Source organism: Hyperoodon ampullatus (assembly GCF_949752795.1).
Source record: "Hyperoodon ampullatus genome assembly, chromosome: 13".
Lineage (NCBI taxonomy): Eukaryota > Metazoa > Chordata > Mammalia > Artiodactyla > Ziphiidae > Hyperoodon > Hyperoodon ampullatus.
Window position 1 is genome coordinate 10859926 of NC_136926.1, and position 288358 is coordinate 11148283.

Here is a 288358-nt window from a genome sequence, read left to right on the forward strand (position 1 = left end):
TCCTATGTAGGGGACTTACTGTAAATAAAACTGAAGCACTTGGCTGAAACTAACACAACATTGTAAATCAACTCTACTCTAATATGAAAAAGAAAAGTAGACCCTCCACTCCAGTCAAACCTTCAGATGACTGCAGACCTGGCCACCATCTCGATTCAACCTCATGAGACCCCAAATCAGAACGACCAGCTCAGCCTTAGCTGAATTCCTGAACCCTAGAAACTGTGAACTATGAAATGTTGATTGTTTTAGGCTGCTTGATTTTAGGCTCATCTGTGATGCAACAAGAGCTACCAGCTGAACCTTCTTCTTAAAGGTTCACAATGCACATCGCCAGGCTAAAGAAGAATGTTTGAGTATTGTCTAACCCAGGACTTCCCAAAACGATTTGACTGCAAAACCCAACCCATTCCCTTTTCTTCTGATGGAACTCACTTTAGGAACTGCTGACCTAGTGTGAAATCTTGGACACACCCAGAGATGCTCAATTTCTGGCACTTTTGCGAGACCTTCTTTGTCTTCTGACAACTGTCTTTGCTGGCTTAGATCTCAGGAGCCACTGGCAGTCAGCTCTGCCATCCTGTCTGCTGTGGATTTTGTAAGCTTTCACTGTCAGCATCAGAACAAAATTCACACAGCTGTCACGCAGCTCTGATGGAGCACAAACACAGGCAGAGGAAAATGGACACTGTCCCATGATATCAGGTCACTAGGCAACATGTCCAAGACAAGTGGTCTATGACTCTCCTCTGCCCCCCCTGCTTTACTGGGCTGCTGATAATAACTAAGCAATGGTCCTGTTTGATTTACAAACTCACTCATCTTCCCAGCCACCCTCTGGGGGATATTCAGGGCAGCGACAAATGAGCCCCATTTTACAGGTGAAGGGACTGAGGCTCTGAGTGAGGATTAGAGCTTTGTTTTTTCTGGCATGATTCCCTCTTCCAGAAACCCTTAATCCTGCTTTCCACCACACATTGCCCCCAGCCTAGCTAACACTGGTCTGAAACCAGTCTGCCTGAGTTTAAAACAGGCTCAGCCACGCTGCCACTTCCCAGCTGTGGGAACCTGGGCACATTTCTGCATCACTGTAGTTCGGCTACGGATTAGAGGGAAAAATGGATGTGCAGAGCATGGACAGCGCCTTACAGCTAATAAACATTTAATAACGTTATTATTATTATCTCTCATCCTTTCAACGTTGACAACATTTCTTCCTAGAAGCCCCCAGGAACTACTCTCACCTCACCCAGGCTGGGTCCAACCTGGGCTCCTCCTGTATAGCCGTACCCCCCTCCCCAATTCTCCAGTGGTTCCTAACCTTGGCTGCATATTGAAATCCTTGCGGAGCTTTTTAAAAATACCCATGCCCAGGCCCCACCTGCGACCAATAACATCAGAATCCCTTGAAGGATTTCTAGAGCGTGAGCTAAGTATTTCCCCACCTGACCTTCCCCTCGGCCACTGAGGGATGCTGGAGACTGGGTGCCTGGGCTCCAGCCTGGGAGAGCATCCTGACACCTTCGTTTGGGACATGAGGGAGGGAGGTGTGAGGCTAGCCAAGCAGCATTGCCCACCTGCGTCTCTCCTCAATTTCCAAGTCTTCCAGGGAGGAGAACGCTGCAGTCCACCGCCAACCTGCTGTCTGGCCCTCTCTCTTCCGCCGTGTTCTCTTTTAAAATTAACCCTGTCCACCATGGTAGTTTTGTAGGATAACTAACAGAAACAACAGTGATGGTAACAGCTGATATTCTGAACCCTTCCTATGTTCTCGGGACTGTGCTGAAGGCTAAGGGGCTAAAGTCATCCTCCTCTTCATATGTATCCATAAAAAAATACATCATTCAGATTCCAAAGTTGTATCTGCAAGTTTCTCCTGATTTAAAATAATAGGTTCAGGACTCCCCTGGTGGCTCAGTGGTTAAAAATCCACCTGCCAACGCAGGGGACATGGGTTCGAGCCCTGGTCCAGGAAGATCCCACATGCCGTGGAGCAACTAAGCCCACGTGCCACAACTACTGAGCCTGCATGCTAGAGCCCGTGAGCCACAACTACTGAGCCCATGTGCCACAACTACTGAAGCCCGCGTGCCTAGAGCCCGTGCTCTGCAACAAAGAGAAGCCATCACAGTGAGAAGCCCGTGCACTGCAGCAAAGAGTAGCCCCCACTTGTAGCAACTAGAGAAAGGCCTCATGCAGCAACGAAGACCCAAAACAGCCAAAAATAAATAAATTTTAAAAAATAATAGGTTTGGGCCTCCCTGGTGGCGCAGTGGTTGAGGGTCCGCCTGCTGATGCAGGGGATACGGGTTCGTGCCCCGGTCTGGGAGGATCCCATATGCCGCGGAGCGGCTGGGCCCGTGGGCCATGGCCGCTGAGCCTGCGCGTCCGGAGCCTGTGCTCCGCAACGGGAGAGGCCGCAGCAGTGAGAGGCCCGCGTACCGCAAAAAAAAAAAAAAAAAAAAAAAAAAAAAAAAAAAATAGGTTCATGGTACAACCTCTATGGAGGACAATACGGAAGTTCCTTAAAAAGCTAAAAGTAGAACTACCATGTGATCTAGCAATCCTACTCCTGGGCACATATCTGGAGAAAATCATAATTCGAAAAGATACATGCACCACAATGCTCATTGCAGCACTGTTTATCGATACAATAGCCAAGACATGGAAGCAATCTAAATGTCCATCGACAGAGGAATGGATAAAGAAGATGTCGTACATACATACAATTGAATATTAGCCATTAAAAAGAATGAAATAATGCCATTTACAGCAACATGGATGGACATGGAGATTATCAAACTAAGTGAAGTAAGTCAGACAGAGAAAGACAAATATCATGTGATATTACTTATATGTGAAATCTAAAAAAAAAGGTACAAATGAACTTATTTACAAAACAGAAACAGACTCACAGACTTTGAAAACAAACTTATGGTGACCAAAGGGGAAAGATGGGGTGGGGGATAAATTAGGAGGTTGGGATTAGCAGATACACACGACTATATATAACATAGATAATCAACAAGGACCTACTGTATAGCACAGGGAACTCTACTCAATAGTCTGTAATAACCTATATGGGGAAAGAATCTGGAAAAGAATGGATATATGTGTATGTATAACTGAATCACTGCTGTACACCTGAAACTAACACAACACGGTAAATCAACTATACTCCAACATAAAATAAAAATTAAAACAAAAATAGGTTCATTCTTGGGACAGGGTGTGGGGATTGGCAACTAAGACGATAGAGATGTGTTATCAGGGTTACCTCTAGACCTCTGACAGTGGAGACTGAAATCCCCTCAAGGCCCCTAATGCCCACTCTTCTTGTCCCTAATGGAGACCTCGAGAATTGGGAGGCAGGTGCTGGGAGAGCATCAGCTCCAGGTACAGACTCAGGCCACTGGTTCAGTAACCAGCCACGGGTCCCTGGCAGACCCTAGGTTCCGCCTTCCAGGCTGGGCTCGGGCTGAGACCACCCAGTGCTCCCCATTTACTGTGGACTTACTCTGCATTAGTACCTGTGGGCCAAGCACTTGGCACCCACTGGTGTAATCCCCACACCAGCCCTGCATTGCCATCACCCACTTTTGTGGATAAGAAAACAAATGCCTGCCCATAGAGGTCAGGTGACAAGGTCACATATAGGGTGAGCCGCAGAGCGGTGATCACAGTTCACACCTCTAAGAGCCTTGCTGCTCCCTGACCTCAGGGCTCACACTTAGCTCTGCCCTGGGCCCTGCTATTCTCTTTGCTTATTTACGTGTGGCCGAGATCCCCATTATACCCTCAAGGGCAGAGACTCATGTCTGTCTTTTTCTCCAGGGCCCAGCATGGTACCTCATACCTAATGGGCCTGGGGGAAAAGGAGGCAATATTCAAAATCTTTAACAACTTGCAGGACCAGGGCACTGGCTATTCCGAATGGCCACTGGTCCAAAGGGAGCTGCTGATTCCTAGAAAAACTGGGAGAAGGTAGAGGGAGGAAGGTGTCTAGATTTTAAAATGTAGATTTCATCATTATTCAGGTATGGCATGGCTAAAAGATCGGGAGATGACTGCCATAGAAAAAATAGCTCATTACATTCACAGACGCCAATAGGAGGGGGCTCGCCACGTCATGGGGGCCACATGGGGAAGCACCAGGTTCGGTCAGAAGGCAGAGGGAACGTGGACAAGAGCCTTTATTGTGGTCTCTGCGGGAAGGAACCGGGGAGGTGGCGGAAACAGACTTAGAATGGGCTGGTTCAAATAACTTCAGTTAGCTCTGGGGCACAGGGGCTGTCCCTAGTTGTTTGGTACCTCACCTCGAATGATCCGGGCAGGTGGGCGGTGGCTCAGAGGGAAAGAGTGTGACAAAGGTTGGGGTGGGGTCTCCGGATTGGCCTTCATAAGAGAGGGGTGCCTGCAGGCTATCTCTGCGAGGGGCAGTCCCTCCAAGGTCAGCAAGGCACCCATAGTCAAAGCACCAGAATAAAAAGATATGCTTAATAAAGGCTGAGACACTGGGGGCAGCTTAGAGGCAGTGCTATTTGTCAAGTGGTACTGAAGTATTTCAATATTTGGACACCTGGCTCCATTGTACCTGGGCATACAGTTCAATCCGTGCGGAGCCTCGAGAAAGGCACTCAGGAAATATACATCGCGTGGCTGAACTGTATGGGCTGGGCCTGCAGTCTCCTCGCCTCCCCACATCTCAGTTCTCCTTGGAGAATGACCGTGGCAGTGCCATTCCACACGGCTGCGCTTCCCTTTTCCTTGGGAGCCACCAGGGAGCCCCCATCTGCTCGTACTTGCAGGACTTGGAGCTGGTGGTCGGTGGGCTGCTCTCACGGCAGACAGGGTGACTCAGCCAGCTCTCAGCAACCAGAGACCAGAGCCCACAGGAAGCCTTGAGCCTCCCACCCCTTCTGGCAACTCCTGGGCCCACGGCATCGGGTGGGAGGGGGCCTCCCAGCAGCCCTCCACCCCGCCAGCTCCAGGTGTTCACTCATGGACGAGACAGTATTAATTTTCACATTATGATGCACAACTTGTCAGGTGCAAAGTAGGGGGGGTGGAGGAGAAGCCAGCCACTGATTCCCGGAATGTATTTCAAGACACATTAATTTGTTTTTTTCCTTCAAGGTCAAATCAAGTCATCTCCATAGATCACCACTGGCAGTGACTGGCTGGCAGGCAGTTAGGAGGGGGTGGGGATGGGCTGAGGAGAAAACTTTCCATGGAGTTGGGTCAAGGGGGCAGAGCGTGGACGCAGGTTCTGGGCGGTCCCTGTCCCAGCACCGTCATCAGAGTGAGGGATCCGGAACAATGTTCCTCGGTCATTTCGTTGGAGGTCTCTGGGGAGGGGCCGAGTCATCCGTTTTGATGACAAGGCTTGTGTCTGTAAGCTGGAAGCTCTCAGAACTGAAATGAGCTGGATTTCTGGGGTCTGAGATCATGTGTTTGGCCTAATTTCCCAGGGAGACCCACACTCACCATTCCTTCCTTCATTCGTCCATTCGACACATATGTACTTCCAGTGGGTGGGCTCTCAGTTCTACCTGCTCAGGGTCCCACCATTCAGCAACCCAGAACTGACGAACGTGGAAATGAAAGCTTTGCTTTTCTCTTTCCCTCACCAGGCTCTCAAAGTGAAAACAAAGGGTAACCCGACACCCAGCACGGTGCCCTGCACTCGGTATGTGCCCAGTAAATATTTGTTGAACAAATATCAAATGAGTAGGGACTTTCCCCTTTACTTGACTGATTTCTCCTTTCATCCTTAAAAGCAGAGCAGTTGGGATGAGTTTTGGTGTTTGTGATTGTTATTATTATTTATTCTGCTACACAAATGCCCAAGCTGTTACAGGATGTGCTGGGTTGGGATGGGGGTAAGGGTGAGGGGCTCTGGCCAGCTTGCTGGGAGTCTGAGCTGAGATCCTAAAGGATTAGCCAAGGAAGAGGCTGGAGGAGTAAGCCCTGGAGAGAGAGAGCAGTGTATTCAAACTTCTGGGAGCAAGACAGGGCCTGTCTGCTTAGACGAGCCGAGGGAAGTCAGATGGGGCTGCGGGGCGAAGGGAGGAGGTTAGGGGAGGGTGGAGAGCAGTGCCCCGGGGGAAGATCCCATAATGCCTTGCAAGTCTTGCAAAGAAGCTTGGACTCAATCCTTTGAACAACAGGGAACCATCAAAAAGTTTTAAGAGGGACATACCCTTCGCTTTGGCGCCTGTGAGGCACCTCCCCACCCCAGCCTCGTGTGCTCAAGCCTGACAACCGTGGAGTGACCCCTCCTCTGATAAGCCAATCCTATCCCCACCCCCTTGCAATGCCCCGATCTGAAAGGTCACTTCTCTTCCCACAAGGTGGACGGACTCACTTAAGACACCCTTACGTTCTGCTTTGCTGAGAGAAAGGCAGAACAGGGTAATAGGTTAATAGTAGAGTCAGACTCTCTGAGCCTGTTGCTTAGCAGGTGGGTGATTTGGGGCCATGCACTAATCCTTCCACGCATCAGTTTCCTTATCTGTAAAATGGAGATAAGAACCGAACCTTCCTCCTGTAAGTGAGCAAGACCCTATGGCGCCTTCCGGGGACAGACCACCCCCCCTTCCCCGCCCCCCCTCCCCGCCCTCCACCTGCCTCTTGTTCGTAGTAAAACTTTAGCTTCCTAGGCCTTCCCCGAGTTCCAAAGACTAAATTTCATCAGAGAAGCGAGAAAAGACAGAAACAAAGGAAAACGGTCAAGCAGACAAAATAATAATAGTTTAGCCTTTAAGCAAAGTCAAGAGGATCTTTAGTTCCTTCTCAAAGGCTATAGATACTATTCTGAAGCAAATCCTTTGAGCTGTTCGGCAGATACTGAAACCCGCCCCCGCACCCAGGTGGAAGACGTTAACTACATGCTGAGAATAAGCACGCACACCCCACCCCCACCCCGAGCCTGCTGGAACCAGAAGGTTGATGACGCTGACTCCCAATTAACTCACCACCAACCAATCAGAAGAACGTCCACGAGCTGACCAAACACCTGGCGACCCTCTTCCTCACGCTGTCTTCAAAAACCTTTCCCTGAAAGCCGTCAGGGAGTTCAGGCATTTTGAACCCCAGCTGCCTGGACTCCATGCTTGGTGCCCTGCAGGAAACGCTGCACTTTCCTTCACCACACCTGGCGTCGGTAGATTGGCTTTACTGCCTGTGGGCCAGGGGACCCAAGTTTGGTTCGGTAACACTCATAGAATTGTGGGGTGATTAAATCTATTAATACATATAAAGCACTCAGCACGGTGTCTGGCACACAGTGAGGATTTAGTGAGGGCCGGGCTTTCTATCATCTGCCTACCCCTGTTGCTGTTCTCTGAGCTCCTCTGGGAAGGAATCTTGGCTAATTGTTTGCTATATGCTTGGCTCCCAGCATGGGACCAAAATACGTAGGTGCTCAGGAAATAGCCACTGACTCCTGTCATTTCGGGGTTTGGAGATGCTCTTAAAAAGCAGCTCAGACACTCCTCATTAACTCTTCCAAAAGCAAACGTCTAGGTTCAAGTTCTACCATCACCATGGGACTTACCTGAGCTACTTCCCATAGACGCAGCTTCTTCACCGTAAAATTGAATATCTGGGCTTCCCTGGTGGCGCAGTGGTTGAGAGTCCGCCTGCCGATGCAGGGGACGCGGGTTCGTGCCCCGGTCCGGGAGGATCCCACATGCCGCGGAGCGGCTGGACCCGTGAGCCATGGCCGCTGAGCCTGCGCGTCCGGAGCCTGTGCTCCGCGACGGGAGGGGCCACAGCAGTGAGAGGCCCGCGTAACGAAAAAAAAAAAAAAATTGAACGTCTACTTCCTGGGCTAACGTGAAGCTTAAGTGAGATCGGCTCCAGGGATGGAGCATGTGACCCAGGCCTTACCAATCAAAGCACTGATTTCCTGCGCTGTGCTTAGCTCAGGGATGGTCATGTGACCCAAGCTGGTCCAATAAGAATGACTCCCAGCAGAAGCCATTGAAAAAAAGAGTGGCTTTTCTCTCTGGGGACTGGAATGTGGGGATGTGGGGTTGTAGTGATTGCAGCTGTCTTGTGACTACTTGAGAGGACATGGGGACATGGAAGACTAGGGGCAGGGGAGGTGGGAGGCAGCAGGGAGACTGGGGATGGAGCCGACACCGCAGGACCAAGAGACAAACTGAGTTCCATTAACATCATTAGACACCTGAAAGCAGCGTTTAACCTGGACTTCACAGCTGTGCCCAATAAACACCCCTTTTTGCTTAAATCGGTTTGAGTGGGGTTTCCTAGCACTTAGCACAGAATCAGTTCTAACTGATGCACTCTGGCAGCCTCCCTGCTCCCCACCACCCTACCTTCAGGGTTCTGGGCTCCAGGCAGCCTCAGTGTGGGGCGTCCATGAATTGTTGATCGCCCCTTTTCTCCTTCCTAACAGAACCTTGTTTTTTCAGGCAGCGATGTTCCTGGCCTCAAAGGACAAATCAATATTGATCTAAGCCCAACACGGCATCCCTTTCCCTTTGCCAGGGATTGGCTGCAGTATACACATGTGACCCAGTTTTGGTCAATGAAATAAAGAAATCTGCTGAGAGAGAGCTTCTGGGAAAGATGTTACTGATAAAAGAGAAATTCAGACAAAAATACTTTTTTACCCTTGCCTTCTCTTCCTATACATTGTCATGTGAGGTTGAGATGCTTGGAGCTGCTGCAGCCATCTTTCAAACATGAAGACAGAACTTGTAGACTTGTCAGAGACGGCAGAGGAAAACGATAGAAAGACTCTGGGTTCTTGGTGGCATAACAGCTGAAAAAGTAACACTGAAATCACTCATATCTAAACTTCTTGCAAAGTTAGACAGATATTTATGTCATTTAAGCCACTATGCATTGGGCATTATTATTTGCTGCCACAAGCATCCCTAATTGATGTGGCATATCTAAGTGGTACCGCATTTAGTTCCCATCAAAACGACACACGAAGCTAAGAACATCAGCTCCTTTATTATTATTATTATTTACTGTTATTTTCCCCTAAACAACAGCACAATTCAAATAACAATGACACACATGTCCCACCCATATACACAATACCACTAGTCTGCCTGCCAGGCAGTCTGGCCTTTGCTTGGTTCCTGGTGGAGCTGTCTGGAGACAGCCCCCTCTGTAAAAATCCCGACTTGGACATAGGAGACACAAGAAAGGGGGGACTTTAGCCAGAGAATAAACTAAGGGGCTTCCAGAGTCCTTGGGGAGTGCCAGCTTGGGAACGTGCTATAGATGCCTGGGTGGAGGGCAAACTGTTTGTTTTCATGTGGTTGTTGGATAAATCCCATATGGGGATGTAAGACCTGTCTATAACCCTGTGTAAACCAGGTCTGCAGAAACACAGTGGGGTGAGCTTCTGGGCTCTGTCAACCAAACCCTGGGGCAGGTCTGGACACGGGGAGCCCAGAATGGGAACCTGGGTGATGGGGAGGTCTCCAGAGAAAAGCAACTCTTGCATTAGCTGCAAGGTAAGATACAATGTGAAATGTTATGTCCCCTTTTATTTGTTTTGCAGCTGTAGAATGTGCAACATTTTCATCAGGATAGAAAAGGTAAAGAAAGAAAAACTCCCAGCATCTTGGCCTAATGCAGCGGAACACGACCTGCCAATTGCGCCATCTTGAGGGAAAACCTACTATTACACTCTCCAGGGAATCTGGTCAATCCACCCTGACCCCCAACATTTCAGTCGCACTAAATCTATGAATTCAGCTAAAGTAATGTATCCTGGAATCAAAGAAGCCCAGGGGTTGGGGAGGGAACAAGGAAGGGCCAAGACTGGGGTCTCAGGTACAAGTGACTTCCTGGCTGTCTTGGGGAAGCTCGTTGTTGAAACTGCTCTCTCCAAATGGTGAGTAAGGGGGGATCTGGGGGGCTTCGATGATCAGCAGGCCTTCTGGGGAAAGCGAGGCGAATACTGTCACAGGATCCACCTCTGCAGGAAGCCTAGGAGAAACACACGATTCATTTATTATTTTTAATATAGCCAAACATTCTCATTTCATTTGAAAGAAAATATTTTCGATATTGCCTGGTGAGATTATTATTTTGATAATAATCCCAGCAGGCAAGTTCCACTACTATCCCCAATTTATAGATGAGGAGACTGAGATTGGAGAGGTGAACTGATTTGCCCAAGGTCACACAGCCGGCAAGCAGCAGATGGGAATAGAATTGCAATCCTGGTCTCCGAACTCAGAGTAGCTGATCATGATGCTCCCCTGTCTCCCCAGGCACCAGACTTTTGACAAAAGGTCCACGGTAGGGAAAGCCAGAAGGTTCAATCCCCATAGATCACCGGTCCAGGCTGGCTCTGACTATTGTAAATGCAGGGGTCTTGATGAAAGACCCAGGAAGTAAGGTGAGCCCATTCTGGTCATGGGCAGGAGGACCCTTCCTGGAGGGGTTGGGGAGTTTTTTGCTGTGAACAGCCACCTGTAGCCACATGAACTTCCTCGACCAGGGAGACTCCTGCCAAATTGAGCCACGGAGATTACCAAGGAGCCTGCAGGGAAGGATGGAAGAGAAAGGGAACTTGGGCAGTTGCCAAGCCAAACTTCTGAAGTAGAGACAAGGCCAAGAGTTTGGACCTCCCTCTCTGGGCCGGGGATGGGCTGACTCTGTTTAACCCTTTGCACGCCACCCCACAGAACACCTGGGGCAATATGACAGGGCAGCCATGGTCCACAAGCATGGACTTTGCAGGCGGGCAGACGTGAGTTCAAATCCTGGTTCTTCCTGACTGTGCGACCTTGGACTAGTGATCTTGCCTCTCTGAACTTATTTCCTTATAGGAAAAGGGGGTTAAAAATAGCATCTATCTCTTAGGGTGGTGTGAGAATTATGTAGGATGATGAAAGCAAAGGGCTTAGCACAGTGCCTGGCATATAGGAAGTGCTCAGTCAGCCTCACCTTCTACATTGTTATTGAAGTCATTGGCTGTACAAGTGAGCATCTTGACAGCTGAGACTATTTTAGCACAAGCACTGACCCATGAAATGTCAGAGCCCGAAAGGATCTCGACTGTCCAGGACGATGTTCTCATGTTACACACGAGGAAACGGAGGCCCCGAGATGGGGAGAGACTTGTTCAAGGGCTCTCACCAGGTGGTGACCTCTATATTGAAACACGTGGTGGGAGAGCTATTCCACCTCAATCCTCTTACAGATCTTTCATTCACATCCAAGGGAAAGTCTCAGCTCTGTGTTAACATGCCTTTAACACCTTAGCCTCTATCTCTTGCTATTTTCTCTCTTTTAACAAAGAAAGAGCTAATCTATGACTTAGACCCTCAGGCAGGCAACACGGCCTAGTTAGAATTTAACCACATTTTGCTTCTGTTGGATTTATTTTACAATTGCCTTCTTCAGTGAACGTTTGACTGGTGAGAATTGAACCTTATCAAAAGCGAGTTGATCGAAAAGAAAAAAAGTCGTGAGCAAATAATAGTATGGGAACGTAAGCATAGAAGGCTTGGTGTCTGGAGTCTGGGCAGAGCCAGGAGGTGCCAGGAGGTCCCAGGAGTCCCAGTGGCTCTTGTGTGATTCCAGCCTTGTGGAATCTTTAATAATTTTAATTCCCATGGGCTGGGCACTGAGTCTGTACACATCCTCTCATTCCCCATCCTGAGGGAAGGAGGGATACAGGCATTTTGCTGCAAGTCACCCATTCAGTCATGGAGCTGGGACTCCCTACACGCAGAGGCAAGGTTCAAAAATATTTAACAACTGGCGCAGCTGGACCAACCAGAATGGATGGATCCATGCCGAAGTGATGGAGGAGGGTCCTCGGAGCCCTTTAGTCGCTGGAATGCGGGGAGGCTTGGAGGGTTCAGGGACAGGGTTGGGATGACTGGTTGACTGAGGAGAGCCTCTGGGGGGCTCCTGGCCATGTCAGTCCAGTGTCCTAACAAGCGGCCCAGCTCAGCTGCTGAGCCTCCAGCAGCTTTAGACACTTCTATCTGGTCAAGTAACTCCCAACAAGCTGTTTTCCCGGAGGCCTCGGAGATGGTGAGATCCATGGAAATGGTTGTCTTTTAGAGATGATGAATTTGCTGACTTCTTTCCGGCTCAGTCCCTTTCACAGCTTTGCCCTGCCTGTGACTCCATCCTCAGACCTTATTTCAGTCTCTTAAAAGAAACATCAGGGCTTCCCTTGTGGCGCAGTGGTTAAGAATCCGCCTGCCGACGCAGGGGACACAGGTTCGAGCCCTGGTCTGGGAAGATCCCACATGCCGTGTAGCAACGAAGCCCGTGCGCCACAACTACTGAGCCTGTGCTCTAGAACCCATGTGCTACAACTACTGAAGCCCGCGCGCCTAGAGCCTGTGCTCCGCAACAAGAGAAGCCACTGCAGTGAGAAGGCCGCGCGCCGCAACGAAGAGTAGCCCCTGCTCGCCACAACTAGAGAAAGCCCGCGCGCAGCAACGAAGACCCAACGTAGCCAAAAATAATAAATAAATTAAATAATATAAAAAAGAAAGAAAGAAACATCAGCCCCCTCCCTCCCTCCCTCTCTCCCTCATCTCTCCCCCATCAGCAACGTCTGTTCTGGCTGGCTGTGGTACTAGGGAAAGGTGTGGGTCTTGGGGATGGCAGGCAAGCCAGGGGGCGCGGAGAAGAGCAGTTTGGCGTTTGCCTCATCAGGAAGGGGCTGCAGCCTTTTAAGCACTCCAGAGGCGCCCGGTGGGTTAGGAATGGGCACATGGCAGGAGAGACAGGACTACAGAATCCTGAAGCTGAAAGCAGCCTCAGAATTCGGCTTGTGCAACCTCTCCAGACACAGGATATCTTTGCCAGGGCCAGGGGAGGAGTTAAGATTCAGAAACAACAACAATAATAGTAACAACAAACCACCACTCATGGGGACCTGCTGTGTGCCCATCACAGGGCAGTGATCTCATTTCCTTTTCAGCTGGTAACTCGGCAAGGCTGGAATCAGCATCCGTCCCTTTTACAGGTGAGGAAAGGGCATTCCTTGCTCAAGGAATGAACACGGTGAACTCAGAGTTCAAAGGTCTGTTTGGGCTGTTCTAAATGCTAATTTTAAGGACCTTGGGTATGTCCTTTCACTTCTGGGAGATTTAGTTTCCCCATAATACAAGGAGGGTAATGTCTCTTTTCCCCACTGCATACCTTTGCTGCAAAGGTGAAATGGGACTGGGAAACGACTTTGGAGCCAGAAGTGCACATAGTGCAAGGGTGCTGATTAGGGGGAAAGTGAGTCTCTTCTGCCTACAGTTGTTGCCATCAGGGCCTCAGTGTGGCTTTGACTCATTGGCTCAGCCTGCTGGCCTTCCTGCTGCTCGCATAATCCCCAGGCCTCAGCCCTTCTCACTCCCCTCAGCAAAACTGGCCTTTCCTTTGTCCCAATCTCTCAGCCTGAAAACCCCTCTAGGTGGTGAGTAGTGATGACAGCAGGACACCTTCCAGCCTAATTCACAAGGATGCTCTAGGGAAGGCGCACGTTCTCCTGGCCATGGGAGACTTAGAGCAAGCAGCCTTTGAAAGATTCTATTGGGGAATTTGGGGCATCGTATCACATGGGTGGGTGAGTGCCCCAATTTTCGTGGAATTGTCGACAAGTCATTTCGTCTTTCCTATTCTCGGATTCTTCATCTACAGAATGAGATTGTTAATCCCACCTCACGGGGCACTGAGCAGATGACTTGGCACAACCTACGCACCCCCCTTTCTGGGAACCTATTGCACGTTTGCTGTGATACCTTCTCCCCTTTAGGTGCAAGGGTTCAATTCCCCGCCCTGGGGGCAGGGGGGTGTATCTTGAAGTAGAGATGCCCAAGAGGGAGAGACCCCAGATCTCAGGTCCCAGGCACCCCCACTTCCACTCCAATCCTACCCTGAAATCCAGCTGCCAGGTTACTTACTGGATTTTCTTTGTGAAGTTCTTGGAAACAATGCCACCTTCTTGCTGCTTCTCTTCATGTTTACCTGGAAGGGAGAAGAAAGCCATGTGTCAGCAGCTATGTCCCTCGGGCATCATTCAGGACTCAGGCTCAGATGAAAAACCTGCCCCGGCCTCGCTGTGTGGCTCGGGGCTTGGTCTAGAGGCTCCAGTTGTCTGAGCTTCTGGTCCCTCATCTGCTAAGTGGACCCACTTGATACCACCTCCCAGGCTGTCGTGAAGATGCAGTAAGACAACAGGCAGGTCAGGAGGCCTCGACCGTGGTTTGTAGATGATTATGCGTTAGACTTAGGAAATCACAGAGTCTATCTCCTGTCTTCTAAGATGTGGCACGGCATCTTCGAAGCCTTGCATCTCACCCCTCTCTCCTAACCAGCCAGGAGACCCCTGAGGCCAACATCCCAGAATGGGTGAGAGGAAAAAAGTGGGGCTAGTTTGCCACTCAGCTGGCTTTATAATGCACAGAGCCCTTTCCCAGCTCTGAGGATGGGCCTCTTTCTCCCTCAGTTACCGATGTGAAAACTGAGGCCCAGGGATGGGTCTAAGGGCACCCAGCAAGTGCATGGCAGCCCCAGTCTCAGAACCAACTCTTGGAATCGAAGCCAAGGGCTGGGGTCCGATGCCCCTCCACCTGTTCCAGCTTCCAGTTAGTTATTTGGGCCCCATTATCTGTACTGAGTCCTGAAAAAACTGCCTGGAAATAATGCTTCAACCTGCTAAAAGAAAACAACACCCAAAGGGGACTTTCCTGAGAAATGACACATTAGTCACCATGGATGTGAAATTCCACCCACCCCTCCTCCTCCAGGCTGGCAGGCGAGGGCTTTTTTTTCTTTCCTTAGGAAGGAAAAATATGAAATTACAAGAAGGCTTAAGCGCAAAGTGGCTGTCATCTGAAATTTATGTAACAAATTCTGAGCCCATTGGCCCATCCCCACTTTTTTTTTTTAAATGGAGAGAGTATCTCTAATTTCTCTTTAAACAAATCGGATTAGCGCCTGGCAGAGCCATCAGGCTCCTATTATTACTCATTCCTCATTTGTGGTGCCACATTCCAGGGCCAAGAACCCTCATTTACCCGCGGACATCCTTCTGAGGGGCTTTGGAATCTAGACTGTAAATAACCTTGTGTAATATAGTGTCTTACTGCAGTCAAGATTTCAAGCTGATAATTTATAGGTGATTACATTATTCATTACCTTTTTATTATTCATTATTCCTTTATTAATAACATTTTTTCTGATTACAAGATAACGCATGTGTATGTTTGAAAATGTAGAAAAGAAAGAAAAAAAACATCAAAACCCTCCATAATTCCATCACCCCGAGGAAACCACATTTTTGTATACGTTCCAGACTTCTCTATGTTACTTAGAAATGCATACATGTTATAGAGTATAGATGTATATCACCCATTTTATCAAATGAGATCATACTGTATGTTACACCTGAAACTTGTTTTTCTCTCTTACTGACGTGTTATAATTATTTTTCCATATTATAGCAAATATTCACTGCCAACCTGACTTTTAATGGCTGCGGGGAGATACAAGTTCATTTAGCCAATCCCCGGCTTGGGGGCACTGAGAGGGTTTCTGACATCAGAAAGAACCTCACTGAACTGAACATTCTTGTAGCTAGATCTTCACACCCGGCCTCATGACTTCCTAGGATAAATTCCAAGTTCTAGAATTTCGAAGCCTTGCTCTATATGCTGTAAATTTCCCTTAGGAAAGACTGCATTAACGTAGTCTCCCACCAGCTGGGCGGAAAGGGGTACATTTACAGGAATTCGTTTTTCAACGGGAGTGTCTGGCTAACCAGAACATACTATTCTGCCAACGTGCTGCCTCTTGAAGCTCAGAGAGTTTATTCTGACCTGCCAAGTCCGTGACCACCAGCTGACCAGCTCTGACACATGCCTGTGGCCAGAGGAACACTGTCTGTCCCCTGGTCCCCTTCCCAAAGCCTGGGCCTCCGGAGACCTGCTTCCCCTGGGGACAGGCCAGTGCTTCTGACTCAGCCCTTTTGCACACTTGGTGTCCTGGCAATAATAAATGATAATGATGGTGATGGTGAGAATAATAATAGCAAACTCTTATATTGCGGCGCTTCCTTGGTGTCCGCCACTGTTCTAAGCACCTTACCGATATCAACTGTTCATTTTTCACAAAAACCTTTGAAAGCAGGTACTTTCATTATTACCATTTTGTGGATGGGGAAATGGAAGTCTCCCAACCCCCAAAAGAGGTTAAGTGATGTGCCCCAGGTCACACGGCTTGGAAGCGCTGGAGCAAAGACTCCAAGGCAGGGATGTGGGTTGGGGATTGGAGTCCCTGCTCTGACATTTCCCAGCACATCTCTCTTCTTCTCTACCATGGCGGTGACAGAAACTTCCTAGGAACCAATGAGTCACAGAATTGCTTTGAAAGTTGTAAAAATACCATGTGAAGGTGAATGCTTGGGGTTTATTTTGATACTGGGGGAAAAAACTGATCCTCAGAAGCTAAACCTCTCTGTCCATGCTCTGAAAATAGGGTACTGGGGTTGTGGGGGAGGATCTCTAAGCAAAGGCAGCTCTGTAAAGGGGGGCTTGGGGGAGGGGGTTAAGCTGGGTGAAAGAGGGCTTTGCTAGGAGGCCCCTGCTGAAGCTTAATTTGCATGTTATTCGGATATCTATTTACTGGGGCAGCTTAAGGATTATGACTGATTTTTAATTTCTTATTTTGCTTTCCTGTCTACATTTTCTACCATGGAAATAGTTTATGTTGGTAAACAAAAAAGCAATTATTATGAAAAAAACGAACCCATCTGGAGGCCAGGGGAAGCTAGAGGTCCCTCACAGCCACTGAGAAATGTAGGTGCCAAGAAGCAGCATCAGCACTTCGGGGAAAGCCATCGGCCCAGCTGAAGAAAGAAGGTGCTGTTTCCAGGGGAGGCAGAGGCCCTGGGATTAAGGAGAGGGGGTGGAATAAAGCCTCTGGCTTTGCAGTCCCTTCCTCGGCCAGGGCCTGGGCCAGCGGCCCATGGACAGAACATTTCTTGGCTGGTGGCTGCAGGGTGGGGGAGGGGTATATGTGAGGCATGATGGAAACCAGCTAGTCTAGCATTTTCCAAACACTTCCCTGGGCCTAGACACTCCTATGTGGTCAGATAAGACAGGGCTACCTCTCAGAGATTCATAAACGCCATTAGCAAATTCAAGGCTCTGATAAGTCCTGCAGTGAGGAGACCCGCATTTATCAGATGCCCAGTGATATCTTAAAACACACCATTTGGCAAATACTGATCTAGTCCAACTCCTCATAAGACCAAGGGTAAAGCTGAGGCCCAAGAGGTCATAGGATTTGTCCCAGGCCACTCAATTAGAAGCAGATCCAGCCATCCTGACTCGGAACTACCTAAGCAGGCCTGGCTTTGAATTTCAGACCTTGCCACGGAGAAGCAAGTGATCTCAGGTGACTTAGTCTCTCTGGGCCTCAGTTTCCTCATCTGTAAAATAGGTGCAACAAACCTACGCATATTTCCTTGGAAGTCCATGTGAGGAACCAGTGAACCAACATATGGCTGCATTTAGCACAGTGCCCTGCACAGCTTGAGGAAGAATGGGTGTGTCATTAAGTGAGGTAGGATGGGAGACTGATCTGACTTCCCACGTCCCTTGAAAGTTGGTTTTCAAACGGAGCCCCTGATAATCGATTTGATTTTTTAAATCCCTGTTATAAAAATCTCTGTATGTATTCTTGGGGGATTTGGATTCTGTCAAGTCGATGTTGCTAAGTGCACAGCTGTGAGGCATTTTCAACCTGAAAAGGCTTTGTCTGTCTTTGTCTTATTTAAGCCCCCAATGACCCCATTTTACAGATGTGGAAGCTGAGGCTCTGTGACCCACTCGAAGCCTCTGGGTTAGTAAGGTACTCAGCTGGGATCTCAGCCTGGAGCTGCCAGACCCCACCTAGAAAGGAAGATGGAGAGGGAAAAGCTCTCCAGGCTGGACAGAGTTCTCCTGAAGGGGCCACAGGGCATGGGACACCCTCCACCCTGGGGTGGAAGCCTCTGGAACCCTAATTAAAACAAAGACAGGAGGAGCGGTGATAATAATCACCTTGTTTGCAGAGTGCCAGGCAGACACTAGTATTAGCTCCATTTTACAGACACTCTGCATTTATTATCATGGATTGTCTGCACGTATTTAATCTTCCCTACAGCCTTGCAAGATGGATATTATTATGATCTCCACTCTTCAGATGGGGAAGCCAAGGCTCAGAGCAGTGAAAAGGCTTTCTTGTCCATATCCATTCAGAGATTGAACAGCGGTGGTGGGATTTGAACCCGGGTCTCAAAGAACATCTAGCATTTATGTATGTATGTATGTATGTATGTATGTATGTATGTATGTATGTATGTTTTGGGGCCTTAGCATTCTAGTAACATCAAAACAATGCCGATCCCTTGTGTTCTAGGCACTATATACACACTTTACATGCGTCATCTAAGACAAAAATCCTTAGGCCGTGTAGCCATTTGAACCCCAATTTCCAGATAAGGAAACAAAGCCCAGAGAAATGGTTTCAGGCGTCTGGCACCCTGGCCATCTCCCTCCACCCACATAAGGCCCCAGAATGCCGCCTGGCCCACCACACCCTCCGGCGCCTCTGATGTTTATAATTCTGCCCTGGGAGCCTTTGAAACTCCCCCTGAAGACTGCTCTGCTGGGGCTAGTCCCTACCCAGCCTGTTTGCAACGGCTTTTATTGATTTTCCAGCCGGTAGAGCCTGCCAGGAACATGCCTTTCACTGGAACATTAATTGCCAGGGAAGGGACGGGAGGCTTTTCCCCTGCGGCCCGGCTTCGCAGGGACTGAGCGTCCGTCTCCTCTTTCCTCTTCCCCAGAACATTCCCTCTCCCAGGCTGGGATGTGGGCAGGCCCAGACTCGGCCTGCTGCTAACTCACGGCGTGACCTTGGACGAGTGCCCACCTGGGCCTTAGGCTCCTCAGCTGCAAAATGAGACTAGCCACCTCTGCTTCTCAGGGCTGGAGGGAGGATTATTTGAGAGCAGGAATATGAAAGCTGTAGCCCTTGGCACCTGGTAGGTGCTCAACAAATTGTCAATTTGCTTCTGGCCTCCCAATTCCCAGACAGCCGGGGTTGGAATCCTTGGTGATCTTGGGTGGGTTACTTTAACTTTTCTGTGCCTCAGTTTCCTCATCTGTAAAAAAGAGGAGACAGGCCCCGCCCCTTCTGCTTGTGTTCATTGAGATGCCCCAGGTAGAGCTCTGAGCACGGGGCCTGGGAGACCGTAAGCGCTCGACCAGGGTTACCACGTCGTAGCCTTATAATGACAATTATGCCTCAGTTTCCTCATCTGGGACAAGGGAAGGTGTTTCTCTTGAAACCTGGGCTAGTTACTAACGCTGTCATTACACGGCATCAAACACCCCCTTCTGGACTGTGTCGTGATGCTTGGGTGCGTGAACCCCACTTCTTCTCTGGCTTTTTACTCCTATATCTGTTAAACTTATTCTTTATATTAAATTCTGTCTGTTAGGACATGCAACGTGGTTTCTATCCCCCTGCCTGTTGGCTGGCTGATGCAGCGCCCAAAGCTCCCAGCAGCTGAATCAGGTTAGAATTCCCCCTAGGAGCTGGAAGAGAAGAGCTTTTCTGTAAAGAGAACTTTTATGGGCTGCATTCCTGAGCCCTGAAGTCACCTGTGTCATGCGGCCACAGCGTCCCCTCCAAAGGAGCATTCTCTTGGCTCTTCCGGGTCTGAGGGCTACACCCCCTCCCCGGCTTCACTCCCTCCTGCCCCCCACTCACCAGACACCTCCACGTAGCCGTCCTTGGTCTTTACCATCAGTTCCTCCGGCTTAAAGCTGTGCACGTTGACACACACTTTCCAGGGCTCCCCGGGGAAGGGGGGCGGGCTCCTGCCCTCGGCAGGCACCCCAAATCTGGCCACAGCAGAGGGCCCCCGGGGCACCATGCCCGACCTCAGGGTCCCCGGCCAGGCGGAGGAGAGTCGAGGCAGGGCCCAGTCGGGCCAAGAGGCAGTCAAGTCATCGGGGAAGGGGTCCATGCCGAAGCCATCATCCAGCAGGCGGGAGGACAGGGATGAGTCCCGGAAGGGGTCCCGGCGCCGGCGGCTCGTGTAATGGCAGGGGAAGGGCATCTGACCATCAGCCATGGCGGCTGCTGAGCTGGAGGGGAAACAGAGGCTCAGAGAGAGGGAGCCACCTGCCCGAGGTCACACAGCAAGGTGATGTGGGTGCACTGGCCTTCCGAGCTTATTCTTCAGCTTCGGAAAATGCCACTGCCAAGGACGGAGGCACACACCAGGCTGGGGTCCCAGCCCCGCAAGACTCTCCAGCCACCAAAGGCGGCCCTTGGCCGGTGCAGCAGAATTCTCAAGGACCCCTCTCCACACAGCCTCACCGGAGATCAGCCAGCCACCGTCCGCCCAGGCCGTCCAGGCTCTCAGCCAGAGCCGCTGAGTGGAGCGGAGAGCTTAATAAGCCGGGAACGCAGGTCTAGAAACTTCTTGCTTCTCCTGGGCTGGGTGCCTTCTATTTATTCCTGCTTGGGGCTGGAGGCGGGTTCTGCAAGCACCTCCTGTCACAGGAGTATTCAGAGGTGATGAACCAGCCCCGGAGAATCTGCGGAGGGGACAGCTGGGCTCCCGGGGGGCTGGGAGGGGCCTTCGCGGCCAAGTTCTGCCAGCCTCTCCGGACTCTCCTCCCCCAGCTCGGCTGGGCTCAGCTCCGCCCTCCCTACCGCTCCCTTCCCCCCAGAGCCTGCCCGCCCCTAGCGGGGCACTAAGGCCTGGCTATTAATAACCCTCGCCTGGCCAAGGGCTCAGATCACCCTCCAGAAATACCTTCTCCAGAGCCTGCAGCATCCTGCCTCCCCACTGGGGACCCCCGGAAGGGGACGAGAGAGACGGGAGCCAGTGGATTGGAAGGCAGGTGACCCTGGGTTGCAATCCCCCCTTCCAAGCCTCCAGCATCCTCAAGCTCTCAAGAGCTTGCCTTCTGCGCCTTCTGAGGGGCGTAACATTCTTCCCCAGGTGGCTCTGAGCTGTCAGCTTTCCCACCTGTAAACTGGATGTAATAGTAGCCTCCTCAGGGATGTATCATGAGGTCATCCTCCTTAAGCATTTAGCAAACCATCACTTTGATATTTTCAATGTTGATTCTCAATTACATAACGCTTGCTACATGCCAGGCCCTGTTCCAAATGCTTCACAAACATTAGCTTCGCTTCATCCTCACCAGCAATCCCGTGAGGTAAGCGTGGTGTGATGATCCCCATTCTACAGATGAGGACACTGTCATAGGAAGTGTTATCCAATGGTAACTTCTATTATCATGATGACAGTTAATAATGATAATTATCCAAAGGTGCTCTATTCAGGCAGAGTGTCTGGTCTGGAATTCCAAGCCCAGAGAGGACCTATTTTCTAGACTTCCCTGCCCCTCCCAGGTAGCTCAGAGAATGAGTCTGTAAATTGTCCTTTAACCTAAAGGCCCCTCGAGCTTGGGTTCATCTTTCATCTGTCCCCAGCAGGTGTGCAGTTCGGGGCGTGCTATGCTCCCTCTATGGGCTTAGGGTCGGGACCCTGCCTTCCTCGTGGGCTGGGGTGGGTTGGGGGCTGTTAAGGAATTCAGTGAGTCATCGGTTGAGATATCGGTTTGGTATTAAGCAGGGCGCACATGAGGCAGTTTGCTAAAAATAATAGTAGGGAGGGTGACAACACCACCATCATTTACTGTTCCCTGCGTACCTGCCACGGCGGTGAGCAGTTGCAGATGTTATCGCCCTAAACCCTCACAACAGCAGTGTGGGCGCTGTCACCATGCCCAATCTGCAGGTGAGGAAACAGAGGCGCAGAACGTGGCCTGCGCACACCGCTGGGGGGCGGCAGGGCCTGGGTGGGAACCTGCAAGTCTGGGCTGAGCTGACAGACCCAGACCCCACTGCCTACTCCTGGGGCCGAGAGGGGAAGATGGAGGTGCCCTCATCCCAAGTGACTGGGGTGAGATAAACGTGCTGGAAGCTTCAGGCTGACGTCACGTTGGGCACCGAGGCCTCAGCTCTCTCTGTAATTACAGCGGGGTGAGGCTGGCTGGGTGTGGAGCCAGGAATGGGGAGAATCACTGCATGACACACAGAAGAAAGCTGGCCCTGCCTGCGACCTGAGCAGGGGCTGGAGAGGTTTCTGAGCAGGGCTGGGGGTGGGGCAGTGTTCACCTTCCTAAGCCCGAGTCTGCTGGTGGGTGTGGTCTAGAAGATGCTGCTTCTCCTGCCTCCCAGGCTTCCCTTCCATAAAGCCTGGGGAGGGGGTGGGGAACACACGCTCAGTGACCTCACCTACCTTCTCATTTCAGGGATGATTGCTGCATTCAGGCCCGCAGGAGGGAAGAGACTGCTGTGCAGCTAGAAAATAGCAACAGCAATCATTAGCTTTTATCTGGCACTTTCCATGTGCCAGGTTCTGTTCTAAGCACTTTAAATTTATGTGTATTAACTCAGCTAATCCTCCCTACAACTCCATGAGGAAGGGACTTTTATTATCCCCATTTAACAGATGAGGAAACTGAGGCACAGGGAGAGGCTGTGTCTTGCTCCTGTCTATATGCCCCATTAAGTAGCAGAGCTGGGATTTGAAACTCAGAAGTTTCACTCCTGATCCCTCTGCTGTACCACCTCTTGTAATCATAGTCACTGCTCACACTGATTGAGCACTGACTGTGTACCAGGCCCTGTGCCCAGCACTTTCATTCATCGCCTCAATGAATCCCTGTAGTTCAGAGAGGTGAAGCCACCTGCCCCGGGCCACACAGCTGGCTGAGGACTGGAACTCGAGCCAGTGGGATGTGGGAGCCCCCGGTAACCAGAATGGGACAATACTGCCCAGGCCTTGTCTGGCGATCCTCCTGCGTGCCTGTCGTCCTTTTCCACCCGGGTGCTTGCTATGTTTCTGGGTCAGGCCAGCCTTCTGTTTTGGGAAGCTGAGCAGGGAGGCAGCTGCTGGCCCTGCTGACAGGCAGCCTGGAGAGGAATCAGCGAGCACACAGGGAGATGGTCAGTAAGCCCTGCAGGCCGTGGGCTGGTGGCAGGTGAAATATGGGGTCAGCTCCGGGAGAGGCGGGGTGGGGGTGGGGGGTGGGAAGGGCCTCCAGCCTGGCTCTCAGGGAAGGAAAGACCCCAGTGGGGCTGGGGAGGGGGCGATGCTACACCCCAGGTCCTGGAACAAGGGTTCTCTTGGCTGCCATCCTCTTGGAGCTTTCACACAGGAAGGGCCACAATTAATCCTCAGACAGCCCAGGGGGAGGGTGACATCACCCTGCTTCCTGGAAACGGGGGCCCTGGGACGAGAAACAGCACACTAAATTCACACAGGTAGTGCCAGGACGAAGACCCAGGCTGATTCTGTGCTTTTCCTTTCCACGGTCGTGAGAAACCCAGGTTCTCTCCCTCCCCAGCCTTCACCTGCAGGTCCAGCCACGATGGGGGTGGGGTCTGTGGGAGCTAAGGGGGGTGCTCCATGAAGCCCTCCAAGGCATGGCTTTCTGGATGTCATTTTTGCCTAAAGTTTGCCCTACAACTCCAGGGGTTTGGACTCTTGCTCTGGGCGTGGAGGCGGGTCCTGGCGGCCTCCCCGATTCACTCAGCCTCCAGGTCCAGGAAGTCCCGGCTCAGAGTTCCCTCTCTCGGTCGCCCCCAGAGCCAGCTTCCTCCCCAGCAAACAGGAAGCAAGGATGATCATGCCTTTTTTCCTTCCTTTTCTCAGCTCCCCTGTGGGTGACAGTAATGGGATTTCCAGCACCTTCAGCTCCATGAGAGCAGGACCTTTGGGGATCTCGTTCACAGCAGCATCCCCTGTGCCTAGAAGGGCACCTGGTACATGACGGGAGCTCAGGAGATCTCAGCTGAGCAGGTCATGTCTCATTCTCGCTGCGTCTCAACTGCCTTGCTACGTGTGACAGACTCCACACACAGTGACAGCGCTGGAATATTAACTGAAATTTCCGGAGTGCCTAGAAGGTGCCGGGCACCAAGCTGAATGCTCTCCAAGCATGTTTTTACTCAGTCTTTACAACAGCCCTCTGCCCTGCAGTTTGTACTATCATCACCCCAGTTTTACTGATGAGGAAACTGTGGCTCAAGGCATGATGTAACTTGCCCAAGGCCACCAGCTTGTGGGCTCCGAACCCAGGTGTGTCTGAACTTCAAGCCCTTCTTCTGCTGCACACCCATACAAACACGTGATTAATAAATAAAATAAAAAACAACCCACATGGGCCCTCCCTTAACAAGTCGATACCCTCCCAATCCCATGCAGGTGGTGCTTATTTATTAAGCTCTAGCTTCCTCCTACCATTGTCTCCAAAGTTCTCTCCAGACTGCTTCCTCTGACCACCTCTAAAAGTAATTATCATAATCCTTATCACAATTAAAATAGCAAACATTTAACATTTTGTACCAGTTGTGCTTTATGTATCAACTTAATCCTCAGCCAAATTGCTCTAAAATCGGTATCACTATCTCCATTCATAGATGATGATATTGAGTCACAGAGAGGTTAAATAACTCTTTCAAGGCACACAGCTACCAAGTGGCAGAGCTGATATTCAAATCCAGGTACACTGGCTCCAGAGTCTGTGTTCCTAACCACTCCATGATTCTGTGAATAACAACAATCAAAACAACGCAACAGTAATGAACCCACCGTTATTCTAGACCGGTTATGTCAAGACCAAGCTCTGCTAAAGGCCCTGTCTTCTCTCTTCATCCTCATAAAAACCCTATGAGGCAGTGGGACACTGTTAGTCCTGTTCTATGTGGAAAAGTCTAAGGCACAGAGTCAGGTCTGTGCTGACTGGCTCCTAAGCCTATACCTTCAGCCACCCAGTAAGCTGGGCCTCCTGGCCCCTGCTGTACGCCTGGCCAGAGCCCCAGCTCTCCAAACCCAGCTGGGCCCAACAGACCGCAGCTGAGCTGCAGGTCACGGCCCACCTCTCCCTTCATCTTCTCACTGGGCCTTCCTCTCTAGAACTTTCTACCAGTCCGTCCAGACCTTCTCAGTAGAACAAATAACACAAGGACACACTCACATTTGGGAGCCTGGAGGCTGCCTGGGATGAGCCATCATGGTGTCAACCAGAGGATCCTTACGTGTTACTGACGTGAAAGCTATTCAGAGCCGGGGCGGGGGCGGGGACTCGGTGGACTCCGCAGAGGGGGTTGGATCTTAGCTGCATGTGGCTCCAGAAGGGAGTCAGGGGTCAGCTCTCTCCACCCATCTTCAAAGATGGACAGCCCTGGCTAACGGCTCTCAGGGGCCCCTTTACTATTCCCCATTACTTATTCCTTTTATCAGGACTTCGAGACCCCTTTCATAATTCAAATAGTTATTCTGAGCCAGGGAACCAGATTTTTAAGGAGTGAGAGTGCCAGGATTGACCACTTATAAAAGACAGTAAAACATGGTGGGTAAGAATGTGAACACACCCTGATTGAATCCTGTTAGCTGTGCTGCTCTGGGCAAGTGTCTTAGCCTCTCTGAATCTCTGTCTTGCCAGCTGTAAAATGGGGATGATAACAGTACCTATCTCACAGGGTAATTGTCGGCACAGGTTGTGAGGGGGACATGGTCGAGGAGGTGGGTATGGGCCAGGTGACATAGGGCCTCGTAGACCCCACTAAGGAGTTAGACTTTGTCCTGAGCGCTTTGAAGATCCACTGACCTGTCTGGAGAGGGAGGGTGATGTGATGAGATGTGAGGTTCTAGAAAAATCACGAGCTGCTTATGGAGAGTGTATTACAGGGCAAGACTCCAGGGAGACCAGCAAAGATTTTATTGTAGGATCCGGGGAAGAGGGTGGCCTGGGCTAGGAGAGGCCTGGCCTGTTGGCTAAGAAGAGGTGAAGGGTGGATATAATCCCTGATATAGTAAAAAAGCAGAAGCAATTTGACCACGTGATTGGATGGGAGGGGAGGGTTAGGAGTTTTTAGACCTGGCGAACAGGTGGATGGTGGTGCCGTGCAATGAACATGTGAGGACAAGCAGATGCTTGTTCATTCACTCTTTTATTCATTCACTTCGTATTTATTAAGTTCTTATGTGCCAAGCACTACCCTAGGGGCTGGAGAAACCAGTGAACGAGGCGAAAGTCTCTGCTCTCACATAGATCAATAAACAAATAATCCAATCAACAAGTTAAATACCTTTAGATGCTGAAAAGTCTTACGAAGGAAGTAAAGGCTCTTAGTTACGTTTCTGATCTGATTTCCTGCTACCATCCACCCCTTGCTCCCTGAGCTGAAGTCCCAGTGGCTTTGTTTCTGCCCTTGGGACAGAAGAGCCACACTTATTCCTGTCCGAGGACCTTCCAGTCACCTGTGACACTCCTCCCCAAATCTCGGCATCTCTGGTTTCTCACTTTATTTGTGTCTCTACTTAAATGTCACTTACTTGGACAAACCTTCTCCTATCATGTTCTCTCACATCAGCTAGTTTCTTTTTCTTCATAGCCCTGGCCATTAACTGACAGTTACATTTTACCACTTTATTATTTGGGTTTTTTTCTTTTTTTTTTTTTTTTAATCCATCAGAATGAGAGCTTCACGAGGGCTGAGGTGGGGACTTTTGTCATTTAGGGCTCTGTCCTTGGCACCTAAAACAGTACCTGGCACATCACTGGGATTCAGTGCAATTCTGGGCACTTGGTAGGTAGCGATGCACTTCCAGATGCCATTGTGGTTGAGAAAAGCCATGTAACTAGTTGTGGCAGATGAATTGTGAGCAGAAGTGATGTCTGTCAATTCCAGTCCCAAGCATTTAATATAATAGCCCCAGGGAGAACTCAGCTCCATGAGGGCAGGACCCTTGGGTGCTTCCCCTTTCCTGCTGCACTCTGGTCACCAACGTCATCAATGAGAGGTGTCCCCCTGCTGGATGGGAAATAAAGCTCTGTCCTCGTAAGACTGACATTTGGGGTTTATTTGTTAGTACAGCATAACCCAGGCTATTCTGATGAATAGTTTTCCAAATTCTGTCCTTTTGTGGTTGTTGGTGTTCCTTCAAGAGAACTTTCTCGGTGCTAGCATCGTTCTGAGGGGTAAGTCATTCTCTCTCCTTCTCTATGGAGAGACCTGGCTGGGAAAGAGGTATCTATTCCTCCCAGTTTGGGACATTTATGCAGAATGCCATTACAAAGCACTTAGCAGAGGGTCGCTCTGAGATCTTTGGGGAGAGCTGGAAAGTCTATAATCTTGAGGTCCCCTTTCCCAGATACCTCTGAGGTCAGAGCAGGAGGTGGTTTGACCAGTTGGTGACCGTGACACCAGGCAACTGCTTTGGAAACTTTTTTTAATTTTAGGTCTGGGGATGACAGCTCTTAGGAGGGCTCAGCCTGAGAGGGTTCTCGCAGTCTGTGCTGGGAGGGGAAGGAAGGTTGGAGTCTCTGGGAGGATGTACAGAGGTGGATAAGGGGAGCTATAAACGTGATGTCTCCTTCTCAGGGCTGGCTTAGATTCACCCCGAATACGAGGTAGGATCAGCTTCAGCTGAGAACAACAGAGAGTCAAAAGAACAGTGGCTATAAGAATAGAGAGGTTTCAGTCTTCCTAATATTAAAGTCCGGAGACATTCTGTCTGAGCTGGCATGATGCTGTGTTCCACACAGTCCTTGGGGACCGACACCTTTCCCTGTTACTGCCCCATCTGTATGGGCTCCATTCCCAAAGCCATCTCATGGGCCAAGGAGCCACCTGAGTTCCAGCCGCCATGTCCTCATTCCAGCCAGCGAGAAGAAGGGACGAGGAAGAAACAAAAAGCGCACAACGCATCTCTGTTATAGCAACTTCTGGAAGCAACCATGTAAAAATTCTGCCTTTTCTCACTGGCCAAAATTAGCCACATGGCCACCCTAGCTGCAAGGGAGGATGGGAAATGCAGTCTTTATTCTGGATGGCCCTGAACCCAGTTAAAAATTGGGGTGGGGGTTATTACTGTGGATGAAAGGGCAGTGGCTATCAGGAGGCAACTAGAAACTCTGCCGCATCTTGAGAGAGTAAAGACAGATTTTGCAGAAGAGTCCTAAAGTCTTCAAGTTGGTTCTTCTAGAAAACTGGTGGGAAATGTGTACTTCTCTGCACCAAAATGCTGATATTTTCATACATAAAAACTTGGCATGGGATGTCAGATGATTCACAGACTCTCTGAAGCCCAAGCACGGGAGGTCATGGATTCCCTTAGGTTAAGATTACTTAACCTAGAGATAGGATTTGAGGTGAGAGAGACTCCAGGGAGAAAAGAAAACCTGCCATGAGTCACCTGGCCACAGGTTGGCCATAGTTATAGAAGGTTCAGAGCCAGGACTCAGAGGGGGTGGAAACCCCTGTTGCTCTGGGTACAAATGCCTGAATGATGCCCCATGTCTTTCCACTGGTGGAGGGATGTGAGAACTACTCTGGTAGAAAATGTTGATGAAATGTCAGGGTGGGGATACATGTGGGGAGATCGCCAAGCTCTGAGGAGACTCTGGATTCTTCTAAGTGGAGGAGATATTTATGGAGGCCGGCAGCTGGGAGCGCCTCTCTTGAGAATTCGGTGTTCGAGGTGATGAAAGGTGAGAAGAGAGGCTGTTTGAGCTTTTGCCACGGTGACCCGGCATCATCCCAGAAACTTATCAGGAGGGTATCTAGGCAACTCAGCCAGCCTACCCCCAACCCCCAACTTTTTTAGGATCAGTAACAAGGACACTACCTCCACCAGGCCCTGGGCTAAGTGCTTACACGCATCACCTCTATCCAGCTCCACGTCACCCTTATGAGATCGATACTTTCATTGTCCCCATTGGAAACACGAGGCACCTGAGGCTCAGAGAGGCTAAGCCACTTACACAGAGACACTCAGCTAGGAAGTAGCAGAGTCAAGCTCAAACCCAGGTCTTTCAGACTCCCAAGCCCTCACTCTCAGAAACTGCCTTTAAAAAATCATGCCGTGGGCTTCCCTGGTGGCGCAGTGGTTGAGAGTCCGCCTGCCGATGCAGGGGATACGGGTTCGTGCCCCGGTCTGGGAAGATCCCACATGCCGCGGAGCGGCTGGGCCCGTGAGCCATGGCCGCTGAGCCTGCGCGTCCGGAGCCTGTGCTCTGCAACGGGAGTGGCCACAACAGTGAGAGGCCCGCGTACTGCAAAAAAAAAAAAAAAAAAAATCATGCCGTTTTCCCATATCCCCCAGAGCCTCACACGGTGCTGGGTGAACAGTAGATGCCCTCACCCGTCCGTCTCACAACACATGCTGTCTCCTCTCACTCCCGGGGAGGGACGTAGGGACGGTGTGCACACCAGAGATCCTGTGGGACATGTCACTGCTTTGCCCTCCTAGCCACACTCCCCATCCCACACCCCACATAAGGTAAAAATTAACCAGTTTAGAAATGCGTGGGAATTGGAAGGGCAGGGCGCACAGCTGTCAGCTCCGAGCGGACTCAACTACATGGCAACCGGCCAGGGCCGGCACTTCCTGCTGGGCATACGGGGAGCGGGGATGAACGAGGCAGGCAAGGCTTCTGTCCTCTTGGAGATGGGCAGCGAACACATAAACAAGTAAACACACTAATTACAGATAGGAGTAAGCGCCATGGAGGGAATGCACAGGAGAGGCGGGGGCAGAGCCCGACTGCAGGCAGGTGAAGTCGTTCCTCTGGTCTCGCACACACGCACTCGCCCCTGCCTGTGACCCCCGCCCCTCCCTCCTCTTTCTTGGGCCCCCTTTTCTGGCCTGGACAACTCCACTCATTGCCCAGGCACCAGCCTAGATGTCAGTCTCTCTGCAATGCCTTCCTTGAACCTCCAAGGCTGTTTTAGGTGTCCCTTTGGACTCACCCTCATTCTAGCATCCAGCTGTGCCACCTACTAGCTGTGTGACCTGAGGCCCCTGTCTGTGCCTTAGTTTCTGCATCTGTAAAATTGGCATAAAATAATACCTACCTCATAAGGATGTGAGGTTGAAATCACATAAGTAATTTGTGTCAATGTCCATGAAGCGCTTGGAATCGTGCCCGGCACAGAGCAGGTCCTCTACACAAGTGGCCGTTGTTCCTTTTCTCAGTACCACGATGGCAGCTTGTACCACACCACAGGATATCAAATCTGGACGGCAGATGACATCTTAGGTGCCACCTAACTCAGCGGTTCTCAGTCCTGGCTTCATATTAGAATGACCTGGGAAGCCTTTAAAAAGATGGCTGACTGGCAACCACTCTCGGCGATTCTTATTTGAGGTGGGGGGTGGGGCTTGAGCGTGGCTGGTTTTATAAAGGTCACAGGTGTTTCTAATGTAGAGCCAGGGTTGAGAAACACTGGTCTAAGCCAACCTCTTTTATCAGGTGGAGTAACTAGGGCCCAGAGAGGGCTCGGTTTGCTCTCCTCATGAAGCCAGCTAGGGGCCCCTGCCCCTTGGGAACTTTTATTTTCTGATGTTGACCCCCACCCCCTGCTTGTCTGCTTGTCTTCACCCAGTGGAGGGGCTGTGTGTGCCCCTGGGGCTGGAGAAGTTTAGGGTATACGCTGCCTCTGCTCCATCCCTGGGCAGCCGCCAACCTGGCTGGAAAGAGAGGCACGTCTGGAAGCAGGGCTGTCTCCCCTGGAGACTGGGAGGGCTGGGTCACCTGTTCAGGCCAATCGCAGGAAGAAAAAAACACAAGAGCCCCATAACTGGGAGCCAGAACACGGAGAGAAGGGCAAAGCCCTCCTCCATGAGTCACTAGGAGGCGGCTGGCATCACAGGGGCCACCTCCTGGCAGACACATTTTCCAGAAAAAGTCATCAGAGGCCCTTAGGGAGAGCTAGCTCTGAGCAGATGGGGCTCACACCTTCGGGAGTAGAGAGGTGCAGCAGAAATGGCCCTGCAGCCCACAGACCTCGGTTCAAATACCCACTAGCTACATGGACTTCCCTGTCTGAGCCTCAACTTTCTGCTCTGTCAAATGGGGCTAAATAGGGTTTAGGAAAATGAAATAAGTTAATGTATGCAAAGGGCTTGGCACATAATTGACCCATAAAAGGTATTTATTATTATTATATTATTATTTATTGATGAAGCCTCAAAAGAGGACACTGGTGGTTGCCTGAACCAAGCCAATTTGGGAAGGAAGGAATCAGTGTGCACGAGGTAGGGCAGGGGGCACGGGGCAGGGAGGGAGTGGTGATAGACAGACAGCTTTGGATCCACCCCAGGGGGGTGATGCCATCCAAATGGCTCCCAAGGAGGATTTCCAGAGGGACGGTGGTAACCTGTTTTGTTCACTCTTTCTCCCCTCGCTAATTAACAACACACTCGCGTGTAAACAAGGGGCTGAAACAACCTCCCAGTAGCCCTGGGGTACGGGTAAGCGTGGGCCTGAGGCACGTCCTCTCTGACCCCTGGGATGAGATATATATATATATATATATATATATATGGTGTGTGTGCGCAAGTGCGTGCAATTTTTTGGACCCACATAGTGTTTGATAAAGGAATGAGTTATGAACATTTTAAACATCAGGAAATTCTATCTAAAAATTCAGGTTCTCTTGAGAACTTGGGAGATGTGGCAACACCAATTTGACAGCTCTCCCTGGCAGGGGTATGTTGGGCTCCCCGGTTCCCCGGAGTCCCAACCTTGTACACTTCCTCACCTGGCTGTCCCCACGGGCGTTTCCAACCCCTGTTCTCCACGGAAAGAAACTTTCACACCCGACACTGAGAACATTTCCGGGGGCCTCCACGGGGTCTCGGGGGGCCCCCCACTGTTCCGAGCTGGCTACTTTAGGCTGTCTTTCCGAAAGCCCCTCCCGTAGCTCGGTTTAGGAAATAGTCATCACGCTCACTAACATTCACTGAGTGCGTCGCATGCACTCAATTTGTTTTTTTTAGAGCCACCAGTGGGGTGCGGTCCTTGCTCCATGGCACACCGCTAAGAATGACGGGGTCCAGACTAGAATCCAGGTCTCTGGACTCCCAAATCTGTGCCCTGCACTGAACTTCCTCCTGACCGTGAAGGCCTCGGGGAAAAACCATTGTACCAAAGGAAAGTGGTCACTTACTGCATAAGCGGATGTGTTGTAGGGCAGAGCAGTGAACAGCCTGGGGTCTGGAGTCAGCCCGCCGGGATCCTATCATCGATTCTGTGACCTTGGGCTGGTGACTTTGCTTTTCTGGGCCTCAGTTTCCTTCTTGGTAGAAAAGAGAGCTTAATACCTATACCTAATATAGGTTGTGCTGAAGACTAAGATAAAAAGGCTCAGGGAAAGGTGGCTGCTATGAATGTATATATGAACCCAAAATACTTACAGGCTTGTTGTGAGGAAAGGAACGGGATGAACACTGTGATGACGTGTAGCACAAAAGCAGGTGCCGCTTGGCTGTTCTCTGTCCCCATCTCCCAGCCACCCTCCCTCTGCTTCTGGGCACCCTACGTAGACAGAGGACGCTGGGCCACGGATGAGAACACCATACCATGGAACCTTTTATTAGAACAGAGACACGTTTCGTACAGGCTGAAAAATATCGGAAACCTCGGGTAGGTTATGCTTAGCTGTAGACACCAGATATCAAACAAGCCATGGCCACTGTATCACTGGGTAGAGGACAGGGTCCCAGGATGCTGGAAAACACAGGAGCTTCTCCCCCTCTGATGTGGGCAGCAGAGGCCGGCTGCTCAGGCTGAGCTGGGCTGGTGGTGGGACCCCCAGGTTGGGGTTTTCCAGGTGGGAGTTCCAGCCCCCGATGTGGATCAAGCCCCCAGGGCTGATGTGGTAGATTTTACTAGGTCCTTGGCCAATGACTGCTGGAGGAAACAGCTGGGTATTGGGAGAGAAAAGATACAGCACACAGAGAAGTCCTCACAGCCTAGGCCTGGCAAGAAAGAGCTACCGAGAAGAGCATGGGTGGGGCGTGGAGTCAGGCAGATCGGAGCTCAAGGGAGCCTGGGCACGTCAGTTCCCCCTTCCCAGGCCTCAGTTTTCTCATCTGAAAAGTGGAAATATGACCTGTGTCACTGGCTTGTTTGAACAATTGTACCAAACATGGCCTGACACGTGAAATCCAGAGCACGGGCAAAGCCATCCTGGTCTCTCCTTTGAATACACTGGATGGCTGGGCTTGGAGAGAAGTTCAGGCTCATACAGAGGGCTTTGACCCAGGCCACAAGAGTTCCCAGGGGGCAGCACCTGGAGGTCTACCGTGTCTGACTGCAGGACTCAGCTGCCCCCACCTCACCCTGCAAATGAAGTCCATGCCCTGCTTCTTTATTTTCTTCCGGCCCTTCAACCTACAGAAAACACGAGGGACCCTATATCTGACAGTTTGGAACTCACAGCATCAGAGTGGGAATCCCCTCCCCTCCACCCTGCCAAGAACACTTAGGCCAAGCCCCATTTTACAGATGATAAGACTGAGGCCTGAGAACCACTCCTTTTCACCCAGACAGACACATACAGGTAAGAGAACCACACAAGAATGCTGTTCCCATCTCTTTGGCTCAGCTCGTTAGAAGATGAGGCATAGCTTTTCTTGGCCACAGAAAAGGAATTACAATTTTTTGTTCTCGCTCTCTTTTTCAAGGAGTTGTGACTTTTTAATAGAAGTCTGTGCGCAAGCGTTTCATTCCTCAATTAATTTCCATCTAAATGAGGATTTCCTGGAGATAACCAGTGTTTTAGTTCCATTTGAGCTTAATTTGTATGACTGAAGCCTCCATTTCCGCCAATTCCAATTTGCTGGGTGATTCTAGCACTCATTACATGGGCGATAACGTCCCCACTGCAGACAGCCGCACCCCCCACTGCAGACAGCCACACCCGGAGCTGAGAGGCGGACGGATTTCCAATAGCAATTCGGGAGAAGAGGTGGTCCTTCACCTCTCCCAATACCACTCAATAAATAGGAAATAAATTATTAAATAAGCCACGTTCTGATGAGGAATCCCCATCATGGTATTTACAATGCAAAACAACTACCACCAACAAACAAAACAAAAAAAACCCAAAACAACAGCCACAGACAGAGGGGAGACAACAACTCCATCAGTATCACTGGCTCATGGGTGCAGAAGTGAGAAGGAAGAGGTCGCAACAAAGCATTGCTTGATGACACTACATCTACCCTAAGTTCCTCAGCTGGACACTGCTGGCTCGTGGAAGAGGAGGTGTGGTTTGAGGAGCCTTTTTTGTTTTCTTTCTTTTTAATCAGACAAAATTTTCTATTCAGCTGGAGAAGAAAACAAAGCAAGACACATGCACCTGAGACTATTTTGAATATTCGTGGAAAGGAATACAGCAGAAGAAAAGATGGAAGTGGGACTCGAGAAGAAATAAATGTGCTTTCAAACCTTTGGGAGCACCCCAAATGTTGGCCTCTTCAAGCAAAGCCTTTTGGAAAGGAAGATGGGTCTAAGTAAATGAAGAGATGGGGGGTCTCTGAGACTGAGACCGTCGTGTCTTTCAAACATCATAATTTGTTTTATTTTTTTATCTTTTGCTTCTGAAAGATTGCCTTTCCATCAAAGAAGGGAAGACGTGGAGGTAGGACTGCAGTCCAACCTGGATGAACTAGAATGTCCCTCCCTGGGTGGGGGATTTGAATTAGCTTTCCTGAATCAACTGAAGGGAGTTCACATATTACTTTTAGGTTTTAGTCTCATGATTGAGAACCTCCTAAAAATGTTTGCGGATGTTTTCCTTTTTTCTCTAAGTCTCAGTGAACTCACGCTGTCTTTGAAGAATTGCCCAGGCCTCAGGTCAACGTTTAGGGTTGTATCTCAAAAACTCCTCCACTACTCAAAGGTGGAAACTTTGGCCCAGAGAAAGGAAGCAATTTGCCTAGCTCCACTCATCTAGGGACTTATCCATAGCAGGAAGGTCGAAGGGCTGAATGTTGCTTGACCTCAAACCACATCTCCCTCCCTTTTTCCATACTGCTTTTAAAAATAAGTCCTCACCATGAGCAGGTTTCAGGCAATCTGTCTTATTCCCTGGAAGCAGAAGTGTAATGAAGGTGAATTAGGCAGAGGAACAGCAGTGCCAGGGATTGGGGGTTCTGGTTAAACAAGGCTTACCGGTGCCCCCAAACAGTTTTATTTTTGGATGGAAAAAAAGGAAATGTAAAGGAAATTCGAGAAACACACCAAGCGACAGGGAGGGGACAGATTTTTCTCCCAGGAGGCATTGAAGCTCTTGCAAACGTTCCCAGGCTAGGGGTACTCCCTTGCTTGGGTTAGAGCAGAGTAAAGTCACATTGCCAGGGAAACAATCAGGGATGTTGCAAAAGTCTCACCAAACCCAAAGCTGGACCAGGCAAGCTGGCCATGTCAAGGCAGTGAAGAGCGACTTTGGAAAGGGCAGGAGTCCTCTCCAGCCAGCAGCCAGAAGACACTGCTAGCTGGTCAGAGAGGCAGGACTGGTCAAGACCTCTGGATCCTGGTTCCCAGGACAGGTTCCAAAATGACCTTCTTGGTGGGAACCTCCGGCTGCTCCTTTCATCTTGTTTTGTTTTCTAATTTCAGAAACAGTTGTGTGCTCTCTTCTGAGATCACAGAAAAAGGCTTTTGCTTTGGGTTTGTGTCTCTCTCCCAGGATGGCTGATAACCTCCTCACAAGGCAGGCTGTCCACAGAGCAGCCTTGAGCTCTCAGGGGATGGGGAGAAATGAGCTAAGGGGGAGTCAGAAGCAAGTGTAACTTACATGAAACCAACTAGGTAGGCTCAGAAGAGCATATGATCTCACCCGCTAACTGTGTGCCCTGGAACAAGGGTGAGATTAAGATGTGCACATCTGTCTCACACTGGGTGCCTCCCGAAAGAACTTTCACAGGTGATTTAGACTCTGCAGCTTTTGCCTTACATGCTAACTTTAGACTCTAACCCCCATGTCAGCTGTGACTCTACCATGTCAGGTCAGCACCTTAGCTCGTAAGCCTCTTGACTGTTTTCATCTTTCTGGTGTACCTCAGTTAGGTAGCTGGGGGGCAGGGGGCTGGAGCGCAGGCCTGAACCTCACCAGACGTGGACTTAGTCCTGAACCTTTGGTCTGCAGTACTTCTGGGCCACCTCCAGGATGTTCCAAGCTTAGAGCTCTGTGAGTCTCCCCTTCAGGGAAAAGGCCAACATTCCCATCCACATCCAGCCTCTCAAATCCCATCCATGGAGACATGAGGGAAAAAAAAGAGAGATGCACAAAAATACTGTAGAAGTTCCCCCTCCTGCCCAAACACACACACACACACACACACACCCCTCTCCATAGAAATAAATACTTGAATACTGCTAACGGCAACTGAACGAGAATCCCATAAATAAATAAAATAAATAAATAAATAAATAAATAACCATAAATAAATAAATAAGATAAATAAGAGGTTTGCTAGGAGCCCCCGGCAAAAATGAACCCCTAGAGTTGCTTGAATGAAGGCAGTCTGGACCGGGGGACCGGCTCTTGGGTCTCTCACTGCTGTCCTGCTAAGGAGGTTCTGTGGCTCCAGAAAGCCTTTGTCTCCATGGAGACTGGAGTCCAGTCTGGACTCCTGGGCGGGGAAGAGGGTTATTTACAGTTGCTGTACATGCCCTCGCAGGGCACCTGCCCCTGGCCCAGGCATGTGCCATCAGGCCTTCTGCGGTGATAGCACTGGCATCCGTTAGTCTTGGCGGGCGGGGCCCAGGTCTGGGCCAGAGGGCATCGTGGAAAAGCCAGGTCCTCCACTGCCGCCCTGGCGCCTGGCCCTGCTCTCCCAGTGGAGGAAGGACTTTCCGGTTGGCTGCAGGGCAGTTTCTGGACCCACGGGCTGATGTGATGGGAAAGACCCGGGGGGAGGATTTCACTGCTTCCAAGAAAAAGGATTTTTTTTTCAAATGTTCCCCCCCACCCACTGGGGTGTAAGGGATAAAGAATGTTTGGTTTCTGCTTCCCAAAGCCCCAGCATCCAAAGCCGGGAACTGTCCCTTTCACCCTCTCCCTCCACGCCCTGTCCTGCTGCTGTTGCCACCACAAACTGGAAACTCACCGGCAAGGCTCCAGAAAGCCAGTCAGCTGGTGAGGGGGATGCCCAAGAGTTTATTTTAAGGATCTTCTCCCTCATGCCCCTGTTCTCAGGGCCTTCCATGGGTGAAGCAGCTGGTGGTATTTGTGTGTTGGAGATCAGCTTACCCTCGCTGCCCAGCCCCGGGCGGGGGGGAAAGTGGGGCGGGGGCAGAAATGAAGGTAGGGCTTTCCCGAGCTGATAAGAAACTCCAGAGACCAGTGCGAGCTGCGGAGCATCCAAGCCCCTTTCCCCTAGACTCGCTGCATTTGGATCTTTTCCCCCAAACCTGAGCTGCTGTGCCCCATCCTGGCAAAATTCCTCAAAGGCAAAGGAGGTGACTTAGGCTGAGGGTGGGTGGGTGCTGGGCTGCACTGGGGAGGATCCAGGGTGTGGCAGTCTGGGCAGTGAGGAGGGGGCAGGCAGGCGCCAACCGGAGGGTAAGGCCAGACTGGCTGGCGCTGGGGGCTGGCAGCTGGCCACGGCACTGGTGAATGTTCAGCAGACGGTCCCGCGGAATTAAGCTGCTGCCAGCTAACAGGGCTGAGGCAAATTTGGGAAGTGGGGTCGCAGACCAGGCTGTCCTGACTGTCCACCGTGTCTGTTCTCAGAGGTCACCGGGTCCGTGTGAGCCACCAAGAGGCATTTTGTGTAAACGGTGCGGTGGCCTCTCCCTGGCTAGAAACTACTGGTCCCGTCTTCCTGACCACGTGGAGGTACTGCGAGCGGCACACTGACCCCCTCTTTTTGCTTCTACACTCACGGCCCGAGAGTCCATCTCCTATCTCCCGACACCTACCCCCAACTGAAATGTCCATGTCCCCTACCCACGTGTCTCCCTTTCTAGGACCCAACAGCCTTCTAGCTTTTGCTCTGGCCTATGTGGGGAACTGAAAGGCCTGACTCCTCTCCTGGGCCTGAACTGCCCTTGGTCTCTTCTAACATCCACCCCTCACGCCCATCAGGGTCCATACACATGCAGCCATGAGACTGAATGAGAGGAGAACGAGGGCAGGTGTGAGGAAGTACCACTGGCCTTCGTACGCAGCCTGCCAGCAGTGGGTGAGCAGAACTCTCTCTACATTTTCCTGGCCTGACCCAAACTTTTGAGTTACGGACCCATCGCTTCTTACAAACCTTTGAGATTTCTCTGTGCCAACAGAAGGTGGTTCACTCCATATGCTCAGGCCTGAGTTGGGCCCCAGGGTGGTGTGGTGGAGCCTCCTAGGAGCTCGACATAGAGGCTGAAGCCCCCATACCCTCTTTTCCTCCCACCCCCAAGGGGAGCAGGAAGGACAGGGCCCAGGAGCCCTCAATGTCTGTACCAAGGAGAAGGCAGGGTGGGCAGGGAGTGGGGGAGGCTGGCAGAGTGAAAGGGGCACCACAGGCAGCTGGCTCAAGGGAGGGCCTTTGCTTAGCGCCTTGTGCTGGAGTAGCTGTCTGCTGAGCTGTAGCTCCGGCTCCGGCTCCGGCTCCGGCTCCGGCTCCGGCTCCGAGAGCCCAGGCTAGGGCTGCGGGAGCTGCAGCTGCTGCTAGTGCGGGTCCGGCTGTGGCTGTGGCTGCGGCTGTGGCTGCGGCTGCGGCTGTGGCTCGGGCTCCGGGAAGAGCTTCGGCTGGCTGAGCGGCTGTACCAGGAGGAGGTGCTGCTGAGGCCGCTGGACGAAGAGGGGCTGGGCCGGTAGTAGGGGATGGGGCGTTTCCGGGCACTGCAGGGACCAGAGGGAGATGGCATGAGGGCAAGACTCCTCCCAGCCTCAATCCAGGGAGCACAGGCACTGTCCCAAGAGACATTTCCCAGCTCCTCAGGAAAAAAAAAATTCCCTTGCAGTTCTGAGAACATCAAGGGGATGCTTTCAGGCTACTGCTGATATGTTCTGAAAAGTCATAATCTCACTTTTTTTTTTTTTTAAACACAGCAAGGCTGGGCTCAGGGAGAACCTCCAGCTGGCAACAGTTTTGTTTTGCTATTTTTATTTTTACTAGAACCTTCTATTTATGGCAAAAAGAAGAGGCTGATTTTCCACTTACTGTAGTGCATCAAGTTTCTTTTTGAAATAAATGTATGGACCTCTTAAAAAAAGAGCACATCTATTTACAGAAAATTAAGTAAATGGTACACTTAATAATCAGACAAGGCAAAAGTGGGGGATGGAAGTTTGGGAAACACTGAATGAGTTCAACAAGATGGACTCTTTGGGGTTGAGTACGGAAACCAGAGCGTCTCTTGGAAATGCAACTCTCTTCCTCTCAGCCTTCCTCCAAGTCCATTCCAAGGATACCTTCGAAAGTCAAGGCAGTGGGTGTAGGACTCCCTTCCTGCGTGCCGGGCCAAGGCAGGGTGTTCTGTGAGACATCTGAGAAGGCAATGCCATTACCCTGCCTGACTATCTGGGGCACAAGTTCTTTCTCCCCCCTTCACGTCATCTCCAGGGAGGAGGCATGGGAAGCCGGGATCCTTGTGGGTCTCTTGACTGAGTAGCTGACTCTTGGAGGACCAGGAGGAAGACCAACCGATTGTCAAGAGCCATTTTTAGGGCAACATTCAGCCATTCTCTCCATTTCAAGGCCTGAGAAATTTGTGTCCATTTAGACCTCAGGCTTCTCTTCTAGGGCCTTTCTCGTCCAAGACTTTATCTGTTACAGGAATCTTTATCCATCTAGTCTGACCATTCAGTCCATCACAGTGGAACACAGTGGGTTCTAGTGTTCTGCATGTAAGTTTATAAACTGCATTCACATCTCTTTGCCCCTTTTCATTTCATCCTTATGATAGATACTTCTGGGAGTTATTTCCTCCAATAGTTCATGGGTGAGAAAACTTAGATTCTGGGAGATGAAGAGACTTTCCCAGCTCACCTGGAAAGTAGCAGAGCCAAGATTCCTCTCCAAAACAGCTCCGCCCCTTACCCACTAGGGCTCCCTCCCAGTCTTTTTGGCACCTAAACAATCCTGTTTGCCCTCCCTACACTTGGTTCAGGGTATAATTACCTATGGGTCTATTCAAGCCTTTTGCATTCGGGCGTGTGGGTCTAAGGGCAGAGGTATGTTGCCACCGCCTGGCTCCGCCCCCACGCAAAGTCCCGCTTCTGTTCCTTGCTTGGGCCCCCCATTCCAAGGCCCGACCTCTTTCTATGGCCCAGCCCCGCCTCCCCCGCCCCAGCTGCATGCGCAGATTCCGGCCACACCCACTTCCTCCTGCTGGGCTCGCCCGTTTGCCAGCCACTGCATTCTACCCCACCCCGCCGGCCTAGGCCCCGCCTCCACGGCCCCGCCCCCTTCTTGCAAGCCCGCACGGTGGCTGAGGGTGCTGACTCGCCCGAGGCTTTGAACAGAAACTTCATTTCGGTGGCTGATGGGGGGCAGGGTGTCCCTGAGCTCCCACAATCCTGCAATCCAGCCCCAAGGAGGCTTGGGGAGAGTCTGAGACCCCGGCGGGTGGGAAGGGAGTGGAAGTGAGGGCGGAGGTGGGTGCCTCCTGGTCTCACCTCGTTATTCTCCGCGCCTCCAGGTGGCTCGGGGAGTCTCTCCGGCGCTTCCGCATGGGCGAGTAGGACCGACGTCTCCGCCGCGCTCGCTCGCGCTCCCGCTGCTGCGAATCCTCGCTGTACTTGGGGTCCCGCTCCCTGAAGGGGTGCGGTGGGGATGTTACTGGGGAGCTGGGGCTGGCCTGGCTTTTCGGTGGGAGGGGGGCACTCACTTCCTCCTTACCTTTGCCCTGCACCCCCCGCTGGGGCTGGGATGGGGTCTGCACGGGGCCTCTAGGGAGGTGGGAGGGAAAATGACACGGCTGTGGGGAGAGTCTGCATGGGTGGGTGGGTACCCGGGGGGCGGCAGGGAGGGCCTTGCAGCTGGGCGTGTGTAGGGGTGTCAGCCTTTGAAGGTGGGCATTGCAGGGTGAGGATGTGACTGTTAGGTGGGCCCAGGTGCCGAGTAAGAATCAGAACTAGGGGGTATGGACATAGGGATGAGGGGTAGTATTAGGTGTGCGAAGAGTCTGAGGGCTGGGGTGTGGCCGTTGGAGTGTTTGGGGTGAGTACATGAGAACGCTGGGATGTACTGGGGGCCTGACTGCCACTCCAGACACGGCAAAGGGAACCACTAGGATGCTGAGTCATCTCCCATCCATAACCCGGCAGGGCTTGACCTGAGAGGAACTCGCGGGGCTTGGGAGACGCTCCAGAGAAGCGAGTCGAGGAGGCGGTGCCAGACAGGCGGATCCGAGCAAAGGAGTGGGGACTGGGAGGCGGGGCCTCGCCTGACGGGCGGGGTCAGTGCCTGGGGGCGGGGCCGGTACCTGCTGGGACTGTAGCGGGAGTAGCTGGGGCTGCGGCGGGCCCTAGAGCTTCTGCTAGGCGGGCTCCTCTTGCCAGAGCTGGAGGAATAGCTGGGAGAGCGGGAGGAGGACCTGGAAGAGAGGAGACAGCCTCTGAGGGGCCTGCTGAGCTCTGCCGGGCTTGCCCCGTCGGCCCAGCGTTTTATTCAGCTGGTCTCCAGGCCTTTTTATTTCTGGAGGCCAGGCAAAGGAACCAAGCCCTTACCTGAGGATGAAATCCCCTCCCTGTTGGATGGTTAATAATGATATCAACAACTTCCCCTTATTGAGTTCTTCCTATCCTGGCCACGTGTTAGCTGTGTGACCTTTGGGCAGTTGATTTCACTTCTCTGGGCCACTACTTTCTGATCTGTAAAATGGGGGTAATTGTACTTACCCCATAGAATTGTAAATTAAACGTGTAAATTAGGGTAAATTACTTAGCATCTTGGCATATAGTCAGCACACAGGAAATGTTTATTATTATATGATTATTATATATTCTACTATGTGCCAGATTTTGAACTAATTTTTTTTAATATCTTTATTGGAGTATAATTGCTTTACAATGGTGTGTTAGTTTCTCCTTTACATATATCCCCATATCCCCTCCCTCTTGAGCCTCCCTCCCACCCTCCCTATCCCACCCCTCTAGGTGGTCACAAAGCACTGAGCTGACCTCCCCGTGCTATGCAGCTGCTTCCCACTAGCCATCCACTTTACATTTGGTAGTGTATATATGTCAATGCTACTGTCTCACTTCGTGCCAGCTTCCCCTCCACCCACTGTGTCTTCAAGTCCGTTCTCTACATCTGCGTCTTTATTCCGGCCCTACCACTAGGTTCATCAGTACCGGTTTTTTCAATTCCATATATGTGCGTTAGCACGCGGTATTTGTTCTTCTCTTTCTGACTTGCTTCACTCTGTATGAAAGACTCTAGGTCCACCCACCTCAATACAAATAACTCAATTTCGTTCCTTTTTATGGCTGAGTAATATTCCACTGTATATATGTGCCACATCTTCTTTATCCATTCATCTGCTGATGGACATTTAGGTTGCTTCCATGTCCTGGCTATTGTAAATAGTGCTGCAATGAACATTGTGGTACATGTATCTTTTTGAATTATGGTTTTCTCAGGGTATACGCCCAGTAGTGGGATTGCTGGGTCATATGGTAGTTCTATTTTTATTGAACTAATGTTTTGTGTATATTATCTCATTTAATCCTCAGCACTTCCTGGGTTAGGTACTATTATCAATCCCATCCTATAGATGAGGACACAGAGGCAGAGAGAGATGATGTATTGGGTTGGCCAAAAAGTGCCTTTGCTTTTTTTTTTTTTTTTTTTTTTTTTTTTTTTTTTTTTTTTTTGCAGTACGCAGGCCTCTCACTGTTGTGGCCTCTCCCGTTGCAGAGCACAGGCTCCAGACGCGCAGGCTCGGTGGCCATGGCTCACTGGCCCAGCCGCTCTGCGGCATGTGGGATCTTCCCGGACCGGGGCACGAACCCGTGTCCCCTGCATCGGCAGGCGGACTCTCAACCACTGCGCCACCAGGGAAGCCCGCCTTTGCTTTTTAAGTAAAAATAAAAGACACATTTTTCATTTTCACCAGGAACTTTATTGAACAACGTATTCACCATTTTGTTCCACTACCTTCTGCCATTTTTCAGGCAACTTCATAATTCCATCTTCCCCAAACTTTTTATCTTTTTGAGCCAAGAACTGTTCCAGATGCCTTTTACAGTCTTCCAGGGAATTGAAATTTTTTCCATTAAGAGAATTTTGTAAAGACTTAAATAAATGGAAACCCGAAGGTGCAATGTCTTATTCAAAGGTGGCGGATGAATCAGAACTTCCCAACCAAGCTGTAACAGTTTTTGCCTGGTCATCAAAGAAACACGTGGTCTTGCGGTGTCCTGATGGAAGATTATGAGTTTTCTGTTGACTAATTCTGGATGCTTTCCATTGAGTGCTGCTTTCAGTTAGTCTAATTGGAAGCAGTACTTGTTGGAATTAATTGTTTGGTTTTCCAGAAGGAGCTCATAATAGAGGACTCCCTTCCAATCCCACCATATATACAACATCGCCTTCTTTGGATGAAGACCACCCTTTGGTGTGGTGGTTCATTTCGCTTGCCCCACGATCTCTTCCGCTCCAGACAACTGAAGGGTATCCACTTTTCATCGCCCATCACAACTTGTTTTAAAAACGGAACATTGGGCCTCCCTGGTGGCGCAGTGGTTGAGAGTCCGCCTGCCGATGCAGGGGATACGGGTTCGTGCCCCGGTCTGGGAGGATCCCATATGCCGCGGAGCGGCTGGGCCCGTGAGCCATGGCTGCTGAGCCTGCGCGTCCGGAGCCTGTGCTCCGCAACGGGAGAGGCCACAACAGTGAGAGGCCCGCGTACCACAAAAAAAAAAAAAAAAAAAAAAAAAAAAAAAAAAAAAAAAACGGAACATTTTCATTACGTTTAAGTAGAGAATCACATGCGGAAATATGGTCAAGAAGGTTTTTTTCGCTTAACTTATGTGGAACCCAAACATCAAAGCAATGAACATAACCAAGCTGGTGCAAATGATTTTCAACGCTTGATTTGAATATTTTGAGTATGTCAGCTATCTCCTGCGTGGCATAACGTTGATTGTTCTCAATGAATGTCTCATTTGGTCGCTATCAACTTCACTGGTCTACCCGACCATGGAGCATCGTCCAGTGAGAAATCTCCAGCACAAAACTTCGCAAACCACTTTTGACACGTTCGATCAGTCACAGCACCTTCTCCATATACTGCACAAATCTTTTTTTGCATTTCAGTTGCATTTTTACCTTTCTTGAAATAATAAAGAATAGTATGCCGAAAATGTTGTTTTTCTTCCATCTCCAACATTAATATGGCTACACAAAAATTCACCGATTTTGATGTCTTTTTTTTGAAATTTTGAAACTTCATTTTTTTAAGTTTATTTTATATATTTAATACTTTTATTAATTTTAATATATTGTTTTCTTTTTAACATCTTTATTGGAGTATAATTGCTTATAACAAAGTGAGTCAGCTATACATGTACATATATCCCCATATCTCCTCCCTCATGCACACTGATATGACAGCTGTCACATACACTCTAACAAAATTGTTTTGAATCAAGTTAAAGACAACTAAGTGCTACTAGAGCCATCTTACAGAAAAAACCAAACAAACCTTTTGGCCAACCCAGTAATTTGTTCAAGGTCACTCAGCTGGTAAGGGGTTTGAACCCAGGTCTGTTTGGCTACAAAGTGCTCCTGACTTCTGCTAGACTATACTGTTGTGCATCTGAATTACTAACCCCTATGCTATTTCCAGTCTTCTTCCCTCTTGCTAATGCCTCCCACGTTTAGAGAACGACTGCCTTGGTTTCTCCACCACTTTCCTAGGAACATCTACCCTTCTTTCTCAGACTTTCAAATAATTTTCATCTCACAATTGCTGATTTGATCTCCCAGTAGTTCCTGCCAGGGTTCAGAAGGATTATGTGACCATGTCTGTGTTCAGCGGGAAAGAGGGCTGTGATGGATTAGCAATGTCTGCTACAGGCACAGGAATGAATAGTGGGGGGACACTCTCTCGTGCTCTGTTTTTGCCAGCTTTCCCTCACAGGAATGCTAGCAAAGTTTTCCTATCCTTTTCAGTTTGAAAAGAAGTCTTGCTCTGACTTGCCCTCACCTAGATGTTCCTTAGCCCCTTCCTACTTTCTTAGGTGATCATCATAACCATCGCCTTGGGACTCTATTCTTACATGTTGCCCAGCGTGATGGAAGGAGTGTGGACAAGGAATAGCTCCTCCAGTCTTAGTGCCCTGGGACAGTGTCCAGCTATGGCCCCTGAAAAATTTGCTTTGCCAACTTGCTCTTTGGCTATATACTGAGAGACATTATAAAAAAGAGTTACGATGAAATAATGCTTTTGGACACTTTGAAAGGATGTCAGGCATTTCTATCCACTGTACCACATAGTGTCCCTTTTCTGTGGAGCCATGTGAATCATTTTTCATACTTAAAAACCAGAAATAACTGCTCTTCCAAGCAACTGGTTCAATTTTTATCTTTTTTGTTAATAATGTAAAGGGACAATTTCCCTTTTTGCTTTGTCTGCCAGGGAGCTCAGAGTCACATTTGCAGTACACCTCCATAGCAACAACAGTCATCCCTCGGTATCTGTGGGGGATTGATTCCAGGAGTCCCTGCATATACCAGAACCTGCAGGTGCTCAAGTCCCTTATATAAAATGGCATAGTATATTGAATACACTGGCCTTTCATAACCAGGGATGTGAAACCCGCAGATACAGATGGCCAACCATACAGAATGGTAGGACATGCCTTTGGGACTTAGCCTTCCTCCTGATCTAATTTTATTGCTCTCAATTTTCCTTTTAGCCTGATTTGCTCTTCTACTTATGTCACTCTATCATGTTGAATATTTCTGTTAGCTTCCTTGCCTCCTTATTTTGAAAGAACTGGTCTTGAGGTAACCACCTACGTAAGCAACTGTTTTTTGATACGGTTGCAGAAGAGGAATAGTTGGGTTGCTGTTGGAAGTTCTTGTTTGTAGAGGGAAGCTGGACTCCATGAAGCTGTGGGTTGATTAGATTGGATGGAATCTTCCAGTTCCTGAGATCGCATGTCTTTGCATTCTGCCATATCATTATTCCACATGAGAAAATCAAACAATAACCAGGGGTTATTAGAATTGAGTGGTAAAGTGAAAAAATGGCCACAATTCTTCTCCCTGTATCCATGCCCCTTGCAGTGTGATTTTGCAGTTCCTCCCACTAAGAGGAGCATCCCTTGCATCTATCTGGATTGGTCCTCTGACTTGCAATGGCTAAGAAAACAGCTGAAGAGGTCACGCCTGTTCCAAGCCGAGGCCTTGCACACTACTGCTCTCTCTTGGAACCCTGCCATCACCATGTGAACAAGCCCAGACAAACCTGCTGGAAGATGTGAGGCCACATGGAGCAGAGATGAATCAGCTGGGGTCATTCAAACCAGCCAGCCCCCAGACAACCCACCGGCTGATGGAAGACACATGCATGAACCCAAGAAAGACCAGAAGAAGAACCACTCAGCTGAGCCCAGCCCAAACTGCCGATCCACTGAATCAAGAACCAAGGAAAAACTTATTGATAAGGATGCTACACTAGGGGGATAATTTTTATGCAGCAGAAGATAACTGATACACATGAATGGATCCTCATGCCAATAACAACAATCAAAACTGATATTATATTCCAAGTACTGATCTAAGTGTCTTAGAGTCCTCAGAACAATCCTTCAGGGTAAGTATTGTTATGGTTTTCATTTTGCAGGGGAGGAAACTAAGGCTCAGACAGGTTAACTGACAACCAAGGCCGCCAGTGAGTAATAGACAGAATGGGCATTCAAACTCAAATCTGTTCCACTCCTGTCTCTTGGTGGTCAAATGACATCTCCAGTTACCTCAACTAACTGCAGAGCCAAGGTCAAAATTGCACTCACCTTTTCCCAGAGGAGGTGGATCGGCTCCTGGTGTACCTGGGGGAGGCCCTGGGGTTTGGGGATCTGGAGGAGTGGGTGCTGGCACAGGACGAGCTGCGGGAGCGCCCTCTCATGGGGGAGCTCCGGGCTGTGGGTGGGACCAAACTGGACTTCTTCACCTCGGTGCACTCCAGACATGGCGACTGGAATCCTCTGCAGAGGGGAGAATGGCTGTTAGCACTGGCCTGCCCGCTGGTCCAGGGCATCTTCAGCTGATACTCACCTCCTTACTTTGCCTCGGCTGTGGTGCTCTCAGAACCCCCCCCATCCACCTTTCCCCATCTTACTACCTCTGGAAAGACTTCCCAGACCACGGATGTTAGTGGAGCAGAGATAGAGTAGCACACATACCACAGGGTGCATGATGGGTAAGATCAAATCACATGGTGGACGATTTCATCCATTTCTAGTCTTTTTCAGTCCCTCTGATTATATGAATGAGAAAGCCCGGGTTGGGTACTAGTGGGTTTTTACTGTCTCTTTAATGCTTGCAATCTCCCAAAGAGAGTGAGAGCAGGCCTGAGACTCAGAACCTTGGGCAGGCAACTGTAACTAACCAGAATTAAATACATTGTTTGAATCGTATGTATTTTCACAGGTGCATTCTATTGAGGACAGGTGATACAAATTTTCTGTTTAAGCTAGTGCTACAAGTTTCCTTATATCAAAGAGTGAGTTTATTAAAGTAAATAAGAGTAACAGTAGTACCTGGATACAGAACGACTCAAGAAAGTGACATGTAGTTGGTTTAAGCTGAGAAACTGGCGTAGCCCATTTTGCAGATGGGTGAATGGAGACCCAAAGAAGGGTGGAGGCTTGTTCAAATTCACCCAAAGCACAGGGTCCTGTCATATTCTCACCTTGCCTAGAGCCATGCTGGGTTCCTGTTGGTTCTCAGTAAGGACATGTTCATTGGGATTGGGCCAAGGGTCAAGTTCAAATAACATTAATATAGTTTCATCGTGACCCAGCCCCTGCTCATACTCCAGTCTCAGCTCTGGCACTTTGCTCTCTTGACTCCAGCCATAATGGACTACGCGTGTCCCTCCTGGAATATTCCTATTCCCTTCCTTGTCTGCAGGCTTTAGAACATTCCCCCTGCCTGGAACCCTCTTCACTTGACAACTCCTTCTCATGGTTCAGGCTTTCGACCCCCTTAAGACTGGTTGTGTGACCTCCAATGTGTTATCACAGCCCCCAGCCCCAATGTCCCCCCCCACCCCTAGATGGCTCGCTTGGTCTTATAATTGTTGTCTCCCTCCCCCAGACATGGAGCTCCCTGGGGACAGGACTCATGTCTCTCTGGACACTGTATCCCAGCACCAGGACACAGCCTGAGACTATGTCCTAGATCATTGATAAACGGCTGTGGAATAAACAGACTGAGCATCTGCGCATCCTGGGAGCTTCACAGCATCATCTCATTTAGCCCCCAACAACCCTAGGAAGTTGGCACTATTATTATCCCTTATTTACAGAGAAGACCCAGAAGAGTTAGTTGCTTGCTCACGGCCACCCAGAGTCTCAAACCCTGATCTGTCCAGCCCTGAAGCCCATGTCCCTGCTACCTTGCCAGCCCCTGACTTTACTGGCTGTGGTTCCCCTGATTTAGAGCGGATGTCTCTTTCATTCTGCCCTATGCTCATAGCTGACGTGACATAAATAGCCACGGATTTAAAGATCATTTATACTTCACAGTGAAAGGCTGGGTCTAAATTATTTAATTTGGCTGTCCACATAGATCAGATTCAGCAGGTAATTGCTAAATGCCGTTCAGGCTTCACTCCAGTTCTGGAGACAGATCTGTTTCAATCCCGGTGCCGGCCTTTATTAAGTGAGTTTCTTAACTGCTCTGAGCTTCCGTTTCCCCATCAGCTAAAAAAGAATTATAACAGAACCTATCCCATAAAGGTTTTAGAAGGAGTTTAGGAAGATTATCTGTGGAAAGCACCTGGCATAGTAAATAATAGCTGCCGTTATTATTATTGTTGTTGTTATTGCTATTCTCAGTATTTCCTGCATAACAGCCCTGAAGTATATGAGTAGCTATCTGGGAACAACACTGCCTGTTCTTGGAGACATGGACGTTGGCTCTGAACCAGCCCTGGCTCCCAGCCGAGCTTGGGTGTGAACTGAGGCCAGGGATGTCCTGAGGCAGGCAGATCCATCCCTCTCTACCCTCTAACCACTGGTAACCACTGATCTTTTTACTGTCTCCATAGCTTTGTCTTCTCCAGAATGTCACGTAGTTGGAATCGTAGAATATGCAGCCTTTTCAGATTGGCTTCTTTCTATTAGTAACATGGATTTAAGTTTCCTCCCTGTCTTTTCATTGCTTGGTAGCTTGTTTCTTTTTAGTGCTGAATAGTATTCCATTGTGTGTATGGACCACAGTTTATTTATCTATTCATCTATTGAAGGATATCTTGGTTGCTTCCAAATTTGGGCATGAATAAAGCTGCTATAAAAACATCCATGTGTAGGTTTTTGTATGGACATAAGTTTTCAACGTGTTTGGGTAAATACTGTGGTATATTTTAAAATGACAGTGACTTTAAGTGTTAGGCTTTCTCCTCTGATTATTGGTAAACTGACCTCTGTTTTTCCTGCCCAGCCTCCATCCTCCTCCTGATAACAGTTCCCTGCTTTTCCTTCAGAGAACCAGACCTTCCCCAGTTTTAGTGGACATGGGAAGACTCATTAGCCCTGATGGTGGCATATGACAAGTTCTAGCCAAGAATACAGCATCCCCTGGGCAGTGTGATTGGTCTAGTGTGGGCAGATGACCCAAGCTGGGCCAAGCAGAGTCAATGAGCACTTGCCCTGATATTTTGCTGAAATTCTCGGGAAAGAGGCATTTTCCTTCCATTGGCTGGCTAGACCGACAGAATGTTAACTGGATGGCATCTTTGCCAATGCTTTGGGAGGATCTGCTTGAAAATAAAGCCAAGAGAGGGGGAAGCAGAACTGAGAGATGTAATAGGAAAGACAGATTCCTGATGACATATTTTTTGAGACCCTGGATCCAGCTATATCTGAAGCTGATCTCCTTGGATAGTTTTTTCAAAAATGATGCCTATTTCTCTCTCTCTTTCTCTCAAATAAAAGAGCTGGAGTCTCTGTGTGTGGTGTAGTGCTAGGGTGAGAGACTGAGATTGTGGAGCTCAGGCAGGACCCCCTCCTGCCACCCAGGTGCACTGACCTTGACTCTCTGCCCCTGCTGGTGGGGGAGAGATTCTCCAAAGCGGCCCCCTCGTTCTGGGGGGAGGAGGTGGTGAAGGAGTTCCCTGAATCAGAGGTGTTGCCGCTGTTGGGGCCCTGGCTCTTGCTCAGGCCCCCAGTGGGGCTCTCCTTCTCCTGACCCCGAGACCTGGCTGAGCTGATCTGCATGGAGGGTGGCGAGGAGGTGTCGTTGCCCGAGTCATACTCCTGGGAGCGTCCTCGGGACGTGGTGAGCAGCCTGGCAGTTCTGGTAAAGAGGGCAGCAGCCCCCGGCCCAGTGATCTGAAAGCAAAAACACCCGTCGGACACTGCTGTGCGCTGGGTAGGCGGGCTGTGTCTAAATAACCAAGAAATGTTTACCATCATGATGCACTGTAACGAAAGGAAAGAGAGAGAGGAGAGGAAAGAAGAGACGCCAAAAAACAAAAGCACAAATTCCTGAAAGAATACCACAGAAAGGAGATCTTTTTTTTACCCCCTGCTAGGATAATTGGAAGATTGAGGTATCATGCAGAGAAAAAAGCATGCGATCCAGATTAAACAAAAGAAAAAGGAAATTATACAAAATTTAATTTCTAAGGAATTAAACGAAAGCAACAACTTAAGAGAAGGGGGGTGGTGTAAACACCCTTAACCTAAAACAATAATAAAAATAAAGAAAAGTGGGGGGAAAGAAAGGAGGCTATGGGCCTGAAAAAATATATCTTGAAACTTAAGAACAAAAAAAGGAGATAAAGCCAAAATTTTAAACGTCAACCAAATCCTCAACAAATTTGACTTTTTTTTTTAAAGAAAAAGTTGCCCGAATAGAACCCTAAACAAATACCACATGGGGAAAAGAAATGAAATAAAGATGAGAGTTTTTTTCTTAATATAAAGTCAAGGTCACAAAATGATATTTTTGTAGTTTTCAACTAAAGGGGAAAAGAAAGAGGGGACAAAAAAAAATGGAAGTCAAACTGTCTGACGGAAAACAAACAAAAAAAAGCTCTCTACGGATATTTGCGTGTGTCCTTTTCCCCCTGGAGAAGGTAGCTAAGGCGCTCGAGTGGCTTCTAATAAATTCTCTCATGTCTTTGCGGATTATATCCACTTACCAAGCAAGAACTCCTCCTTTAGTAGGTAGGTAAGGTGTAAGAGAAAGGGAAGAGCGGGCAAGGTGAGTCCATCATTAGAGTCGCAAATGACAAGAAAAAACACACACCTTTCTGTACATCCTCACACTTGGCCCTAAACTTTGGGTTTTGGGTTTTCAGTGTTCTTGACAGGTGAAGCATCACTTCTGGTTGGCTTTCTCAGTAAGGGGACCTCAAGCCATCAACACTAACCTCATCCGTCCCTTAATGCCCAAGTTGGATCAAGAAACCCTTGCTGACAATGCAGATGGCGGCTAGAGTTCGCATCAATCTAAGGTGTCAAGATGGGGGGCGGGGAACAGGGAAGGTGTGCTTGTGACAAACGGCTTTGGGAGGGGCTGCCTTGGGGTGCCTGGGAATGAGGAGGGGTCCCCAGGATCCTGTGTGGGGCTGATCTAGGACAGATGAAGGAGTAAAGGAGGCGATGGAGAGACAGCCCTCGGGAAGGCTATGGTGTGTTTAGAAGTACAACGGATGCTTTTCTTTAAACGTTCAGACCAGTCTCACAGCTGGGATGACACAGTGGGTTTGGTTCTGGTCCCCCAACAATACTATGCTTGGATGTGGGCAAGATGGACCTCTGCCCTGGGTCTCCTCCAGCGATAACCATCCCCTTGGGGTGAGAAATCTGTGGGGCTGAGAAGGCACCACCTGTAAACCACTCCCCCCGAAATGACTCTCTGGGGACCTGAAATCCCAGAATTCTGTGTTTAAATGACCCCTGAGTCCCCTTCCAGGGTCTCTGCAGGATCATCCATGGATCTATTCTCCCAGGGGTAGACCATGCTTCAAGTGTGCACATTCCTAGGTCCAAGTGTGGCTATTTGAACAGAAGTTGGATGTTCAGGCTTAGGTGTCCGTGTGCTTGGGTGGGAGGTCCATCACGCTGCTGGACGGTGCAAGGACATGGGGGGAGAATGGGAGGGGCCAGGGCCTCGGGGCAGATTCTCCCTACACTGTCATGTTGTGGCCTGGCACTCCGAGGGGTCCAAGATTCTAAATCCAAATCTGACTTTCCAGGTCATTTCGAAGGTATGTTTGCCAAGATAGGAGAACCTATTTCGTCTAAGTTTGATGGCTTGATTTATAAACATTTGCATATATAGTGCATGGCTCTCCTTCTATACGCTTGTCCCAGGCCCTGCACATATTAGTGTAGGCCTCACCATCAAAAGCCTGCTTCTCCCACCCAGTTTCTCCCATGTACCTTGGGCCTAAAGAAGGGGGACTTCTGGGCTTTCTTAAGGAAACACTTCTGCCTTCTCAGCAGTTGGTCATGAGGGTGAGATACAGAGACAATGGAACTGTGAGAATAACAGTGATGACTCCACCAGCTCAGGATATCAGCTCCTGGAGCTGGGGAGGTGGGACTTCCTTTGCAGATTCTCCCAGGAGGCTTTGCATACAGACAAGGTGGTGGTTCAGCTTTACCAAGTTCCACCCAGCGTGACTGCCACTGTACATGCTTGGCAATCTGGCTAGCTTTGCTCTAGGACAAGGGACCTCAAAATAAGGTTGCCCAAATGGGGTTTTCTAGTGTAAGACTTCTTTAAAAATTAACGTAAAGGCCCTTTTTCCATTCAGCTCCTTTTTGTCTTCCAGTTTGCAAGTTGGCTGCCATATCCTTCCCACCTCTGAGAGTTCAATGGCTACGTATGTATTTCCACCACCTCTGTCAGGAATGACAAAGCATCATGCCAGGCAATTAGACCCTGGAACCTGGGCTCTCAGGCTGGGGCTTGGTCTGGGGATGGGCTCATGGAATCTCTGTCTCCCAGACAGTGAATGTTTGGTAGCCAGTGTATCACAAGTGACTCCGGTGAGCCCCTCCTGGAAGGAACCAGGCTGCACTATGAATACAATGGTTTCCGTTACCCTACGCCTTGCTACCTGGAGGCATCCAGTCTGGGCCTTTCTCTGCCCAGGTACTTGTTTCCACCTTGACTACTAATTTCAAAGGATATGTCCTGGTGCATCAAGAGTCCCCAGGGGGAAGGATCTCCTGAACATAAGGCCCCTCGGGGCTCGTGGATATAGAAGGGGACTTTGCCTTTTTCACATTCTCAACCCCACATCCTGAGCTCACAGGGACACTTTCAGAGTGTTGCTACCTGACCACGACCACTATCCACATGCAACTTGTGTGATCAGAACTGAGAACTCTCTAAGGCATCACGCTCTCCCATCATCACGGAAAACAGAGATAAATGTGCTACTGAAATGTCCTCATTGGGTTGACCCTGGTGCTTGAAAATACCAACCTCTCCTGCTTGTTTAAAAGTCCCATTTCTTTGGATGAATCTAAATTCTTTGACATGCGTGACAGTGTCGACACTTTACAGATCAACCCTGTGTCCTTCACAAACCTCATCTCTTCCATATACCCGCACCCCACTCTGGCCCCCACGACCTTAGGCCAATCGATTAGAAAGTTTTCTTGGTTCTACCACCACATCTTGCTCTCCCAACCCCAGGCCATTTGCCTATGCCATTTCCTCTGCCTAGAACACTGTTCCCCTCTTCCTCACTTCACATGGCTAAATTTATTCATCTTCCAGTTTACATATCACCTCCTCTTGAAAGCCTTCTCTGAGCTCCAGGCCAGGACAGCACAAAACTCTCTACTTCATTCATTCTAAACTTCACTCTTTCATTCATTCACTCATTCAAAAATGAGTGGCTTCTGTCTGCCACAGCACTCTTACTGGGGCAAGGGGGCAGGAATTGCTTGTTTTACCTCCTGTCTCCATCTGGATGGGCTGAAAGTTGGGGTCTTGAGACCAGCTCAGGGCTGGGCATGTGAGCCAGAGAGAACCTCTAGAATAAAGTTTTAGGTCCAGGCCAGTGGCAAAGAGAAGGAATGCCCTCCGCTCTTCCTCCTGGCCCTCCTCAGACCTAGGACCCTCAGAGAAAGCACACAAGAGCCCTGTCTACACATGCTCAACAGCATAAGTTCCAGGCAAGGTGAGAAGTTCCTGATCCGAGGAGCCTTCCAGATGAGACAAGCGGTGTTGGGTCTCCTCACTTCCTGTTCCACCTTCTGCTATTCTGGGAGGTCGGGTTAAGAGATGAACTGGCTCTGGCCTCTTGCACACAATGGGGCTGCTGGCCCATGCAGTGACTTTGCTTGGGTGCTAGAACAGTGCTCCCCCTGGGTCAGGAACTCGAAAATGGTGCTCCACTCTGGCCAGACAAATTAGAAAAGAGATATACCTTTCTCTGGACTGAAGCAGCCCCACATCGGTTTTCACAGCTGGCTCGACAAATGGAGGGTCGGTGTGGTGTAACTCCACGGCCAGTCACCCTTGGAGAGGGCACAACCAGCAAAACATGACATGCCTAGCAGGTCCTGGAGACGCAAATCTTCTCCCCATTTGGCCTCCTTTAAGGATTACTTTGAGGGCCGCGGGAAGGGGTGGTGGCCCGAAGACTTTCATTCCTGCTTCCTTCAGCTGAACTCTATTTGGTTTTGTCTTTACCAGTCTTGATGGGCTCTATCTGTGTTTCCAGGTGATAGAAACATTTTCATAAACTCAGTAGGGATGTCTGGATCGTTTAATGGCCTCTTAGCCTCAGATTCCTCCTTCTCCAGAGCTCTCCATGCACCCCACACACGAGGGAAAGACACAACGGAGCAGGGCCAAAGGCAGACTGTGGGGTGTGTGTGTGAGCGTGCGTGCGTGTGCGTGCGTGTGCGAGTGATGCCACGATGATGCAGGGGAGACCTTCATAAAGTCAAGGACTTTATGACAGGCATAAAGACAGAGGCCTCTGTGCGCTCGCCTCCCATCTCTAAGCGTCTCCTTCCTCGTCAGATGCTCACTCCCACTCCGCATGGAGGATGCAGACTGCTGCCCACTGGCCGCTGACATGACAGGATGGCTCCCCCGTGTTCCTTCCCGTCTCATTTAGATAACAGGCCACTCACAAGTCGTCTCTGATGAGCTCTTCTTCATCCGCTGGAAATTTCTCTTCCTTGAACGTAACTGCTCTCTGCCCCTGTATCCCCAGCTGAGCTGCAAAACGGTCCTCAAGAGGCCCACTGGGAGGAGTCATCCTAGACCCACTTTTGTCCAGGAACAATGCCCACGTGGTACCCGGGACCCCTGTCTAAGACCTGGGGCCCTCATACCAGGGCTCTCTTCTGTGGTCCACTCTGACCCCTTCCTCCATCCCAGACTTGCCCTTCTTTTTATGTCTTCACAAAGGCCTACTTTTGGGGCTTGGCACAAAAATTCAGCCCCTGTTAAGATGTGCTTAATCACCAAGTGAAATATACCTGCCTTCATATGGTTCTCCTAGAAATTGAGAGAGGAATTTGAGTGCTGGCAGTTTCTTTGAGGGCAAGGAACCTCAGTAGGAGAGTGGGGGCAATGAGCAGGGGAGAGAAGGAGCCAGATGAAGATGTGTTATCAAGCCAGCTGCCACAGAGGGCTTCTGGAGGACATCCTGGGAGCCAAGGCAGAGACAGCTCCAGAGTTAATCCCAACCAAGGAGGGAGCTGTGATATTTATACATCAGTTCCCTGCCACTCATGGGTTAAAGGCTGCACCCAAAGGGTGTCAATTCTCTAGTAGGTCCAAACTGCCATCCAGCCAAACAATGTGGTCTTTGGCAGCCAGAGAACATTACCTGGAAGCTGGAAGCTGGCAATGTGTGAAGTGGGGAGGGGGAGGGGATATAAATGGACAGCATCTGTCTCAACACCCCAAACCACCAGTGGAAAACTGACGGGCCAAGTTATACTTTGTTTCAGATATGCTTTCTTTAGCCCACTTACCGGCTAAACAAGTTTATGTTCGACAATAAATTTGAATGAACTGTCAACATTGAAGAGTGGGGCAGATTCACATAACAGCCCATTTCTAGTTCATGCTGAAGAATAAGAGGATCCGGCAAGATTGAGTCGACATTCCTGCTTGGTAATAAGTGGCTTGTGAGTAATTGCAGCTGCCCCTTTTGGACGGAGCATAAGCTCTCCCGGCTCCAGGCCTTATGGGTTCCCTGTTGCTTGTATCTATTAGCTGCCTGGCCCTTGAGACAACTAAGTTTGTGATCCTCTGTTCTAAGTGTTCGCTGCTACCCGGATCTATCTGAAAGCAGCACAAACACAGTGCATCCTGTACGTTTCATCTCTCCCTCCCATCTTCCCCATCTCTGCCCTTTCAAACCCTCTTGGACTTTGTCAATGAAAGGAACCAGGGGACAGAGTCATGACATGAAGCCATATCCAGACCTCAGAGCTGTTACAAGCTTTTCCCTTCTGGGTCAGGATTGCCAATCTCAGATTTTTTTAAGGACAAACTGTTTTTCACAAACTCATGGCCACTGGGAGAAAACGAATACGTTCCCTTTATTCTCTTAGCCCCCAACAATGTGAAGCTCCAGGTTTTGTTTTTTTTTTTCTTTTGAACTCATAAGCTCGCCTATTCTCCTTTTTCCTTAATATACTCAGTGTCAACATTTGGGTTTTTCTAATAAGTAATTAAATCCCCCCACCATGAACTCCAGCTCCTGGTGTTTCACTGGGAGTTTCTCGCAGCCCTCCAGGGAAGCCGGCACTGTTATTTATTGTTTCTGTTTCAAATCATTATTTAATCAAGAACAGGGGAAAAAGGCAACCTCTCACACTTCAAAATTTAATTTCGGCTGAATTCCGAGATCAAGAGGCAGCACAGCCTAATAGGTTACAAAAATACAATCAAGAAGAGAATTCCAATTAAACTGAACAAGTCCATTTACTGAGCTTCAAATGGCTCCATGGAGAGAGATGGCTATAAATTTTTTTTCCCTCCCTGCCATATGGGGGACTGGAAATTCTCATGTGAATGTAGGGCTGCATGGCAGAGCTTTTAGCTAGAGGGTTCTGGTTATTCCTTTTTTTTTTTTTTTTTTTTAAACCTTTTGTTTCACAAAGACATTAAGTTTATTTTCCTCACTGTTGTTCATCTTCCTTTGCACATTAAGAAGACATCAAAAGACTGGATTCACTGACTTGTTAGGAGTTCATTAGAGAGGGGGAGGAATGGAGAAAGACAGGGATCTGCTGAGGATGTTGGGAAGATGACAAAGTCCTTTAGGGCTGGGGTGGTCCCACAGGGCTGTGCACTGAAGTTGACCTTGGGCCTGGGGCCAGATGTCTCTCCTTCCCTCCGTCAGGAAGCTGAAGGGGACCAGCAGCTTCAACCTCATCATTTCTCGGAAGCCCCTTTTGATGGCCCTCAGCCCACCTCTTCTTGAAAATTTCTACATGGATCCAGTCTGGCAAAATTTTCACCAGTCCAAGTTGAAATGAGAAAAAAAAAGTTCAGTGGAATGAGTTTTTCATCCAACGAAATGCATTTGATTTAAAGGCTCATCCTTTCTTCTGAGGCCATGTCTATTCTTCCTCTTCAGATGGTAAATGTCCCTTTCAGTATAGAAAATGGGGGTTTTCTTTTTTCTGTCCTCACTTGGCAAAAGTAAAAGTTGACAATGCTATTCCATTTTCCATTTAAAAAATAACAGGTCCCACAAATGCCTCAGTCTCATGGCCCCCTTCTTCCGCATTTTAGTCCCTTTGTTCTCTAAACGGCAATGAATGGCATTGGATTAGTGAGTCTCCTAGTTTGAGCAAGAGCTCACTTTTGCAGAATGTATGTGAGAACCTGGATCAGAGGTGGGAAGGCTGGACCCTCCATACATGCTCCCTCAGCCTCATTTCCCCTGTCTGCAAAAGAGGAGGCATATCCTGCCCTTCTCCTGGAGTTGTTCCGAAGTTCACCTGAGATCTTGGATATGATTAAGCTTTTTGAGGCCAGAGGTGCTTCAAAAACATCATGTCTGCTTTTACTGGGAGCAAGTTTAATTCAGCCATTATGAGGACAAATCATAACACTAGCAACTACTGTATATTGAGGGTTATGTCCCAAGCATCAGGCTAAGTTTTGCTCATAAAACAGAAGCTGCATGAGGGCAGAAATCTTCTCTGTCTTGTTCACTGCTATTCACCCAGTGCCTGGCACATAGTAGGGGCTTAGTGCATATCTTATAAATGAATGGATACCTTATCTCACTCCACCCTCACAGCCACTCTGTGCAGTAAGTATGCTTATTAGTTAAAGGTACAGATGAGGTCACAGAGGCCCAGCGAAGTGAAATGACACAAGGGAAGTCAAGTAATTAAGCACCCTGGACTCTGAGGGTAGACTTTCTGGGTTGGAATCCTAACTCTTCCATTTAACAGCTGCCTTTTACTTAAGTTTTCTAGGCTGCAGTTTCCTCACTGTAAAATGAGGATACTAGAGGAAGATCCCCTGAAAGGCTATTATAAGAAATGCATGAGATGACACATGTAAAGAATTCAGCCTAGCACCTTGCACGTAGTAGGTGCTCAGGAAGCATGAGTTATGGCTGTTACCCAGTCTCATAGGGAGATGAAATCAAGAACTCTGGAATATCCGAATCTGCTTCAAAGCTCCTGTCTCCATCACTGTCGCCTCCTGCTTCCTCCTGTTCACAAATTTCATGAGGTCCTCTTTTACGAAGCCCAAGTTTTGCCTTTTTTTTTTTTTTTTCCGTATCTGTGCAGGTTTTTGTTGGCAAGGGTTATGTGGCAGCTGTTGGCTTGCTAGAGGCAGAAGGAGGAGAAAGGAGGAGACTGCCCTCTCCTGGGTCTAATTTCAGTCTTGATCAGCCCCCTTTAGATTCCCCCTCCAGTTAGGATAGACCTCACAGAGGACCCCCTGCTACAGGACAGGGCGTGGCCAAAGCTTGGGGCCACCAACCTCTCTGTCATACAATAGGCCCTCTGGATATCACAGTAAGCTTCTGAGATACAAGCCATGATTCATACCAGCTCCCCTTCCTACTCATTGGTCTACCTACCTAAGTCACTTCACCTCTCTGAGCCTCAGTTTTCCCATCTGAAAAATGGTGATAATGATGGCATCTACTTCAAAGAACTGTTTTGTGAATCAAATGAGAAAAAAAAAACTGTGTAAAGAATGTGACAGTGCCTGGCACACAGTGGTATTTAGCTATCTCAATAGCCATCTCAATTGGGTGAACTCCAACTCATCCTTCAAAGCCCAGCTCACATGTTCCTTTATTTGTAAAGTCCTCTCAGACACCAAGATCTCTTAGACATTGGTCCTTCCTCTGTGGTCCTACTACCTATTGTACTTGCTTCCGTCACCTCCAGGGGTGATATTCAAAATATTCAACAACTGGTTGAGTGTGGGTACTGCCCCATCTGAAGGTAGCTGGCCTTGGCACTGAAGGGCTGCCAGGTATCACTGTTTATCCTGGACTGTGAGAAGGTCCAGAAGGTACCAGAGGAGGGAAGGGATGGCTTTGTTGACTGGGGAATGGGTGGTGACAGGGTCTGTTTATCAACTGGTGTGCAAGTATTTGAATATTTGAACAATGGAGGAGTACTAGTGCTCACCGACTCAGTCTCAGCCCTGACCACGCTTATCCTACTGTATTGCAGCCTTCTGTTGACGGCTAGATGGTGAGCTCTGGAATTCAGGAACCTGTTTATACATCTCTCTGTCTCCCTAACACGTTGAACAGAGTTGACTGAGTGTAGATAAGGAACGAATGAGGCCATGAAGGATTCACTCCTTGGGACCCTCCATCTGGATTTGGGCTCTGACCAACAAAGAGGGCTTCAGATTATCTTTAGCTTGCCAACTAGGATTTTAACAAGATACAACCCACTTCTGCATATTCATGTATGCAAACAGGCCCCCTTGATGTAATGTGCCCGTCCCTGATTTTTTTTTTTTTTTTTTGCGGTACGCGGGCCTCTCACTGTTGTGGCCTCTCCCGTTGCGGAGCACAGGCTCCGGACGCACAGGCTCAGCGGCCATGGCTCACAGGCCCAGCTGCTCTGAGGCATGTGGGATCTTCCCGGACCGGGGCACGAACCCGTGTCCCCTGCATCGGCAGGTGGACTCTCAACCGCTGCGCCACCAGGGAGGCCTCCGTCCCTGATTTTTAAAGAGCTCTGCATATGGGATGCCCACCATGGAGTGTGGCAGGAACCATGGCATAGGAGACCCCTCACACTTGGGCTCCTGTTCACCTCTAGGACCCCCAGAACCCCATCTCCTGCCCTGGAATTCTTTCTCCATCCTGACTCCAGCCTTCGTTTCCTGTTTCCACTGGCTAGTTTCTCATTTGTCACCTCCTCTGCCCTAACCCCAATTCCCTTCCCTGCCTGCCTACCTCCTGTCCCATCTCAGCATTCACTGTTGTGCATTGTCTTTTACAATTTTTACCTTGTCTGTCTTCCTTTTAAGAAAGCACAGGCTGTTTCTTATTCACTGGATCCTGAGAGCCACATCAGAGCTGACCCTTTATAGATGCTTAGTAGATAACTGGTAGATTTGAACAAGTGATGGAATGGGTGACTCAGTGACAATGACTGTGCTGTTCTCTTCAGCAGAGAGCTCAAAAAAATCTTGGGGCCAGGACTCTTGGAAAACCTTTGGTCCAACCTGGTATCCTCTTCCATCCCTGCCTATGCAGGAGAGAGGATGAGAAAGAGCCCAGCATGGAGGGCACTCGGAGGACCAGACTTGGGGGGCGTCTGATGCCCCAGGAGTCAGGCAGCCATGAGCAGGGTGGGGCCAGCCATTTGGGCTGCATCTGCCATTGAGGATGGGAGGAAACGGAAAGTAGGGGAAGCAGGGGTTCTAGCTGTGGTCTGAACTCATCCACAGACTAGCCTGGGCCTGGAACCATTCCACTATTACTACTCCACTACTCTTACCAGGGCTGCTACTATTGTTGCTACTACCATTACTATTTCCATGGTTAATACTGCTGCTGCTCCTATCCACCGCCAGCAACCTAGCACCTACCACTCGCCCGTTACAGTCTGAAAGTCTTACTTACATTGTCATTGCATCCTCACAACATTCCTCTTATGAGGTAGGTCTTATTATTATCCTCATTTTGCAGATTTGGAGAAAACTGAGGCACAGAGAGTTTATGTAACTTGCTCAAGATTCCACAGCTGGAAAATACAGAGCCAGTATCTGGAATGTTTTCAACACCTGCTACTATTTGCTGATCTTTGTCCCTGTGCCGAGCACTGGGCTCGACTATTTACAAAATTGCTCTGCTTTTGTCCCCAAAACAAGGCTTTTGAAGAAGAGGTTTATTATCTGCATTTTTTTTTAACAGATGAGGAAACTGCAGCTCAAAAAGGTTTAAGTAACTATCCCCAGCTTGCAGCCAGGATTTGACCACATAATCATAGTCCCATGTTTTTAACAACTCTGACTTGCCATAGCCCATGGAAGTCATTTCTCTCCTGTGAGTCCAAGTTCTCTGTTTGGAATCAGGGTATTGGGTTAGGTGAGCTCTTAAGGCCTCTGCTTTCTAGGTACGGATGAACTTTCTGCTCTTCTAATAGCAGCTGGGCCCTAAGAACCAATAGCCAATCTGGTACCTCACTCACTGGTGTGGGAGGACCACCATTTTGGGGTGCGGGGGGAGTCAACATTCGGATTTTTGCAACACCTTGGACCTGACTGGTTAGGAAACCATCCCAGGTGAGAGAACACAAGCCAGTTGCTCCCAATGGCACTTTTTAATGAGGGTCAGTTAGGGCCACCGAATGGGCTGCCATAAATACCATGACCAGGGAGACTGGGTGGCTTTTACCACCTTAAAACCATTCTTCCACCTCTTATTGCTTGTATTTTAAATTTATTTCTACCTTTGCAACAATTCCTTTGGGACACAAATGGGATAATCATGCTCATTTTCCAGTTGAGGAAGCTGAGGCTGGGAGGGGTAAAAGGATTTGTCCTGCCAAGCCAAGACTTGCCCCCAGGCCTCCGGACTCTGCCTTACTAGAAAGACCTTTTATAGGACATTCACGGAGGGGAGAATGCAAGTGAGCATTTACCATCTGCAAATACTGAGCAACTACACATATCTCTACAAAGGAAGGCCCTGAGGTGAGTTGTGGATGGTTCCAGCTAGGTAGAAGATTCGGGCAAAAGTAGACCTTGGTGATACATGGTGCCTTTACTGGTAAAGAAGAGTTTCCCAGAATGCACTGGAGATAAAACTATTGTGTCAACCAGACCCAACCAGTGTTTATCATCACCTTCTCTTCCTTGACCTCTCAGCAAGAACCCCTGAGCTATTCCTTACTTCCACCTCATCCTTTCTAAGGGAGCAGCTCTCTGAAATTTTCAGATTTATGCCTAGCTAGAGTAGACAGGTCCCTTCCCAGCTGTTAGCTGTAAGCATAGGGTACGTCTGCGTTGTATCTCCTCCTATTTGTGTGTCTGTTCCTTTAGAGTCTACAAAAGGCCTTCACATAATTTGTTATTGGATATCCCCAACAATCCCACGTGGAAGTGATATTATTTCCAATTTACCAATGAGAAAACTGAGTTTCAAAGAGGTTAAGTGACTTTCTCAAAGCCACACATCTAGGAAGTTGAGTTCAGACCCAACTCCAAATCCCTTGCTCAGGAAACTTCCTGGCATCGAACTGTCTGAAGTTGTATTCCAGCCCTCCTTCTTGACCTGAGGGACTGTTGCGTGATCCCATTCAAGGCTGGGTTTCTCGACTGGATTCGCTCTTGCTTTACTCAGTGGCTTCACTCCAGACCTTAACCCTTCTGAGCATCAGCTTCTCTGTCCCACCTGTGGAAGGGACTAGTGAGGGCAGCTGCATCCTTAACTCCCTGAGACCTTGTGTGGACACGAGAGGCCGAGTGCTATCAGCTCCTTGGAGGAAAATTCTCGTATACATTCAAGGCTAAGTTTACACAGGTGAAATCAAACCCCAGATGCTCGTCAGTGCAGCAGCCTAGCTGTCAAAGATGCAGACTTCACCGCAAAGCTGCAGTGCCTCTGTTGCCTAAAAGACCCCCTCTTTTCCTTTCTCCCCAAAGAAACCTCCTGTGGTGTCTCATACATGATTTCCTGCAGATGTCACTCTGGAGGCCAATGTGTACTTTCGAAGCTCCCCTGATAAAGAGTCGGGGGCTTCAGGTTTTTCCCGGCCCCCCAAGCCCCCACTTCCCAAGCCGCCAAGCCGAGTGATGCCAAAGGCTGGTGAATGACCATCTGGTTAATCAATAAGGAGGTCTGAAACCCGTTGGATATTTGCCCAAAACTGAATTAAAATGTGTCATACACTGCCCTGAACTTGTGCCTCCACCCCCTCCAAGTGTCACGGCCAAGACTGGCAGAGGAGGCTGTGCGGAATACTTACTACACCCCTGGCCGACAGGAAGCTGAGCATCTGGAGGGGCTGGCTGGGCGGGGGGCTGGACCGGGCCTCAGGGCTGGCCTTGCAGAAGGTCTTGGAGCAGCGGCGAGAATGCCTTCGACGGGACTTCCGCCCTTCCTCGGGGGACTGGCCACGGCGCCTGGGTGCAGGAGAGAGAAACCTGAGGGCCTTGTGATGGAGAGCACGGCAGAGAGGTGACTGAAGGACCAATAGGATCTGAGGACAACAGAGCGTGGTTGGGTGTGTCTGTATGAATTACGTGTGCATCCATCCACCCACCCACCCATCCATTCATTCATTCTCTCATTTGTTCATTTGACAAATGTTTATTCACGTACCTGGCACTGCTTTGGGGGCTGGGGATGCAGCTGTGAAGACAGAAAGGGTCCCTATCTTGATTCAGTTTACTGTCCTTTGTGTGCCTGTGTGATTGTCTGTCTGCTTGCCTGTGTCTGTGACTGTGTGTATGTCTGGGTGTGTCCATCTGTGTTTTCATGTGTTTGTCTATAAATGTAACTGCTTATATCTGTGTGTCTTTGTGTATGTGACTTTACCATCTGTGAAATAGAGGCATCTTATTGACTGTCACCCAAAACTTAAAACAAAAATATTTGACAAAAACGACAAAGATGCCTTCTTGCAAGCTTGTCACATCTAGATCTGGCTGTCTGTCTGCGGTGGAAACCAAAGGAATCTCTGGCTCCTTAGAAAGGGTGTGTTTGGACTCTGCATTACCTGCTAGCTCTGAGTCACAGTAGTGATAAAAATAACACCTTATGGATTTGCACGGCACCTGTAAGCCCCTCTTCAGGTGCTTTCACAGTCCCCTCTACAACTTGAAGACATACACAGGGCAGATATTACTTTCTTATTTTCAGATGAGAGAGCTGAGGCTCAGAGATGTTTAGGGACCTGCCTGAGGTCACACAGCTTGTAAGTGGTAACGAGGGTCGCTGTGGGAACCAATGCCTCTGGTTCTTGCGCTGGAGTGTCCCTCTCTGCTCTGGGGTCTCCAGGTCACTTTTACTGAGTGTGTGGCCTGAGGGCCAGCTCTCAGGTTGCTCCCACCCATGCTGTAGTGTCTCTCAGCCCAACAGGCACTGGGGAGCTCGGGCGGCAACAGCAGCGGGAGATGTGACAGCAGCAGGAGGGCTGGGGCCGGGGCTGCGACGTGAGCCCTTTACCGAAGAGGTACGCTTCGGAGAAGGTAGAGTGGAGTGTGCCGAGAGTCAGCAAGCAGGCTCTGCACCGCCCTCCAGCCCAGGCCTCAGGCTGAGTCACACAGACCTGGGTCCTGGTGTCAGCTCTGCCCGTCACCGTGACCTTGCTCGGACCCCTCTGCCCACCAACACGCAGGTTTCTTGGCTGTAAATGTCTGTAATGCAGCTGAGCTCAGTGCGTCAACACACTCCAGATAAAGCCCACTGGGGGTGCCCTGTACTTGAACAAGCATCGTTACTGCTCCCTGCAGTGGCAGAGAATGCACATCACGGGGGAGTGGAGGACGTCTCTGTCCGAGGGTGTTAGAGAGAACCTATTATGAGCATGTGGTCGGGGACTCTGGGAGCACGCAAAGGGCTGGCGCTTTGGCCTGGACTGGATGTTGTCAGAAAGCAGAGGTAATTCTCTGATTGGCTGTCTTCATCAGTCCTACCTAGAGAGAGGGGAGACTAGACTGAGGTCAAGGCTATAACTGGTGAAGAAGCAGCAGTCACTCACATTTGCCGGGATGGGGAGACGCTGTGGTTACTTTTGGGTTTTGGACAAAGTTCCTGTTCTGTCTGGGCTTGGACCTGATTACAGAAGGGTCTTGTTTCTGTCTGGATCACTCAGGCTCACAGAGCAGCCTTGTGTGATGGTGATGCCTTTGAAGCTGCTGCTGTCCAGTGGGGACACCACGGCTACAGTGCTCGACGTCAGGGGCCGTTTTCTCCTTTCAGATGCTTTTACACTTGGCTCCACGTTCACATCACCTGGGAGATTTAAAAATCTTGCTGCCCTGGACCCGCCTCATCTGGATTAGATCAGAATGTGTGGAGCTAGGATCCAGGCACTGGTATTTTTAAAAACTTCCAAAGCGACCACAGTGTAGCCAAAGTGGAGAAGCTCTGGTCTAGCTCATGGTGTGACTGGGGGGATTAAGAGAGAGAATGTATTGGCAGCTGCAGCACAGCGCCTGGTTCAGAGTAGAATTTAGGTAAATATTTCTCCTCCTCCTCTTTCCTCTAGACGTTCTGACTTCACTGGGATGCAGTGGGACCGGGACAGTGAGATTTTTAAACCTTCCAAAGTGACATGACCACGTAGCTAAGTGTGAGAAGCACTTAAGAAAGAATAAAGGAGCCTCTGACATCTGGAAGCTGGCTTGGTACCATCAGGGGGTCCTTGATGTTCCCATTGGTCTCAACCATGTCAAACGCCAGCATCAGCGAAGCCCCACTCCCTCTCCTCACCCTTCCAGGTTAGGAGAAACCAGACTCGGAAGGGCCTCAGAGCTAGGTACCTTGTGCTGTGTGGCCTTTCATAGGTCACTTAGCTTCTCTGTGCTTAGAACAACCCTTAGTGAGAGACAGTCAAGTGCAGAGCCAGATGCCCCAGTTCAGTCCTAAGCTCTGTCACTTAGTAGCTAAGTGCCTGGCAAGTTCCTTAACCTCTCTGTGCCTCAGTTTCCTCATCTCTAAAATGGGGATGACAACAGTGCCTCCTTTGTAGGGCTGTAGCGGGGATCACACAGGGGATCAGAAAGAGTGCTCAGCACCTGGACATGGAAGCACGGTGTTAGCAAGTCCTGTAGGTGGGGGCAGCGGGTCCGTCTGTCTGCAGCCCCTTCTCTACCGGGAAGTGCAGACAGCCTGAGTGCGAGGTGGCGGCGCCCCTCTGCTGGGAAAGCGGCCTCCCCGACAGTGACAGCAGGAGGCAGAGCTGACGGTGACCGCGTCTCAGACAGGCTCTGGGCAGTTGCCAGGGTGAGGAGGTGCCTCAGGGAGGGGGTTACCTGCTGTCACAGCTTGAGGAGCGGGACTCCGAACTCTGGGACCGCGAGGGGCAGTGGTGATGACGGTGGCGGTGAGACTTCCGGGGCCGGCTTCGCGATCTTGGGGCAGGTGGAGGGTGAGAAGGAACAAATCAGAGGAGAGAGAGACAGAGAGTTTTTGACCTTGTGACGCACATCTTTCTCTTGCGCCCGAGTCACTGTCCCTCCCAAGGTCATGCATCTCCCCCGACCGGCCCCTTGCATCACCCCCGCCTCCCGCCTGTGTAACCGGCCATCCCTAACACAAGAGAGCAGAAAGGGGTCGTCTGGGGGAGACGGCCTGCCCCCCAGGGCTCTGCTGGGAGCAGAATCGTCACCTGCACACATCACCTCTCCCTCGCCTGAGGCAGGTCTCGATTTCAGATGGTTTCACGAACCAGTCAGATACCGTAATGTGTGAATCAGTCAGGCACTCAGAAAATATCAACCAACCGAAGGGCACGGGCTAAAGAAAGTGTTTTGTCTCCAGAATAGTGCCGTGGTGTTGTATCTTCTAATTTTTCAAGTGAATGTAGAAGTTGAGATTTTTATGTAAATTATTCCTATTTTAAATGGAAGCTCATTGTTTTAAAAAAGACACAGTTTGGGGCTAACAAAACACATTTGCAGAATCCATTAGGCCTTTGGGCTGCCAATCTGTAACCTCAGCCCTGGAAACGTAAGTCTGGATTCTTAGCATGGAGTCAAAAGCCCGCTCTCAGAGGGAGTTACAAACATCATCGACAACAAAAATTACACTACCAATAACTGTTACCGCTGCCACTAAAACTGGCGTTGTAACAGGTTACTTCAGCTTTCTCTAAATAATAATGATGACTCAGAAGTAGCAGTAGCAGTGGCAGTGGTCACTGAGGATGTTCAAGGAATGTCAATAGTTTGGGCCAAGTCAGGAAGCCAGTGGGAGTTAGAAATGATTCTATTGTGAGGTACCTTGGTTATCCCAACAAAAGACTCAGAGATTCTGGTAACGTGATCATCAGACCATATCCCTTCCCTGTTTAAAGTCCTCCCACTGTCCTTATGTCAAGTCCAAGCTCTGACCTTGAACCCCAAGCACCTTCAGGAGCCAGCCTCTGCCTAGCTCTCCAGCCTCCTTGCCTGGCATCCAGAGCCCTGGTTTGAAAGGCTCAATCAACCCCGAGGTGCTTGTATTCTGGCTCACACATTTCCCACATTTTATGATGCCCTGATGGTGGGGATGGTGGTGATGGGGATGATGGTGATGGTGATGATGGTGATGGGGATGGTGGTGATGGGGATGGTGGTGATGGTGATGGGGATGGTGGTGATGGGGATGGTGGTGATGGTGATGGCGATGGTGATGATGGTGATGGGGATGGTGGTGATGGGGATGGTGGTGATGGGGATGGTGATGATGGTGATGGGGATAGTGGTGATGGGGATGATGGGGATGGTGATCGTGGTGATGGGGATGGTGGTGATGGGGATGATGGTGATGGGGATGGGGATGATGGTGCTGGTGATGGTGATGATAGTGATGGGGATGGTGGTGATGGGGATGGTGATCATGGGGATGGGGATGGTGGTGATGGGGATGATGGTGATGGTGATGATGGTGATGGGGATGGTGGTGATGGGGATGGTGATCATGGGGATGGGGATGGTGGTGATGGGGATGGTGGTGATGGGGATGATGGTGATGATGGTGATGGGGATGGTGGTGATGGGGATGATGGTGATGGGGATGATGGTGATGGTGATGATGGTGATGGGGATGGTGGTGATGGGGATGGTGATCATGGGGATGGGGATGGTGGTGATGGGGATGGTGGTGATGGTGATGGGGATGGTGGTGATGGGGATGGTGGTGATGGTGATGGCGATGGTGATGATGGTGATGGGGATGGTGGTGATGGGGATGGTGGTGATGGGGATGGTGATGATGGTGATGGGGATAGTGGTGATGGGGATGATGGGGATGGTGATCGTGGTGATGGGGATGGTGGTGATGGGGATGATGGTGATGGTGATGGGGATGATGGTGCTGGTGATGGTGATGATAGTGATGGGGATGGTGGTGATGGGGATGGTGATCATGGGGATGGGGATGGTGGTGATGGGGATGATGGTGATGGTGATGATGGTGATGGGGATGGTGGTGATGGGGATGGTGATCATGGGGATGGGGATGGTGGTGATGGGGATGGTGGTGATGGGGATGATGGTGATGATGGTGATGGGGATGGTGGTGATGGGGATGATGGTGATGGGGATGATGGTGATGGTGATGATGGTGATGGGGATGGTGATCATGGGGATGGGGATGGTGGTGATGGGGATGGTGATCATGGGGATGGGGATGGTGGTGATGGGGATGGTGGTGATGGGGATGATGGTGATGGGGATGGTGATGGGGATGGTGGGGATGGGGATGGCGGTGATGATGGGGATGGGGATGGGGATGGTGGGGATGGGGATGGTGGTGATGATGAGGATGGTGATGGGGATGGTGGTGATGGGGATGGTGGTGATGATGGGGATGGTGATGGGGATGGTGGTGATGGGGATGGTGGTGATGGGGATGGTGGTGATGATGGGGATGGTGATGATGGGGATGGTGGTGATGGGGATGATGGGGATGGGGATGGTGATGAGGATGGTGGTGATGGGGATGGCGGTGATGATGGGGATGGTGATGGGGATGGTGGGGATGGGGATGGTGGTGATGATGGGGATGGGGATGGGGATGGTGGTGATGGGGATGGTGGTGATGATGGGGATGGTGATGGGGATGGTGGTGATGGGGATGGTGGTGATGGGGATGATGGGGATGGTGATGATGGGGATGGGGATGGGGATGAAGGTGATGATGATGGTGATGATGGGGATGGTGATGATGGTGATGGGGATGGTGACGGTGACGGTAGGTAACCCGTCACTAACACACACTGCCTGCCAGACACTGGTTCTAAGCATTTTCCTTAAATGGACTCATCTACTCCTCATAACCGCCTACAAAGTGGAATCTCTTATTACTCCTATTTTACAGATGCAGAAACCAAGGCACAGAGAGATTAAACCACTTGCCTAACCTGCCGCCTAGAATGGTTACCTCCATCCTTTGCTCCAGCCTAAGCCGCCCCCCCTCAGGAAGCCTCCCCTCACCACCACGCCCTCTTTCCTGCACCCAGGCTCCCACCTCACCCAGGGCTTCCATCTGCCACTGCTGTGCTGTGACCTGTCCCACATCTGTCCCCGGTGTCCTGCTGCGAGCTCGAGGCCGGGAGGCACATCTGTCTAATCTCTGTCCTCGGGCCCCACACAGGGCCTGACACCTGTTAGGGCCTCTCTAAGGGATGCTGAATAAGAGGAAGTAAGTTACTCCAGCGGTCCCCTGTTTAAAAGCCGCCTTAACTAACCATGGATCTGGGCAAGAACAACCACCTGATCTCAGGGGTGCCTTGCGTTTCTTGCTTCTCCCTCTCCTGACCCTTGTTTTTTGGCTTTCACAACCTTCTTTTATGTCCTGCTAGTGATTTCTGAGACTCGTCCAACTCTTGGCGCTGAGCAGGGTGGCCACCTTGCTGCCCTCAGGCAGGCAGTCCGTGCCTCTGTCATGATCTTCCCAGAACTCTTGGGGTCTGGGCGCAGCCCCCAGCTCAGTGACTGTCTAGACCACAGCTCCACGGACAAGCCATGCTGAAGTCTCTGAGAACAGGCTCTGTCTGTGCTTAGCGTGAGCGTACACTCTATACAGATGACCAATGATTGCCTCTTGACGTGACCTGAACAAGCTTGATGATTGGGAAGTTCTTCCCTGAGCTAACTCACAGCTCTATCGCTTCCTTCTGGAGCGTTCCCCAGGCCCCCGTGGTGGTGCCTGAAACGACCTCTTTCGCACTGACCTTGGGTGAGGAGGCGCTTCGGGCCGGCCAAGCTGAGCGCCACGCCCTGCTTCCTCTTTTCCCTCCCCAGCAGCCCACTGACTTTCATCCCATTGCCTTTGACTCTCGCTTTAGAAGCTTCTTGGTGGGAGATAAAACGTTAGTTGATTGGAAAACACACTCACTAACATCTGCAAGGGCATAAAGTAGATGGGTTGTAACCAAATTTACTTTTAATTTGGCTGGGAACTGAACTCTTCGGGCAGCGCTGGCTGATTTGAATTTCTACTACCAGCTATAAACCGTGAACCAGCTAGGACCTGAGGCCAGGGGTAGGAGCTCCCCTGATATCTCCATGCTCTAAGCCCAGAGGCTGGGGCTGGGACTCACATGCACACACACGTGTGTGCACGCATGTGATCATGCCCCCTTACCCACCTGTGCACACACAGCACACGTGTGCACAGGTAAACCCCATCCCGCACCCTCCCTGTGAGTAATGCACGCAGATTAAGTGGTGCAAACGCCGAGGGCACCGAACTAGCACACAGTAGCAGACAGGGCACCTACATGCATGCTATTCAAGTTCATGCTCACATAAGCACGGGCACACATATGCATTCGTGTGAACACAGATATAGACCCCCCCACACACACACACAATGCACCTGCATTGCACACAAATGTTTGCACGATGGAAGAATGTACAGATAGTATTTACAGAGTGCACGCTACACATACACGCACCACGTACAAATGTTACACAACGCACACAGGCACACAGAATTCACACACAATGGGCACACACATGCACACCGTTCACTTTCATGCATACACAGACACGCATGCACACACACACATCACATACACAACCTTATGCACCCATGCATGACAAACCCACAACTGCAGGTCTACACACCGTTCTGTCTTCCCCTTCCTTCTCCCCTCTTGCTCGCCCACCCACCTCTCCCGGTCCCCATTTCTTTGGCAATTCTAACCCTCTGGCTGTTCACAGGTCAGTCCCCCACCTCCCCAAGCTGGACAGTATGTTGCAGGTGCAATCTACTTACTGTTTTTTGTGCCTCTTCTCTTCCCTTCTTTTGTTTTTTGGGCTGGAGGAGCTGAATGAGAAATGGCCAGTTAACTGAAAGATGCAAAATTCTAGCAAAAGATAAAGTAGTCAAACTGCTTATCACACGGTGGTCACTAGATTCAGGCAGTTTGGGAATGGACACTGATCATTTCTAAGATCAGAGCAGTTGCTGCCAACGTTTTCACCCAGTGGGTTCAGCTAGACACACCAACCCACACATACAGACTGGGGATGGGGCACGGAGGATGCTAAGATCAGCTCTGGTAGCTTCATAATAACAGCAGTAGCAAAGGTAATCATATCTGCCATGCTTTGAGGCTTTCTTATCAGGTAAGCGCTGTGCTAGTACCTCTTGGCAATAATCTCATTTCATTGTCCCTACATCCTATGGGCAGTGGCACATTTAATAAGCACTCATTTTCCAGAAGTAGAAACTGAGCCTTAGACCGGCTAAGAAACTTAACCAGGATCACACAGCTGAGGTGGGAAGTGGCCCCAGACCATGGGTCCCCAGGGCCCATCCTCTTGACTGCTGTTCAATCAGTTTCTAAGAGAAAAGAATGGAATATCCAGGGAGCTGCTCTAAAGCCTCATGAAGCTTGGCAGATTCTGAAACGTTCTGCTCGTGAATGTTCAAGTATCTGTTTTCTTTTAAAGTCACAGTACTGGGGTGTGGGCAGAGTGGACAGTGATGACTCAGGGTCCCAGCGTCATCAAATAGAGGCCCCAGAGGGCGAACACTATTTGGTAGTTCAAGCCAGATCGGCTTCAGAGGGTCACCAGGAACGTTTCACTGACCTAAGTCCTGGGAAGGAGAAAATTTGATTTCACCCAACTGAAATCGCACCTTGACATGAGTTTGGGACTCAGCCTGGGAGGTGGAGAGCCCAGGACCTCACTGAATGATCCAAGTTCACATCCTGGCTCTGCTGCTGAGTTGCTGTGTGACATCAGGCAGGTTACCTGTCCTCTTGGAGACCCAGTTTCCTTGCCCTTAAAATGGGGCCATTGCTCAAGCTGTTGGGCTGAGTGGATGGATGACATTGGTTATCAGCGTCTACTTGTTAACTGAATGAACGAAAGGCCTCTGCACTCTGCCAGCTGCTGGAATTGTGCTATTGTTATTTTGGAAGCCCCGGAAGGGTGTCCTGATCCTCTGTCTGACAGATTTGGGTTTGAGTTTTGGCTCTGCCACCTTCTGTCCGTGTCTGTGGACATGCCTGCCACACCTCCTGAGTCTTAGTTTCTTCATCTGTAAACTGGAAATAATAAGGATATCCACTGCACAGCATTGTGATGGGGATTAATGGAGATTAAATACACACACGCATGGAAAAGGCTTAGCACAGGATCTAATTTATAGTGAGTACCCCACAGGTGACAGCGTTATTTGTGCTCACCCTGTGCTTCTAGCACTCAGCCTCTGTCCCTTGGCTGGGATCTGGGAAGGCTTTGGTGGGGTGTCTGGGGCTGATGCTTCTCTACATGCCCCAACCCACGATTTCAACCAGCGGTCAAACAAACAGACTCTGGCAAGGGTGGTGAGACCTGCCAGGGAGAGGAACAAGTAGGAGCTGGTCCGGCAGCAACCATCTGGCCTGGGGGAAACTGAAAGTCTGCCTTGGAACTTTCAGGGAAACCAGATCATGGCCTTCATTTCAGAGGAAACTGAGGCCCAGGAAGATGAAGGGGGCGTGAACACAGAGGTAGAGGCAGAGAGCTTGACCCTAGATGCTGCCTAAACCTGATTAGGAAAGCAGAAAGCTAAGCAGGCAGCCAGAGGCAACAAGATGCTTACCTGTGCCTTCTCTTCTTGGAGAATGACCTGATAAAGGGCAAAAAAAAAAAAAAAGGAAGAGAGAGAGAGAGGGAGGAAGGAAAGGAGAGAGAGAGGGAGGGAGTGAAAGAGAGGAAGGAAGAGGGAAGAAGGAAACAGAGGGAGGGAGGGAAGAAAATAAACGTGAGTCTGAAGTCTCTTTTCCTGGGATGGATGTATCAGTGCATTTGTGATCAGGCTACAAGGGGACCTGGACACCTAGCAAATCCTCCTCCTCTTTTAGATTTGAAGATCATATGGCAAACATTGGTTTGCATTTTGAATTTCCAGGTCAAAACCTACCAGTGTTTCAATCCTCACCCAAATTTGTCAGTAAGCCTGTCCTGGACAAGGTTGCATGAGGGGCCAGGAGAGAGTCCCTCTGCCTCTCCCCTTCCCCCAAGTCTCACTTTGGTCTTTTCTATCCCTAGCTGTGGATTCTTCATCATCATCATCATCATCATTTTCATCTTCATGGGACAACCGACTTCCACATGTGGAACTCTTTACTGGTGGCCAGGCTCCGTGCTAAGCATGTCTCACATACAATCTCATCCAATCTCTTCCCCAAACCTGTGAAGCACTATTAACAACCATTTAACAAAGACACTGAAGCTCAGAGAAGTTAGTTAAGTTGCCAAGGGCCACACAGCTTCACCTACATAACCCCGATTCATTCTTCAGAGCCCCACACAGATGTCATCTTCTCCTTGTAGCAGTTTCCAATCCACTCAGGCTGGTTTGGTGCCTCCTCTCTGTTCCCACAAACCCTGGGTGAGCTTCTGAGCTTAGCCTCACTATGGTACAGACGTCTGCGTAATGTGACTACCATTTTCCCCACTAGAACGTGAGCAACTTGAGGGCAGGGACTGGGTTCTGGTCGCTGTTCTGTTCTCAAGGCCCTGAATCCTACTTCGTGACACACAATGGGTATTCAATAAATAGATGTGGAGAATGGGATAGATATATATTTTTTTAACCCCGAAGCCTTAGTTAATTGAAAGGGAGAAAAAAAAGCTCAATGCATCCTCTACCCCTACATCCCAGCTCCGAAAGGTCAACCATCACTAAGCAAACATTTCAAGAACGTGGAGAAGATGGATTAGAATTAGAGTGATGCTCAGTAGACGAGGTTTGGGAAGAACTGGCGCCTGTACTTCCCCCTCCTAATTCCCCATGTTATGGTCCTCCTTCCCTCTAAACCGCCAACAACCCCTGGGCCAATGGTAGGCCCCAGAAAGAAAGCCTGTTTCTAACCCTCTGGCCTAGTCTCTTTCCCATGAGAAGAAGCCCTTGAGTCAGAAGCCACTTGGCTCCCAAAATCCACATAGAAAAATGTTCCTGCTTCCCATCCAACCCCTAAAATGGGACAAACTGCTCAGCATAGGAAGGTGACGACACGGCCGTCTGCGGGCACAGGCAGGCCCTGCCTCCACCAAGGACTCTGTGTTGGGGAAGTTTCGAACACCCAATTAGCAACATTTTACAATTGGTTTGCACCCACACCTTGTCTTGAGCACAAACTCAGAGAGCATCAGTTGGTGTGTCTGGGGAGGTGGTAGACATAATCGGTGAGACCAAACTGAGTTGAGACCTTTCTGGAAACAAGGGCTGAAAGGCAACCACACCCCTGGGTTGGGAAAAGCCACGTGGGGGCTACTCTGAACGAGAGGGTGAGATGCGGCGGGGAGGGGGAACCCAAATGACCTCTTACCTTTTGCTCTGCTGTGATGGTTTAATTGCACAAATAATCCACCACCCGTGTAGGAAAATTGGAAGACACAGATAAGCAAAAATAAAATAGAAACCTCTCTTTCCCTGTCATCCACAGCCAACCATGGCAAATATCTTAACTTACAAAGACAGCTTCAAACTCTCTGAGCCCAGGGGGCCAAACAAGCTTTGTAAATGTGTGCAGATGGAGGGGAGCAGGTTAGGTGGGGACAGGGCGGCACCTCCGCTCTGTCTAAACGCACAGCGACTCACCAGCTCCAGCTGATGGCTGCCTGGGGGAAAACTGGTCCAATGAAGAGAGAGCTTCTGATTTTACAGACGAGCAGGAAAACTTTGATTTTTGTATTGTGAAATCTTTCAGTTATAAAATGTTGGCTCGGCCCATTAACCACAGATTTGAGACCTCTGGTGTATAGCCTTCCTGTCTTTTATTTTTCCCCACAAGCATGTGTGTGTGTGTGTGTGTGTGTGTGTGTGTACATGCACATGTGTATAGTGAGCTCCTTTGGGACTGTGTATCCAGTTCCTAATGCCCCTTAACCGCTGTCCACAAGGGTGTACGATCCAGAAGCCATGTTTCACAGGATCCCATTCTCTAGGACATAGTTGGACCAACCAACATAGTTGGAAAGGTCTCTCCTTGGGAATTTGGAATAAGGAACAAGACTGAGAGATACAGTATCTTCCTGTGGCTGGGTCTGCAACATGAAGAGACAGGAACAGGGTGCAGGGTCCACGTCCCCCTGTGTGCACTAGGGGGTTCGGCTTGGGTTGTGTCAGCTTTGCATTCATCGGTTCTAGCCCCTCACTGAGGCCTGGCTGGTCCCTGAGACATTCCTTGTCTCCTTAGAACAAATTCCCCTCTGGCCTGAGTTAGCATGAGTGGGCCTCTGGTCCTTGCAACCAGAGTCCCAAGTTAGATGAGATACAAATACATGACAACACATAGATGAGTATTTTTTATAAATGAAATGATAGTCTTCCAAATGACCTTTCAGTGCCATCCACTGTCACCTCCACCCTCACCCCAGCGGGAACATCCCTGTTTATTTGCAGAGGAGGAAGGACAGTACCTGTGTCTCTTATGTTTCTTGGAACTTTTCTTCTTCTTTTTCTTGACAGGCGATGGGCTGTATGATGGGGACCTGCAGGGAGGGGAGACGCACTTCAGAGGGAGGCTTTGAGGGCCAGGGTTGGCTTCATAGAGACCCTTCTCCAGCCCCCAGACATGCCTCAGCTCTTTCAGTAACACACATCCAGGATGATAATTTGTAGAGTTAGTTTGCATTTGTTTCAAATGTTACCATGTGTTTTACTACAGGTATTATCTCATTTAATCCTTCCACACACTTCTTAGGTAGGTACAATTGCTACCCTCCCTTTTCAGACAAAGAAAGTGGGGTTCATAGAGGTAAAGTGACTTGCCCAAAGACACACAGCTAAGAAGGTGGGTGAGCTGAGATTCAAACTGAAGACTCACTGATCCCAAGGGCTTTGCTCTCAATCACTATAGCACCCATAGCTGCCCTCCTGGTCAGGCCATAAATGTTTCTTTTTGTCTGCTGCCCTCTTCCAAAACTGCACATACTTTAAAGGTCTCTCTTCTGCTCCACCCTGTGTCTCCCTGGTAAGACCAAACCCCTGCAGGAGATCTTGCCAGGATGCACTCAGCACGGTGGTGCCATGAAGGGGTAACCCGAGAGACAGAGATGCCCTAGAATCATGATTATGACTCAAGGCTGACGTTCGGGTAACCCGAGGTCCAATTCTGACTCTGCCGTTAATTTATAAGTCACCTCGGGCATGTCACTGCTCACTCCAAGTCTCCTGTTCTCCCACTGATAAAATACCAAGGTTGAAGCGTATCAGGAGCTGCAAACTCAATGCCAACACAGGCCTGCCTCGCAGATAGCTTAAATGGATGCAGCAGGTTGCGGGGGTGGGGGGTGGGGGTGGGGAGCAGGGAGACAGTAGGGAGTGGTGAGGCCTGTGGTGAACCAGAGAGCACCTGACCCAGGGGTATGGCTGCTTCTCAGATCAGCTGAAGGTCCCAGGTAGGAATGCAGGCCTGGACTTCTAGAGCTCCTGCCTTTTGAATAGGAGTTGCCAGAAAAACATATTTTCGTATGACATCTCCTGGTTTTAAAATATGGCCACCAATTAAAAAGACAAAAAACACTTTGCAGGTCAAATAAAACATGTCTGCAGGGGGAGATGCAGGGTTGAGAAACAATCGGACTTAGGGAATCATAGCACTTGTCCCCAAAGAGTGCTCACTGGACATACTGAATGAATGAATAAATGAATGAATGAATGATGGGAGCCTGATCCCTCTGGTTTCCTTCTTTGACATGTTCTCCTATCCATACCTAAAATCAGGAAGCTCAGGCCACTTACCCCAATTCCACCCCTCGCCCTAGAATGGCTGGAACTCAGGGTCTTCATTCACAGTCCCCTCTGGGTCCTCTTTGGGCCTAGCCCCTTAGAACTAGGTGAAAGGGGTGTGGAGGGAACAGGGCCCCAGAAAACCTCAAGTTAGGGCCTGAGTCATCCAGACTCTGCTCTCTGCTGCCCCCTGCAGGCTTCTTCAAATACTGCCTCCAAGGTTTGCTGGGATTTTTAACTCGCCCCTCTAAGGAACATCTCTCTCTGACCACCCCTTGGGGTGTGGAACACTGAACCTGCTTTTAGTCTAGGGATTGACAGCCTAGAAGAAAATCTGACAATATTTTTAAATACAAAAAAATTAAAAGGTATTGTACATAGAAAAACCTCACAGGGTACAAAAGAGTCAATAGCTGGCCAAAAATATAAAGTCCATTATCCTTGGCATTTGCGTGTGGTGGAAGCAACTGAGGAGCCTGGAATCAAGTGTCTGTAGGTTCTGTCACCTCCTCTCTGAGACTTATTTTCTCATCTCTAAAATGGGGATAATAGCTATAAGAGAAATGAGTCATGGTGACTAAAGTTGACAACACTGTACTGCTAAGAGATTAGATCTTAAAAGATCTCATCACAAGAAAAAACCATTGTAACTATATGAGGTGATGGATAGGTTAACCACACTTACTGTGGTAATCATTTAGCAATATAAACATATGTCAAATCATGACGCTGTAACCTTGGACTAATACAATGTTATAGGTCAATTATATCTCAATAAAACTGGGAAAATTTTTTAATAAAAATAAAATGGGGATAATAACGCCTGCCTGCTAGATCGTGGTCAAGTGTAAAAGAGATCATGGAGATCACAATGCTTGGTACAGCCGCTCACATACGTGAGGTCTCCAAAAATAAATAAATAAGTAAATATTCATGGTCATAACTATGCTTCAGACTAGTCATTTACTATGTGCCAGACACTGTGACAGCTGCTTCCACATCCATTTTCTCACCTAATTCTCATAAAACCCCAAGAGGCAGGTATTTCTACCATTTCATAGAAGTGGAAACAGGCTCATAGAGGTGAAGTGACTTGCCCAAGGTCACACAGCTAGTTAAGAGGCACAGAGGGGATCTGAATCCCAGGGGAGTCACTGTCTGACTCCAAAGCCCTTATTACCCCTCTTTTGTCCATTCCCCCATCTTCAGTGTTCCATGTCCCTTGGGGCCCTCACCTCCTTCTCTTCTTCCGAGTAGCTTTCTTCTTTTTCTTCTTCCCCCTGGAGGAAGGGGGTGGCGTCAAGTCTTTGCCTTGGGAGGCACTGAGGGGAAAACAGAACTGGGTATTAGAGGACACAGGGTTCCCCAAACCCCCAATCAGGGCTGTTGCAGCTGGGAAAGGATCCAGTTCCTTGGAGGGTGAAGGACGCATACTGAATACTTAATTACCACCTCATGGCTGATTTGGTTACACTTCAGATTAAATGCCTCAAATAAGGAGTTAATGCTGACCTAATGAGACAGATGCTGTACGTTACCCAAACATCAATTGATTAGTTAAATCAGAGTTACAGAGGTTAACTGCTCCTTAATAGATTTATTATTGAATTTGCAAATGGCTCACCTTGGTAAATAAATCAGTTTTTAAATAATTAATCGGCAGTTCAGCACCCTCTCTCCCCCATACATCGTGTCTGTAGTTCCTGCTGGAAATTAAATAGGAGGCAGAAGGTAGGTTAAGTAGCAGCTGATTATTAAAAGTATATTTGCCAAGGTATAATGTAACAAGATACATTTCTTATATCGCTCCACGGAACCTCAAAAATCTCCACTCTTCAGGAATAATTATTTGCTGTTCAATTAAATTCAAAGGCTCAGGCTGCCGTTAAATGCAGTCAAGTTATCTCCTTTTATACTTGGGGCAGGCTCCAGGGATGTTTTTTAAGCACTATCCCATGGCAGAAAGATGTGGTTTCGGATGAAAAACTGCTTGGGAATTGAAACACGCCAACCCAGCTGAACCTCTTTGGGAAAATAGATTATTAATAAAATGTTACTGTCATTATTAGTAACAACACAGCTACCGTTTATTCACTTATTATGCACCAAATGTTTTATATACGTTGATGCTCACAAAAGCACTTTGAGGGTGTTATGATTTTTTTTTTAACATCTTTATTGTAGTATAATTGCTTTACAATGGTGTGTTAGTTTCTGCTCTAAAACAAAGTAAATCAGCTATACATATACATATATCCCCATATCTCCTCCCTCTTGCATCTCCCTCCCACCCTCCCTATCCCACCCCTCTAGGTGGTCACAAAGCACCGAGCTGATCTCCCTGTGCCATGCGGCTGCTTCCCACCAGCTATCTATTTTACATTTGGTAGTGTATATATGTCAATGCTACTCTCTCACTTCGTCCAAGCCCACCCTTCCTCCTCCCCGTGTCCTCAAGTCCATTCTCTACGTCTGCATCATTAGTCCTGTCCTGCCCCTAGGTTCTTCAGAACCATGTTTGTTTTTTTAGATTTTATATATATGTGTTAGCATACAGTATTTGTTTTTCTCTTTTTGACTTACTTCACTCTGTATGACAGGCTCTAAGTCCATCCACCTCACTACAAATAACTCAATTTTGTTTCTTTTTATGGCGGAGTAATATTCCATTGTATATATGTGCCACATCTTCTTTATCCATTCATCTGTCGATGGACACCTAGGTTGCTTCCATGTCCTGGCTATTGTAAATAGTGCTGCAATGAACATTGGGGTGCATGTGTCTTTTTGAATTATGGTTTTCTCTGGGTATATGCCCAGTAGTGGGATTGCTGGATCATATGGTAATTCTACTTTTAGCTTTTAAAGGAACCTCCATACTGTTCTCCATAGTGGCTGTATCAATTTACATTCCCACCAACAGTGCAAGAGGGTTCCCTTTTCTCCACACCCTCTCCAGCATTTGTTGTTTGTAGATTTTCTGATGATGCCCATTCTGACCGGTATGAGGTGTTACCTCATTGTAGTTTTGATTTGCAGTTCTCTAATGATTAGTGATGTTGAGCAGCTTTTCATGTGCTTCTTGGCCGTCTGTATGTCTTCTTTGGAGAAATGTCTATTTAGGTCTTCTGCCCATTTTTTGATTGGGTTGTTTGTTTTTTCAATATTGAGCTGCATGAGCTGTTTATATATTTTGGAGACTAATCCTTTGTCTGTTGAGTCGTTTGCAAATATTTTCTCCCATTCTGCAGGTTGTCTTTTCATCTTGTTTATAGTTTCCTTTGCTGTGCAAAAGCTTTAAAGATTCATTAGGTCCCATTTGTTTATTTTTGTTTTTATTTCCATTACTCTAGGAGGTGGATCAAAAAAGATCTTGCTGTGATTTATGTCAGAGTATTCTTCCTATGTTTTCCTCTGAGAGTTTTATAGTGTCCGGTCTTACATTTAGGTCTCAAATCCATTTTGAGTTTATTTTTATGTATGGTGTTAGGGAGTGTTCTAATTTCATTCTTATATGCGTAGCTGCCCAGTTTTCCCAGCACCACTTATTGAAGAGGCTGTCTTTTCTCTACTGTATATTCTTGCCTCCTTTACCAAAAATAAGGTGACCATATGTGCATGGGTTTACCTCTGGGCTTTCTATCCTGTTCCATTGATCTATATTTCTGTTTTTGTGCCAGTACCATACTGTCTTGATGACTAGCTTTGTAGTATAGTCTGAAGTCCGGGAGCCTGAGTCCTCCAGCTCTGTTTTTCTTTCTCAAGATTGCTTTGGCTATTTAGGGTCTTTTGTGTTTCCATACAAATTGTGAAATTTTTTGTTCTAGTTCTGTGAAAAATGCCATTGGTAGTTTGATAGGGATTGCACTGAATCTGTAGATTGCTTTGGGTAGTATAGTCGTTTTCACAATGTTGATTCTTCCAATCCAAGAATATGGTATATTTCTCCATCTGTTTGTATCATCTTTAATTTCTTTCATCAGTGTCTTATAGTTTTCTGCATACAGGTAGGTCTTTTGTCTTCTCAGGTAGTTTTATTCCTAGGTATTTAACTTTTTGTTGCAATGGTAAATGGGAGTGTTTCCTTAATTCCTCTTTCAGGTTTTCCAACATTAGTGTATAGGAATGCAAGAGATTTCTGTGCATTAATTTTGTATCCTGCTACTCTACCAATTCATTGATTAGCTCTAGCAGTTTTCTGGTGGCATCTTTAGGATTCACTACGTATAGCATCATGTCATCTGCAAACAGTGACAGCTTTACTTCTTCTTTTCCGATTTGGATTCCTTTTATTTCCTTTTCTTCTCTAATTGCTGTGGCTAAAACTTCCAAAACTATGTTGAATAACAGTGGTAAGAGTGGACAACCTTGTCTTGCTCCTGACCTTAGAGGAAATGGTTTCAGTTTTTCACCACTGGGAATGATGTTGGCTGTGGGTCTGTCATATATGGCCTTTATTATTCTGAGGTAAGTTCCCTCTATGCCTACTTTCTGGAGGGTTTTATCATAAATGGGTGTTGAATTTTGTCAAAAGATTTTTCTGCATCTATTGAGATGATCATATGGTTTTCATCCTTCAATTTGTTAATATGGTGTATCATACTGATCGATTTGCGTATATTGAAGAACCCTTGCATTCCTGGGATAAACCCCATTTGATCATGGTGTACAATCCTTTAAATGTGCTGTTGGATTCTGTTTGCTAGCATTTTGTTGAGGATTTTTGCATCTATGTTCATCAGTGGTATTGGCCTGTAGTTTTCTTTCTTTGCGACACCTTTGTCTGGTTTTGGTATCAGGGTGATGGTGGCCTCATAGAATGAGTTTGGGAGTATTCCTCCCTCTGCTATATTTTGGAAGAGTTTGAGAAGGATAGGTGTTAGCTCTTCTCTAAATGTTTGATAGAATTTGCCTGTGAAGCCATCTGGTCCTGGACTTTTGTTTGTTGGAAGATTTTTAATCACAGTTTCAATTTCAGTGCTTGTGATTGGTCTGTTTATATTTTCTATTTCTTCCTGGTTCAGTCTCGGAAGGTTGTGCTTTTCCAAGAATTTGTCCATTTCTTCTTTTCTAAGAATTTGTCTCAATTGTCCATTTTACTGGCATATATTTGCCTGTAGTAATCTCTCATGATCCTTTGTATTTCTGCAGTGTCAGTTGTTGCTTCTCCTTTTTCATTTCTAATTCTGTTGATTTGAGTCTTCTCTCTTTTTGTCTTGATGAGTCTGGCTAATGGTTTATCAATTTTGTTAATCTTCTCAAAGAACCAGCTTTTAGTTTTATTGCTCTTTGCTATCATTTCCTTAATGTTTTTTTCATTTATTTCTGATCTGATCTTTATGATTTCTTTCCTTCTGCTAACTTTGGGGCTTTTTTGTTCTTCTTTCTCTAATTGTTTTAGGTGTAAGGTTAGGTTGTTTATTTGAGATGTTTCTTGTTTCTTGAGGTAGGATTGTATTGCTATAAACTTCCCTTTTATTACTGCTTTTGCTGCATCCCATAGGTTTTGGGTTGTCGTGTTTTCATTGTCTTTTGTTTCTAGGTATTTTTTGATTTCCTCTTTGATTTCTTCAGTGATCTCTTGGTTATTAAGTAGTGTACTGTTTAGCCTCCATTTGTTTGTATTTTTTACAGATTTTTCCTGTAATTGATATCTAGTCTCATAGCATTGTGGTAGGAAAAGATACTTGATATGATTTCAATTTTCTTAAATTTACCAAGGCTTGATTTGTGACCCAAGATATAATCTATACTGGAAAATGGTCCATGAGCACTTGAGAAGAAAATGTATTCTGTTGTTTTTGGATGGAATGTCCTATAAATATCAATTAAGTCCATGTTGTTTAATGTATCATTTAAAGCTTGTGTTTCCTTATTTATTTTCATTTTGGATGATCTGTCCATTGGTGAAAGTGGGGTGTTAAAGTCCCCTACTGGGCTTCCCTGGTGGCGCAGTGGTTGAGAGTCCGCCTGCCGATGCAGGGGACACGGGTTCGTGCCCCGGTCTGGGAAGATCCCACATGCCGCGGAGCGGTTGGGCCCGTGAGCCATGGCCGTTGAGCCTGCGCGTCCGGAGCCTGTGCTCCGCAATGGGAGAGGCCACAACAAGTGAGAGGCCCACGTACAGCAAAAAAAAAAAAAAAAAAAAAAAAAAAAAAAAAAGTCCCCTACTATGATTGTGTTACTGTCAATGTCTCCTTTTATGGCTGTTAACATTTGCCTTATGTATTGAGGTGCTCCTATGTTGGGTGCATAAATATTTACAATTGTTATATCTTCTTCTTGGATTGATTCCCTTGATCATTATGTAGTGTCCTTGTTTGTCTTTTGTAATAATTTTTTTTTTTTTTTTTTTTAACGCGGGCCTCTCACTGTTGTGGCCTCTCCCATTGTGGAACACAGGCTCCGGACGTGCAGACTCAGAGGCCATGGCTCACGGGCCTAGCCGCTCCGCAGCATGTGGGATCTTCCCGGACCAGGGCACGAACCCGTGTCCCCCACATCAGCAGGCGGACTCTCAACCACTGCGCCACCAGGGAAGCCCTCTTTATTTTAAAGTCTATTTTGTCTGATATGCGATTGCTACTCCAGCTTTCTTTTGATTTCCATTTGCATGGAATATCTTTCTCCACCCCCTCACTTTCAGTCTGTATGTGTCCCTAGGTCTGAAGTGGGTCTCTTGTAGACAGCATATATACGGGTCTTGTTATTGTATCCATTCAGCCAGTCTATGTCTTTTGGTGGGAGCATTTAATCCATTTACATTTAAGGTGATTATCGATATGTATGTTCCTATTACCATTTTCTTAACTGTTTTGGGTTTGTTATTGAAGGTCTTTTCCTTCTCTTGTGTTTCCTGCCTAGAGAAATTCCTTTAGCATTTGTTGAAAAGCCGATTTGGTGGTGCTGAATTCTCTTAGCTTTTGCTTGTCTGTAAAGGTTTTAATTTCTCTGTCAAATCTGAATGAGATCCTTGCTGGGTAGAGTAATCTTGGTTGTAGGTTTTTCCCTTCACCACTTTAAATATGTCGTGCCACTCCCTTCTGGCTTGTAGAGTTTCCGCTGAAAGATCAGCTGTTAACCTTATGGGGATTCCCTTGTGTGTTTTTTGTTGTTTTTCCTTTGCTGCTTTTAATATTTTTTCTTTGTATTTAATTTTTGATAGTTTGATTAATATGTGCCTTGGCATGCTTCTCCTTGGATTTATCCTGTATGGGACTCTCTGTGCTTCCTGGACTTGATTATTTCCTTTCCCATATTAGGGGAAGTTTTCAACTATAATCTCTTCAAATATTTTCTCAGTCTGTTTCTTTCTCTCGTCTTCTTCTGGGACCCCTATAATTCCAATCTTGATGTGTTTAATATTGTCTCAGAGGTCTCTAAGACTGTCCTCAATTCTTTTCATTCTTTTTTCTTTATTCTGCTCTGTCATAGTTATTTCCACTATTTTATCTTCCAGGTCACTTATCCGTTCTTCTGCCTCAGTTATTCTCCTATTGATTCCTTCTAGAGAATTTTTAATTTCATTTATTGTGCTGTTCATCATTGTTTGTTTGCTCTTTAGTTCTTCTAGGTCCTTGTTAAACGTTTCTTGTATTTTCTCCATTCTGTTTCCAAGATTTGGGATCATCTTTACTATCATTACTCTGAATTCTTTTTCAGGTAGACTGCCTATTTCCTCTTTATTTGTTTGGTCTGGTGGGTTTTCACCTTGCTCCTTCATCTGCTGTGTATTTCTCTGTCTCCTCATTTTGTTTAAATTACTGTGTTTTGGGTCTCCTTTTCGCAGGCTGCAGGTTCGTAGTTCCCGTTATTTTTAGTGTCTGCCCCCAGTGGCTACGGTTGGTTCAGTGGGTTGTGTAGGCTTCCTGGTGGAGGGGACTGGTGCCTGTGTTCTGGTGCATGAGGCTGGATCTTGTCTTTCTGGTGGGCAGGACTGCATCCAGTGGTGTGTTTTGGGGTGTTTGTGACCTTAGTATGATTTTAGGCAGCCTCTCTGCTAATGGGTGGGGTTGTGTTCCTGTCTTGCTAGTTGTTTGGCATAGGGTGTCCAGCACCGTAGCTTGCTGGTTGTTGAGTGGAGCTGGGTCTTAGCACTGAGATGGAGATCTCTGGGAGAGCGTTCGCCGTTTGATATTACGTGGAGCCGGGAGGTCTCTGGTGGACCCCTGTCCTGAACTCGGCTCTCCCACCTCAGAGGCACAGGCCTGACACCCGGCCGGAGCACCAAGACCCTGTCAGCCACACAGCAGCAGCTCTGTCCCTCACTGCGCCTCCTGGGTCATGGCCTGTCGGCTGCTGCTGAGCCCGTCTCCTGCTTCTACCTGTGGTAACCCAACAGGAGCAAGGGCAAGCAGACAGTCTTGAGAGGGTCTGCTGCTGAATGGTGGCCAGCCTCGTTCTTGTCCCCCAGCCCGGCAGCAATCCAGCAGCTGCAGTCAGGTCTCCTTTCTAACAAATCCTAAAGGGGTACTCAGATGACAGCTTGTAGAACTTTCTGGGGATCAGGGTCAAAGAGCCTGTCAACATAGTGGCGACTGCTAGCTGTTACTTCCGAAAGGACGCTTGTGCGGATTGGGGTCTCCGTCAGGCACGCCCTCTTGGTGCTATGATTTTTACTGTCTCATTCTACAGGCGAAGAAAACCAGGCTCAAGAGAGTTGAATTGTCTTGCTCACAGCTGCACAGTAAGGAAGTATCCGAGTTGGAGTTCGAATCAAGGCCTGTGTGATTCCTAGCCTGAGAGCTTTCCCATAAAACCAGCTGCCTTTTCACACTTGTTTGTGTGGCTGATCTTTTGGAAGTTACTCAACTCTTTACAAAACATCATAAAATGCTGCCATAATTAATTCCATTCTAAGAATCTGGTATTTACAGTTAGTAGAAAAAAACAATACAGTGATTAGAATATATGTTAAGGTCTCCACATTGTCAGCCAATAAAAATCATATAGCCATACCTAGAACAGTTTCAAGAGAGTCACTTGTAGCAGGTTAAAAATAAAAATCATAGGGATTAAGCACCTAGCTACTTAACTACACTTACATGTTATATAAAGCACAAAACACAGCACACATATCCAGGAAGCAAACAGGCCTCTTGTGTAAGCACGGTAGGCCACTTCCAAATTTTTCCTTTAACGAGGGCTTGACACAGAGTAAGAGCCTGATAACCATTTGTTGAGTGACCCAATGAGGGATGAATGGATGAAATAATTTAGACACGTGTTAAATCATCTTGTTTCATATAAACACTTCCCAGTGTAACAGCTGCCAGGAATTTGAGAAAAACTGAAAACCTTTAAGGCATAAATGCTTAAGGAGAAAGAAAAGACCTTTTAAAAATGTGTCTTATAAAATAGAGAAAGATTGTATTGTTTCTGTCAATTACTGTCACTTCATTCTTATACCCCAGGGTCTCAGGGGAGCAAGGTTTGGGAACCACTATCCTAAACTCAGATTTAAGTGATGAGATGAAACCCAAAAGCCCTACAGAGAAAGACAAATATCATATGATATCATTTATTTGTGGAATCTAAAAAAATGATACAAATGAACTTATTTACAAAACAGAAATAGACTCACAAACATAGAAAACAAACTTATGGAGTGGGGTGGGAGGGGGAGATAAATGAGGAGTTTGGGATTAACATATACACACTATATAGGTAAACAACAGGCACCTACTGTATAGCACAGGGAACTAGACTCAATATCTTGTAATAACCTACAATGGAAAAGAGTCTGAAAAAGAATATATATATATATCTGAATCACTTTACTGTATACTTGAAACTAAAACAACTTTGCAAATTAACTATACCTCAAAAAAACATACTGTTAGGAAAAAAAAAAAGCCCTTGAATCTGGATGGATTTGATGTCTGTGAGGGGGGTAATTAACCCCCTCCCTAAATCCCAAATGCCTTTCCTCTACCTCTTTATTTTCCATGCACCAGTCTCCCGGGTATGCCCTTGCACACAGTGGGGCGGTAGGGCCAGAATAGTGGTTAAGTGCACCACAGTGACATAAGGGGTGGTTAAACATGCAGCGGTTAAGTATGCAGCGGTCACATATACAGTGGTTCACTACACAGTGGTCAGATACGCGGAGGGGAAGTATGCAGCCATAAAGATTGCTGGCTCCAGAAACAGACACACTTGGATTTGAACTACTGCTCTATTACTTCCTAGCTGGGCGGCCTCTATGAGTATCATTTTCATCATCTGTAAGATGGGTATAAAACATGAGACCTGTGTCCTAAGTTCGTTACAAGGAACGAGGGAGCTTACTCATGCGATGTGCCCTGGACCAGCACGGAGCAAGTTACAGTAAATGTAGTGTCTATTATTATAATTATTATGATTTTGATTATCACTAGCAATAGGTTTATCATCAATATTGTGGTTTTTACTCATGTCAGAGAGCAGGTCACAGATAGGGGAAGGGAGCAAGGGGCCTGGACACTCTACAATCGAATGGACGACACAGCATCATTTTTAGACTATCATGTCCAGAACCTTCTCTTCCGGCTCCATGAGACTCCAACTAACATCTTAAGGTCCTCTTATATTCCAGGCTCACTGTCAGGATCTGTACACACCTGATCTGATTTAGTCTTCACTCGACTTTGAGAATTAGATCTCAATATCCCCATTTTATAGTTGTGAAAACTGAGGCTCACACAAGAAAACAAACTTGCCCAAGGTCACTCAGTTAGTAAGTGATGGTGTGCAGGTTTGAACGCAAGTCCCTACAACACACTATGTCCCCTTTGGCTGTCTAGGAGTCAATGTTTTGAAAGTATGGAAATTCCCTTCCCCTCCCCTTCTCTCTCCATCTCCTTCAGCCTCTTATGGAAACAACTTTTTTTTTTTTCTGTTTCCTGGGGAAAATGCTCCAGAACTGATGTTGAACTTCACTTCTTCAAGCTGACAGGACTTAACTGTTTCTCCCTCATTGAAATCACGGCCTAACTAACTAAAGCCTGTATAGCCAGCCTGGGTAGAGGGCACCCTGCGTGGAGGAGTAGACTTCACCCATGAAAGCTGCTCTGGCTTCCTAAGCCACTGCCTCAGGATTCAGGCTCTTAACTAGAGACTCCTGTTCATAAGCCTCAGGGGTCTATGAGTCCTCTGAAATGGTACCCAGAATTTGGGGAGTATTCTTGGCATTGAAAGCTTCCATCTAATTCTCAGATGGGTTTTGATCTGATTTAAGGATCTCAAAGAGGAAGTTGCAAAAGCGAGACGGGGAGAGTGGTCAGAAAGACAAACTTCATTTCTCCATCCTCAAGTTGAACTTCCCTGTTAGGTTGAAGAGGGGAGCGGGGGCAGGGTCTCACCTGTGTGCTCTGGCAGGACTGGCCTCCTGGCAGGCTTTGCCTCTCTCCCAGCTGTTGGAGCCCAAGACCTCAGTGGCCAGAGGCTGGCTCAGCTTTTCCGAGGGTCCATCCTGAGCTGGGACCATGGGGCTGCTCTGGGGTTCTGTCCTATAGGGGAGGAAATAAGAAGGCAAAAGTGTTAGGATATGACAGAGACTCCTAAGGTTCATCAAACATTCATAGATGTCAGGATATTTCCAACCTCCCTCCGAGTTAAGCTGGGGCCATATCATCATCAAGGGTCAATGGTCTCTGAATGGGAGTGATATGTATTGTTTCCAGTTTGAGGCAGTAAGATCTGTGTGTCATCTCCAGCTCTCTCTCTCCCTCTGTCACAGTAGCTTTGGAGGCCACACATTCCAAAAGGTGAAGCTACTTGATGGAGGAGAGATGCCTGGACCACATCAGACTTTGCATGACAGAAATAAGCCTTAGTTAGGTTAAGCCACTGAGGTTTAGGGATTTATTTGTTACTGCAGCATAGCCTAGCCTAACCTGATTGAATCACAGGGAGAGGCTGGAAACCAGCATTTTACTTCCTTCCTCAAGACTTAATTGGAGGCCAAAGCAGCATAGGATTAGTTCAAACTCTCCTTTGCCATTTCTATCCCACTTTTTTGCCTTATCTGTGTATGGCACAAAGACAGCTTCATTCAAACACTATCTTCACGATTTAGTAACTCTAGGTCCTGGGCTCAGTCCCTCAACCTCTCTGAGCTGCAGTTTCCTCAACTATAAAATAGGGAATAATATCAGTCCATATATTGTTGAGTTGTTGTGAAGATTAAATGAGATAATATAAGCAAACAGGAAGGCCTAAGAAATATCACTTCCCTTTGCCTTTACTTCTCTGTGAACCAAACCTCCCATTTGGTGTCCTTAGCAGGTGTGAGCACACCTACTTGGGATGGCAGTTCCCATGAAGGCCTGAAGTTCTCTTCTCTGCCTCTGAGATGAGGTCCAAATAACACAGGGAAATTACCTGCGTCCCACCTCCTTCTCTGAGTCCCAGAGAGGGGAAGGAAGTTGCTTAGTTACTCAGTCTTTGAAGAAGCTGTCACTCAAGTCTCCTGGCTCCTGTCATTCAGTCAGGAGTCTGAGAGCCATAGGTGGATCTGGCACCACCCAGCGAGCATCCCTGCCTGCTCACCCTGCCAGGTCAAGCATTGATCAAAGGCATTAGCCTTTCTCCTGCACCGAGCTCCTGCAGCCAGTGCATCAAGATTGGTTTTATGACTCAGGACGAATGCATCTGATAAGCCCCCTGCTCCTTCGGGCTGCCAGGAGCGCAGGCCAAGCCTGGTCAATATTGAAGGAAGGCCAGCAAAACACATCCTTCTCTGTCAGCCGCTTACCGGTGCATCTTTAGAAGCAGAGCTGGGGGACACTTCAAGCCCAGGAAGGATGGAGATTCTAGTCGGGTCTGCCCAGCCCTCCTCACTGCCAACTCCGTGCTACCAGAACTCCCGTTTTCCCTACAGCTCCCCGCACCCCTTCTCCCACGACGAGGGTTCCATTTCCATGCCTGCGTTCCCTCCAGTCTATCTGTGTGGCATGCCGCCCTGGCTCTTTTCAGATAACTCAAAGCTTGCAGTTTCTGCCCAGCCTCCAGCAAGGTTTGCCTCTTCCCGCACTTGTCCTAGCCAAGGCTAACCCAACATTCACTAACGCCTATTCCCTGAGTGCCTGCAGTGTGTCCAGGCCAGTTCTAAGAACGGTGATGCAGTGAGCAAGACACAGGTGTTTCCTGAGATCATGGAGTTAAGATTACAGATGCAGGTAATAAACACACAAGAAAGTAACAACATGGCTTATTTGTTGGTAATAACTTATGGAGAGAATAAATCAGTGGAATGGGGCTAGGAAATGGGAGCGGGTGACTGTTATTTTGTATACAATAATCAGGGAAAGCCTTTTTTAGGAAGTAACAAGAGAGTGGAGACTTGAAGGATCAGAGACTAACCTTGCAGTTTGTGTTGGTTTTAAAATGTGTTCACAAATTCTTTGACACTCATACCATCAAAAGCTGAATCCTAGAAGATGTGGTATATATATGATGGAATACTACTCAGCCATAAAGAAGAATGAAATAGTGCCTTTTGCAGCAACATGGATGGACCTAGAGATTACCATACTAAGTGAAGTAAGTCAGACAGAGAAAGAGAAATATTATATGATACCACTTATATGTGGAATCTAAAAAAACCAATACAAATAAACTTATTTACAAAACAGAAATAGACTCACAGACATAGAAAACAAACTTATGGTTACCAAAGGGGAAAGTGGGGGGAGGGAAAAATTAGTAGGAGTTTGGAAGTAACAGATACACACGACTATATAGAAAACAGATAAACAGCAAGGACCTACTGTATGGCACAGTGAACTATACTCAATATTTTGTAATAATCTATTTGGGAAAATAATCTGAAAAAGAATATCTATATATGTGTGTGTGCATGTGTGTGTATACACACACACACATGCACACACACACATATGATGGAATCACTTTGCTGTACACCTGAAACTAACACAATATTGTAAGTCAACTATCCTTCAATAAAAAATAAATAAACTTTAAAAAGAGAAAAAAAAAAAAGCTGGAGCCTAATTTCCCTCCCTGTGAATACTGGATGGGCTAGTGACTCACTTTTAATGAACAGCCTGAATTAAAAGTGATGGTATGTGACTTCCAAGACTAGGTCATGAAGACAACTTCTGCCTCGTCCCCTTGGATTGATCACTTTGAGGGAAACTGGTCGCCACGTTGTGAGGACACTCAAGCAGCCCTGTGGAGACACCCATGTGACAGAACTGAGGCCTCCTGCCAACAGCCAGCACTATCAGCCATGTGACTGAGCCACCCTGGAAGTGGGTCCTCCGGCCGCAGTCAAGCCTTCAGATAAGACAGCAGCCGTGGCTGACATCTGACCACCATCTCATGAGAGTGGTGAGTCAGTCACCCAGCCAAACTCCTGACTCACAGAAACTGCAGAACATAACTGTTTATTGTTGTTTTAAGCCACAAAGATTGGGAGTATTTTGTTGCTCAGTAATACACAACTTCTATACAGGTATCTGCAATCAGTGGAAGTATGTTCTAGGCAGAAGGAATAGCAAGTTCAAAGACACTTGGCATATACAAGGAATAGCAAGCAGGGGGTAGAGTGATAAGAGGACCGGTCAGAGATGAGGTCTTCGATGGGACCTAGGAATCTGTATTCTTAAAAAGTTCCTTGGGGGCCTCTGATACTGTGCCAGGTTTAGCAAAGCCTGGACTACATAGGTCATGGAAGACCTTTGGGTCCCATGCGGCTGAGATGGGTGATGTGGTCTGGCTTACATTTCAGAAGGTTCACTCCACAGGCTTCGGACACTCAAAGGAAGGGAAGAAAGAGATCGGGAGACTATTGCAATGACTTAGTGATCAGTGAGTTTATCAATGGATGCATATTGCCCAGCAGAGTCTTGAGTTGGACACACACACAAAAATGGAATTTTGGACTTTCTGGAGCATTACAGGAAAACAAGACACAAATATGTGCCTGAGGCAACCTTGCACTAGGCAGAAACTGAGTTGATGTGAGGAGTTTGGCAGTGAATAAATACATGATAAATAGTGCTGGCATTGGATGGAAGGTCTCAGTGACTTGTGCCAATAGAGGCGTGGGTTATCCCCAGTGCAGGGAAAGCTGGGGGATACTACTGCCAGGCACTGGCGGACAAGGCTTAAGGCAGGGACAATGCCTCATCCATCGCTGCCAGCAGCAGGGTGGAGAATCAGGGATGGAAACCCTGACAATGGTTTAATGAGGAGAGACGTATAATGCAGTTGCTGCAGCTTACAGCTTAGTTTGACACTCCCTATGTGGTAGTTCTTTTTTTTCCCAATAGCACTGGCTTCCCCTTCCTGGTGTTGGGTACCTCACCTGGGATTATAACACAAAGAAAACCAGAATTAATTCTACCAGGCTGACAGGGAGTGGTGAGGGAAAGATGAAAGGAACCCTTCCTCATGTAACATTTAAGATTTTTTAAATGTGTTCTAATACTTTGCTTCTTAGCTTTTTTAAAACTGAAAGAGACTCAGGGATCATGTAGTCCAGGCTCTGCTAAACAGGGCACAGTATCAGAGGCCCCTTAAAGAGCTTTAAAAAAATACAGATTCCTAGGTCCCATCATAGCCATAATAAATCAGAGTCTCCAAGGATGAAACGTGGGAACCTGCAACTTAAAGAAACATCCCAGCTAATTCACCTTCTATTACGTCAAGAATAAATCCAAACTGATTATTGGGATTAAAAGGCTCTGAACGATCTGGCCTCTGTCCCTCTAGACCCCATCTCCTAGCCCTCTCCCCGTCCCTTCCTCTGCTTTGGCCACGTGGCCTTCTTGATGTTCCTCAAATGGAACAGGGCCCTTACTCAGAGCCTTTGCTCTTTCTGTTCCTTCCACCTGGTATGCTGTTCCTCCTCCAGCTATCTGCATGGCCGGCTCCTTCTTTTCACTCAAATGTCACCTCCTCCGAGAAGCCCTCCCTTATCCCCTTATGTAATCGTGCTCCTCTCATCACCGGCCACCCTCACAGTGGCCTGCTGTGCCTTCCTTCCTTCACGGTACTTGTTACTATTTGAAATGACCATTTTACATGTTTATTTGCTAACCGTTTGTCTTCTGGACTAGAATGTAAGCTTCCTGAGAGCGGGAACTAGTCTCTTCTCTCACCAGCGAATCCCCAAGGATCTAGTGCCTGGCATAGACAGCATGCCTTCTTGCTCAGGAAACATTTGTTGAATGAATGAATTTACAAATCAATTCTGATGACCAATCTCATGTGAGAACCACAGGTCAGATGCAACCTCTCGTTGCATATAAAGAAGCAGAGGTCCAGGGAGAAGGACCAGTCTGAGGCCCCACAGCACTTCAGTGGACTCAGACCTCAGCCATGGTACCTCCACCCCCTTGGCCCCACCCATCTTCCTTCTTTGCCTCCAGCTTTGCATCCTTGCAGGGCTTTAAGAAAAATTCTGTGTTCCATCCTTGCTGAGGAGTACAGGCAGCTGCCTCGTTTTTTCCATGCAGCCCTTTGATGTTGCCTTAAAAAAAATACTTAAAAGAAGGCAAGCTCTTCAGGGGACAGCTAAAACAGTAAAGTCAAGGGCCAGTGCACTCCACTTCACAGAAGGAGGGAGGGAGCCACAAGTGCTGCATTCCTCAAGGCCTCCCCCTAGGTTCCTGCTAATCAGCGACCTGGAGCTTAGATGCTGCTCTCCGTAGTCATGGCAACCAGCAGATTCACAGCCTCTGATAAGAGGGCTGAACTTTCCGCAAAACTCTCCAAGATGACTGGCTCCCTAGCTGCTTCCCTGCTTCCCCCATCAAAGCTCCTGACTCCAACAAAGTGCTCACTCAGCCAGCTGGGTGCCTCGAGCACTAGTGTGAGTTAAACACCGTTTGGGGACTCAGAGACAAACAACGGTGGAGGGGAGGGGAGTGAGGACACCGGCCCCTGCCCACCTCTGTGCAGAATGAGGAAACTGAGGTCCCAAGAAGAGAGGAGACTTGCCCAAGGCCACAGGGCGACTCACGTCAGAGCTTCAGCTTGAACTGTGGCCTTCTGACACCCCCGTCCAGTACACTTTCCACGTCCTTTGATCAAAACAACAGCTGGCATTTATCAAACACCTACTCCGTGCCAGACACCGGGCTAAGCCCTTCTCTGTGTCGCCTCATGGAAGCTTCCAAAGAAACCCAGGAGCAGGCATGGCCACCCCCACTATACAGATGGAGAAATTGAGACCCAGGGGTAGTAAACGGCAAGAACACCAGATGTCCTGCTTGTTTATGAGAATCAGCTGAGAGAAAAGGAGAGCAACCTGGAAAACACTTTGAAAATAAAAGGAAATAATAAGTGGGGCGTAGGGTGAATGTTAGTAATTTCCCTGGACGACAGGGATTTGCCTCATGTGTTTGGAGAAGGGGCCGTATCTCAAGCCTCTGGCCTGAACCTTATATTCCACAAACAGAAGTGGCACTTGGCCATTAGATTTGGGACATCCCTGACACTTACTTTCCCCATCCCACTAATAGCTTCTCCTGGGTATAGAACACTTGCAAATCCAGTGTCTCAACAGATGCTGACAAGGCTCTCGGTAAGGCAGTCAGTTTGGTGAACTTACCCCCATTACTCACATGAAGACACTGAGACCTGGGGAGGCAAAGGGACTTGCTTCCCATCCAAGATTCTTGCTCTACACTTGCATCCAGGGCTGTGAATGATCCGCCCTTGTCCCTGCACTTGGCCAGACACCTACTGTCTTCCCGCCTCAGTAGACAGTGAAGGCGCAGACCCTCAGCTCACGAGTCCAGCAGAGAGCCCAAGGTTTATTGTTGGGCTGAGCCAGCCCTTGGGCAAGATGGATGTGGCTAATTTGTGCCTTGGCTCCTGGGACTTCAGTCTGGGTCCTGTTAATATCCCGGCCTGACGTCTTGGTACCAAGTCCTTTTCAAGGTTAATTAAGCCTGGTTGGGGACCCTCTGAGGTAGTTGCGATTCTTTGAGCTTTGCTATCACAATTGGAAAAAGTGTAGGAGCTTGGGGGAAGATCAGGGATTCCAGAGAGCCACCGTGGGAGGCATCATCTGGATGTGGGAGCCACGATGCTCAGCTTAGTAAGAACTGAATGAGAAAGAAAACAAGTTTTATGAGGCTGGCATTTCCCTCATTATTTCATTCATTTATTCAACAGCTGTTTACTGAACGCCTACTTGGTAACAGATTTCAAGGACCCAAAAGTAACTAAAACTTATCTGTGTCCTCAAGGAATTTCCAGCCTGGAAGAGGAACACTGATTCCTCAGCTGGGGATTACAATATGGTATAGTCAGTTCTCTGATAAAGAGAAGCTCAGAGAACCATGGAACCACAGGAAGAGCACCTAATCCAGCCTGGGGAATATGGGCAGGTGGCTGTGAAAAGTTTCCTAAAAGATATACGGAAATTGGTCATGTGCAAAGGCCAGGCACCGAGACACAGCAATGGACTTTAGGGAACTGCAGAGGAAGTAGTAAGTTGGAAGAGATAGTTGGGGTGGAGGATGGAAGGTAAGAGTTGAGACTGGCTTATTTCACTTAGCATAGTGCCCTCAAGGTCCATCCATGTTGTTATAAATGGCAGGGTTTCCTTTTTTTTAATGGCTGAATTGCATTTCACCTATCTATCTATCTATCAGATACATATATGATATATATCACATTGTCTTTATCCATGGACATTTAGGTTGTTTCCATGTCTTGGCTATTGTAAATAATGCTGCAATGAATGTGGGAGAGCAGAAAAAAACAGGCGCTGAGACTAAGGAGGTAGACAGGGCTAGATTCTTCAGGGCCAAGTGGACAGGTGCTTCTCACACCTTCACGTATATGTGAATCACCTGGGGATCTTGATAGAATGCAGATGCCGATTAAGTAGGTCTGGGTTAGGGCCTGAGCTTCTGCATTTCCAACCAATTCCCAGGTGACCATACTTTGAGTAGCCAGGTTGTAGATTTTACAAATGATTTGGACTGATCCAGCTTTCTAGCACCCTCTGTCCTCAGGCAACTGGTGAGAATGGCTTAGTTCAGTTCCCAGGGCTGAGAGCACGTGAACATGTGTATATGTGCATGGTAAACACACTTGTATATCAAAAACTGTCCAGTTCCTGGGACTTCCCTGGTGGCGCAGCGGTTAAGAATCCGCCTGCCAATGCAGGGAACACGGGTTCGATCCCTGGTCCGGGAAGATCCCACATGCTGTGGAGCAACTAAGCCCATGTACCACGACTACTGAGACTGTGCTCTAGAGCCCGCGAGCCACAACTACTGAAGCCTGCATGCCTAGAGCCCGTGCTCCGCAACGAAGAGTAGCCCCCGCTCGCCGCAACTAGAGAAAGTGTGCGTGCAGCAACGAAGACCCAACGCAGCCAAAAAAACAAACAAAAACAACAACAAAAACCCCATCCAGTTCCCAAGTTCAGGTCAAAAGACAAAAGAACCATATGGAGAAAAATCAGCACTTCTTACCCAGCTCAGCCAGGCAGGTCAGGCCCCCAACCTGCCTGGGTTTTGAACTCTCATCACAGAACACAAGCCTACTGCCCTGCAATCCACCCCCAGATCATTTTGCCCTTCACAGGCTGGCCTGTCAATTGCCTATTTGTCTAGTGAGGGTTCAAAGTGCCAAGAATGGGACTGAATCCGATTCCCGGTGTTGTCTGACATGCAGGCTGCCCCCAGCTTGGGAGGTGGCTGAATTCCAAAATGTGGTTTCCCACTTGACCACGTTGTGAAGGGTAATCAGGTGATGCTGGGAAAGTGCAGAGGTCCTGCAGTTCTACTGACCTGGCTTCATGCCCTGATTCTATCCAGCTGTGTCACCACAGGAAAAAAGAACACCTCTCGCTCCAGCCCAGGGGCAACTGCAAGACCTTTCTATCAGCTGGAATTGCAGACACAGGGTTTGGATTTCTCCATGGAGGGAAAATTGCGGATTAGATTTTCTTGCCCTGGGAGGGACTGTGCTAGATGAGTCCCTTTTGGACGTCATTACGGCTACTGCTAGAGGAGGCGCCAGGCAAGCAAGATTTGCTGGGAAGGGGGAAGGAGCCCGCAGCCTCATAGGAAACCTTCAGTCCGGAGTAGGAGAAGCCTTGGTTCAAGAGCTGAGAGAGTACCAGCTGGTCCCAGGAGGTGCTGTCGGGGGCCGTTCACGTATCCTTCCTTCAGCCACTGACACAACAAATATTTATTGAGCACCTACTATCTGTGGGGCATGTTCTAGGCACTGGAGACACAGCAGAGAATAAGACAGAAAAAACTCTCTACCTCACGGAGCTTGCATTCTCCTGGGATGGGCAGTGGGGAGAAAAAAGCTGAAAATAAGCAGAACTGCATGGTAACTATGGAGCGTATTCGAAGGCAAAGAAGGCTATTAAAAAAAGAAGAAAAAGAAAGAAAGGGAGACGGATAAGGGTAACTGAAAAGGCTACCAGGAGGGGGATGTGGTTTTAGACGGTGTGATCAGAGGTTTCACTGGGAAGGGAACATCTGAGTGAGACTTGAAGATGATGAGGGAGTGAGCCTGGAAAAGAGCAAAGTAGGCAGAGGGCACAGCCAATGCAACGGCCCTGAAGTTGGAACATACTAGATACACTGAGGTTGGAAGTGAGTCAGCAAAGGGGACGAGAGGAGGGGGTGATGTCAGAAGGGTAAAGAGGGCTCAGATCATGTTCTGGTGGGCTATTGCAGGGCCCTGGCTTTTTCTTTGAGTGAGGTGAGAGGCCGTTGGAGGGTTCTAAGCAGAGAAGCGACGTAATCTGACTTAGGTTTTAAAGGATCTCTTTGGCAGCTTGCTGAGCGTGGACACCCAGGGAGCTGCGATTAATGCAGGAAGACCCGTGAGATTATTGCAGCAACCCACAGGAGAGGAGAGGAGGGCCGGGATCAGTGTTATCACCGGCGTAGTGGTGAGAAGCGGTTGGTTTCTGGACAGATACTGAAGTTGGAATCAACCAAGTTTGCTCATGGGTGACTCCAAGGCTTCTGGTCTGAGCGATGGGGACGATGAGCTGCCGTTGACTGGGCGGGGACAGCTGCAGGTGAGGGGTGTTGTGTAAGGGTTCCCCAGAGCTCAGTTCTGGACATGTTAGTTTTGAGATGCTAATGAGACACCGCCTCGTGGAGATGGCAGGTGGGCAGTTGGATACAGGAGACTGGAGTTCAGAGAAGACATCAGCGCTGGGGAAAAGCCCTTGAGTGATGTTAGCATTTAGATGGTGTTGAAAGCCAGAAGATTGGATCTTCTGGGGAGTAACTGGGAGCACGTGGCTAGAGTGAAGTGGGAAACTGAGGACGAAGGTAAGCTCTGAGGGAGTTGTACCGGCGGAGTTTCAGAATAACAGAATGCCTCGATAGAAGTGTCCCAGCCTGGCGGACTGGCTCTTAAAATACACTCATAAAATGTCTGATTCCTCCAATTCATTCCTTTAGATGCAGTGATTCACTTATTGTTTATGCATTCATTCATCTATTTCTTCATTAGCTATTCATTTATTCACTGATCCATTAATCACTCATTCACTCAGCTGCTAAGCATCGCTTTACTTCCGGTGGAGGGTCATTTCAAGATGATCCAGACGTAAGTGTTTCCCTCAAGAAGCTCACGGTCCAGAGGAAGACAAAGGGTAGGTACATAAGAAACTCTCATGTGGGGTGAAAGTGACCCAAGAGAGGATAAGTCCTGAGTACAGACAGGGCACCAGTGCCTGCAGGAAACAAGACAGGTGGCACGGAGGGGGCTGAGCTGCTTGTCCAGGGAGGGCTGCCAGAGCACAGTGGTTAGATTTCTCTCCCTGGCCCTGCCTGGGCACTCACCGGGCTCAAAGGCACGACCCTGGGCGAGTCTCTTCACCTCTCTGGTGAAATCACAAGTCATCTGCACCTCACAGGACAGTTGTGAGGGTGAAATGGCATGACGCACGCCCAGCACTTAGTTTCTGGCACACGGCGGCACTTTAAATATCAGGGAGAGATCCCATTGTTCACCACCAGCCTCACTGCTCATTCCGATTCCCTTTCACCAAACAGCTCAAGACAAGGGATTCTGGGAAGGGAAAGAGCAGGGAGGTCAGGGGGCCCTTGAGTGTCCCCGGAGATCCTCCCTACACTGGGGCCTTGCTCCCCACCACCAAGCTGAGTGGCTACCCACTCGCTGCTGTGTCCTGGCTTTTCTCTCTCAATAGCCCAGGGATGAATGCATCTCTTCCTGTCTTCCCGGGACAACCAACTGGACCCTTTCATCAGCTGGAACTACAGAGGTGGGGGTGGTGATGAGGGAGGGCATCGGGGAGCATGGTGCAGTTGGGACTTTGTGTTCCTGTAGACACACACGTCCCCCCTTTCTGGGGCTGAGGTTTGGCAGAAAATTCCTAACAAGCAGAGAGTAAGCTACCGCTAAAATCTGCAGAGGACAGAGCGGACAAGCCGCAAAGCTAGATGGCAGGCGGTGAGCAGGCGGCGAGCTCCTGGGGTCTGGGCTCGTTAGTTTTAAAATAACACAGCAGAGAAGTGAGATAAAGGGCTTCAGCGGGGGAAGCTGTCAGACACCTCGCCTTACGCTGCTGGAACCACCCGAGGGGCCCCATCTCTTCTCCTGGGTTTCAGAAACAGAGATTGCAGGCTGGGGCAGTGGCTGTGTTGCCTGATCACAGAGCCAGAACTTGTCAAGAGCTAAGCCAGCCCTTGGAACTCTACCCAGGAGAAGCTGAGGTCCAGAGAGGGGCCAGTGCTACATTCCAGGACACTCGGCGAGTTAGGGGCTGAGCAGGGACCACCCATCAGTTCTTCTGCAGCTGTAGTGAAAGCTGTTGCTCAGATCTTAGTGGCTGTGTTGCCTGATCACAGAGCCAGAACTTGTCAAGAGCTAAGCCAGCCCTTGGAACTCTACCCAGGAGAGGCTGACGTCCAGAGAGGGGCCAGTGTTACATTCCAGGACACTCGGCGAGTTAGGGGCTGAGCAGGGACCACCCATCAGTTCTTCCGTAGCTGTAGTGAAAGCTGTTGCTCAGATCTTAGTCAGTGTGAGGGCTGCCTACAAATACCTCACAGGCACCCCTTCCAAGAAGGCTATATCCACCCCTGGCGGGTGGCGAGGCATCCCACAGCCAACGACTGACTTGGGAGTTCAAACGACCTTCCCCCTTGCGGCAAGGTAATACAATTCACACTCTAGAGCTCCCTGTGGGATCAGGCTGAGGCTAGAGTCTAGCTGAAAGTACATCTCAGCTTTCTGTACTGCCCTCGCTTGCTTCCTCTCTCCCTTTCTCCTGAGAGCACACCCTCAGTTAAGTCTGTGCATCCAAATCGCTGTCTCAGGCTTAGTTTCTTGTGAATTCCATTGAAGACAGGCCCAGACCAAGTTTTCCTCTACCAAACTACTAAATGCAAAACAATAGTTAAGAACTGTATTTGTTCAGACATGGGTTTGAAGCTCTGCTTTGCTACTTCCAGGCTATGTTTACCCAGCGGAAGTTACTTAGTATCATTAAACCTTCAATGTTTTCCCAGCTGAGGATGGCAAACGTTCATGGGTATGTTAATATTACCTGTCTCATAAGACGGTTGTAAAATGCTTAGCACATTTTATGGACACACAACAAATGCCCAATATATGTTACTGGATGAAGCTATTTGATGTTCTTTGATGATGATGGTGATGAGGAGGATGAGGAGGACGATGGCGGCAGGATGAGTGGACAGGCCGGTCCAATCACAACTCCACCAATCAGCAGGAAGCTCTCAGAAGACTCCACCTCTGAAGTTCCCGCACCGATCCTCAGTGAGTTCTCAAATCACACCCTTCCCATCCATCCTCCTTTAGGCTTGGCCCAGAGGCCCCTCCTTTGCCATTGTCATTCTTCCCTGACAAAGGACTTCCTGTGGGAGACAGCAATCTCTGGAGAGACCAGTCCTCTGTCTTTACCTGGAAGTGACCATCTCTCCATGCCAGCCCAGGCATCCAGCTGTACCGCCTGTAGAAAACGGCTCCTCCACAGTAATTCTGAGGAAGGAGTTGATGGGAAAGGTCTGTCCCTCTGCTGGGATTTTTACCTGCCTTTTGAAAGTCAAACCTTTATCTTTAGTAGGCAGTCAGCTTCAAGACTATCTCCCACCAACCCTGATGGGTCCCCGGGCTCCAGGAGGGCTTGGGGTGGTGGGGAAGGATTGTGGCAGGGACGGCTAGGAGCCGCCAGCACGTGGGCAGAGGGCTGTTTCAGCTCTGTGGTTTCTCTGCTGGCCACAGACAGCACCTAAGCAACCGGGAGCCACAAGGAGCACTGGAGTCAGGCAGACTGCAGCTTGAAAGCTGGTTTTGCTGTTTTCAAGCTGTGATCTTGGACGAGTCACTTCACCTCTCTTCTGCAGAACGGGGTAAATGGTGGTGTCCAGCTCGTAGAGGTGACGCACGTAAAGCGCTTAACACCATTCCTGGGGCAGAGGAAGCACTTCATCCATGTTAGCTGTCATTGTAACTGGAATTATTCACTGTAAATAGCCTTCGGGGCAGAGTCTCTCAACTTCGCTGTCTGATCAAGCGGATCCCTCTGCCCCGCAGTGCCCTCTCTTCCCTTCCCTGAGAGGAAAAGCCTCACTCAGCCGTCAAGGCTCAGCTCAGCTGTTTCTGACTCCCCCAGCCCACCCCTGACCCCACTGCCCATTTCCCCATAGAGATAAATTCTGCACTCTCTTTGCTCCAAGATATTGCAGCATACCCTTGACCAAGGTCCCTCATCTATTTAAGCCTCAGTTTTCTCATTTTTAAAATGGGGATAATACCTTATGTATTGGTGTAGTTGTGGGAAATACATAGTTATTAAGCTAAGCACAATGTCTTACTATTATAATTGCAATTAGCACTGAAAGAGACTTGGTAGCTCCCATCAGAGGAAGAATTTCTGCTTGCTGAGGAGCCTTATGGATCATTCTTTCACAGTCATCTTTGAGGCGTGCATGGCTTCCAACCTGCCTGGAACCTTGGGACCCTGAAGACAGGGGACTGGCCCCAGTGACCTCTGAAAAGCCTGTCCAATTCAAAGATTTCTGTGAATCAGATTCTCCTCTGGGTCTAAGTCGTCCCCATCTCTCTGCCTCTTTCTGAACACATTGGGGTGGCACAGTAGGGACCCACATGGCCCATTCACCCCCAGTTTAAGGATGAGAGTTGTCACCTCTGAACAGTTTCTGAGTTCCTAGGTGGGAGCATGGGTATACCAACTTCTTCAACTCACTGTGTTACAGTAAAGGGACCTCATGTATACTGAGCACCTACATTGTGCCAACACCTCATCAGGTATTTAAAACACATTGTTTCATTTAAGTCCCATAATAAGCCCTTGAGGTGGGAATTGTAAGGGTTGTTTTTAGGTGAGAAAAAGAGGCTCAGAAAGCTGTAGTGACTTGCCTAAGGACACACAGCAAGTGAGGGAGCCCAAAGTTCTCAAGGAACTGTAGCTGGGTGTCCCTGGTCTCCAGACTGAGGCTGGCCACACAGTGCAGCTTTTGCTGTCACTATGTCTCTTTGCACTGTGACCATGTCTCCACCTCCCCCATGCTGACTGGTGTTCTGGCTTCTTCCTATTTGCTCTCCTGTACCCAGTCCCCCGGCTGCTGTCTGCACAGTCTATTGATGGAGACGATCAATCAGCCAGCTTGCTCAGACAGCTAAAAAACACCCCATCGACCAATTTTCCCTCCAGCGCCTTTACGCGGACCATGAAACCTCACTAATTTGGAATTTGCAATGATTTCTGACATAGAACCTGCGTTTCTCATTCTGGTTAAAAAAAAAAGTCTGAATGAAATAATATCCCAAGGACCCCTGCGGGCTTCTGAGCAAGGCCCTGGCAGCCAAGAGGCCCTGTTTCCACCCCTCTTCTCTTGGTTCCTTCTCCTGGTTTCTTCCTGCTGCACCCATTTCTAGGTTGGATTATAACTGATGCCACTATTATAAACGCTAATACTACTAGTAATAACAGCAGATACTCATGAAGCACCAGCTATGTGACAGCACTGTTCTAAGCACTTTGTTTGCATTTGTTTGCTCTGATAATCCTCACCACAATTATTTGAGGCTGGTACAGTGACCAACCCCATTTTACCAATGAAAAAACAGAGGCAAGAGGAGATCCCGATAATTGGGGGTGGAGGTGGAATTTGAACCCAGGCAGTCTGTTTCCAGAACCCATGGTCTTAACCCCTTCCCCCACTGTGCCTCTAGGGCTGAGCACTATGGGAGCCACTTGTGGACCCCTTGGACGCCAACAGTGCTTCCTGCTTTGGGCCTCTGAAAGCACCATGCAATGGGACAAGAAAATGTCGTGTCCTTCTATAGTTGTGTGATGGGTGTGTTGAGCCAGGGACTGGAAGTCTGTGGAAAAGCTGCCTCTCGACTTGTGTCCCCAAGGACTCTACCGAGTGAGAGGCACAGAGCCTTCAAAAGAAACCGGTGGCGAGGGGTTTGAGAAGGATCTTTCCTAGGCTCAGAATCCTGTTTTAGAGTGTTGATTGCCCTTAGGGGTCAACCATCTAACCAAAGCCCTGGTTTCTTTCTACAGATATTTTGCTCTATGCTGATAGAGATGCAAAATGCAACTGGAAAGCTATGTGCTGTCCCACTTGCCTCTTTCCTGTGCAAAGGCCCTGTGGCATCCTTTTGCATAGGTCCAGAGTGGACTTGCCTTTGTGGATTTGCAGTAGGGCATCCTCTTTTTTATGGGGGGAAACGCTGCCCACTCCGTTTGCCTTGGAATATGGTTTAAATGGAAAAGAAAGACCATGCCGTTAAAAAAAATTCATTGAAATGACTTGACTCCGCCAATTGCCCATTTGGTGGCGTTTAGACAGAGCCTTGGTTCCTGGTACAAATCTCTCAGCCCCTCTGGTAGGATCTGAGGTTTAAAACAAGTGCGGGGGGTCTGGCAGGACTGAGGCAAAGGCCTTTAAACTAGTCCAACACTCCTCGACCGTGATGAAGCTGTCTTCCTGGCCACTGTATTCATGGTCATGTTTTTACTTGCATCCAGCTAAGACTCTGCACATGAATGAATATATACGATGTGTCCAGAGGTGTCTGTATAAGGCGGGTAGAGCCTGGACCCCAGTGTTCTCAATGTCAAGATGCGTCGTGTGGCAGCTCAGAAATGTCCAGGGTGGCCAGAGAATTCGTTGTGCAAACTGGAACACTTGGAGGATCAAAAGGGGCACAGACAGTAGATACCCAGGATCTGTGGTCACCCTGGTTATCTCCCTTTTCTGACCTTGAGACTCGAATGTCCAGCTGTCTCCTCTCCCTCTCCTCCCAGAAGTCCTATCGGCTCCTGAGACTCACCTGTCCAAACCTCAACACATCGCCACCCCCACCACCTGTTCTCCAGCTCCACCTTCTACCTTCTTAGGCAAGCAGCAACCGGCCATCCCCCGCCGGACCCCCTCTTTCTCTCACTCTCATATCCAGCCCATCAGCAGATCTTGACCATTTCAATTTCAAAACATCTCAGCACCCATCTCCTCTCCGTCTCCACTGCCACCTCCCTGGTCCAAGCCCTCATCATCTCTCACCCAGACAACTGCAACGGCTTCCTTGTTCACCCTGGCCCCGCCCCACCCACTCTCCATGCAGCAGGCAGGGTTCTCTTCCAAAAGGCAGATTCAATCACATCACTTCTGTCTTCAGAGCCCCAAGAAGCAAGTCCAAACTCCTTGATGTGGCTCTCATGGGCCTTCAAGGTCCACAGCCCCAGCTGACCTCTCCCGGTGTGTCATGCTCCGCTGCTCTCTCAGTCACTGTGCGCAGACCATCTGACATCCCTGCACAGCCCTGAACAGCCCCTGCATCCAGATGCAGCAGAGCGTGAAACTTAAGGGCGCGGCCTGGTGCCAGACTGCTGGGTTCAAACCCTTGTCCTGCCACTCTGTGACCTTGAGCAATTGACTTCACCCCTCTGGGCCTCAGAGCTTCACCTGTAAGATGTGGATAATAAGAGTACCTGCCTCATAGGGTTATTTCAGGGATTAACAGTGAATACATGTAAAGCTCTTAGAAGAGTGCTTATTTCTTACTAATTAAGAAATGGCATCACTCATCTCGCCTCCTTCAAACTGTCCAGTTTTCCTCCTGTCCATTCTTCCCATTTCAACTTACAATGCCACCTCATCCAGGAAGACTTCCCTGACTACTTAGACAATTTATATACCTTCTCTATGCTCACAATATCCTTTACTGAAACTGTCAGTTTAAAGCTCTGTTCCCCTCCCCTGGACTGTGAAGCCTTTGAGACAGAACCTGAACATTTTGCAGCACTGTGTCCTCGGCACCTGGAAGGTGCCAGGCCCATAGTGTCTTCAGTAAATATTGGTTGAATGGGAGAACTGACTGGATAAATAGCCCAAGCAAGCCAGCAAGGAAGAGGTTAACTGAGGGGACAGGCAGTGGATGGCAGTGTATCTCACTGTCAGTGTGGCTACAGATAGCCGCTTGGGACAGTTCCCAAGTCCCAGGACACCGGCATTTGTAACAGAAATTTCTCCAAGATGGGCAGGTACTGAAGCCCTGAGGATGCTGCACGCAGACAAGGAGCAGGGGTCTCCCTGGGTTTCCTGCTGTAGATGCCCCGCTGTTCCCCTTCCCACCTTCCAGGCCACTAGTTCCTCAGCTCCAGGGGTCAGAGGACAAACCGAGTCCCTCTGCTTGGTGTTCAGGAGCCCCTCTCCCCACTGACCTCTCCTCCAGGTATTCCACCCCCACAACCAGTTAGACTCTCTGAACCCAGAGACCTGGGTTCCAGTCCCAGCTTTGCCACATACTAGTTATGTGGCCTTGGGCAAATGAATTCACCTCTCTATGCCTCAGTTTCCCCACCCATAAAGTGGAAAGCGTAACAGTGCTACATCACAGGGCTGTGATGGGGATTCAGTGAGGTCATGCATTTGGTGATGTGCACGGGACGTGGAAGAGTGCAGTACTGCTTTTCCAGACTTTTAAAAGATGACTCTAAACTCCATGTCTTGTTTGCACTCTTCTCCCCACTTGAGATGCCTTCCCCCTGTGTCCCTGCATGGCCAAGCCTCCTGGGTGGGTCTCTGCTGTGCATCTGGACACCCCAGCTGCTCTTCTGTCCTCTGGTGCAGACCCACGTCCATGGTGGACACCCGGAATGTTCTGGGCAGCTGCACTGTCAGCTTGGCTCTGGGCCCAGTAAGTCCGAGCCCTTTTCTGAAGAATCAGCTGAGCAGCAAATGCCCCTGGCTATCTTGGGAGTAGGACCATTCCCTTATATGGGTGTGTGTATATATATACACCATTCCCATCTCTGTCCCTACAGATGGGATCCCAGCATCCTTGGTAGGGAAGTGAGGAGGGAGACAGGGAATGAAGGAGCCACTAACATGTGGACCTGGAGCCTAATCCTGCTGGGGAGCCCGGGGAACCAGTGTAGACACACAACTCCAAGTTCTTTCACCTGAGGCACCTGGAGAATTTACCCTTCAACTCCCATCAGTCCTGACTGAAGGCTACTCCCCAGGGGCATTAACTCCTGCCCTGTGTCTGGGTGGAGTGGGCTTGGTGGCTGGAGAGAGCCCTCAGGTAGAGTCTCAGGTCCTGTTAGTTGGAAGTCAGGTGGGCATCCTCAGAAATGGTGGGCACGGAGGGGACGCGGGCAGAGAAACAGCAACATCACTAGTTCTGCCAGGCCTAGGCACTGAGTGGTGCCTGGAGGGCTGCAGTCACGGCCGCACCCCAGAAAAAGGCCAAGCACCAGGCAAAGCCCAATTTCCCTGCAACTTTCACAAGGTGGGGTCCTGAATTCCAGGAAATACCGGACTTCACTCCTTTGTCAAATCCACCCTTCTTGCCTCCCTTCCTTCCTACTTTCTTTCTTTCCTTTTTTAAATTAATTTTTATTGGACTATAGTTGATTTACAATGTTGTGTTAGTTTCTGCTCTACAGCAAAGTGAATCAGTTATACATATACATATATCCACTCTTTTTTAGATTCCTTTCCCATATAGGTCATTACAGAGTATTGAAGTAGAGTTCCCTGTGCTGTACAGTAGATTCTTATTAGTTACCTACTTTATATATAGTAGTGTGTATATGTCAATCCTCTTGAAGCTTTTTTAAAAATTTTTAAATTTTATTTATTTTTTTATAGAGCAGGTTCCTATTAGTCATCAATTTTATACACATCAGTGTGTACATGTCAATCCCAATCGCCAATTCATCACACCACCACCCCCAACTCCCCACCGCTTTCCCCCCTCGGTGTCCATACGTTTGTTCTCTACATCTGTGTCTCAATTTCTGCCCTGCAAACCAGTTCATCTGTACCATTTTTCTAGGTTCCACATATATGCGTTAATATATGATATTTGTTTTTCTCTTTCTGACTTACTTCACTCTGTATGACAGTCTCTAGATCCATCCATGTCTCAACAAATGACTCAATTTCGTTCCTTTTTATGGCTGAGTAATATTCCATTGTATATATGTACCACATCTTCTTTATCCATTCATCTGTCAATGGGCATTTAGGTTGCTTCCATGACCTGGCTATTGTAAATAGTGCTGCAATGAACACTGGGGTGCGTGTGTCTTTTTGAATTATGGTTTTCTCTGGGTATATGCCCAGTAGTGGGATTGCTGGGTCATATGCTACTTTTAGTTTTTTAAGGAACCTCCATACTGTTCTCCATAGTGGCTGTATCAATTTACATTCCCACCAACAGTGCAAGAGGGTTTCCTTTTCTCCACACCCTCTCCAGCATTTGTTGTTTGTAGATTTTCTGATGATGCCCATTCTAACTGGTGTGAGGTGATACCTCATTGTAGTTTTGATTTGCATTTCTCTAATAATTAGTGATGTTGAGCAGCTTTTCATGTGCTTCTTGGCCATCTGTATAGAGTCTTCTTTGGAAAAATGTCTATTTAGGTCTTCTGCCCATTTTTGGATTGGGTTGTTTGTTTCTTTAATATTGAGCTGCATGAGCTGTTTATATATTTTGGAGATTAATTCTTTGTCCCTTGAGTCGTTTGCAAACATTTTCTCCCATTCTGAGAGTTGTCTTTTCGTCTTGTTTATGGTTTCCTTTGCTGTGCAAAAGCTTTTAAGTTTCATTAGGTCCCATTTGTTTATTTTTGTTTCTATTTCCATTACTCTAGGAGGTGGATCAAAAAAGACCTTGCTGTGATTTATGTCAAAGAGTGTTCTTCCTATGTTTTCCTCTAAGAGTTTTATAGTGTCCAGTCTTACATTTAGGTGTCAAATCCATTTTGAGTTTATTTTTGTGTATGGTGTTAGGGAGTGTTCTAATTTCATTCTTTTACATGTAGCTGTCCAGTTTTCCCAGCACCACTTATTGAAGAGACTGTCTTTTCTCCATTGTATATCCTTGCCTCCTCTGTCATAGATTAGTTGACCATAGGTGTGTGGGTTTATCTCTGTGCTTTCTATCTTGTTCCATTGATCTATGCTTCTGTTTTGGGACCAGTACCATATTGTCTTGATTACTGTAGCTTTGTAGTATAGTCTGAAGTCAGGGAGTCTGATTCCTCCAGCTCCGTTTTTTTTTCCCTCAAGACTGCTGTGGCTATTCGGGGTCTTTTGTGTCTCCATACAAATTTTAAGATTTGTTGTTCTACTTCTGTAAAAAATGCCATTGGTAATTTGATAGGGATTTCATTGAATCTGCAGATTGCTTTGGGTAGTATAGTCATTTTCACAATATTGATTCTTCCAATCCAAGAACATAGTATATTTCTCCATCTGTTGGTATCATCTTTAATTCCTTTCATCAGTGTCTTATAGTTTTCTGCATACAGGTCTTTTGTTTCCCTAGGTAGGTTTATCCTAGGTATTTTATTCTTTTTGTTGCAGTGGTAAATGGGAGTGTTTCCTTAATTTCTCTTTCAGATTTTTCATCGTTAGTGTATAGGAATGCAAGAGATTTCTGTGCATTAATTTTGTATCCTGCAACTTTACAAATTCATTGATTAGCTCTAGTAGTTTTCTGGTGGCATCCTTAGGATTCTCTATGTATAGTATCATGTCATCTGCAAAGAGTGACAGTTTTGGACTTCCCTGGTGACGCAGTGGTTGAGAGTCCACCTGCCGATGCAGGGGACACGGGTTCGTGCCCCGGTCCAGGAAGATCCCACATGCCGCGGAGTGGCTGGGCCCGTGAGCCATGGCCGCTGAGCCTGCGCATCCGGAGCCTGTGCTCCGCAGCGGGAGAGGCCACAACAGTGAGAGGCCCACACACCGCAAAAAAAAAAAAAAAAAAAAAAAAAAAAAAAAAGAGTGACAGTTTTACTTCTTCTTTTCCAATTTGTATTCCTTTTCTTTCTTTTTCTTCTCTGATTGCCGTGGTTAGGACTTCCAAAACTATGTTGAATAATAGTGGTGAGAGTGGACATCCTTGTCTTGTTCCTGATCTTAGAGGAAATGCTTTCAGTTTTTCACCATTGAGAATGATGTTTGCTGTGGGTTTGTTGTATATGGCCTTTATTATGTTGAGGTAGGTTCCCTCTATGCCCACTTTCTGGAGAGTCTTTATCATAAATGGGTGTTGAATTTTGTCAAAAGCTATTTCTGCATCTATTGAGATGATCATATAGTTTTTATTCTTCAATTTGTTAATATGGTATATCACATTGATTGATTTCCATATATTGAAGAATCCTTGCATCCCTGGGATAAATCCCACTTGATTGTGGTGTATGATCCTTTTAATGTGTTCTTGGATTCTGTTTGCTAGTATTTTGTTGAGGATTTTTGCATCTATATTCATCAGTGATATTGGTCTGTAATTTTCTTTTTTTTAATACCTTTGTCTGGTTTTGGTATCAGGGTGACGGTGGCCTCATAGAATGAGTTTGGGAGTGTTCCTTCCTCTGCAATTTTTTGGAAGAGTTTGAGAAGGATGGGTGTTAGCTCTTCTCTAAATGTTTGATAGAATTCACCTGTGAAGCCATCTGGTCCTGGACTTTCGTTTGTTGGAAAATTTTTAATCAGTTTCAATTTCATTAATTGTGATTGGTCTGTTCATATTTTCTATTTCTTCCTGGTTCAGTCTTGAAAGGTTATACCTTTCTAAGAATTTGTCCATCTCTTCCAGGTTGTCCATTTTGTTGGCATAGAGTTGCTTGTAGTCTCTTAGCATGCTTTGTATTTCTGTGGTGTCTGTTGTAACTTCTCCTTTTTCATTTCTAATTTTATTGATTTGAGTCCTCTCCCTCTTTTTCTTGATGAGTCTGGCTAATGGTTTATCAATTTTGTTTATCTTCTTAAAGAACCAGCTTTTAGTTTTATTGATCTTTGCTATTGTATTTTTTGTTTCTATTTCATTTATTTCTGCTCTGACCTTTATGATTTCTTTCCTTCTGCTAACTTTGGGCTTCGTTTGTTCTTCTTTCTCTAGTTCCTTTAGGTGTAAGGTTAGATTGTTTGTTTGAGATTTTTCTTGTTTCTTGAGGTAGGCTTGCCCATAGGTTTTGGATCGTCGTGTTTTCATTGTCATTTGTTTCTAGGTATTTTTTGATTTCCTCTTTGATTTCTTCAGTGATCTCTTGGTTATTTAGTAACATATTGTTTAGCCTCCATGTGTTTGTGTTTTTTACGTTTTTTTCCCTGTAACTCATTTCTAATCTCATAGCGTTGTGGTTGGAAAAGATGCTTGATATGATTTCAATTTTCTTAAATTTACTGAGGCTTGATTTTTGTCCCAAGATGTGATCTATCCTGGAGAATGTTTCGTGGGCACTTGAGAAGAAAGTGTAATCTGCTGTTTTTGGATGGAATGTCCTATAAATATCAATTAAATCTATCTGGTCTATTGTGTCATTTAAAGCTTCTGTTTCCTTATTTATTTTCATTTTGGATTATCTGTCCATTGGTGTAAGTGAGGTGTTAAAGTCCCCCACTATTATTGTGTTACTGTCGATTTCCTCTTTTATAGCTGTTAGCAGATGCCTTATGTATTGAGGTGCTCCTGTGTTGGGTGCATATATATTTATAATTGTTATATCTTCTTCTTGGATTGATCCCTTGATCATTATGTAGTGTCCGTTCTTGTCTCTTGTAACTTTCGTTATTTTAAAGTCTATTTTATCTGATATGAGTATTGCTACTCCAGCTTTCTTTTGATTTCCATTTGCATGGAATATCTTTTTCCATCCCCTCACTTTCAGTCTGTATGTGTCCCTAGGTCTGAAGTGGGTCTCTTATGGACAGCATATATATGGGTCTTGTTTTTGTATCCATTCAGCAAGCCTGTGTCTTTTGGTTGCAGCATTTAATCCATTCATGTTTAAGGTAATTATCGATATGTATGTTCCTATGACCATTTTCTTAATTGTTTTGGGTTTGTTTTTGTAGGTCCTTTTCTTCTCTTGTGTTTCCCACTTAGAGAAGTTCCTTTAGCATTTGTTGTAGAGCTGGTTTGGTGGTGCTGAATTCTCTTAGCTTTTCCTTATCTTTAAAGCTTTTGATTTCTCCATCGAATCTGAATGAGATCCTTGCCAAGTAGAGTAATCTTGGTTGTTGGTTCTTTCCTTTCATCACTTTAAGTATATCATGCCACTCCCTTCTGGCGTGTAGATTTTCTGCTGAGAAATCAGCTGTTAACCTTATGGGAGTTCCCTTGTATGTTATTTGTCATTTTTCCCTTGCTGCTTTCAATAATTTTTCTTTGTCTTCAATTTTTGCCAATTTGATTACTATGTGTCTCAGCGTGTTTCTCCTTGGGTTTATCCTGTATGGGACTCGCTGCACTTCCTGGACTTGGGTGGCTATTTCCTTTCCCATGTTGGGGAAGTTTTCGACTATAATCTCTTCAAATATTTTCTCGGGTCCTCTCTCTCTCTCTTCTCCTTCTGGGACCCCTATAATGCGAACGTTGTTGCATTTAATGTTGTCCCAGAGGTCTCCTAGGCTGTCTTTCTTTCTTTTCATTCTTTTTTTCTTTTTCTGTTCCACAGCAGTGAATTCCACCATTCTGTCTTCCAGGTCACTTATCCGTTCTTCTGCCTCAGTTATTCTGCTATTGATTCCTTCTAGTGTAGTTTTCATTTCAGTTATTGTATTGTTCATCTCTGTTTCTTTGTTGTTTAATTCTTCTAGGTCTTTGTTAAACATTTCTTGCATCTTCTCGATCTTTGCCTCCATTCTTCTTCCGAGGTCCTGGATCATCTTCACTATCATTCTTCTGAATTCTTTTTCTGGAAGGTTGCCTGTCTCCACTTCATTTAGTTGTTTTTCTGGGGTTTTATCTTGTTCCTTCATCTGGTACATAGCCCTCTGCCTTTTCATCTTGTCTCTCTTTCTGTGAATGTGGTTTTTGTTCCACAGGCTGCAGGACTGTAGTTCTTCTTGCTTTTCCTCTTGAAGCTTCTTATGAATATACTTTATGTCTTGTGTTCATGACACACTTGGGAATTCCAGGGCAGACCAGTGCTTAGGACTCAGCATTCTCACTGCCAGGGGCCAGGGTTCAATCCTTGGTTGCGGCACTAAGATCCTGCAAGCCGCACTTCAAAAATTCCTCTTTTCATTTCAGCTAACATTTTTCTCTTGTTCTTCCCACTGAAACTATCAAAAAAACTTCCTTCCTACTTTCTTTCCCTCCTTCCCCAGACATTTCTTGAGCTCTGGCTCTGCTAAGCATCCTTAGGGTGTAAAGTTGATTAGGACACTACGGTCCACCAATCTAAAGTCTTTTTCCTATAAAGTTCAGAGAGGGGATGTGACCTGCTTCACTGAAGTGGCAGAGAAGTAAGCAGAACCCCGGTCCCCTAACATCTTGAGCCTCAGGCTACTCTGACTGACGAGGGCTCTTCCTGGAAACTCCACCCCTGCCCATTCTGCCAGAGCCAGAGCCACTTCCTCTGGCTGGAGGCCCAGGGTGGGGCTGGCGCAAGGATGTGGAGGTCAAGCTGGGCTGCTGGGTGCGGGGCTGGTAGCGAGCGACACCTCTGTCCACAACTGCCCTGGGCTGAATCACCAGCCGGGCCAGTTTGGCTTAGCGTTTCAAACCCATCCTTATGCACGGGTACAGTCTCAGGGAGAAAATAGGATTTTGCCTGTTGCTGCAATTTAAAAGAAGGGGGCATTGCAGCTCTATTCACAATAGCCCGGAGCTGGAAACAACCTAAGTGTCCATCATCGGATGAATGGATAAAGAAGATGTGGCACATATATACAATGGAATATTACTCAGCCATAAAAAGAAACGAAACTGAGCTATTTGTAATGAGGTGGATAGACCTAGAGTCTGTCATACAGAGTGAAGTAAGTCAGAAAGAGAAAGACAAATACCGTATGCTAACACATATATATGGAATTTAAAAAAAAAAAAATGTCATGAAGAACCTAGGGGTAAAACGGGACTAAAGACACAGACCTACTTGAGAATGGACTTGAGGATATGGGGAGGGGGAAGGGTAAGCTGTGACAAAGCGAAAGAGAGGCATGGACATATATACAGTACCAAACGTAAGGTAGATAGACAGTGGGAAGCAGCCGCAGAGCACAGGGAGATCAGCTCGGTGCTTTGTGACCGCCTGGAGGGGTGGGATGGGGAGGGTGGGAGGGAGGGAGATGCATGAGGGAAGGGATGTGGGAACAGATGTATATGTATGACTGATTCACTTTGTTATAAAGCAGAAACTAATTAAAAAAATAAAAAAAATAAAAAAAAATAAAAGAAGGGGGGAAATCACAAACACATTCTCTGTCTCACCAGAAGGCGGCTCACTTGAGAAGATCAGTCAAATGTTTTCAGCCAAAGCCCAAACAGGTCCAAATTTTCCCAAATTACATGGGCTGAAAGGAAGATGGGAGAGACGGAGAAAGGGCTGATGAGGCTAGGCTGGTGAAGGGATTATCCACAGCGGAGGGGGAGGGGGCTCCACTGTGTCTTTAGTGGGGTGGGGGGAAGAGGCTGGACAGGGTGTGGGGCTCCTTCTCTTGGTGGAGGGTCTTGGCTTGTGTTCAGAGATGCTGCAGAGCCCTGCAAAGACACCCACTGGGAGTCCAGCCCACTCTCAGTAACTCTAGTGGAATAATGAGGTTGTTAATGAGACCGGCAAGCCAGAGCCAAGGGATGCTACCAACGCAAGGGACAAATGTCTCCCTGCAGTACAGCTCAGCAGGTGTCAGCCACTGTGTGACACTCTGATCCATCATGATCAGTTGTAAGCACTGTCATGGGTTTGTTACTAATGATTGCTAAAGGTGAAAATGTGGGAATGGTTTCCAATTGAAGTAAATGGATAAATACATGAATCTTCATCACCCCAGCTAACGGCAGCTCCTTTCAAGTGTAACCTTGGAGTTCTCCTTGACTTCTCTCTCGCAAACCTGAGGTCTGACTTATCAGCAAATCTAGATGCTACCTTCAAAATATATCCAGAATCCAAATAGTTCTCTCCTCCTATGACCACCACCCTGGCCCAAGCCCATACCATCTCTCAACTGCATTATTGCAAGAGCCTCCTAATAGGTCTCCCTGCTTCCATCCTTGCCATCCTGCAACCTGTTCTCCCAGAGGCAGCCAGACGGATCCTGCTAAATCTCAAGCCAGGTCATGGCACTCCTCTTTTCAAAGCCTTCCAAAGGCTTCCCTAAATCCAAACTAATGAGAGGCCCATGCAACCTGGCCCCTGTTACCACCCTGACCTCACTTCCCACTCTGTTCTCCTGCTTTCTCTACTCCTGCCCCACTGGCCTCCATGCTGTTCTTTTGACACGCCAATTATAATTCTGCCTCAGGACCTTTGCACGTGCCATTCCCACTGCCTGGTACATGCTTCCTCCATATATCCATATGATATCCTCCCTCATCTTCAAGTCTTTGCTCAAATGTCACCTTCTCAGTGACATTTTTTCCCTGACAACCCTACATAAACCCTATTTAAAATTGCAACCCCTCTCCATTGTACAATGGTCTCTTCCTGCTTTATTTCCCTCTATTGTACTATATATTTTGTGATCTGAGATAACCATTTACGTGTCTATTTTGTTTATTGTATGAGCTTCCCACTCCCCCATTAGGATCGAAGTTTCATGAGGGCAGGGATTTTTTTGTCTCTTTTATTCACAGCTGTTTCCCCAGACTCTTGAATAGGGCCAGGCACAAAGTAAGGGCCCAATTAATATTTGTGAAATGAGTAAGTGGATAGATTCACGATTCTTTCTCTAACAGAGTCCTTTACCCTGAGTTGTACTCTGTTATGTTTCCTTGAGCAGGAAAGAAAGGTGTGAAATTACGTTTGTGCACTGAATGTTAACATCATGTGATCTTGGGTTCACGTGGGGGGATGTGCTCGGTGTGTGAACATCATCTGTCGTATGTCTGGACTGCTGGGAAAAAAAAAGGTTGAAAACAACAGGCCTTACGAGTGCGTTCACAATATTGCGTGGCTCTTGATTGATTCCTGGCTTTGAGAAAGTTGCCCGCCCTCCCTGAGAGACAGTGGAGGAGCAATGGGGCCGGCATCGCACCCAGAGCACTTTGGCTCAGGTCCTGATTCTGCCACCACCGGCTGAGTGACCCTAACCAAAGAACTTGATTTCAGAAACCTCTGTTTCCACGTGTCCATCATGGGGAGAAAGAAGCCACCGGGTAAGAGGGACAGCATCTATGAGGGTGAGCTGTGGAATTGAGATCCGGACTTGAATTCTGGCTCAGCCACGCCCTAGCCATGAGCTTCATTTCTTTACCCTAAACGGGAATAACCCAATCCCACAGGAATGTTGTGAAGATTAAATGAGTTACTGAATAGACAGTGATACGGTAATAATAATAAGTGATCGTTTTAGTACTTATTTTCCAGTCTTCCTTCTAAGTTTTTATAGATAGATAACTCATTTAATCTTCATCACAGTGCTATGAGGACAACATGATTATTCCTTCTATTTTAAATACAAGGAAATTGAGTCACAGAGTGGTTAAGTAATTCACCCAAGGGCACACAGCAGAGCCAAGTTTCAAAGGTCTAAAAACCAGCCCTTCCTCCCCGCTCTCTCTCTAGCCCTAAATAGAACCACCTGGGTCCTTAACATCCTCTCGTGCCAGTTAACAGAAGTTGGGGGTTAGGACCAGCCGACACCCCGCATTCTCTAGGTATGGCCCTACATCTTTAAGCACCAGAGTTCTCCTGAGCATCTGAGTGGAGAGGTGCGCCAGGTAGCTGAATTCGGGTTGATTAAATCAAGGAGAAAATCAATTAAATCTAAATAAAGAAAAAAGATTGGAAATCAGGCACAATGCCTTCTTAATTACAGCACCTAATCACTGGCTGAAAAAAAAACAACTACAGAACATTTCATTTCATATTCGGCCTTGTGTATCTGAAGTGAGAGGCTCCTAATGAAATGCACATTTCCCTACTTGATTAGTAATTGACTAGGCGATTCCGGCAGTATCATGGGTGGAAATGATCAGGCATAATAGCCAGAGCTTTTTAAGGATGTGACAACACAGGATGCTTTGGGGGTTTATTGAGGGGTAGTTGACCCCAAGGTCCCCTATCCTTGCGGTACAACTCACAATTCTCCCGACAATGAATGTGGCCACTGGGCAGGGCCAAGTGTGCAATGCAGCAGGCGAGTGTGATTAAATGGCTTTTCTGCACAGTTCAGAGTCACTGCAAACACACAGGGCTGGGGAAGCTCGCCAGCAATCAGCGACCAAATGCCTCAAAGAAATTACCCTGACAAGTATCCCTGCCATTCAAATCCTGGACTATAGCCTTCTAATTGGTCTCCCTGTCTCCTGTCTCTCCCCTTCCAATCTTTCTCGTCCACTGCAGCTAGGGGCATCTTTATAAAGCACATCTCACTGAGTCAATTCCTTGATTAAAACCCTTCATTGGATTCTTGTTGCGATTAGGGCAGTCCGGGCTCCCTACCCTGGCTCAGGAGACCAGACATGATCTGATTCCAGCCCATCATTTCTCCAGCCCTCACTCCCCACTCCTGCATCCTTTACTCCAAACATACCGATCCAACAGAGTTCTTCAAAACCTTTCACGCTCTCATGATTGCACGTCTTTGCATGTGCAGTTCCCTCTACCTGGAACAGCCTTCTCTCCTTTCCCCACCTGACTAACTCCTGCATCACATGCTCCTGCACCACTCTCTCACCTGGCTAGGTTTTCTTCTCACAAGAGCTTTCTCCCATCATGGCAAATGTTACGTGAAATAATAATTGTCTGTGAGCTCGACGAGGGCAGGGGCTTAGGTCTGTTGAATTGTTTTGTCCCCAGAACCCAGCACAGTGTCCGGCCCTGCTTAAGGATTTTGTTGAATGAGTGGGTGTAGACTTGCCAGAAATGGTCGTGATGATTTGGGTGATGTGCAGCCTCCTTCTTACAAGGTAATGCATTCACAACACCATCTCTCACCTGGGATGCTGTCTTGCCTGTTTTGACTATGAGTGAGTGTGGTAAGGCTCAATGTTTGCTTGTTCTTCTGGTCCTTTTAGGATGTGGGAGCAGTGACCAGAGCTCTTGGGGACATCACCGACTCAGTTATTCAGTACAACCAGCCCCCATTTATTGTATACCTGCAATTGCCCAGCATTGAGCTGGACACCTGAGCTTTAGCACACTGACAAAGGTGAGGTATCTGTGCTACAGCAGCTCACAGCTCAGTGCACAACAGGTGTGTAAATGGATGCCTACAACAGCAGGACACAGGAAGGATAGATTCCCACAACAGCTCCCTTTACCTAAGGGAGGGGGGCTGAGGTGCAGAGATGTGCTATGGCTTTTCCGAAGTCACAGATAGGAAGAACATACGTCCCACCTGCCTCCGCTCAAGGTGCCCAAGGTGGGGGAGAATCTCCCAAGCCACCAAATAAGCCAGACCCAGTGAGGTCATTCCTCAGATGGATAAGCCTGAGCGCATCTGGGAGGTTTAGAGTAACATCAGAATTAGAGTTAGTGAAAGACGCAGTGACTCCAGGAAGCGAAGGTCTAGAGACCAAGAACCCTACCCGCTGGGTCTCTGCTCCAGGTCCACCGGATGGTGTTGGAGAGAAGTTCTCTTAAAATCCCTCTGACAGCCTGTCGCTTGTGGAAGGCAAGTGTTGAACCATTCTTTGAATTCATTCATTCACTGAACAAATACTTCCCAGATATTTAAATGAGCCAGGCAGTAGGCTAAGACCTTTGCAGACATTTTCTCATTTAATGCACAACCCTTGAATTAAAGCTGATTTCAAGGTATTATTCTAATTTCTCCCCCTTTGCATATGTGGAACCTGGAGTCAGAAAGGAAAATAACTTGCCCACGTAGTCAAAATTAATAATAATGATAACAGGTAACATTTGTGGGTCATTTATTGCATACCTGACATGGCGCTAAGTTAATATGTCCATTTTAATCCTCACAACAAGGTTCTGGGGTAGGTAGCCTCAATATCCCATTTTACAGATGAGGTGACTGATATTTAAAAAGCTCGAGGAACTTGCCCAGAGTCAATAGCTGGTGCATGATGGAGCCAGAATCTTACACTAAGTCTGCTTGAGTCCCTAGTCCAGTATTAATCAACATGGTCCCTGAGTCACCTACATCAGAATCAGCTGAAACATTTATATAAAATGCAGAATCCAAGGCCCACACAGCCCTCCAGAATCTGAGGGCACGGCCCAGGAACTGGCATTTGATACAAAGTTTCTAAGTGATTCTTACACTCACTAAGGTTTGAAGAGTTTGTTGCCAATCCTCAGGTAGGGACTGAGCAGCTTTCAACTAAAAGAAAATATTCCATTTGACGTTCTCACTCAGTTGATTTGGAAAAACATATCCAAAGGAAGAAAATCAGTGAAACACTCCCTAGGTCCCGGGAGGGCTTCAAGAGATGTAAAATGAAGATGGCAAAGACATTTTGATGCCGATACTCCAGCAGATGTGTTTACGTAAGTCGGTTTGATTACAGGTGCTAAAAATATCCCCTTTAAATTTAGGAGCCTAGAACATTTCCCAGTGCTTCACCAAAAAGCAGTTTTTTAAACATTTTAATTCATTCCTAACCCCAACCTCCTTCAACTAGTTATTAGTATTGACGCTGGAGTCCCAGAGTTTGTTATCGAGAATTATAATGGCAAATCACGAAGACATTTTCTCTGATTACACAGATTCTCAGTGTATTTGGCTCCCACCTCCCTGCCAGCCGTTCCTCTGAATCAGCAAAGCGCCAGCTGTACTCTTTGACTTCCTTCGGGTGGTTGAATACCAGACCTCAACAACTTCCCCAAATAAATCTTCCATCCATAGGGATCAGCCCCCACTTCCTTCCCCCCAACCTCTCTTATTATGATTTTGTACTTTACATCTTTGAATCATATATTGGTAAGCCCTGAGAGGTTCAAAGACTCAACTCACAGATGAGGAAACTGAGGCACAGAGAGACGGGGAATAATTCACTGGAAGTGGCAAAGCATGAAATGACGGGGCTGGTCCAGAGCCCATGCATCCTGCCTCTGAGTCTAGGGTTCTTCCCATTACACCAGGCTACTTCTCCTGGAATTCTGCTCTCAACTACTTTCTAGCTTTTGACCTTTAACGCAGGTTACTAAACCTCTCTGAGCCTCAGTTTTCTCATCTGTAAAATGGGAATAGTAATAACACTCACCTCAAAGGGCTTTTGTGAGGATTAAATGACTTAATCTATGCAAAGTACTAAGCACGGTGGCTGGTACATAGTAAACCCTCAATAAAAGGCAGCTATCATCATCACCATCATCATCATCATCATCATCATCATCGTGCAGTCCACAACACATGTTGGTCACTGAGTGATCACTAATAAAAATGCTGATCATTTTTTATCCTGCTCACTTTTTAAAAATAAGAAGAAACAATGCCTTGTAAAAAACATAGTCAAGTGTTTGAAAAATGTTGGCAGATGTTTTATGAACGAATAAGAAAGATTCAAAATTACTAACCTTGAGAGTTTGACCAACTTAACATTTACTTCGATTGGAGATTAGGGATGCTGACCATTGGTTAACCTCCACACAACCCATCAGCCCCTACAGAGGGGACACTGGCCTTGATCACCATTTCTCCTTCAACACTCAAATGCTCCCTGCCCCTGGAGTCTTCCTTGGTCCCACCTTCTCTGAGCTTCTCCCACAGGGCTTGGCCTTAGAGAAAACTTTCTCTTCCATCCCATATGGGAGCTCATTACCCTCACGCTGCCTGTGTCTAAACACCATGAGGGGAAAGACGGCAACCGGCCCTGTACCTGGTGTGTCATAAACACTTGATGCGGTGAATTAGTTGGCTTATTTGCAGTCAGCTCCTAGCCGTTCTAGGACTTCTCCCTTCTAGACCAGTGCTAGATCTCTAGACTAGCATCTTCCCTGAAGAATCCCCGGGGAGCTTTTTAAAATTGCCATTGTTTAGGCCCATCTCAGATCAATTAAACAGAATCTCTAGGGCAAGGGCTTGGGCATTAATATTTTTTAAAAGCACCTCCCTCCTCCCAGGAATTTATTGTCTTATAGAGCCAGAGATGACTATATATATATATATATATATATATATTTGATTTTCTAGCCCACCTGACTGGGAGCCCATTGGGAGTAGGTCTTATTCGTCGTAGGTCTTATTCGTCTTTTCATCTGCAGCCTTAACATAGGGATTAACAACCACTTAAGAAATGTTTATTGAATTAGTGGCAATACCCTTTTATACTAATCACCAAGACCCTTACTGGCTCATAAAGATGGTGCTTCTGATCTATTTACTCTCTGAGTCTCAGTTTCCCCCTCACTTCATTGGGGGTGAAAATAATATCTATTTCCTGGAGCTATTTATGGTGAGTGCTGAATGAGATCATGTGGGTGAAGTGCCTAGATGGAGCCAGGGACATCAGAAATGCCCCAAAAATGTGATATCTTTTTTCTTTTCCCTTTACTAGTCCCCCTCGCCGGCAAGCAGTCAGAGGAAAGGAAGGGAATCAACTGTGCTTAATCCAAACAGGAAATGTACACAATTTCTAACACTGCCACACCCCTGCCATCAATACCATCACCACCAGCAACAGCAGGATTAATAATGAGCCCAGGGCTTCCCTGGTGGTGTGGTGGTTAAGAATCCACCTGCCAATGCAGGGGACACGGGTTCGAGCCCTGGTCCTGGAAGATCCCACATGCTGTGGAGCAACTAAGCCCGCGAGCCACAACTACTGAGCCCACGTGCTGCAACTACTGAAGCCCGTGCACCTAGAGCCCATGCTCTGCAACAAGAGAAGCCACTGCAATGAGAAGCCCACGCACTGCAATGAAGAGTAGCCCCCGCTCGCCACAACCAGAGAAAGCCCACGCGCAGCAACAAAGACCCAACGCAGCCAAAAATAAATAAATAAATTTATATATATAAAAAAAAAATAATAATAATGAGCCCAGACTCTGGGCAGACTTTTTTTTTTTCCAAGCACTTTACATGTATTACTTCCTTTAAGCCAATGATGACCCTACTGAGACAGGCCTGGGACCTGGGACTGGGACCCTTTGCTGCAGTGCTTGTATCTGGACAAAAGTCTCCTCAAGCGATGAAATACAAAGAAACTATAAGGGACTAAAAAATAACTGCGTGCATGCACAGTTGGGGCAAATTCTGGACAACTAGATATAAAAGAGACCAAAAAGCCCAACTGCCACTTCTGAAGAGCCGGGAGCAAAAGCAGGGTACTGTGCATGCCCCCTGTACATACCACCAACAAAGTGGTGGGCAAAACACCTAAGCCAAACCTCTGGCCCGACCCGTGGACACACCCCTACACTCACCTCTTATAAGGACCCAGCTCGCCCCACCTCAGCGAGCAAGGGAACCTGTCATTTGTTCTCGCTCACCCCTGCTGCAGCAGGGGCCCCAATAAAGCCTTGCCTGAATTTCTTGTCTGGCCTCTGATCAATTTCTATTGATTAAGGAGGCCAAGAACCCTGGTCAGTAACAGTTTACGGTAGGTATTACCATGCTGGTTTTAGACGAGAAAATGGAGGCTCCAAAATGGAGGCTCTAAAAGGTTATGTGACTTGTCCAAGGTCACACAACTAAGTAGTAATGCCCGTGTCAAACCCAATGTTTTAACCACCTCCCTCATATTCGTCACTACACTTCCTGATTTTTCAAAGACAGGCAATTCATTTTGCAAACTAGCTCCTGACTCCTGGAGTGTCACATTCTTTCCTTCTTTGTGTGCCCAGCTGAGACGACACATGCCTCCTGTCTCACGTGTTTGCTCAGATCACCAGACAATGGACAAGTTGGCTGTTAGCTGCTGGTGCATCTCATTTCTTTGCTCTCCTTTGGACGCAATAATAATTGTGGGTACTTTTGAATCCATCTGAGCTAGATTCATATTGGAACCCTGGCTACTCTGTGACTTCGGGGCAAATGTCTTAAAGTAGCTGAGCCTCAGTTATTCCTTCTGTACAATGGAGCTAAGAATAGTAGCCAGCTCACAGGACGCTTGTGAGGATTAGAGGACGCATGCAAAGTGCCTTGAACCTCACGAGGGCTCAAGGCAAGCTAGTAAGTGGTAGTAACAATAGTTGTTGTTCCTCTTTGGAGAAGATGGTCTAGCTGCCCAGAGGCCGGCCACCTGCCTGTAACCAGAGCAGACTGGCTGGCTGCCTGGGTCCTGGCGATGTCCAGTATCTCTGTTCAATTACCTCCATCTGTGGGTAAAACAGTCCCTGCATAATGGACTGATTAATCTCCTTATCGCACGGAGCACGCAGTGTAATTACATCAGAGAATTCAGATCCCCAAGCGCAACATCAATCAACGCAGAGAGGGCAGCTTCACCCTCCCTTCCCTAAGAGCCCGGGGAAAAATAACATGTCTTCCATCTCTACCTCCCTCGCTCATCCTTCTCTCTGATGTGCGAGTAGGACTAAGAATGCATAGGCAAAAAGCTGCCTGGGGAGCAGGTAGGGGAGGAAGGTAAGAGGAGGGGACCTATTTTTAGGTCCGTTACTTCTCGGGTTCTGTGACAGCTGTCACTCCCCACCCCACCCCCCTTGGAAGTTGCTACTTGAGTTTGGAGTGAATAAGCAGTGGGGGGAGGGGGCTGGAGAAGAAGCTCCAGTTGTTTTTTTAAAGGATGGCTGGACAGAACAGTAATAACAACTACTCACAGTTGTCTGTTATGGGATTCTAACCACTGTGCCTGCAAAGGTTACCTCCTTTTGTCTCACGATAACCTTGTGAGGAAGGTGCTATTATTAGTCCCCATGATGCCGATGAAAAAAACTAAGGCTTGGAGAAGTGAAAGATTTCCCACCTGGCAAGTGGCAGAGTGAGGGATCAAAGGCTGCCGAGTCCAGCTCTGAAACACGAGCTTTCTGGCTCTGCTCCTGTTCCCGACCCCAAGGGCTGGGTCTTTGTGACAGGACACCTAGCTCCTTGCTTCCCTCGCTGAGAGTGTAACTCAGCCACCTCCAGCCCGATTTACCTCCTGAGCTCTGCCATCCACTCACCAAATAATTTATGAGCATCATCTATGTGCCAGACACTGGCTAGGTGCCAGAAAGGCAAAGATATACGTATCCACTTGGAGCCCACTCTCAAGGCGATCTAAGTCTGATGGGAGGATGCTCGCCCAAACCTTCATTGAGAAATAATGATGGTGGCAACACCATGGATGAATCTCACAGAGACCACGCTTTGCAAAAGAAGCCAGACGTAAAAGGTGGAGATGGCCTAGAGTGTGATTCTGTTTCTATGAAGTTCTAGATCAGGCAAATCTAACCTCTCATGAAAAGTCACCAGGACGGTCATGACCTTTGGGAGTTGGGGACTAAGGAGAGACCTGAAGGAATTTTCTTGATGGGTGTAGGTTTCAAGGGTGTGTGCATTTGTGAAAACTCACTGTACACTCAGATATGTGCATTTCATTGTATGTAAATTCTCCCTAAAAAGTACTGTGAACAAATATCAAAAAATAAACAAAAGTAACAATGGTGGCAGCCATTTGTGTTATGCTTAGTATGTGCTGAGCCTTTATAAGCATTAATAAATTTAATTCTCATAACAGCATTACTGAGGCACAGAGAGGGTAAGCAACTTGCCCAAGATTACACAGCTAGGAATGGCCAGAGCCGGGATTCCAGCCCAGATCTGTTTCTTTTGTTTGTCTGTTTTAATACAAATTTATTTATTTATTTATTTTGGGCTGCGTTGGGTCTTCGTTGCTGCACGTGGGCTTGCTCTAGTTGCTGTGAGCCGGGGCTACTCTTCGTTGCGGTGCGCGGGCTTCTCATTGCGGTGGCTTCTCTTGTTGTGAAGCATGGGCTCTAGGCGCACGGGCTTCAGTAGTTATGGCTCTCGGGCTCTAGAGCGCAGGCTCAGTAGTTGTGGCGCACGGGCTTAGTTGCTCCGCGGCATGTGGGATCTTCCCGGACCAGGGCTCGAACCCATGTCCCCGGCAGGTTTTTTTTTTTTTTTTTTTTTGCAGTAGGCGGGCCGCTCACTGCTGTGGCCTCTCCCGTTGCGGAGCACAGGCTCCGGACGCACAGGCTCAGCGGCCGTGGCCCACAGGACCAGCAGCTCCGCGGCACGTGGGATCCTCCCAGACCGGGGCACAGACCCGTGTCCCCTGCATCGGCAGGCGGACTCTCAACCACCGCACCACCAGGGAAGCCCCTTGCAGGTGGATTCTTAACCACTGCACCACCAGGGAAGCCCTCCAGATCTGTTTCTGACACATAAATCTGTGCTCCCAACCACTAAGCTATCCTGCCTCCACTTTGTCATAGTGCTCACACTGAGATTCATTTATATCTGTTTATTCACTCACTCAACCAATAGATGTTTGATGCGCCCTGCACTGGGACTAGGTTCAGAACCACATGGTTAAAACACACCCCAGGATTTGAGCTAAAGGAGCTACTAGTCTTGTAAGAAGGGAGACGTGGAAGCGATCGGTCATATCGCAGTGTGATATGGTCTGTCGTGGAGGACCTGAGTCCTGGGGAGGACGCACCCAAGCCCTCTTGGGAGAGGTGATATCCAATCAACCTGCTTTCTCGTAGCCCATTTCAGTGCCTGTCCCCTCTGTTTAATCTCTGGGCATCTGAAAGACAGATGGCGTGGAGAGGGGGTGGGATGGCATCTCTGAAATCAGGTGAGAGGGTTGAGTCCCAAGATGCCCATGTGCCCAGCACCCCATCTCGCGTCATCTGGGTCTCATTCCAGGTGTGGGGGAGATGTTGCCCAGTCAGACTCCAGGGGGCAGTGGAAGGGTGGCCTTCGGACCAGAAGGAGGGACAACCTAAACTGGAATAAAAGCAGTGATTTCTCAGTCAATTCTAGCTCTTATGAAGCCAAGGAAATGAGGCTTCTCTTGGTGGTTTGGTGACAGACTAATTGTGCATGATCTAGGACATATCACATCATCTTTTTGGTCCCTAGTTTTCCCATTTGTAGACTTGGTGGCCACCTAAAATCTCTCCACATAAAACAGATTAAAATGGAGCTCTTCCCTTTGCAGCAGGGTTGGTCATCGGGATACCTGACCGTTCAACCTTCTGCCTGTTCTTTGAGGTGAGCTCAGAGATAGCTCTGCAGAATACAGTCTGGAAACTACAAACAGAGGTGGATGCTCAGACTTCCCAGCTCTCCAGTACGAGGAATCTATGACTCCAAAGGCTATGGTCTGTCTTCTTCACAACCGAATCCCCTGTGCCTGGAACAGTGCCCTGGCCCAATAAATAGATGAGTGGACAGGTGATTCAAAATCGATTCACTTAGTGGACAGGTAGAAAGAAGCCAGGTTTTTCCCCACCCCAGTTTAAAGAAGCTCCTGGAGGGAAGAAGCCTGCAGACATGTTTTGCTTGTGCTGCATGGTACTTTCCAACACTCAAGTTCATGGACATTTCAAAAACAGGTGTTTCATGTACAAATTTCAATTTTAAGAAAGATCAGCGTTGGAGACAAGGGACCTGCACTGCTGTCCCAAGGCAACTATCAGGCAGATCTAGGCAGCAGCGACCTCCTAGTTCACCTTAGTCCCTGTTATCCTCAAAAGTGTTGGGAGTGAACAGAGCTAGCCACACCTGGGTCCAGCCTTGCTGGGTATCCATAACTTGGGCGATAGTTGGTAATCTGGTGGTGGCTTTCTATCCCCGACAGCTTCTAAGAAATTAACCGGCCTGTATAAAGCTGGCCCAGAAAAGCAAGGCCCACCCTTTTCCCTTCTAGCCAGGAAGAGACCAGGTGACTTCACATCTCATTGGCTGGGGGTGTTCCAGGAATTGCCCACATGGGTCCACACCCACGTCCTCATTTCCCTGGTAGGAAAGAAACAACCAGCCTCCCACGTTCTCCCTTCTCACACAGGACTCTTTGTTCCCAGGTTCCAAAATGCAGGCTCAGCCCCAATCAGGTTTGGGGAGTGCCATGAAGCCGAAGCTGTGGTCTCCAGGTGCTGGGATTATATTTCAATCATGGAAATCCATGGTTCTTAAATGTGTGTCAACAGCCTGTGCAGATCTGGCTCCTTCAGAATCAGGGGTGGCACTTTCTGTACATACAGATTCCTGGGCTCCACCCTCAGGGATTTTGATCTAAGAGGTCACAGGGGTGGAGGGGTAGACTCCAGCATGTGTATTTATGGAAAGCTCTCCCAGGAGGGTGATTCTAGCGCCCAGCCAGGGGTGGGGCCACAGAGAACAGGCTAAACCACGCTGTGTTCCACTTACTCTGCCTTCCATCTCTTTAAATGTTGACTTTTCTATTTGGGGCTCTCCTGTTTCCAATTTTTGCCTCACCTTGAACCTCCCCCCAAGGAGATCTCCCTAAGCCTGACGGCTCCTTCCCTGATTTTCTCCCTCAGCTACCTTGAATTATATCCTTTGGGCTTAGCCCAGACCCCCTCCCCCCTCCGTTCCCAGTTCCACATTACTACCCAGGCAGAAAAAAAGACACCCCAGATCAGTCTCTTTGGGGACAGGCATCGCCCTCACCGACCACAGGCCTTGCATGGGGATTTCTCTTCCTTCTCCCTGCCATCCCCTCCTATTTCTAAGCCTCGCCGCCTTCCTCTCAGGATCAATTAACGGGAACAAGTGCCGTTTTATCTCCCGGCTTTGGAAATCCATCAGTTGCCGGCGACACCTCCACGGCGGGTACTTGGAAGCAGTCAGTCCTGAGAGAGAGCGATAGAAGCCCCCGGCAAGCCGGGCGTGGATTACCGTGCCCAGGGGTCCAAGCGGGTGGGAGATAAATATCTAAAACCCCCACAGCCATGGAAACAGCAGCTCTTCAAGGTGAATTTTGCACACACACAAAAGGAAAAGAAAGTGGAGTTCAGATGAGGGCCCTGACCCCGCTGCGGCTACCCAGCCTTTCTGCTTGTAGAAGGGGCCGGTTTAGAAAGGGGAGGGAAGGAGAAAGAAGCAGGATAGAGGATTTGGCTGTGGGGTAAGCAGTCTGCACAACGCCTGCTTTTTCTCCCTTTTTGTCCTCTGGCTCTGGCTCTGGGTCTGGGTCACAATAGTGACGATGGTGGTTATGCTGATGATGACAGCTAACAGGTATTCGGCGCTCGCCATGTGCTGGCTCAAGCCAGGCACTGCTCTACGTGCTCTGTTGGCATTTGCCCCTCACAACAGCTATGACATAGCTCCTATGTTACCACTGCTGGATTACAGAGGAGAAAACCAAGGCAAGGGGGAAGTTCCAAAACTTGGCCAAGCCTACCAAGGGATGGGGGAGGTGAAAGAGCCAGGCATGCCTCAGTCTGAATCTGGAGCCTGACATTAAATGCCAGGCTGTGCTGGCTCTGGTCATCCTAGGCCCTGTCCCCACTTGGACATCCCTAGTGGACTTGTATTTCTGTGAACATCTGCTAGGTAAGGTGTGTGCCACCAGCCATTTAAGAACTTGAAATACAGCGGGGGAAGCCAGATTTTAAAAAAATAGACCCTTAGCCCTAGATTGCCAGGCACTGTGCTAAGAATTTTACAGCACTACCTCATTTAGTCTCCTGACTACTCTGTGACCCACATCTTACAGGTAAGGAAACTGAAGTTCAGAGAGATTAAATCACACACCCCAGGTCACACAGGGTGTGGTGGAGGAGCTGAGATTCAAATCCATGCCTGTTGGCTTCTAAAGCCCAAGCTCTGACCCAAAAGGTTCATGAAAAGGTAGCAAACCACACTAGGGTAGTTACAATAAGCTACAGCATGACCAAAAATACTGGGCTCCCGAGTCTTATTTGTACAAATGTTTATTGAGCACCTACTATGTGCCAGGCACAGTACTAGGCACTGGGGATAGGATGTTGAGAAAAAAAGTTAGTTTCTTCCCTCATGGAGATTACAGTCAAGTGGAAGATGCAAAAGGTATGCAATTAAACAGAAGAACTAGGAAGGAAAGCTGCTAGTCCTGGGTGGACATGCGGTAGTGGGGTTGGAGAAGTGAGTAAGTGAGAGTGAGTAAGTGAGAGAAGGTGAGGGGAGACAGGCAGGGCAGGCAAGAGCCAACTCTGCAGAACCCGATGGGCTATGAGCACTGTTTGGACTTGATTCTGAGGGCAGTGGAGAGCTCTTGATGGAGACTGGGCAGGAGAGTGACATGGACGGCTTCCTCTTTGGGAAGCCCTCTCTGGCTTCAGTCCATATGATATTATGGATGCGTATGTATGAACCCACGTACGAATGTGTGGAGCGGGGCCCAGAGCCAGTGGTAGGAAGGCAGGTAGGAGGCCCTTGCAGGGATTCTGAGAAGAGAGGATGGTGGGTTGAGGAAGGAGGGAGGGACTATGTTCCCTAAATCCAATCAGTGCTGTTGGTGACAGGCAACCTCAGGTGAAGGGGTGTAGATGACTTAGTATAAATGCATCCCTGCAATCTAAGGAAGCAACAGCTCTACGCTGGAACAGTGGTCCTCAAACTTGAGCATGCCTTGGAAACACCTACAGGGCTCATGACAGCTCAGGTGTCAGGCCCCACGCCAGGAGTTTCTGCTTTGGTCGTCTGGGCTGGGACCCAAGAATGTGCATTTCTAACAAGCTCCCAGGTGATGCTGCTTCTGCTGATAGTGGGACCACATCTTGAGAACCAGTAGTGTAGAGTAAAAGAGGCACCCAATTTGCAGCTACATGCACTCAGGGTTGAATCCAGTATCTGTCCCTACTTATTAACCTGGGTAAAACTGGATTACCTCTCCAACATTCAGTTTTCTTCATCCCTAAAATGGAACCAGTAGTATCAACATTATGAATTTGTTGTATATTTATAGTAAATCAGGTAAGCGGCTTATTATAGTACTTGGCACATAAAAGAGGCTCAATAAATAACAGCCATTGTTAGAGAAAATGATTAAACCAGCACTTAGACAAAAACGCATTAGCACTGGGACTAAAAAATGGTACCTTCGGGCTTCCCTGGTGGCGCAGTGGTTGAGAATCTGCCTGCTAATGCAGGGGACATGGGTTCGAGCCCTGGTCTGGGAGGATTCCACATGCCACGGAGCAACTAGGCCCGTGAGCCACAACTACTGAGCCTGCGCGTCTGGAGCCTGTGCTCCACAACAAGAGAGGCCGCCATAGTGAGAGGCCCGCACACCGCGATGAAGAGTGGCCCCCGCTTGCCACAACTAGAGAAAGTCCTTGCACAGAAATGAAGACCCAACACAGCCAAAAAAAAAAAAGGTACCTTCAATGAGCATGCAAAACCTTGGGCCCCTAAAGTTATAAGTAGCTAATATCAGCAAATAACAAAAATTGGGTAACACATATTAAGGGGTTACTCTTTGCCAAGCGAGACTTCAAAGGCAGCCAGAAAACAGAGGTATTCATGGCTGCTAAATCAGCTTGTCTATTTATATACCTATTAAGTGGGAAATCCCTTCATTAATCCACCATTTTCCATCCATCCATCTATCCATCCATCATCCATCCATCCACCCAACCACTTATCCATAGATTTTTCTAAACCCCTTTTTTGGGCAAAAAAAAAACTGTCCTAGGTACCCTAAAATTCAATGGCAAGACCCTCAGTCAAGTGGGTCTAGCATTTGTGCCCTTCTGGCATTCCAGCTGGCTCCTGTTTCCATATTTTATCCAGGGACTCTGACTCACCCAGAGCAGTCTACACCATGGTGGAGGTGGGCAGGGGGCAAAAAAAGAGCAGCATGTCCTCAACTAAGATGAAAGCCAAAGGAGAGAGGTGGTTAAGAATTAAGGCCCCAGAGACAGACAGACCTGAGGTAGAGTCCTGATCATTGGCCCTACCATTTATCAGCTGAGTGACCTTGGACAAGTAACCTTTGTGAGCCTCAATTTTCTCCTCTAGAAAAAATGGGAGTGTGAACAGTGCCCATCTCATGGGGGTGCTTGTGAGATAATACATAATGTATATATAAAGAGGTTGGCATGATTCCTGGTATATATTAATTAAATGCTAAACAAATCATAACTATTATTGTTAGCAGTGGAGCAGGAAACATAAGGGTCAATGGGGCAATTTGCTCAGGTCAATGTCTTCATTATCAGCTGAAGCCAGACTTGGCGTGGGGTTTTCCCTGGGACTATACCCTCCCCCTGCAAGAGACAAGAAAATAGTCTTTCTTTCCCCCTTTTCCACAAAGTTCTGCCTGATAAATTAGTGTCTGGTTTGAGGAGCAAGAAAGAAAAGCACTTATCAATAGGTCTGATATTGGTAAAGCACTTTCTGCATTTCCAAAGCATGTTTATATCTTTTTTCTCACTTTACCCTAACAAAACCCTAAGCTTTAAATAAGCAAAGTCTTCTTCACTTCATTTTGAAAACAAGGAAACAAGCCCAGGGAGGTTAAGTGGCTTACCTAAGGTCACTCAGCAGGGCTCTGGTTAGTTTTCTTAAATGTTCTTTCCAGGATACCGCATGACAACCTGAGTTCACTTTCTTGGTTTTATGCCTTTTCATAAATATGAAACCAGAGGACTTTGGCTGACTCCTCTAGTTTTTTTTTTAATACTCTAATGTCATCACTAGAAAAAATATGTGTATGCATGCATTTTTGGCTATTGTGAATTATTAATGACAATCTCTTTAGTGTGTCAATTCCATTCCTTTGTTCGAAACATTCCTTTTGGCATTGGCAACAGCACTGAAATAAATAGTTTATTTGCCAATAACATAGCTTGTTAAATTTTAATCAAATAGAGTATTGTAAGCACATAGTTACTGGGATACACCCCTTGGGAATGAGAGAGATCACTTTAGAAATGAATTAATAATGGAGCCTTTCGAAGCCAAAATGAAATGGCCAATGGAGCCTTGATGTGAATTATCCCTATTTGAGCTGTAAAGCAATGGAGTTGGTCTCACCCTACTCCCATTAAAATTTCCTTGTTAATTATTTTCGGAAGATAATTGGAACAACCCAATGTGGGGGGTACTGTTTTGCTTCTTATTTTCTTTTGAAAAACATGAGCTCTTCTTATGGTGTTTCAAGCACGTCACCCAATATCCTTGCATGTTAAATCCTGGGGATCTGATGTTGTGGCTTTAGGAATGGAGACGGGAGCCCAGACCCATGGCTTCCATTAATTTCTCTCTCTCTCTTTCTCCTCTCTCCTCTTCATGCTCAAGAGAACATGATATCATATTTTGTGAGTGATAATGCTCTTTACTCATTACCAGGAGGATGGAATTATTGAGTTGTTTCTGTTCGTGGGAAGGGATTTAGTCATAATCCCTTTTGCTCTTACTCACATATCCCCCTTATGGACCAATGGCTAGCACTTGGGAAATGGTTATATGGTAGTTACTAGGGCTGTTAATTGATTTCCAAATCCTTTATTCACGCACACAGTAGGACTGCACTTACCCTCCCCCTTAAATTTAGGCACATGCCATGACTTGCTTTGACTGATGAAGTGTGAAAGGAATTGATGTGTGTAACTTCTGGATAGAAGCCTTTAAAGGCAACTGTGAAGTTTACTATTTTCCCTTTCCCTCTGCCCTAGTAACATAGACTTAAATGGTAGAAGTTCATTCAGCCTGGGCTCTTGAGAGAGGACATGATGGAGCAGGGATTCCTGCCAACCCATGACGAACGTGTAGTGTGAGCATGAAAAGAAACCTTTGTTGTTTTAAGTCCCTGATGTTTGGGAGTTGGTTGCTACTTCAGCACAACCAAGCCCATCCTTACTGACAGATGCAGGATAAATAATGCATACATTACCATGGGAGTCACATGCAGTGATGACCATGAGATCAAATCCGGGACTTCTAGTTCCTTGGGGGGAAAGAGAATGTGGCTTGTTCATCTCTGAACATCCATTGCCTAGCAGAGTGCCAACTATTAGTGGATGCCAGTAGTGTCTTCTGGAGTAATGATTTAGAAACATGGCAGCATAATCTCTGGACTCTCTTAAATGGCTAAGATGATGATGATGACGGTGGTGGCAACCACCTTATTGATGACACCAGCACCTGTTGAAGGCTTACTATGTGCCTAGCACTATGCTAAATAAGCTGACAGGCAACCTATTATTCAGTCCTTGCAGTAACCCCTTAAGTTAAACATTAATGTTGTCTTCATTTTGCATATGAGAAAGCAGTGCCATGAAGGAGGGAAGGCAATTGACCAGGGCCATTAATAAGTGGAAGCTCCAGGATTCAGATCCAGATACATCTATTCCAGAGATCCTCAATGAAGGTGGGAGATTTTGCCTTTGACAATGTCTGGAGACACTTTTGGTTGTCACAACTGGGGAAATACAACAGGCCTTTAGTGGATAGAAGCCAGGAATGCTGCAAACATCCTACAATGCACAGGAAAGTTCCCCAAAGAATTATCCAGCCCAAAATGCCAATAGTGCCGAGAAACCTTGGTATATTCTTATGATGCTCTTAACCACTACATTACACGGTCTCTACTTCTATCTCTTCAGAAATCGGGGAGACCAAAGCTTCAAGATTCCCACTTCATCTTCCTGGAAGACTTACTGGAAATAAATACATGTGTTTCTGACTTGATCACATTACAAAATATAGATTTATATACAAATTTTCAGGAGCACACATTTCCCATTAAGTGAGAGATGCCTGGGAAGTTATGTAACTCGTAGGTTCAGTAGGTAAGGATGGCTGGAATTACAGACAGGCAGTGGTTCACGGTTGAATTCACCACACACGGAAGTCCTCTAACCAGCGCCCGCTGTCCTTGGTGCTGAACCACTGTCAGGGTCTCACAGACATGAATCAGCAAAGCCCCTGGGTTTGAGTGCAAGTTCTGCCCACGTGCCCAAGTGCTCACACAAGGCTACACCTTCTTCCTTTTCTAGCCTCCCCATTTCAAGGACATTCTGCTCCCACCTTTGGAACAAATTAATTAGCATGCGGGGAACGGCTACTTTCGAGTCCATCTTGAAGGATTTTCGGTCTGGGGCTTGACAAGGGGGCGATCGTTTTCCTTCCATTATTGATTCCTTCAACCTTTAAGGACTTTTCTGCCACTGAGTACACAGCGCTGCCACACACGCTGATGTGCGTGTACACACACACACACACACACACACACAGACACACTCCACATTAAGAGGTGCTGGGAGGGAACAGGCATGCTCAGATGAACTAGGGTGTCTGAAAAGATGAGGCTGGGGAGTGAATGATAGAATAGAGGGTTTCATTATCAAAGAAAACTAGCCAGGGACCTGCATTTGGTTGCCAGGTGAGGATTATGTTCCTTCCTCCCATCTTAGACTATGGGCCTTATAAGGTTGATAAAATGTTTGATAAGAGTAGGAGTGAGCTGATCTCATCCTAAAAGCCTGTCTTTGGAAGTCATTATATCCTTCAGGAAGCTGGAAGACCTGGAATGTCAGATGTGGAGGATCCAGTATAGGGGAGTCGTTTTCTGAGGCTTAGGATGGGATGGAAGGTTGGGTGTTAGGGAGCTGAAGTCCTTGTCCTCATTTTATGCCCCTCTGGAACATTCTCTCTCTTTTTTTTAATATTTATTTTTTGGCTGTGCCAGGTCTTAGTTGTGGCGTGCGGGATCTTTTTTTTTTTTTTTTTTAGTTGTGGCACGCAGAGTCTTTTTAGTTGCAGCATGTAGGCTCTTAGCTGCGGCATGCAGGATCTAGCTCCCCAACCAGGGATCGACCCCGGGCCCCCTGCCCCTGCACTGGGAGTGCACAGTCTTAACCACTGGACCACCAGGGAAGTCCCTGGACCATTCTTGGGAGGGACGCATGTCAAAGAAGTTACAGGCGATGCATGGAGGAAGCTGACTAAGTCCCAATCGCTAACTCAGACCTCACTTTCTTAGTCTCTGCTGAAACTTAGTTTCTGCTGAAATGCCTTAGGGCCTGGGATATTCTGCCTTGTGTAGGTTCCAAAAAATACGAGGACTGATTCTGCCGTGTGTGTGTGTGTGTGTGTGTGTGTCCCAAACCCAGATAAAGTTGCAGAACATTCACAGAGGTCTGAACCCTGTGAAGAACATTTGAGGTACAGAAAGATCCTCAGGGAATTTGGATAAATGAGTAAGAGTGTATATGAGTGTACATGTATGTGCATGCACACACATGTAGTTATCGATGTCATGTAGAATGTGGGAATGTGTGCATGGATACATGTGAAAATGTCCATGAGTGTTTAACAGTGTGGGATGGGAGTGTCATATTCAACAGCAATTTCTCCTTTGGATCCACGGTTCTCCTGGGCAGTTTTTTTACTTTGTTTGTGCTGTTTTGTCCATCTGTCCACTGAGGTGGTTAATTCCAGGGGAAAGGGGTTTTTGCATCATGGGCTAATATGTAAGATGGTCTCAGGTCCCAGTCAGCTCAGATTCTGTTTTGTTCTCCTTGATACCATTATACTCATGGCAGCTCAAAGCTGAAAGAGCTTCCAATCACTTCAATTTGTAGGTGGAGAAGCTGGGGCCCAGAAAAGTGAGTCAAATCTATACAGATTCACATAGGAGTCAGGGCCAGTGCCTGGACCGAGTCCACCACAGGGCTTCTTCCACTCTCCTACTCATGTTCCCTCAGCACCAGGGGACTGGACTGGCATCAAGCTGAGAACTGACTTGTAAGCCAGTCAGCTCAAATCTCCATCTGATCCCCAGCATGAAGGGACCCTGCACCCTCTCTCCTTTCCCCAGAGATGCTGGACACTTCCGTCTTAGAATTTGGCCTGCTCTGGGCTACCAGGATCGGACCTGGCAGTGGGCAAAGATTTCCTGAGAGAAAGATCCAGAAGAGAGGTCAAGAACCAGGTTGGCATTGACATGAGACACATGGAAGATGTGGCTCCCCATTGCCTTTAAGAGAAGATGCGGCCCTGTGATGCGCAAGGAGGATCCAAGCCCTTCCTATACCTTCTCAGCTCCCTCTCTTTCAACTCCCAACTTGCACCCACGCTCTAGCCAGGGTGGCATTTCCCAAGACAGGCAAGGCTCTTTCTCACCTCAGTCTTTCCACATGTTGGGAACAACTTCCACTACTCCTCTCCTCTTTCCTGGCCGACTCTTGCTTATATCTAGAGTTTTGTCCCAATCATTACTTCCTATGGAAGCTTTCCATGGCTCCCCAAGTCCTGGATATGTGTTCCTCTCTGTGGCCCTATCACCCAGGGAGAGAAAAACGGGGACGTTCTTATCTGGTATCTGTGTCTGGTTGGCTCAGCCTCGTAGCCCCAGAGTTTTACTCAGTGCCTGTCAGAATGAATGAATGAATAAATGAATGAATGAATGATGAACAAATAAACAAACAAACATCCTTCTGAGTCCCTTCAACCGAGTTGGCAAGGGACTGAGTATGAAGTAGAAGCCCTGGGGAGTGTGTAGAGAAGGGGACACTTAACTGGTAGAGTCAATGTTTCTTAAGCCAAGACCCACACAGAAGTGATTTCAGGGCTGAGGACTACCCCATAGGCTCTGAAATGCTGTCTGTTGTTCACAGGTCTTGTGCTTGCTGGACACGCAGGAGGGCCAGGCGGAGGTGTCTCCAGCTAAATAGCTGCAGTCTAGGGAGACCTAATTGCAGGATTTGATGGCAACTTTTCCATGTGTGGCTCTGCTCAGGGGAAAAAGTGATCACAGGCCTCCCAACTGGAGTGCCTGCCAAGTATCAGACAGCTGCAGGTGGGGTGGATTATACTGAATTTGGCTGCCATGGGCAGGGCCAACCTTAGACAGAATGTGAGGGTGTTAAGGGCACAAAGTCTCCGGAAAAAAAAAAGATAGGAGAGAGGAAGGGAAAGGCAGAGGAAGGGGGCTGCAGGGTGTGCTCCAGGAGAGAGAGAAGCTGGCTGGTCTCCAACTCTAGGGAGCATCAGAAGAGGTAGGAAAAGAAGAGAGATTTCTGACAGCAACTTATATTTCTGAGGAATGCTTGTGTCATTATTTCTGGAAATTTATATTATGATGGACCCTCCTCCATAGAAGAGCTATAGAAGGGGCGAGATAACCAATGGGTAATGAACTTGGGTTTTTAACTCAAGCTGCCTATATTCTAATTCTAGCGTTTCCACCTATGGGCTGATAACCTGAGGAAGTTAGTTAATCTTTTAAGCCTCCACCTACCCCTCTCTAAAATGGGCACAACTCCTGTACCAGTCTCAGGGAGTATCTATCTCCTTGTTATGAGGGTTAAAAGTGAGATAGTCCACATAAGGTACTTAATACAGTGTTTGGGACACAACATGGGCTCGATAAAGATCAACTAGTATTATTCATGTCTTGTGTTATTATTTACCTAAGTATTCCTAATACCCCCACCCCCAAATGTCTGGCACATAGTAGATCTCAAGAAAATATGGCACAAATAAATGAATGGATGGATAAATGAATGGAGTAAATCAACAAAATATTTTTTATGTACTCAGTGTTTGCTATGAGGCAATTTTATATATGCCTTGCGTCTGATGTTCCCTCTGCCTGGAACACCCTTCCTCGTCTTCTTTCCCGGTGATTGCCTGTTAATCAAGATTCAGCCCAGAGAGCCTATTTTCCAGGAAGAGGCCTTCCTGGCATCACTTGCCAGGGGGTGGGGAGGGGTGCCAGGAGAATCATGGTTGTTATCTCTGTCCTAAAAGCAGCTGTGAGTAGAAAGAACCCTGGACCTTTTCGTGTCTGTTCTGTTTCTAGCCTTATGAGTGACCTTGGAAAATCCCTTGATACCTTTTAAATTGAAATACAGTTGATTTACAATATTGTGTTAGTTTCAGGTATATAGTATAGTGATTCAGTATTTTTTGCAGATTATATTTGTGCTTCTATCTTGTCATTTGTTGAATGGGGATGATGGTGTTTACCATATAATGTTGTTTTCAACATGTCTTTCCTTCAAAAATATTGAGCTCCTCTTATGAATCAGTCACTCTTCTGGGCTCTGGAGAAATCTCAGTGAACAAGACAGGCAAGATCTCTACTATAATGGAGCTCATAATTTAGCGTAGAAGACAGACATTAAAGAAATGTGTTATGAAAAAAATATGTATATAATTATAATTTGTGATATGTGCAACAAAGGAAAGGAGGGAGTGGGAGAGACTAGGAAAGACTTGCTTGAAATCTGAATGGCAAGAAGGAAATAACCATTCAAAAAAGAGTTGAGTAAGAGCATCCCAGGCAGCGTGAGCAGCATGTGCAAAGGTCCTGAGGCAGAAGAGAGAGCTCGGGATGGGGGTGGGGGGTTGAAGAACTGCAAAGAGGTGGAAAGGACATGAGGAAAATGGGACAGGGGAGGAGAGGAGTACCATAAGGTCAGCAAGGTGGGCACAGAAACCAGGTCTGCCAGAGCCTTGCAGGCCACAGCAAGGAGATTATAAGTGAGACAAGGGATGTCAGCTCTCCTAATAAAAGGTAAAGCTGCATGCAATGTCACAAAAGACCCTGGCTATGGACCTGTAACTAGCCTTTTGGTTTCTCCATTGGCAAAGTGAGAGAACATCACCTGTCCTGCCACACGCCTCCGCCCCCCACCCCCCAGGTTTAATGATGGGTGTGACATCTCCTTGTAAGTGACATCTCTACATGACAGCGTACCGCACCTAAGCCTTATTGTGGCTGCACCAGGCACCGTGGCCCTGGTTATGCCAGCCCTTAGACAAGGCTGAGCTATTATCAAAGGGGAGGAAGCATCCTGCAGACTGTTTTGGAACCATGATGTATGTGGCTATTCTGGGCCTGGTGGGAGGGAGGCTTGAGGGGGGATGGCCGGAAGAGCAGAGTTATTTCAGGACACTGCAGCAGGCAATTTGCAGCCTGAGTGTACAGAGCAAATCTGGATCGACCGGAGGGGCCAGAGACCCTGAACTGCTGAAAGCTAAAGGACGTCCTTAGACGGACCCAGAAGAGACGTGCTTCTTTTGTCAGGCAGCATGGCAGGGGTCCTGGAGGAGGACAGGGCTGGGACCAAGGCCTGCTGTGTGACCTTCGGCAGGTGCCCACTAGGTGCTAGGCATGCTGCCAAGTCCTTTACATGCCTCGGCTCATTGTGTCCTCCCAACAAGCTTATGGCATAGCCTCTGGGTTGTTCCCATCTTACAGATGAGGAAACTGAAGCTCAGAGAGGTTAAGTGACTTGCCACGGTCCTGGTGCTATTAGAGGGAGAATCAGCATTTGCACTCAGCTCTCCAGATCCCAAACTGTCTGCCCTCTGCTATTCTCCCTGCCTCTTATTACCCACAACAGAACAGGGTTGTCAGGACAACTAAATGAGACGGTACCTGTCAAACACTCAGCACAGTTTTTGCCATGTAGTATCTGACACATAGACATCTTGGCAAGATATCACTTGACTTCACCTGCACTCTTTGAAACTGCTTATTTGAAAGTATGTACCACATGTGAGGCGCTTTATTCTTGTGGTGAGATAAAGGCAGGTCTTAAAAATCCAGATCCAGCAGGGACTGGCTAAATTGGGATTCTAAGTGGGGTACTAGCCAGTTGGAAAAAAACCCTAAAGTGTGTGTGTGTGTGTGTGTGTGTGTGTGTGTGTGTCTGTCTGTGTTTTTTTGTGTGTGTGTGGTACACGGGCCTCTCACTGTTGTGGCCTCTCCCGTTGCAGAGCACAGGCTCCGGACACGCAGCCTCAGCAGCCATGGCTCACGGGCCCAGCCGCTCCGCGGCATGTGGGATCTTCCCGGACCGGGGCACGAACCTGTGTCCTCTGCATCGGCAGGCAGACTCTCAACCACTGTGCCACTAGGGAAGCCCTGTATGTGTGTTTTAACAGAATCCATGGAGGGAAAAAAAGCTGCAATGTTAATTACACATATAAATAGCACTACTGGATGTGCTCTTTAAAAGAGTCTTGCAAAGTGTGAGGGCAAGAAGCTACTGTCCCATGGAACAGCTAAACACATGGAGACACAATAGGGCTTATGGGGTTGTCCAAAGTCACAGAGCAAACCAGTGCGAGAGAAGTGATGGAACCCCAGTCTGCTCCTTCCTGGTGCAGGTCTCTAACCCATGAATATTCTCAATGAAGATGGTAAATAAGATTTCATAGTTTTCCCTGCTGAGCATCTATTCTCTGCTATTATGATAGGAGCAGTGGATTCTTCTTGAGGGACCATCCCCTTCTCTACTTTCAGTCCATCTGATTCAGGCAAAGGTAACTTCACCCCATCTCCACGATGAGCCCATGATTCAGTCCTGGCCAATCACAGCATCACATGCCCCTGACCACAGTGACAGGCTCATAAATGGGCACCTATCCAAACCAGGCCAACTGAGCTACTGAGACTCAAATCTGGGGCTTCTACTGAAACCATTGGGAAGGGACCCGCCCTCCTAGAGGTTGCTAAAAAGGATATGATGAAAGCTCCTAGTAGGTCCAACTATACCCCCAAGAGGAGAGGATGCCTAAGAAATAATTAGGGGACAACACTATTTAAGATCCTGGATGCAGCTAGACCTGAAGCTATTTAACTTTTCAGTTATGAGAACCAACACATCCTCTTTATTACCGGGCGACCTTGGTATGGTTTATGTCCCTGTAACCAGAGGACTCACAGCTAATGCAATCACTGTCATCATCAACAAAAAACTTTACTGTAGGTCTACAAAACGTAGGAGCTTCTGGTACCCATGAGAGTGGTTAAGAGCATGCATACTAGAGTCAGGCTCCTGGATTTGAGGACTGCCTCTGCCATTTTCTAGTTGTGTGACTTTTGGTAAATTACTCTACCTCCTTGTGCCTCAACTGTAAGGTGGGAAGATAATATCCCCTACTTGGCTGAATCATTAAATGAGATAATATGTGACTAAGGCTTAGAAGAGTACCTGGCACACAGTAAATACTCAATAAATGTTACTACTGGAATGTGGATCAGAAAGAAATTGTTTTACCCCAAACCTGGGACTCTTGGAGGCACCATGTGTACAAATCGATTTGATGGTCACAAAATAAACACAGTGAGAGCTGTCACTTTCTGAGTCCCTACTAGGTGCTTTATATGATTATTTTACATCAACCATATAAGACAGGTAATTTACTAACCCCACTTAACTGACTACAAAACTGAAACTCGGAGAGTCAAAAACCCTTACTCAAGACAACACAGCTAATACAGAATGGAGCTGGCACTTAACCCAGACTTGCTTTCTCCAAAGCCGTGTCTCCCTCAAAACATGTTTCCTAAACCTCAGCTGTTCACACAAGACTAATCATGATTGTTGACCATTTATCCATGTGCTTTTTATATTTGCTTAATATTATTCTTGAAATTGACTTTTTAAAAAAAATACATTTAGTTAAAAAAGAAACCTAACCTCACAACTGTAAATGGAAAATGAGTATCCTGCTCAGAAACAGAAGATAGCCTTAAAAATAGGTAGGATGAAAACAAAGAACATTATTAAATTCTAGCCATATTACTGCTACCTGCTTTGGGCTCTGAGCCTGACACCTGCTCCCTCTTTTGTTAAGAAAAGAAGATTAGCAAGTGTTGAGAGGTGTTAAAAACATAGCAGTCCCAAACTTAGACAACGCTTTGACAATCAGAAGGATAGAAAGTGACTTGAAAGGGCAATCACTTTCTCACTATGTTATTACATGTTATTTCACGCTGTGTCCATGGGGCCACCTAAAATATCTCAGACAAAAAATAATATGGGTCCAAAACTCTGGAAAACACAGCACCTCAAACTCCAATTTACCTAACCTCTATGGACCCTCTCTGTCTATACTCCACTGCGTTCTCTTTCTCTTTCTCTCTCTCAACACTTGAGCATCCTAAAGTATCAAAAAGTCTTCAATTCACAAGATTCTTTCCTCAGGTAAGTCTTGTAAGCACTATATTGCACGCTGACATATACACTCACCCAATTACACCCACCTGACAGATACTTATGGTCCTTATCAGCTGAAATTCACTGCCCTGCCCCTCAATCTCAGATGAGCCAGCATCCATCCACCCACTGCTACACGGGGATCCATCTACATTCACACAACAAGAACAGCCACTGTTGCCACAGTGATATATTCTAAACAAGGCAGGTGATATAATTCTCCTTGGGTATGTGGCATCAAAGAGATGATTGGGGCACACTGTTTCTGATTCAGACACCTGGGGAGAAAGACTTCACGCTGAATCGAATATACTCCCAAGAGTCAGAAAGAGGAAAATGATAAATAAATGCCTACCAAGCTCTGAAATGTACACTCTAGCTGTGTGGCCTTGGGTAAGTCATTTAGCCCAGATCCAAATTACACCAAACGACTCCAAGCACCAGGACTTGCCCACGGTCACATAGATGGTGACAGAAGTACAGACAGACCCAAGGGACAAAGGGATTGTTGGATATTCCGTTCTGTGCCTGAATGTGCTACAAAGCAGCATTTACCAAAAGGTGTTACAGTGAACACTGTTGCTACATGAATAGTTGCTTTTTCCTCTAAAATGGTGTGGGGATGGGAGTGTCTACTCAAACAGAACTGAGAAACTCCAGGTTAAACAAAAAGGACCAGGTTTTGTTGCCACAGGACTTATCACAGCTTTAATGTGTTAAGGGCAATGTGGAAGCCCAGGAAGGGAATGTGTGATGCAGCCTTTCTCAAAACTTTGTGGCCACAGAACCTTTTTTTTTAACATCTTTATTGGAGTATAATTGCTTTACAGTGGTGTGTTAGCTTCTGCTTTATAACAAAGTGAATCAGTTATACGTATACATATGTTCCCATATCCCCTCCCTCTTACGTCTCCCTCCCACCCTCCCTATCCCACCCCTCTATGTGGTCACAAAGCACCGAGCTGATCTCCCTGTGCCATGCATCTGCTTCCCACTAGCTATCTATTTTACGTTTGGTAGTGTATATATGTCCATGCCACTCTCTCATTTCGTCCCAGCTAACCCTTCCCCCTCCCCGTGTCCTCAAGTCCATTCTCTACGTCTGTGTCTTTATTCCTGTCCTGCCCCTAGAGAAACTTTGTTTTATGGTCTAGTGGCTAACAGTCCATGGAATACTTTGGGAGACACAGCTCCATGCAGTATTCTCAGTCAGAACACCTTCCATGAGGGAAAACTCACTCCTTTCAGAAAACTTTTGATGGTTAGAAAATTCTTCCATCTTAACCAAGAAAAAAACTTAATTGAGAAAAAACAGCCTCCCTGTAACTTGCACCCTTGAGTTCCATTTCTGCTCCCTTTTGAGACACATAACATTTCTGAGCCTTGCTCTTTTTTCCTATAAACTGGGAGTGATTCTAGTCCTAATTAAATCCCAGAATTGGAAGAATTACACAGGATAACTCAACTTTTTTAGACTGTCGAGCGTTGTAGATACGTGAGCCATCGTGTATAAAGCAGAATCACAAATTGCTTCAAGCAGAAATGCTTAGGCCTAACCCGCGTGGAGGCAGATTATTCAGAACAGGGTTTCCCACCCTCAGTACTATTGTTTTGGGGGACCATCCTGTGCACTGTAGGACGCTGAGTAGCATCCCTGGCCTCTATCCACTAGATACCAGCAGCAATTCCCCAGTTGTAACAACCAAAATCATCTCCAAACATTGCTGAATGCCCCTTGGGGGATAAAAGTGATCCTGGTTGAAAACCACTGCTCTAGATCAGCAAGCTTTCTGTGGTGATGGAGACCTTCTGTAGCTTGTATCTGTACTATCCAATATGGTTGCCACTAATACACATGGCTACTGAACACTTGAAATGTGGCTAGTGTGACTGAGGAAATGGATTTTTAACTTTAATAATAAATTTAATATTAAATCAATAATACATTTAATAATGACATTTCATATTATTTAATTTTCATTTAAATATATGTAGCTACAGGTGGTGAGTGGCTACCATACTGAACAATACAATTCTAGATAATGTAATTTGAGGTCCATCTATTATGCCAAAAATATTTGTTGAGCACCTACTACACACCAACCACAATACCCCTTACTTGATCTATACTGAAAAATGGCAATGTGACTCCTGGTCTCACCCAACTGGTAGATACCTTCAAGTAAGCTAGTATAAAAGACAGTGTGTGCTTTGGGCTTGCATGCCAAAGGATATCTCCTCTACAAGCCTGTCCCTCTGCCTGAAACCCTACCACATGCAGTCATTGAGTTGCAAGGTCTCCAAAAGACACATATGTTACCTCAGGAGGAAAACTGACTAACACCCACTGATGTGTCATGATGGGTTTGTTTGTGTGATTAGCTACACTGAACAGATCCCTAAGAGCTCTTTGAAAGCAGAGCCCTGTCTTGCTCATCACTGTCATCACCAGACAGTGGCACAGTGCCTGGCACAGGTGGGTGATCAGCAAATACTTCCCAAAAGGATCCCCAGAACAGATCCAGAACAGCCTGTTAAAGACGGTGACGGTTCTGAAAACCACGTCATGTCAAGAACAACTAAACCACCTGACTGAACCTGATCAGGACAGTATCCCAGTACCTGGCACCAAGTATGTGCTTAATAAATATCTGTTGACCAAAGAGTTGGGGGGGGAGGGCGTGTTGAGAAAAGCTCAAAGCCTGTGTCAGACCCGGAGAGGTGAGGTTCAGATATGAAGAGTGTGTGATTGGTATAGATAAGAGAGACCCCAGATGGGGTATAAGAAGAAGGGGCTTCCCTGGTGGCGCAGTGGTTGGGAGTCCGCCTGCTGATGCAGGGGACACGGGTTCGTGCCCCGGTCCGGGAGGATCCCGCATGCCGCGGAGCGGCTGGGCCCGTGAGCCATGGCCGCTGGGCCTGCGCGTCCGGAGCCCGTGCTCCGCAGCGGGAGAGGCCGCAGTGGTGAGAGGCCCGCGTACGGCACAAAAAAAAAAAAAAAAAAAAAAAAGAAGAATTTATTATTACTTCTACTGTTACTGCTTGTTATGGGCTGAACCTTGTCCCCCGCACCCAATTCATATGCTAACATCCTAACTCACGGTACCTCAGAATGTGACTGTATTTGGAGACAAGGCCTTTAAAGAGGTGATTCAGGTAAAATGAGGTCATATGGGTGGGTCCTCATCCAATATGACTGTTTCCCTTATAAGAAGAGTTTAGGACACGGACAACATACAGACTGAGGGACGGCCATTGGAAGACACAGCAAGAAGGTGGCTGTCTGCAAGCCAAGGAGAGAGGCCTCAGAAGAAACCAAACCTGCCAACACCTTGATCTTGGACTTCTAGGCTCAGAACTGGGAGGAAATAAATTTGTGTTATTTAAGCCACCTGGTCTGTGGTCTTTTGTTATAGCAGCTGGAGCTGACTAATACATTACCGATGGTTTAAAACACATCAGGCTCCGTACTAACTGTTCCACATGCATTATCTCCTTAAATCCTTGCGCTGGTCCCCATAAGTCTACTCTTCTCCCTGCAGCCTGATCTGACTCCTTTCAATGGGAATCAGATCATGTCATTCCTTTTTTCAAACCTGGGCTTCTCACCTCACTCAAGGTAAAAATCAAGGTCCTTATAATCACCAAAACTCATACAAATTGGTCCCCTGTTGACTCTCTAATTGGTCCCCTGTTCACTTGGTACCCATGCTGGCCAAGTGTATTCCTGCCTCAAAGCTTTTGCATTTGCATGTCTCTGCCTGGGATGCCTTCCCCCCAGATGTCACCTGGATTGTTCCCACACTTCCTTCAAGTCTTTGCTCAAGTGTCACTTCATCAGTGAGGCTTGCCTTAAACACCAGATGTATCAATACAGGGTAACCAGGGACCCCACCCAATGCCAGCCTTTCCCTAACCCCCTTTCCCTGATCCATTTTTCTCCCCACCAAGTGTATTGACTTGCATATCAATCTATGGCCTCTTTCCTTCCACTAAAACTTAGGCACCATGAGGGGAAAAACTTTCTTATGGTTACTGCTACATCTCTAACATCTAGAACAGTGCCTGGCACATAGTAGGTACTCAGTAAATATTTCTTGAATGAATGAATGGGTCCTCACAACCTCTTTATGCAACAGCTATTATTATGATGCCCATTTTCCAGGTAAGGAATTGAGGCTCAGAGAAGTCAATTCCCCCATTCAAGGTCAAATAACAAGGAAGCTGCAGGTGGGATTTGAGTCCAGTTTTCTTTGCCTGCAGTTCCCATGCTCCTAAACACCAGGAGGCCTTTGGAGAACCCTACTGTGGGCAGAGAGTGAGAATAACCCCATCAGCTCACAATCCATGCCTTTTCTTGCTGCTCTATCTAGCTCCTTTAGCTCCATCACATGGGCTGGCTGAATAGGTCGTGATAATTTGACTCTAGAAAGAAGAAGAAAGGTAACGGCCACTGGGAATCATCTCCTTCCATATGACGTCATGGATCCAGCCTTGATCTGGGACTGGGCTGGGGGACCCAGATTCAGGTCTGGCTTTGCCACCCTCTCTAGGTGTATGATCTGGGGCAAGCTCCATCTGTTATTTCTCTAATCTCCAGTTTCCCCAACTGTAAAATGGGGGTTCTAACGCTTGCTTCACAGCACTGTGGTGAGGGTAACATACCAGAACATTTGAGAAAGGGAAACTTTGAACACTGCAAAGTGCTATGCACACATAAGGCAGTATTCAAGCTGCTGAGTTCAAACATTGGTCTACGAATTGCTGGCATTTATTGTATATTGTGGCAGATTGTATTACTGTTCTCTGTTCTTCTTGCTTCCTTGTGTCCACTCCCTTTGTCATGTGACTTTGTAGTTCCTCCTACTAGGGGCAGGCTTATTTCTCCACCCCATTGGTGTTGGGATTGGCCATGTAACTTGCTTTGGCCAGTGGAGGGTGGGAGGAAGTGACTGTGTTCCAAGCTTAGGCCTTCAGGGGCATTGTGTGTTCCTGGTTGTCTCTCTTGCACTTCGACCATCATATGAGAACTTGTCCTGGGAAGTGGTCCAAGGAGAGGAAGGCATATGAAGCAGATCTAAACCCAAGCCCAGCTAGACTCAACCTAAACAAGCTGACTCCCAGTCAACCTGCAGATGCATGAGTGAGAATAAATGATTAACGGTTTAAGGCATTGAGTCCTGGGGTGATTTGTTACACAGCACTATTGTGGTAATAGCTGACTGACATACCTACTTGCTAACTGTCACATTAGCACATTACCCCATGAAATATGTGATAGGTTCAATAATTATCCCCACTTTAAAGATAAGAAAACTGAGAACAGATGGCTTCAGAGGTTTGCTCATGGTCTAGCAAGAAAATGGCATAACTAAGCCAAAAACCACGGAAATGTGTGAGTGCGGAATCCTCTCATTTTATACTCCAGGCTATGCTATTTCCTTTCACCTGTGAAATAGAAACCAAATTGTATCCAGATTATTTAGGCTAAAGAAATGCCATATTCTTGGGGCTTCCCTGGTGGCACAGTGGTTGAGAGTCCACCTGCCGATGCAGGCGACGTGGGTTCGTGCCTCAGTCCGGGAAGATCCCACATGCCGCAGAGCGGCTGGGCCCATGAGCCATGGCCACTGAGCTGCGTGTCCGGAGCCTGTGCTCCGCAACGGGAGAGGCCACAACAGTGAGAGGCCCGCGTACCGCAAAAAAAAAAAAAAAAAAAAAAAAGAAATGCCATATTCTCATTGTTCTGGATACTTCAAGAGAGATTGGATAACAAACAGTTTAGGCACCATGCTGAAATTAAAAGCAAACAAAAAAACCCAGTAACAACAGACCCCAAAGAGACCTGGGTTCTGATCCCAGTTTTTCCACAAACTGTGCATTCTTGGTCAAGTTCTCTCCCTTCTCTGGGCCTTCACTGAACAATGATGAGACTGGATTCTGAATCATTTATGAAAATAACTTATGCCATTAGCTCTAGGATGTTTCACGGGTTGTCTCATTTAATCTGTCCAATGATCTTTCCAGGTACTGATGACAACCTGAGACAAAGGCAAGTTAAGTAACTTGCTAAAGGTCACACAGCTGGAATTCAGAGCCAGACCTCCAGACTTACCCCAGGGCTCCAGGGTCCCTTCCAGATCCAAGGTTCCCTGGATGAGCTTCAATGTGGATAGAAGCCAAGAGATCTTTCCCTGGCTAAGGGGTCACACTTGTACTTTCCTCCTGCTCCCCCAGGGGTATAATGGGAATAAAGACAGGAACTCTGCTTCCCTCTCCCTCCATCCAGGCTGGGCTGGGAGGAGATAAAGGGGTCCTGAAAACCAGCCCTGGGATAATTAATGGTGCCCAAATCGGGCCTCTTTTCCCCCTCGGTGGGTCACTGGGATTGTTAATTCTTTTCTTTATAAAAATAATTAGCCTCAATCAAGACAGGAGCTCTTCAGAATTACAAGTCATTAGCTGTGTGTGCATTTTTCAGTTCTAAGAAAAGTCTTGCGGCACTGATGAAAATTACAGGTCCCTGGAATCAGCATTAGAGTAAATCCAGCCCGTGCTCCCCACCGATTACCATCAGCCACGTTGACTCAGCTTCTGTAATTACAGATGGAGATGGAGGGTGCGTCTGTGTGTGTGCTTGAGTATGTCTATCTCTGTGTGAGTGGGGTTGGGCGGCGGTGATGAAGGCCTGGGAGTTCCAAAGTCTGGATGGCAATACACTCAGCTCTTTCTCCTTCTCAAAAGGAGGCATTTGCATCAAAGATGAGGCTAAGGGTTCATTCAGAAGGAACAAGCTACAGGGTGCTGGCAGTGGGGATGGAGTGGGGTGGGAGATCTTCTCCTTGGGAAAGTGTGGCATGTGGGAAGATTCCTCATCCAGGATTCTGGAGTTTTGGGACGTCTTGAGCCAGCAGGCAGGTCTGGGTTCAGATCCCAGCTCTGCACCAACTGCTTGTGACTATGGGTGTCCTCAGTCCCCACATGCATATAGCTGAGCCCAGTGACATTAATAATGAGAGCTAACCTTTATCTAACACCTACTATGGCTCAGACTCTGATATATTTCCTCTGTGTCATCTCATCTGATACTCGTGAACAATCCAATGAGGTAGGAACTGGTGTCATTCCCATTTCAAAGATGAAGAAACTGAGGCACAGCAAGGTATTTAACTGGCCCGAGTTCATAAATAGCAGAACTGGGATCTCCACCCAGGCATTCCAATTTATAGGGTTTATATCATAACCACAGCGCCATACTGAGTTTCGCAAATTCTAGCTAAGGAGAATCTTCCCAGCTCTGCTGGGCATCTCAGTGCCTTCTTTTTATTAATAATGAAAATCATAACATATCAAGCACTTAGTATGTGCCGGGCTTCTTCTAGATACTCCCCACATATTTTTATCTCTGTGGTGCCTCGCGGCAGCCTTATGACACAGGGCAACGTTGATCTACATTTTGCAGAAAGTGCGGCTCAGAGAGGTGAAGAGTCTTGGCCGAGTCTGCAGGACTGAGTCTGGGTCCAGAGCCTGTGCTCACAGCCACCACACGACACTCTTTCCATGGCCTATTGTGGCAGCTCCAGCCCTGATCTGTGAGGAGAGACAAGCAGCCTGGGAAACTCTGCCTCTGACTCTGTTCTCCTCCCTGGGCCCGCATCTCCCCATCTGTGAAAGGCTCTGGGTCTTTGGGGCTCTGAGATGCTACCAGTATGCCTCCCCGGCCCCGATCGCCTCCTCATCTCCCGAGGTGGCCACAAGGAGCTGCTCAGCTGTGCTCCGACCCCTGTCATGCAGATGGAGCTAGTGCCAGTGACCTAGAAGCATTTCCTTTCCAGGAGACTGGAAAATAACCTGGAGCGTGACAGGCCCTTGGGGCCACCCTAGTGTCACGAGTCCAGAATATGTCCAGCCAATGGGTCCCCAGGGGTACCAGGAGATGTGCCCATGACACGGCTCTGGGTGCAGGGGTGGGTGCGGGTGTTTGCAGCTCATTCTTCCGCTAGACTTTTCTCTTCCCCGCCTTGTCCTCTCTCTCCTATTCATTCTTCCTCGTGGCCTCTCCTTGTCTGAGCATCTGTCCTCCATCCCCTTCTGACCTCCTCGGTCTCCCAGGTCTCCCTGACCTCCCCTCTGCTGTGTTTACTTTCCCCCTCGTTTCTGCTCTCCCCTCAGTCTCCCCCTGCTCCTTGCTTTCCCCCCCACTCCTCTCTCCCCTTCCACCTCCAGCCTTCTTTCTGGTCCTTTAGCTATTTTCTCTCCATCTCCTCTTTCCTCAGCTCTTACCTCTCTTCTCCCTCTCCTCTCTCCGCCTCCCTCTCCTTTTTCCTTTCTTCTCCCCCCCCCACTTTCTCTCTCCTCCACGCATCCTCCCTCTCTCATCCTGCATCCCCCACCCGCCCACTCCTCTAGGGCCTGCTGTTTGTTGCTGTCTGCAAAGGCTGGCAGTGTCCTTGGTGGGCGGTGGATCACTCACATCAGAGGTTTGAATCAAATCAAACTGCAACTGAATTACACTAATAAACCAATTAAATGCCATTCAAAAAGTAATTTCCGTAGCATCCCTCGTATTTACTGCTGCAAATCCCGTTTCTCGTGCTGCCTTCTCTCGTTCCCGCCCCACCTCTCCCCTTCCTCCTCAGTCTTCTCTCTTCCTTTCTTCATCCTCAGATGCTTTCCCCTTCCCTCTCTCGCCGGCTCTGCCTGCTTCACCCAGCCACCCACCCAGCGCACAGCCTGCTTCCCCAACCTGGGATTCCAACTACATTCTAGGCAGTTGGTCAGATGAAAAGAGGGCTGAACTGGGAGTCAAGAGGCCTGAGCTCTAGTTTTTGGCTTTGCCGCTCACTGACTATTCAGGGAAAGTCCTGGAGTCTCTCTAAGCTCTTGTCACCTGCCCAATGAAGGCCCTGGACCAAGCAATTTCCAAGGTCATTCCTAGCTTCTGAAGTCTACAGTTTCATGGCCAATGTTGTTGAATGATGTCAGTGATTCCTAGAGTTGAGGATCCTGAAGAGACCATCTGGTCCCACCTCCCTGCCTTGAAGCAAATCCCTGGTGGAACCAAGCCAAGCTGAGCAGATAGATCTCAGCTCGCTTTGATGGCCATTATTTACTCCCTCTCCTCTCACTGAGAATGCTCTTTACCCTCAGACCACAATCCAGAGCATCTAATCACCTCTGTCCCATTATTCCCATTTTGCAGATGGAAGTCTCAACACTAGATGATTTTCAGTCAAGAACCAAATGAGGCATTGGTTGGGCTGCATGTGTACACATTGCACCTCAGATCCCCCTCCGTACACACAGGCATCTTACAAAAGCTGAAGTAAACAGGGATTTTGGTCTGGGGACAGACTTCCCCCTACCACTTTACTTTCCTGAGTGCAGCTTAGAAATGTCCAACACTATTGCTGGCCCTTAAACTTATGAATGAATTTGATTCAGCAGGGAGCAAGCAGAAAGCAGCTTTCCTCTTTCTCCCACTAGAAAAAAAAATTTTTTAAACGTTCATGGGCTCCATATCACAGGGCTGTCTTCTGAAGTTGCATGGTTTGTTGTTTTATTCTTGAATTGAAATATCATTGATATTATAGAAATTATGTAAAAATAGCTCATATGAGTAAGATTAGGAAAGTACTTTCACAGCTACCATTTCACTGCATCTTTATAATATCTCTGTAAGATAGTCAGGGGACATTATCCTCACTTGACAGATGAGGAAACTGAAGCGTAGACACCTTAAGGGGCTCCAACAAAGTCACACAGATTTAGATTCGTGACTATAACCCAGATCACCTAATTAGACCCAGAGAGAACTGGATTTGAATCCAAGCTCTGTACTTATTATCTCTTAGGCAAATGGTTTCACCTCTCTGTGTCTCAGTTTTCTCCTTTGAATGATGGAGGTTAAAACGAAATCCCCTCAAAGAATGAGGATTATTACGACGATCAAATAAGCTAATATATATAAGATGCTTAATATGATGCCTTGATCACAATGAGCAAATCAGCAAAGACGAGCCACTGTCACTACTGTTCTTTCTGCTGCTGATGTTGGGACAGGTGTCTTTCCCCCATCCTCACATTTATGCCTTGCCCCTTAGGGGAGGTGGCTTCCCCCACTCTCTCTCCATTCCTGTAAAATTATAAGGAGCATTTCTGGCCTCCTCTCCACTCCCAAATTCACTCCTTTCTGGGTGAAGGTTGTCAGTCCAATTGGTCAGAGTAGGGAAATAACTAGGTCATGCTTTACTGGGATCGGGGTGGGGGGGTGTCGCTGTGTACAAAGACAATGCACGTGCTCTACAGGCTGCCTCTTCCCGCCATGTCTGCGTGGGTGAGAAAAGCCCTCTCACACGCTCCAGCCACATCTGAAAAGGTGGCTCTCAAGGTCCAGCACTTAGCTCAGGTGTCAAAGATGAATGTCTTCACTGAGCCTCAGAGCCAGGTCACCTTTTCTCCCGCAGCTTTCCCAAATTCAGCCCTGGCTATTCACGTCAGTACTCTGGTTTTCATGTGGTTATTTACCTGCCACACTGCTTATACATCACATTGGTTGGATGGCCGACCATCTCGGTTTGCCTGGGACTGAGGGGGGTTCCCTGCTATAGAACTTTCAGGGCAAAGACTGGGAAAATCCTGAGCAGACTGGGAAAATCCTGAGCAAACTGGGGAAATCCTGAGCAGACTGGGAAAGTCCTGAGCAAACTGGGAAAATCCTGAGCAGATTGGGAAAATCCTGAGCAAACTGGGACCACTTGGTCACCGTGAACACTGGTTCAAACTCTGAAGTGATGAGTGACATCCCAAGCCCCTTAAACAAGTAATAATAATAACATTCATAGCAGTCATAAAACATGAAGATTATTGAACATTTGAAACATGTAAAAAAATTTGAAGTCACCCCTAAACTCATCACTCAGGGACTCCTCCAGCCAGGCCCACCAGGAGACACTCCCGGGTGCTCTCAAGGACACACACCTTACCTTGGCCATAACACAAGTGGGGCCTTCTTGGTGCTGGGCAGTGTGTCACTGCTGACCACAGCGTCACCAATCTTGTTTTGTGGCCTTTTCTCCTGTGTTCCGAGGGGAGCGAACAGCAGAACAAGGAGCGTCTGTGCTGCCGGTTGGTGATGAGAATTGTTAGCCCGCTGTGTTTGAGCCAAGTCCTGCCCCTGACCTCCTTAACTCCCTCAGCTTCCTGCTCTGTGCTCTTGGGCTTGGAGTGCTGGGATGGAGAACGCAGGCGGATGAGACCTACTCTCTCTCAATCACTAGGGCTCATTATCAAGAAAACAGCTGGATATTGAGAGGCCAATTCAGCTCCTCCTTTTTCACCCTTTGGGCTCCTGTCTCCAGAGAAGGTGAGGGAGAATCGTAATGGCTTTCCAGGGGGAGCTGATAATAAACTGGGTCTAAGTGGGCAGCAGGAGTTCCTATTAGCAAATTCCTGGGGACACCACCTTCTCGTGGCATTCCAGAAAGACATGCAAATGAAGAGGATAAAAGAAGAAATGCAGAGCATGAATTCAGGACACAAGAGATAACGGAGATGATGAAATAATGAAGAAAACTTTGCTGAGTTGAGGAACAACTTCTGTTGGCAAATCAAATCGACTCAGCAAATTCTGGGAACAAAGAATGAGAAAAAATAAACACCTAGAAATCTTGGTTAATGATTTGAATTTCGAGAATAAAGAAGCAAGGATGCAAGCAAGGCAGGCGAGAAAGGTTAATTATCTGCTTAGCCACTGGACTATGAGTAGAGCAGAGACAGTGGTGGGGCTCACCTTGGTCACAGCTGGGTTCCCAGCACCTGTCAAAGCACATGGCTCATAGTATTGGGTTGGCCAAAAAGGTCACTTGGGTTTTCCCATAAGATGTCACGGAAAAACCCAAAGGAACTTTTTGGCCAACCCAATAGCTGCTGAATAAATGTTTGCTGAATGAATTAAGTAAAAGCATGTAATAGTATTATTAACGCTTGTCCAAGTTAGTCACTCCTACAGTATTTCAGCCACAATCATACTTCACTGGCCTGCTGGACCAGCAGAGAATACAACTACCCTCATTTTACAGTTAAGGAAAATGACATTCAGCCAGATGATGCTATTGCCCAAGTTTATGTCTCCAGCAATGGATGGAGCTGGAATGGGAACCCAGGTGTCTCAATCACCAGCCCTGGACTCAGGTCTTGAGGGCTCAGAAGCAGCCCAGATACACTTTCATGTCTTCTCTCTCCTTCTCCTTAGCAAATGTACTGCAGGGGTTTTACCATGTGCCTGGGCAACACATATACAAGCCAGCTGTCCCTGTGGTGAACACAGTGTGGGAGGCCTAATAGACATCCGCAGGGTACACATATAAATAAATCAACCATGCTGACCCATGGAGAAATTCCATGGGAAAATGTGGCCCTTGGCAACAGAATCTTGATTCACGCAGCTCTATTTTCCTTGGTGGGCCTGGGATAATTTTTCACCCAGACTGTAATGTGATGGGGAGGCAAACAGACATCTATAAAACATTCAACAGAATCCAGTTTTCATTCAGAAGGGTGAGTGGTGACCTCTCTCTCTCCTTATCTCTTAGTCTCCCCTCCTGCCTCACCCACAAGACCCCTACTTTCTGTTTTGCATTCGGGATAGAAAAATCTATTTTCTGATAATGGTCCTTAACTCCCAGGGTATATTTCCCCTCATACGGTATGGCCTTTTGCAATCTGGGTGGCATGCATTCTGAGATCTCTGTCCCTGTCTCTGTCTTCGTGTGTGTGTGTGTGTGTGTGTGTGTGTGTGTGTGTGTGTGTGTGTCCCTACCCCTCTCCTTCCCTCCCTCCCTTTCCCCTTCTGCCTCGCATTCGCATTTGACCAAGAAACACCAAAATGGTGAGCTACCCAAGAAAGAGAGGTGGAGTCACTTCTTGTTTTCACCAGCAGGGGGCGAGGGTATCCCCCTTGCCTTCAATATCCCCTGTTGCTGCCACCACAAAGCATTTCTAAGACCTTTTGAGAATGAGACCAAAAAAAATTTTGGGGTGCCCTCTTTCCCCAGAAGAGTGGGTGGCAGAAGTGAAAAGAGCTCACCCAGAACAGCATCCATAGCATCAACATGTTCCTCAAATACCACTGGAGAATCTGGGACCACTCTAGCAACCCTGGACACAGCTGGCTACAGCAATGTGAGCTATCATAAGGCACAAGTGGGCAGCACAGACCGTTCTGTAGGTTCGTTCTCCTTTCTGTCCTGTGTCCTTCCCCCTCTCTTCCTTGCCTTTCTGCATTCAACTGCTTCTTTCCCTCTTTCCTTCTCCTTTAAACTTGGACAGTTACTTGCCTGAGCACTGTTCACAATCAAGCTGGCAACCAGGAACTCCCCAAAGGTGTCATCCATCCCCTTCCACTTGTGGTCCCTACTCTGCCACTGAGATGACCAAGAGACTACACACACAGAGAGAAAACTGTCCTCTTCCTTTATTCAACCATGGGACCTTCTGTTTAGGCTAGAAGCTGAGGAAGGGCAACCCTCACAAGCCAGAGGAAAATTGAAGAACATCAGCAAGGTGTAGGGTTGACAGGGAACGCATGGAAGAAGGCCCAGGCGCAGATACAGGCCACTGTGTGCTCAGAACAACCGGTCTGGAAGCAAAGGAAGAGAGTCTGGCTGGACCTTACAAACACCTGCTGGAGCCAGGGTGGGCCACAAAATCATCAGGGGATAATTTTGGAACCCACTGGTACCTCTGGAAATTGAAGTGGAGCCAGTGGCCACACGAAATAGCACTGATTCATACTTGGAGTGTGAGAAAAGGCAGGGCACTGCTGGGATCTTGCTGACCATTTCTGGCTTCCCCACAAACAAGAAAATCTTTCACACAGTCAAGACTACACACCAAAGATATCTTTGGCCCTAGCTACCTCTCTTATCTCTCCAAGCAGCTGAATCTATGAAAAGGAAAAGGCAAATTGCTATAAATCTAAACGTTTCCCTTTTCCCTTCATCTGGCCTGATATATCCAATCAAAGATCTACTAAATACCTCTTAGAACCTGTACAAGCTTCCAATTTATGATAAGCATGTACCTCACTCTATAAGCATGAACAAACAGAGAATAATGTTTGGCTATATGAAAAGACTCAAAGTTTAGAAAAAGATGATAAAGAAGGCTCAACAATATAGAGATACTACAAGGAGAAAAATTCAGAAATTTTCTTGATAAGATGAAAGAGGGTGTTGCATCTATGTAGCTAGAAGAGATAATCTGAGAGGGGTACCTAAGAAATCCGGAAAATGCCATGGAAATGAAAAACATATTGGCTGAGTTAAAAATAAAATTGAAACAGAAGCATTAAAACAGTAGACTGCATATTACGAAGGATCAGATTTTCTGAAATGTGAAGATAAGCTCAAGAAAACCTCCCCTAATTCAGAAACATGTAAATGAAAAAGGAAAACGAAGAGACACAAAGGATGGATCCACAACATCCAATACTGTAGAATGAGAAGGAGAGGCAAGAGAACCAAGATATAGTGAAGAAAACTTCGCTGATCCAAAGAGGACATCGAAAAGAAGATGTGCTACATATATACACTGGAATATTACTCAGCCATAAAAAGAGTGAAATAATGCCATTTGCAGCAACATGGATGGACCTAGAGATTATCATACTAAGTGAAGTAAGTCAGAAAGAGAAAGACAAATACCATAGGATATCACTTATATGTGGAATCCAAACTATGACACAAACAAACTTATCTACGAAACAGAAACAGACTCAGACACAGAGAACACATGTGTGGTTGCCAAGGGGGATGGTGGGTGGGGGAGGGAGGGATTAGGGGTTTGGGATTAGCAGATGCAAACTATTATATAGAGAATGGATAAACAACAAGGTCCTACTGTATAGCACAGGGAACTATATTCAGTATCCTATCCTATGATAAACCATAATGGAAAAGAATATGTAAAGGAATATATATATATATATATATCTCTGAATCACTTTGCTGAACAGCAGAAATTAACACAACACTGTAAATCAATTATATGTCAACAAAATAAATTTAAAAAATCAAAAACAAAAAACAAAGAGGACATCAAAATGGCCAACAAGCCCATGAAAAGATGCTCATCACTAATCATCAGAGAGATGCAAATTAAAACCACAATGAGGGACTTCCCTGGTGGCGCAGTGGTTAAGAATCCGGGAAGATCCCACATGCCGCGGAGCAACTGAGCCAGTGTGCCACAACTACTGAGCCTGCGCGTCTGGAGCCTGTGCTCCGCAACAAGAGAGGCCGCGATAGTGAGAGGCCCGTGTACCACAAAAAAAAAACCAAAACCAAAACAAAAAAAAGAGTGAAGTGTGTATCGTCCCAGACCCTGGAAGTCCTGCCAGCAGACCACACTCAGCTGCCAGCCCTATCAGGGATTGCCCCCACTGCAGAGTGCAAAGCTCTGCCTGTCCTAAGGCAGCCTGCATCCAATGATTGATGTGGGAGATAAAGGTTCATCCTCTCGTCCCCAACTCCAGACAACTCTGAAGGGTCCTCTCTGCTTCAGAGCTCTCTGTGGGGTCAGCTGCGGTCTCCACTGAGACTTCTTTGCAGACTAACTTTTCCCTCCGTGCATCCTGCTTCCTTCCCTTCCCTTCCTTTCCACAAGTGTCACTTGACCCCAAAGTCATTTCTGGAAATTCCCTGCATCTAATCTCCATCTCAGATCCTGCTTCCCAGGGAACCCCACCTGCAAAACAGACCTGTGACTTGCTTCTAACAGACAGAATATGGCAAGAGTGATGGGCGATAACGTCTGTGATTAAGTTACATAAGCTTGTAACTTCCATCTGGCAAGCGGACTCTTCCCCTTGCTGGCTCTAATGAAGATGGCTGCGACGCTGTGAGCCATTCTATGGAGGAGCACACGCGGCAAGAAACTGAGGGAGGTCTCAGGTCTACAGCTAATGAGGAGCTGAATCCTGCCCACAACCACCTAAATGAACTTGGAAGCAGATCCCAGCTGGCCCAGTCGAGGCTTTGAATAATAAGACCTCAGCTCTGGCTTACACCAAGATTGCAGCCTTGTGAGAGAGCCTGAAGCAGAAAACCCAGCTAAACCTGATCCGTGGAAACTGTGAGCTAAAAAATTGTGTTGTTTAAGCTGCTAGATTTGCGTTATGTTAATCTGTTACATAGCAATACATAACTAGTGCATAAGGATTTACCATCAGAAAATAATCGTGGATGTGTGCAATGATCTGGACACAAAGAAGTTCACTGCAAAATTTTTATAATTGAGAACATTCGGGAACAGTCTAAATGTCGATGAATATCAGGCTGGAAAAATCTATTATAATACAGGTGAACCGTATGAAATTGCGATTTTTATAGGTTAAAAAAGGTCAAATATCACTAATTTTATGTCTCAACCTAATGTACTCATACAGTATAGACATTAAAAATTAGTAATCGCAAAAAACAGTTTTCAATATGGTGGGAAACCCTCGTGAAAATTTCATGACATATTGTTAAGTGAGAACAAGTTTATAAAACTATGGAAGTATGATTTTAGTTTTGCAATAGAGAGCGATATACACATATGCATGTGAAAAAGACTGCAAGGATATCAATAAAAAGCTAACCGTATTTATCTTTAAATTATGGGATTTGGAGTGATTTTTATTTTCTTTCTTTCTATACTTTCTGCAACGGACATATATTATTTTTAATGATCAGAAAGCAAGGTTAATTAATACAAGTCAAGTCAACAACGGAATAAATTCCTAAACCAGAACTAAACTTCCTGCTTAGAACAGGGAGGCTTGTTTCTCACAAAGCATTCTGCCTGATTTCCTGGCTTTACGGAATCACTGGGAGTGTATTTGTTAAGTGCCCTGTGATATCATCAACAGCTCTGCCGGATTAGCTTGCTGGTTTCTGGAAATTTGTCAACCCTCCCTTGTGGATAGATGCTTTCTCATCTTGTGGTATACCCCAGGTTCTCTGAGCTGCTCTTTACAAATCCCTTGGCTTCTGACATTTCATGGTGCCAGGCAGTCCAGGAAGTTTTGAGGAAAACGTGTGTTCTGTAAGAATGTGGAAACTCACCATGTATTTTTCTCTCCTGTTTCAGCTACCTCTGCCCTTCTGTCCACTGTTCAGTTTCATCTGTTACCCAGCTAATGACCCTGTTAGAAAGCCACAGGCTCCCCAGCTTCGTGGTGAATGGCTGATGGATTTTCTCTCCCAGATCCCAGAAGTGCCTTGGGACAGCTGTGTGGGCCCCTGAGGGATGGGCCATTAGCTGGGAGCTCTCCCTCACTGAGAATTATCCCCTTACATCAGAATGCATTCCTACCCCCTCTCCTTGGTACAGCCTGCTTACTGTGTCCCTGACCATGTCGTGTCTGCATTGAATCCAAGGCTCCCACTCCGTGGAGGAGACAGGATTTGAGTGATGTGGTTTTGGCAAATTTCATTACCATCAAAGGCATATGTTATCACTGCAGGAAGAAATGGGGGTGTAGGAGAAAGGGTTAGTTGGTGACTATCCACATTTTCTCTCGCTGACAAGGGACTTAAAGTACTTCAACGTCAAAAGAGCCCAAGTTTTAACAAGATGGATTCAGGCCAACCGTGAAGACAAGAGCCGTTTCTGTTTGATCCACCAAGCACCTAGGACCGTCCCTGGCACACAGTGGGCTCCTAGCGGATGGCTGTCGAATGACTCAGTGACTGGATTAATGGATGACATCAAGAATTGCCAGCATGCTCTTTCTTAGTTTGGAATTCCCACCGACTGGTCCAACTTCTCATCTTGGCAACCATACAGAATAAACCTTCTCTCTTTTGCATATCATTTTTGAAACGTTTGCTCACAACGCTTGTGTCTTCATGTCTGCATTGACTGTTTCCTTGAAGCTTAACAACCCCAGTGGCTTCAATCACAGAACATTGTCATTTTTCAATCAATGACAAAGGGAAAATCTCTGTCCTTGTCCTTTGCTTTGATTAAGGAAATTAGAATGGTAATAAGGGAGCAGGTGCTGGTGGCAGTAGATCCAAGCCATATTGCTCATTCTTACTTGAGGGAATGAATGGGGACGGTGTAATGCCGACCCATCCCCCTCACATGAAAAAAGATACTGTAAGTCGCTCCTCCCCTTTGGGTATGGGGCATAGTGTTTTCCCACCCGTGTTTACCTTTTTCGGTGTTGGTCTCCTTCCTGCCCCTCAGATCCCTGCTATTTTCCTACTATTCTGCCCAGACCTCCTTTTATGGAGCAACCCTCACTATGTGTCCTCACCGCAATCCTCCCGCTACACAGAAATTCAAAGCAAGAGTGTTTGCACAGCTGTAACGCAGCAAGTCAAGTGTTCCTTTGGTCATGTCCGTAGCCTAGGATGGCCAACTTAAACTCAATTTTTTTCAAGGTCTCCTCCCCCTCCAGGAAGCCTTCCCTGAGCATTCCAGCCCACAGTGTTCTTTCCTCCTGAGTTTGAGATGCATTTCTATCTTGAGGTAGCATGGTGCAACAGACAGAACATGGACTTTGGACCCAGCCTGAACCAGGTTCAAATCCTGGGAGTAGCACTTACCCACGGTAAGGTGTGGGCAGATGAGTTTTCCCAGTATAGTCCACTTTCTCCATTTGCAAAATGGGGATAGTAATGAGGGATACTAATCCCTCATCTACAGAGGGACTCATTCTAAGGCAGTGGCCCTCACAGTGTGGTCCCCAGACATTCCGTATCACCTGGGAACTTGTTAGAAATGCAAATCCTGAGATACCTCCCCAGCCCATATCTGCTGAATCAGAAACTGGGGGTGGGTCCCAGCAACCTGTGCTTTTAACAAGCCCTCCAGGTGATTTCATTGCTCAAGTTTGAGAACCACTAAAGATGAGCAATAACATGTGCAAAGCACCTGCACATATGTGTTTAAGAATCTTCACTACTATCAACCTGTACATCCGTCACTCAGCTTGATGCTGCCTTGCACTAATGAATGTCTATTAGGGCAGGCAGTGTAGCATAGTGGTTAAGAGTACAGGCTCTGGAGTCAGAAAGCCTTAAATTCCATTTATGCCAGCTTTGTGGTCTTGGGTGAGTTAGTAATCTCTGTGCCTCCATATCTGTAATATGATGACAATGACAGTAGAAGAAAATACTCTGTTGTTTGTTGTGAGGAATATCTGTGATAAGACGTGTTGAATACTTATCCCATTGTCTACCATGTAATAAGTGACCCTTAAAAGTGATCGATTATTCTAGTCTCCAATTATGTTCATTTATCCTCAGTTATACCATAGACTCTTTAAGAGCGGGGCTAACATCTAGGTCATTTATGCCCTCCACAATGATTTGCATCGTGCAGAGTATAGAGCAAGGGCACAACTAATGCTTGTAGATCTCTCATTGGCCCATATACTAATATCATACAGGGTAAGAGCTTGAGCTTTATCATTATCAGGTGATTCGAGGTGACATCAAAGAGGAAAACTGTCATTGACAAAGGAAAGTGATCTTGTAGGAAAACCTGGGATTGTGTCCTTACCCTGCCATCTATCAGCTATGTGACTTTAGGATTCCATTTCTTTATCAGTAAAACAGGGATTATGCTTTGCTTGAGTTTAGAAACAGAAAATCCTGACTCAGATTGGTACAAATCGTAAAGAAATATATGATCTGAATTCTAAGAAGTCCAGTGGTCAGGTGGGCTCCAGGACTGGTTTACTCAGGGACTTGATGACATCATTCAGAGCCCAGGTTCTTTCCATATTTTTGCTCTCCCATCCTTGGTGTGAGGGCTGTGCTCTCAGGCTGCACTGTCTTGATTTCAGATTGGCTGCCTGTCCCAGACATTCCACCCAGACACCAGAATGTCCAGAGAAAGAAAAAGACTGTCTTTGAATGTGACTCCTTCTTAAGAAAGGAGAAATCTTTCCTGAAATTTCCCCAGCAAACTTCTCGTTATGTCTTATTGGCTTAGACTGGGTTACATAGAAAACATCTTAAAACAATTGCAGGTGAGAGAACAGGATTGGTTTAGACCTATAACCTGGGTTGTGTGGCTGGCTTGGGGGTGCACCAATGCCACTACATAGAACCAAATTTACAGGGTTGTTGTGGCAATTAAATGAGACCATTGTACCACACACTATATCCAGCACACAAATGACATGTGATAATGTCCTCTGTCCGTGCCTTCTTTCACCTCCCCCATACATCAACCAAGTTCTAAGCATTCTGCCTCTTTAATTCCAATTTGTCCATTTCTCCATAGATCCCATCACCCCCAAGTCCAGTCCACATCATGTTTTTCTTGAACCTCTGCAACTGCTCCACTCCACACTTTAAAAAAATAATCTTATCGACCTCTTCTTACCCATCCTCTGCACAGCCACTAGAGTGATTTTCTTAAAAAACATAAATTGCTTAAAACCTTCTAGGGCTCCCAATTCTCCCTAGAGTAAAATCAAATCCAGATGTGGGGGTCATGATAATGTATTCCCCAGATCTCCAACCAGAGGGAGCATAACTGGCCGAGGGCCTCCAATGCCGAGCTCTGACCTCTGCGGAATCAACGGCTGGGATACCAAGGCAGGGACGCAAGGAACTCCTCTGACGGCCGCCGACTTTAGGTGGAGGGCTCCCCAAGAACCTCGCTGAAACTTCCTCAGACTGCACAGCAGGCTAGGATGCTTCCACTCGATCTTTCTTCCTCCCCTTTCTCCTCTGTTTAAGGTCTGATGCTCTCCCAGCCTTCCCTGCCCCCAGCCACCCCATGTGGCTCTTGGGCAGTTCCCCTAGTAAAATCCTTATGTAATCCTGTCTCGGCATCTGCCTCTAAGAGGACCTGGACTCACAAGAGTGAGCACCTCGGTGATCTGATCCAGCCTCACCTCTCACTGCTTACGCCCCGCGCGAGATGTGCCGGCCACCCTGAAACACAGACGGCTCCCCCTTACCCCCTGGTTTTGCACACGCTGCTCCTCTGCCCCAAGGCCACCCCCTTTAGTCTACACTCCCTGTTTGACTAAAGTCTCAGTTCTTTTGGAAATCTTTACCCTCTGTCCCCCCTACACACACACACACACACACACACACACACACACACACACACACGATTACATGCCTGTGCCGTGGACACCCAGACTCTTCCCAGATCCCCATCTCTCCTCAGTGTATGTTATAACTTTTGACTCAGGTGCCTCTCCACAGACAATCAAGCCTGCAGGGCGCAGGACCATGTCTTCTCATTTCTCCTATTTGTCCAGTACCCAGGACAGGACCTGCCACACTATAAGTGTTTAACAGCTAATGGTCCCCTTCTCCTCCTATGGCCCCAATACATGGCTGGGAAGACACAGAGAGTCCCTGATAGGGCCCCGAAACACATGCAAGTTACATCCCCAGCATCAGCCTGGTTTGGATGTAGAGGGATCAGAAAAGATCCAACGGCCCCAAGATCCAGCTCAGAGACCTGGCCAGCCTGCCCCGCCCTCTGCTTCCACAGGAACAAGTCTTGGCCCCAGGGAGGCTGAGTTTAAACGCACGTCAATCACGCTCCGGCAAATCCTGGATTATAAGATCAAAGCTGACAGGCTGCCTGTTTGAGGCAGGGGCCAGCCAGGACATACAAGGAGAGGTTGGGTGTAGAATACACAGCAACCCGGGGCTTGTGAGGAGCAGCGCTTCTGTGTGTGTGTGCAGTTGATGCATTACCCAAAGGTGCTCAGCCTAGGGGGCTTATAGGGGCTGAACCCAGCCCGAATTCCTTCCACCAGCCTGTGTGCCCAGCTGTCAGGTTGCATCAGCCGGAATCCAACCACCTAGAGAGGGCACCTTTGGTGACTGCACAGAGATACACCATGAGCCAGCAGCAACCCGGAGTGAGGTGGGGCCAGACTCCAGGAAAGAATTTGAGGCCAGAACCCAGCCCAGTTGGGAGACCAGAGCCTAGCGCGCACCAGGGGCTCAGTGCCTGTGGGCTGCTGTTGGGATGACGCTGAGGCCTCTAGCTCTGCTCCCCCGAGACACAACAAGCAGCCCTTGGCCATGTGACCTGAGACCTGTGACCTTTCCCTTTATCATTTGGCTCTCAGTGGGGACCAGAGGAGTTGCTATGCCTTATGGGATCTTGGCTGTCATAGCCCCCCCCGCCAGCTAGGGGAGCTGTTGGTCTAGAAGGAGTGAGAGAGGACTAAACATAACCCCACCAGCAAATACTAAGCTGTTGGCAGTCTCATCCTTTTGCAAAGGCACCCAGTTGTTCTCCATGTTGTGATCCAGGGATGTGTCCTTGTTAACTAGAATCCTGATTCTGTTCAGGCATTTGGGCTGGAGGAAGAGGGTGTGCCTCATTAGGGAAGGCTGGGCCCTTCGGCAGCACCACAGAACGAATGTTGATTAATCAAAGCCAATCACGGAAAGTCCATTCTCCTTGCCGGTGACGGCACAGGTATAAGCACGTGATGGAATTCTGAGCGGCCTCGATCTACTCCTAAAATAGGACGTGAGGGAGGATGCTCTGTCTCATTGTGTCTGCATGCAGGGGCTGGAGATGCTGCATCCTTCTTGCAGTGTGGAGAGAAAATATCTTTAACACGCTGAGAAAGGCAGAGCCAAACCTGAGGTCTAGTTGAGTTGCTCAATTGACCTACCCTCCCTCAGGACTTCTGTTAAGTGGGAGAATACATTTCCCTCATCATTTAAGCCATTTTCCATTGTGTTTTCTGGGACCTGCAGCTGAATACACCTTAACTCGCACAGGTTCTCTGGGCCCACATTTGAGACATATATGTATATAATAATGCCTTATAAATTTCAAAATTCCTCTGCCAATATTACGTAGGCGATGGCTAGCAACTCAGCTCCATGATATATGAAATCTATGTCCAGTAAAGCTTCCCTCCTTCAAATCAGGTGGATGTTCAACTAATTATGCAGTCAGGATGCCAGGAAGTTCTGCCTGGCATCTGGCTTACATTTCTACTGCTGCTTTAGGGACTCTCCCTGTGAAGGAAGTCCCATGGAGATCATCTCTTTGCCTTAAACAACCACCCAGAACCTTGGCCCCCATGGGATGATAACCTTAGCTGTGGTTGGATCCCTAGCATCTGGACCAGTGCCCAGCACAGAGTGGGTCTTGAAAAAGGGTTTTTTAAATGAACAAATAAATATGAGGTCTTCACCAGAGGGTCGAGCGGAGGCTTCACTATAAGAGAAAAAAAACAAGCATTCTCCTCTTTTGATTGAGTCACAACCATGTCCCTTTCTATTAACTTCAGTTCAGGCATGGTGTCCCTAGTGCGGCAGGACAAAAGCCAGAATTCTCAGCCCTTTATGAGAGGGATTCCAGCATCAGTGGCCACTGGGGGGCAGTGGTGCTCACACTCCCTCGCCTGTCTGATCCTTGGGAGGTTCTAGTCTACTCAGGCTGATCCAAGGTGTCCCGAAAGTCTTCATTCTCTGAAGCCACACGGTGATGAACACCCCTCCCCCACCTACAAATCAGCTGCTCTCTGCTGACTGTTCTGCCTCAATTCCAAAACTCCTGTATTGTCTGCCTTGAATTTATAGGTAGTCATTTGCCTACAGATTCCACCTCCTCTATAAGCACAGGTTAATTCTTTTTCTTTTTAAGTAAACTTCTAAGTGAAATATAACAGTCCTACAGAAGAGTTCCCAAATCATCAAGGTAGAGCTCAACGCACTTCCACCAGATTAAAGAAACAGAATTTTTCCAATACCCAGACCCCCCCTCCACCGCCATGCTCACTCCTGGTCACTCTCATCTTCCTCTCCTGACTTTTCTGACTTCTAGATGAGTTTTGCCTGTCTTGGGGCTAAATATTGTTGGGGAGGGGAAATTTCTCCCTCTATCCCTCTTGAGTTCTTGTGGCTGGACTGATAATAAAATCGACACAAGGCAGGGTAACAAGAGAAAAAGACACAAATTTTAATTCATGCGCGTGAAGGTCTCATAGAAACGGGACCTAAGAAGTGGCCAAAGCAGGCAGCTTTTATACTTTTTAGACAAAGAAACAATAAATTTGTGAGGAATTGACAGGACAAAGAAACTTGGGTTTTGGGTGCTTAATCAGTAAGAAACCTAAACAGAGTTTGGGCTTGAATTAGTACTTTTTACAAGTAACAAGGTTTGTACAGGCTCCTCATCCCTGTATCTCCGGTGACAAGGGCATCCTTCTACTTCTAGAGGCAGGGAGTGCATCTTGCACATGAGAGGTTTATTTCCTGCTTTTGGGGAGACAGAAAGGAGGGCCAAAGTGTCCCTCTTGCATTGGCCATTTCTTAAAATAACTTTAATTCAAAATAATCAATATGCCTTTGTGGCATATTTTGGGGCGGCCTGCTCTGAGCCCCAACAATATAAATGGAATCATACTGTAGATGCCCTTTTGTGCCTGGTTTCTTTGGCTCAACGCTGTTTGTAAGATCCATCACTGTTGTTGCCTCTAGAAGTTTGCTCATACCCATTGTACAGATAAGAAAACTGAGGCTGAGAAAGAGGAATCACAAGCAAGGTCTCCAGACAACCAATGGAACCCACAGCTCCTCTCCACTGTCTCTGTGAATCACTTTCTTTGTGCCATGATAGCTCCTCTCTGTGGGGGGATCAGTATTGCCTTTTCCTGTCCACCCAATAGGACTATTTCTCTTTGAAAAAGACGAGCTTAATCACCCCCCTTTTTTCAAAAGCCTTTCCTCATTCTTGGCTACAAGATAAAATCCTCTTTATTTCCCCAGCTCTTTCCTTACTGTGCTCTCGATAGAAAACCTTTCTCCAGCTCTGCTTGCAATTACCACCGAGAGAAATCTCATCTATTTTGGGCAATTCATTTGCGCTTTCATGCCGGGCCTGTCTTTAACACACCTGAATGGTCCTCTTCAGGACAACCTTCCCCTTTGAGCCGCACTTTTTCAATGCCACCAGCCCCGACTCATGCCCTTTCCATCCCGACTCTTATCCTTTCCATGATTTCATTCCTTGCACTGTTGGAAACGGATCATTCAACCCAGACTGTGCTGATAAGATGGATAGCTCTTCCCTGCTTGGGGCCACTGGGTTTAACCAACACCTCAATGCAAGCATCTTCTACAAGGATTTAATTTAGATATTTAGACAACAGATTTTTATCTACCACACCAGTTGCTTTGCCTCTGAGTAGAGTGGGGATAATCCTTTGGCTTTAATCAGGAGGTAGGTGAAAGGGCCTGTGTGTGGGGGGTGCAGGGGATAAAGTTAGAAAGCCTGAGCGTCAAGACTCTCATCCCAGGTACCTGACTCACCGTCTGACCTTGAGAAAGTCGATTCCCCACTCTGGGCCTCAGGGTCCCATCAGTAAAATGAAGGGTTGAGTGTTAAATTGGAGAGGGGGTGATCGATCCAGCAGGGAGTCCACGCAGGGCCACCACTCTCAATTGTGCAAGTTGCTGCCTGTACAGGGATACCCTGTTAAGGGGCTAAGTTGAGGGCGGAAGTCCCCCTGGAGAAAGGGGTTCCCTTCCCTAATTCAAGGTGCCTTGACATTAAGCAGCGGCCCTGGTGCTGTTGTATGTGCATGATTTTTCTGGGAAAAGCATCCATAGCTTTCCAGCTTCTCAAGGCATCCCAGTCCCCCTGAAGGATTCAAAACCATTCATTTACATGGTCTCTCCAGCCCCATGCTTCCCTGCCTCCAGTGAGTTTGCTGGTATTTCCTTTCTCCTTCAAATACCCTCACTTCTAGCTCTGAAATGATCCATAAGCACAGAACCCTACTCCTCGAATAAAATTGCTGGAGAAGGGAGGTCTTGTCTGGGACGACTGTTTCATTTCTCAGTGAAGGACTTTGACCCAAGGGAGGCTGAGGGAGAATGCTCAAGGGCAGAGGAAGGAGCTGTTAGGAATAGTGGGGTAAAAAATTAATTAAATGTCTTATTTGGGGAGGACGTAACAGGGTACAAAGGCAGCCGCTGCCAGAGAAGGCAAAAAGCAGTTGCTGTTTGGGGTTCGGGGCTGAAAGTGAAAATTTAAAACAAACTCAGCTGAGGTGGGTGAACGATGGGAACATGCTTGGGGGAATTCAAATCCTGGGAAACTTCAGGGATTACTTGAGTCCCTCTTTTACCCATGCTGATCGGAAGAAGGGAGATAACAGGACTGGATCTGCAGGCGGCCCCTTTTCTGCAGGCAGAAAATCCATTACTTCCACCTAGGGATGGCAAGTGTGTCTGTGATTGGGGCTTAATCGTTCACATGGCATAAAGGATTTTGTGCTCACCTTTTTCTTTTTTTTTTTTTTAAGCTTCTATTAAATATTTAAGGGACTGGCCCCCAGAGCATTTAAATTAGGATTTGGTTTACATCAAATTGGTTTACATATCACCTTTGCCAGTCAGGTCCTCTCTTCTGGGAATGTGGAATTCGGGCAAGGAGATTCAGGGCATCAGTGGTGGGGTGCAGATCTGGAAGATTATGGAGAATGGAGGGTTTCATCTGGCCACTTGGAGCAGTTGGGTTCTGGGGTGTTTGCCTGTGATAAACCCTGCTCTACTTGGGCTTCACTGAGTCAGTTTTGGATTCTTGCAACCACATCATCCTTAAGGAGACACAAACTTCAGCCACCACTGGGTGGGGGGTGGGGGTGAGAGATGGCAGGATAGATGCTCTAGAATCTTCAGTGGGGCCCTCATGACTCCTAGGTGGCTTGAGAGTAAGTATGCCCCGCTTTAAATCAATCTAGGGTATAAAATTCCAATTTACAACAAAGCAAATTAGAGTAATTGTTTCCACTACTCTAGAGGATTCCTCTTCCATCCTGGTGGCCCCCCAGTATTTCCAATTAAACCCATTCATTCTAGCTCTCATCCAGAACACATGCATTTCTCTCTCCCTCCCTGTCTCTCTCTCTGCTTCTCTTTTTCTCACGATAAGTACAATGGCTGTCGTGCCTGGAGCTCATACTATGTCCTAATGCTGTGCTAAGCTTTCTATTGACATTGTTTTAATATTCCCAACAACCTGCTAAGTTATTCTTCCCCATGTTAATGATGAGGAAACTGGGGTGTAGATGGGTCAAGTAACTTGCTGGAGGTCACACAGCAGGTACCTAGCAGAGTCAGGATTTGAGTCGAGGTCCGTCTGAGTCCAGAGGGTGGGGCAGAGCAGGGCCGCGCCTCTGCCCACAGGTGGGGGCAGAAGGGCTGGGGGGAGGGGGAGCAGACTGAGTTCACTAGTAAACTGGCAGAGCCTGGAGACGGTGGCAAAGGGGAGTGTTGAAGGAGAGCCTCTGCTCAAGTGAAGAGGAGATGGACACCCCGCCCCCCCCATCCTACAGTGAAGGATGCCAGAAACCTTGACTCTGGACTCTGCCTTCAATGGACTCCACTCATTGTTGCTTTTAAGAGTCTCCAAGTCCCTAGGTTCTTGTCTCCAGTTTGGCTGGCAGACAGCACTCATCCACGCACATCTCCGCCCCTGCTGCCCAGAACCCCTCTACCCCTGCCACCCAGCCTCCTGCTCCCCTCCCATCTTCCCCAGTGCAGGAAATGCAGCAGCTGCCTGCCCCTGAGTGCACGCTGAATCCACAGCCCAGATGCTGAAGTCCACTGTCGTGAGGGAAAAGCTCCAGAGGAAAGTATCCAGAGACAGGGCAATGTCTCAGCAAGGAAACAGTGTGCTGATGCGCCATTTCAGGCACAGACTCAGGTAACTTTAGAACTGGAGGCAACCTTAGAGGTATGTCACTTTCAAGATGGGGGAGAGTGAAGTGCAGAAAGCAGGAATGACTTTTCTACCATCGTGCACTGAATGGGCGGAAAAACTGGGTTTCATTCATTCATTCATTTACTCATTCATTTGCTCACCCAAGATTTATCAAGCAGCTATTGTGTGCCAGTCACAGGAGCTGGAGATACAAAGTGGAATAAAACAGTCTCAAGGAGCTTGCAGTCTAGGCTGTAGATGGTATGGCTCCCATGTTAAGGACTTTTCTAATTCGTGAGGATATTAAAGTTGGCTACATATTTAATAAGCATAATAGTATTTACCATGTTCTGGACCCCAGAGTATTTACAATTATTATCTCATTCAGTCCTCACAACAACCCAATGAGGTAGGTACTATTTTATCCCCATTTTGCAGATGAGAAAACTGAGGTACAGAGATCTGAAATGACGAAGGCTACACAGCTGCTAAGTGGCAGAGCTGGGATTCAGACATGGGCTGCCTGGCCGCCTGCTGCCACTTTGTCATTCTCAAGCACTTCCATAGCATGTTATTATATAAGGAAAAAAAAAGCTGCCCATATGCTGCTTAAAACACCAAAAAATAGGTAAAAATACAAATAAAGAATACAAAATCAGTATTAAGAAAAATAAATGACACTCAGTAGTCAAGGGTGATGGAGGGGAAAACAAAACAGGGATTTGTAAGGTACATATATTCTTTCCCAGGATTACTAGTGTTGAACCACAAATTTGGATACGAGTCTCCTAGCAGACAAAACATAAATTAAACAGTCTGTTATATTATTTTCATAATTTCTGATTAGAAAATTTAATTTCTTATAGGAAAATACAACAATCTGTTTATTTTTTCTTAAAAAAAAATATACACATATATATGAACTGAATCCCGAACTCTTGAGGGCAAAGACCACATCCTGCTCATCTCTATGAAGGGTCCTCTGACAGAGAATAATGTGAAAGGTGTTATTGTATTGGGTGGGTGGGTGGGGTGTGTGTATCTGTTTCCTAGAGCTGCCATAACAAGGTAGACAAACCAGGTGGCTTAAAACGACATTTATTCTGTCACAGTTCTGGAGGCCAGGAGTCCAAAATCAAGGTGTTGTTAGGGCCATAGCTCTAGGGCAGGACCCTTCCTTGCCTTTTCCAGCTACTGGTGGCTCTTGCTTTCCTTGGCTTGTGACAGCATCACTCCAGCCCCTGCCTCCATCTTCACATGGCCTTCCCTCTGTGTCTGTGTCTCTTCCCATCTTATAAAGACACCAGTCATACTGGATGAAGGGCACACCCTACTCCAGTACGACCTCATCTTAAATTACATCTGCATTGTTCCTATTTCCAAATAATGTCACGTTCAGAGGTTCTGGGTGGACTTGAATTTTAGGGGGGACACTATTCAGCCCATTACAGGTGGTAAGAGAGAATGTTTCTGAGGAGGTGACCTTTTTGCTGACGTCTGAAGAATGAGGAGGACCCGGCCAGGCACACATCTGGGGGAGGAACAGTCCAGGGTGAAGTGTGAAGGCCCTAAGTCTGGGATGAACATGGTATGTGGGAGGGCTAGCAAGACTCCTGTGGCTGCAGCAGGACAGGGAGTGGGAAGAGTGGGGGGAACACGGAGAGACAAGAGGAGCTAGAAGGAAGCTGGGACCATTGCCAGGAGCTTGGATTTTATTCATAGTGCAGCAGGGCAGGCCTTGAGCAGAGGAGTGACAATGAAAAGGTTTGGGTTTTAAATGATCAGCCTGGTGGCTGCATTAAAGCACAGCCCAGAGAAGAATAAACAACTGTAAATGGCAGTGGGGGATTTGGGAGACTGTCCCTGTGAGTCCAGGTGAGAGAGGATGACAGCTCTGACTAGTTCAGGGGCTGTGGGGATGGAGAAGAAGAGATTTCGGCTATACTTATAGCTGATAACCTCCCTGACGGATCGATTATATGGTGGGGAAGGAAAGGATGATCCTGCTGTCCTAAGTATTATACTATACATATATCCACCTGCAGCTGGCATTTTCACTCAAACACATGCTCTCTTTCCATGCCCAGACTTGGAGTTCAGCCTCATTCCTTTTAACGGCTTCACTGCCTTCCATATTTGGGGTTGATCACAACTTATTATTTCTAAATTCCCCCATTCTTGGGCACTTAGGTTGTTTCTGATTTCTCACAGTTACACCAGTGCTACAATAAACATGCATCCAATTGCTCATGCCTTCAACAAATTTCTGGAACAGAATTTGGGTGTGTGTCTGAGGCTTTCTCCACGCTAGAAGGGGTGTAGCTGGGTTTTAGGGTACTCCTCTCACTCTAACGGGATTATAGGTTTTTGTCAAATACTCCCACGGGTTCAGTGACCAGAGATGTGCTGGTTCCTCATTAGGCAGAGAAAACCCATCCCTTCCCCACTTTCTGAGGCTGAACAGTCCTGGAGGAGGCCCCCATCACATGCCACCTCCTCACTTCCTGTGCTTCCCTAAATTTAAAACTTTCAGGGTTCCTGTAGGCCATATGCTACCTTGTGTCTGGTCTTTAAAACATGGAGTGGCATTTGGGGAATGGGACCAGGCTGCCAAGTGTAGCTTGGATCTGGGAAATGGCCAGACTCTCTTTGCAGACGGCTTTTCTTTTCTCTAATACATGCCCTCATTTGAACGCAGGTCCAGCAGGAGAAGAGGAGATTAGATCCTTATACCTGTTCTGACTCATAGTTCTCCATCTGTTACAGCAAAGCATTCTTGGGAGAGAGAGAGGATCGGGGAGGGAGATACAATCTAGCTTCATTTCTATCCTTTTTCCAAATGCTACCTACAATTTTTTTGTCTGCTCTGAATCTCTATCCTCATCAGAAACAAACAAAAAAACTGTAAGGGGTAACACACATGACAGATAGAAGAATAATTTGCTTAATATGCAAAGAGCCCTTACAAATTAAAAAAAGAAAAAAAGAGAATGACCTAATTCTATTAAAGGGATGAAGGACACGAAGTAAAGCAACCACAGAAAAATACAAAACAGCAAACAAATCTGCAAAGATGTGCAGCCTCGCTCATTATTAAAGAAAGGGGAATTGCTAACTCTCAGAATGACATAGATGAAAGAGCTTGACCATTCCCTATCTTGTAAATGTCAATACCCTCGGGAAGGGAGGGTGAAAACTTTGGGGAGGGCAATAGGACAGCATCTTTTTCTCTGCTCCCACCCCCTTTTCCTTTTTTTTCTAATTAAAAAAAATTTTTAGGACAGTATCTTATGCTAGGAATATTAACAATTCCATTTCTAGGAATTTATTATAGATAGATATAGAGATAATGAACTCCAAAGTGGGCAAAGATATACCAAAATTCTTATTATAGTAATGTCTTTTAAGGGAAAATTCTGAAAACAGAGTGACTGTGAATCAATAGGACATTGATTAAATAAAGAATGATACATCTATACAATAGAATACAATGCAGCGATTAAAAAAAGAACAGGGCAGCTCTAAATGTACTAATATATTTTAAAACCCAAGGTACAAAGTTCAGAAGAAAAGGCAACTTTCCTGGCATAATGCATTGTATTTTCATATAAAACATTTATGGAAAAATGGATAAAAAAAGCACAATAGTGATTGCCTCTAGTAGACAGGAGTAGACGATGAAGAGACTTTCACTTTTGTATCCTTCTACAGCACTTTTTATAAATTATTATCAAATGTTACCTTTATGATTAAAACTTGTTTAAACAATACTTAGCAGAAAGCAGATGATTCAATAGCGGACTTAAAATCTGGAAATTGGAACATTTGAATCCTAACTCCGGTTTGTGTTCTGTTTTCACCTGTGTTACATCAGGTAACACAGGTGAATCTCTGGACCTGATTTTCTCATCATTAAACTGGAGACGTTATGGGTTTCTTGGTGATGGTGTCACTGTTGATGTTCTTTATGCTGCTGGAGTGACAAACTGATGCAGAAAAGCAAGCAGCTTAATTGTTTGGCTCCAAAATTTGTTTTGTTACTCACGTTCAAACATCAATCTGATATTCTTGGAGATCGTGTCACTTACTTAGTTAAAGAAATAATAGTGATGCTTCCCGGCCGTGAAGGTGTATTGGAGATGTCAGAGGGCCATCCCATTTCACCCATCCTTCTGCTAATTCCACCTGTAGCCTAGTGCATGCTGGGATTAAATAGCATCACCTCCTGGGTTGATGTAAAACACCTGGCGAGATTTTTCTCACGCTTGCCTTCCCTCAAGTTGAGAAGATAAAATTGGGTCATTCTCCATCTGGGGTAGCAGTAAATAAAGACAGTAAACGTCAACAGAGGAAATCACTAAGCAGGGGAGATATTAATAAGGACAAGAAAACTAGAAACGCTTAGGTGAGAGGTAACTGAAAAAAAACAATAAAAGAACTTTGCAGGGTCTTTGCAGAGAAACTGCAAAGAATTGTGGGTTAAGGAACGAAGATGGAGGCCATGGTGGGGCAGAAGGAAGAAGCTGGTCAAGTCAGCAGGAGTGCAAGTGAAAAGGGAGGGAGGGCCTCAGTAGCAGACAGTGGGCATCTTGGAGGCGTTCATTGGTTGATTAAAAAAAGGGAGGCGGTGGGGGGACAGACAGGCTGAAGGACGGGAAGAAGAAAACTGTTCTTAACGATTATAATCAACTTGCCCTACAATCCCAAAGTGGGAAAAGGAGGACGGGTAGAAAAGGCTGACTCCAGAGGCCGGGAAGACGGTAAGCAGAGAACAGTTCACGGAAAGCTTTGTCTCCGAGGAGTGTTGCTAAGTCAGGGGATGTCCACCTGGGAATTATGTCATGGGAACCTTGGTTAGAAAGACACTGGGTGAGTCCCAGCTCAGACACCCTGTTACGTTGGCGTGTTGGCACTCCCCATGGGTGGGTGTCTGTGTTTGATTCGTCTCTATCCAAAGGAAGTGGCCCATCGTGAGCACGTGGTGAATGCTGGCTGCACGAATGAATGTCCTTCCAAGGAGGTGAAAAGAGAGACTCTAAACTTCTTCCCCACGTGACTACTACTGGCTTATATTAGGACCTTGGCTAAAGTACAGCTTACAAATGTTGCCACCCTAAGCGTCGTAGCCACAGTGACCGAGCATTTTGCCACATCAGGACACTGTGAAGTGCTTGCGGACATTCTCGTAGGTAATCCTTGAATCCAACCTAGGAGGCCGGTGTTATCCTCACCCCCCTTTTACAGATGAGGAAAGAGATTAGAAAGGTGAAGGGGCCTGCCTGGGGGTGCCCAGGTGGGATCTGAAACCAGATCTGTCAATTCCAAAGCCCAAGAGCTATGCAACAAGATGCCAGAGACTGACAATGGCCCATGTGGGGGAGGCCCTAGTCTCCCTACTTTACAGATGAGAAGACTGAGACCCGGGCAACGCAAGTTCAGATTGTCAGACTCCAATCGTGTGCTCCTTCCGCTGTGCAGCTCTGCGCCTCCCTAATCCCATGGGAAGGCAGGAGACGGGACTCAATGTGGCTTTTTTTAAAATTTCCAAAGCCTTCCAAAGTTGAACAGTCCTGATTTTCCAGCCATGTCAGATATTTCTGACTGGACCAGTGGGTCCCAACCAGTAGCGATTTTGCTCTGCAGGAGACATCTGGCAATCTCCGGAGACGTTTTTTGGTTGTCACAACTAACGGTGTGCTTTTGGCGGGGGGGTTGGGGGGGCAGTGTGGAGATTCTACTGGCATCTAGTGAGCAGAGTGCCCAGGGAAGCTGCTAAATATCCTACGGTGCTGCTTGTGTACCTCCACCTAGTCTTTTTTTTTTTTTTTAATGTTTATACACATAACTAATACAGGGGGAAATCTTGTAATTTATGAAAACCTTCTCATTAAATACATAAGCCACAGAGACAAAGCTAAACATCCACCCACTCCCCACCCCCCTTCCTCAGCAGTGACACTGTCAGCAGTTTGTGTACATCCTACAGTGCAAAGGAAATTCTTCACAATGAAGAATATATCATTCTTTTTGAAGTGGATAGACCCCTCTTTGGCCTCCCTTTGAGGCTGGTACTTTTCACCCTCAATCGCTTAATACTAACTTAATCGCCCAAGGCTGTCTGGGCGATTCACCCCAGAAAACATTTTCTGAGCACTTACTATGTACCAGGCGCTGAGCCTGAAGCTGTTCTGATGCAGAGAGAATATCTCCCACAGCACAGTCATGAAACATTAGAGCAAACAGCTTTGGCCGTGACACACACCAGCTCAGGAACTAAGAAACAAAGGGGAAAATGGTCTGACTGACAAGAGCTGAAGGAGAAGCATCTGGAAAAGTTGCTTGTAGCAACTGCTCTTTGGGCCCTAGTCACACCTTATTTTTTTATCAGTTGGTTTCCTTCTTTATTGTTAGCACCTCCCCGCACCCCAATCTGTCACAGGTTCTCGTATATCTCTGACCTGTAGCATAGTACCTGGTATACAGCAAGCACTCCCTAAATATGTGCCCTTTGAATGAATATTATCTCATTCAAAAACCCTGTGAGTAGGTATTGCTATTATCTCCATTTTACAGAGAGGAACCTCAAGGCTCAGAGAGGTGAAGTACTTGGCTTAAGGTCACACAGCCAGCAAGGAGCAGAGGGCCAATGAGGACCCAGAGGTGCAGAATCCAAAGTTCTGCTCTTGACACCAGGCTTTAGAAGGCAGCCCTGATGGCTTAGTGAGTGAAAGTCATGCAGGGCAGATGGATGCAGGAAAGAAGAAAACTAACTTTTGCAAAGCTTTTCTTCAACCTCTGGATTGGAGAAGGTCTGGTTCTTTGGGGCTGGGATCGCTGTGAATCTCCTCCATCATCCCTCCCCGGTAGCTAGTGCATCCCATCCCTTTCTTGCCCCCCGATTCTCCTATTTAATGGGCTTTCTCTCCCCTGCCTGCCTCCCTCTTCCCCATCTCGTCCAGTCCCCTGGGGCTGCCAAAGGTGCCATTCGGTCAGATAATTAAAGTTCCCCTCCTGTTAGCATCTCGCTCCTGAGCCCTTCCAGCAGCTGTTCAGCTGGAGTGGGTCTGGGAGAGCGCACAAAAGCTTTACCAATAATTGTGTCTGCAAGCTGCGTGTGCGTGTGTGCCTGTGTGTGTGTGCGCGCGCGCGCATGCATGTACACAGCCAGCATGCGCCTGGCCTCACCCCAGCCCCTTGGGCGGGGGCCACGGATTCATTACAGATTTTTCTTGGCGGCGTTGAGAGGAGGGAGGGGAAGGGGACCAGATGGCAGGCAGGCGGGTGGCGGTGGGCCCTGCCTCCTCTTCCTCTCATCCAGCAGATGCCCTAGGAACAAGGGCCCTGGAGGCAGAGGCAGGATTAGAGGGGGAAACTCCGTATCAATTAGTGTCAAAGGCCGGGAGACTTGGTGGAGGCGGGGCAGCCAGTTGGCTCTGGCTGGTGGGGGAAGGAGAGAGAGAGAGAGAGAGAGCACTGACGCAGGAGAGGGGACCAGACCAGCCCGTACCCACAAGGGGTTAACATGCATCCTCACGAGGGCCTGGGATTGAGGACAGAACCACCCTCAGAAATCACCAAGGGCAGCACCGCACTGTCAGGTGGGTAAACTGAGGCCCAGGAGGAGAAGAGGCTCAGCGGGAGGTCTTCCAGCCCCTGCACTGGGGCTAGTACTACTATTAGAGTTTTAATATTATTAGATATTAGACAACATTGGATAATATTAGCTATTAGATAAGAGTAATAATACTAAGAACATTAGTAATAGTCTTGTAAGTAGTAATATCAAAAATCCTAGCAGCAATGAAATTGTATTAGCTTCAGTGCTGAGCACTTACTTTGTGTCACAGACTTGCTGGACAATTTCTTACCTAATCTAATCCCCCCCAATAGCCTGATAAGCTAGATCTTAACAGCCTTGTTTTATGGATGAAGAAACTGAGGCCCAGAGAGGGGAGTGAGGCTGCCCAAAGTCACAGAGCAAATAAAGATGGGGCTGAGATTCTAACACAGAACTGAGCCAAGTGAACAGTCAACAAGCACGGCTTGTCTGGACTTGCCCTTGGAGTGAGCTCCGGTCCATGTCGGTTTTGAGGAGCAGCATTCTTAAGCCCTCACTCCTTTTACTCTAAAAAACAGAACGGACTTTAAAGTTCCAAGACCAAAATTCAAGTTCAAGCTCTTACTGACAAGCTGTGTGACCTTGGGCAAGTCACTGAGCCTCTCTGAAATTTGTTTCCTCCTCTGCTCTGTGAGGTTATCCAACAACGGTGGATAGGAAAATTACTTCTGATTTATGCCTATAATGGAATATTATGCAGGCTTTTAAAAATGACGAGGTGGATGGGTATTTACTGACATGGTAAGATACTCAGACTGTATTGTTAAATTAGAAAAAAAAATCTGAAATTAAAAAAATGCCCAATATTATCCCAAATTGATTAAGACATATAGAGAGAAAGAGTGAGATGAGAAAATGAGAGAGAAAGAGAGAGAGAACAAGAGTGAGTTAGTGAGTCCAGAAGGATAAACTCCAAAATATTCATAGTGGTTATTCTCTGTGCAGTGATACTCTCTTTGTTGTATGTAAGTGTTTACAAAAATGAGTATGAACACAAGTGATAATAGGAAGAGTTTGTTCTGTCATCAGTCTTGCCCAGTCCTGAGTACTGTGAGGACCAAAGAGTCTGGCTATGCAAACTGGAAAGTACCCACACATCCGAGGGATGGTTTGTCTCCTGGGGTGTGATAAGATGGGGAGGGGAGTGATAAGATGTAGGTTAGGGTCTTGTCTACAGCTCAGTCAGAGACCCAACAACATCAGTGGGTCAGGTCAAAGTCATAAAGAACCAGCGTCTGAGGGCTGCTGGGGAGGGAAGGGTTAATGTGCAAATCCATAAAGCTGACACCGGGGTGGCCCGCTTAGGAGACCATCTGCCAGCAGGCCTGCAGCTGCCAATCCAGGCAGGCCCTGCCTTCTCGCAGGCTCCTCCCAGCCCGCACAGCTCCGAGCAGCCCAGATGCCTCTGCCTTGGCCTCTGACTCCAGCCAGGGGATCTGGCCTGGCAGAGTTATCACATCTCTCTCCCCGTCCCCAGCAGCAGCACTGGCATCCGAGGCAACAGAGGTCTTAGACCAACACTTAAGACCAACACATTAAGACCAACACTTAATGGTCTCACGTGACTCGTAGACAACGACGTGGTAGGTTTTCCCAGTACAGCTGAGGAAACTGAGTCTCAGAGGCAAAGGCGCTTGGCCAAGGATACAGATCCTTGGAGACAGCCCAGGTTCCTGGCGGGAAGCAGCGAGCCCCGCCCCATCCTCTGAGAGTCTCCCATGGGCAACGACTCCTCCAGGAGCAGTTGAGGGGCTAGATGAGGCTGATATTCTAGAGCCTGTCACCAAGAGCTTGGGGCGACGGGGCAGGGATGGAGGTGAAGCAGAAGAACACAAGATGGGAGTCTTCAGGAAGCTGGGTTCGAATCGCTGCTCTATCTCCCCACTCTGCCTCATCTGCTGGTCTATCTAGAGAGTCTTATAGGGACCTTCCAACTCTCCCATTTTGGGGAATCCAAGACCTCTGACTACTTCCTGACCCACAGGAAAAAGAATAAGATGAGCAACTCTTCTTCCCACCATTGGCGCCCACTCTGGAGTCAGATATTGGTCCTGAGGGCCAAACGAGGGGAGAGAAAAGAGTTAACTTGAAGGGCGGACGGAGAAGGGACAGAATCCTCTCTGGAACCTGCCCACGTGTCAGACTGAACAGCTCCGGACTGACGGCCAAAAGATGCAGAGAGAGACCCAAAAATTCCCAGAACAGATGGGCCAGCCCGGCGCGTGGGGGATGAAATGGCCGTCATAGTCAAAATATCTCAAATTCCTCTGCACTCCGGTTTTCAAAGCTCATTCAAATCCATTATCTTATTGGAATCTCACAACTCTCCTGGACAGTAGATGGCCAGGGGCTACAAGACCCATCTGGCAAGATGAGGCAACTAAACTCAGAGAGGCTAAGAGGTTTGCCCCAGGTCACACAGCTCGTGTGTGGTCAGAACAGTCAAAAAGAGAATCAGGTCTCCCGAATCCTAATTCATCCATCAGTGGACCTGTGATTTGATGCCCTCATTTTCTAACCTGGGGGCTTGGAATGATGATATATGTTAGTAATAAAACAGCAACAACAAAAACAGTAATAAAAGCAACGTGCACTGATCGCTTATAACATGATAGGCACGGCTTTAAGCACTTCATACTATCTCATTTAATTTCCACTTTGACCCCGGATGAGGTAGATATTACTATTAGCTCCAACTTACAGACGGAGGAGACAGACTCATGAATGAAATCGGTTGCTCAAGGACAAAGTTATAAAACACTGCAGCTAAGATTCAAATGTAGATCACCCAGTCCCTTCACCACCACGCTAGTGGTTCCCAATCATCACTGCAAATGAGGATCACCCAAGAAGAGTTTAAAAAATCACTATGCTCAGATGTCACCTTGAATCAATTAAATAAGGGCGTCCAGACATGGGGCCCAGACATCAGTATTTCTTAAAGATTCCTAGGTGATTCCACTGTGCAGCCCGGTTGGGGAATCACCATACTACACTCTCCCAGGTACTGTCCCACTGATCATCTCAGAAGAGCTCTGTGACAGCTGAGTTTCTCTCAGTTTCCCTACCTGTAAAATGGAGCCCCTTTAGCTTTGCTGACTAGGATCCATCATCTCCAGGCTCGGGGCAGGAAAGTGTTAAGGCCCCAGAACTTGGAGCTGAGAGCTCTAGCTGCTCCCCCAGAGTCAGCTAGAGCATGGGAACCCTATACCCACCTGACCCTGTTGTAAAACTTTTATTATGTTTATTTCAAATCAGGCTTTTGTGCAACTGCAAACACTGGAATCTGTAGCAACGGGGACTGTGATGCTGCTAGCCGCACTCTTTACCATCTCTGAGCGAACCCGTTCGGTGTCCCCCCAAAATACAGTGAAATCGTAATGGAGGGGGAGCCTGGGGCACCGCCAAGGGAACAAAGGAAAACAGATCCTGGAAGAAGGGGCTGTGGCTTGCTGGAAACTGGGACAGTGGTTTGGCTTTGTTTGGTTTTTCCCGACTCTGGAAATCGTCTTCACTCCTGCCTTTGAAATCCTCCCCCAGCGCCTCCTCAGAAGGAAGCAAAGCGCCTTCTCCGTGCCTGCTCTCCTTCCTGAGTCTGGGGGAGCAAAGTGTAGAGGGAAGGTGGTCTCTTCCCTGGGTTCAGGTCCTGGCTGTTGGCTAACGTGTCGCACGGGCTTGGACCAGCCGCTGGCACGCTCTAGCCAACTTCCCTGCCTGTAAATAAGGAGGCTGGAGCCCCTCCTGACCTTGACCTACCTAGTTCTCTCATCGGATCTGTCAACCGCAGGATGGATAACAGAGAAACTCAGATGCATGGAGAAATGCAAAGAAAACCAGGCCTCCTCGAGAGCTCTCTGCGCCACCCCCCTCGTCCTCACCAGGAGAAGGTGCTTTCCTGACCCCCTTGGAAGTCGCAGTCCTGGTCCACAAATGCTTTGGGCTCGAAGCCAGGAGTTCCAGGATTGTGAAGTCTAGGATCAAATGTCCTGACGAACAATGTCCCAGAGGAGGCGGGAGTGACCCCAACGGGCTCAGCAGATGACAGGTCTTGGACCCATGGAACATAAGAACCATGGGATCCTATGGTCTCAGAATCTCAGAACCAGGGGCATAACCAGGTGGGTGGGGCCCGAAGCTTACACAGTTGGGGGCCTTCTTTAAAAACACAGCCTGAACCACTTCTATCACACTTTACACTCTAGACCTTTTGGTTGTATATTCCGACTGCCTCATCATATGACAATTTTGGAATATTGTCAACTACAGAGAGAATAGGAAGGTAATTCTGCATTTTTTCTGTGTTGGTTGTTTAGGAGCACTCGGAGACCACGTGGCTGAGAGGTCCAAAGGTCCCAAAGAGATGTGAAAGTGAAAGGCGTCCACAGCAGTGACCGACGTCAGGCCGTTCTGGCAAGCCTGAAAGGGGCTTGTGAGGACAGGGGTGTTCCAGGGTCCCTGTGATCTTTCTACTGCCCGTGAAGAGGGCTTCCTTTTGAAGCTGTGCTAAGAGTGGTATCTTAGCCACCCTGAGCTCTTCATGCGTAGAAGATAGCTCATTTTTAGTCAGTTATCTCCCCTCATGACTTCTACCAGCTCTCCTACTTAACAATCCCACACCCTTGGGGGAAAACAGGAACAGAAAATATATGCAAAATGGCCCTCAGTTTTGATAGAGATATACGCAATTGCTGACTTCCATCTTTTTGCAGCATGTCCCTGAGAGAATCAAGAATCAAGAATGCCACAGAACCCTGGGGACTGGGGCTCAGGACATACCGGAGACGATGAAGGTACGGAGCTCGGAGGTTTAGGACTTGGATTGGATGCTGCTGTTGTTGGGGGGTAAGGGAAGACAGGGAAATGCAGGCCAAGTCAAAGGGTTCAATCTACTTACCCCTGGTCCTGGATCACAGGCTGTACACCAAGCCTAGCAAAGCCTTCCCACAACTCCCTTCCTCCCCGGGACCCTGAGATGACGGGTAGCAACCCGGTGCAGTGAGTTAAATCCCGATTCATTCTTTACTAGCTGTGTGACCTTGAATGAGCCCTCTCACTCTTCTGACCTCTGGATTTCTCAACTGTAGGACGAGCATGATGAAAATGCACCCACCCATAGAAGCAATACAATTCACATACCGCTCTCAGCACAGTGCCCAGCACTGGGATAAACACTCAGGAAACGCTGGGCGCTATGATTCCTGTCCAGCTTGGCCTTTCTCACCACCAGAGCCCAAGGAGAGACCCCTCCCTTCCCATGACCCCAGGGAAGGGCTGAGATCGGCCCTCCTAACATCATATGCTAGCCCTGCACCAGTTACAGCATCTAGGGTAACTGAGAAATAGAATTGTGTCTCCTGCAGCCCTAATTGGTATGGAAGTAAGGCTCTATACGGGAAAGGAAAGCTTCCTGGAAAGACCCAAATAAAAATAATACGGTCCTTTACACCTGCCTACTGACTAGGTTTGCCCCATGAATGGGAATACAGACCCTCTCAGTCAATTGAGTTTCCGCCCTATCCCAACAGGCCAATCAGACCCCAATTTTCTGACAACCCTGGTGTCCTTTCTCAGAATGTCTAAGAATTCTGGGAGAATCAATCCATCCCGTGTCATAACTCTGCTCCTGGAAAGCAGAGACTTTATCCAGTTCACTGCCACAACCCCGGCATCCAGCACCAGGCCTGGCACGTAAAACACACCCGATAAATACGTTACTGAATGTGAGAGTAAATAAATGGAATACTAAATTTTCAAAGGAAAAAACAATCAAGGGAGATTACTTCCCAAAGATCAAGGAGAAACGTTCTGACAGTTGAGTATTTTTCCTTGTTTCCTTTTTTTTTTTTTTTTTTTGCGGTACACGGGCCTCTCACTGTTGTGGCCTCTCCCGTTGCAGAGCACAGGCTCCGGATGCACAGGCTCAGCGGCCATGGCTCAAGGGCCCAGCCGCTCCGCGGCATGTGGGATTTTCCCGGACCGGGGCACGAACCCGTGTCCCCTGCATCGGCAGGCGGACTCCCAACCACTGTGCCACCAGGGAAGCCCTTGTTTTCTTTTTTGTAGCAACATTTAATAAGCATTAATGGCGGTCGAGGCACTGGCCTAATCACTTTGTCTATCACTGCATTTAATTCTCCCAATAACACTTTGAAAGTTGCTCTTAACATAGGCAGTGCGGTCTGATGGTTAAGAATACAGGCTTTACAAAAAACGGGACGGCCCTCCATTACCAGATACCACTTTTGCGACATGCGTTGCTCTTGCCCCAGTTCTGGCACCTTATCATTTTATTAAGGACCTTATTGTGTTTTTACCAACTTATTACTTGAAATGATAATACAGCCTGTCTGTTTGCTGTTTCAAGACTGTGATATATTTTCCTAGTGGTTTGGTTTTAAAAAGACATAAGACTTAATTTTTCTTCAAAAAAAAAAAAAGAATACAGGCTTTAGAATTAGACCCATGTTCAAACCCTAGCTTCAGCAGCTTCTAGCTGTGTGATCTTGGATCAATTACTTCTCTCCTTGAGGCTTTCCTTGTCTATAAGATGGGAATAACAATATATACTTGATGGAGTTAATTTAAAATGTTAATGCATGTGAAGACTTTAGCACAGTGCCTGGATCACAGGAAATGCTCAATAAATAGTGAGTTATTCTTCCTGCCCTCTTCCTCTTATATGGAGAAAGAGCTTATCAGAGAGGCCACAGATGCTCACCATAGGATGTGATTCCAGGAATGAAAGGCATTTCCTGTGTATGGGAGAGGATGGCACCAAATTCCCTTCCCTTTCCACCCAGACCTGCTACTAGATTACCTTTCTAGTTCTCTTAGCACCTAGGAGGGACCCTGTAACTAGCCTTCACCAATGGAATATACACAGAAGTAATGGGTCACTTCAATGCTGACGCAGTTAAGAGCAGGTGTGACCTCTCCACCTTGGTTCGCTTTCCTCGTCTTCCAGCTGGATCATGCCACATAGCACGGAAGCCATGTTACGGAGGTGGATCCCTATATGGCTACATGAAGCAAAGCCCTCCTCCAACCCATTTAGGACTAAGATACAAACAAGAAACAATTGGTTCATGTGAAGTCACTGAGATCCCACGTAGCTGCTACCTCTTGCCTACCCTAACCACACTATTTTTGTTTAATGACCTTCTTGTAATATCCAAGATGATATCTATTCTGCTTATTCTTTAGGTCTAATGGTATAAGTAGCCAGCAGATGTGCTCTCCTGGTGAGAGATTATGTTCCTTGGAGAAAAAGAGCACTGGGAATCGATTCCAGTGGTCTGAGGGATTCCTAAGAAAGAACATGAGATGTGAAAGGAAGTCCCCGTCTCCCCAGCGGCACTGCCTCCCAGGTTCCCCCACTGGGCAAACAGCCCCATGACTAAGGAGAGTTGCTAAGCTTCCACTTAGGTTAGGTTCTGGCAGAATGTCTTCATCTCTAGCTGTTTCTTTTTTTTTTTAATTTTTATTTATTTTTGGCTGTGTTGGGTCTTCGTTGCTGCACGCGGGCTTTCTCTAGTTGCGGTGAGCGGGGGCTACTTTTCGTTGCGGTGCGCAGGCTTCTTATTGCGGTGGCTTCTCTTGTCGCAGAGCATGGGCTCTAGGTGCGCAGGCTTCAATAGTTGTTGCATGAGGGCTCAGTGTTGTGGCTCGCGGGCTCTAGAGCGCAGGCTCAGTAGTTGTGGCACATGGGCTTAGCTGCTCCGCGGCATGTGGGATCTTCCCCGACCAGGGCTCGAACCCGTGTCCCCTGCCTTGGCAGGCGGATTCTTAACCACTGCGCCACCAGGGAAGCCCCTCTAGCTGTTTCTTGAGAAAACTCAGAACAGCCCAAGGATAGGACTGTCCATGGCTAGATGAGTTGTCATCACAAAATCTAGGTTCCAATGGTAAGTGTACTTTCTGTGTTCTCTTTGCCTCTCTTTTCCCAGAGATGTCTCTCGCACCTAGAAACAGTTTAACCCAATCCCGGCTAAAGCTCTGGTCTGGCTTTGCCCAAACGGTGACCAACACCACTATGGACTTTAATACAGGACCAGTCACTGGAAACACAGGGTCCACTGGAGTTAAATATATTGGAGATTCCATGGCTCCTGGGTCCAAGTCCCTTCCTTTCCCGTGACCAGCTGTGCAGGGGTGAGGAGAGGATCCTAGGAATAAGTGGTGCTCCTCCTTAGCTACAGGTGACCACGCCAACTCCCGCAGGTCACCTCCCAGTTGTTCACTCCCGTCCTTAAAGAGAACCAGCAAGAGAAGTATCTGCTCACTGCTATAAAATGGCAGACTCCCAGGTGTGCATCTGGGGGCTTCTTTGGCGTGCCGGATGTGCTCGGCTCTTTTCTAATTTATCATCTCCAATGCTCACAGTAACCTTGGAAGAAAGTTACTTCCCCCAGTTTAGAGATGATAAAATTGAGGCTTGGGGTAGTGAAATAGAGTACCATGCTGGGGTTACTTGGCTGTGCTATTCAAACCATCACACATCACACATACTGTACAAAGTACAGTCCGAGCGGAGCAGAAAGTACCTTCCAAACTCCCGGCACCATTTTTGATGTGTCAAAGGATGTGAAGAAAAAGGATACCAGCTCCACCTACCTTACAATATTAAAGCACTAGAGCACAGCTCAAAGGCACAAAGATACATAAAGTATTTGAAAAGTGTAAAACACTATGTAAATGCAAATTATTCATTAATAGGCTGATTAATTGATTGACAAGGAGTCCGTACAGCATGGAGGCTAAGTGCGTGGGCTCTGGAATCAGGTAGGACTGGGTTTGGTGAAGTTCTGACCTCCCTGAATCTCAGTTTCCTCTTCTGCGAAATAGAGATAAGAATATTTCCCATCTCCTAGGGCACTGTGAAGCTCTAAGGAGTCAGTATATACGAAATGCTTAGTATAATGTCTGACTCACACTGTTATTATTTTTACAGATAACTCTATTAGTCTCAGTTTTTTCTTCTGTGAAATGGAAAAAAATAATTCGACCCATCGCATGGTGCTTTCATAATCTGAAACTCTTTTAAGAATGCAGTATGCCAATTCTGATGATAAATCACCCCCAAACTGAACAGAGGCTGGACACAGCTGGGAAAAGATGTGGCGGCAGAAGACTGGCATCCCTGAGGCCGGCCCTCCCTGCTGCCTCCCCAACCCTGCCTTGCTGCACAGCAACTCAGGTGCTCCAGGCCAGAGGAAGCTGGCCTCCATCGCCCTGGCTCCGAGTTCCAGAGCCTGAGCAGCAGATCTGGCTCCTGCAGCCTCCCAGCACCCTGCTGGGAGAACACAAAGCCAGAAATGGCTCCCCTGGTGCAGGACAGCCCTTCTCCTCCTTGCCCTGCTTCAGCTCCCTGACTTGCCTGAGGAGATGGTGAAATGTGTCTGCTTAGCCTGGCATACTGTGGATCAGCAGTGGGCAGGCTGGTCCTTGAGCCCTGTCTCCATCCAGATTGTCTTGTCTTCTGAATCTCACCCGGTAGCCAACTCCTCTAGAACTCACTGATTTCAACGAATACTTATTGTCTAAGTATTGTGCCAAGCACTGAACTAGATACTTTCCCATTACAAGCGCAGCCAAATCTCTTCGCTCTCTAAACACCTCTCCCGGGGTATATAACACAATGCCTGTTCACAGCTCTAAGTAAATATGGATTCGGTATCAGTTGTGTCCTGGGTCCTGTGCTAGTGGCTGGGTATATGGAGACAAACAAGACAAAGCCCTCTGGCCAGATATATACATTCACGCACTAACTAACAGGTTCCGGAATTGCTCTTCTACTGACATTTCTATTCATCAACCTAATGGTTTATGTATTTAACAGTAGTTATCAGAGCTGGTTAGCCACGGTCTAGCTTCTTTAGCCTTGGGCAAGTGACCTTCCCTTTGTGAGGTTCTGTTTTCTTATCTGTATAATGAGGGGAGGGGGTGTTTTGTGATGAACATCAACTGAAACAATGAATGTAAAAAGCATAGCATCAACAGCAAGGATACTACTTGATCTAATCCTTCCCAAAGCTGTAGCAGTCCCTTCCTGGGAAAGATAAATATATAGCATGCATACTGCCACCTTCCTTTCTTGCACCAAGGACAGACATCACTAATGAATCAAAGCATTCTTTGTTACTCATCTCAGACGTAGCCCCAGAAGCCTTCTCAGCACAGTGATTCGGGCACATACTACTAATTGATTGAAGCTGTTGACGTTCTCTATGGAACTTTTTTTTGGCCATCCTGCCCTTACCTCACTCAGTTGCATAGGTCTGTAGTTTAGCTGACACTCTAATGAATATCTCTCTCCTCTCTGAACTTTACTCTTGGGTCTTGAGTGTAACCTCCTTAGAGACTGAACTACATGGGCACAGGCCCAGATGCATGCAGGTGGCGCCCATTATATGTATGTATTGACTGATGTGCCTCTGATCAGCAAATCTGGCTCCCATTCTGCTGACCTGTTGAATGATCTTGGGCAAGTCAGTTCTCATCTCTGGACAATTTTGATATTATTTTCTCATAGGTAGTGCGTTAGTAGAACATAGTGGTTAAAATCTTGACTACTGGGGTCTTACAAGCTTGGGTTTGAATCCTGGAGCCACTTCCTAGCTGTGTGACCTTGGAGAAGTCATATAATCTTTCTGAACTTCAGCTTCCTCATCTGTTAATTGGAGATGAATTAATAGTACCCACCTCAAAAACTTAAAGGAAATGCTGCATGGAAATGGGATACTGTTTTGAGATCCTGACCTACATGGTTTTTTTCTCCCTGTATTTTCCCCTTTTCTTTTTCACCATTTAAGCAGATCATGGGTTCTCCCCTCCTTGCCTCGGGGGTGGCATGTGTCAGGCAGGGCTGAACACAGGAAGAATATGAGAGTGTTTTTAGCTTTTGCTTTTTGGAAAAGTCAAAGCCTTTAGGGGAAGAGGATTTACGGACTTAAGGAGAGGGTCCTGAAGAAACACAAAGGAATAAAGATTTCTCCAGAGCAGAAAGAGATTCCCTCTGCTGCGGAGTGGAGAGGAGAGGGGAGGGGAGGAGGGAGAGGTCTGTAAGACCAGAAAAGTCCCATGTGGGCAGAAACGATGGCTGTCTCCATGGTAATATGTGTGAATTGGTGGTCAAGCTGGGCAACCTTGGGCAAGTAAAATAACCTCTCTGGACCCGTGTTCTTACAATGTAAAGCTGTTTTTAATCACCCCACAAGTTTAGTGCAAGGAAATGGGACGTCCTTGTGCTTAACAAATATCTATTCTCCCATGCCCTTCCTCAACACCAATGATTCCACTTGTGATCCTCTGCATTGCCATGTTTGGGTTTAGCTCTGGGCAAGAAAACACATGGTTAACTACCAATATCTCTTGTGTCCTTCTCTTGAAGGGTTGTCCCTCTTCATGGACGGTTCGATAATCCTCTTGTTGGGAAGAGCACTTCTGGCATGAAAGGCACTTCCCACTGGCGGACTCTCCTTCTGAGTAATTGCCCCATGTGAAAAAGGACCATCACTACCCCCAGGCAACCCCTCACCCAGCCCCAAGAGGTCAGCCTCACTGCTGGGCAGTCCCTTCCCTCTCTGCTGGAGCCTAGTCTTTGGGTAAGTTTCCACTGAAGTGATCATCTAGAAACTTGAAAGCAGGAGAACAGCTAGGCCTCACCAGTGACATTCCCCATATCTTGCCTATGGGGAAGAAAGAGCTGGGTAAGAGAGAAGACTGTGGCAGCAAGTACATCTGGGTTATAACCCTAACTCTGACCCTTGGAAGGTGGTAACCTTGGCCAAGTTGCTTAAAGCCTCTAAGTCTCACTTCCACCATCAACAAGATGGGGACAATGCTTTCTATTGCATAGGATTGGGGGGTGAATTCAGTGAAGTGACATCTACAAATGGCTCAGCATAGAGCTTAGTTTATAAGCAGGCAATATCTAAAATTGCACGGCATTACAACTAACTCGCTGATCTTTGGCCAGTCGCTTTACCTGTTCAGACTTTAACTCTCTTTTCAATAAAATTAACTCCTGCCATGCCTGCTAATTGCTAGTTATTAATAGACATGTCTCTCCTACTAGGATGTAAGCAACTTGAGATATCTTTATTCATTACTATGCTTTGCATATATTAGAAGCTCAGTGCTGGGTGAAGGTATGAATGGATAATCAGAAGGGATTTCAGATGTGAAATCCCCTTGCACAAGTTTTAACAAAGGATCATAGCAATTGTGATTCTTTGTTTCTGACAAGAATGAATAAGTACAATCATTTAAATCTCAATAGCAAAAGGACTCAGAGAAAAACCAACAAACCTAAAGTGCCTAAATTCCTTGGCACTACAATGTTTTAGGTGTCTTACAAAGAACTAAGATTGGGAGAACAAGTTCAACCAGGCTTTATGCCTGTAAGGTCTTAGAAAATAAATGATCTGAGCTGCCATTTCTTATCATCTGTTAAATGAAATTAATAAACCTTACTTTACCATAAATATAGGGAATTGGTAAAGAAAGGCACAAAGTAGATGCTCAATAAATGTTGGTTGGTTGGTTGATTGATTGGTTGGTTGAATGAATGGATGGATGGATGGGAGAAGAAAATAGCTGGAAAAAGGATGAAGGAACAAATAGCTGGAGAACAGATGAAGGGATGGATGAAATAATGAATAAACGAATGGTTCCTTGATCAGTGGATGGATGTAGGGTAGATGGATGGATGGATGGATGGATGAGTGACTACGTAGTGGATGGATAAATAAATGAATAGAGGAATAGATGATGAGTTAATGGATGGATGGGTGGATGTGTCGGTCAAGTTCGTAGCAAGCGTGAGGTACCGTGCCTATGAAGAATGACCATGACTGCATAATAGATGCACCTAAACGGGTCAGCTTGGGGTAGGTGTTGCAATTAGAAGCCCCAAATTTCTCACTCGAGAAACACTCATTCTCCTTGTTTCTCTCCCTCCCTTCCCTGGGGAAACTTGCTTCCAGGAAAGCTGCTCATAAATGTAGCATCAAACTCCTTCAGTGAGTTTGTTCACCCGAAAATAAAACTGGGCAGTACTAGTGGACACATGTCTTGAACTATGTTCTCTCTCACACGTCACTGTGGCACTGGGATGGAGCAATGTAAACAGCTTGTCAAGAACTTCCTTGTTTCCCTACGGTGCTCCTAATTTTTCTGATCTCTCCTTCCTACAGCAGGAGATTGGCAGAGCAGGCATTCCCAACAAGAGCTAGTAAGAGTTACCAGCACAGGATTCAAATCGCATCTCTGACATCACCTAGCTGTGTGAGCTTAGACAAGTTACTTACCTTTCTGACCCGTAACTTTCCCATCTACAAAATGGAAATTGTCATAATATCTAACTACCTTAAAGAATGGTTCAGTGGATTAAGTGATATACTGCAGATAAAGCATTTTGCTCAGGCATATATTAAGTACTCAGAAACTATGATTAGGAACTATTATTAAAACTTTGACAGGTGAAGAAGTTGAAACACTGACATTCATGAGGTCACTGAGGCAGAGAAGTAAACCCTGGGAGTCAGGAGACCTGGGTTCTGATTCACTATTTGACTTTGGGCAGGTAAGTACCTTTTCCTCTCTGAGGCTTTCTTTCTCTACCTGTATAATAGGGAATGGAACCCATGAGCTCGGAGATTTAGGGGTATAATTGCAGTGTCTTTTTGCCCTCCCCCCTACCAAACTGATTCTCTTTTGAATATGAGCCTTAATGTCCAAGGGCAATCATTCCTAATAGGTAAAACCAGGAATCAGGAATTATTCAAGTTAGAGACTTTTGTCACCCTGATACAGATGACACTCAGGGTAGCAAAGTGACTTGCTCAAAATCACACAGCTAATAGATGGTGGGATAGGATTCAAACCCAAGCTTATCAACCACAGAGCCAGAACTCATCCTTTGCAACACCTTTCCCTTGGCATGTGTCATAGCCGTGTTTGCTTGGTGAATGGGAGGTGATGCCTTCCTTAGGGCTGGATGAGCAGGGTGGATGGAGGAGTATGCTGAGCACCCAGAAGTTCCACGGAGAGGGAAGGCAACAGGGTCTTTTGGACCAGAGTGGGGACAGCAAACATCAGCTGGCTCTGACGGCACCTAGCCCAAGCGACAAGATGGAAAACATCAAAAACATCTAGGAGCACTTGGACCACAGTCCCCAGTTCCTGCATTCAAACTACTACTGGGGATAGTTTGAGAGTTGATTTGCTAAAGGGCCATAAATGCTATAGGTCCGGGGTGGAACAGCCAGTGTTTTGGGGGTGTGGATGAGTACAGGCAGTGGATGGCAATCATATTAGCTCTTTTTCTCTTCCCTGGAACCCATTGATGCTCTACAAGGAACCCACTGTCTCTGGCGTTAATTGCTTGTGAGGCCTTAGGCAAGTTACTTAACTATTCTGGGCTGGATTCCTTCCATAAAAGGAAGTTAGGGAGGGTGGGATGAAAAGACTCTTAAGGCCACCCCTAACTCTCCTAGTGGCAAGATGTCCTTTCTTGGGGGAGCGGTGTGGTCACACATAACCTCTCCCATGGAAGGAAGGTTTCCAGACTCATGCTCCTCCCACTGTAGTTTGGGGCCTGTTTCCCCTCAATCAGGCCACTGCAATGATGGGGTACATTTCTTCCTAAGGCTCCTGAGCTCTGAGTCCCCCTTGCTGTTTTGGGGTCCTACTCCAATGTCTCCCTCCTCCCTTGGCCATTAAAAGGGATGTCACTCTAAGGGATGTCTCCACTTAGGAAAAGGAGCATACACAGGGGGCAGCTGTATGAGGCGTGAGGTTGGTACACTTAGTGTAGAGAAAGAAGGGGGGCTTTAATGGGGGTAACACTGGCAATGCAGGCTGGTCAACGACCGGAGGTGGTCATACCTTTCCTCCCCTTGCCTGGTGGATCCATGCTCAGTGCACAAGCTCCTGGGGTCACACATTGTGTCTGCAGTGGGATGGGGACACTGAACTTGGAGTCAAGAGACCCGGGGTTTATACTGGGTCTTTATAAGACCTTGAGCCTCAGTTTCTTCTTCTGCAAAATGGACACAAAACTGGCACTTAACTGTTGTGAGAATCAAATGAGATCAACAGTAATAGTTAAACCACCACCACCACCACCACCACCAGCAGCAGCACCACCACCACCATCACCACCACAATAATGTATCACGATTTCATGGTGTGACTTTTGGCAAGTCATTTCATATCTCTGAGCCTCATCTGTCCTATTTGTAAAATGGCAATACATTAATTTTTCTGCCTTCTTCTCCAAGGAACTCTGAGCAGTGTGGTGTCTTAGAACTGGGTGGCAGGTGGCCCGTATGTCAGCTATACCTCGGGCATTAACATTCTGATGCTCCACAAAGTGCCCTGGGTACTCTCTGTGCCCCTGTCTCCCCATCTATAAAATAAAGAGGCTGTATTCGAGTCCCTCAAATGTCCCCTCTGGCCCTCCCGTCCTGACTGCTGACTAAATGCCACAGTGAGCTGACACTGGCATTAAAGGAGCTGATCACTGGGATGTGCTATTGTGGTGATGGTTTCCTGCTAGAAAAAACTGTCCACACGGTAAAGAGTTGCTCCGAGCCTACCTACCCTCTATGGGAGTGGTCTGGGCCCCAGAATCACCTGCCACTTGGCCTTGGAAGGGAGGCTGGACAGGGCGGCTGGCCAAAGAAAAGCCTCCTTAGTGGCTGAAAGCTCTGAAATATGATCCCAGGAACAGCCAGGCTGAGTACAGATGGACATCTCATCAGGATCCCCAGACCAGGCTTTGGGCAGCATATGCCACAAGAGGTCTTCATGGGGCACGATGCCATATCTTACAGCAAGGGGTCAGGGGCAAGAGAGAGCAGTGTCTGATCTCCTGATCACAGCAGGGAAGCTCACACACAAACCCTGATGTTGGGCAAACACCACTTCACCGAACCCAGAGCTCACCCAGGCTGACTCAGGCTACGTAAGGGCCTTGGACAAATCCTTCCCCTTTTGTGGGTCTCAGTCTCCCTATCTGCAAAATGAGGAGCCGAGGGCTTCCCTGGTGGCACAGTGGTTGAGAGTCCGCCTGCCGATGCAGGGGACACGGGTTCGTGCCCCGGTCCGGGAAGATCCCACATGCCGCGGAGCGGCTGGGCCCGTGAGCCATGGCCACTGAGCCTGCGCGTCCGAAGCCTGTGCTCCACAGCGGGAGAGGCCACAACAGTGAGAGGCCCGCGTACCGCAAGAAAAAAAAAAAAAAAAAAAAAATGAGGAGCCGAGCTACATGAGCAGGCCCTAGAGACCTTTTGACCTCTTATCTCTCTCAGTAAGAAGTTTTGAGAATGAAGCCCTCATATAAGTGTATTTATAAATGATATCTGTACAGTTGTTCCGATACATTATGAATATTATAAAACATATCTTTCCATCCTCCACATGTAAAATGAGGAGACTGGATAATCTCCTAAAGGTCCCTTTAGCTCTCAAATTCTGACAATGTATGTCTGTAGGTCTCTAAGTTTCCTCATCTGTACCATGCACTTACATCTGCATACCCTCAATCATTCATTCAACAAACATCTAAAGAAAATGGGCCAACCACGGGCCACTGTTCTAGGTGCTGAGACACAGCAAGGAATGAGACAGACATGGTATCCACCCTCAGTAGTTCAAAGAGTTCTCCTGTGAATCACAGGAAACACTGCTGTTTTTGAATATTGGAAATTCCATGTGGTTCAGACTATTAGGCCTAAGAATGATTTGATGAGGTGAAATTGCTACAATTCATGCATTCAACCAACATTTGCTTGGCCCCCTGCTATGTATCAAGTGAAAGAGGTAAACCAACGAGCAAATTGACACAGTCCGCATCCTCATGATGCTTTCCGTCTATTAGAAGAGGTACGCTTTAACCAATGATCCTGTAAGTCAATGTAAAATTACAAATGTGTTGAGAACCAAGAGAGGTACTACAGTGATGAGAAAGTCTGTAATGCCAGGCGTGACCTAGTCTAGAGCACTGTGGGAGGATTCCCTAAGGAGATGACATTTGAGTTGAGATCTGAAAGCGGAGTAGGTATAAATTAGACACCAAGGGAGAGGGACAGCTTTCTTGGCATCATGTGCAAAGGCCCGGCAGCAGGAAGGGCATGGAAAATTTGAGTGGCTAAAAGGAGGAACGGGATGCAGCTGGAGCAGACGGAGAGAGGAGCAGCATTTTAGAAATGATCTTGGGGGCTTCCCTGGTGGCGCAGTGGTTGAGAGTCCGCCTGCCGGTGCAGGAAACGCGGGTTCGTGCCCCGGTCCGGGAAGATCCCACATGCTGCGGAGCAGCTGGGCCTGTGAGCCATGGCCGCTGAGCCCTGCGCGTCCAGAGCCTGTGCTCCGCAACGGGAGAGGTCACAACAGTGAGAGGCCCGCGTACCGCAAAAAAAAAAAAAAAAGTTAGAAATGATCTTGGGGGAGGTAGCCAGGGGCTGTACCACGGCAGGGAGTCACCAAGGCCTAAAGTTCTGCAAACCAAAGGACAGTGATGCAGGGCTTTAGATGAGGGTAAGGAGGGTGTATATGGTCTGAATTACTTTTCAAAGAGGTTCTTCTAGCTCGACATGGAGATGGGTAAGAAGGGTAAGGACAGAGGAAGACAGTGTTACTGACAGTGGTGTGAGATGGGATTATAACAATGGCAATTGCCTAAGCTGACTGGACGTAAACTAAGATGATTAAAACAACACAAAAACACCCATGACCTTAAAATCCAAACCACAGTGACAGGATGTACAGCAGGTAGAGAAGAAAGTACTTGCCACTGAGCAGACCTGATTTCAGGTCCTGGTTTCATACTTACAAACTATGTGACCTTGGACAAGCCACACTTCACCTCTCTGGTCTCAGCTTTTCCTTTTCTGCAAAGTGTACTAGACTATAAACTTCTCAGTTAAGAGCTCTGGGTTTTTATTACAATTATGACTCACCAGCCATGTTCCCATGAGCAGGTCACTTCTACCCTCTGAGCCTCAGTTTCCTCATCTGTAAAATTGGGTCTTAAAAATACCTCTCTCCTAAAGTTACTGTGAGGATGGAATCAGACAACAGATGAAACGTGTTTAGCACAGGGCTGGCACATAATAACGTAAGGAGCTCGGCACACACATTCCTACCGTGAGCGAGCGCGCACACACACTATGAATACACACGTGTCAGGCCCAGATGGAACCTCTCTTCCCGTAGGAGTGGTAACTGTCTTGTAAAATTCCAGCTCACTTGCCTAAGCTTAACTTTTAATGAAGCCAGAGAACAGTGATCTGCTGGTGTTTCTGCTCAGCGAACCTGTCAGCGGGATGTAAGCCCAGGGAATTCGGCAACTAAGGGATTCTCCTGATGAGAAACATTTGCGTCCAGAGGATCTTAATATTTGTTTGCAACAGACACATGCAGACGTGAATTACTTAATGACTGTTTTAGGGTTCGGCATTGTTCCTGGATTTGGTTTGGCTTTGTCTCTATGACATCTTAATTCTGTGTTTTATTTCTCGGAGCTCTACATACAGGCTGTGGCATATGGGAGATCCCTCAGCAAAATCTCCAATGGAGATGGGGGAGGGAAGGAGAGAGAGAGAGAGAGAGAGAGAGAGAGAGAGAAAGAAAGCGCACGAGCACAGACTGTAGCTTCAAGGGTGTGTGGCAAAGGGGGCTGTGAGGTGAGAGGGATAGTATAGATTTGCACCCATGGATATGAGAGATACACCAAACCCTCACCGTCGTGGGAACAAGATTTGCCACTGCTATTTGGAAGTCTAAACAGTGTCTTTTTCAATTTCCTAATCTGATTGATCACAATCAGAGCGATGTGTAAATTTCATGTTTGTCCATAATGCATGGAGGGGCCCAGCTAAGCTTCTGACTCTGCCGTTCAAAGTCATCCCTGGTTGCACTAGAGTTGGGAGAGAGGAGCCAAGAGAAGCAGATCAGACCAGGAACCCGGACTGAGAGGGCAGGAGCGCCCCTGTGACCCCCTCCATCCACCCAGCCTAGGGGCTGAGGACCTGGGAAGTCCTTAGATGTCTTACAAGGCCCTGCTTTATCTGTTTCCTGCCTACGTCTAGGGAGTCAGTTCCTGTCAGTCTCCCCCTCACCCGTTCTGCTCCAGCCACACTGACTTCCTTGCTATTTCTCAAATACATCAAGCATGCTTCCACCTCAGGGCCTTTGCACATGCTGTTCCCTCAAACACTTTCCCCCCAGTAATCCTCATGGCTGGCTCCCTCCCTTCTCCAGGTCCCTGGCCACTCCATCCAACAAAGCCATCCCCGCCCTCACCCTCTAGCCTTTTGCTCACCTTCATTCTTTTTTAAAGCACTTACTACCACCTGACCTTATATTATTTGTTTGTTTCTTCAGTTATTATTTTTCTCCCCCATGAGAGCAGGGGCTTCATGCTGTTCACTGTTCCAAGCAGGAGCTCAAGAAAATTGTTGAATGAATGAAGTACAGCTTTGGTTTTTAGCCACAGGCAGCTGCTTCTTCTTTGTACATTCATTCCCTGGTTGTTTATTTTCTCTTTGACATGTATGGGCTCACTCTGCTCCCCCCAGCGTCGGTGGCTGCTTGAGGGATGCAGACTGGATTTTGTTTTAGCCAGAGCTGGACCATGAAGGACAAGAAACCTAACAGCCCATGCCCGAGTGTGTATCCTTAAGCCGCTGACAGGGGAGTTGGGAGACTTATATTCTAAGGGCAGTTCCTTTCCATAGCCTCCCTTCATTAGCACTGACTGGGACCCCCCACAGATAATGCCCCCTCCAGAGTTTAACCTGCTTTTTCTTCTGGGAAAAGGAAAGCTCTTTCTTGAGACTCTATGGGGAATAAAGGCTGTATTCGTTCTGATCATTCCTTGCATTTGTAGGTAAAACTGATGAAGAAAAAGAATCATTCCCATTTTACGGATGAGATAACTAAGGATTACTGTATAATAAGCAAGGGACTCTGTCCCTGAGGGTCTCTTCTTCCTCTGGTTTTCCACATCCCCCTTTCTTTATTCCTACCTACATTTATAGTACTTAAGATGATCTGCCTCAGTCATACACACTCCTGTCTATGTCTCCCTTTGCTGCTAAATTCCGAGGCCCTCAAATGGAAAGATTGCATTTCATTCATCTTTTCCTCCCTGATGGGCCTGACACGTAGTAACAATAAAAACGATCATTTATTATTAATAGTAAGAGCTAACACTGGTGGAGTCCTCACTGTGTGCCAAACAGTGCTTTCCATGTATTAGTGCATTCAGTCCTCCCAACAGCTCTTGGAGGTGGCTGCTATTATTAGTCCCATTTTATGGATGAGGAAACTGATATTGAGAAGGTCAAGTTGCTTGCCAAAAGCCATGGAGCCAGTGAGCGTCTGTAAACAGTAAAAGGAAACATTTCCTGCGATTAGTTTGCCTTCAGGTCCTGTCGGATTTTTAAAACAGCTCTGTACGAATCTCCAGTGGCTCTTTTAGGCAACTGTAGTGAGAATTATCTCACTGCAACTCCGTGAGATGAATATTTCACCGATGGGGAAACTGAAGCGTAGAGAGGTGAAGTGACTAACAGACTGCAGAGCCAGGAAGTAGCCCAGCAGAATGTCAGCCTGGGTCCATCTGACTTCAGAGCCCAAGCTCTTCACCTTTCTACCTCTGCCACCCCAGAAATATTCTCTTGCACCTCAGAGAAAATCTTACTAACAAGCAATTACAGAACTCCAGTTTTGTTAAGCCCCTGCGAACTCTTCCACCTTGCAGGAAGGTTAAGTCCAGCCACTCTGAAAGAAAGGATATTTTAAAAAATGTACTGTGCCCCTGTGGGATGACTGAGGTGCCATGGAGCAGAAGGCACCTGACCCAGGCTTCCATCCTCATTTATAGGAGTTAGGCTTTTAGGGACGTGGCCCCATTTTGGTGGCCTGGAGTCGGGGTGGAGTTAACGGAGACTGACACGGGCCTGGAAAGCACTTCCAAGTGACATTAAGTTCAACCTCCTGCCCCCGGACAAGCCGACATGTTCACTCACCCAGCCACACAGACATCTATATCTAGAGAGTTTCATTCTGACACTAGTGACAGATCAAATCTATTTGCAGTGTGTGTGTGTGTCTCCCAGTCTCCCGGGTTGCACTGATCAGCATCCTCAGATTGTCAGGACCAGGGTGGGGCTGGGAGAGGGCTAATCTGATGCTGGATTTGGACCATGTGTACTCGTTCAATTAATGCATCCAACTTTCACTGAACATCTACCGCAGCTCGGGTCTCTAAGACAGCACAGTTGCCAAGAGAACACGGCAGCGTCAGAAACGATCCCCTCATTGACCCTGTACACCATTCAACCAATTTCACCTTTCAGAAGGAGAAAGGTTTGACCCAAACAGTAACACTCCCTTTCCAGAGAAAATGTTCATTCATCGCCAGGGCAAGCATTTTCCCTGACCCTCGTCTCTTGGCTCTTAACCACAGGACGTCGCCTCCCAACAGCCCCTCCCTCTGCTCCCAGAGACAGAGTCAGCGCAAATGTGCTAACTGATCTCTTGGCACGAGGGGGAGACTTGGATTAAGTGGTTCAGAGGCATTTTCCTGGCCTTACCATTTGGCCATCTTTCCCTTTATGCAGTAAAATCTCCAATAGTTTGGAATTTATGATCCTTTAGACAGGGACTGGGCTGAAGTCTGCTTCTGGACTATTCTGCATGGAAAGGATTTTCGAAGAAAATTAACAGCTTGCCCAAAGAATGGTAAAGGCAATGCAGAGTCTACTTAAGGGGGCCACCTCTCTAGCCCTTTACAAACACTCCTGTATCTACAAACAACTGATATACTAATTACAAATGATAGTTACGTGTTCATTAAGTCCTCAACTACTCTTTGTTGATCTGAATATTACAGTTTGAGTTGGCCTCCAACACTAGGTTTCCCACGTTGAGCCTAAACTTCTTAGGTGAAAACTTTTCTGGACTAAGCAATTAAAAAAGAGAATTACTGGGCTTCCCTGGTGGCGCAGTGGTTGAGAATCCGCCTGCCGATTCAGGGGACACAGGTTCGTGCCCCGGTCCGGGAAGATCCCACATGCCGCGGAGCGGCTGGGCCCGTGAGCCATGGCTGCTGAGCCTGCGCGTCCGGAGCCTGTGCTCCGCAACAGGAGAAGCCACAACAGTGAGAAGCCCGCGTACAGCAAAAAAAAAAAAAAAAAAAAAAAGAGAGAATTACTTAATGCCAGGAAAACAACTATACTTCTTTGGCAGGAACAAAAGAGGGGGTCTCGCACACTCCAAGTATCTTATTGATTCATGCTGGCTCTCTTCCAGCTGGTACAGGGTGAGATTTGCCTCGGATAGTTCCCATTAGAGCTTCCATCCTGGAATAACCACCCCCAGGCAACCCTCTTCAGTCTTGATATGAACTACAAATTATAGTCACTCTAGAGTTGATGGGCTAGGGATTAAAACTATGGTTTTCAAGGAATTTGAGCCTTGGCTAGACTGGCAGTGCTTGGTCATCCCTATACAAAACAGAACAATATTCCATAAGGACGTTGTACCAACCCATTCTGAATCCAGACAATTCTTCACCAACCCTCCACCCCCTAACTGAAAGCATCAGATCACAAAGCAGCTAACCTTCCCTCAGGGAAGGAAATATAGGAACTTAGGGAGGAAAATATGGGCCTGCTCTCATCCCACCCACCCCACCTCAGTCCTGTCGCCTGTCAGGAGCTGAAATCTCACAGTTTTTAGGGTCAGCATTATTAGGGTGAGAAATGGGTAAGCTGGGAAAACACAATACTGGAAGGAACTGTAGATTTCCTTTGGCCATTGTAGCTCTGAGCTGTTTGTTTTAGAGGCAGTGTGTATTAAACAATCACTGTCCCTCGCACTGTGGGAAGTGCTTTACCTGACTCAGTCCTCCTAACTCACTGCCTGAGACAGCTACGATTACTGTTTCTATTTTCAAGCTGACAAAACAGGCTCAGCAAGGTAGAGCCACTTGCCTAAGGCACTCCGCTAAACAGTAGAACCAGGTATTGGGGTTCTGAGCCCTTAAGCACCGCCTCCCACACTGCTACACTGTTCCGACATTTGAGTCAGACATTTGCTCGCAACTTGATACATTTTAAAGATATTGCCTCATCAAGTATGCCTCACAGAGGGGGAGAGGGAGGGACCAGGGGATGCTTTGCTTGGAGTAAGGTTGTATGATGTATGCATATTGCTATGAAATCAACGAACTGAATGTAAGCTTCTATCCCGGTACTAAATTATCGTCAGAAACAGACTTAAAATATCCTGGGGAAGTTCACTCAGGGGGTAGAAGCCCTCATCCAGAAACAAATATTAAGTGTGTAACCAACAGGACCGGCTGGTGGTTCACCCTCCCCCTCCCCCATCTCCCTGTAGACAGCTACTTGGGCAGATCCGCTGACTGTGAGCTGGGCCTCATTCATGGAACTAGACAACATTTCTGATGAGACCAAGTCCCCAGACTGCCTGTAGAGGAAGCTGCTGGGGCCCAGCTGATGCTAAGCTCATGCCTCTGTCCCTTTCCTTCCTAAGAACTCGGCTTTAGAAACATGGTACTTTCACCCTTAAGTAAAGCATAGAACCTTAAAAAGGAGGTAGAAATTGACCATCGCTGGATGTGGCTGGCGTGCATGAAAATGTGGATGTTTCAGGCTTTACAGCCAGTCTGTTAAAAGACAACTCCAACCCAGCCCCTCCTGAAGACTTAAACACAAACTGGAATCTATGCTACAGAGAGGCCACGCCTGTTACAGAAGTATTAAAGAGGATCCTTTCAGCACGACATAAATTAGGGACTAAATGCTCAGACTTTCACCTCGGGAGTGGTTTTCAGGGGGAAGGAGACTCAGGACGTTAAAAGACACCAGGAGTGAAGTGATGCCTGGGTGGGGATGGTTGGCTATTATAAGAGTCCCATATGGATTAAATCAGGATTTGCACAAAGCTGCTGCAGAAGCAGGTGGGGTGGGAGACCTTGTGAGCAATTCCTATGACTGAGAGTATGACCAGGAAAAAAGGCATGGCAGTAACAGACTGACAGGCAAAAGGTGAAGTTACCAAGCCAGGTGGCCATCAGGTATGCTTATCTGAATTAAAATACCACCAGGAATCCGCTCTCCTCTCCCTGCACCCCTGAAATACATGGAATACTCAGGACCAACTGCCACACTTCTAGTTTCCAATGAAATTTCCTCTAGTCCCTTCTACAAGGGCATATTCTTTGGCCAACGCAGCACCTGATTTGCCAACAGGAGGTGCACTCCGAAGGTGGAAGGGATGGCAGAAACCCAGGAAGATAAAACCACTGATGTCAAAGCTCTCTACAAAGAACCTCCTTCCAAGCAGAGCAACATCAGCTTTTGGTGGCATTTGGTGTTACTGTTCCCCTTCTCCAGCCTGTGTCAGAGGATGTCCCCTCATCCCAGCCACAAATACTGGCTGCTGCTGCCGCCGCTTGCAGCCTGCTACATCCTGCTGGCTGGTCATGTTTCTAGTCCAGCCATTCCCAACATGGGGTGCCCGTTTTTCTAAAGACCTGTATGAGCCAGGTCTCTATCAGACTATGAAAAGTTCTCCAGTCTGAGTTTGATTCTTAAAATATAACTCCCCCATCGGTCCTCCACCCCACACCCACTGGAAAGTTCAGATGCAGCTGTGCCACAACAGGCATTCTGTCCAAAGCACTTTCCCAGACATGTTTTCAATCTACTCCCTAATGTAGCCTGCCAGGATTAATAAATCCTCCAAGTGGTCTCCCCCTGGTCCACTTCTTTCTTTTTCTCCCACCCAACCACTCATCCAACACCAGCAAAAGAAGAGTTTTCATTCAGCCTTGATTTTCCCTGACGGAGGGCACAGCCTTCTTCCCTTCGTTCTCGAACTCCTCTAAATTGAATGATTTACGAAAACAATTGGGTTTCTCTGTATTGGAATGCTTCTGTTCCCCCCAACCTCCTCTCAGTTTCACCCCACATCTTCCTCTCCTTCTTTCTGCCTTTCTTTCATTTCTTCCCTCGTCCCCTCTCTATCACACTATTTCGATACCACCACCCAAGGATCGGTTCTTATGCCTGAGTTCAAAGCAATCAGATTCTTTTTGAAAAACCAAATAAAACTCTTCTGAGACCATCTTCAAGATCTTGGAAGGCTCCTCCCTGACTCTTGAGCTCAGACTCCTGGTTCTGCTTGCTGGAGACCAGATAATTCAGCAGCAGCCGCCGCCAGGAAGGTGTGGAGGAGGGTGCTGTTTAGGGTGTATTTGAGGGAACAGCATATGGGCTTTTGTCAAAACAGTCAGAGCTCACTAGTTTCTGAGCGGAGCATGGAAATGTGCCGCTGCCTCTGAACAAGGCTTGAGCTAGTTCAATCCTCATCTCTTCTTGGACAACACCCCTAACTGCCTCAAATCCACCATTCCTTCACCCCCTGTCCTCGGAGCCCTGGGATACCAAGAAAAGTTTCTCCGTCATCTCCCACCTCCACCGCCCACCTAAAGACAGCAAAACCTTTCAAACAGCAGCTGCCAGGTCAGCCGGTTGAGCGTTGCTCCCCTTAAAGACTCTCCGTCCCTTCCCACCAGCTGCCACCTCGCACAAGCAATTCGTTCTCCCATGTTCCAGTGGGAGATAGAGTAGTGACGAGGAAAGACAGGCGCTCTGGCCCAGCTGCCTGCCTCCACCCCGCAGGGCTCTGGGGCACAGGCCAGAAAGGGGGACCATCAGGGTCTCCCCTCTTAAGCAGGAGGTCATTACCTTGGCAGCGGCTTGCGGGCCGTGATACTGGCGACAATGATGCTCTCGGGACGCGGGGTGGCCACGGCTTTAAAGGTTCCTCGCCAGAACTTCTCAAAAAGCTGTTTCTCTCCTTGTTGCACGCTCGCCATGGCCAACCAAAAGGGCCCGGGGCTCCCGGGCGCTGTCCGAAGTGCTGAAACGAGGCTTCCGAACGGGGGCACACCCGGCCCCGCTCTCTGTCCGTGTGAGGCCCAGAGGGGTGGGGTGGGAGAGACAGGGGTTCAGGGCGGGGGATGGGCGCCTCAGCCCGGGCCGGCAGGGGAGGAAGAAGGCTTGTCCGCCGGTTCTCTCCGCCTTCTGGGTCGGCTCTGGGCTGCGCTCTGAGCTTGCGGAGCCTCCGCGCCCCAGGAAGGGAACGTTGCGCTGGCTTTCTCGGCAGCGCCGGAGAGAAGAGGCGACGGGGTCGTCCGTGTGTGCGTGCGCGTGTGAGCCCCGCAGCGCCCGGGTTTTGTCTCTCTCACAATGTGACGTTGGAAAAGGAGGCCGGTCGCGCGAGCTGCACTTTCCTCCCCCCTCTCCGCCTCTCCTCCACCCCGCCAACTCCCTCCTCCTCCTCAGCCTCCAGCCGCCATCTGCATAACAAAAGCCCGCAGGTCGAGGGAGGAGAAAGGGCGGGGCGCGCGCCTGTCACCGGGGCCCCGCGGCTACGGAGTTGCAGCGCTGACCCCTGAGAAAAGCACTCGCGGCGCCCCGAACGGAACCGGGCGTGAGCTCCTGCTTCCCAGCCCCCTCGCCTCCCCCTCCGCCGCGGGCCTTCCCCCTACCCTCTCTTGCGTGCTCTCTGGGAGCGCCGCCTCCCTTCCCAACCCCTTCGCGAGTCTTGAAGAAGATCCTCTATCAAGGGAGAAAAAAACTTAAATCTATCCGCCCCCGCCAACCTGCCCCGCCCCTCCGCCACCGCCTCACTTCTGGGAGGGCCTGTCTACGGCAGCAAGCGGACGGGGGGCGTCTTCGGAATTCCTCTTTGCGCCTGGGTGCTGCGAGATCCCCACCACCCAGAAAGTGCCGTTTGATGGACCATCCGTCAACAGTTCGGCCTCTCGCCATCTGCCGAGCCGGCCCCGCCCGCAGAGGGGTGCAGCGCTGCATCTGTGCACGCGGCTCCAAGGGCTATCTCTTTTGTGCCTCACTGCCAGCCAGTCCAACGTGCTGCTGCCAAATCCATCCAAAGGCAAGAGCGCCCACACCCCACCCCACCCCATCCACTCCTGCGGAACTCTGCTGCAGCCACTTTTCCTTAAGGCAGCTTGTCTCGGGAGAGGAGTCCGTTTTGGAAAGGAAAGCTCTGGGGGGTGGGTTTTGAGGGGGACACCGGAGGATTATAGGGGGATACTCTTCTGTCTGTCTCCCCATCTGCTACCCCTTCCCAGTCCAGCCCTAATCCCAGAAAGTGGAAGTTCAGAATCACAATAAAACCTAGACGCAGAGGGTCTGGGCAGAATTTCTCTCCTTCACGCCCAGGGTTTTCATTAAGGAAAAGAGACACGGGACCCCCCTCAGCCCATCTCTCCCTTGGAGTCCTTTAATCTCAGCAGAGTTGCTACTCCCACTCCCCAGACTTCGCATTCCTGGAAGGAGGCTTCGCCAAGTCTTAAAGGCCTCCCAGCGCCTGGCACTGGGTCTTGGCCACAGTGGGAATAAACTTCTTGCTGATGGTGATAGCGATGGGGACCAAAGGGACCAGGGCACCAATGTGAACTTCCGAAATTCTCTGAAAGGCAACAGGAGGGGAATAGGAGAGAAAGGGGAGGAGGAAGGCAGAGAGAACGCTGGAGTAACCGAGCATCCTTCCAGAAGTGCATCTATATTTGGATTTTTGGGTATTTGGATATTTGCGTGCCTGCTTGTGTGAGCGCCTGAGAGCATTGCTCGCTCTTCAGTGACCCCTTCTGGTCAACAACTAGAGATGCATTTGCTGGCTTCTTGATGTGGGTTGCCCTGCCAGCAGGTGGAGGTAAGGGCTGGGGAGCTTGGAGGTAAAGGAAAGTGGAGGCTAGGCCCAGATGTGTTCCCTTCTCTCCCTCCTGCCCCCAATTCCCCACTCTCCGATCACTCTCAGGCACTGTTTCCCACCCTGAAGTTGCTGTCATTTGAAATGCCATTGAGAACTGGCTCTTTAAGCAGCCCGGGATATTTGACACCATCCTTAGTCTGACATTGGCAGTCTGAATTGAGTCACATTCAGGGGAGAGGTAGATGGGATCCTACCTCCACCAGATCAATCAACATTTCCCAGCGTGTTCCTGTTCTAAGTTCTTAGAATGTTGATAAAGTTCCCATTTGCACAATATTGTCTCTTTTGAACCTGAATAGCAGCCAGGTAGGGTGGGAGGGGAAGCTGTTGTTACTGCATTTTAAAGGTGAGGAAGTTGAGGTGTAGGATGGTCAAGTGACTTGCCCAAGGTGATTCTATAAGAGCAGAGGAAGTCTGTACAAAATACAGTTTCTGGTTTTTCGTGGTGGATAGGGGATCTTGGGATACCAGGCACCCCAGGGTGGCACACTGTGAAAACTTGTCAGATACCAAAGGAGCCACATACTGAGAAGCACACAGTGTTTAGATTTCTAAGTTGGGAGTCTTGGGTGATAAATTCAGGACCTCGAAGCCAGACTGCCTGCCTGTGTTCAAATCTCAGCTCGGCTATTTCCTAATTGTGTGATCTTGGAAGAGTGACTTCACTTGTCTGTGCCTCGGTCTCTTCATCAGTCATATGAAATTCTATAAAAATCAAATACCATGTGTGTAAATGGACTTTAGGTCTGGCTTCTCCAATGCGACTCAAACTCCAGTTCCTCCATCACTTTATCAACGCATAACCTTCTTGTTCTCATTCCCATAGGATATTGCTCTCTGTTTTACCAGGTGCAATCAGTCACCATGCTGAGACCTTACAGTATGCTGGTTAATGAATACAAGCATGTGGCACAATCACTGCCTATCCTCTGTGCTATGCCGGTGTCAGCACTCTTTCTGAGACAAGACCTCAGAATCCTTCTCAACACATTCTTTAGATAGCCACCACTAAGTGGTTGGAGTTGGCATTCCAATTAAAATCAATTTGCTGGCCAAGTCTAGAGAGTACTTCTTTACCTGAATGGCACTGTTCTTTCATTAGAAAAAGGGAGACCAGGGAGAAGGGATTCCAGGATTTGCAAACCCAGGTACTCTACAGCAGGAGCTAAAGAGATTCTTATACGTCCTTCTCTCTGATGATGCAAAAAGGTAGCACCACCAGCTCAGAGAAACAGCTGCCCCTCCTCCTGAGGCAGTTCAAATCCCACCTCACTAACATGTCTGTGTTATTGAGGTGAACCCCTTACTCTCTCTGTCCATAAATTCTCTGAGTATAATATGGCTAATCATTATCCACCATCATCAAGGGACACCAGGGTACTTGACAGTCTGTACCCATTTCCAAAAGTCCAGTGAACAGTGAATGATTCAAATAATTACTGAGATAATGGGAAATATGATAATGAGACCAATTCATCTGTCTTTGTGCCCTTAAACAGGATCATGCTAAACTATTCAAATTACAAGATTCTGTATTTTTTCATACAGACTTTTAAGGAGAAAAAATGATTCTACTACTCAGGGCTTACTAATCCTCACTTCTTGAAAGTTCTACTTTATGTTTAATCTGAATCCCACCTTCTCTGTTTAATATCCATTTCTCTTCTAGAATATTGATATAAACTGCTCCAAATGTCCTTGGACCAACATGGATAAACCAGGAGTCCTCCTTCCCTGGTTGCACAGTTCCCAAGAGTCTATAAGACAAATACACTCATTGCTGTCTCAGATAATAATAACTGCACTTATCAACTAAGTGTTACTATGTTCTATGTTCTAGTCACCATTTGTGCTAAACCTTTGATAAACCTTATCTCATTTAGGGCAGAGACCTAAATAGACATTTCTCCAAAGAAGACATCCAGATGGCCAACAGACACATGAAAAGATGCTCAACGTCGCTAATTATGAGAGAAATGCAAATCAGAACTACAATGAGGTGTCACCTCACACCAATCAGAATGGCCATCATTAAAAAGTCTACAAATAATAAATTCTGGAGACAGTGTGGAGAAAAGGGAATCCTCCTACACTGTTGGTGGGAATGTAAATTGGTGCAGCCACTATGGAAAACATTATGGAGGTTCCTCAAAAAATTAAAAACAGAGTTGCCATATGATCCAGCAATCCCACTCCTGGGCATATATACAGAGAAAACTGTACTTTGAAAAGACACATGCACCCCAATGTTCATAGCAGCACTATTTACAATAGCCAAGACATGGAAACAACCTCAATGTCCATCAACAGATAAATGGATAAAGAAGATGTGGTATATATATATAATGGAATACTACTCAGCCATAAAAAATAATGAAATAATGCCATTTGCAGCAACATGGATGGACCTAGAGATTATCACACTAAGTGAAGCAAGTCAGAAAGAGAAAGACAAATATAATATCACTCATATGTGGAATCTAAAATATGATACAAATGAACTTATTTACAAAACAGAAACAGACTCACAGACATAGAAAACAAACTTATGGTTACCAAAGGGGGAAGGGGGAGAGGGATAAATTAGGAGGTTGGGACTAACTGATACAAACTACTATAAATAAAATAGATAAACAACAAGGTCCTACTGTACAGCACAGGGAACCATATTCAATATCCTGTAATAAACCATAATGGAAGAGAATGCAAAAGACTATATATATATATATATATATATATATATATATATATATATATATATATATAATATTATTGGGTTGGCCAAAAAGTTTGTTTGGGGTTTTCCATAACATCTTAATTACATCATAAATATAATTAATATATTTATATATATTATATGTAATCTATATATTATATATATATATAACTGAATTATTGTACATATATATAACTGAATCACTTTGCTGTACACCAGAAACTAACACAATATCGAAAATCAACTATATACTTCAATTTTAAAAAAGCATTATCTCATTTAATCCTTCTCAACAACTCTATGGGAAAGGAACTATCATTGTCTGAATTTTGCAGATTTGGAAACTGAGTTTCAGAGTGGTAAGAGGATTCAGTGTGTGCAAAGACCACATATTGAAAGAGTTGGGTACACACTAAAAAGAGGCTGAAGACCAGAGAACATAGTTATGATGGAAGAATGGAGGAGAAATGGAACAGTTAGTGATGGAGGAATATGCTCCATGAAATGAAATGAGAGCACTGCCATTATTCTGCCCAATTTTAAAAGCCAATGATACTATATCATTATTTATCAAAGTAAGGTTCCTTGGGACCCTGGTGGCACACTCCCCCGCAGAAGGTTTTAGGTGGTACCCAGGCAGATGGAGTGTTAAATAACCTCAGAGTACATGGTCATGTATGATGAGAAAGTATTCCTTTTATGACTTGCCTTCCTAGCTATTAGGTTACCTCCAGAAGTAAATCTCCATATTTTGATTTTCTGAAAATGTCTCAAACACATCTCTTAGGACTTACTTTTCAACAATGAGAAAGTGACTTCAGATTCAGAGGCATGGACAACTAGTATTTAATAATGCTGCTTTGCCTTCATTGTATTTATTTTTATAGTTATCTTCCATTATTGGCATGTGACACTAATTTTTCATTTCTAAAATGTCCTCTTTAAGGAAATTTGTTAGGCAAAGAGGTGATTCACATTTGAATAACTTTTTACTAGAGAAAATTTCAAACACGTTCAAAAGTAAAGACTAGCATAAAGAACTCCTGTGTACCCATTTCTAAGTTCAACAATTATCAACACATAGTTGATGTTTTTAGTCTTACTCTGACCCACTTGCCACACTCCTAAATGATTCTGAAGCAAATCCAAGACACTGTATTATTCCAGTTGTAAATACTGCAGGATGTATCTCTAAATTGCTTTGTTTTTTTTTTTAGTATAATGGTGATATGGTTATCACACTAGACAAAATTAACAATAATTCCTTAGTATCATCAAATATCCAGTCAATGTCCACTTTTCCCCAACTGTCTTAAGTGTTTGTTTTTTCTTTATTTGTTTGTTTGAATTGGGATACAAATAAGGCTCATTCATTGTGGTTGACTGATGCTTCTCCTTCTGTATCCTTTTCTCTATAAGTTTCCCCCACCACGCACACACATATACATACATGCATTCCATTTCTCCTCCTTCTCTATTTTGATAAGAAACTTGCTTGTTTGTCTAGTGGAATTTCCCATAATCTGTATTTTCCTGATTGCATTGATAGCATTTCTCTGTGCCATCTATTTCCTGTTAAGTGATGGTTAGATCTAGAAGTTTAATCAGATTTAAGTTCAAAAGAAATTCCACCAGAAGGTTAATAATGTATGATTTTTTCTTTTCTTGTGACGCTAGCTGAGACTGAAGATCTTTGCCTAATTTATTAATTTATTAGGGGTTGCAAAAATCGTGCTGTTCTAATCCATCATTTATTTTTATGTATTAGCTGGAATACTTCTATAGAGAAAGATCCCCTCATCAACTATTTGGGAAACTCGAGGCACCATTAGTATAGAAAAGGCAGAATAAATACTTGATCCTTTCCCTTTATTTACTAGTTTAAATAACAATGAGTTGGCATACTAATATTCTTTGAAAGTACTACTGAATTTTTTTATACTTACAATGAATTCATAGATTTAAATATATTTGATGTGCTTTGTTATTTTTAAAATAAAATTTATTTATTATTATTTTTTATTTTTATTATTTTTTTGGCTGAGTTGGATCTTTGTTGTGGTACGCGGGCTTCTCATCGTGGTGCTTCTCTTGTTGTGGACCTCGGGCTCTAAGTGCAAGGGTCTTCAGTAGTTGTGGCTCGCGGGCTTAGTAGTTGTGGTGCCCAGGGCTTAGTTGCTCCGCGGCATGTGGGATCTTCCCGGACCAAGGCTCGAACCCGTGTTCCCTGCATTGGCAGGCAGATTCTTAACCACTGCGCCACCAGGGAAGCCCTTAATTGCTACTATTATCCTTAATAATGCTAAAATTGTTTCACCTCTAGCCAGGAGAGTCTATTCAATTGGTTCCTGAGTCCTGTGAAATGACCCTAGAAGCCCCTGATGACTTTCTTGCTTTCTGCTATGTCCAGATGTTCCAAGCTCAACTTACAAATTTCCTGCCTGCCCCAGACCTGGAATCAGCCATTTCTCCAAACAGCACTGGTTCCTTTTCATGAGTGCCGAGGTTGCTCATCCCTACTAGATTAGTCAGTCATTGTTTCTAGGACTTTTCAATATACAGACCTAGGAAATTTTATTTTAAGACAAAAAAATATATCATGATTTTCTACTGGTATCTCTGGCTCAAATAAGCACTGCAGGTTTTTCTCATAAACCATAAATCTCACATTTGTATTTCCTTTCTGACATGCCAAAAATCCAAGTTTAGTGACACCAACATAATTACTCATTTTCTCTGTCCCACAATACACACGTTTTAGAACAAGCATACTTATACGACCACCTATAATATGATTACTGAAATCAGTTTCAGATCTTGTTTTAACCTCTCACTTGGGTGTATATTCAAATTACTGTGTTTTAAAGTCAAGCGGAATAAAATCACATTGAGGTTTATTTATTTACTTTTAAGCTTGATTTTTAGGGATTGCTTTTTAATATAACTTTATTTTTTAATTATATAAAATATTTACAGTGTTCTAAAGTCAAAACTTCTGCAAAGTATATTCGGAGAAGTCTAGACACCCTGTCCTGTCCACCCTCTTTACTCTATCTCCATAGATAATTTAATTTTTTTTATGGTTTATCTTTCCATTTAAAAACTATTCCTCATTCAAAATTATTCCATTTTTCTTAAAGTGTCAAGGCTAAGTAAGAGCACAGGTGAGACACAGATGCTACAGAAATCCTAAAGCAGTATTCAAACTACTACCGTTCAGGACATACTGTATCATCTATCTGTGTGTAATAGCCTGACCTGCCTTTTCCAGGCCTGGAAAGGGCCATTGCCAGCATTTGACTCAAAGGCCTTTTTGCCCAGAGGTGTGTAGCAGAGCTCCTTTACTTATAAGCAAAAAGTATCTGGCATATGCACATGTGAGGATCTCATCAACTGCACTATGTTGGTGTAGTATTTAAATGTGGACACACAAATCTGTGTTCTTCTAAACAGCAAGGTGGGAAAAGAACTTGCCTAAGAGAATCCAATTTTGCATCTAAAAGCATCCCTCCACCTGTCACGATGGCTCACCTTATTTAGTGTATGTGTGTGTATGTACTGTATATTGCCTCTAGTGCCTTCTGTTGTTAAAGATAGGACGCAACTTCTGAATGTACCTCGCTTTGTCTTGTCTCTTACTTCTTTTCTCCTGAAAGGAGTACAGAAGTCTCTCCTGGAATGCTTTGAAGCAGAAGACAAAGGCAACTGACCTTTGGTTTGGAAAAAAGAAAGGTCAAAAAGAGAAAACCGAGGCTGTTCCTTTGCCCCTGCATGCCGCAGATCTCTAGGCAGAGCTGAAGCCAGGCACCTTCTGCAGCCAGGGCCTTTGGGGACAGTTCTGTGGCAGCAGGACCCTCCCTATTGCCTTGCCCCTGGATTGGATGTTGCAGAAATAATTACCAAACAAACCGAGAGTCAGTGTTGTGACGTGACCACAGTTGTTAATGCATCATCTCCCTCCTGGAAACTTGGTTTGCCTTACAGGCAGGCCAGATTCTAAGCAAGCTCCTGCTAACCCAAAGCCCAGAATAACTTGCAATGCATTTAATCTTTCCTCCCTGTGCAAGAACTTTACGAACATTTTCACGTTTTACTCCCTGCGGCGGCCCTTTGAAGCAGGCTCTGTAGGAGGTGAAGGGATTGTCTGAGATTATACAGCCAGAACGTCTCGGGGGCATTTCTCTTTTACTTTGTTTGGGGGGCATGATTAAAATAAATTAATTAATCAAAATAAATTTTGTTTTTAGAAAAGTGATAAATGCTATTTTTAAAAAATCCCTCTCAACTAGACTTTATAGAGGATACCCTGGGTCTATGGTTCAGGAACTTGAGCAACAAGCTTATGACTCTCGGCCCCCTCTCCTTCAAGGGGTCCTCAGATGAGGCTGGGCAATGTACAGAAGGCCGGCTGCAAGGGCCAGGATTCCTGCTCTCATTAAACTTGGGCGACTCATTCCTAACTCTGGCCTCAGTTTTCCCCCCTGAAATTATACGGTTGGGTTCTCAGAGGTCTCCAACTGGCACTCCACAGGATGGATTTCTGGCCTACAGATGTGTTCTGTTTGAAGCCCACAAGGTATTCAAAAATAGAGAATTTCAATGACTACAGGACGAAGGCAAATGCTCTCCTTTTCGCCAAAGACCCCACCATTTTTTTTTGCGGTACGTGGGCCTCTCACCGTTGTGGCCTCTCCTGTTGCGGAGCACAGGCTCCGGACGCACAGGCTCAGCGGCCATGGCTCACGGGCCTAGCCACTCCACGGCATGTGGGATCCTCCCGGACCACGGCACGAACTCGTGTCCCCTGCATCGGCAGGCGGACTCTCAACCACTGCGCCACCAGGGAAGCCCAGACCCCACTGTTCTTAACTGCATCTCACCCAGCCTTCCTCAGGCATAAACGTTTCCACCCTCAACCCAGTAGCAACTCCTGGACTTGGGCATCTCTAAGGGCCTTCCCAGGGGTGACATTTTATAGTTTCTTCATGATTTTCTTTGCTTGGAATAGTCATAACAGTCATTTTAATAACAGCAGAAATTTAGCATTTGTTGAGTGATTACTGTCTGCCTTTGCATTGGATTAAGCATGAATCATCTTGTTCCCCTCTCATAATAATCCAAGGACAGAGCTATTATTGTGGTCCACCCTTTGCATATGTGGAAGCTGAGGCTCAAAGAGATGAAGTGCTTTGCCCAAGGTCACACAGGTGGTGATAAGTGGGAGAGCAGGGATTTAGGTCGAGGCCTTTCTGAGCCCAGGAGCGATATTCAAAATACTTAACAACTAGGACAGCATGGAGCCGACTAATCAGATGGATGCTAGGCCTAGGGGAGCCTGGGTTTCAGGGAAGTGGATGGAGTGACCAGGATGGTGCAGACAGTGGGCCCTGGAGGGGGATGAGAGGAGCAGCTATTCACTGAGATGAATGGAAGTACTTCAATATTACACACCCAGTGTGACTGTAACTGCTCTGTGGCTTCATGGCTGGACTGCTCTTTACCACACCACTAAGCCCGTGGCATGATGCGTCAGAGGCACCTAAAGCATCTCTAGAACATGTGTTCCAGAAACACACAAAAATGGTGCTGAACAGAAGGCAACGATGCCAGGTGATTCTGGGGGACAGGTCTCCCGAGAGACGGAGAAATGGGGAAACAGAAATACAGACAGGCTCCCTGCTTTCAGAAACTTAGAAACAAAAAAGGGAGGTGGAGCTGACCTGGAAAGACAGTTCTGTGGGTTTCTACATGAGTTGAAGGAGGGCTAGAATTAACATTAAGTGGACCACTTACTATGGCTCTGGCCCCAAACCACAGAGAGTGTAACTGACTCTTAAAGAAGCAATTCAAGTTATGTGCCCTTTCTAATCATGATAACGCATTTACAAAATTTACTGGGCACAGACTAAGTGCCAGGGATTATACCAAGTGCTGAGGTTTCAATGAGAAGTAGGAAACGATCTCTGCCTTCAGTCCAGGGTGAGGGGAGCGGGTGTAGGCAAGTCGCCTGGCAGTGCCTCTGGGTCGCGACCTTTGATATCACCCCTCAACTCAGAGGGCTGAGGCCGCACACAGGAGGAGCACTCGTCTCTGTGTTGAGGTGGTCAGGGAAAAACCAGACCCCAAGTGTAGGTTATCCAGGCCAAGCAGGCAGGGAGAGGGAGAGGCCACTCCAGCGAGAGAGCTCACAGGTACACAGACCCAGAGCTTAAGAGTCCAGCAGCGATTCTCACGGTGGAGTCCAGACCAGTAGTAGCAGCATCTCCTGGGATCTTGATGGACATGCAAATTCCCAGGCCCCGCCCTAGGCTTATCGAGTTGCACACTCTAGGAGGTAGGACCCAGCAATCTGTTTTGACGAGTCCTCCGGGTGAGAAACAGAGAATAGGATTTCCTCAAAGTTGAGGGTTGGAAGTATGGCTGGAGAGGAGGGTGGGGCCGGGTCACAAAAAGCCTGTGTGATCAAGGTTTTATCTTTAGGGTAATGAGGCACTTTCGAGGATTTTAGAAAGAGCAGTGACATGACACTTGCTTTTACCTACATAAATTCTCCTCAGAACTGCTCAGCTGGTTCCTACCTCTAAGCCTTTGCATTTGCTGCCATTTGCCTGCAACATTCTACCCGCAGACTTTAAAAATACGAACTCCTTCTCATTATTCAGATCTCAGTTCAAATACTAATTCCTCTAATCACCCAATAATAAATGGTCCTTCTGTTCGCCTCTCCCCCGTCAGCTTGTTTTATTTTCTTATAGCTCTTATCTCCAACCATAATCATCTTGGTAATTATGTGTTTATTTGGCTATTGTGAATAACACTACGATTAACATTGGTTTATGTGTATCTGCTTGAATCTCTGCTTTAAGTTATTTTGGGCATGTGCCTAAGAATGGAATTGCTGGATCATGTGGTAATTCTATGTTTCATCTTTCTAGGAACCTACCCCTCATTTTACATGTCAAGGAACTGAAGGCTGGAGTGGGTTCAGGATATGCCTAAATGCATAAAGCACTGAGTAGGTGGTAGAGTTGTGAACAGACTCCTGGACTCTATCAATCCCAGACAGTGGAGAGCAATAAAGGGAGAGGAGAAACCAGAGGGTCACGATCAAGGAGGCTGGCAGGGGGTGGGTATCCGCTGGGCAGAAGGGTCCACTCTTTGGCAGTCAGTTTTTCTAATACTGGGCCGACGGCACAAACAGCCAAGTCTCTATGATAGTAAAGCCTAAGAGGCTGGGTAAGCAGGATAGAGTGGAAGAAGGAAGGCCAGGAAAGAACAGAAATTAAACTAAAACCATTTTGCCCAAGTGCTTGGGAGAAGGGACCTACATCTTGGGAGAAGGGAGGAAGCAAAGAGAATGGATGGGAACATCTTGGCTTCAGAACTCTGGGCTAATGCTGTAAAAGGCTTGCTCCTAAATAAATTATAAGTAAAACTGGAGGAACAAAACTCCTACCTGGGAGACAAACTCCGGCGCTAGTACAGCAAGAAATAGAAAGCTTAGAAAGCTTTGTAAGAGTGTGGGCTGGGAATGGAGCCTGCAGACCTGGATATAAATCCCCAGCTCTTCCACTCACCAACTTTGTGACTTTTGGTATGAGACAAGCCCTCTCTGAGGCCCTGTAAAATGGGACAGCGACAGTGCCTACTTCATAGTGAATTGATACAGTGGTGGCGATGCACCTGCTGGTGCTGATGAGTCATGTACTCCCAGTGATTCTGGACCCTGGTCGCACACTAGGATCACCTGGACACATCCTGAAATTACTGATGCCTGGGCCGCACTCCCAAAGATTCTGGTTCAGCTGGTCTGAGGTTGTGCCTAGTAATTTTTTTTTAAGCTCCCGGGTGATTCTAATGTGCAACCAAAGTTGAAAAAACAGTGTGTTCCAGTACTTTTCAAGAATCACTTTGGGATCTTGTTAAAATTTAGATTCTGATTCAGTAGGTCGAAGGTAGGGCCAGAGATTCTGCATTTCTAACCAGCTCCCAGGTGATGCCTGGAGATACTAGTCCCCAGACCTTGCGCTGAGTAGCCAAGTTTTAAAAAGCCTACTCGGGGCCTGGTATGACCCAAATGAAGTGCTTGCTGCATGTCGGCTCAGAAGTAGTAAGGATATTCAGCGGGTTGTGGAGTGAGGGGCCTGATCCACTGGTCAGAGTGAAATCGCAAACATCCTAGAAGCATCACAGGGCCTGCCGCCTCAGTGCGGGCTTTATGTGAGTGAGAAACTCTTTCGGGTAGCTCCTGCTGCTCGCAGGGACAGGCGCTGGAAGGCCTGAGTGTAATGATAATTGTGAACCAGAGTCCCGTGGCTGCAAGTCAGCTGGAGTCTGGGTTCATACATGCAGGTTTGAGTCACACGGGAATCAAAGCTACCGGCCTAGGAAGTGACCTTTTGGGGACAAGGCTGGGGCACTCCATTAATTTATTCAGGTGGTATTGACGGAACATCTCCTGGAACACAGCGGTACTGGGCACTGGGGTCTAATGAAAACCACAGCCCCTGCTTTCAAGGAGCTCACAATCCAGTAGCTGGGGCACAAACCATTAAACAGGCAAAATTCAGAATTCAGAGTGATTGGCGCTCTAATGGAGACAGCTTTTGAGAAGGGCCCTTGGCCCAGCCCAAGGGAGTTACAGGAAGATTCTTAGAGGAAGCAACAGCTGAGCTGAGCCGTAAAACAGAAATAAGAGGGCTTCCCTGGTGGCGCAGTGGTTGAGAGTCCGCCTGCCGATGCAGGGGGCATGGGTTCGTGCCCCGGTCCGGGAAGATCCCACATGCTGCAGAGCGGCTGGGCCCATGAGCCATGGCCGCTGAGCCTGCGCGTCCGGAGCCTGTGCTCCGCAACGGGAGAGGCCACAACAGTGAGAGGCCCGCGTACCGCAAAAAACAAAAACAAAACAAAACAGAAATAAGAGTTCCCCAGGAGAGGAGGTGGGAGCAGAGAGTGTCCCAGGCGGAGGCAAGAGCACAGGCTCAAGCAAGGAGGTAGGAGAGGGCAGAGCCTCTTCCCAGAAGTAGCTGGGTTCATTGGCGTCGGGGCGAGCGATACAGCCAGAGAAGAAGCGGGAGCTGTAGAACGGGCATGAATGTCACACTAAGGCATCTGTACTTCTTTTTGAAGCCAGAGGTCTATGGGATTAAGGAAACCCATGAAGTTCTCTGAAAAGTTTGTGCTTACGTGTCTATATGCACTATCCTGGGATAAAACTACTGGGTCTCCATCAGGGTGTCCACGGGATTACAGATCCCCAGCTTGGTAAGAATCCCTGGGCGCTGCAGGTGGGATTTAAGCCTCCCACTGGGTAGAGCTTGTTCTGTGCAGGAATGGAAGTGTCACAGACACTGGGACGGAGGCCCGGGGACAGAAGAAGAAACGATTACCCTGTTCCTTCCTTCCCCCTTGAATCTTGGCACATCAGTGCTCTGCGCTGGGATGCTTTCTCTTCCCCGCTGCCACCCACACCTCACCTAGTTAAGTCTTATTCATCCTCCAGGTCTCGACTCAGAATCTTCCCCAGCCTTGGAGACGACCGGCCCCCTCCCAGGATACACACCTGTAGCTCATTTGAAACAACTGCCACATACTGTGATTATATAATAAATAATGTAAGTCATCACTCAAGACTATCTGCACCCCTCCTAGCCACTGGAATAAGCACTCTTTGCTGGAAGATATCATCCACTGTGTTCACAGCTATAATCTCAGCACCGTGAACGGGTCCTGGCACATAGTGGAGGCTCAAGAGACATTACTGAGCGATGACATGAATATTTATTTGAGTGAATGAACGAGTGCATTCGCAGAGTTGACCACGACCACCTGAATTCCTTTCCCTCGCAGCCCTAGCCCTAACTCCCACCCAACTCTTCATTTTGTATTTTAAGCCCTTCCCCTCGCAGTCCAGTAGGTATGGTGGGAAAGAGCTGCAGGAGGGAATCAATTGGACCGGGCAGGTTTCTGAAGCCCCTGCCCCCAGCGGCTTCATATGGATGTTTCTAATCACTTAGTGAGCAGATGCACTCTACGGGTGAGAATCCAAGGACCTTTCCAAAGTGGTTAGCAAACTCCATCACTGACCAGCAGCAGCATGGCATTCACGGCTGTATTTTGAAAATCCTGATATCTACTTTCTAGTGAGCACGTTGCCTTATTTGGCTTATTCCTTTTAAGCTGTCAGGAAGGTGGGAAGACTTTCATTTGTTCTACGTCACCCTATGTGAAGAGAAGAAAAATACCCACCTTACAATAGCAGTTTGGGGTTTAATATTATTAGAGTAAGGTAATTCTGAAGGCAAAGAGTGCAACTATGGTGAGTCAAGAAAGTCTTTTAATGGGTGTCAAATTAGCAGCATCAGCCCCCGTGTTCTAACTCCTTCCCAAAGCTTTCACCTGACCTCATCAAGTCTAAACCTCTGTGAACCTCAGTTTTCTAATCTGTAAAGTGGGGAGAACACCATTTTATCTGATAAGATTGTTGGGAGGATTATAGGAGATATTGTATGCAAAGTATCTGCTTCTATACTTCCTTCTCCCACACTAGCCCACACATTTAAGCAATTTTAAGATTAACATAACTATTGGACCCCAAATTCTAAGCAGCCCCAGAAATAGAGGGCAAACATGTGAAGCTTTGGGTCAGGGGGGTTGCAGAACAATGGTCAAACAAAAAAGAAACGACGTAGAACAGCATTAGGTTTCATTAGCCCAAAAGGTTTGGTTATGTATCTTTAACTAACAGGGAGCTTTCTATGTCTTTTCCATGCTGTAAGCATTTTCCCTTCAAAGTTTTTTTTTTAAAGCTGATGGAACAGGAAAGAGGAAGGGAAAGAAGCCACTCTTTCTTTCGTTTCTTCAAAGGCAACCCAAATTTGATCCCTTTAGTGAATGGCTCAAGATAAAAACTCCACTTCAGTCTGCTTTCTGTGATTAAACAACCCTCTTGTTTGTCAAACAGCAGGGAGAAGAGAAGAAAAGGAAACTCTTGTGGCTGCTAAGTGCTCTGAAATGTATTCCCTCCCAGCTCCCTCTGGTTAGGTGCGGGGACGCCTACAAAGGGATTCTCGAATGGGAGGCAAAGCTGAGGTTCAGCTGCACAGAATAGAAGAGAAAATAGGGATGAGGTCCCACAGGATTGTGGAATCCCCAAGTCAGGATGATCTAGGACTCTTAAGTTCCGCTCCCAACCCCCTACCTTCCTTTTAGGGACATTGCAACGTTTGAAACCACCCTTCTGCTCCAAGACATTCTCCATGTAAGAAATCATATTACTGAGTAAAACTAATAGACTGCTCTTTCTTTTTTAAGGGGTCAGAGGGGGCTAACCTAAATCCATCTTGCTTCGCTGAAATCTAATTTCGGCTCGACGTGATGAGAACTTGAGTTTCCACGGGAAGCAAGGACTTTTCACTCAAAGCACTGCTAAGTCCTGTAAGTTCCAGTTGGGATATAGAAGTAAACGTGCTGGGCTGTTGAAAAGGTGGATGGATGTAGTCCATAAAAATACAGGACACCGATATAGGCCACCCAGTTAAATCTGAATTTCAGATGAACAATGAATGTTTTTTAAGTATGTCCCATGTAATGTTTGGGATATACTTATGCTAAAAAGAGTTTCACTGTTTATCTGAAAATCAAATTTAACTGGGCATCTTGTATTTTATTTGTCAACCTCAGCTATTGACAATCTAACCCCAGCCTACATTTCCTTCTCATTTCCTTGTGAGCAGAATTGGGAGTATGGATAAGAGCAGACAGCCACTGAAGGCTTTCTGAGGAAATTTCCAGGGTGGTTAAACCCATGGGTTTTGATGTCAGGCAGGGCTAGATTCAAACCCCATGTCTGCCTCTTACTACGTGACCTCCAGCATGTGACTTTCCCTACTGAAACTCCTTTCTTTATGGTAAAATGAGAATTGTAATATCAACCTTACAGAGTTGTTGTTAAGATTAAAATGGGGTGACATCAAAGCACGGAGCAACCTGTAGCTCCCAGATAAATGGCAGCCCTTACAAGCACACCCCTCTACCTTTCCACTGGCAGTTCCTTCCTTGAATTTCTCCTTACCTATGAAGATTTCTCCATCTTTCTCTTCAGCCCAGGTAGCTTTTTGTCTAAACTGCTAGAGCACAATGCCATGTGCTCTGAGGCACTGTATTGGAATCAGCATCAGTGCTCACAAATGTTTTCCCAGTCAAGACTGGATTTTTTTGGCATCAGATATCAAGTTTCCTTCAACTCTACAGGTCCAGCATTTAACACAAGGCTTAACACATAGGAAGAGCTTGATATTTCCTAAATGAACATGTTATGAAACCACTAACAGCTTAGCATAAATTGCCCCTGACTGCAGTTTACAAATGGTAGCACGAGCGCAAAAAAATAAAGTCAGTATAGGAAAAGTTTCTCAAGAAGCTGAAATTGTCCCATTCAACGGACTGTCTTTATTTGCGACTATTCTTTCTTCTTCGTTTGGGGTTGAAAAAAAAGTCACTTATAGAATAAGTTTTTAAAGGTATTTATTTGACAAAATAGAGTTAGTGACCTCCACATTGAGACAAATCTGTATCTCCATCTCTAGCCCAACAAGGGAGTTTCAACGTTGAAAATGCACTAGTACCTGAAATTCGAAAGTCTGAGGACCACCACTTTATGAAATAACAGAGTGAAAAGCAGAATTGGAGGGAATGTAACCCATGACTGGTAAGTTTTGATGAGAAGAAATGGAGAGGAAAGAACTACAGCATGAGACCCAACCACGGAGGCACCTTTTCTCTGAATAAAAAGACCAAAAGGAGCAAAAAAAGCAAACTAACTTCCCCTACTTCCTCACTTACTTAGGACATAACCCCACCACCCCAGAGATCAGGATCGTCATTTACTCAAGTCTGAGGCCCCTCCCAATGGTCCCTCCCACAGCTGCTGAGGTCAACAACCTCCTTCAAAGGATAACAATACAGTACAAGGAGGAATGTCGGATCCCACTGACCTCCAGGGACCCTCCTGTCTTTGGAATCCACATCAGGCCCCTCCCTCTGAATGAGAACAGCTGTACCAGTGCCCCATGCAAATTCTGGGAACTTGCCCTTGACTTGGCCTCAGAATTACATTTCTGTAAAGACAGTTCCTTAAACCTCTGTAGCTCTGTTGACCATGATTCCAGGCATTGTTTGGTCATTCCTCAGCCCTTCCTCCCTTTGTCCCTCCCCCTTTGTCTTGTCCTAATTGGACACATCTGTCACTTTCAGGTCTGCATTGCTCATCTGTCACGGTCCACAACCAGGAAGAGACAAGGGAAAAGGCCAGATGAATGGTTTGCCAACAAGAGGAAGACCTGGATGTTCTAAAATTCTCCATCTCTCAGGGTAATCATGTCCTTCATCCCCAACTCAGAAATAATAATAATAACAATAATAATAATGGCAACTATTTAACTACTTGTCGTGGACTCACCATATGACAGGCATTACACTAGGCACTTGACGGCATTATTTCATTTAATCTTTACAACAAACCCATGGGGGGAGATGTTACCATACTGCAGATGAAGAAACTGAGGCTCATTAACTTAAACCATTTGCCCCAGGAGCTTCTCACAGCTGTAAGCAGTGGCACTGGGGACTGGAAAGCCAGTGTTCCTGATCCCAAACTTCTGTGCTTAACCTCACTTAATAGAGCCTCCACCCAGCCACCTTCACACACTCCTATCGGTCTACCCGATGGACTTCAAAATTCTCAAGAATTTTGGGCTCTCAAGACCCTTCAAGACCTGGCCTCCATCTGCTTCCGCAATCTCATCCCCCACTAATGCCCTCCTAGAATCCCCCATGGCAGGTATTTTGGAGCCCCTTTTACTTAACAAGTCCCTCATAGCTGAGCCCCTTTCCCACACCATTCCTCACCCCTTAGCGTGCTATTTCCCTGACCCAAGTCTACCCATGTTGCGAGCTCGAGCCCCATCCTGCCCAGCACACCATACCCAACGAGCCCACCTTCATCTCAATTTCATAACACTTAGGGGCTGATGAAGCACGCGGCCCACCCCACAGAGGACCCTGAGTTACTGTGTCATCATCCCTCACGGGGGTGTTTCATCTCCCCATCTTGACAGCCACCTACAGGGAGGAGACATGTCGCAGCCCTCGTGCCTCTTGTACTCTCTTCTGGGGAGCACAACGGGTGTCGAGCCGGTGGTTGACGACCGACGCCTTCTCCCCTCTTCTGTCATCTCCATCCTTACTGCTTCCTCCCCCTCTGCCCCTCCCCCTCTCCTTTTGGATTTCATTCTCTTCATTTTGCTCCCCTCTGCTCCCCTTTGCTTTTTCTTTTTTTTTTTTTTTTTTTTTTTTTGCGGTACGCGGGCCTCTCACTGCTGTGGCCTCTCCCGTTGCGGAGCACAGGCTCCGGACGCGCAGGCTCAGCGGCCATGGCTCACGGGCCCAGCCGCTCCGCGGCATGTGGGATCTTCCCGGATCGGGGCACGAACCCGTATCCCCTGCATCGGCAGGCGGACTCTCAGCCACTGCACCACCAGGGAAGCCCCCACTGTTAAGTTTTAATACTCAGCATCTCATTGAATTCCTACCACATTCCTACAAAATGGAAAATCTCCATTTCTAAGTGAGGAAACTGAGGATCAGAGGGTAGAAGTGACTCAAGTGCTCAGGGTCCCAGAGCAAGTCACTGGCTAAGCTGGGATTTGAGCATTGAACTGTGTTACTTTCGAGCAGCTCTCTCAACTGTCCGCTGCCTGTGTCACAGCTGTGATAAGTGGCTCCAAAGGGAGAGGCTTCCAGTTTCTGCTGGATAGGATAAGTCTCTCCAGGCCTGTGGACCCACACACGCCGCTCACAGCCTGGTATGAAAACAAAGAGGCCGGCCCAGTCAGGCTCCCCACTGTCCTGGGGCAAGAAGAGAGTGCAGTGGAGAAGGGCGCAGGCCTGGGTTCAAATCCTAGCTCCTCCATTTACCATCTGAGTGACCTTAGGCAAAGCATTTAACATCTCTGAGCCTCGGTTTTCCTATCAGTAAAACGGAGAGATAATAACAGCACCCACTCATAGAGTCAATGTGATAATCCCCAGAAAGCAGGAGCAGAGACAGTGAGAGGATGCCATGAAGATGAAGGGCCTCAACAAGTCTATGTAAAAATTCAGAAACAGGAACCTGAAAAAGAAACAGGGAGAGGCCAGGTAGCCCTGTATATTTTCCTCAGGTTCTGATGACTTTGCAATCCTGATTCCCTCATATCCTTAAAACCAATGTGCCATTTTCTTGAGACCACCTGATGTTGAGGGGGAGAAGATGGGAGGGGGAACACGTATTCCCCAGGCCTCATGTTTCCCTATAGGAGGACCTCCAGTAGAGTGACACTCCTAGCCTCTTGCCCCACCTGACTGGTGCACCTGGAAGAAGGAACTGAACTTGCTCAGCTAGTCTCTCTTTGGGGATCTGCTTGCCTGCAGAGAAGCTACATTCTGGGCTTAGCAGAGCAGGCTTTGTCCCATCGGTTTTGCCTGATGTTGGGTTTGGGGGTGAGTTCAACTGAGAAGAGTATCAGCAAGCTGTGTCCTCCAAAAGAGCTTCTTATCAGTAATAAAGCTGACACTTTGATCTCCATCTGACTGGCTCTTTTGTGTCTCTTGCAGTTAGTTTCTAACCACCTTGAAAGGGTTCACTCCCCTCTTTTTACATTGCTCATTCCAACCCTCCATTAAGTCTCCTTGTCATGATTCCAGATGGCTGTCCGAAGCAAACTTTCTGCCAAGACAGCTCTTCCTTTGGCTTTCCTCTTGCCTGACATTCTGGCTTCCCACCCACCCAGGTCCTGAATCATACAGCAATTTGGCGGATCCACTTCATACCCATACCTTGTCCTCTGCCAACCCTGCAGATGCCTTGACTCATCCAAGTCATTTCTAATTACATCTTGGCTGATAACTATTCTAGCAATTTCTTCATGTCTGGCACATGTTCCAACTTTTCCACTTTCTTACTGAATCTTATTTTAAAAAAAAGGAACTTGGTAACTCTGGCATTTTTGAATCATCATTAATTTCAAGCTTGTCTTATTTTATTAGCTGTTCTACATTCCCTCTGAGATCTCTTTCCTCCTTGGCGGATCTGAAAACCTCCATGTATTTTCTTCCCCATAACTGAGCTAGGACTAACTTGAACTAACTTATTCTAATGAACCTGCAGAAGCAGCAGTGGATGTAGCCTCAGGGTGGGGTTCCCAGGTGTAGACTGCTGGCACCCTGAGCCCCCAGAACATCTCTTCCAGGGGCTTGCTGATCCTCTGTCTGTTCTGAAATACCTTCCAAGAATTAGTTTTTCTGAGCTAATCAGAGGTAGGCAAAAGTCTCCAGAAGGGCACTATGACGCAAGTATTCACTGAGAGGAAGGTGAGCTCATCGACTCACCTCCCCCTGTTAACACATGTGAAATGATTTTCTTTTCTCCCTCCAGATAAGCTCTCTTGTCGCTGGCTGAGAGTTCCCTAGGGGATTAGGGAGCAGAGAGGTCTTTTATGGGGGAAGAGCAGAGAAAAGGGTCAGGTCCAGAGTGTGATTCTCCACAGCACTGTCCAGAAGAATGTCCCATGATGACGGAAACAGTCTGTATCTGTGCTGCTGATAGAGTAGCTACAAACGACATGAAATGTGGCTAGTGTGACAAGAGAACTGAATTTTTTATTTTATTTAATTTTAATTAATTTAAATATAAATAGCCACATCTGACTAGTGGTTACTATACCCAACAGTGCAGCTCTACAAAATGCTACTTTGGGGTTATCTGGACCTTCCTTCTACAGCAGCCATAGTTCTTTGTGAGTCCTGGGATAACATACAAGAAGACGATGATCCATCTGATTCACAGAATCTGGGGCCAGTGGATGGAGGTATGATGCTCCAGGCCCATGGGAACTACCCTCTAGTAGATATTTCAAGCAGAGGTCACAGATTGGTGGTCCACAGGCAAAATTCAACCTGTACGCCTGTCTGACTTATACAATTTAAAAAAAATCAACTGGTTGCTGACATTTAAAAACCAAGAGGTTGCACATAACGATTTGCATTTCTAGCTTCTCTTGAAGAAACCAGAAGACCCCACCGGCCAACATTCAGATAGAGATGGGTAGCAGCAGCGTCCTTCACACGGGACAAGTTTGCCACAGTTCCCACCCCTCCCTATGGTCTAAACGTCCCATGTAGGCGTTTGGGTTTGTTCGTCCTTGCATCATGGTTCTAAGCATGCATGGGCTTTTGTTAGGCATCAGACATCCTAGGTTCAAATCCCATTTCTGCCTTATCACAAGCTGTGTGACCTTGAGCAAGTGACTTCACCACTCAGAGCCTCAGCTTCCTCCTAAGTAAAGTGGGGAAAGTAATAAAACAGACTCCAGAGTGTTGTAAGGATCGGAGGGAATAGTACCTGTAAAACTCTTGATATAGAGCCAGACTCAAGGAAGTGCTCCAAAAATGCATGGTCGACGTTGGAAGGAGAAAAGGGAGGATGATGAGACGGAGGAAGAGGAGACACGAGAAAATAAAGAGAGAAGCAGAGAAAGAGGGGAAGAAGGAAGAGTCAGAGGGAAATACGAGCTTCTAGTCAGTTTCCAAACACATCTAAGACCAACAAAGAAGGAAAAAAAAAAACCTCTTTCCCCAATGAAATATTCCCTAATTCCCTACAAAATAGCAACATAATAGCACAACCACCCACGTCGTAAGCCCATGGGCACGGGGTGAGAGTTGAGAGGTTAAGAGGGAAGGTACTAAAGCAAGGAAATAAATCAGCTGGCCCCTAGCACCTCTGCCCTTGGATCTGCAACCTTTGTCCTGAGAACCAGTTCTGAGAGGCATCTGGGACTTTGTGACAGAAACAACGAAGGGTCTGGGCTTCATGAAATCTATTCGGGCTCAAGTCCCTCCCTCACATCCAGCGTCTATAATCAGAAGAGATCTCCATGTGGCATAGTTTGGACACGTCTATCAAAGGAAAAGCAAGCCCTTCTAAGACAAATCCAGGGAAAGTTACCAGCTATCTGTTTGCAAAAAATAAAGAAATGCAGGAGATCTGGCTAAATTCTCAGGGAGTTATGACCTCAGGTTCCCAGTGTTTAACTTTGCACAGTTTCTCAAAGTTAATTCAAGGACCATTTAATATGCTGGGAGAGGCACATCAAAATGCTGATTCCAAGGCCTTGCACCAGACACGTGGATTCAGTGGATTCCGTTCATCTGGGGGGTGGGGCTAGGGAATCTGAATTTTGTAGATATACAAGCTGTTCTACTTATATGACTTATTGAATCAAGGCATATTAATGCTGGGGAAGCATAGTGAGCAGCTGGTGAGACTAGCAAGGTCACTGCAAATTGGAGTGGTCAGGGAAGGCTTCTCGGAGGAAGAGAGCCAGCCTTTCGCTGGGTCTTGAAGTATCTGGATGGGGGCCACAGGAGGAGATTAATGCACTCACTGATTCATTCACCAGATTCTTACTGAGCACCTGCTATGCGCCAAGCTTTGTTCTAGTAAGCAAGAGAGAGAAAACCCTCTGTCCTCAAGGATCTAGTCGGCAGAGGTGGGCAATAAACAAAATATGGAAGCAAAATACTTAGCTTGTAAGATGGCGATAAGCACTAGGAGAAAAGCAAAGCAGAGACCTTTGGTAGAAAGATGTCTCAAATTTGGACATAAGATAATAGTATATCAATACAAGCATGAGTCCCAGTCTAGCGGTCAGATGTTGGCAGGAGGCTGCCCATTGTGGTAAACCATCACACCCAAGATCCATCCATTCGTCCATCCACCCATCCACCAATTTATCCATCCATCTATCCATCCCATCATTCATCCTGCCATATTCTACTCTTTCCTTCCTTCCTTCCTTTTTAAAAAAATCAAAGTATAATTGACCTACAACACTATGATAGTTCCTTCCTTCCTTCATTTATACAATCTACTTAGGAAACCGTGTGCTAGACCCCCTGTGAAGTTCTGAGGATACAAAACTAAGACAGACACTGTTATGGTATGAATTGTATCTTCTTTCAAATTCGTATGTTGAAGCTCTAACCTCAGAATGTGACTGTACTTACAGACAGGGCCTTTAAAGAGGTAATTAAGTTAAAATGGGATCATTAGGGTGGGCCCTAATCCAATATGCCTGCCGTCCTTATATGAGGAGGAAATCAAGACATGGACCAAGAGAGACAATGGACACATGCAGGCAGAGAGATGACCACATGAACACAGTGAGAAGGCAGCCGTCTGCAAGCAAAGGAGAGAGGCCTCAGAAGAAACCAAACCTGCTGACCTTGGTCTCAGACTTCCAGCCTCCAGAACTGTGAAAAAATAATTTTCTGTTATTTAAGCCAGCCAGTCTGGGGTATTTTGTTATGGTAGCTGTAGCAAATTAACACAGATACCATCACAGAAGCAGGGGTTCACCCTCCAGAGAGAGAGAGAGAAGGAAAATTAAACAGAAAATTATGATATAAACATCTCTTTGCCTTGCCTGAAAGCCCACCCATAGAGGCACCTCCATTTGAATTCATCATTGCTTTCTCATTAGTTCAAGAAATATTTATTGAGCACCAACTACATTTCTGGTTCTGTACTAGACAGTGGGGATACAATGATAGATAAGGTAGGTACATCCACTGCCTTTAGAAGTTCACAAGCTCCCCTACCCTTCCCTCTAGACTGAACACTGTTCTCTACTCATTCTCAGATAAGGTGGTGCAGTGTTGTGTGACAGATATGATCACAGACTGTGGAATCAGAGAGACCTCGATTTGGGTCCATGTTCTACCACTAATGGGCTGTGTGGCCTGGGGCAGGCTATTTAACCAGCCTGAGCCTCAGTTTACCTCTAAAAGGCAATAACACCACCCAGGTATGATTGCCATGAGAATTAAATAAGATCAGGGACATAAATCAGAGTAAGTACTCCACAGATGTTTGCTACGGTTATCAATGCAGCCTCGGAAGCAGAGCCAATCAGATGATAATAAATATCATCACTAACATGGAGTGCTTTCTCGATACCCAAGAACTCTAAGTAATCTGCACACATTATCATTATATCCATGAAGCATCTTCCCTGCAACCCCAGCCTTTCCTAGTTTAATTTTCTGGTTCCTCTTTTGTCTACTTAGTGTTTTATCACGCCCAGGAAAGCACTTAAGACCCAAGACTGTCTGAGGGAGAGGCTATAGGCCTGTCTGGAAAGAACTTGTGTCTTTCTCCGCATCCATGGTTCCCCTGATGCTCCAGTTTGCACACTGGCTCAGGCGAGCTGGAAGAGGGATCTGGAGGGAATGGTGCCGGAAGTCTCTCCCTTAGAGCTGCAGTCACCAATAAACACATTGGATTACTGGTCCCCAGTAAAGCAGTGCAGCTGTCTCTGTACATGTCATTCCTAGCAGGGTTTTGCAGTCACATTTCCCCCAGCGCTACTGGAAGGTACGACCCACTTGCCTTTGAGGGAGTGGAGATGGGAGCCAGCAAGGACTTGTTATCATGGAAACCACGTCTCCTCCAGGGCCCCAAGGGGCACTTCTGGAAATGGTTTGGAATTTGATCACAGTCTTCAAGCATAAGAACTGTGGTTAAAAGCTGTTATTTCCTCACTTCTGATAAACGGTTGTCGAGAAGCTGCCAGTTCTGTTTTCGCTGGGGGAGATTGGATTGGGGGAGGATGTGGGTCCGAAGGATGGGAAGAGATGAAAGGATGGGGATCCCAGAGCCTCAGAGCTGCACCGCACCCCAAACGGAGATGACGGTTTGGAGATGGTCCTGCCTGACTCCTTGTCAAGAGCAAGATAGCCAAAGGGACACTGAGATTAGATGGGGTGAGTCGTAAGTGACCACCCTCTCAGGTTGGAGAGGAGGCTCAGCTTTAAGCAAGAAACTGAAACACGCAGGTAAGAATCATCATCAAGTCTGAGGGTCTTAAAAGAGAATTCCAGGTACAGGGGTTGCAAACTCAAATACCTATCAGGCACCAAGAGATGGCACCCCATCTAAAGGAGAGGGCAGTCACCAGTTCCAGCTGCCTGCTGGAGACCCCGGGTGGGTCTGCAGCTCCAGCACAGACCAATTACCCACGTTTTCAGGAAAAACCCCAAATCTGGAACTTCAGGTGAAATCTCCTGACATGGAAATGTAAGCTATGGATTCAAGCATTTAAAAGTCACACTGCAGGCCAAATAAAACATGCCTGAAGGTCAAATCCAGCTCACTCATTCAAGTTTGCAAACTGTGCAATGAGTGTTGAAAAGAAATTCCAAATTCCAGAGGCGGAAGGGAATTTGAATATATCATCAATTACCACCACAACAATGAAAAACACAGTAAAAAGAATAGTTATGATTTATTCAGTACCTACTGTGGGCTTAGCAATTTGTTTATATTACTCCATTGAGTTCTCACCACAACCCCGGGGAGGGCAAGGATTTTTACCCCAACTTAGGAAGAAATTGAGGCTCACAGAGGCTAAGTCATTTGTCCAAGGTCACACTTGACTACACTGGAGTCTCTGCAGAGAGAGTAATCATTTCTCCATGTATCTTCTGCGGCACAGAACGCCCCAGACACCTCCAAAGCCTTCTTCCTTCTCCAAAATTTCGCCTTGTTCTATCGATCAGGCTTGTTCTAATGCAGTGGTTTTTAAATGGGTGGGGGGGGGGCGATTTTGACATTTAACAATGTCTTTAGTCATTTTTGGTTGTCACGCTGATGGGGGAAGAGAGGGGGCGCTACTGGCATCTAGTTGGTAGGGGCCAGGGATGCTGCTACACACACACTAAAATGCACAGGATGGCCCCCACTACAGAGAACTGTCCAGGCCCAAATGTCAGTAGTACCAAGTTTGATAAATCCTTGTCTAAAAGGATTAGGGGAGGGAGAGCTGACGGCTGGGGGGTTCCTAAGGAGATGAGAAGGAGGAGGGAGAGAAACATACTGAGGGTGACACTTGTAGAAGCAGCTCCACTGTTAGAGAACCTGCACGATTTACCAAGGGTTCTCACTGCACTGTTTCACTAGGACTTCACGACACCTGTTTAACACATTTTCTTATTGCCATTTTACAGATGAGGAAACTGAGGCCCAGAGAAAGAAAGGGGTTTTCCCTCAGGCTTCATGAATGGCGTCCCACAAATCCCTGTTGAGTGTCTGGGATATCCTGGTTCTAGCTGAGGGCTCTGCCCCTTCTGCTAACACTGAAGTGTTTTCTACCTGTCAGGCACTGCACTAAGAGTTCTACACGTATCATCTTACATCCTTCCAACAACCCAGTGAAATGAGTACTTGGTGTATCTGCATTTTTACAGTTGAAAAACTGAGATTCAGAGGAGTGACACCACTTGACCAAAGGCATCAGAATTTGAACCAGGCATTTTTGACTTTAAATCCTGTGCTCTTAACCGTTCTACTGTCCTTCAACCTATGATAAGTATCCCATGCTTATCCAGTGAGGAAGCATTTACTGAGTTCCCTATTTAGAGGAAATTGGGCATACACAAGAGCAATTCCTAATGCATCCTGACTTCAAGGAGCTTACATTCCAGTGGAAAGAGCAGGCATATGCACCACTAGCTGTAACACAAAATGAAAAGTGACCAGGTCATAAAGAAGAGGCAGTAAGGCACTGAAAGACAGAAGTCAGCAGACTGTGGCCTGTGGGCCACATCCAGCCTGCTGCCTATTTTTGTAAATAAAGTTTTATTGGTGCACAGCCATGCCCATCAGTTTACATAATGCTCATGGGCTGCTTTTTTTTTTTTTTTTTTTTTTTTTTGCGGTACGCAGGCCTCTCACCACTGCGGCCTCTCCCGCTGTGGAGCACAGGCTCCGGATGCGCAGGCCCAGCGGCCATGGCCCACAGGCCCAGCTGCTCCATGGCATGTGGGATCCTCCTGGACCGGGGCACGAACCCGCGTCCCCTGCATCGGCAGGCGGACTCTCAACCACCGCGCCACCAGGGAAGCCCTCATGGGCTGCTTTTGAGTTGAGTAGTTGCTATAGAGACCACCCAGCCTACAAAGCCAAAAATATTTACTAAGTACATGGCCTTTTACAGAAAAAGTGTGCCGGCCCCTGCTGTAGAAGAGAAATGACCAATACTGAAAATAATCCACCTTCTGTGCTTCTCTCTAGATCCACTGGTGATTGATTATACCTCATAGATATTAGCATGAGGACCCCTGGAGATGACATTAATGGCATTAACAAACTCTAGATACTGGGTGCTGACTGTGTGCCAGGCACAGGCCTAATCCTCTCTAGTTCCCCCAAGCAACCCATCAGACAGGTATTATTAACCCCTTTCACACAATGAGGAACATGAGGCTCAGAGAGGTCAAGAGGCAAACCCAAGTTCAAGTAGCTATCAAGGGTCTGAAGGTGGACATGTACGGCTCCAAAGCTCTCAGCCTCCTGCATGCGGAAACACTCAGCATGAGCCCTGGCTCTGCAGAGTCAGGAAACTCTGATAAGTTTTCCATAAATAAAATTTTCTTCTTTCCCTCCTTGACCAAGTCTCCCACCCCTGTAGACCGGGTTGATACTGTGATTTATAATAAGCAATATATATTTGGCCTTCGTCCCCGTTCCTGGCACAGAGCTCCTAAAACCCTTGGAATTTCCTAAGTGATGGCGGTGATAAAGGTGTATTGTTATATCAGTGAGGTGATTTTTGGAAAACTCCAATGTAACCTAAGAATGGAAGCTGGTGGTCAGGGGAACCAGCCATGTGATTAGAGGGTTGGAACTTTCAGACCCACCCCACCTCTACCTCTGGGGAGGGGAGAAGGGCTGCAGATGGAACTCAATCACCAAAGGCCAATGATTTAATCCATCGTGCCCTAGTAACAAAGCCCATAAAAACCCAAAGGACAGGTTCTGACTGCTTCTGGTGCTCAGTGAGGCATGGAAGCTCTGTGCTCTTTCCCACCTACCTCGCCCTGTGCATCTCTTCCGTCTGGCTGTTCCTGAATTATATTCTTTTATAGTAAACCAGAGATCTAGTAAGTGAAATGTTTTTCTGAGGTTTGGGAGCCACTGTAGCAAATTAATCGAGGGGTGGGTTGTTGGAACCACCCATCTACAGCCAGGAGGTCAGAAACACAGGTGACAACCTGGACTTGGCACTGGTGTCTGAAGTGGGGGTGAGTGGCCTTGTGACACTGAACCCTTCACCTGTGGGATCCGATGCTACTCTCAGTGCAGACGGTGTCAGAACGGAGCTGAACTGTAGGACATCCAGCTGGTGTTGGGGAATTGCCTGGTGGGGCGGGGGAAAACCCACACTTGGGATGCAGTATGGCTGAGTGGTTCTCACACTGGGTGTCAGAATCGTAACCAGTAAGAAGCTCCTGCCAGGCTCAGATAGTCCTGGAAGCTCTTTTCATAACCAACTTGTCTGTCTCAGACAGCACCCAGAAAGTTCCAAATTTCAGAGGGCTGCAAAGCTGCTACCTCAGCCTCACCTCGGGGAGCTACTGCGGCTTCCAGATGGGCTCAAGTAACTTCCCGCCCCCAGCAGTCCAGCAGTTGATATGACACAGCAGTTTACACCCTCCCCTGGTTAATCCAGCCAGCTCCCTGGTCACTTCTCATTAAGCTGAGTGTGGCCTCCTTTCAACTTTCCCTGAATTAAACTGTCACTTTTCCCAGCAAGGGGCTGCAGGTGGAAAGTACAAGCGCAAAGCTTGGAAGACAAGTGAGGGAAAACGGGACCCCCCCCCAGACCCCACCCCCCCATCAGCTCCCACCCCCTTTCCTGGAGCCACAGTGATCCGGCCCCTCACCACCTCCTCCCACCTGCAAGTTAAACAAAAATAAGTCCCAGTATGTCGGGGATTTTTTAAAGCTGTGGGTATTTGGCCCAGCTGCTGCAGGAAAATATTCGACTACAGCAGTTGGACCTGTACATTTGTTTCTTGGTGTTCCCAGGCTGGCCAATTATCCCAGCTGTGCAGCCAAGGTCCCCCCGGGATGTTCTCAAGAGAACTAGCTCACAGCAGACGTGCTGCTCTGAGTTCAGTTGTCCCCAGTCAAGCGTCCCAGAGCCCCAGCTCTGCCTCTCCCAGCTTGATCTCAGACCACAAAATCCAACTGCCTCCCCAAGGCCTTCACTGACTGACAAACTGCTGCCCCGGCCATGGGGAAGTGGTTACCAGGGATCCCTCTGGCAGCACATCCATGAGCAAGTTGTATATTTCTGTGGAAAGAATTTGGGTTTAAATCCCCCAACTCTGTTTCTCCCCAGCTCTGTGATTCTGAGCAAGTGACTTAGCATCTTGGAGCCTCTGTTTCGTCTCCCGTAAGATGGGCTGTCATTGGGGCTTGTCTCCAAGGTGCAATTAAATAACACAACAATATATTTTTTAATGGTGGTAAAAATAGATATAACAAAATTTGCCTTTGTTAACCATTTTAAGTACACAGTTCTGGGGCATTAAGTACATTCACACTGCTGCACAACCATCACCACCAATTCTTGTCACCTTGCAGAACTGAAACTCTGTACTCATTAAACACTAACTCCCCATTCCCCTCCCCCCATCCACCATTCTACTTTCTGTCTCTGTGAAATTGTCTAGTCTCGGCACCTCATATAAGTGGAATCATACAGTGTTTCTTCCCTTTGTGACAGGTTTATTTCATTTAGAATAATGTCCTCAAGGTTTGTCCAGGTGGTAGCATGTGTCAGAATTTTCTTCCTCTTTAAGGCTGAATTATATTCCTTGTTTGTATACAACACTACACATTTATTTATCCATTCATTGATTGATGGACCCTTGGGTTTCTTCTCTATTTTAGCTATTGTGAATAATGCTGCTATGAACCTGGTTGTACAAATATCTCTTTAAGTCCCTGCTTTCAATTCTTTGGGGTATATACCTAGGAGTAAAACTGATGAATCACATATTAATTCTATATTTAATTTCTGGAGGAACTGCCACACTGATTTCCTTAGTGGCTGCACCATTTTCCATTCCCAGCAACAGTGCACAAGGGTTCCACTTTCTCCACATCCTCATCAACACTTTGTTATTTGGAGGTTTTTTTTTTTTGATAGTAGCCATCCTAGTAGATGTGAGGTGGTATCTCATTGTGATTTTGACTCACATTTTCCTAATGATGAGTGATATTGAGCATCTTTTCATGTGCTTGTTGGCCACAGACAACAACATTTTTAATTAGTGCCTGGAACATGTTGGGGGCTAAAACCTGATGCCCGTAATTACAGATCCTGTGAGATACAAATCATGATTCCAGCTGAATCTTTCTTGTAGGTCGGAATGCTTGTCTGCTCCAGGGCTCAGAGCCATTTAGAGGGAGAAAGCTGGTGCTTTCTCTTGCCTATTCTCTTAGACTGTGGGAAGTCACTTCATTTCTCTGAGCCTCATCAAGATGCTCTGAAGACATATAAAATAAATTGAAAACAACCTTATCAGTGGCAGAAAGATCACTGTACTAGGAGTCATACAGACTTGGGTTTGAGTCCTGCTCTTCCGTTTATTAGCTGTGTGATTTGGGCCAAGTCATCTATCTCAGATTCCGGCATAAATGAAGCATTCCATGGATATTTGTTAAACAGATGAATGAATGGGTGAATGATCTCTTTCTCATCAGCAAAATTATACCCATTGCTGGAATATTCTATCCACTAATACAATGTATTTGCAGAGTGCTTTGCAGTTTTGAAACTACTTGGGATGTGGTACGGCTGAGTGGTTCAGAGTATATATTTGCAAATTTACAAATAGATGAATCTCAGTTTGAATCCCAGCTCTGCCAATGTGACCTTAGACAAGTTATGTAATCCTTCCAAGCCTAGTTCCTCTGTTTTTAATATGAGAATGATAGGAATTCTCACTGTACTAGTCAGCCAGTGATCCTTGTTCCTGATGTTCAAGTTCTTACGTAGCCCCTACTGAAAATGAATAGGGCTGATCTACACAACCAATAAGATGTTGCTAAAATGATGGAGTGTGATTCTTGAGCATGCCATAAAGGATACTGCAGGCTCCTCCTTGGAGGCTTGCTCTCTCTTGGATGAGTCAGTCTGAAGGAAGCCAGCCATCATGTCAAGAGGATGCTCAAGCAGGAGGCAAGGAACTGCAGCTTCCTGCCAGCAGCCAGCTTGCTAGCTTGTAAGTGAAACACCTTGGAAAATGATCCCCCAGCAGCAGTCAAACCTTCAGATGAGGCTGCAACCTAAAGAGACACCCTGAACCACAACCACTTGGCTAAACCGCTCTCAAATTCCTGACCATCAGGAATGTGTGAGGATTAAAAAATAATAAATTAAAAAAAAAAACAAAACTATGCGTTAGGTAGTAAATGTTTACTGATGTTTTAAGATGCTAAGTTTCAGGGAAATTTGTTATAAAGCGCTAGATACCTAGTACACTCACCTCATAGGGCCACTGTGAATTTTAAATGCATGTAAAGGATCTTTCCTGCACAGTGCTTGACCCACAATAACAGCTCAGAAAATATCATTCATTAGTGTTATTTTTGGCCACAAAAGTAAATTATTTGCTCTTTGCTCTGATTCAAGGACTTAGAAGGGGTGTGTCTGTAAAAACATGCACTTGAGAGGCATCAATAAATTAATTAAAGCACAGATGATGTGAAGCCAAGAATATAACCTTTCTGTTATCTAAGCTAAAGAGAGGGGAGACGGGGCAAATAAAAACCTAAAAGGCTGAAGGTTCTTTCCAGCATTGCAAAGATTTAAGTAAGTCAGTGGCAGAGACCCAAATTACATACAAATTACGAAGACTGGAACACTCAGAGTGCTGTATAAACAGACGTGGTATTATGGTTTCCTGTACTTTATAAAGTCTATGAAGTGCTCACGGAATTATCTCTTTTAATCCTCCCCAATAAGTCCTGTAGGATGCTTATGCTTGTGTCCATTTTATGGAAGGGTCAACTGAGACTCGGAGGCCTGAGGCAAACTTCTCAGGAATATATAGTCATCAGGTGCTAGTGACGGGTTTCAGACCAAGGCTTCCAGTCCTCTTGACTCAGACCAAGCCCAGAGGTTGTTCCATGATGCCAGGCTTCAGTCTCTTCCTCTCTCTGAGCTTCAGTTTCATGAAAAGTAGGGTTTGGAAGAAACCAGAGACCACATGTTCAGAAGCTTAATGCACAAAGCAGTTTATTTAAAGTGCAAAAAGCAGGTCGACAGCGATTGCTTTCTCTACTATAAGAAAAACAAGAGCACACATTCAACATACATAGCAAATGACACTGGGCCTCAGAGTTGGGCAGGCAATAGGGACTGGCGAGGATGCTGGCCAACTGAAGAGCATACGTCTTTTCTTGAGAGGGTGTTCTCCTTGCTCTATCCAGGTGCTACCACGCAGGAATAGAAGCCTAGGGCTGCCAGATCACCTACTTCTTCAAGAGAAGCCTGAACCTGTATTTTATATGAATTCTCACCAAGTTTAAAAGTTGGGTCAAAGAAAATAAAAATAAAACAAAACACTGTATGAGTCAAACACACACGTCCACAAGCTAATTCAGCTCATGAGCCACCATTCAGTGACTCCTGGACTAGAGACTTTGCAAGGTCTCCCCCTGCTCCAGGGCACGCTGTCTCCATCAGTACTCAGCACGACTGTTTGTTTACACGGGATACTGGGCAGCCTCATAAATATTCCAAACTGGTTTTCATGTGCAGATGTGAGCTGTGTCCTCAAATAAATTCCAGACTCTCTTCAGGGCGGGGACCAGGTCCCTGGTTTCCTGTGGGTCTTTGTTTCTGACTCTTGCAGCATCAGGTGCAGCCTCTCAGGGTGAGGGCGCATTCAGCTGGGGCAAGAGGGTCAGGCTGAATGACTTTCCCCAGGCAGTGGCTCTGGAGAGCTGCGAGTCTCACATCACTGAGGTGCGGGGGAGCTTTGGATCTTGGGAGGGCAGCTTCCATCACTGCTGCTGTTCTAAGCAAGTGAGGCCAGGGAATCAAGGTTAATGACTTCCATCTATATCATGTCTGCTGGATTTATAAACAAGGCTTCTGTTTCCTTTGGGAATCGTGCCTGCTGCTGGGCAGATGCGGCTGCTTTCGCAGAGGGAACTGACTTCCACCAAATCATCCCAAATGAAGAGGCAGGTTCGTCTAGGTGTTCTCTCCCTGGAGTCCCCGAACCATCTCATAGTGTCTCATAATGTGGGTTCTGGAGCTACCCTTCTTGGGTTTGAATCCCAGCTCCTTCACTTACAAATTAAACAGAACTGAAATTGCTTCTTGATCATCCCTGCGCCCATAATGGTGAAGAATCTGTGTTTAAAAATATAACTTATGGGCTTCCCTGGTGGCGCAGTGGTTGAGAGTCCGCCTGCCGATGCAGGGGACACGGGTTCGTGCCCCGGTCCGGGAGGGTCCCACATGCCCCGGAGCGGCTGGGCCCGTGGGCCGTGGCCACTGGGCCTGCGCATCTGGAGCCTGTGCTCCGCAACGGGAGAGGCCACAACGGTGAGAGGCCCGTGTACCGCAAAAAAAAAAAAACAACAACTCAGCTAAGTTATCTTCATTACTTCACACTAGGTGCACCAGAAGGACTCGTATTACCCCTGTCACCGCACTTCATTCTGCTTTATGATCGTATGCTCGGGTGTCTGTCACCCCAGGAGAGAAAGGGTCCTTTCTTAGTCTTCTTCCTCTCCCACCTCATATCCAATTCATGTGCAAATCTTGTCAGCTCTACTTTTGAAATATATGTATATAGTCCAAATCCAACCACTGGTTGTCACCACCACTACTATCTTGGTCTGAGCCCCACTAATTCTATTCTAACTAATAGAATTAGTTCTATTAATTAACTAATGAAGTTAGTCTTCTAATTTCTCACCCATATTGTTGTGTTAGCCTCCTCCCAGGTCTCCCCTGATTCTGTCCTTAGCCACCTTCTTGTTAGGAAGCAGCCAAAAAAAGCAGCCATCACCAAGACAGCAGCCAAAATGTACCTTAAAAAACCAACATTCAGGATTGGTTGGTCCTCTGCTCAAACCTTTAAGTTGGGCTTCTCATTCACTTAGAAAACACTGCAGTCCCTACAGTGGCCTACGAGCCCTCCACGGTTCTGCCTCTGTTCCTGCCTGACGTCATCTTCCACTACCCTCCTTCTGCCTCATGCACTGCAGCCCCTGTGCCCCGGCCCCCACGGTCCCTCCCGCCCACCAGGCACACTCCCGCCCCACAAAGACACATGTGTTATTCCCTCTGCAGGATTGTTCTCCCACAAGTCTTGCTCCCTCACCTCCTTCAGGCCTTCTCTCAAACACCACTCTCTCAATCAAAACTTTCGGGATACCCTATTCTAAATGTCCATTGACAGAGGAATGGATAAAGAAGATGTGGTACATATATACAATGGAATATTACTCAGCCATTAAAAAGAATGAAATAAGGCCACTTGCAGCAATGTGGATGGACCTAGAGATTGTCATACTGAGTGAAGTAAGTCAGACAGAGAAACAGAAATATTGTATGATATCGCTTTAGATGAGGAATCTAAAAAGAAATGATACAAATGAGCTTATTTACAAAACAGAAACAGACTCATAGACTTAGAGAATGAACTTATGGTTACCAGCAGGGAAGAGTGGAGGGAAGGGATAGTTACGGAGCTTGGGACTGACATGTACACAGTGCTGTATTTAAAATGGATAATCAACAAGGACCTACTTTATAGCACAGGGAACTCTGCTCAATGTTATGTGGCAGCCTGGATGGGAGGGAAGTTTGGGGGAGAATGGATACATGTATATGTATGACTGAGTCGCTTTGCTGTGCACCTGAAACTATCACAAGATTGTTAATTGTTTATACTCCAACTAAAAAAATTTTTTTCCCAAAAAAGTGAGTTTCTTCTTGAACACTTCCCATCCTCCTTTTTTATTTTCTTAATTTTGTACCATTATACCATGTATTTTACTTGCTTATTTGTTTTATTTATTATGTGTCTCCTGAGTAGTACCCCACCCCCAAAAGATAAACTCCCTTATGAATTCTGAGTGTTCTGTTCATTGATATAGTTCCACTGCCTAAAACAGCATGTGGTGCACAGTAGATGTCCAGTAAATATTTGTCAAATAAATGAATAAACGAATGAGCAAATTATTTGAACACAAACTGCCTAGCATATAGTAGGTGATCAATAAAACTGATTGAGTAAATTAATTAACTAATGAAGTTAGTCTTCTATAAGTCTAAATGAGTTTTTTTCTGGTGTTTTCAGGGTTCTTTCTCAATCCCCTTCTCAAGTTTCTGGGTCTCCCGCATCCTAATCAATTGTCCGTGGAGTTTCTTTGTCCCCCTCTGATGTGGTTCTGTAAATGTCTTCTCCAGGAGCAAGAACAAAGTCAATCAATGAGCAGCTGACAAGGAGGGGCCATAGCCCAATCGATAAAGCCCAGCTCCACTCAGGAGAGTCTGTCATTCCTAGTGACACAAAGCCAGGCAATGTCACAATTCTTCATCAGGAGTTTCCAAAATATTGGGCTGGGCATTCATCTGCAGGCAAAACTAAACTGTTTGGATTCTAGGATTCTATAAAAAGGGCTGGACATAGTGACACTGATGTTGAAATCACCAGGCTAGCCCTCAAAGCACATGGGGGGTATATGTGAAGACAAACAGATTGCCATGCAAATAGAGATATGTACAAACTATGTCTCCATTCAACCTCTATGAGACCCATAGAGAGCTTGGCATTAGGGAGTAATAATTAGCATGAACACAGAATTTAACAGTTTGTAATAAACTTTCATGTGTATGATTTCATCTGGGCTTCATGACTATCCTATGAAGAAGGGAGTATTCTCATTTCACTGGTGTGGGTTATATTACGGTTCCAAATTATATGCTGCCCTGTCTGTGAGAGGGTTATACAACCCTGCTTACTGCCTTGTGATTTCCACTGCCTCTCCGTGGGAGAAGTATAACATCCTTACCCACAGAATGTGAGTGGAAGTGAATATCGGGGACATCTGAGCAAAAGCTTTAGAGACACTGCACGACTCTACCTCATTCCTTATCCCTGGGCACAAAACCAGTGGATGTGTCTTCATCTTGGACCTCAGAATGTAGAATACACATGGAGAAGAGCCACAAAACCATAGCTGAGACCTGACCACAGCAAAAATAGAATATGAGCCATAAATAACCGTCTGTTGCTGTAAGTCACCAAGATCTGGGGGGCTGTTTGTTACCACAGCATAACTAACTTAAGCTGACTAGCACACCCATTTTACAGAGGAAGAATCTAAGGATTAAAGAGATTAGTGATTTTCCCAAAGGCATTCATCTAATGTGTAGCAGATCCAGGACTCAAACCCAGGGTGTCTCACCCTCCAAACCATGTTCATTCTACCAGGTCATTCTGATTAAGGACAATGTCTCCTTCTGCACAACTCCTGCAATAATCTGGAAAACTGAGTGGTATCAGGCTCCAAGCTACTTATTTTTTCACCAACAAGAGCCCTTTCCTCTCTGAGCCCCTGCCAAGTCAAAAAGGGGCTCTGAATTTCACAGTTATTTAGGAAAACAGAGTTGGCTCAATCTAGTTGTTTTCATAGACTGGTCTCTGGAAACCATCCCAGCCCAGGGTAAAATATGAAATGTAAGCACGGGGGGAATTTAGCCAGACCACCAAGCCCCATCAACTGTTCCTCTTGTTTCCTTTTAGTACTCAGTTGTTTTTCAGAAGCCCTTGGATGGGTCTGGAAGAGCTCTGGGAGGATGGGTTTAGAATGTTAGCTTTATTTAATCGATTCATGTTTTTGGACCTTCCCTGGTGTTCTTAGAGGGACATCTGGGGACCCAGGCAGTCTTGCTACAAGGCTAATATTCCTCAACATGTAGAGTCTACATATATAAGATTTGTTCCCTCGGGGCCCAGTTTGGAGCACAAACACTGAATTCCCAGGAACTAAAATCGGAGCTGTGGGCATTAAGCATACAATGAAATAGTGCACATCACCCAGGCAACCTGACTGTCCAGCAATGTTTCCAAGAATTCTACAAAACAAATGTCCTTGGTCACTCCTGGTACAGAGTAAAAGCTGGTGGTGCCTGGAACCTGCTCATGAGGAGGCAGGAGAGAAAGGCCAAAGTCAGCTTGGATGTCCCACTACCTTCCGATTAGAGACCCAGGCCATGTACAAGAAAGCACAAGAGGAAATTAGCGAAGTCTGGGCATGGTTTTTAGTTCAGGAGCTATGCAGGGAAATGCAAAAGAAGCTTCATCTCTTTAACAAGCATTATCTAGCATCTACTATGTGTCAGACACTTTTCTAAGCACTATGTCAATATTGTTACTGAATGCTGGCAGAAATTCTCTGAGATATGAACTCATATTATCCCTATTTTCCAGATGAAGAAACTGAGGCACAGAGAGAATAAGTATCTTTTCCAAGGTCTAAGAGCTAGAAATGGAGAAGGCAGGATTGGGACCCCAGTAGTCTGCCTCCGGAGTTTGTGTTCTTTACCTCTATGCAGTGATGCTTCTAAGGTGTCACGGAAGAATCAGACCTCGGCAAAAACTGAAACTGATTGAATATGTCCAGCAATGGCATGGTTTCTCTTTCAGTCTGACTCCACTCAGAATGAGAGGGCTAAGACCCCACCTCCCGAGGTGGAGGTTGAACACAAGACACTTTTCCCATATTTCATGTCCCTGGAAACCTCTAGACTATGAACTCACAACAGGTAGGGAGAGAGCCACTCTTTGTATCACTGTCTCCATAGCACCTAATGCAGTGCCTGAATCAGAGAAAGCCCAGTAAGTATTTGTTAGAGGGAATGGAGGGAGAGGGGGAGGGAGGGACGAAGGGAGCTAAGGAAACAGGAGGGAGGGCTAAGGGAGGGAGGAAGAAGCGGGGGTCATCCAGCTGTCAGCTGCCCACCATCGCACCCCCAGCTAGGGGTTAGCTGATGAGAGCTGGATGTGTGGCTCCTCCGAAGAATGGTTAGAGATCCTCTCAAAAGAAAACTTCAGAAGCCGCTGTGGCTTTGTCCCTTCTCACTCACTCTTGTGCAGTATTTCCCCCCTAGTCTTCCAGGTCCCTTCTGTACTGCTGAACATCAACACACATGCACACGCGCACACACACACACGCACACACACATGCGCACGCGCGCACACACACACACACACCCCCCCTACAGAACACCGTTTGCCCAACAGTTAAGACACGAGACCTCGTGCTCTGCTGTTCTTTTTTTCTTTGCACAGAACCAGAGAAAGGACCCAAGCACGGACATCACTCCAGCTGACTTCTCTTTGTTTTGGGCAGCAGGAATGCCTTACAGCTCCAGCCTCTTCTCTGCCCATGAGAACCTCAGCTACTAACAGCACTTAGCTGCAGGTGAAATGTCACAGAATCTGAGGATGCAACAGCCCAGAGGGACCTGTTCGATTGCCTTGCTTAGGAATTCTTCATCTTAATTTTGGGGGAATCCATTACTGTTCCTCCAAGGCCTGACTCTTCTCATTATACTACACTGTCTTCCCACTCTCATGTCTTTTCTCATTATTTCCTCAGACCAATATCTTCCAACAAGGCAGTGTAGCGTTTTAGTTCAGAGCACTCGAACTGGAGGTAGGGAGACCGGTCCGATTCCTGGCTCAGCCAGGAACAAGCTGTAAGCCTTAAGCTCATGTCCTGCCCTCTCTGAGCCTCAGCTCTCCCATATATAAAACAGTGATAAGAACAGATGCTACATCACAGCATTTCCGTAAGGAATCAACTAGATAATGCATCTAAAACACTTAGCACAGAGACCAGCACATAGTGAGTACTCAATAAATACTTATGATTATCCTCACTCTTCATGCTTTGTCCACACCCCAAACGGCAGCAGCATGTTTGTGATTCCACATGATTTCCCTTGTTTGCAGAGTCAGGAACGGCCCTCCCTTGTTAACCTTCATTTGGAAAGCGATTTAACTCTCTGACATTAAAATTAAAATATAAACAGCCCAGTGCCTGATTTAATGGAAAATTAAAAATTAAATTAACAGTAAGTGATGAACTAATTTTGTTATTATAACCATATTAGCCTCATACTCGGAGAAATATAAAAGGGAAAATAGACCCCTTAAGATATATATACATACACACACACACACACACACACGTGCACACACATACATAGACGCAGGCAAGAAAAGATTTAAGTTCATATATTATAGCCTTGGCAGATTCACTCTTTGAAACTATTCCCCCCAAAACTCAGCTGTCTGATATTTATGCAAAAATGTTTAGACGCCAAAGTAATGAGAATTAATGATCTGGTAGAAAGAAAAAGAATCCTAAAGGAACGTTTTATTGCAAGCTGTAGAGCAAACAGCTTGGTAAAGCAGCCTGGGTTATCTCACCCCATGCTCGTTCGCGGCCTCTGGAAAGACCAAGGGTTTTCTTGCTTGTCTTCAAATACACGCATCTGTCAGATGTGCTAATTGCAACTCTCAGGTATGATGCTCTCGGCTGGGATCCTTACTCTCAGCTCTGATAGGAGGGGAAGATGAAAAACAGCGCAGGCGACCTGGAGAGGGCTCAGCAGAAGACGGGGAGTGGAAGAACAGCACCACCGTCTAAAGAAGTCCCAGAGCTCACCTTTTCTTCCCTTATCCCCTTTGTGCTATGCCTATTCCCCCTTCTTCCTCCAGGGGTACACTGCTCTCAAACCTCTCATCATGGGCTTCCCTGGTGGCACAGTGGTTGAGAGTCCGCCTGCCGATGCAGGGGACACGGGTTTGTGCCCCGGTCCGGGAAGATCCCACATGCTGCGGAGCAGCTGGGCCCGTGAGCCATGGCCGCTGAGCCTGCACGTCCAGAGCCTGTGCTCCGCAACGGGAGAGGCCACGGCAGTGAGAGGCCCGCGTACCGCAAAAAGAAAAAAAAAGCTCTCATCATTTTAGTGTCATTGCATATTAATGTATCTGTCCTTCCTGCTGATCCGTCTGGTCCACGTTAAGCACTGCTTCTATCTTGTTTACATCTACACGCCAGCATACAGCAGAGTGTCTGGCTCAGTGTTTGTCGTCTTGAATTGATTTAATGTAAACAAGTGAAAAATTTGTTCAATCTCAGGTATTAAGACCCAAGATGCTGCCCTTTCTAGGGGCATTTGCCATTTCAGTAGGGGGATTGGAGGAGTGATGCTGAATCCAAAGAGATGGCTTATGCATGGGGTGACTCCAGGCGTCGAGAAGTGGCCAGAGGCTCAGCGGATAGTGTTGGGAGGGGAGGCTTCCAAGAACTCATCCAATCACAGCTCGTAGATGCCTGTCTGCTCTGATTACATGCTGGTCTGGCTTCAGTGAAGAGAAACTGTCTTAGGAGCAAAGAACACTGCTCAGTTCTCACGATATGTGATGTGTCTGACAAAATGTGACTTGATTCTGACGAGAAGCGGTCTGGCTGGGGCGGCCCTCACCCTGCAGAGTCCTCCTCGCCTCCGTGTTTTGAGCTCCCTTCTGTCAGAGTCTCTGCTTTGGAGTGAAGAACATTCGTCAGCTTTGGGGACAAATGTTCTTTGCTCCAGGATCCATTCTCTCATAGCTTAATTTCCTTTGGGAGATTTCCTCTCACCCAGTGTGTGCAGTCTTAATGATACCAACAGTCAAGGCACTTCATCTCCCACCCAGAGATGTATGATTCAAGTGTGGCAGATCAGTCCTTCCCTGCTGGGACTCTGAATCGCGAGTGGAAGCCCGTAAGGAGGAACAGTGTCTGCCATCGCTTCTTCCAGCATTTTCAAGCATGTTGTCCACTTCACACCACCCAGATACCAGAGTACCACTTTCCTTTTCTGAGCTGGGTTCTCCAGCCTTCTCATTGATTCTATGATCCAGTACCTTCTAATAAATTCATTTTCTGCTTAAATTAGCCTGAGTCTGTTTAAACATCTTATGACCCGGGATCTCCAACTGATACTTGGGGTTGGAAAGCAAGAGGCGAGGGCAGGAGGAAGCCATCATCTGGGCTCCCAAACTCTCTCCCAATAACACAGTAATTCATCACATTTATTAGTTAGCCTAATCCAAGGAAAATACCCAAGTGAATTCAATATTTAGGGAACAAAAGGAGGGGGAGAAAAAATAAGGTAAAATCATGAGGAGGACAAGTCCTAGGAGTGGTAAGAAGCCAACAGGAGAGGTCTGCCAAAGGAAACCAATTTTTGCCTATTTTGCTCAGCTTCAACCTCAAGTAAACTTAAAGATCCTCATCAGTCTAGCCTCAGGTAGGGAGGTGGGGATTCTGTGTGATTAGTAGGACTTGAAAGGCCTTCCTGATATACATCCCCCTTGAGCCTAGTTTCTCTGTCTCATTTCCCAGATGATCCGAGTGCCAGCCATGGGGTCCCCACCTTATCTCTACGTAATGGTCCAACCTCACAGGCTGCATGGAGGGAAAACCTCCAGGACATTGTGGGGACAGCACATCAGAAAATACCATGGCTTTCTAATGGTCCCTATGTCTGGAAGCAAACTGGAGGTTTGTGAAGTTGGTCTTCCACCTTCAATTGCCACCAGCCACTTGTCACAAAGGTAATATTAAATAAGTTTACTGCATCCAATATTAGGCAGAGCCTATAAAAGGACAGACGAGTGGGATTTCCCTGGCGGCCCACTGGTTAGGACTCCATGCCTCAACTGCAGAGGGTACAGGTTCCATCTCTGGTTGGGGAACTAAGATCCCGCATGCCCCGTGGCACGGTTAAAAAAATAAAATAAAAGCTTAAATAAAAAGAAAAAAAGGATGGAGGCACAAAGACAGAGTCCTATTAGGGATGTCATTCGGTGCTTGCCGCCACACACTCATTTCAGGAAAACCATCTACCCTATGTTCCCCCATTTCTTCAACAACCTCCTCCTCCTGCCAGCTAACTGGGCCACATGTGGACTACATGACCCAAGAATGATGGGTCCAAAACATGGCAGTGAGTTATGACCTGTGTGACCCAGGATGCAAAGATATATTTGGCCAATCAGATGGCTCTGAGGTACTGAAAACTGTAAAGCTGAGAAGTGAGATGGCACCGGGGCTGAGGATGAAAAGACACCTTCAAACCAGGAATAAACCAAAAGTCTATGTGAGCAGAAAAGATAAAGAGTGAGAGGAAATCAGCCCAGAGAGAGAAAGTAGAACTGAACAAATAATTGGAGAGAACAAGAGAGAGGATGAGAGAGAGAGAGAATAAGAGAGACTAGTTCCTAAAGCAGCCACAGGTCTTGACAGCTTTCCAGATCTAATTACAGCTCACAGTTGTCCTAACAATACACCGCTGTTTTGGAGGCAACTTGAAGGAGTCTGTTTCTTGCAACTGAAAGAACCCGAATGAAACAAAGGGAAGCCAGGACACAAAGACCAAGGTGAAGACCACGTGAACCAATGCTAATTTTCTCTGGCCCTAGCTTCCAGACCAGAGTCAGATCCATCTAAAACAGCCTCTGGTGCCTGGAGCACATTCTACTGTTCACTGTGTGCATTATTATCCCATTTGAGCCTTATGACAACTCTGCAAGATACTAATGTTCGACACACATTCATTCAACAAATATTTGTTCAACTCCTGCAACATGTATCACCAGCACTCTCCCAGAAGGGCCAGAGAATCATGGCTCTTGCCCTAGAGGAGGATGCCAGCTTGTGGACAGAGGTATCTGTATTTTACAAATGAGGAGAAAGACCAAGATAGGGGCATGGGTGTATTCAAGCTCACCCAGCTAGTCAGTCAAGGGGATAAGATTTAGTTCGGGTCTCTGAACTCATCGTCTTTCTAGACTGCTATTAGAAAAGGACCCTGCTTCTCCCATAGCCATGACCCCGCCAGGGGTTGGCAAACTTTTACTTAAAGAGCCAGACAATAAATATTTTAGGTTGTGCAGATCATTTTTGGTCTCTGTCATGACTACTCAATTCTGCTGTTATAGCACAAAAGCAACTTTAGACACTATGGAAACAAAGGGGCATGGCTGCGTGCCAATAAAGCTTTATTTACAACAAAGTGGCTGGCTGGGTTTGGCCTGTGGACCATACTTTGCCAACCCCTACTAAACACCTGTGTGCTTGAAGGAGGCTCCTCCTCCCATGACCCATGAGAGTCCCAAGAGCTTTAATGATGGCAAAGCTGTGGGAGTCAAATAACGTTTAGACACTTTCTCAGCCTTATGGTGGCTGATTGATTGGGCCATAGGAGGAGATTATACACCATCTGCAACCTGACTTAGAAATGGATCATTTCACACAGATAATATATTTTCTCCAAGAGCCTCTCAATATCCCAGCTGCCCATCACCATAACAACCCACACTCTATAATGAAAAAGTAGAAGCAGTAACAAATAAGGGAAGAACTCAGGCATTGACTTTTTTGGATATAAGTTTTGACATTTCAAGGTATGCTACTAACAGGCCAGCCATCGGTGTCTTCAAACATTCTGATTTCTTGGATCCTCATACGATGGTAGTGTGTTCGTGTTTTCCTGGAGGCCAGTGGTCATATATCAAGAATCTTAAATTATTTAGAGCATATATACATGCCAAGAAGAAAACGCAGCCTCTATCAGGAGAGGCAAAAATGTAAGAGTCAGAGATGATAGATATACTAAAAAATTAACTGAGAAATGCTAAGAAGGACCATTGTGTAAACACAGACAAATCAGCTTTATGCAGATTCCTGGTGGGGCAGATAGAGAAGGAGCCAGAATATATCCCATATTTTTCTGCCATTGGGAAGGATGCATTCTAATTCTGTTTGAATGTTAGGCTTTGCTGTGAATAGTGTTATAACTTTTCTATCATCAGAGTCCACTATGATTAGAGGCATGAAAGGCAGACCTCTGAGTCAGGCCCATGTCCTCCCCATTCCTCTGGGTCCCTGTGAGATAACAGAAAATATATGTATTGGTCTCTGCCCCCAGTTCCTGGCACAGAGCTCCTGAAATCCTTGGAATTTCCTAAGTGATAAGAGCACTAGGAACATCTCTTGTTCTAACATTTGGTCTCTGCCCCCAGTTCCTGGCACAGAGCTCCTGAAATCCTTGTAATTTCCTGGGCGATAGGAGTGTCTTTTCCTCCAATGAGGCGATTCTGGGTGGTTCCTGGATGAGGGCTGCTCACTAGAAAGACCAAACCATGATTAGAAGCTTGGAATTTTCAGCCCCCAGCCCCATTACTCTTGAGAAGGGAGAAGGGCTGAAAATGGGGTCAATGATTGGTCATGCCTAACTGATAAAGCCTCCAGAAAAATCCCAAAATTACAGGGTTCAGGGAGCTTCCAGGTTGGTGAACACATCCACATACCAGGAGGGTGATGCACCCCAGCTCCATGGGGACAGAAGCTGCTGTGCTTGGGATGCTCCCAGACCTCACCCTATGTATCTCTTCATCTGTCTGTTCATCTGTGTCCTTTATCATATCCCTTAATAAACTGGTAAATGTAAGCGTTTCCCTGAGTTCTGTGAGCTGCTCTAGCAAATTAACTGAACCTCTGATTTACAGCCAAGTTGGACAGAAGTTGTGGGTAACCTGGGGACCTACTACTTCCGACTGACACCTAAAGTGGGGTGGGAACAGTCCTGTGGAACTGAGCCCTTACCCTGTGGGATCTCACACTATCTCTAGGCTGACAGTGTCAAAATTAAGTTAAATTGTAAAACACTCAGCTGGTGCCATGGAGAATGGCTTGCTGTGGGGGAAAACCTCCACACACGTGCTGACTGGAGGGGTCAGAAATGAAGTGTCTTGGATGAGGAGTAAAGGATACACACAGGAGAGAAAGAGCTTTCCCAACACGGGGCCCAAGTCCTGGGTATCAATACACGGTATCCTCATCCTCTACATGAGCCCATGCAATTCCCTGATCCTGTCCTCTGAGAAAGGTTGAAGGGCACAGAATGATGGTGGCTGTTTGCCCAGGATACAGCCTCCAGAAACATCCTCTGCCCTGTGGCTCCCTAAAAAAAATGGGGAGGGAAGCAGCCTAAAGAAGCCCAGATCGGTTCTATTCATGATGCCCTGACTTGAGGAAAACTGTATCCTGGGAGTGTTGTTCAGAATTCTCAAACATATTCCTGCCCAGCTACGATGTCTGCTTAGTTTCAGACAAACCCTTCCCTCCTTGCTCTCCGGGGTTTCCGTGGAGACACTGCAGAGGAAAAGGGGAGACTAGACAAGTGCATCTGCCTGTGGTTGGGGGTCACCTGGGGGCTGCCATTTCAGCCTCCCCAGTAGTGGTGGCTCGTGAATGTTTTATAAAATACCTTCCTTGGGACGGTTCTTGATGAAGGCAAAGAGCTACTCTCCTGAAGGCAACTATGAGCATCTTTTCAGCTTTCTTCTGTTTGTGGGACTGACCCTTTTCGTTGCTCGTGTCTTGAAGGTACCAAACAACAAGAAAGGTAATAATCACTATAGCTGAATGTATTAAGCACTTACTAGGTGCCATGTGCTCAGCTAAGCATTTTACATTCATGGTATCATTTAATCTGTAGGAAATTTTTTGAAGTAGGTACAAGAAGTATCCCTGCATTCCAGTAAGGCAGTAGAGTGTGGTGCTTAAGAGCATGAATTCCAGAGCCTGATTCCCTGAGTTTAAATCCAGATTCTCTACATACTAGGTGTGTGAACTTGGGCAAGTGACTTAAGCTTCCTGGCTGTTATTAGTCATCAATTGCTGTGTAACAACCCTGCAATTTAGTGGCTTAAAACACCACTCATTTGTGATCTCACAGTTTGGGGCATGGCCTATCTGGGTCCTCTTATTCAGGGTATCCCACAAGACGATAATCAAGGTGTCAGCCAGGGCTTCAGACATCTCCATGCTTGACAGGGGGAGTATCTGCTTCCAAGTTCATTCAAGCCTATCAGGATTCAATTCCTTGAGTGTTGTTGGACAGCTGGCCATTTGTGAAAATACTGATACCCACATTTTTAGCAACAGGTGTTATTACAAAAATACTAAATACGTTTGCAAAAATTCCTTCTGTTCTAATGTGAGATAAACACCAATTGTCATCCCTTTCAGCAGTGTCTGCTATCTTCAGGGATTCCCAAGTTAAAACACTCACATGCAAAAGCCATATTCTTCTTTAGGAGGAACTTTTGCCATCATAGCTGTTTTTGAAAGCGTGGTTTAAAAGCATTTCCCTTTGTTTATAAAAATGCCTGCTGCTGGCACATGCCCAGCAGGGAGCTGGAGGCAGAAGCCCCTCTCTCCACTTTGGAGCCCCTTACATCACTCCCATCCTGCCCCGATGATGAGCCCACACTCACTAAATTGCTCCTAACCCTTCTTATCTCGTATTGTGCATTACCACCTCCACTACATTGCAGTATTAATTTGATTTATGGCCCAGCCGCCCCACCTGAGGCCTGAGAAGATGGCTCCCCTCCGATCGCTTCCATGAGCGGCGTAAGTGGAAGGTAATAAAAACCCATACGTGGCTCAGACTTTCAATTTCAATTGGAAATTGAAACCGTGCAATCTGATTAAAGTTTAATCTGCATCATCAATAAACATGTGTGCTAAAGCAATGAGGGCTGCTTCACCTCGTGGTCGCAGGCATGGATTTGATGAGAGCGTGTCTGCCGTCTCTTGTCTAAACGATGCATTTACTGGGGTGGGGGGGTTGCATACACTAGCGCACGCGCATGCGCTGTGGGGAGGTGGCATATTGGCACAAAGAGATGCAATCACCATATGGACGTGTTTGGGAGGAAAAGGTTGCTCATGCTCAGAGGAAACTGTACTGAATCAACAACTCTACAAGGATCTGCAAAGGGTGCGATGATTTTTCAAGGAGTGCTAATTAATATTCATGTCTTCATTCATAAAGTATTCATTGAGTGCCTACTGTGCGTCAGCCCCTGTGCTGGGTCCCGGGGTCATAATTGTTAAGGGGAAGAACAGACACCGTTTCTGCTCTCGGGAAGCTTACAGTAATGGTTGAGAGGGATGTCAGTCAAATAATTAGGCAATTAAATGTAAAACTGCTCCCCTATGAAGTGCCCACAGTGAAGAGGTTTATAATGCTCTGAGCGCTGTCAAGAAGGCGATGTGCCCTATCCTGTAAGGTCAGGGAAAGCTTCCTGGAGGTGATGAGGATTGAGCTAAGGTCTACGGCGTAAGTCGTGTGGGGTTAACTAGGCTGGGGGTGGGGACAGGCCTTGGGAGATGGTACAGACACAGGAGTGATCCAGCCACAGGAGGCTCTATATGCAAAGGCTAGGGGGCAAGAGGAAGCATGGCAGATCTGAGGAAGGGTTGAAAGAAGGCAGAGTGGCTGGAGCAGAGAGGAGGAGGCTCAAGAAGAGCCCAGAGACTGTACAGAGACATTACACAAGACTTTGTAGGACGTGGCAAAGGGTCTAGATCTCTTTTTCCCCTAAGTGCAAGGGGAAGCTATCAGAGGGTTTTAAGCAGGGCAGCTTTGTGGTCTGTTTAACAGATGCTGCGTAAAGAAGGAAATGGAGGAAGCAGGAATGGATGGGCAGGGACTGATGTGGAGGCTATTTCTGTGGTCCAGGGGGAAGGTGAGGATAATTTGCACTCATTGATGACAATGAAAGTGAGAAGTAGACACATTTTCTACAGGGTGGAAGTTAATGCCTGCCCTTCAAACACATGATAAATGGACTCATCTCATCTCCATTCTCACAGCCCTTACTCAAAATATATCACCTCCATGAGCTCCCCCCAGCCTCCTACTCTCCAAGAAAACAGGCCACTCAACCTGCACTTCAGCAACTTTGACTTCCATCCCAAACTTACCTGCATCTTTACCCATCTTTACCTGTGTCTGTTCCTCCTGAAGGTAAAAGGTAGACCACCTTTGCTTTGGCCTCCAGACCTTTACACACATTGTTCCTTCTGCAAGAACACTCCTTCTGCAACCCCCTCAAGTCTCAGCTCAGAGGCTTTCTTTCAGAAGGTCTTCTCTGACCCTCTCTAAATACCTGGGTTAGAGACCATGTATCACAGTGCCCATAATTGCCTGCTTAGTTGGCTCCAGGCAACTACTAGACTGGGAAAACCTTGAAGAGATGGCCAGGACTTGTTTCCCATTATATCCTCCAGGACCCTGGACAGTGGCACACGAACCGGGCTCAGTAAATGTCTGAGGTCTGAAGAGCTCTAACGTCTTTCTAAAGCCAACTACTACCTTTGCGCTATTGACAGCAGCTCTTCCCGCTTCACCGAGACCTTGTTGCATCAACTGTCCCTTCTCTCTTATATATTCAAGCTCACTCTCTCACCTAGATCCTCCCTCACAACAAGAAAGGCATACTTCCCCATCCTAAAGAGCACTTTCATTCAATCCTGGCTTTCCCCCAAGAGTAGAAGCATCCCCCAAGCTTCTGTTTAGTTAAACTTCTAGAAAACACAGTCCATACACTCTTCTACTTCCTCTTGCCTTGCTTCCTTTACCATCTGGTTTCCATTCGCACAGTTCCACCGAAATTGCCCTCAAGAGCGCTGGGGACTTCTCAATTGCTAAATTCAATGGTCACTTTCCAGCCTTCATTCTACTTGACCTTTCAGTAACATTCGCTGCTGTTGACCACCTGCCTTCTGCTTGAAACTCTCCTACCCTCTGATTTTCACAGTACTATCTCCTGGCTCTTCACTTACATCTTTGACTGTGGTTTCTCATTTCTTACCCTTTAATGAACTTTCTGGGGTTTTTCATGCCATTTCACAGGTGAATAAACTAAGGATACAATAGCCATATGATTGTGAATATGTTTTTTCAAACGTCCTCATCTGTTAGAAATATTCACTAAAGTACTTTTGAGTAAATTGGTGTATCTTGGAATTGCTTGAAATACTCCAGATGTGGCCACGTATTATCTGTGTAATTAAAAAGGTAAGCATAATTTTAAAATAAATTAAAATAAAAGGTTATATGATCTATCACCACAATTCCATCTTCTAAAACTAGGTCTCCTTTGGAGTCCTAAAACCAATGGTGTTTCTACCACAAAGATCAACGTACTTCAGGTGATCCAAGAGAGGTCTTAGTCAGAGCAAGGGTTCATAGTGCTCTGCCTGACAAACGGAAGGTCAAGGACCATGCGTTTATGTTACAACAGAGGAAACTTGGAAATGTTGTCAGGCTTGGCCCTGCCGGGATCCACACATGGAACCCTGAATGGCATATTTATCCCTGCTGAGGTGAGTCTCTCTGTATATGAAAGCATACTTTAGAAAAACAGACTTCTGTAAGGGAAATCCATTTTGGATCTCTCAAATCTTAGAAATTATAACTATCAAGAAATGTGAAATGTTCTGTGGTTTGTAAGGAAGGGCGGCATGGTGCCACGGTGAAGAACACAGGCTCCTGAGTAAGACAGACCTGGACTTAACCCCTTGCTCCGTGCTCAGTAGCTAGGTGAACTCTGACAAGTCACCAGGGGCTTCGAGTGTCGGTTTCCATACATGCCAAAAGGGGAGAGCAATTCCCTACCCTGAGGGGTTATGCAGAGGATTAAAACGTGAAAACACCTGGAATACAGTAGATGTCTACAAACTCTTCTTGGGGATGGTGGACAAACTGGAGGCAGGGAGCAGCCCTGGCCCTCCAGGAGAACCTGACATTGGTCCCTCTTCCCATTTCCTCTGCGTCTCACTCACTCAGGATGATTTGCAGTTGGTGGCGAATTCAGCCCTGGGACCAGAGATCTGAGCCTGGTGATAAAACCGTCAGCCAAGATTTGCTACATCTTTTTTTTCCACCCCCTAGCCTCCCATTAGAAATGATTTGTCGTTAGGATGAAACATGGGGAAACAAACGTGATTAAAATTTTCCCATAGTAAACGCCTGTGTAGCGATGGCAGGCCTGAGCTGAGCTCTCTGGAAAGGCTCTGATTCATCCATCTGGAGGGGGACGAGCAGCCGGAAGAGTCAAGGAGCTGAGCACGAGCCTGGGTTTGTTCCTCTGCTGCCTCATACACAACCCGGCATCTTCCTTCCAGCTGGTTGACTTCATCCCACTGACTCCGTCAAACACAGGTATAGCTGATCAAGGATTAAAGGTGTCTGGGGCACGGGGTGGGCATCATCACAGAAGTAGGGAGGTAGGAGAGGATGCGGAGGGAAGATGTGCCTATCTCTCATACTCTGCATTCCCAGAGGTGAAAAACAAATCTCTTGTGACCTTTGGAAATGTGATAGATCGGCCAAAAACCCATGAGGTCAGTTATATAGGTTATAAAGCTCACTTCACAGTTTTTCCATCGTTCAAAAACCTTTGGCCTACTTAAGTTCTGTGGTAGATCAATTGCAAAAGCATCCAAATTCTTCGTCCCTCCCTGTATCCATGCCCCGTGCAATGTGACTCTGCAGCTCCTCTCATCAAGAGGAAGACTCTCCCCAGTCCTCGATGTGGGCTGGTCTTGTGAGTTGCTTTGGTTAACTGAATGCAGCAGAAGTGAGTGTGTGCTGATTCCAAGCTTAGGGTTCAAGAGATCTTAAACACTTCCACTCTCTCTTAGAACAAGCTTGAGTTACTCTACAGGATGATGAAAGATACAAGGCTGAGTCATCACCTATCACCCCATCCAAGAACCAGCTAACTTCTACATATGTGAGTGAGGCCATCCTAGACCAGCATGCCTCCCACCAACCACCATCTGACCACAGATTCATGAGCAAACCCAGCTGAGATCAGCCCATCTCGTCCTAGATCAGTAGAACTGCCCAGCTGACCTGAAGACCAGTAAACAATAATAAATGTTTATTGTTTGAAGTCACTGATATTTGAGGTGGTTTGTTATGCAGTGAAATTAACTGATTCACAGTCCATATGTGTGTGACTTTCCATGATCACCTCCTAATAACATGTAACTCCTGCCTAACCCCTTCTAGAAATAACTTTAATGCATTATGCCCTGAATTGAAATGGGTGTTGTTGTTGGTTTTCGTCAGCTCTGTAGAATCTGGTAAAAATCCTTGATTAATGTGAAAATCCCTCCCCCGGGGCTCAGGCCACAGGAATTTCCTCTGGAAGAGGCCTAAGTGTTAGTCACTCAAGGACCATTGGAGAGATAAGCCCTTGCTCTACCAAACCCACCCGAGCATGATGACCAGGGCTTCTATCATCCCACCCCAGATACAACTTACTGTACTGTTTTTTTCTCCTCAGAATATGATGACTGTAATATGCTTGACTGCTAAGGAATTTTAGTTAATAGGAGAAAGAATCAAAAGTAGAGTAGATATTTGTTTAGTCATACTCACCATACTCATAGAGATTTCCCTTCCCTCATCTGATCACCAAAGATGGTGAAGGTTCATCTGGATTGGCCAAGCCAAGGATGTGTGATTGGGGCAAAGGTTTCATTGGACCAAACCTGCCAAGGTGACTCAAAATCTCTCTCTCTCTCTTTTTCTCTCTCTCCTAATATGAGATTGGAGAACATATACTATCTCCTCCCTCTTGGGGAGGGTCATTTCCCGTACCCCTTTGGAATCTAAGGGGGAACTACGGTGAGGCCCAGAGGAAAGGCTATCTCTGCTTGTCTAAACTCGGTGAAGGAAGTTACCCGCATGCTCCAGCATCTGAGTGTATAAATGGTGGTTTGAGAGCAGGATTCATTTGTTCTCTTAATAGCATACATGCTCTTAATGGTACCCCTTACACACCCACTGCAACTCAAAGACTTTTTTTAGGAAATGTCTCTCCCAGAGGACAAACATGAAGAAGGGAGCGCCTAGAAAGTTACTGGACCCAAAAGAAACACACAGATGGGTTACTTTAAATGCTGATGAGGAGGAAAATAGAAACAGCATCGGCAAGGTAGAAGACTTGGTGCTGTAGGTAACATCACATCCTGTGAAAATATTAGGATGTAACTAGAGTGTCGGAGATGGAACTCTCTTTGACATGAAGGTATCAAACATCAACTGCACGAAACGGGAATCTGAACACATAAGAGGAAATTCTCCAAGTGTTTCCCTAAACAGAAAGCTTTCCCTAAAGCAGAAATCTTTCCTCCTCAAACTCGTCGCCATTCTGCAACTCATAACATTATCAGAATTTTCATTACAAGGCCATTTCTCCATCTTCTGGGCCTTGCCTACCCACGCCAACCCCGTTTCCTTATACTCCCCATCTTGGATGTTACCTTCTAGTCATTGTTACACCTTAGGAAACACTGGGTTAACTCCTCTCTGTTTTTGCAGGTACATCGTCTCTATATGGGACACTCATATCCCTTCTCTCTTCCTAGATAAATCCTACTCATCTTCCAGGTCTCTGCTTAGATGTCCCCTCCTCCTACAATCTATGTCAGTGGACCTTTGGGCAGTCCTGTTTCAGCTGGTGGAGAACCCCAGGGCATTTTCCATGTGTCACTGCTTCCTTCCCTTGAAGATAACAGAACTGGATAAGTTGTCACTTGGGGCTCACAGCACCATAAGGCTCGGGCCATTTCATGCCCACGAGATAATTTCTATGAGTTACAACAAGGGAAGAAACAAAATCATGAGCCTTTAAATCATGATCAGGGGGTTAAGAAACCAAGGAGGTAATATCTTATTATTTCTTAATGGTACCTTGAGTAGAAAATAAAGGAGTTTGTTGGGGGAAAAAAAAAGCTGTACTGATGGATTTCTGTTCCTTGGAGTTCTAAACCTTTTCCCTACTGCTTTATAAAAAGCAGCAATTAATGAATGCCCTACTGCCAGGAAGACAGGTGTCCCATGTGTTCTTTGAGTAAGATTACCCCTAAAGTCCAATTTTTGCTAATCCTGCCATGAATAGGTGTGGGGCTCCTCCTCTAGCTCCCACAGATCTTGTGGAGGATACAAACAGAACCCCTCCCAGAGTCTGTTTCCATCCCCCCTCCCCACTGCCAGATTATTAGCTTCTTGAGGACACAGGCTATGTCTTGTTCACGTAAGTGTTGACTGGTTCTCAGAACTTACGGGAACGCTAACCTGTGAGTCAGTTCAGGATTCCTTCAGCAGCCACAGAGCTAAGCATCAAGAGAGGATCTGACCACCAGTTTGGTTCAAATCCAGGTCCCTAGATCAACCAGTCACCAGCTTTGGTCTCACCAACTCAACTGACTTAAAGCAAATGACTCTTGAATCTATCAGCTTGTGATTTTTCTGGTGAGTAAATGATCCAAGTTGGCAGTTCACCTACCCTAGGTATCTGAGAACAGAACTGGGCTCCAATCCCAGCCCTGTCACTTACTTGGGAAAATTACTTATCCTCTTTGTGTCTCAGTTTCTTTATCTACAACATGGGGACAATAATAGTACCTCCTCTATAAAGTGGTTGTAAGGAATCAGACAGAATATATACACATAGTCTTTGGGGCACACGGTAGAGCCCCATGAGTGTTTGCCATGATGACAATGATAATGATCACATTGTTGATGACATCATCAATGATACAATGATACGATGCCTGTTTCATCCTTGCATAGTGTTAATTAGTTGGGAAATATTCCAAACAGAATGAAGAATGAATATGGGCCCAATATATACCTGGTACCTGAGACAGCCTTCAATGTAATTAGCACACTGTGGGCACACTGACAGGATATTTCTGGGTCCTTGTTTATGTTCTTCCCCCTTGTCTTTTGGTGTCTGTATCAGCTGGTGAATAGCTATGCACAAACATTTCCTATTGACAGGAAAGTCAGAGAAAGTGCAGTCTTACAGCTCAGATATTAGTTCAGATGCTCCAAGTCTTGGTGATGTGATTGATGGGAGTTTTTTTTTTTTTTTTTTTTTGTGGTACGCGGGCCTCTCACTGTTGTGGCCTCTCCTGTTGCGGAGCACAGGCTCCGGACGCGCAGGCTCAGCGGCCATGGCTCACGGGCCCAGCTGCTCCGCGGCATATGGGATCCTCCCAGACCAGGGCACGAACCCGTATCCCCTGCATCGGCAGGCGGACTCTCAACCACTGCGCCACCAGGGAGGCCCGATTGATGGGAGTTTTATTGCAAATGTAAAAAATCTGTATTCCTTTCTTCCTGTTCTGGCACATCACTGTTTTGGTCTTACACAACACGTCCTGGTGCACTGAAGATAATAGAGCTCTAATGTGCTTGATGGCTCTGCATCAGAGCCAGTCAATGTACCACCCGCAGGACGGAAGCCACTGGGTCCACAACACTCACACACCCACTGTCTACTAAAAACAGCGAAAACTCGCAGAGCGAGAGACGCAGAGTATTTGCCGATACAATACCAATTTCAGCAATGTTAACTGAGCACCCTGTATGGGTGAGTGTCTACTGCATGGGTAGGTGTGAAATAAATTCTTGTTCTATGAATGAATGGATGAATGGAAGTCTACGTATTGTGAAATTGTTGAGGAATCTAAAATGCTTCCTCTTTTGGAAACCAAATTTTCAGAAAGCAATCAAATCTCAAGGGAATTAGCTAGAAGAGATGAATACATGGCAAAATTCCAGTGGTGTTAGTCCAGCTGCTGCAAATGTGACAAATGCACAAACTCAGGGGAGTGGACAATGGCTTGACTGCTAAAAGATGAAAATCTGCAAAGAGACTTAATTTCAAGAAGACAGTGTTTGACCATCAGCCACAGGCACAAGTTGGATCCCACAGATGCGGTGAGGGAGGCCTTCGCTTTAGTCGATGTGCTTCGGAAAACCTTGAGGCCATTCTCTCCAGTGGTGGCTGGGTTACTATGGGGGCTGGGGGCCAAGGAGTTTTTAGTCTCGAGAAGGACAGACAGACAGATTCTAGGCTCTGTGTCCAAAGGTCCCATCAGTCTTCTGCTCTGCTGTAACCTCAGCAGCTAGCACAATGCCTGGCACAGAGCAGATGCTAAAATACAGTTGAATGGATGAATGAAGACATCTGCAAAGTATACTACCTATCTCTGTATTGATATAACATGTTATCTGCATTACTGTGAAAGTATTGATAATATATAGTATATATATATCTAGTATATCTGCATTACTTTCATGGTTCTAGAAGATAATGTTTATATATATAGTTTATAATACTGAGTCTATAATCTATAATAGAAGGTACCCTAATGAAGGAGAGATAAAATGGAGTAGCCAGCAGAAAGAGAAATACCTTCAAACCCGGGGAAACTGGGAAAGGCATTATGGAAGAGGAGACATCTCATATGGGTCTTAGAGCAAAGGCAGAATCCAGGATGCCTGGGTGTTGCACAATCCAGGCTGAGTAAGTAGTAGGAGAAAAATTTCAGCAAAATACAAATATAGAGCAATGTTTCTCCAAGCATATCCTAAGGAACCATTTATACAAAACCACCCAGGAATGACCATCCCTAGCCTACGGGGTCAGAATCTGTCGATGAGGCTCATGAATCTGAATTCTAACAGACTCCCTAAGTCATTCTTATGAGCTACATTTTGGAAACCATTTCCAAAGAGTACCAAGCTCACTCTTTCATTTAATCCTCTCAGCTATCAAAAGAGGTAGGCATGATTATCCTCAAATTATGTCCAGGGATACTGAGGTTCAGGGAGGTGAAGTGACTTACCCAAGGTCACCCAGCCTGTAGGTAAAAGAGCTGTGATTCAAACACAAAACATCAGACATCAAACCTCCAGGCTTACCTACCACTAGTCTGAATGCAAGGCTACAGGGCAAGGTGTGTGAAGAGGAGCTATGAGAAGTGACTTTGAAAGACTATGTTCTGATAATAATAGTAGTAGAGATCGATAAAGACAATGATACTGCTTTGTATCTTTTAAAAGAAAGAATGAACACACTGCCACTCTGGCTGCAGCAGACTTTATCAGGAGGCTCTGATTAATGAGCAAAGCCCTGGACTCCGCTCCCTAATAGATGCCTGTTATATCACCAGGAGATTTCCATCTCAGTGATACATTGCTATAACGTGCTTAGGGCTGCAGTGTCGATTCTGCCCTGCGTTTGATCAGGCTCATCTCTGTTTTTAAATAAAAAGGTCAATAAGTACATGCATCCAATAGAGTAACTTGGGATCAGGAGATGAAGTTAAAGCAACTGCTGAATAATTCTCGGGATTCAGCTCAGCATTGGATGTGAATGGTGTGGTTGGACATTTCATTTGTGGTCAGCTGGACATGGAATGTTAAAAATCCAAGGTCAAAGGTCCACGGTCATGGGTCCAAATGACCAAGGGAACCAATCTTCCTTATTGTTCAAAAGCCTCACTTGACTCTCAACCCTACCTGGCCACCCGAAAAGTCCATGGAGGGGAGACCACCTGAGAAGGTCTGGTGAATCAGAGGTCTCGCTTCCTCCAGTTCTCTGCTCCAATGTCAACTTCGAAGGACTCTCTGTCCACCCACGGGAATAGCATGGCCTTATGCTTTCCTTTCTTTTACCTTTCTTCATGAATCTTAGCGATACTCAATATTATATTATCTACTCATTTGTTCTTTTGTTTACTGCCTTTCTCTCCCCAGTAGACTGTAAGCTCCATGAGGTTAGAGACCTTTGTTCTCCTCCATTTCCCCAGCATCCAGGGCTCTGCCTGTTATATGGTAGACATTGCCTAAATATTTGTTGAGTTAAAGAACAATGTGGTGGCACGAGAGCATCCTCTTTTGGGACTTCCCTGGGGGGTCCAGTGGTTAAGGCTGTGTGCTTCCAGTGCAGGGGGTGTGGATTCGATCCCTGGTTGGGGAACTAGGATCCCACATGCCACAGAGTGTGGCCAAAAAAAACGCCAAAAAACTCAAAAAGCAGAAAACAAAAAAAAGCATCCTCTATTCTGAGAAGCAACTTCATTCTCAGTTCTAACTGTCTTTGCTTGGCGATGTCATTTAAAAATAAAACTTTTTTTTCTAATTAAATCTTTCAACAGCTTTCTTCTTATCATCCCTAGGATAACTTGCAAACTTTGTGATGTGGTTTATCAGATCCTCTGGTTCTGGCTGAGGTTTCTCCTCCAGGCCATCCCATGCCTCTTTCTGTCTTGCATCTGGGTATCATACTTTCTTTCAACTGGACAGTAGTGCCCTGCTTTCCCCCGTTTCCAGGTCTTTCTATATGCACCCCCCCCATCCTGAAACACCCTTTCTTCTTCCTCTTTCTTTACCTTGTTTGTTCCTAGGCATCCTTCCATTCTCAGCTTAAACACTACTTCGGGGGCTGTCTTCCCTGAATTCTCAGGCCCAGCTAGCTCCCCTCTTATATTTCTCCATGGCATCCAGCATTTCCACCTTCTGTCACATTTGAACACGTCTCTATAGACTCCATTTTGTGAACTCCACCAAGGTGGAGATGCGTCTTTCCTCCTGACTGCTGAATTCTTAGCAGTCGGCACAGCGTTGGAGAGAGTCAGTGCTCAATAAATATTGCCTTTATGAACAAATGCATGCCTGCATGAATAGCAGAGCCTGAGAGTTCTCTCCCACTGAAATTACCTCCAAACACAGGACACATACAGATCTTCATCCCGAGATGGTGTTCGAGGACACGTGGGTGATTTCAGGTCTCAGTATTGACAGCAGAACCTCACTCACCCCCATTATTCTCCAGGTCCAGCCGCTTACTGAGCAAATTAAGAGATCTTCTTATCAGCAAAGACCCATGCCCTCTCCTCGGGAGCTGAGGTCATTCTCCAGTCCACACCCTCGATGGCAAAAACATTAGGGAGCTGGATCTTTTGCAAACGTGTTACTTAAGCCTCTAGCTAAGAAACAACACTTCTTTTTCTGGAGGTGAAAAATTTGCAACTAACTCAGCATCTAGAATGCTAGCAAAATTTGAAGTAATCTAGAGAATTGTGCTGAAACTGCAAAGCCGGGAGGCCAAGCGAAAGAGGCCATGCTAGTTTTATATTCATAGAGAAACCAGAGCCAGTCTGGAGACCACAGGGGAGGAAGACAGGGGCTGAGCAGGGGAGAAAAACACATGGAGACCTTTTATTGCTGTTGTTTAACTCTAATTACAGAAATCAAAAACAAATGCAAAAATCTCCCATAATTAACCATCCAGAGATAACAACTTTTAATGTTTTGCTGCATGCCCTTTTGGTACTGAAAAAGATGGGCTGGAGGCTGCACTGATTATTTAATAACCAGCTTCCTTACTTAGCAATGCAGCACAATCGTATTCCAATGGGAGGCAGATGGCCTCAGTCAAAAACATGGACTTTGTCATCAGATAGACCTGCATTTTACTCTTGCTGAACCATATACTATTTAGTTCTTTTGGCAAGATGCTTAAGCCTTAATTTCCTCATCTATAAACTGGGGACAAAAGTGGAATTGATCTCTCTGTGTTGAGGACATTAAATGAAGTAAAACATGTACGTTATTAACACAGAGCCTGCTGCATAATAGATGTTTGAGTAGCTATCATTATTACTGGTATAGTATAGCATCAGCAATGACTTTTCCCCAGCATCATTTTTGGTGGCCAAAAGTGTTATCGTAAATGGATTTGCTTAACCAATCCCTTATCGTTGGACATATATGTTGCTATCATTTCTCTTTTCTGTTAGATGGGACTTTAGGATGAAGAGCCATGCCAAGAGTCCCCAGGAGAAAAGAGAGCACAAGAAGAAAGGGTGGTTCCAGCAAATGTCCTGGTGCCAACAGGTGGAGAGCCAACGACACAGGAGTCCCCAGGGGGGAAGGGAGGGGAGAGGAGGGACATGACACCTGCAATCACTCAAAGGAGGACAAACAACTGTTTTTCATCCTTACACTAACTGACCAAATTGTTTCACTGGATCGGAGACAAGAGTGATGGAACCACCTACAGCCACCAGAGTGATATTTTAAAATCTAATTCAGACACACTTTCTTCCTTAAAACAAAACCCATTCCCTTTATCCTTGTAGGATTTGGCATCTGTCTCCCTCTCTGCCTGCAGCTCCTATCACTATCTCCTTTGCTCACACCAGTCTGAACACGCTGGCCTCCTTGCTAGTCTTCCAACTTGGAATGCTCATTCCTGCCACAGGACCCTTGCACTTGATCTACCCTTTGCTTTGAATATTCTCCCTTAGATCTTTGTATAACACACTATGCATGATGCAGGTCTTTGTACCTGCTCTGAAAGATCTTCCCTGACCTGTAATTACAAAGCTATAGTAATCAAAACAGTATGGTATCAGCATAAAAACAGACACATAGACAAATGGAACAGAATAAAGAGCCCAGATATAAACCCACACAAATACCGTCAATTAATATTTGAAAAGGGAGCCAAGAACACTCAGTGGGGAAAGGACAGTCTCTTCAATAAATGGTGCTTGGAAAACTGGGTACTCACATGCTAAAGAATGAAACTGGACCGCTATCTTACACCAGTCACAAAAATTAACTTGAAATGGGTTAAAGACAAATTAAAAGAGTTGCAATCATAAAACCCCTAGGAGAAAGCATAGGAAACAAATCCTTTTGACATTGGCTATGACACTAAAAGCATGGCAACAAAAGCAAAAATCATTAAGTGGGACTACATCAAACTAAAAAGCTTCTACACAGCAAAAGTGACAACAAAACAAAAAGGCAACCTACAGAATGGGAGAAAATATTTGCAAACTATACATCTGTTAAGGAGTTAATATCCAAAATATATAAGGAACTCATAAACTCAACAGCAAAATCATCATCTTCCTTCCCAGCCAGAAGTGATCTCACCTGTGCTTCTAGACAAGCTTCCCGCCGTCTGCTGCTCACCCATGCTGCCTAATGCGAGGCTCCTCAGCATCCCTGGCCTCACAGGTGACTTCGACGTGCCTCTACCCTGAGACTGGATTTCCTTAAGAATACTTATGCCCACCACTCTGACTAGTTGCCTTGAAGTTTGCAGAGATAGGCCCACACATCTAGGGAGCTGAGGATGATGCGTGAAGATAAATTATACATGACCTGTTATCAATAATTTAATATGCATAACCTGTCTTTGATGATTTCCTTATTTAGATGCCACCTTTGCTTTATTTTATGTAAAAGAAAATTTATCAGGACTCTCACACTTTCACTTGTGACCTTATACAACATAACCCATTTTCCCAGAGAAAACCCTAAGCTTCAGGGCTTGAATTTTTCCACCAGTGAAATTTTCAGAGAACTATTGCTTGCTCGATTAGGGAGAGACTTTTTTTAAAAATCATATTCAGGTAACCAAGTTTTTGAAAATTAGCATTCCTCAAAGTACAGTTAACACTAATGACAGCAAACATAATTGAATCTCTCTCCAACGATTTAGGAGGTACTTCTGAATGTCACTTCCCTTTATTTGAGACTGTAAAAAAAAAAAAAAAACCCGGATAATAAAATTAAATCCTTACCTTTGCTTGCTGGAGCTTTCTGGGTGTTATATGGTTGCGAAACTAAGTCAAACGCAGGTGTCACAACTGCTGTGTTGGGCTGTCTGTCAGAATCACCAGAGTCGCACTGAACAGTGTGAGAAGATACTCAGCTCCACTGTCTGGGGTCACTCTACTGATTCTACCGTAGATGCCTCCACCAAGCTGGTTACATGCCTAGATCAGCTCCTTTAGAAGTCGGACATTAGCTCTGAATTCCAAGAGGGTTGGGAAAAATCAGGGAGTTCTCATGTTTGGGAGATAAAAACTCCCACCTAGCAGAGCTGTTTTGAGGATGGGTGATTTATATGTCATGTTTATAATACAGTGTCTTGTGCTTAATAAGTGCTCAATAAATAATAAGTGTTATTAAGGAAATAAATACTTGAGAGTTTGAGCGGAGCCCAAAATCTATGCTTCTGGCTACCTCCTAAATATTCTGACTAGGATTTGTTTTCATAGCAGATAGAAAATCAATTCTACTCCATTATATTCTCCTCTTTAGAGAACCATTCAGGTCCCTCTTAGTGGAGGAAGATCCAGAGGGAAGGAAAATGAATGCAGGAGGAAGCCACAGGTTCGAGGAAGCGTTGGTGTCGTGGAAATTCACGGGACCTGAAGGCAAAAGAGTGGGAATCATGTCCCCACTCTCCATGGCCAGCACTTCTGAAGCAGCCAGTTTCACAGCAGCCCATGTTGGACATGGCTCAATATTACATAGTGTTTTGAAGGAATCCACATCTGTTTCTTTTTTAACTTGCACCTCCTGGCTCATTTGTTTCTTCTTTCATCAGGCAAAGGTACATTAGGCACCTGTTGTGAGCCTGGAGCTGTTCTTGGTACTGAAGAAACACCAGGAAATGGATTGGACCTGGACCTGCCTTCACAAAAGGTTTCAAAGGAGAAGTGCAGATGAGACAAGAGAGTGTGAGGACCTTGTCCAGTCCTGGGGGTGGCAGGGAGGAGGTTCAGAGAAGACATCCCGGAGAAAGCGGCCTTTAAGTGGAGACCTGGAGAACAAGGAGGAGTTAGCGTCCAAGGTTTTCCTTGAAGAGCAGCACAGAAAAAGTCTTTCCCTTCCACACATTTGAGGTCAGCTCTCTGACCTCATTTCCTATTACTGTCCTACTGTCTCAGTCTGATTGGACCACACTGGTCCACACCGAGGATTTCCCTCCTCCCAAAATAACATTCTCTTTCCCCCAGATGACATGATTCTAGGCCCTTTACCACCCTAACCGACCCACCATCCACAGCGCCATTGGTCAAAGCTTCTTAAGAGGTGGTGTCTCATTAGTTTCTACCCCTGGCCACAAGGCTATATGATGAAAACTTATACCTTGATGCCAACAAGAGGACTGGAGTCTCCTCGTGTGACAAAAGCTCCACATCAAGAATGTCTTTCTTACTTATGTCCACACAAACTTGTATTCAAATGTTCATAGCAGCATCATTCATGATAGTCGAAAGGCGGAAAAACCTGACAAAGGGATAAATAAAAGGTGGTATATCTACACAGTGGAATATTACTTGGACAGAAAAAGGAATGAAGTACTGACACATGCTACAATATGAATGAACCTCAAAAACACGCTAAGTGAAGGGAGACAATCACAGAAGACCACGTATTATGATTCCATTCAGATGGAAGTCCAGAATAGGGAATTTGTAGAGACAGAAAGATCAGTGGCTGTGGGTGGGGTGAGGAGAGGGGTGATAGGTAAAGAGTAGATTTCTTTTTTTTTTTTTTCTTTTTTTTTGTGGTACGCGGGCCTCTCCCGTTGCGGAGCACAGGCTCCGGATGCGCAGGCTCAGCAGCCATGGCTCACGGGCCCAGCTGCTCCGTGGCATATGGGATCCTCCCAGACCGGGGCACGAACCCGTATCCCCTGCATCGGCAGGCGGACTCTCAACCACTGCGCCACCAGGGAGGCCCTAGATTTCTTTTTAAGGTGATAAAAATATTCTAAATTGACTGTGGTGACTGTTTCATATTTCCGTTAATACACTGAAACAGTGGAATTGAACACTTTAAATGGGTGAACTGTATGGTGTATGAATTATATCTCAAAAAACCTGTCAAAATAAAACTTAAAAAAAATGTCTTTCTTCTCTTTGTTTGTTTGGAAATGTTTCTATAACTCCAATGATGTGCCAACCAATGTACCAGATACAGTGAAATTATTTTGTTGAAAAGAATAACCTTTTCAACAAATGGTGATAGGACGATTGGATAGCCACACACAAAAGAATGGAGTTGGAACTCTAACACATACAAAAAATTAACTCAGGGGCTTCCCTGGTGGTGCAGTGGTTGAGAGTCCGCCTGCCGATGCAGCGGACGCGGGTTCGTGCCCCAGTCCGGGAAGATCCCACATGCTGCGGAGCGGCTGGGCCCGTGAGCCATGGTTGCTGAGCCTGCGTGTCCGAAGCCTGTGCTCTGCAACGGGAGAGGCCACAACAGTGAGAGGCCCGCGTACCGCAAAAAAAAAAAAAAAAAAAAAATTAACTCAGAATGGATCAAGGACCTAATTAGAAGAGTTAAAGTATAAAACTCTTAAAAGGAACCAGAAGTATAAATCTTCATGACCTTGGATTAGGCAACAGTTTCTTAAATATGAAAACTAAAACACAAGCAACAATAACAACAAAAAATAGATAAATGAGACTTTGTCAAAATTAAAAACTTTTGTGCGTCAAAAGTCATTATCAAGAAAGTGAAAAGACAACCCATAGAATGGTAGAAAATATTTGCAAATCGTATACCTGATAAGGGTCTGCCTAATATCTAAATATATTAAAAACTCTTACAACTCAACAACACCGGTAAAAACAAACAACCCCCCCAAAAAAACCAATTTAAAGTGACCAAAGGAATGGAATAGACATCTCCCCAAAGAAAATACACAAATGGCCAATAAATACATGAAAAGATGCTCAACATCATTAGTAATTAGGGTAATGCAAATTGAAACCAGAAAAGAGACCGCGTCACACCCAGTAGAATGGCTATAATAAAAAAAGATAGGAATTATCAAGTGTTGAAGAAGATGTGTGGAAAAACTGGAGCCCTTGTGTATTGCTGATGAAGATGTAAAGTGGTACAGTATTGTGGAAAACGGTTTGGCTGTTCCTCAAAAAGTTAAACATAGAACTACCTTAAGACCTGGCAATTTCATTCCTAGCTAAGAGAATTAAAAACGTATGTTCAAATAAATGTTTATACACAAATGCCCACAGCAGCATTATTCATAATAGCCAAAAAGTGGAAACAACCCAAATGTCCATCAATGGATGAATGGATAAACAAATGTGGTATTTCTATAAAATGGAATATTATTCAGCCATAAAAAAGAACAAAGCACTGACTCATGCTACAACATGGATCGACCTCAAAAACATTATGCAAAAGGAAAGAAACCAGTCACGAAAGGCCACATCTTGTATGCTTCTACGTATAGGAAATGTCCAGAAAAGGCAAATCCATAGAGACAGAAATTAGATTAGTGGTTGCCAGAGGCTGCGGAGAGAAGGGAATGGGAAATGACAGCTTAATGGGTATGCAGTTTCCTTTGGGGTGATAAGAATGTTCTGGAATTGGATAGTGGTGATGCTTGCAAAACATTGTGAATATACTAAAAACCACTGGTTAAAAACCATTAACTTTTAATGGTTAAAAGGATGAATTTTGTGCTATGTGACTTTTATTTCAATTTTAAAAAGGGGAGGAGAAAGAAGAGGAACAGGATGTGGTGAGTACAATCTACTAGGGGCATCACACAAGGCCCGTGGAAGAAGAGTTTGTTTATTCTTCTCAAAGTCCATCTGCTGACTTTCAGGTGGTGTCTTGCCTGAGAATGGGGCTAAGAAATTTTTTTTTTTCTGAACAATGGAAGAAAGTAATTTAGGAGTTAAAGAGATGGTAAAGTGAGAGTTGGGGAAAGTTTGTATGACCTCTGAGGCTTGGATGACCCCAGCGTCCAAGGGAGGATGACCTAGGTGAGAACTTCTGGCCAGATGACTTTATGTTCTGCAACTGACCATCAGGACAGAATAGAGAAAGAGGAAAGGGAAGAGAGGAAACAGCACAGAGGCATAATCCAGGAGGAGGAGGAGAAGGAAGAGGACAGACAGAGAGAGAGGAAAACATTCTTTTCTTCCTTTTGTCTCCAAAGCCGGGTGATAGAGAATGGAAACGGGGAATGTAGATCAGAATGTAATTTTCCCTTACAAGCTGCGGTGAGGCCAGGGGCTGGGGAGGTAGCTTGCCCTGGGCAGCTGCTCACTCGGCAACAACTTATCGGCAGCCCTGCACAAAAGCGCCCTTATGAAAGGTCAAACGGAGCCAGCAGGGGAAGGGCTGATGGAAGCAATAAAGGGGCACAAGAGGGAGGCGGCCACGGGGGCAGCTGGTTCTGACTGAGAAGTTGTCCCAAGCAGGGCAGAGGCCAGTCATTCAAGCTAGCAGATGATGCCTCTGACACCCACCGGGGACCCCTGGGCTGGAAAACGCTGCCTTTGTCTTCATGGCCCAAGAATTTCCCTGGTCCCATGCAGAGATCAATGGCCAATCAATAAAAGCCTGGCTTGTATAAGAAACAATTACCAGCAAGCCAGAAAAACAGGACAGGGAGCCCTCCGCTCCTGTCTACCTGCCAGTGGATGGGAAGGTTGCTAAACTCTCAGAGGTCAGGTAGCTAAAGAATGACCGAAGTTCCCAGGTGCCCAGATCAGGACACTTCATCATCATTAGTAGTTAATTCTACTATCTGTCAAACATTCTACACAGTTCATGATCTCATAGGATCCTCTCAACAACATACACACAAGTGCTGTTACTAATCCCATTTTACAGTCAGGAACACTGAGGCTCAGAGAGGTTAAGTCACCTGCCCAATAGCGCTTACCTAGTGAAAGGCAGAGTCAGGGTGTGACCCCAGTCTGACCTCAAAGCCTGTGCTCTTGATCACAATACTTATCTATTTCTCACAATAACCAAATTATTATTGAGGGCCTACTATGTGCCGGGTCATGAATGCTTTGTTGGGATTTGGGTAATTCATTTCTTCTCTCGGGGCCTCAGTTTCCTCATCTGTCTCATGGAGAGTTGTCACTCATGTTCTCACCTACGAGGGAGGTTCTAAGCATCAAGTGATAGTCACTGGTACCCATTTGGATATCCAAGTCGTTATCCATTTGGAAAATGGAAACCCTGAGTGTCTAAGAGCTTGTCCCTCAGAGTCTTTCGCACTGGGAATGCTGTCCTACCTAGAAAGTAGCACAATCCTGACACAGACAGGCATCAGAGTCCCAAGCTGAGACTAGGATAGATTGTTTGATTTGTCACTGATCCCGGAGTAGAAAACAAAAAAAAAGTGAAGGTCACAGGGTGGGAAAAGAGGAATGAGAAATTGCAGTTGACCGTATGATAATCAAATGCAACACTAAATAACAGGTATGGCCCAAACCATCAGGCCTCTGACCCTTCCCTGTGAATAGATAACCAATAACCACTTGCTAGTCATGGTCTTGCCCCCCATAATGATGAGCTACCATATTTTTAACATGTGTATATCAGATTAAAAAAATTTTTTTAAACATGAAGCATTATTTTTACTTTTAAAAAGCCATAGGTGGACCCTTTTCTAGCCCTCACTTGGCTGGCTAGAAAGGGCTGCTTGGAAAGTTTGAGAAGCATCCACCTCAGCAGAGAACAGGGCTTCAGAAAAAAAATTTTTTTCTGAGCAATGCAGGAAAGTAATTTCGGAGTTAAAGAGACGGTGAAGTGACAGTTGGGAAAAGTGTGTGTGGGGTGTGTGTGTGTGTGTGTGTGTGTGTCCATAATAGATCTCATGATAGAACATTAGAAAGCTCTAGACCAAAAGGTTTATTTTGGCTTTTAAATATACCTTTAATGCCATCTTATCTGTTTCCTCCTGACCCGATGGCATCTATGAGACTTGATCTTGCAAACAATGACTTTGCCAGGGATAACAGATGCTTGCAGTGCCTAAGTCACAGCCTTTCAGCTCACCCTTGACTGTGGCCCCAGCAGTCTGGGCACACTGACACCATTCAACTTCAAGCTCCTGCCCAGAACCCAGAACCTCTCTGCTTCAATGCCCTCTCTAACACCACAAGAACCCGCTCAGCCTCAAGTAGGTGAATTCTGAAAGTGTGGGGCAGTTAACACCCTCGGGGAAACCCTCAAATGGGTGACTGGAGTCAGTGGATAAATAACTCAGCTGTCCTGCCTCCCATGCTTTAAACAGGGACTTCTGGGAGACAGTGTGTATACTTCTCAGATGCCCCGATGGACTTGAGCCCCACTGCCTACAGCAGCAGCTTGTAAATAATGAATTCTTTATTGGCTTTTCTTCATTTCCTGATTTCACTCTCCCTGCTCCTTCACTTCTGCTTCCTGGGATTAGCTCCCAGATAAACGACTTGCCCCCAAGTACTTATATCAGGGTTCTTCTCTGGGGGAATCCAAGATAAGACCCCCAAGCATGCATCTTTCAGGAATAAAACTTCCCTCATAGGTGTATCAGTCGGGGTGCAATCAAAGAAGCAGGCCCACTGGGAGGTGTATATATATATATTAAAGAATTCGTCCCGGGCGTGTGACCTTACTCAGTTGTGATTGATTAAACAGTCTCCGTAAGGCCGTTGTTGTCTTTGAATCAGATGCTGGAGTTTGAAATCTGCAGGGCAGGCAGTCCCGAAGGACAGACAGATGAGAAGTGAAAGAGAGCAAGGACAAACCGGAATCTGTGAGCACAAACTGGGACCCACAGAACACAGACTCAAACCATGCTGGGTCTCACGGCCTCTGACCTTGTCAGAGTCAAAGAAGAAAGAGTCGGATTTGTAACTGGTGCGCACTTGTGGTTTGTCACTGCCCAATATCCATCCTCATTTCTCCTAACAACACAGCAATTTCCCTTGTGGAATAACTCTCCTCAGGCCTCAGTCACTGGGAAGCCCAATTCAAGATTAGGAAACTGAGGCCCACAGACACGTGAAATAACTTGCCCCAGGTCACACGGCATGGTGAAGCCTGGTTAAGACCCATGACTTCAAGGCTAGGACAGTGAACTCTCTGTAAGTCCACCAGCAAACAAGGGTGAGCTGACCCTAGAGTGCAGGGCTGGGTCAGCTGTGGGATGAAATTCAAACAGAAACTGGAATTTGTTTTCTCACCTTTGCTCTCCCTCTCTTGTTCAGTCAGGAGTAAATGCTTGAAGAGCATGAGCAGGAACAGAACTGAGCTCGTTAAATTGCTAATTCTCTCCCTCCTGGGCCATCCCCAACAAGGCCCCAAAGCCAGCAAAACCCGTTATCTACTTAATCTGATTTTATGCCACGCGGCAATTTATTTTTGAAATTTTTTTTCTTGTGGGATAATGGCAACTCTTGAGAAAGCTCTATTGATTTTTTTGACTGCAGGTTTATCGGGCTGAGTCAGCCCAGCCTTCCACCACCTGGAGTCTCCATTTAGATCTTTATCTTGTCTCTTCAAAGCTTGAAAGAGTAAGTTAAGTTAAGGCCATAGGGATGGGTCCTGAGAGTCACATTCACACTCGTAATGAAACAAAATTAGAAACTGCTTTAGGTTCTATTGACCACTGTCTTCACCGGGCTGAACTACACACAGAGGAAAGAGTAGGAACACGGAGGTGAAGCTGGTATTTCCCCAATGCTTGTAGTCTAACTGCAGCCACATAACTTTCAGGGGGTTAAAGCAGACAGAAAACCTAAACTTGGCCCTGATGCTGACCCTGTGCACCCACACTAAAGCGCTCGCCATCTCCAGATCTGTTCTTCATCCCCAAATGAAGGAAGTATTTTCTACCTTCCTTATGACATCGCAGACTCATCAATAAAACTGATCATCCTCAGTGGAAAAATACTTGAGAAGAGATGATCAGTATCCACACGGTCCCTGGTCTCATCCTTCAGACACTGAAGGAGGGTCTTAAAATCTGTCTTTCTCCAAGAATCTTTCCATCATTTTTCCTTCATTTATTCATTCAGAAAACATTCATTGAGCAGATACTAGAGATGTGAACTATTTCCACCCACACTTACACTCTCTCCTTAGACATCCTGCCCACACCTCCTTAGTGGACGACTTGTTTGCTCCATTTCACATCTCACATCCTCTTGGCCCACCTCTCGTCATTGCTGCAGCAAACCACCTGCTCGCAGGTATATTCTGATAGCACCTTGCTTTAGCTGAGCCATGTACCTCCTGCCTTCTGCTCTAGGGGTTTGATCTAAGGGCCATTCTGGTACAAGTACAAAACTGGAAATGAGATGAAGATAACACCCTTTGGGGCAACCTTTGACACACAGAGACAAGGAGCTGATGAATAAATTCTTCCCTCTCCCATTCTCAGGAGGGCACCTCTGAGGTGCATTCTACATAGTTCAACACAGGATCTCTGCTGAGCATGAGCCTCAGTTTCCCACATCAGCTCAATAACACACCTCTGGACTGGCTTGCCATCCTTCTCTGTTTGCCTCTTCCAAGTTCCGCCTCTCCTATTCCCCAGCATGTCTTTCCAACCAAACCCCCTGCACGCGAGCCCTTCTCATAAGCTCTGCTTTCAGGGGGGAATTTGAGCTAAGACCTCCATACTGCAAAGAGATACTTCCAATCTTTAGAGCAGCACGGCGCATGATCCCATTCCCCTACCCCTAAGACCAGTTGATTGGCCCAAGAGTAAATGCCTGGCAGGAGTTAAAGCCAATCAAATTTTCTCTTCCCTGGGAATTTAGAATCAAGATGCTAATCTCTGTGTGATGTTCAAAGTGGAAAGCATTGTAAAGCCTGGGCTGGGGACATCCATGTGCCCACGGAGCAGAGAAAGCCAGTTTGTAAAGAGACAGAAAGAGACATCATGCAGTCTTAGAGAAACACAGGGGGAAACTGCTGGGTCATTTTCTATTTTTTTTGGTTCAAGTTCCTTGCTAGCCCAACTCCCCTTCCCACCTTCGGGTTCTCTGAGACCCTGTTGTCCTTCCAATAAATTCATTTTTCTGCTTATACTAGCTTGAGGGGAACTCCGTTATTTGCAATGAACCAGTTGCTAAATCCAAACATCCTCTTATGTGACAGGCACTGTGTTAAGCTCTGGATGGACAATAATGAACAAGACACAGCCCCGGCCTTCAAAGAGCTTAACATCAAACTGATCAATAAAAGATGAGGTAGTGTCTCATAACATTTCCTATGCTGCCAGAGCTAATTCTTTTCAACACAATCCTGTATATTATGCCAAATAACGGATTAATCCATTCATAATAATTGCAACCATTTCCTAATCCTTCCCATGTGTAGAGCAGTGTGCTTTACGTGTGTCAGATCTTTCCAGGTTTTACTGAAATGGTTCATTTCTTTAGTGTTAGGAATCTTGCAGTAAATAACATCATTTCAAGTTATGATAAGTGCTGTAAAGAAAATCAACCAGGTGATGTGACAGAGAGATAAAGTCAGGGTGGAGCAAGTGGATGAAAACTATTTTAGATGATCAGAGGAGAGGGTCAGACAGAGCTTCCCTAAAGAATGAACATTTTCACTGAGACTTACAGAATGAGAAGTAGATGTGCAAAAAAACAAAACAAAACAAAAACCCAAGGGAAGAATATTCTGGGTGAAGGGAAAGGAAAGTGCAAAGGACCTGAGGCAGGAACGGAATGAAGGAATAAATGAATGACTAGATTCCACGTAAGACAACTCTTCCTGACCCTTGAATTACATCTGTCATTCTCAGCTCTCTAGGCGCACAGTGAGTTTTTAAAATACCCATGTTTAGGCTACTCCCTGCCAAGATTTAGACTTGATCAATCTGGGGTAGAACTAAATCATCATTTTTTTTTTAAAGCTCCCCAGCAACTGTGATTCACAGAAAGGGTGGGAAATGACTAGACTAGATGGACACTGGTGCAGTAGAATTTACATAAAAAGGAAGCAAACATGATGGGGAAATGTGATGATTGGTTATCTCTCAAATCTTGGATCAACTCCTTGGTTCCTATGGCAATTGTCTGTATCCAGGCAACAGTCTCCCAAATGTGGGTTTTTGGAGACTGGGTGAAGGGATGTGATACATTCCAACCGGGGTGTACTTCACTATAAGAAACTTTGTCAACGTTGCCAGACCCTCCCCTAGGCTGGCTTAGGCCTCACCTCTCTTCTCCTCAGCCCCCATACTTAGCCCCACAAAGCACTTATCACATGATGTGATATATGCCTGTATATTTGCTCATCCAGTAGAATTCCACAAAGGCAGGAACTGTGTCCTCTTCCCCAAGGCATCTTACATGTCTTTCAGGTCTCAGATTAGATACTACTTCCTCCAGGAAGCCATCCTTGACTTCACCCCCAGGAAAGTTTAGGTACCTCTGTTGGGGGTCCCTTTATCATAGAACTTATTGCCCTATATTCTAACTGTATTAACACATATCTCCCTCAGTAGTCTGGGAACTCTTTGAGTCTGAGACCATATTTATTGATTCATTCCACTAATATCTATTGATCACCTTCTATGCGATGCATATTGTTCCAGACACTGGAGATACAGCAGTGGAGAAAAATGGACCTGCCCTCATAAGGCTCATGTCACTGTGACGGGAGGACAGACAATAAATAAATCAGGCACACAGTAGGTCAGACAGTGGTAAGTGCCCTCAGTGTGATGGGAAGACATGGGTGGCTTTAAAGAGAGGAGTGAAATGACCTCACTTTCCTTTTAAAAGCATCATTGTGAATTCTTTGTTAGGAGAGTGTGAGAAACCAAGGGCAGAGGCCAGAAGGGCATGCATGGGGCTATTTCAATTAACCAGGTGAGAGATGAAATGGTAGCAACAGAGATGGTGAGAAGTGGTCAGATTCTGGGTATGTTTTTAACAGCTTTATTGAGGTAGAACTGGCATACAATAAACTGTACATACTTAAAATACAACTTGATAAGCTTTGATGTATGTCACAGTTGTGAAACCATGACCACAATCAAGGTAATGAACAGATCCGCCACCACCCCAGAGTCTCCTCGTGCCCTCGGTCATCCCTCCTGCTTCCTCCTATCCCCAACCATTGATCTGCTTTCTATCACTATGGATTAGTGTGAATTTTCTGGAATTTTATATAAATAGCATCATATAGTACTCTTTTGCATCTGGCTCCTTTCACTCAGTATAATTATTTTGAAATCCACTCAAGTTGCTGCACGTACCAATAGTTCGCTCTTTTTCATTCTTGAGTACGATGCCATTGCATGGAGGTACCACAATGTGTTTATCCATTTACCTGTTGATGGACATTTAGGTTATTTTCAAGATTGTGGGTATATTTTGAAGGTAAAGCTGAAAGAATTTGCTGGTGGAGAGGCTGTAACATATTACAGAAAGGGCAGAGTCACAAATGACCCCCAGCTTCTTCACTTCAACTGGGAAGATGGACTTTCCAATTGCTGAGATGGGAAACACTGCAGGGTTAGAGTAGAAGACCTCTAACGCCCAATATACTGCCTAGCGCATAGTAGGAGTTCAATAATGTTGGCTGAAGAAAGGATGAGGACAGGAAGAACAAAAGGAAATAGTGTAAACTCAGTCTGGGGTGCTGGTAATTCAACTCCTAAATTTCAAGCCAAGCTATACCTATTCTCTCCTTTTCCACATCCCCCATCTCGCTCCTGAAGCCCAGGCAGTCATAATCATAAAGAGACTCCTTGGGCACAAAGGAGGTGGAAGGCAGGTTCAGTTAGAGCAGGGCCCCTTGTTCTCAAATGGCCTCGGGTCCAGGAAGCATTGTTTCCTTCCCAGCATGGGGCTGAATGCACAACTGTCCTCTCTGGTTTCTGAACAATAACTTCCAAATTACTCTCTACCTGGCAGATCCACTTGAGATCTATGGGCCACAAAGAAGCGTCCTCCCTCTCCCCCATTTACTCTGTACTTCCCAAATGTTCCAGCTTGAAATGTGTCTAAATGAGCTGAGCCCCAGCGTGGACTGTTATTAAAATCCACACACACCAACGTTTTCTATGGCAAAAAGATATAAAAGACAATCCACAAAACAATAGATACAAACAGCTAATAAACATAAAGGAGGGAGGATGCCCAGCCTCACTATACTCGAAGAAATGGAAATTCCTACAATCTAGAGAAAACATCTTATTCCTACTAAATTGGCATGACTAAAACAAATGCAAATAAGCTAGCATTAGCAAGAGTGTGAGGACACAGACAGGAACGTACTTTGCTGGTGGAAGTGCAAATGGGTACAACCATTCCGGAGGAAGCTTAAAAAATGGCCAGAGTCTTTGATCCAAAAATTCTATGTTTAGGAATTTGTTCCGAGCAAATTGTTATGGATGTCCGTAAAGATATTCATCACATCATTATCTATAACAGGAAATGTCACCAACCACCTTAACATGTAAAGAAATGATGACACTGCCCATCAACAGAACAGATAAATGCACTGTGTATATTCACACAATGAATTTTACAGCAATGAAAAGGAACAGAATAGTATACATGCAACAACATAGCTGGAGCTTTCAAACATAATATTAAGTGAAAGAAGGAAAAAAGAGAATGCATAGAGTATGATTCCATCATATAAAGTTCAAAAGTAGACAAACTTAAACTATATTGTTTAGGGATGCAAACACAAATGGTAAGACTGTAGGGAAAAACAAAGCGATTTCAATAAAAGACAACACAGTAGTTAACTCTAGGGAGGAGGCAGGGGGTACATACAGGGAGCTCCTGGAGTTCGGCGAGGTTTTATTTCTTGCCCTGCATGGTAATTATGTGGGTACTCAAACTGCTGTCATCCCTTCTGCTGTATTTTCCTACCCCTGGTCATTTCAACGCTAAGCAAGATCAGGGAATGAGCTTCTTTCTTTCAAAGCTTATGATGGAACCATACACGGAGCGAGGTTTGACCACTTGTATCTAAAAATTCTAACAAGCTTGGCATGAATAATCTGTCCTTCAGATTTCTTCCGTTGGACCTTTAGAAGATCTAAATTCTGAATATCAAATTCTACTTTGATAGGATTGTTCTGGAAGATAACAGGGCCACCTCATCTCTGAATTTGCTGAAAGTTGGCATCACTAAGAAAGAGAGAGAGAGAGAGAGGGGACAGGTGATATTACTCACTAAAGTCCTTCTTTTTAAACAAGTTAGTTAAATAAAAATGTGGCTGAGTTTGGGGGCAGTGGTGGAGGAGACAAAGACATCCCAGATCATCAGGAGGTCACAGGCTGAGCCACAACACACAGAGCTCTGCTAAGTGCTAAGCACTCTCCTTGACATGGGGGCAGAGCCAGAGATAGCATCTGGCCTTAAGAAACCCATAGAGCAAGGGAAGGTGGCAGAATAGCAGTGAAAGAGTCCATTTGGGGGATGAGAGAAAAGTCTGAGGCCATAGAAGAAAAAAGGAAATGAGGGCATGTGTTTCTTTTCTGAGCCACTATTTCTATTCTAGCCCAATTTAGCAGGATTTAGAAACCGACGGGTACCCAGAATGAAAGAACTGCTTCCTTCTTCCTGGCAGGCCTAAGTTCAAGCACATCTTGATGCATCTAAAGCCTTCTGCTAGGAGGTAACGAGACTGCCAGTCCACAGGAAAACTGGGCTCTCTCTTGTCAAGAGGATATGGTATCTCAAGCACTCTTCATGTGAAGTATATTCTGCATCTAATTCAGAAGCTAAAGTGTCAATTTGTGATGATCATTAATTAAAACAAGAGCAGCAGCAACAACAGTGAGGAGGATGACTGTGAAATTTACTGAGGAGACTCAAAAGTGTCAGATGCTTAATTGGCATTATTTCATTTTCTCACGTAACATAACAGGTAGTATTTTTAGATATTATTAATGTTCCCATTCTACCAATGAGGAAATGGAGGGAGAAAGAAGTGAAGCCACTTGATCAAGGTCACACAGCTGGTTGGTGGCAAAGGTTGTGTAAAACCAGGTCCTCCTGACTCAATCACCACGCTAAGAAGTACCACGTGAACACTGCCATGGCGCCGGCCCGTCCTCCATGATGGGAGGGAACCTTAGCTACTGTGCCTTGCTCTGCTCACTCCAGAAGCACCGGTTTGTGAGTCAGGGGATCTCCAGGCTAAGGAGATAATACAGCAGGGCAGAACTGGAATGATGCTCAATGGCTCTGGTGACTTATTCTCTGGCAACAATTGTGCGGCTCAGAGGGATGGTCAAGCATCTTGAGGCCCTAGAGACAGCTGACTGTATTCCTGATGTAATGGTGGTTTATTTAGCAATCTCCATCCTCTCTATCATGTTGTGCAGGATCCTGTGCATTGGAATTGCTGGGTGGTAAGGGAGTGGGAGAGAAGTTCTCGGGCTACATCAAGTCACTGGAGGAGGTATTAGATGAGGTGTCCCAACAAGATCTTTGAATAATTCTCACGAGCACCAGGAGGAACGAGGGAGACAGCAGATTCCATACCACTGGTTATTTCCTTCACCTCCTGTGTCAAAGTAATGGGGCTTCTGCTGTCTTCCATCAAAGCACCTTCTCAGCATGCTTTGGAGTCAGGATACAACACTTGGGACTCGTGGCTCATTCTTATGCCTCTGAGAGTGGGGAGGTCATTGCCAGTGACTAAGCCTCGGAAAGGCAGGTAAGACTAAGGAGAAAGATCAATAGAATAAGGAGACTTGGGGTGATTGGGAGGGAAAAGAGGAAAGTCATACAAAGAGTCCAAGACTGGTCCCAATAATGACCACCATTTGTTAAGCACTTACTAGATGCCAGACCCTGTGCTTAACACTTTACCTATATTATCTCATTAAAATCTCACAAGAAACCTAAGAAGTAGGCATGAGCTCCACTTTACAGATGAAGAAATTGAGGCTTAGAGAGGTAAGATGAAGTCCCCAGGGTACACAATCACTAAGTTGTGGGTTTGGGATCCAAACCCTGATCTATCTGTTTCCAATGGTCCATGCTCTTAGCATTACAAGATACTGCTTCTCAACCCAGAACAATTAGTTCTGAAATGGATTCTGTAGCCCAAAGACAAAACTTAAGAAATTAAATAGATGAGAAGAGAAAAAGAGAAAAAAGGAGAAATCATCAGAGTGCATTGTGTGTAGTGAAATATGAAACAAATATGGGGACTTCCCTGGTGGCGCAGTGGTTAAGAGTCCACCTGCCGATGCAGGGGACACAGGTTCGTGCCCCGGTCTGGGAAGATCCCACATGCCGTGAAGCGGCTGGGCCCGTGAGCCATGGCCGCTGGGCCTGCGCGTCCGGAGCCTGTGCTCCGCGACGGGAGAGGCCACAACAGTGAGAGGCCCGCGTACAGCAAAAAACAAACAAACAAACAAACAAAACAAATATGAATGTTTTGTTTCCCACTGTATGTGTGCACCTGCACATCACCAGGCTGTGGCGTAAAATGCATCTCTTACCATTGATTATGGTAGAAAATGTTTGGAGAAGCGCTGCTTTAAGGTTGTCAATGTCCTCATTCATTGTCTCAACAAAGTTTCAAATAGGTACAATGTGCTGTCCAAGGTACTAAAAACACAAATATCAACCCAGGAGCCCCGCCCCAAGGCATCGAAGCACAACAGGGGAGCAGGCTCTGTGCAAATAATGCCACGGGCAAAGAGATTTGATGGAGAAGCCCAGGAAGCTGAAGGAAAAGCATGGGGAGAACAGGGAAAGCTCTGCAGAGAAAGGTCTCCATGAGGTGAGTTCTGAAGTTGTCGAAGCACATAGGTAATGAGGTTCCTGGGAGAGAAAACTGCTCTCTCATTCATATGAAAGAGGGAAATGCTGGGCAGACTAGGAATCCATCCCCATTCTTGCTTCATGATCACGATATTGGGTATTTACTGAGGACTGACTATGAGCCAACATACTTGATCCCATTTAGAATCATGTACATAGCAAACATACAAGGCAGGTCCAGGATTTTCTCCTCCAATTTACAGATGAGGAAACTGGGCCTAGAGAGTGATTTGCCCAGGGTAGCACAGCAGAAAAAGACAGGGCCAGGATTAATACCTGAGCAGGTCACTTCAGTGTGTGTGCTCTTAATCACTACCATATCACCCTCTCTAACCAAATCATTACAGAGTCTAGAGAGAGGGGAGAAAAAGCAAGAGTGAGAAATGAGGCAGAGGTCAAGTGATCTTGAGATCATCACTCTATATACACAATCCCGACAAGTCTGTGAGGTAGGTACAGTTATCCTCCCATTTTATAGATGAGGACAGTGAGGCTCAGAGTGCTGTGGTGATGTCCTTCTCAGTAGCCACACCCACGTAAGCTCCAGTTCTGAGTCCCCACTGCTCAGGCTCTCAACTCCCTGCTCCAGAATCTGGAAAATCCCTTTCCTCCCAGGCCTCTGTGGGGAAGCCTTCACTGCTGGCCCATCTGAGGAGGCGTCTCGTCTCTGCCTGGGAAATGTGGAAGCCATGCACCAGTGGCCCCAAGCCCCAGAGGAGGCAAGGCCACTAATTAGATGAGTCTGTTCTGGTGTCTGCCCAGATGCCAGCAGACAGACAGCGATGAGACGGGAATCCCAAATCACTCTGTTTTAGGGCCTCGGAGTCTGGTGCCCAAGTAAGAGGACATTTCTGAAAAATGGCAGTGGGGCCCAGCTCTGGGCAGAGAGAACGGGGAAGGGCTGCAAGAGGGAAGGAGAGCTGGCAACGGAGTGGGCGTGGGTGATGAGTTGATCCTTTGTCCCCTGAAGGCAAAAGAGAGATAAGCATTCATTGACCTGGTTTTAAGTCCTAGGGAGGACTGGCAAGAAGAGATAGCTTTGTAAAGAGGGAAGAGCCCAGAGTTTAGGCAAGGGAGACAGGGTTGAAGTCTTCCTTCTCCTCATAGCAGCTACCAGTATCCTCCTCTATGAAATGGATGTAAAGATTGCCACATCTAACACTGACAGAGCACACACCATGTGCTGCTTTCCACTGTTAACTAGGTTAACCCTGAAAACTGTCCCATGAGATACATGTGTCCACCATCATCCCCATTTTACAGACGAGGAAACTGAGACTTAGTGGCAACTCAGGTCATAAGTACAAGAGACAGGGCTTGAACCCCAGTATATGCCCTTAGCTATTATTTTATGCTGCCACAAGGAAAAGTAAATCAGTGTAGCAGCTGCTGCCTACTGAGCACGTATCATACCCACCTACTCTCATTTGGTTTTCTTGGTATTGGTCTCAGCAGCCCTATTTTACAGATGGGGCAACTCTAGGGCCTGGCAATCTGTAGAGATGTGTGCAGGGTCCCACAGAAGCTGACTTCCAAGCCCACATACACAGCCACCACACTCGTGGTTCCCCTGCCTGGATAATCATAAAAATCACCCGGGAGAGGGCTACACATTTGGACTTCCAAATTCCATACTTGGAGCTGGTTGGAGTAGGTCCTAGGAATGTGCATGCTTGAAATTCACCCAAGGTGATTCTCATTATCGGTGACTTGCCAAAAGTGACATGTTAGAATTACATGAAATAATGAGGGAATGCATTAATAAACTTCAAAATGCTATAAAAATGCAATAAAGTATGCTTTTAACAGTAATATATTTCATCATTATTAATAATAACAAACCACTGTAAATGTTGCTGGAAGCATCGGTGAACATGTGCTAAGTTCTAATGAGCATAAAAGCTGAGAGAACAGAAGACGCGGTGACTGACCTCAAGGAGCTAGCAGTCCAATAACTGAGATAAAGGATGTTTTGGTGTTTTTCCAAGAGTGAGTTGCTAAGGAACGTGTCAAGAAGGAATGAGATAATTCATGCTACTGTCAGCATATGAAGCCAGAGGACTTTCAATTATCAATGTACAGAGCAGAAGGATGTTAACGTGTGTCTGAATTCCTTGAATTCACTCTGACAGAGGGTGAGAATAAAAGGTTGAAAATGTTGTAGACGGCAGGGAGGAGTGGCCATCTTAGACTATACGCTTAGCATCTGGGCATGGAGGTGGGAGACTGTGTCAGAAATGGGACAGAACTGGCCGAAGAACATGAATGGATTTGCTAGTTGTCTGACAGTGTGTAGCAATCACCCAGCTGTCATCAAGATAGAAAAGAAAAACAAACATTCCAAGTGGTTTAGCATTATTAACTCATATTGAATTGCATCCCCTTGGCTAGTGTTCTGCTCAAATGTTGATGGGAACTATGACTTGCGTTCTTAGGCACGTTCCTTGCTCTCTCTCCTTGCACTGTACAACTTACAATAATGTTTGGCTCTAAGACTGGCCAATCAGGTGTTCACAGTACCCTGGTCTTATTGATTGACTAAATGATGGTGTTATGGCCCAATCAGAACCAAAGCGATTCTATTCTTTGACTTTTGGGGAAATGCTGGTAAGGGAGAATAACTCCCCTCTTTATTAAAGGGCTTGCTGAAAGGACGGGATATAAGCCTGGAGCTGCTGGTGGCCTTCTTGTCATCACTGGGGAGAGCCTACCTGAGGGTGGAGCCAACACGGAGGAAGTAAGAGCTGAGATGGGGGAGAGGAAAGAGTGAGAGAGAGAGACTGTGGAAGCGGTCATGTGAACCTATGGATCCAGCTGGAACGACCAAAGTCTCCATTGTATGTATATATGTGTGTGTGTGTGTATAAATAAATAAATAGCTAGATAGGCAGGTAGGTATGTAGATAGACAGATAGATAGACAGATAGATAAATAAAATTTTGTGCCTAATTCTCTTTGAGTTGGGTTTCTGTGCCTTGCCACTCAAAGTCCAAACTTTTACAGGTGCATTCTCCCTCCCTCCTCAAACTCTCACTGACCAGGCTCAGCAAGATTTGGAAATAAAGGAGATGCAGGTGGATCATGCCGAGTTATGTCTACATTGGCTCTTCCCTTTAGACATGAGTAACAGGAGAGTCAGAACTCCCATGAATGGGAAAAGAAAGAAGAGTATGCAGTGATGCAATTGTAGCAGGCGTATTTCAAGCTAAACTTTTGCAAAGACTTTTTCAACAAGAGGATTCTATTTAAAGAGAGTACCATTCCTACCAATAGCCTTTCCATGGTCCTTCTCTTACATGCAGCAGGCAGCTCTTTCTTTTTTTTTTTTTTCCTCTTTGCCAATAGTTTATTTAACACCTGTTCACTGCAGGAATTTCACAAGCCACTAGTATACAGGGTCATGTCTCTTAATAAGACAATAAAGAAATAAGATACTCTGTACCAACGATAGGTTAATCACACTCTTGTTCCGGGCAAGGGGAGATGACAGAAGTAAAGTCCAAATTAAGTCGAGCTGCACCTTTATGCAAGCTTGGTTTCTAGGGAAAGAAGGCTTAACCAAATGGAAGCTGACTTTCAGCTGCCAGTACAGAACGGAAGTCCCTTGTTGCTGGAGCTCGTTGCTAGGGAACCACAGCACCTGTGGGGCAGGGTAGGCTCCTCCCACCGTTATCCCTCCAGGGACCGTTGCCCACCTTACACCACTACGAACGACGAGTGCTCACGACAGGAAACAGATGTCCCTTCTCTTCTTTAGATTGCTGTACAGTTTAACACCACTGTCGACCAAGAGCAGCCTGGCCGCGGCAGGAGCGAGTGGAGAGCTAGGTCATCACCTCAAAGTCTGCAGCTTTTGCCCAGACCGAAACTCTCAGAGATTCCTCACAAACTAGGTGCTCACAGTCTAAATGTCGCCTTGCCTTTAGTCCCCTTGCTTCTCCACGTGTTCTTATCGATAGGCCCCCAGCGGGGCCCCTCAGCAGCTGTGCATATCAAGGACAACTGATGTGACAATGACATCCTGACACTACTTGTAAAAACAACTTTTTTGGTCTTTGTCATAAATAAGTGCATTTGAAATCATATGAAACCAATACACAACACAGGTGGAGCGAGAGATGTTGAGTGAGCCCACCCGTTCTTGTCGCCGGTGGTTCAGGTCTTCCCAGTCTAGGAGCTAGACTCGTAAATGGATGGTTCCAGCCCCAGACACTGCCCGACTGTGATTCCATGAGAAACCCTAAGGGAGACTGGCCTCGTGGAGGTCGGTCAGCCCCAGAACCATGAGAGATAAAAATAAAACGATTGTTGTTTTAAGCCACAAAGTTTTGTGATGAATTGTTATACAGCAATAGATAACACAAACAGACCCCATTTCAGAATAATGTTTCCAAATGCTAAAAGAGCATATATAGGATTACAAAGGCACACTGAGAGATTAAAAACCCAGTATATGACAATACATGTGCTTTTCATCAAAGTATTAAATAAGATCTAGTGTTGCATATAATGACTACTATAATTTCAAAGTGTTGTTTGGCGTTGTCCACACAGCAGACATTTTTTGTCTGTGATATAAATAACATGACATAAAGATATTTGCTACTTTTTGATAAAGTCACAGGTAGATCTAATACTGTGGCCACACGCTGCCTTTATTCATTATGGAAGGAAAAGCTAAATGTCAGTTACCAGTGAGTGAAAAGAAAGGAATAAAGGTGTAATTTTTTTCCCATCCAAGTTCATGGACTGCTTTCCTCCACCCCCCACACCCAACTGAGAACCACAGGAAGCTGGTGCTTGCAAGAATCTCAGGAATTATAAACTAATCCTGTCTTTTCCATATGTTGGAAGCGAGGGGTGTGACATTAAGTCTGATGATAAATTGAGATTATAATGGAGTAATCATAGCTCAGGCATACAAAAATGGAGTCAGGTGGCCATTGAGGATCTGGTCTCAGACATGAGACCACTGCACCACTGAGAACCAGAACTTCCTGTGAACTATGCCTATGCCAAGGACACCAGCCATTTTTAAAACAACATCTGGTAATTGCAACCTTGAGTCTCAAGGCTGTTCCCCCTTGTAACTAATTATGCAACCGTTTCGGACCCCAACCAATCCTTACTTCATAAGCACCCTTACTTCTTGCCAGCTCCACTTATGATTCTTGATAAACCGCTCATGTAACTAACCGGAACCTTGCAGTTTTTGCCTTTATAGACCTCCCCCATTTTGTAGTTTGGTGGAACACAATTCAAGTGCTTCTTGAATATGTGGTCCCCTGGGCTTCTTGAATCTGTGTCTCCTGGGCTGCAGTTCTAACAAACCCCAAATAAACACCTGTTTATTTCAGTCAGGTCTCCAGTTCTCAGATGGTGCTCAATGTGAGTGGCTCTTCGGTAGCAGTGTATTTTCCCAAGCCACTCCCCTGTTCCCCTTCTCTAGACTTACCTGTCTTGTACTCTCCCTTTCATGGATCTGTCTGCATCTCTTTTTCCATGGCCTTTTCTTCTTCTGTGACCCCTCCTAGTCATGAAATTCAATGGAGAGCTTTACAATCAAAGCTGTGTGTATACTCACTTCTTTCTCAGTCTTGCCCACGATTCAAGAATTCATGTACTGGGTACTCAGTTTTCTTCTTTACGTGCTGCGATTTGTCACGTGAACCCTCTACTTAGATTAAACAGATCATGAAACCAGGTACATCCCTGTGCCCCACCCCCAGAATGCTCCGTCCTCTCCTCCCCTTATGTAAGTTAGTGTCTCCTCAGTCTGTAGTCTGCGCTCTGCTCGTGGCAGAATCACTTGGCTCCACCTCTAACCTAAAGACCGCCAGGGGGCAGGTCTTAAGAACCTGCTTTTTACCAAGCTGCCCAGGGTGGCTTAATGGCCCTGATAGTTTGAGACCCCCCACCCTGGTCGACAAATGTCCACACAATTTCCACCTCTTCTGCTCACCACGGCCTCACCCGCCTCTGACATTCCCATTTTCAGAACTGCTATTTATCTTATCCTGCCCTGCCTTCTTGATGGAAACTTTAGAGCAGTGAGGAAGAAAGAAGAGGATCAGGGGGTAAGCACTTGTCATGTGCCAGACATTCTATGAGATCCAGTGAAGTAAATGTTATTGACCTTCTTTTACAAATAAGAAAATTAAAGTTCAAAACGTTGAATGACTGGTTCTGGGTCACACAGTTACTAAATGGTGGAAATAAACTTACAGCCTTGATCCTTTTTTTTTTTTTTTTTTTTAGCTCCAAAGCCTCTGTTCTTCTCCTGACACAGACCTTATTCAACAGAGCATCTGGGTTGAAGCCTAGCCACTTTCCATATGCTAAATCCCAATGTATGTTCCTTTTCCCCAATAACCTGAACTTAATAACCTGAGTTTTCCCTTGAGCCTTTACAGGTTTTTCTCATTTTATGCCCCACCCTCCCCATTCAACATATGTCTTTCTAAAAGTCCTTCTCTGGTCTCTTCTTTTTTCTCACTCTTCATACTGACCTCATTTCTTGACCTATATATATGCTGGATGCACAAATCTATCTCCAGCCCAGACTTCTTCCTTAAGCTTCAAACCCAGATGCCGGATGCCATAGGTACTAAAGTTCAACAAGCTGGACTCTATTTCTTGGCCCTATTCCCATCTACAAACCATCTCAGTCACTGTGGCAGATTCTGAGGAAGTGCTCTTTTAACATCTCTTCCAGCCTCTATCTAGTGGATATCCCCAATGCAGAAGCCAGAACGCTCCTTCTCTTCAACTCTACCTCTAAATTTTCCAGAGCCCAGAGCTCAGTCTTACACTTATACCTTAGGTGTTCTTTCACTTCAAAGGCGTTCAATAGCATATATTCGCTGATGAATCCTCAATTTCTCTACCAGACCTCTCCCTTGAGGTTCAGACTTGTATACTGACCTCATAAGGGTGGTCTCCATGTGGGCATCTAATCAGCATCCCAATATGTCCAGAAGAGGACACTGAGATCCCTGCTGCCTGCAATGCTCACCTTCCACATTGTAGATGACTTGCTCCTCTATCTCCTTCACATGTCTGCTTGGAGATGCCTTGCTCTACTCATCCTATCTAAAATATAAGGCAGCTCTTTCTTAATTCAACTGGCTGCTCTGGGTCCAAGATAATATCTCAAAAAAAAAAAAAAAAGAGGGAAGGAAGGAAAGAAGGGAGGGAGGGAGAAAGAGAGAGGGGAAAGAAAGAGAGAAAGGGAGGCAAAAAGACTATTTCCTAAATCAACAGTTCTCAACCCTGACTACGAGTTATGGAGCTTTTGAAAAATACTGATGCCCAGGTTCTACCTCCAGAAATTCTGATTTAATTCATCTTGGGTGGGAGGAAATATTGGTATCCTTTGAGAACCACTGAGTAGTACTGGTGTCTTTCCTTGTGTGGTCCTTGGACCTGAAACATTAGCGTCATCCAGGAGCTTGCTAGACATGTACAATCTCAGGCCCCACCCTGGACCTGCTGAATTGGAATCTGCATTTTTACATGATCTCTAGATGATTCCTGTGCACATTCAAGTTCAAGATATAGGGACTCCCCTGAAACCAGCTTCAATTCTGGGGAGAAAGCTGGCATAGCTCTGTACCCTGTGCCCCTCACAGCTCTGTACCCTGGAGCCATCTGTCTTCGGTGAAGCAGAGAGGAGAGGACCATCCGGGTGGCCCACATCAAGGACAGGTGACTTCAGTCAGTGCCCACCCCCCGCCAGCCTTTCTATTGCCACTGCTTTTCCAAGATAAGTCGCTGTGCTGTGTAATGGTCACTTAAATCACCCAAAGCAGAGCAGCCCAGCTCCAGCTCCAGAGCAGCATCATGCAATTACACCGAGGAAATCATTTTTATGTTTCATTAGCACTCTTTAACAGAGACGGTCTGCTGCCAGGTGTGACTGCCGAGGTGACAGGCTGGACTGTCTGCATCCCCTTTCTATCAGCCAACTTTAACGTGCACGTGAGTCACCTGGAAGATTCTGATTCATGGTATCTGGGGTGGGGTTGGGCGCTGGGGGTGGGAATCTGCCTTTTTAACCAGGTGGTGCTGAGGCTGCTGGTCCTTGGAGTATCGAGAAGGCCTGGACTCCACAGGTAAACCCAGAGGCCCACTTAGAAACACGCCTGTGCTGAGAGTTTTCTCTAGTGTGATCTCATTTAACCCTAACAATGCTGGAAAGTAAGGTTATTTAAAAGCTATTCCCATTTTCCATGTGAAGCAACCAAGGTTCAGAGCCCACTCGAATCGCAGCCAGCTGATTTCCCAAGTCTAGCTGTGCGTCAGAATCACCTGGGGACTTTTTCAACATACACTCCCTAGAAGATTTTGATTCTGAGGTGGCTTCAAGAATATGTATTTTTAAAAGGTCCTCAAGCAATTACAACGCAGCTACTCGGTGGACTGACTTGGGGGATTACAGATCAAGAGGTCACCACCTGTCTAGAGCAGATCAGAGCAATTCATGTGCGTCCCACTTCCTTTAAAGTGTAACTGCTTCTTCTTTTCTTTACACCCTTGACACCTAGCCCAACACCTGCCAAAAAGCAACGGCTTCCTAAGAGTTACTGCCTCTCTAAATGAGTTGAGAAATGGATGGTGGATGGATAGAGGCATGTTTGCAGGGAGAAAGGAGGCAGAAAGGAGGTGGGGAGGGGAGGAGGAGAAGGGAGA

At 46.7% G+C, this 288358-nt stretch overlaps 2 protein-coding genes across 2 annotated transcripts; both read right to left on the reverse strand.

Moving 5' to 3' along the window:
• Positions 1-9821: 9821 nt before the first annotated feature.
• Positions 9822-20149, reverse strand: HSPB8 (heat shock protein family B (small) member 8; the record flags this gene model as incomplete). Its single annotated transcript, XM_079716977.1, has 3 exons — positions 9822-9981; positions 13923-13986; positions 19783-20149. 3 exons carry the CDS (start codon positions 20147-20149, stop codon positions 9822-9824), a joined length of 591 nt encoding a protein of 196 aa, XP_079573103.1.
• An 18292-nt stretch (positions 20150-38441) lies between these two features.
• SRRM4 (serine/arginine repetitive matrix 4) lies at positions 38442-202907 on the reverse strand (the record flags this gene model as incomplete). Its single annotated transcript, XM_079717056.1, has 13 exons — positions 38442-38733; positions 40513-40650; positions 41322-41432; positions 46864-47055; positions 50105-50406; positions 63493-63649; positions 66506-66604; positions 71460-71510; positions 73281-73307; positions 76106-76177; positions 78653-78739; positions 88760-88906; positions 202777-202907. 13 exons carry the CDS (start codon positions 202905-202907, stop codon positions 38442-38444), a joined length of 1806 nt encoding a protein of 601 aa, XP_079573182.1.
• Between the last annotated feature and the right edge of the window lie 85451 nt (positions 202908-288358).